The sequence below is a fragment of the Scyliorhinus torazame genome, chromosome 28, assembly GCF_047496885.1.
Source record: "Scyliorhinus torazame isolate Kashiwa2021f chromosome 28, sScyTor2.1, whole genome shotgun sequence".
NCBI lineage: Eukaryota > Metazoa > Chordata > Chondrichthyes > Carcharhiniformes > Scyliorhinidae > Scyliorhinus > Scyliorhinus torazame.
In genome coordinates this window covers 18,635,792-18,849,332 of record NC_092734.1, presented here as the reverse complement: position 1 = coordinate 18,849,332, position 213,541 = coordinate 18,635,792, and the positions used below count along the sequence as shown (strand labels likewise).

The 213,541-nt window shown below is 46.6% G+C and overlaps 2 protein-coding genes across 3 annotated transcripts; one reads left to right on the top strand and one right to left on the bottom strand.

The window, feature by feature from the left end:
* The first annotated feature begins 56,306 nt into the window (after positions 1-56,306).
* Positions 56,307-173,981, top strand: LOC140403563 (very long chain fatty acid elongase 6-like). Of its 2 annotated transcripts, none has more exons than XM_072491578.1 (4): positions 56,307-56,425; positions 159,980-160,111; positions 167,469-167,620; positions 171,430-173,981. In XM_072491578.1, exons 1-4 carry the CDS (start codon positions 56,331-56,333, stop codon positions 171,849-171,851), a joined length of 801 nt encoding a protein of 266 aa, XP_072347679.1. In that variant the 5' UTR covers positions 56,307-56,330; the 3' UTR covers positions 171,852-173,981. The 2 variants fall into 2 exon arrangements, with proteins under 2 accessions (XP_072347679.1, XP_072347681.1); XM_072491580.1 differs by lacking the exon at positions 56,307-56,425 and adding an exon at positions 119,338-119,426.
* An 11,467-nt stretch (positions 173,982-185,448) lies between these two features.
* Positions 185,449-208,084, bottom strand: aifm2 (AIF family member 2). The gene is made up of 9 exons (XM_072491577.1): positions 207,938-208,084; positions 204,750-204,948; positions 203,619-203,734; positions 203,403-203,522; positions 203,182-203,274; positions 195,873-195,981; positions 193,786-193,938; positions 187,838-188,038; positions 185,449-185,837 (listed from the first exon to the last, which is right to left on the bottom strand). Exons 2-9 carry the CDS (start codon positions 204,922-204,924, stop codon positions 185,683-185,685), a joined length of 1,122 nt encoding a protein of 373 aa, XP_072347678.1. The 5' UTR covers positions 204,925-204,948; positions 207,938-208,084; the 3' UTR covers positions 185,449-185,682.
* Between the last annotated feature and the right edge of the window lie 5,457 nt (positions 208,085-213,541).

The window sequence follows — 213,541 nt, the reverse complement described above, 5'->3', positions numbered from 1 at the left end:
GCGAAATCATTTGAGGTGGGGTGATATGGGGCAGTGCATATGTGGTGCACTCCATTCATCCGCATGGAATTTTCAACCTCCATACCAGTAAACGGTGTTCTGTTGTTGGGAGACCAGTACCTCCGTGATGCCACGTGTGCTAAAAGAAATCTTGAGCATCTTGATCATTGCTCTCAAAGTCGTTCACAACATCCTGCCGATTTCCAGTTATTTCAAGTGCGTGTCGGTGAGGAGGAGGAACATGGACCCCTGAAAAGGGCCGGCAAAATCGGCATGGAGACGTACCCACGGCAGGCCCGGCCACTCCCAGGGATGAAGGGGTGCCGCAGGTGGGAGTTTCTGCTGCTGCTACTACACTCCGCACTGTTGGGCGAGCCACTGAATCTCTACATCCAATCCTGGTCGACATTCGTAACTTTGGGCGAGCATCTTCGTCTTAGACACGCCGGAATGTCCGTTATGGAGATCGGCAAGATGGGGCCTTGTCTTCTGTGCGGAACTACCACCTGACGTCCCCCAAAGGAGTATACCATCCTCCATGCTGAACTCACCGATCTTTGAGGTAAAAGCCTTCAGTTCACTGAGAAGGGTGGAATGTTGGGCCCCATACAACATGATGACAAACCTTGGATAACAGGGGTCAGTCTGTGTCCATGCCTGTATCTGGGCCGCCATGACTAGAATGTATCCATAAAATGCAGAGTAGCGACAATCTCATCAGCTCTCAGCAGCTGGCCTTGCTGTGAGCGAGAGCCTACTCAATGCATCAGCGTTCACACTCTAAGTATGTTTGTATTCCGCCAACAAGAGGGCCCATCATTGAATTCTGGCTGACGCTATAGGTGGGATTGCCCTGTCCTCTTGGAATAACCCCACAGCGGCTTGTGATCGATCAATACCGTGAAATGATGCCCGTAGACGTACTGTTGAAACTCTTTTATGGCGAAGACCAGGGCCAGACCCTCCTTCTCTATCTGGGCGTAATTGTGCTCAGTCAAGGCCAGCCTACTTGAGGCAAAATTGGTCGGACGCTCCTTGCCATTGCTCATCCAATGACATAACATGATACTGAACGATGAGGCGTTGCAGGTGACGAAGAGCGGTTTAGTGGGATCAAAGTGGATCAGCAACCGAGAAGCAGCGAGCTGCCTTTTTACCTCAGCGAATGCCGCCTTTTGCACCACTCTCCACGCCTGGTCCTTTGTGAGTAAATTGTGCAGGACGGGGGCAACATAGTTTCAAGGCTCGAGATAAACTCCCCATAGTAATTTCCGAGCTGTAGGAATGAACGGAGTTCTGTCGTCTCCCGGTGTAGGAGCTGTTGGATGGCCGGCACTTTGTTTTCAACCAGGTGGAGCCCACTGGCCCACGCGATAACCCAAATAGGTCACTTCTTGGGTGTGAAAAACGCATTTTCCCCTGCGGAGGCAAATGCTGGATTCCGTGAAGCGATGGAGCACCTCGTGAGGTTATGCAGGTTGTCCTATTCAGACTTTCCCGTGACTAAGATGTCGTCCAGGTAGACCGCAGAGTATTTTCCATCATATGCTGGAAAATGGCACAAGCTGATGACACTCCAAAAGACAACCTCAAATATTCATACACCCCCTATGCATGTTCAGTTTCACGTACTGATGAGACTCTGGGTCCAGTACCAATTGGAGGTACATGTGGCTCATCTCGAGCTTGGTGAATGAGTGACCGTTGTGCAATTTGGCATATAGATCCTTAATCCATGGCAATGGCCACTGGTCCAGGTTGGAGGCTCTATTCATTGTTAATATATAATCACCGCAGAGACGAACCGTGCCATTGGGCTTCATGGCTAAGGTAAATATTGTTCCTTTAGAGGATAAGAAGGGAGAGTTAATAATGGGAGATGAGGAAATGGCTGAGGAACTGAACAGGTTTTTTGGGTCGGTCTTCACAGTGGAAGTCACAAATAACATGCCAGTGACTGATGGAAATGAGGCTATGACAGGTGAGGACCTTGAGAGGATTGTTATCACTAAGGAGGTAGTGATGGGCAAGCTAATGGGGCCAAAGGTAGACAAGTCTCCTGGCCCTGATGGAATGCATCCCAGAGTGCTAAACAAGATGGCTAGGGAAATTGCAAATGCACTAGTGATAATTTACCAAACTTCACTAGACTCTGGGGTGGTCCCGGCAGATTGGAAATTAGCAAACGTGACACCACTGTTTAAAAAAGGAGGTAGGCAGAAAGCAGGTAATTATAGGCCAGTGAGCTTAACTTCGGTAGTAGGTAAGATGCTGGGATCTATCATCAAGGAAGAAATAGCGAGGCATCTGGATGGAAATTGTCCCATTGGGCAGACGCAGCATGGGTTCATAAAGGGCAGGTCGTGCCTAACTAATTTAGTGGAATTTTTTGAGGGCATTACCAGTGCGGTAGATAACGGGGAGCCAATGGATGTGGTATATCTGGATTTCCAGAAAGCCTTTGACAAGGTGCTACACAAAAGGTTGTTGCATAAGATAAAGATGCATGGCATTAAGGGGAAAGTAGTAGCATGGATAGAGGATTGGTTAATTAATAGAAAGCGAAGGGTGGGGATTAATGGGTGTTTCTCTGGTTGGCAATCAGTAGCTAGTGGTGTCCCTCAGGAATCAGTGTTGGGCCCACAATTGTTCACAATTTACATAGATGATTTGGAGTTGGGGACCAAGGGCAATGTGTCCAAGTTTGCAGACGACACTAAGATGAGTGGTAAAGCAAAAAGTGCAGAGGATACTGGAAGTCAGCAGAGGGATTTGGATGGCTAAGTGAATGGGCTAGGGTCTGGCAGATGGAATACAATGTTGACAAATGTGAGGTTATCCATTTTGGTAGGAATAACAGCAAAAGGGATTATTATTTAAATGATAAAATATTAAAACATGCTGCTGTGCAGAGAGACCTGGGTGTGCTAGTGCATGAGTCGCAAAAAGTTGGTTTACAGGTGCAACAGGTGATTAAGAAGTCAAATGGAATTTTGTCCTTCATTGCTAGAGGGATGGAGTTTAAGCCTAGGGAGGTTATGCTGCAATTGTATAAGGTGTTAGTGAGGCCCCACCTGGAGTATTGTGTTCAGTTTTGGTCTCCTTACTTGAGAAAGGACGTACTGGCACTGGAGGGTGTGCAGAGGAGATTCACTAGGTTAATCCCAGAGCTGAAGGGGTTGGATTACGAGGAGAGGTTGAGTAGACTGGGACTGTACTCGTTAGAATTTAGAAGGATGAGGGGGGATCTTATAGAAACATATAAAATTATGAAGGGAATAGATAGGATAGATGCGGGCAGGTTGTTTCCACTGGCAGGTGAAAGCAGAACTAGGGGGGCATAGCCTCAAAATAAGGGGAAGTAGATTTAGGACTGAGTTTAGGAGGAATTCCTTGTCCAGTGTCGCAGTAGAGGCTCCTTCATTAAATGTTTTTAAGATAAAGATAGATAGTTTTTTGAAGAATAAAGGGATTAAGGGTTGTGGTGTTCGGGCCGGAAAGTGGAGCTGAGTTCACAAAAGATCGGCCATGATCTCATTGAATGGTGGAGCAGGCTCGAGGGGCCAGATGGCCTACTCCTGCTCCTAGTTCTTCTGATGGGGTAGCCAGTGCCGCCCAACACTTCCCATGTGGCTGCTTCTGTGAACTCAACATTCCCCAATAAGACTGACTTCAAAACTTGAGGTTCTAAATCTAAGCTTGGTTCTGTCATGTGACTTCCAGTAAGTCACAAAACTTTGCCTCACACTTTCTTTCCCATCAACTAAAACCATCGCAGTTGAAAACAGTGAGTTAAAGGTTTGACTGCGAACGGGACAGAAGGTTTTTGCCAAACGCTGGGAAGTGAAACAGTAGTTTGACACAGGCAAGAATCTGCAACTGGTCCTGAAAGATCTCTCTGTCTCACTCAAGTTTATCTAAGACACCTCTATAAAGCAAGTTCTCCTGGATTTGCTAACCGTATTTAAAAGTGGGTTTTGACCTGAGATGGTTTTTGCTATCCTAGAAACTGTTCGGGTCTGGTCTAGGATCATTACAGTGTCTTATAGTCACAGTTAACACTGTGACAGTAATAGTTAAACACTGAATTGGTAAGCATTTCCTTTGAAAGAAAACACTGTTGCAGTCAAATGAGGAGTGGGAAATAATGGGAACCTTTTCTTTACCTCATAACCTTAATAGCCTTGAGCTTATAAATGGTAGAGTTTAGGAGACCAGCCAAGGGTGGATTGGAATAGTTAAGTCTAGAGGTAACAAAGGCTTGAGCATGAAGTCCAGCAACAGATGAGCTGAGATATGGTCAAGGTCGGGCAGTAGAAATAGGCAATGGTGCAAATATGAGGTTGGAAACTCATCTCCAGGTCATGTGTGACAACAAGAGTGCGAGCAGACTGATTTAATCTCAGACTGTTGCAAGAGGGTGGGGGACAAAACCGGTAGCTAGGGAGTGGCGTTCAGAGCAGGAATTAGAACAATGGCTTCAGTCTTCCCAATGTTTAATCGGAGGAAGTTTCTGTTAATCCAATACTGGGTGTCGGATTAAAAAGGCAAAGGTAAAATGGTCAATTATTGCAGTTCCATCCGCCTTATGGAGAGACAGATTTCACTTTTCATAAGTTAATAAATAATACTCAAAATAAAAATGGAAACTTTAATGCCCTGCAATTTCCTTTCGGCTCAGGTGAGATCAGGAATTTTACGTCGAAGAGGCTTACCGTTGCAACTTCCTCTTGCATTTTCCATTGCACACAGACATAAAGCAACCCCAAATTCATTTTGCCTGATAATTTATACCTACTCTTACTAATGTGCGAAACAATTACACTGTTAAGTAGACACAAATGCAGTTTGCTACACAATACACATCTTTTTCATTGACAATTCAACCATTAAAATTTTATTTCTCACACACTCCTTCCATGTCTGTGTATCTATATTTCCTTGGATGACAATGTGTTCTGTACAAAAAATTATTTCTATTTCAATTGTTTTGCGTATTAAATGCATAACAACCAGTTTTAGAGATGTTTTTGTGAGACTATGTCATTTAATTACTGTTTTAGATACTTATATCTGAATTACTGTCTCTATATAAAAGATGACTGGATTGACGATATTTCCGATGGATAGTACACTGGGATAGCATCAAGCTACATAATCAATTGGTGAACACGTGTTTGCACTATGGGACTTGTGGGAGGAAACTGGAGCACCCGGAGGAAACCCAAGCAGACACAGGGAGAATGTGCAGACTCCGCACAGACAGTGGCGCAAGCGAACCTGGGAACCTGGCCCTGTGAAGCAACAGTAATACCCACTGTGCTACCGTCTCCTGCCTGCCACAGCTGAGCCCTGCTGGAGATGTCGGGAGGCCAATGTGGCGACGACCCCTCTGTGGGCCAGCCAGGTATTTATCCCACACGCCAAAATAATTGGACTTTTATCAACAGCCCCCAGTAAGATCACATAGGTGGCCACCCAGACATCAACAGCAGGGTTGCGACCCACATTTGGTCCCAGCCTCTGGAAATCTTCAAAGGTAGTAAGATCCAAGCTCCAAAAAGTGGCAAGTGATGACAAGACAGTGCTCATAGTCGTAAATGAATTTGTTGTTGGTTGGTGGGATAGTACGGCAGCACGGTAGCATTGTGGCTAGCACAATTGCTTCACAGCTCCAGGGTCCCAGGTTCGATTCCGGCTTGGATCACTGTCTGTGCGGAGTCTGCACATCCTCCCCGTGTGTGCGTGGGTTTCCTCCGGGTGCTCCGGTTTCCTCCCACAGTCCAAAGATGTGCAGGTTAGGTGGGTTGGCCATGATAAATTGCCCTTAGTGTCCAAAATGGCCCTTAGTGTTGGGTGGGGTTACTGGGTTATGGGGATAGGGTGGAGGTGTTGACCTTGGGTAGGGTGCTCTTTCCAAGAGCCGGTGCAGGCTCGATGGGCCGAATGGCCTCCTTCTGCACTGTAAATTCTATGATAATCTATGATAGTCACCTCTTTGCCTGTGTCTCAGTCGGTAGCAAGCTTTCTTCTGGGTCAGAAAATTGTGGACTCAAGTCCCAGTTTGGGGACTTGAGCACAAAATCAAGATTGACATGCCAGTGCAGTTTAGAGCATCTGCTGTGTTGCCAGCTTTTGGGTGAGATGTCAAACCTGGGGCCCATCTGCCCTTGCAGCTGGACATGGCACCATCTCAATGAAAAGTGGGTGTGTACACAGAATTCCAGAATTGTTATGGCGCAGGAGGCCATTTGGCCCATCGTATCTGCACCAGCTCTCCAAACGAGCATCATGACTTAGTGCCATCCCCCCTCCTTTTCACCATACCCCTGCACATTGTTATCCCTGGTGTGTTTGCTAATATTTATACCTCAATCACCAATAGCAGATAATCTGATCATTTTCAAATTCCTGTTTGTTGGAGCTCCCTGAGCGCAGATTGGCTTCTGCGTTTCCTACTTTATAACAGTGACTACACTTTCAAAGTCCTTCATGGTCTGGAGAGCGCTTTGCGACATCCTGTGGTTGTGAGAGGTGTTATACAAATGTAAGTCTTTCTTTTCACTTCTGCGGTCATGAATAACAGAATAGAGTACGGGAGAGAGAATCTCAAGATAATAAAAGTAAAAAGGAGAATCTAATAGAAACAGAAATATAACAATGTTCTGTAAATTCTTATTAATGCATTGGTTTTGAAAGAAACTAAAATAATACGTTTTGAATGTTGCCATGAATCAAAATAATTAACAATGCAGTTAGTGCGCCATCTTGTGGCACATTTTCACTGCACTGCAGACATTGCAAAGGTGGCAGGGAAAATCAAATGTATAAATTCCTGTTAGTGAACTTGCTTTTGCTAGCAGGGGTCAGGCAATCTTGAAATATGGGGAATTTCTGGTTCTTCACCCACTGTAACAAATTTGTTGGCCTGGTCGTCCATTAGTACTACTAGCAAAGCCATAGGTGGAGGAGGGGCGAGTAGAGGGATTGGGGGCCCCGATTGAGATGGAGGAACTGGTTAAGAGGTTAGGGGGTATGCAGGCGGGAAAGGCCCCGGGACCGGATGGGTATCCCGTAGAGATTCATAGGAAATTCTCGGAGCTGCTGGGTCCGCTTTTGTTGAGGACTTTCAATGAGGCTAAGGAAAAAGGAACCCTTCCCTCAACGATGTTGCAAGCTCTGATCTCGCTTATCCTCAAGCGAGATAAGGACCTGTTGCAATGTTGCTCCTATAGGCCGATTTAGTTCCTTAATGTGGATGCCAAGCTGTTGGCCAAGATATTGGCCACTAGGATTGAGGACTGTGTCCCGGGAGTGATCAATGAGGATCAGATGGGGTTTGTGAAGGGCAGGCAGTTGAATACGAATGTGCGGAGGCTCCTGAATGTGATGATGATGCCCTCGGAAGGGGGGGGAATGCAGAAGTGGTAGCAGCAATGGACGCGGAGAAATCCTTCGATCGGGTGGAGTGGGAGTACCTGTGGAAGTGTTAGGCAGATTTGGATTTGGAGAGGAATTTTTAGGGTGGTCAAATTGTTGTAACAGGCCCCGGTAGCGAGTGTGTCGACGTACTCTAGGTTACTGCGCTCCAAGAACAGTCTCTTAACACGCGGGGTCCTGTTTTCCCACACAAATCCCGTAATAATCCTATTTACCCGCTTGAAAAAGGACTTGGGGATGAGAATGGGAAGGCACTGGAAGACGAACAAGAACCTGGGGAGGACCATCATCTTTACGGACTGCACCCTGCCCGCCAGGGAAAGCGGCAGCATGTCCCACCTCTTAAAGTCCTCCTGCTGTTTGCCCTGGCGATCGAGCCGCTGGCCATGGCGTTGAGGGAGTCCAGAAACTGGAGGGGGTTGGTTCGGGGGGAGGAGCATCGTGTTTCACTGTATGCGGATGACCTGCTTCTGTACATTGCGGATTCGGAGGAGGGGATGGGGGAGGTCATGCAGATTCTTAGGGATTTTGGAGACTTTTCGGGTAAGCTGAATGTTGGAAAAAGCGAGCTTTTTGTGATACATGCGAGGGGCCAGGAAAAGAGACTGGGAGAGCTACCGCTTAAGATGGTGGATAGGAGCTTTCGCTACTTGTGCATTCAGGTGGCTAAGAGCTGGGGGGTCCTGCACAAGCTCAATTTAGCGCGGCTGGTGGATCAGATGGAGGAGGACTTTAAGAGGTGGGACATGCTGCCGCTTTCCTACTTTTTCAAGAGGGTAAATAGGATTATTACGGGATTTGTGTGGGCAAACAGGACCCCGCGTGTTAAGAGACTGTTCTTGGAGCGCAGTTGGGGAGGGGGGGCGGGGGGGTTGGCACTGCCGAACTTTTGCAGCTATTACTGGGCAGCGAATATATCCTTGATTCGGAAATGGGTAATGGAGGGAGAAGGGGCAGCGTGGAAACGTTTGGAAGCGGCGTCTTGTAAAGATACTAGCTTGGGGCACAGATAACGGCACCGTTGCCGCTTCTGCCGACGCGGTATACCACGAGCCCAGTGGTGGTGGCGACATTGAGGATCTGGGGGCAGTGGAGACGGCACAGGGGGGAGGCAAGGGCTTCAGTCTGGGCCCCGATACGGAACAATCACAGGTTCGTTCCGGGTAGAATAGACGGGGGGATTCCTAAGTTGGCACTAAGGGCGGGTATCAAAAAGATGGGGGACTTGTTCATTGATGGGACTTTTGCTAGTCTGAGGGCGCTGGAGGAGAAATTTGGACTACCCCCGGGGAATACGTTTAGGTACATGCAGGTTCAGGCGTTCGTGAAAAGGCAGGTGGGGGAATTCCTGCTGCTGCCTTCCCGGAGGATACAGGACAGGGTGGTCTGGGGCGTGTGGGTAGGGGATGGCAAGATATAGGAAATATATCAGGAGCTGCAGGAGGCCTCGGTAGAGGAGCAGAAGGGCAAATGGGAGGAGGAGCTGGGTGAGGAGCTGGATGAGGGCCTGTGGGCTGATGCCCTGGGCAAGATCAATACCTCCTCATCTTGCGCCAGGCTTAGCCTGATTCAGTTTAAGGTGGTGCACCGGGCACATATGACAGTGGCGAGAATGAGTAAGTTCTTTGGGATGGAGGACAGGTGTGTGAGATGCTCAGGGAGCCCAGCAAATCATGTCCATATGTTCTGGACATGCCCGGCACTTACAGGATTTTGGAAAGGCTTTGCAAAGGCTATGTCCAAGGTCTTGGATACTCGGGTAAAACCGAGCTGGGGGATATCGATATTTGGGGTATCAGACGATCCGGGAGTGCAGGAGTCGAAAGAGGACGGAGTTCTGGCCTTTGCCTCCTTGGTAGTCCGGAGAAGGCTCTTGTTAATGTGGAGGGACGCAAAACCCCCAAGCGTAGAGGCTTGGGTCAGTGACATGGTGGGATTTCTCCGGTTGGAGAGGATAAAGTTTGCCTTGCGTGGGTCCTTGCAGGGGTTCTTCAGGCGGTGGCAACCGTTCCTTGACTTTCTTGCGGAATGTTAGGTGGAGGTCAGCAGCAGCAGCAAACCGGGGGGGGGGGGGGGGGGAGTGGTTTGGGCGGTGGATGGATTTTTTTTGTAAAGGGCAGATACCCCACCTTGTTTTGTTAAATGGTTAAGTTGTTTTCTGTTTTATTGATATGTTTTCTTTTCATTGTTTTTCTTTTTGTAGTGGTTTGTAAAAATTATTGAAAAATTTTGAATAAAAACAATTTTTTTAAAAAGTACTACTAGCACAGGGGCTTCATCAAGTCACTTAATTAGACATTAGACATAATGAGTTAATACATTTTTGTATTATTCCACCAAAGACTAAATGTGTCCCTTGAAGCCATTTTCCACCTGCCTTTCCATTGTAAAATATAAGGAGTATTGTCTGAAGGGCAGCTAGGGATGGGCAATAAATGCTGGCCTAACCAGCGACGCCCAGATCCCGTGCAATGAAAGGATGTCTCCAAGATCAAATGGCATTAGACCCAGAATTTCTGCACCAATCAAATCTACAGGAACAGCTCGGTGCCAATGCTGGAAGAGAGCTACCTCTGCAAGCTTAGGTTGAGCTTCGGGGAAGTTGGAGAGCTGTGTCTTCTGTTGCAGTGAGACCCGTGATCAACGTGTGCAATAAAAGCCGATTCACTTTCACTTTCCACAGATGTATCAAATAGGCAACTGCCGCATCATTATTAACTGCCAAGAACCCAGTTGTTGGACAGGCATTGTCTATGATTGGTTAGGTAAGAATAATAGAATCAAGTGAGGACAGTCCTGTGGAACTGAACAACAAAGGAGAGGCTGTGTCAAAGGATGTGGAGGTCACAGAGGGAAAATGCATCACGGTCACAGAACAGAATTTGTGATTTTGATGAGCGCCATTTTAGTGCCATGGCAGAGGTGCAAACGTGACTTGGTTGAATGGCCATATAAAGGAGGAGCCTGATGGGAGTTTGGTTCTGTGGGTAACGGATAGTGTGAGAGGCAAAAGAGGCAACTTCCCTCAGTCTTCATTACAAAGAAATCCGTGGGTTCCTTGCATAATTTTGGTGGTAAGAGTGTTTAGGGGAGGATCTGGAAGTTTAAGGAGATGGTCATTTGTAGAGAGAGGAAATGGAGTTCTGTTTGCTCTCCAGGATGATCCTGGAGGCATAGCCAGAGTTGGCAGAAGAAAGTTGAGGTCCAGTAGATCAGGATGTGGTCCAACAGATCTGGTAACGGATGGGCCCAGATCCATCCATCCCTTCCATTTGGACAAAGGTGGGAGTCAGAATGCGGGGAACTGACAAAATAGGAGAGAGTTGAGCAAACAGCTCCAGAAGAACCATAGCAAATGGAAGGCCAAATGCTGAACATTTCAAAGTGCAATTGTAAGTGATCAGAGAAAGGATTTTTTTTTCAACAATGGGAGCTGAAGGATATGGCATTTGAAGAGGGAAGGTGGTTGTGGATAGTGAGGCGATCAAGAAGTTGCCGTTTATGGCCTTGTTTGTGATTGACATCATGAGTAGAAGTTAGGTGAGGTGGTTAGATCAGATTAGATCTGGTTTCAGGTAAAAAATGGGCAAGGAAACCTTCTGCTGATTACGCTGTACCAAAGAACAAAGAACAAAGAAATGTACAGCACAGGAACAGGCCCTTCGGCCCTCCAAGCCCGTGCCGACCATACTGCCCGACTAAACTACAATCTTCTACACTTCCTGGGTCCGTATCCTTCTATTCCCATCCTATTCATATATTTGTCAAGATGCCCCTTAAATGTCCCTATCGTCCCTGCCTCCACTACCTCCTCCGGTAGTGAGTTCCAGGCACCCACTACCCTCTGCGTAAAAAACTTGCCTCGTACATCTACTCTAAACTTTGCCCCTCTCACCTTAAACCTATGCCCCCTAGTAATTGACCCCTCTACCCTGGGGAAAAGCCTCTGACTATCCACTCTGTCTATGCCCCTCATAATTTTGTATACCTCTATCAGGTCGCCCCTCAACCTCCTTCGTTCCAGTGAGAACAAACCGAGTTTATTCAATCGCTCCTCATAGCTTATGCCCTCCATACCAGGCAACATTCTGGTAAATCTCTTCTGCACCCTCTCTAAAGCCTCCACATCCTTCTGGTAGTGTGGCGACCAGAATTGAACACTATACTCCAAGTGTGGCCTAACTAAGGTTCTATACAGCTGCAACATGACTTGCCAATTCTTATACTCAATGCCCCGGCCAATGAAGGCAAGCATGCCGTATGCCTTCTTGACTACCTTCTCCACCTGTGTAGCCCCTTTCAGTGATCTGTGGACCTGTACTCCTAGATCTCTTTGACTTTCAATACTCTTGAGGGTTCTACCATTCACTGTATATTCCCTACCTGCATTAGCCCTTCCAAAATGCATTACCTCACATTTGTCCAGGTTAAACTCCATCTGCCATCTCTCCGCCCAAGTCTCCAGACAATCTAAATCCTGCTGTATCCTCAGACAGTCCTCATCGCTATCCGCAATTCCACCAACCTTTGTGTCGTCTGCAAACTTACTAATCAGACCAGTTACATTTTCCTCCAAATCATTTATATATACTACAAAGAGCAAAGGTCCCAGCACTGATCCCTGTGGAACACCACTGGTCACAGCCCTCCAATTAGAAAAGCATCCCTCCATTGCTACCCTCTGCCTTCTATGGCCTAGCCAGTTCTGTATCCACCTTGCCAGTTCACCCCTGATCCCGTGTGACTTCACCTTTTGTACTAGTCTACCATGAGGGACCTTGTCAAAGGCCTTACTGAAGTCCATATAGACAACATCTACTGCCCTACCTGCATCAATCATCTTAGTGACCTCCTCGAAAAACTCTATCAAGTTAGTGAGACACGACCTCCCCTTCACAAAACCGTGCTGCCTCTCACTAATACGTCCATTTGCTTCCAAATGGGAGTAGATCCTGTCTCGAAGAATTCTCTCCAGTAATTTCCCTACCACTGAAGTAAGGCTCACCGGCCTGTAGTTCCCGGGATTATCCCTGCCACCCTTCTTAAACAGAGGAACAACATTGGCTATTCTCCAGTCCTCCGGGACATCCCCTGAAGACAGCGAGGATCCAAAGATTTCTGTCAAGGCCTCAGCAATTTCCTCTCCAGCCTCCTTCAGTATTCTGGGGTAGATCCCATCCGGCCCTGGGGACTTATCTACCTTAATATTTTTTAAGACACCCAACACCTCGTCTTTTTGGATCACAATGTGACCCAGGCTATCTACACCCCCTTCTACCGTCCACCCTCAGCTGATGAATCAGTACTCTTCCATGTTGAACAACTGATGAAGCACTGAGGGTGGCAAGGGCACAGAATGTACTCTGGGTAGGGGACTTCAATGTCCATCACCAGGAGCAATTCGGTAGTACCAGTACTAACCGAGCTGGCTGAGTGCTAAATGAAATAGCTGCTAGACTGGGTCTACGACAGATGGTGAAGGAACCAACAAGAGATGGCACTACCATTGTGCTAAATAGGATAGATTCAGAACAGATCTAGCAACTCGAGACTGTGCATCCATGAGGTGCTGATGGCGATTAGCAGCAGCAGAATTGTACTCAGCCACAATCTGTAACCTCATGGCCCGGCATATCCCCCACTCTACTATTACCACCATGTCAGGGGATCAACCCTGGTTCAATGAAGAGTACAGGAGGGCATGCCAGGGAACACCAGTCATACCAAAAAAAGAGATGTCAATCTGGTGAAGCTACAACATAGGACTACTTGCATGCCAAACAACATAAGCAGCAAGTGATCGACAGAGCTAAGCGATCCGACGGCCAACGGATCAGATCTAAGCACTGCAGTCCTGCCACATCCAGTCATGAATGGTGGTGGACAATTAATCAACTCACTGGAGGAGGAGGTTCCACAAATATCCCCATCCTCAATGATGGAGGAGCCCAGTAAATCGGTGCAAAAGACAAGGCTGAAGCATTCGCAATAATCTTCAGTCAGAAGTGCCGAGTGGATGATCCATCTCGGTCTCCTCCAGAGTACCCCAGCATCACAGATGTCAGACTTCAGCCAATGCGATTCACCCCACGTGATATGAAAATGAAATGAAAAATGAAAATCGCTTATTGTCACAAGTAGGCTTCAAATGAAGTTACTGTGAAAAGCCCCTAGTCGCCACATTCCAGCGCCTGTTCGGGGAGGCTGATACGGGAATTGAACCGTGCTGCTGGCCTGCCTTGGTCTGCTTTCAAAGCCAGCGATTTAGCCCTGTGCTAAACAGCCCCTATATCAAGAAATGGCTGAAGGCACTGCATACTTCAAAGGCTAAGGGCCCTGACAATATTCCGGCAATAGTACTGAAGACTTGTGCTCTAGAACGTGCCATGCCCCTAGCCAATCTGTTCCAGTACAACTACAACACTGGCATCTACCCTGCAATGTGGAAAATTACCCATACATTGTATGCCCTGTACACAAAAAGCAGGATAATTCCAACCAGGCCAATTACGACTCTATCAGTCTACTCTCAATCATCATTAAAGTGAGAGGAGTAACCAACAGTGCTATTAAGCAGCATTTACGTAGCAATAACCTACTCACTGACGCTCAGTTTGGGTTCAGCCAGGGTCACTCAGCTCCTAACCTCATTACAACCTTGATTAAGAATGGAGAATATGGTAGTCACCACTGTTTGTATAATAAGTGTATTAGAAGTAATACGGTAAGGCTCCTGTACTACAGGTAAGGGGGCCATTTCGGTAGCAGCTGCAGGAGGCAACACATCTCTGCTTAATAAAGCCTCGATTATTCTCTACTCTTGTCTCGTCGTAATTGATAGTGCATCAAATTATTAAGCAGAGATATTACAGCGATGGAACTACGCATCAAGCCAGATCGCCTACAGCTGTACCCTCAGACAATCCCACGTCGGCCTTCGACCATTGGCTAGTTTGCTTTGAAGCCTACATCAGATCAGCGACAGAACAACCCTCAGAAGCACAGAAACTCCTGATCCTGTACTCACGGGTGAGCTCCGATATTCTTACCCTTATCCAGGATGCGCCCAACTACACTGAGGCCATGGCGCTTCTGAAAGGGAACTACATCCGGCTGATCAACAAACTCTACGCCAGGCACCTCCTGTCCACGCGGCAACAACTCCCCGGTGAGTCATTGGACGATTTCGGACATGCCCTGCACATCCTGGCAAGGAACTGCGATTGCCAGGCAGTTTCAGCCGTTAAACATACTGAACTCTTAATCAGGGACGCTTTCGTTACGGGCATGGGGTCGGCGGACACCCGCCAGCGCCTCTTAGAAGGGGGTACGCTCAACCTCCCGGCGACCAAGCAACTCGCGACCTCACTAACAGTAGCCTCCCGTAATGTACAATCGTACACTATCGACCGCACGGTGCCACCCTCATGGACATCGTGGGCCCCACCAGCGGCCGCCTCCAACCAACCCCAAGCTTGCGCCGTGCGGCAGTCAGCCAACCCCGGGGGGCCCAAGTGCTATTTCTGCGGGCAGACAAAGAACCCCCGGCAGCGCTGCCTGGCGCGGAGTGCAATCTGCAAAACCTGCGGGAAAAAGGGACATTTGGACGGCGCCTCAGGACCCCTGTTTGTCGGGCACCTCATCTGGCCGCTCATCGCCCGCCACCGCCGCCGACCAGCTCGGGGCCCACCAACACCAGCCGCAGCTCGCCTCCATCACGCTCGACCAGTCCCGGCTGCACAACCTCGCAACCGCGACGGTGAAATTCAATAGCCACAAGACACCTTGCCTTCTCGACTCTGGGAGCACGGAGAGCATTATCCACCCCTCTACGGTAAGGCGCTGCTCCCTCGTGGTACACCCCGTTACCCAGAAAATCTCTCTGGCCTCTGTATCTCACCCCGTGAAAATCCAGGGGCACGGCATCTCCACCCTCACCGTCTAGGGCGTAGAGTTCAGCAACTTCCGGCTCTACGTCTTCCCCAACCTCTGCGCTGACTTGCTACTCGGCCTGGACTTCCAGTGCAACCTCCAAAGTCTAACTCCAAAATTCGGCGGACCCCTACCACCCCTCACCGTATGCGCCCTCACGACCCTTAAGGTCGACCCACCTTCCCTGTTTGCAAGCCTCACCCCGGATTGCAAACCTGTCGCCACCAGGAGCAGACGGTACAGTGCCCAAGACAGGACCTTCATCAGGTCGGAGGTCCAGCGGCTACTGCGGGAAGGCATCATCGAGGCCAGCCCTCATGGACATCGTGGGCCCCTGGAGAGCCCAAGTGGTAGTTGTAAAGACTGGGGAGAAACACAGGATGGTTGTTGACTAGTCAGACCATCAATCGGTACATGCAGCTCGACACGTACCCCCTCCCACGCATATCTGATATGGTCAATCAGATTGCACAGTACCGGGACTTCTCCACAGGGGACCTGAAATCTGCCTACCACCAGCTCCCCATCCGCAAGGCAGACCACCAATACACTGCGTTCGAAACAGACGGCCGCCTTTACCACTTCCTTAGGGTTCCTTTCGGCGTCACATTGGCCTCGGTCTTCCAACGGGAGATGGACCGAATGGTTGACCGGTACGGACTGCGGGCCACCTTCCCGTACCTAGATAACGTTTGGCTCCCAACGTGGTTGGCAGCTCCAGGACGCGTCCTCCTCCGCAAGCACGTGCGGCTTCACAAGGCAGACCCGTTGGTCGAAAGGGTACAGCTGCTGCATGAGAACCCGCAGTACGCCTATGTGGCATACCCCGACGGCTGACAACACAGTCTCCCTCAGGGACCTGGCATCAGCTGGTTCCCCCTCCTCCGCCAATTGCCCCTGCGGCCACGACAAGCAGGATCACGACGCTAACCTTTTCAAATTTCTCCACACCGCCAAACTCATGAACCTCACGTATAACAAGGAGACGTACATGTGAGCACCAACCGCTTAGCCATCCTTGGCTATGTTGTGCAAAATGGAGTTCTAAGGCCCGACCCCGACCGCATTCGCCCCCTCATGGAACTCCCCCTCCCGCACTGCCCCAAGGCCCTCAAACGATGCCTGGGGTTCTTCTCCTATTATGCCCATTGGGTCCCTAACTATGCGGACAAGGCCCGCCCACTCATCCACTCCACAGTTTTCCCCCTGACGGCTGAGGCCCACCAGATCTTCAACTGTATCAAGGCTGACATCGCCAAGGCCGCGAAGCACATGGTCGACGAGAGCCTCCCCTTTCAGGTCGAGAGCGTTGCATTAAACGTCGCTCTGGCCGCCACCCTCAACCAAACCCGTGGCATTCTTTTCCCGCACCCTCCATGCCTCTGAAATTCGGCACTCCTCTGTTGAATAGGAGGCCCAAGCCTCCAATGGCGCACATCGTAGAAGCTGTGCAGCATTGGAGGCATTACCTGGCCGGCAGGAGATTCACTCTCCTCACTGACCAATGGTTGGTTGCCTTCATGTTCAATAATACACAGCGGGGCAAGATCAAAAATGATAAAATCTTAAGGTGGAGGATCGAGCTCTCCACCTACAATTACGAGATTTTGTATCGCCCCGGTAAGCTCAACGAGCCCCCCCCCGATGCCCTATCCCGAGCTACATGTGCCAGCGCACAAGTGGACCGACTCCGGGCCCTACACGATGGTCTCTGTCACCCAGGGGTCACCTGGTTCTTTCACTTCATAAAGGCCCGCAACCTACCCTATTCCATTGCGGAAGTCAGGGCAGTCACCAAAGACTGCCAGGTCCGCGTGGAGTGCAAACCGCACTTCTACCGGCCAGACTACCAGGGGCTGGTTTAGCACACTAGGCTAAATCGCTGGCTTTTAAAGCAGACCAAGGCAGGCCACCAGCACGGTTCGATTCCCGTACCAGCCTCCCCGAACAGGCGCCGGAATGTGGCGACTAGGGGCTTTTCACAGTAACGTTATTGAAGCCTACTCGTGACAATAAGCGATTTTCATTTCATTTCAGACCGTGTGCACCTGGTGAAGGCCTCCCGTCCCTTTGAACGCCACAGCATGGACTTCAAAGGGCCCCTCCCCTCCTCCGATGGAAACACGTACTTCCTGAACGTGGTCGATGAATACTCCAGATTCCCCTTCGCCATCCCATGCCCCGATATGACGTCTGCCACAGTCATCAAAGCCCTCAATAGCATCTTCACCCTGTTCGGTTTCCCCGCTTACGTCCACAGCGACCGGGGATCCTCCTTTATGAGTGATGAGCTGCGTCAGTTCCTGCTCAGCAAAGGCATTGCCTCGAGCAGGATGACCAGCTACAACCCTCGGGGAAACGGGCAGATGGAGAGGGAGAACGGGACGGTCTGTAAGGCCGTCCTGCTGGCCCTACGGTCTAAAAATCTCCCGGTCTCCCGCTGGCAGGAGGCCGTCCCCGACGCGCTCCACTCCATCCGATCACTACTTTGCACTGTGACTAATGAAACCCCCCATGAACGTCTCCTTGCCTTCCCTAGGAAGTCCACCTCCGGGGTTTCGCTCCCAACGTGGCTGGCAACTCCAGGACTCGTCCTCCTCCGCAAGCACATGCGGCTTCACAAGGCAGACCCGTTGATCGAAAGGGTACAGCTGCTGCATGCAAACCCGCAGTACGCCTACGTGGCGTACCCCGACGGCCGACAAGACCCAGTCTCCCTCAGGGACCTGGCACCAGCTGGTTTCCCACCCCCCCCCCATCCGATTGCCCCGGCGCCACCCATCCTCCCCCCAGCGCACCTCACTACAGCGTCCGCCCCAGGACGATCCGTCCTCCCATTGGTTCCACCCGGGGATGAAGATGAGGACTACACGCTCCCGGAGTCACAGGCGACAAAGCCGGCGCCTGCATCACCACCGGGACTGCGGCACTCACAGCGGAGGATCAAGGCACCCGACCGGCTAAATTTGTAAACTTCCACCAAACTGTACACTTTAAAAATTCTCACATACCTTTTCAATAGTTTTTCCATCACCCCCGATGGACTCCTTTTTTTTAACAGGAGGTGAATGTGGTAGTCACCACTGTTTGTATAATACGTGTATGAGAGGTAATACGGTAAGGCTTCTGTACTACAGGTAGGGGGTAGATCCCTGCCTGCTGGCTCCACCCAGTAGGCGGAGTATAAATGTGTGTGCTCACCAAGCTGTTGCCATTTCGGTATCAGCTGCAGGAGACAACACACCTCTGCTTAATAAAGCCTCGATTACTCTTGTCTCGTCGTAATTGATAGTGCATCAGAGAAAAGAGCTGAAGTCCAGACGTGAGGTGAGAGTGACTGCCCTGGACACCAAGGCAGCAATTGACTGAGTATGGAGGCATCAAGTAGCCCTAGCAAAACTGGAGTCAATGGGAATCAGGGGGAAAACTCTTCTTTGATTGGAATCAAGATGGTTTTGACAGTTGGAAGTGAGTCACCTCAATCCTGGGACATAACTGCAGGAGCTCTTCAGGGTAGTGTCTTAGGCCCAACCATCTTTGGCTGCTTCATCAATGACCTTCCTTCCATCATAAGATCAGACGCGGAGGTATTCGCTGATGATTGCACAATGTTCAGCACCATTTGTGACTCCTTGGAAACTGAAGCAGTCCACAATATCCAGGTTTGGGCTGATAAGTGGCAAGTAACAATTGTGCCACACAAGTGCTAGGCAAGAACCATCTCGAATAAGAGAGAATCAAACCATCGCCCTTGACATTCAAGACATTACCATCACTGTATCCCTCATATCAACATCCTGGGTGTTACCATTGACCAGAAACTGAACTGGACTAACCATATAAATACTGTGGTTACAAGAACAGGTCAGAGGCTAGGAATCCTGCAGCGAGAAACTTACCTCCTAACTCCCCAAAGCCTGTCCACCACCTACAAGACACAAGTCAGGAGAGTGATGGAATACTCCCCATTTGCCTGGATGGGTTCAGCTCCAGCAACACTCAAGAAACTCGACACCATCCAGGACAAAGCAGTCCATTTAATTGGCACCCAGAAGCTTTCACTCCCTTCACCAGCGACGCACAGTAGTAGCCACGTGCACCACCTACAAGATGCACTGCAGGAACTCACCAAGGCTCCTTAATAGCATCATCCAATCCCACGACCACTACCATTTAGAAGGACAAAGGCAGCATATACACGGGAAAACTACCACCTGGAAATTCCCTTCCAAGTCACTTTCCATCCTGACTTAGAAATATATTGCTGTTCCTTCATTGTTAGTGGGTCAAAATCCTGAAACTCTGGGGCAGCAGTTGCGCAGTGGTTAGCACTGCTGCCTCATGGCACCGTTGACTCAGGTTTGATCCCGGCCCCGGGTCACTGTCCGTGTGGAGGTTGCACATTCTCCCCGTATCTGAGTGGGTTTCACCCCCACAACCCAAAGATGTGCAGGGTAGGTGGATTGGCCAAGCTAAATTGCCCTTTAATTGGAAAAAAATATATAAATATTTTTTTAAATCCTGGAACTCCCTCCCTAAATCACAGTGGGTGTACCTGCACCACATGGACTGCAGTAGTTCAAGAAGCCAGCTCATCACCACGGATGGTCAATAAATGATGGCCTAGCCAGCGAAGCCCACATTAATTTAAAAAAAGTAGATGGCTGTGATTATTGGAGCTAACGAAAGATGTACTGTCGAAAACAATGGTTCACCCTATTGCTCTTTCTCATCCAGGCCGTACATGGTCGCCTGGTGTTTGACGGTGGCAAAGAAATGGTGTGGGTCTGAAACGGGGAGGAACGGTGTGATTATGGAACACGCGTCCTGTAATTGGGTCACTGTGAGGGGGGTGGAATATAAGACCTCCGCCTCGTCTGCTGTGGTGGTGCGGTGGGTTGTTACAGGGTTCATGGGAGCCTGTATTATCTGTTGTGTGGGGGGTGGGGTGCTTTCCTCCTTTGGGGTTTTCCCTGCGCACATGCTCCCTGAACATATCTCTGCGCTGTCTCTTGCAATTCTTCCCAATCAGGGCCGTCTTCCTGTTCTAAACTTTCCCCAAAGGTTTCTTGAAATCCCTTTTGGACAGAAAGCAGTGCTTTCAAGTCTGCAACCTGCTTTCGGCACTTTGCATGGTCTAAAGTACTCTGCCTTTGTTCCGTTGTTGTGGCGTGGAGCGCTCTCAAGGCTGCCTTGAGATCACTGCATTGTTTCTGGAGCTTCTCTAACTGGTTTTCTGTTTCTTTCTTTACCAGGACTGCACGCTGCAGGTCCTGATAAGCCTTCTCATATTGTGACTGGAAACTACTCAAGTGCGCCAGACAAGATTGGTGACCCCGTTTGGCGTCAGCCACCTCTTCGTCTTTTGCTGCTAATTTCCCTTTCAATTCCTGGTTCTCTTTCTCAATTTCACATATATCGGTTTTACTTATCCGATGTATGCCTTCTATTTCCTTGCGGAGCGTCCTGACGACCTCCTCTGTGCCTCGCAATTGTGCCAGACAGGACACAATTGCCATCGGCTTGCGCGCTTTTGCTAAACTCTTTCTGTGAATCTCACTCGGGTTCTCCCACCAAGTATGCCCTATACTTCCAGGACCTGAGTCGTCGTTACAGCAGAAATCCTTCCACATGGGCCATCCTTTGCCCTGCAGAATTTTGCGGATTTCCACTTCCCAAACGGGACACTGTCCCGCTCCTACACTGCTGACTGGTGCGACAGCAAAATCTTCGGGGTTCATGAGGCGCTGCATCGCTTGCATTGCCTGCATGGCTCTCTCTTATCTGCTCGTTACGTTCGAATTTGGAACAGGAGCTAAGGTGGTGTGGTAGATGTTTGGACACGGCACACTTCCCAATGGTGGACCAGTGCTAAGTTTATCATCCAAATGTTCCAGGATGTAAATAGCATGTGGCAGCAACCCAAAGGTTGCCTAAATAAAATAAAACTGTTTTTGAAAGAAAAGTTCAAATGAGGTGCGTGTGGGCCGCGACGGGTAAGATTTGGGTGGAGTCCCCGGGTAGGACGGCTACCAATACCGTATCTTCCCTACCCGAGCGTTTTTGACCAACGGGGGGGTCCCCGGGCAGGGCGGGTCTCACGCCGTTTCTCCACTGCCTGAGCGACCAAAGAACGGACAAAAATGTAGTCATCATGGTGGGGTTACTGTTCTGATTCTACCATCAAATCGGAAGAGTAGCTACGATCGGGTGTCTGAGGCAAGTCCTCAGAGGTATCAGCCGAATGGGCGTGTGGCGGTGGTGGGTGTCTGAGGCAAGTCCTCAGAGGTATCGGCAGAATGGACGTGTGGCCGCGGTGGGTGCCAGTGGGAAAAGTTTAAAAGTTCTGATGAATGGGTGTGGGGCGGTGAGAAAATTCTCCTGTAGGACAAACAACATTTAACAAACAGACAACGTAAAACATTCTGCAGGTTCCATCAGGAAGGTCAACACTTTTCACCAAGTGTCTCCTTTAAATCATCATGTGGACACCTCAGTTCTCGGTCGCTATGGGCTCTGCCTTTTTCTTATTGGGAGTGCCTGTCGGTTGGGCACTCTGTGTTTTTTTAGGGCCATTGCATTCTTTAGCAAAATGTCCCAACTGTCCGCAATTGTAGCACTCTTGCAGTTTGGCTGGGGGGCTGTTCTTTCCCTCGTTTACCCAGGCGGGGTTGTGGAGAGTGGTTCTTACTGCCTGCACGTCTGCGGCGGCTTGGTTTTCCTCGGGGGTTCTAGTTGCTGATTTGCCGTGAGCCGCTTGTTCCCAAACGCGGGACAATCTTTTGACCACCCACTTTTCATTATGAGCCTCCTCCAAGGGGTCATAATTGCTACAGGCATTCTGTCCTGCTTCCGTGGCATGGGAGATAAGGGTGCGGGTCCACTTGGCCATATTGTCTGGGGACAAATGGGCATGATCTACGTTGCCGAAAACGGCTTCAAAATGAATCCACAAGCGTCCTGCGAACGCTGTGGGGTGTTCAGACCTTTTCTGTCTGCATTTATTCAGACCGTCTACGGGGTCTTCCCGGTTGTACCGATTGCATCCAGGATGGCGGCCTGCATTTCTGCAAGGGTGCCTCCTCCTACATTCTGTGGGTCGGGAAGGGCTGCTGCGACCGATGGGTCTAAGCTGAGGACCGTGAGCTTTACCTGCTCTTTCTCATCCAGGCCGTACATGGTCGCCTGGTGTTTGACGGTGGCAAAGAAATGGTGTGGGTCTGAAGCGGGGAGGAACGGTGTGATTTTGGCACATGCGTCCCGTAATTGGGTCACTGTGAAGGGGGTGGAATATAAGACCTCCGCCTCGTCTGCTGTGACGGTGCGGTGGGTTGTTACAGGGTTCATGGGAGCCTGTATTATCTGTTGTGTGGGGGTGCTTTCCTCCTTTGGTGTTTTCCCTGCGCACATGCTCCCTGAACATATCTCTGCGCTGTCTCTTGCAATTCTTCCCAATCAGGGCCGTCTTCCTGGTCTAAACTTTCCCAAAGGTTTCTTGAAATCCCTTTTGGACAGAAAGCAGTGCTTTCAAGTCTGCAATCTGCTTTCGGCACTTTGCATGGTCCAAAGTACGCTGCCTTTGTTCCGTGGTTGTGGCGTGGAGCGCTCTCAAGGCTGCCTTGAGATCACTGCGTTGTTTCTGGAGCGTCTCTTACTGGTTTTCTGTTTCTTTCTTTACCAGGACTGCACGCTGCAGGTCCTGATAAGCTTTTCATATTGTGACTGGAAACTACTCAAGTGCGCCAGACAAGATTGGTGACCCCGTTTGGCGTCAGCCACCTCTTCGTCCTTTGCTGCTAATTTCCCTTTTAACTCCAGGTTCTCTTTCTCAATTTCGCATACATCGATTTTACTCATCCGATGTATGCCTTTTATTTCCTTGCGGAGCGTCCTGACGACCTCCTCTGTGCCTCGCAATTGTGCCAGACAGGACACAATTGCCATCGGCTTGCGCGCTTTTGCTAAACACTTTTTGTGGATCTCACTCAGGTTCTCCCACCGAGTATGCCCTATACTTCCAGGACCTGAGTTGTCGTTATTGCAGAAATCCTTCCACATGGGCCATCCTTTGCCCTGCAGAATTTTGCGGATTTCCACTTCCCAAACGGGACACTGTCCCACTCCTACGCTGCTGACTGGTGCGACAGCAAAATCTTCGGGGTTCATGAGGCGCTGCATCGCTTGCATTGCCTGCATGGCTCTCTCTTATCTGCTCGTTACGTTCGAATTTGGAACAGGAGCTAAGGTGGTGTGGTAGATGCGGGTACGGCTTGCGCTAATTTCCGAAATACCAACTGCCGATAGTTTTGACGCAACAAAAAATCTATCAGTTTTGCCTTATAACCCTGTTAGTTACGCATGCATACACACACATCCGAATTGTGAATTATTAACCAGAACCGCTTGAACACTGGTGGGTTTTCTTTTTTGTTTCCTATTAGATTCTAATTCAAATGTTGGGGTTCTCCCGGAGTGGTTTTCCACTTCTAAGTCGGGTCCCGTCAGGATGTCGCCAATTATGTTGCTCTTTTTAACCTTAGTCTATTTGCTCTGATTACGTCACCTTTGCTCATGAGTCGCCAGGTATCTTTATGATACCGCCACGTGGTTCAAGTTCAGGTTATGATTAATAATGCAGCACACCGCTTAGTAAGGATTAAAACAACGGTCATTTATTAGATACAACAAGCAATATTAATACACTAATACTACTATCTATATAATAAACCTATCACTACTGGCCAATACTTAACTTAGGAAGAGCCCACCAGGTCAGGGAAACGAATGGCTTGTCCAATCAGATCTGGCCCGCGGGATTCAAAAGGCTGCTACAGGTCGGTGGCTAGGTGTCTCTACCGGATAGCGATCGTTGGATTCAAACTTACGATACACGGTGGCTGGTCTTGCGAAGGTCTCGAGCAGGCGAAGAGGAGAGATCTGAACTTGGACCTTCACTTTTATAGCGCCCAGGGGCTCCCGCCTCCCGGGGCGGCCCTTGACCCTGAGTCCCAAGTGATTGGATTCTGTCCCCAATCTCTGGGGTCGATGTGTCCAATGGTGAGGCGATTCCTCGATCGGGGGTTGGTCGCTCACCTGTCTTTGTTTCGGCCACTGCAGGCGCCGACAGGTCTGGCCCGGTATTCAATTGCTAATATGTTGCAATTGTTCTCGGGGATAGCCGATTTAACTGTGGATGTCTGAGTAGATTAGGTGTAAACAGTCCTGAATGCAACTGCGGATACCTGGGTTGATGGGCTGTTGATAGCCCTGAGTATCGATCTGGGCTACGTTCCCAGAGCTGAATATGCAAACCTGTCTGCAGCTGCCTGCTTATGTCTTCTTGGCTGCTTTTCCCAGCAGTCTTTCGGGTTAGCCATTTTAAACTGGGTTTTGGCCAGATTAATCGGAACGCAGCCATTTTACATGGCTACAACCCAATCTCTGAAACTATAATTTTCCTCTGTTTTCAGAAACTGAGTGCCTTGATTAATTCTTAATAGTTTTCAATAAACTACCAACATGACACTCATGAACAATTTCTGTAATGATTCATTTATATTTCATAAAATGAGATGATCACTGTTAATTTAAATTGAAAACATTAATTAAATTCACATATCTTTCATGACTGCTTCCTCCAAGACTCCAAGTGGCTTCATTGCTGGCAAAATGAAGATTCAGCCATGAACTAAAGAACTGTAACACTTTAGAGAAATGCTATATGAACTGTCTTAAACACATCCCCAAAATGACATCTCCGTTCTCAATCTTTGTTTCATAATTTTATGTTAGTCCTGTTAACGAATTAAGGGAAAGGCACGACAACAATTTTACCATTTATGCTTTTCAACAGATGGAAATCTAATACTTGTCAGTTATATAATGAGTTTAATCCTTGTAATAACCCTCATGAAGACCACGGGGGAATCGTTGATTGATCTCCCCGAGGGCTTCGTAGAAGACGAGTTCCCATAATGAGCGGGCAGAGGCTGGCCCAGCTGGGGCCCGTTAGCGGGAACATTAAATGTGGCTCCCAGACCCAGACCCAGACCGGCAGTTGCTGATGGTCCTGGGCTGGGACCTTTGTTTTGTGTGCCACGGTAGCGCCTTCAATTTCAGCTCAAAATAGACCAGTTTGACCTCCGTGCCTCCTGGAATTATTACAATCCTAAATTATTCTCACTAATTTATATCAGTCTCAACCATAAATTTCTAATCAACAAGCAGTTACTGCTGAATTACAGTGACATAGTTGAACTGCCTTTGTTACTTGTTATTTATTTTGCCAATAAACCCTGGCTACTAATTATCTGTATACTCAATGTCCCAGTGCTGTTGACTGTGATTCTAACATTAAGAAACAATTAGTTCATGATTTTGTTGCCTGACTTCTTTAATAGTCGGCCAGGAAGGATTAATCCATTCATTCATCAACTTGTCCTGGCCTTGTTGGGAAGTTGTTTGTGTAAATGCTAATATAATGAGAATTGGTTGATGAAAGACAGTTCCACAAGTCAAATGTAGGCAAAAATTTACTCCGAGGCATAATCTGGTTAATTAAACCTAGACGGCTCCTTGACGTTTGTTTGAGGAAAGGTATAAATTCATTTGTTGCCCTTGATAAATATTCTAATGGTAGATATTCCAGTGTTCTCCGAACACCACACCTTCTCATTAAAGTGGTATATGTTTTCAACTGAGTTGAAAACTGAGGTACTGGCAGTATTTAATAGAGGCAAAGGTTTTTTTTTGATTAAGTTTGTGTCGTCCCAGTTGGGTTCGTACACGTTAACTAGTACTACCGGTGCCCCATCCAGGGCCCCGCTGACCATGACGTACTGTCCCCCTGGGTCCGTAACCGTCTTTGTCGCCCTAAACATTGTCCTCTTGCTGATCACTATTGCCACCACCCTGGCTCTCGTCCCGTAACAGGAAATGTAGGTCTGCCCCACCCATACCATTCTTACCCGCAGTCGGTCCTATTCTCTCAGGTGTGTCTCTTGGAAGAAGACTATGTCTGCTTTCATGTTTCTTAGGTGGGTGAGGAATCTGGATCTTTTCACTGGGCCGTACGAGTCCCCTTACGTTCCAGGTGACTATCCTGGTGGGAGGCTTCTGTCCCCGCGTTCATGTGGGATTAACAATACTTAGCTTTTGTACGGGCCACTGCACTCCGGGGTTTCGCTTTGTTAGGAGGCCATCCAGGATGCCCACTGTCACTGCTCTCCCTATGCGGTGGGGTCCCTGCGCTCCGGGGTTTCCCTTTGTCCAGGGGGCACCCAACATGACCGCCAATGTTGCGTCCACCACGTGGGTCTGCCCCTGCACTCCGGGTCTCCCTTTGCCCCGGGGGCACCCATCAAGGCCGCCCACTGTGCGTCCGCCACGTGGGTAGTCCCTTGCACTCGGAGGTCTCCCTTCACCCAGAAACCGTACTGGGTGGTTGCTTGCAGCGATTCCTTGTTCCGAGCCCTTGGTTGTGGCACTTTGTAGCCTTATTGTTGTTCTCTTTCAAGCCTTGTTTGACTCTCCTTCCCTGTGTTCCCCCTCCCGGTCCCTCCCTTATCCCCCCTCTCCCGTACACCCCTCTTTCCCCTGTTCTTATCCCCGTTTGCTCCCCCGCCTCTGTTGAATAGTCCTCCGTTGAGTGCCCCCCCCCCCCCCCCGGTCTGGCACCACCCCCCCTGTTGGGGGCACGCCGCGGCTCTGCCTTGTTGCATGCCTCAGGCGCTAGCTTTCCTGCTAGTGCGGTGGCCCCGCTCTCGGGAGTTACTGTCTCGTTTCTCCCTCGCCCGACCTCTCAGGTTTTCTGCCCGCTCTTCCACCATCCTACCCTGCGCTCCTCTCGCTTGCTCTCCCTTCTCCGCTACTCTCGTACCCTCGTGCTGGGCCCTGGTCGCCCACCTGAAGCGGTCCCTCGGATAGTGGTTTGCTCCTTGTTCAGGGTGTGCTCTCTGTGGGTGGGGGGGCCTGGTGTTGCCACCCCCGTCGGTGTGCTGTTGGCCCTTGCCAGGGGCCCCTTATTTGTATCCTTGTTGTCGGTTTTCCAGCCCGTGTTCCTCGACAAACTTGTTTGCTTTGGCGGGGCTGTCAAGTTGCACTCTCTTTCTTGGTATGTGACCCAGAGTTTCGCTGGGTGCAGCATACCAAAATGCACATTGCTCTTGTGAAGAGCTGCTTTCGCTCTATTGAATTCGGCCCGTCTCCTGGCTAGGTCTGCCCCAATGTCCTCGTAAACTCTAATGATGTGTCCTTCCCGTTTGCAGGTTCTGTTTCATCTGGCCTCGGTTGATCCCCTGTCTTGGGCTTCGGCCTCAGCAACCGGTGTGCTCTGTCCATTTCTGGTGGGTTGGGGAAAGTTTTTCTCCCCACTAAGTTGCCCAGCATCTCGGCCATATATGCCGTGGGGTTTCTGCCCTCGATCCCCTCTGGTAGGCCCACTATCCTTACATTTTGCCTTGTCGAGCGGTTTTCCCGATCGTCCACCTCTTCCCTTCAGGCTCCCCTACGTTGTGACCAGTCTCGCCACCTCCTTCTCCAGTGCCGTGATTTAGTCGCTCTTGTCGGTCGCGGCTTTTCCAGCTCCTTAATAGTCGCTTCTTGGGCTTTCAGTTTCTTCTCTGCTCTGCCCAGGGCAAGCTGCACCTCTGCCAGGGCCTTGGCCATTGCTGCCTTCACCGCGGCCTCCATGTCTGCTCTAGCATCTGCCTTGTTTTCCTGCTGGTGTTCCCTCAGCGCCTCGCAAAGGATGCCTTCCAGTTCCAGTTCCCCCCTGGCACAGGGGGAAAATGCTCCTGTCTGTCCAGTTCTTTTTGGTGCGACGAGCTTTCCATTCTTCCGCTTTGCTCGTCTGAGCGGTCTCGCCCATGCTTCTGCTGCCCTTTCTCCCTCTGCTTTGGCTCCCTTCTGGCAATTTTTTCCCCTCCCTTCTCCCATTTAACACTTTTTTTTATAAAAAGGGAAAAGTTGGGTTTTTTCCCCTCACTCACCCACACACTGGGTCAGGAGAGAGAGAGGGCCGGGAGTCCTCCTTTGTTCCGCCACCCGCCTCGTGGTCGCCATGGGGGTGGGGTCTTTGTCGCTGGCTCTGCTCGGTCCCCACTTTGGTCCGGCCACCACTCTTCTCGCCCCGCGTTGTCCTACCATGCGAGGGGGGGGGGGGCAGTCCGGCCGGTTTGCGTGCTTCGGCGCAACTTTCTTCTGGGGAACGGGACGCGACTGCGTTCACCCCTCCGGAGCTCTGTTGCCCACGACCGCTCTCTGCCTCCGCCGGAAGTCCTCCCAGTTTTTATTTTTTTAGCCCTCATGCTTGAACCGCAAATGAGTAAAGGTTTATCTTGACATTTCTGCCGGAATTCTCTGGCCATTGGGATTCTCTTTTTCCTGCTGGCAACGCACCATCGCCTGCAGGTTTCCTGGCAGGGTGGCTTCAATGGCAAATCCCATTGACAAGCAGCATGAAGAGAGAATCCCGCCGCCAGTAAACGATGCGTTGCCGGGTGACTTGACAATCCCGGCTTTGTTTTGGGGTTGTATTTGAATTTATTGCATGGCCTCATTTGCTCTGAGATGGTGGTGGCAGACCGTCCTATTGAAAGGCGGCTATAAATGTATACCAGCAAGAAGCACAGCATCACTGTGAAATTGATTTTATTTTCAAAAGATTTGTAGCTGTGGGATCTCCTGAAACTTTAAAGCAACTGCTACTTGTAAACAACTTGTCACTTGGTAGTTCAGAAATTGAACATTGCTGAAAAGAGACATTTTGGCGAAGCTTTGCATCTTGCACTCACCAGGACAAACACAAGAATGCCAAATTTCAAATGACTACAAGAATTTATACCACAGGAGAAAAGAGTACTGAAAGGTTGACTCTGATTGGGCAAGGTATTATCATGATGGAAGCAAAGGGGAACTATCGGCTCAGGTAATTCCAAAAAAGATACAAGGTTTGTTTGCATGTTGCTGCATACCAATGAATGCTGCTTCTAACAAGCATAAATGAGCCACTTTACAAGCTTGACTGATTGTCTTAAATTGGTTGTTGGTGTAGCTAATAGTGATTTCAGGATTGTTCAGCAGGTGCTGCCCAATTCACAATCACATTTAACAGTAGACATCTTATATTTGGTATGACACCCTGGGCTAGAGAGTGGTCATTCCCAGGCCCCCTTGACCAATATTAATCAATAATTCTTAGAAAATTACCTTTAGTCTTTGGCCCTTGACTGCCCAATAATTACAGTCACTAGGATTATAAGTTTAAACATAATTACTTTTTACTTATAACAAGAACTATAATGAAATATGCAGCAAATACAACTGGTTAACTATTATCAAATTCCTAATCCAACACTTTAATTCGCCCCCATCCTCTACACACATACACACACACAAGAGTCTTTGTTCCAGATGGTTGTCATTAAGCAGACCATCCTTCAAAGCAAAGAGAGAGAGAGAGTGGGGGGGGGGGGGGGGGTCCTTCCCCTGAGTGTCTTTAGGTCTCTGGAAATCAATCCACTCTGGCAAGATTCAATCACCTCCTGCTCAGGAGAATGTGAAAGATCCCATGGAATTATTTTGTATAAGAGCCAGGGAGTTATCCCCGGTGTCCTGGTCAATATCTATCCCTCAATCAACATCACAAAAATAGATCATCTGGTCATTATCGCACTGATATTTGCATGAATGTACTCTGCGCAAATTAGCTGTCTGCATTTCCTACACTGCACCAGTGACCACATTTCAAAAGTACTTCATTGGTTGTAAAGCATTTTGCGGTGGTTGTTAATCACACCATAGAAATGCAAGTCTTTCCTTGTTTCCTTAATCGTTTTGTGCCAGTAACGAATACAATTTTAAGAAATTATTTTACAATGAGTTTAACCTTCTACAGTTACGATCAGTCCATGCAACAGTGATGAAAAATCAATTAGATGAATGCAAATTCAAGATTAAAATCTTTCAATTCATACATTAAACTTTTTGAAAAGACCCACTTCTGATAGTAACATTCCGAGGGGTGTCAGTTCGAAAGCACATTGTACTGATATTATTTAAACATATTCATCATAAGCTTTCCCTTCCAGAAAATTAAATCCAAAGAATGCCAACTGAAATTGGAGTATTACAACATTGTCGATGTCACCACCAGTTTTTCTTGTAAATTCAATAATCAGTAGTTAATTAATGATATGTCAATTAGTTGGGTTAGAATGAAAAGAAGGCTGTTTTATTTTACTTAATGATAAATCATAATGTATGGCCTAATTGTAAAGTGGCCATATATATTTCAGAACCTGTTCAGATCAGAACTCACAGGGCTGATGGTTTAATTGCCGACAAACATACTGTACATTAATTCAATCTATCCTGTAGTAATTAGTCTATCAAATTCACTGGCACTCTTCACCATTTCAAACCTACATTATCAGACAGTAATACTCTAAAAGCATCATTGTGACTAGAAGTGCTATTTTCCCACTTGTATTAGCTGGTAGAATTACCAGCAAATTCCCTCTTGGGATTATAAAAATACACCGTTCCCATGGCAACTGTAACTAAGACTTGGATTGTTCATCATAAGAATTCTGATATGACAAACTGATCTGCTTTGGAAACGATCATTTCAATTTTTGGGTCTGAAGCTTCAGCATTCATTCAATGTGATTGTTATCTTTGCATCGAAAAGCATTTACCTCCTTCAATTCAACTGGGAAACTTACACACAAAATTAAATAAATTAGGTTATTTATGAATATTAATAACGTTAGCAGTACATGAAAGAAAACTGTCTTCATCATAATTGTGAAACAAGCAAGTAATTTGTCCTTTGCAGTCTATACAACGAAGAGCGGCGCCAATCGATGTCTCATTGTAGCTTGAGTCCTCTCATTTTGCAGAAAATGAGTTGCTTATTTGCCTACACAAACACTTCAAGGTAACCCATTGTGCTGAAATTCGAAAGCAAAACCAATTCTAATATATTTGCATTAAACAATATCCTGTACTTATATAGTGCCGTTAATGTCGGACGACATCCCAAGGTGCTTTCCAAGGTCTAATCAGATAAAAATTGACCAAGCCAGAGAAGCTGATGTGATAGATGACTAAATACTTAAAAGAGTTAGATTTTAGAGGAAAGAGCGTGGTGGAGAGGCGTGAGGTTGCAGACCTGGAAAGATTGAAAGTGCGGCCACCAATGTTTGCGATGAAGGGAATGGGGAAATGCACTGAAAGCCTGGTTTGGAGGAATGCTGAGTTCTTGGAGAACTGTAGCGCTGGAAGTGGTTACAGGATAGGAGAGGCTCAGGCCGTGGAGGGACATGCTGCTCAAAGCTACTCCTACGAGGTGATCTGCTGTCATGCTCGTCTGTCTTACCCCATCCTCACTGCGCTGTAGCTTTTCTGTAACGTCCATCATCCAACAAAGCAGAGAAGCCGCCCCCTCTCTCTGCTGTCTCCACTTTGCCCTCGAGAAGAGATCTCTGTAACTTTTCAGCTCTGATCAAATGGCCAAAATGCTGACATTTTCTTTTCTGGGTGTCAACCTTTTAAGAGTTCTTTTTGTTCCTGCAATTCCAGACACTTCTTCATTTGTCTTATGGTCTGCATATAGAATTTTTAGTACACATCTCTGCATCCACATTTAAAAGGCCTCTATTTTCTTCCACAGAGCTTTACTTGTCATCCAAGTTTCTGAGGCATATAGGAAAGTGGATAGAATGTAGCATCTTCTGAGATTTTTTTTCCTTGTTACAAGCTTGAGTTTTCTTGTTGTTAACTCATCCTTGATGTTCACAAAATTACTTCTGGCTGTCTCTATCCTTCTAATTTTTAAAAAAAGTTTCCAATTAAGGGACAATTTAGCATGGCCAATCCACCTACCCTGCACATCTTTGGATTGTGGGGGTGAGACCCATTCAGACACGGGGAGAATGTGCAAACTCCACATGAACAGTGACCCGGGGCCAGGATGGAACCAGGGTCGTCGGCGCTGTGAAGCAGCAGCGCTAACCACTGCAACACTGTGCCACCCCCTATCCTTCTAATTTTGGCATTGCACCTACCATCTTGTTACCACTTGTCCTAAATATGCAAATTCACCTACTTGTTCCAGTGTGACACCATCCACTTCAATCTTCACACTAGTTTCTTCTAATGCATTTCTTGTAGCCACCAATGTTTTTGTCTTTAAATTGTTCATACTCAATACATATTCCAAACTTTTGATTTTGCTTGATTTATGATATTCTATAGGGCCTCTTCTGATTCTGTGAGCAGTGCTGTGTCGTCCCGTACCACAAATCTGTTATGTTCTGGCCTCCAATTGTTCTCTATTTGTTCTGTGTAGAGATTGAATAGTTTTGGTGACAGTACAGACTTGTCGTACTCCTCTCTTCACATGAAACATGTCTGATTGTCCATCTTGTTGTGACACCCTGGTCAAGTGGGCGGTCAATTCCAGGCCCAGCAGCCCAGAGTCACAACACAAGTGAATTGACCAATAAAAATACGCAGTAAGTACAACGGGATAACAAGCTAACCTACTACCCCCTTTAACTGTCCCACCCTTTACCCACACACACAAGACAGACAAACACAGAGGCATGGAATGGAGTAAAAATAATAAGGATGACGGTCAAAAGATAAGAATCTTTGCTTCAACTAATGGTTCTTTAGCGCACTTTCCTCACAGCATACTGGTTTATCAAAGTCTCTGGTTTACAGCTGGTAATGGTCTTCCTTGCAAAGTAATTCATTCAGTGCAGTACTTACAGGCAGCAGACCTTCTGGAGCGTCACTTTAGTTCTGATCAAATTGGGCCTTCAGCACTATGTTCACATTCAGGCCTATTTCCTTCTGCATGGATACTTTATTCCACACCAAACTTGCTTTCAGCTTGTGGTTTTACTTCAAATCTTTGCAGTCTCAAGATAATGACACCCAGTCTTGCTAGAGAGAGAGTCAGTCCTCACAGTTGCCTTATGGAGAGAGTTTAGTTAGATTGTTTGGGAGACAATTAATTAGAACCCTCCATCCAAGCTGCAGAATCAAAACCCAACCCTCGAAGCCCTGAAAAATTCCAGTGGGATCAGATTCAATCACCACATGTTACTGGGCAGAGCACAGTCTTTTGGGCCAATTCATTGGCCACCTTCTAAATCAGTTAAACCTGATGTCAGCCAATCTGCAATCAACAGCCCAAAACAGCACAGCCTTATATTTGAATTAAAGGGACATAAAGTCACAGGTCCATTAAACATCCGTGAATCAAAATTTATGAGCAAAAATAAAAGAAATGGCAAATAAGGGAATAAACAGGAAGAAATAGAAAGGACCCTTCCAAATCTCCTAGCCTGATGCTCGCTATTTGGTCCCAATATAGGTTCTGCATAGCTTTCACACCTTTGCTGTCAATGTCACATTTCAACTGCATGTCTATTAGCTTTTGATGATTAACGTGGTTGAGTGCTTTCTCGTGGTCTTGTTCTTCTTTGCTTCTAGATATTTATCAAAGATTGTTCATCATTTAAATGTTTCCTTTCTTGTTCATTCTCCAGACCTAAATCCAGTGTGCTTCACCAATTTCTTCAAATATGTTATTACTTCCTTCTATTATGATTTTCAACATCAGTTTAATGAGATGACTTATTCAGTTTATAGTTCCATTACTCTAGGTTTCTTAGGTAACTTAAAGATACTGAATGTCCCAAGTCACTTAAAATGACTCCTTTGGTGTATATTTGATCACTGTTATCACTTCCGATTCTGTGCCTCCGCAGGCGTTCTGTTGTCACTTCATCTATCCCTTGAGCTTTCCTGCACTCATCAATTTCAAAGCATTCGTTATCTCTGATACCATAATGTTTGGTCCTTTATTTGTCATTGTATCTTGAGGATTCCCTCGATTAGGATCATCATACAATTCACATATATTCTTTACCGCATCCGCTTCGAATATTTTACCTTTTGTACCTTTTATGCACCCATTGTCTGTTCTTATTGGCTGCATTTCCTGCCAACACCATGTTCAGTGCTTGCGCAGTTCGAGCGGGTTGCTTCGTGAAGTCGTTTGAAGCAACAGAGTATGCAGCAGCCAGGACCAAGGATAACCCTGCTGAAATCATCATGGTTAGGTGGCGGAGCTCTTTTAATGTGCAGTCGGAGCAGAATTGTGAAACATATTCTGCATGGCAGAACGGTAGCCTTGTGGATAGCACAATTGCTTCACAGCTCCAGGGTCCCAGGTTTGATTCCGGCTTGGGTCACTGTCTGTGCGGAGTCTGCACATCTTCCCCGTGTGTGCGTGGGTTTCCTCCGGGTGCTCCGGTTTCCTCCCACAGTCCAAAGATGTGCGGGTTAGGTGGATTGGCCATGATAAATTGCCCTTAGTGTCCAAAATTGCCCTTAGTGTTGGGTGGGGTTACTGGGTTATGGGGATAGGGCGGAGGCGTTGACCTTGGGTAGGGTGCTCTTTCCAAGAGCCGGTGCAGACTCGATGGGCCGAATGGCCTCCTTCTGCACTGTAAATTCTATATGAATTGTTAATCATCCAAAGGAGGATAATTCTAGGCATGAGAGGTTTAGCAGCTGAAAACAAGTGCACCAATTTAGGAGCAATGTAGAATGCCTGAGAGGCCAGAATTGTAACACGCAAATCAAAGTGGTATTGGAGGAGGTCACGGAAATAGGGAACGGTGTGGGGTCTGCGGCAGGTTAATGGGGTTTGTAGGAGCTGGGGAAAGTGTCAGGAGGTATAGAAAGGCTCACCACGGAGTGGGTCAGATTCCATGGTGGCTGTGAGTGGTACCCATTGTCAAGGCAACGCAGGGCATTCGTGAATAACCTCAGCCGGTACGGGAACTCAACCTGCGCGGTTGGCCTCACTCTGCATCACAAACCAGCTGTCCATCCAGCTGACCTAAACCGGCCTTTCAGCCCATTCACAAACCCCTTCTATGCCATATGGCTACTTAGAGGATCTTTGCAAATATTGACACATGTCTGGGGACTCTGTCCTTACTTCTGAAGAACAGTGCCAACTAGTCAAAGGGAAAGGCTGTTGTCATTCCACAAAATCTTGTTATTAGTGTACACCAATAGGAATAATGCACCAGTCAATCAACACATAAAAGATTCTCAAAACACAGTGCTCATCTGATGCTGAGACCGAGAGTTTCAGAATTCTGATTACCTCACTTGTACCTCTTAAGTACATCCAGTTTGAAAACCTGTGCATTATCTGACATACAATAACCTTTGGAAAATGTATTTTTGCCTGCTATGATCTCTATATCCGATAATTTTATCGGATAGCCACTAACAATAGATAGATTAACCACATACAAATTAGTCCATTCAAAGTGACATGGTGTATACCGAGATCATCCCAAATCATGTAGTTACAATGCAGACTCAATGGCATAATAACCTAATCAATTGGGTCTTCCGAACCTGATGTATTATTACTGGGCGGCGAATGTGGAGAAGGTGCGGAGCTGGGTCAGAGGGGTTGATTCCCAGTGAGTCAGAATGGAGGAGAGTTTGTGCAGGGGGTCGGGGTTGAAAGCACCAGCAACAGCGCCGCCCCGATGGCCCCTGGGAAGTACTCAGGGAGTCCGGTAATAATAGCTTCATTGAGAATTTGGAGGCAGTTTCGCCAACACTTCGGGTTGGGGGCAGGGTCAAGGGAAATGCCGATTCGGGGGAACCACAGATTTGAGCCAGGGAAGTGGGTTGGAAATTTTCGAAAATGTGAGGAGAAGGGGATTAAGACACTAAAAGATTTGTTTCTTAGGGGTTGGTTTGCAGGATTGAAGGAGCTGGAAGCGAAGTATGGGCTGGAGCAGGGGGAAATGTTTAGACACATGCAGGTGACAAATGTTGAATTCTTTACCCGTCAGTCTGGCCTCAATAAAACTCGAGATGGATTTGTAGGCATAGTATTATTTATTTTTAACCAACTTGCAAGTCTGACTATCTTCTCAGGGACACACACAGAACCAGTCTCCTGGACCCCTTGGAAACGAATGAGGAAGGAGACAAAGGGATCTCTGCAAATACATTCAAATGGCATCACGTTTCACACACACGATTCCCATAGGTCATCCTATACCCCTCCTGACCTGGCCATACATCCTAATTGGCTCACTTCTCATTCCTTAACCCTGGCCTCTTGTTACCTAGCATCCTTTTCTCCTCCTCTACCAGACACCCCTCCCCCTTCCTTGCCATGCTTTCTGAAATCCTTTGTCTGTGAACTCACTAGAATTAGACCGGCCTACATCTACATTACTGTAACTAATATATTTCAACTAACTATTGTATATCACATTCGTCATTCCCTCCTTTTATCATTTCATGATAACCTACCTATTCAATCCATAGCTACGGCCCCATCCTCATCGAAAAAGATTTGTCGCTGCATTTCCAATTCCTGTTGTAGCCCCCCTTCATCCGCTGCATCCTCGTGGATCCTAACAGCCAAGATTCGATGGGGCGTCTATCTGTTCCAGTGCACCCCGCATTCTACCCATCACGCATTTAAGGATGGCCAGGCCCACAAAGATGCAGCCGAGTGCCACTGCTAAATACATGGCCATATTTATCAACCAGTCCTTCCAACCTCCAAATCCCCAGTTACCCCAAGAGCCAGGGTCCTGCATTCCGTCCAGGTGATCCCGTATGCGATCCATAAATTTAGTGATGTTAACGGTTAGGTCTTGAACTCCCATGATACACTTGCCCTGCACTATGGCACATACCCTACCCTCACGGGCCAGAAGATAGTCAAGAGCATACCGGTTCTGCATTGCAAACAACCGCAGCTGAGACAATTCCTTGGTTATTGCCCCGAGGGCTCCCAAGGTTTCGTTTCCCAGGATGGTAAGGCCACAAATAAAATAATTCCTATCGCTAACCGCCAAGGAACCCCCACACCTCCCAGTGTCAAGACGCTCAGAATTCCCCACCCGGCTGAGTGGCCCCGGTTGGGTGCGAGAACCTGAGGTTTTTTCCAGTTCCCGCAGAATTCAGCTGAGACTGCCCGGCGTGCTAACTGATTATGCAGCATCCACGCCGAGGGGCAGGGGACTGTAGTAGGGACTAGAGTCCCGATAGCAATTTGGCGGGGAAATGGGGGTGACAAAACATTGGTCGCTGTGCCATTAAAAGTTATATTCGTTTCCACCTCCAACAGCAAACAGCCGTACCCGTCACTGCCGAAACAATTCTCGTACGACCAGGAGTCCCTATTGGGAGTGAAGTGGCTAGGTATGTGCGCCCTCCACCGTTGCAGCCTATCATACTGTGAGTGGGAATTATCCCGAGGAAGGGGAAGGCAAATAGCCAGTGGTGCTGAACCCGGATCGTAAGGAAGAGTGACTTGCTCAGGCGGTGGCTCGGAATGCTGACAAAGAGCCACCGTTTGGGGAGTGCCCCAAAGCAGTGAAACAGAAAATAACCTAGACACCGCTGCGGGGTTCGGGTAGCAGACAACCTGGCCATACAAGCGGTGGTAAATCTTGTAGAAGAGATTCAGACTACCCGGGTTTTCCTCTTTCTGGGCCCTAAATGAATTAAGTGTATCTCCTGATAACCTACGTTCTGGTTGTACTTCCCTCCTTACACACCCCGTCCTCTCTCTAGTCCCCTCTCTCTCTCTCACAACCTCTTCCTACCTTCTCCTGACGGTCTGATTTCACCTTTATGGCACCAATCTTAACACATCCGAAAGCAAATTTACATGTACTCCAAAAACAAGGCAATGTCCATGTAATGTTTCCTTCCCATCGCCGGGACCGGTGCAATTGCTTCATGAGTCCTGCATTGTCAGTTAACCCAATGACCTTCCATGAGTCGATACCATGTCCTCGTATATGGGGGCAGTGAAGAACATCACCTCTGCATAAACAAAATGTCCTTGTAGTTTGGTTGGGGTTACAGATGTAGATATTTCCCTTTTCCAGGTCCGTCGCCGATGTCACTCCAAGCGAGGTGAGGCCGAAGATTACACAGGCGGTGCGTAGCCACCCCATCATGCTTCACACTTGTAAAACAGCGCTGGGGAAGGGAGGCAGGTTAGTAACCAACCTTTTTACAGTGGTAGAGGTGGACCCTGTTGCTCTTTTTAACATTACTCTATTTGCTCTGATTACGTCACCTTTGCTCACGAGTCGCCAGGTATCTTTATGATACCGCCACGTGGTTCAAGTTCAGGTTATGATTAATAATACAGCACACCGCTTAGTAAGGATTAAAATGGTCATTTATTATATACAACAAGCAATATTAATACACTAATACTACTATCTATATAATAAACCTATCACTACTGGCCAATACTTAACTTAGGAAGAGCCCACCAGGTCAGGGAAACGAATGGCTTGTCCAATCAGATCTGGCCCACGGGATTCAAAAGGCTGCTACAGGTCGGTGGCTAGGTGTCTCTACCGGATAGCGATCGCTGGATTCAAACTTACAGTTGCCGGTTGCTGTTCTTGCGAAGGTCTCGAGCAGTCAAAGAGAGAGAGCGATCTGAACTTGGCCCCTCACTTTTATAGGGCCCAGGGGCTTCCCGCCTCCTGGGGCGGCCCTTGACCCTGAGTCCCAAGTGATTGGATTTGTCCCCAATCCCTGGGGTCGATGTGTCCAATAGTGAGGCGATTCCTCGATCGGGGGGTGGTCGTTCACCTGTCTTTGTTTCGGCCACTGCAGGCGCCGACAGGTCTGGCCCGGAATTCAATTGCTAATATGTTGCAATTGTTCCCGGGGATAGCCGATTTAACTGCAGATGCCTGGATAGATGGGCTGCAAACAGTCCTGAATGTAACTGCAAATACCTGGGTTGATGGGCTGTTGATAGCCCTGAGTATCGATCTGGGCTAACTTCCCCAGAGCCGAATATGCAATACTGCCTGCAGCTGCCTGCTTGTGTCTTGTTAGCTGCTTTTCCCAGCAGTCTTTTGGGTTAGCCATTTCAAACTGGGTTTTGGCCAGATTAATCGGAACGCAGCCATTTTACGTGGCTACATCCCGCCTTGTGATCCTAACGCGAAGCGTGAAGGATCACATAAATTTTGTCCTCTTCGTTCGGCACCTCCTACATGGCCACTACTCTGACCCTAGCTATGCACAAAAATTTACCTAAACAATTCTTGAGGGCGCTATGTCAGGCAGGGGCATGTATCCAAAAAAAATAAACTGGGAACCTCTAATTTTACCTAAACAATTCTTCAAGCATTATACAATCTTATCTCTCTAAACATACAATAACAATCACAACATTTAATATACTCTTTCCTGGCTTAGCAGTCAAGCTCAGGATCATACATTTCCATACATTTTCTTTACAGGAAAAACCGCCAGTGCATGTTTTATTATTCATATGTCGCGGGGGTCTGGGGTCTGGTCATAGCCGAATATCGGGGATTGGATCCGATAGACCGGGGTTCGAGCGCGGTACGCTCTCCTTTTCCACTTGCTGAGGCGCATGGTCTGTACTGCACAACCGAGTATAGCCAATGCCAACAGTGCCTCAATGATGTACGATAAGGTGTACCAAGTTATGAACTTGGCACACCAGGATAATGCAGCGTGGTTGGTGACTGGGCCCTCGGTACTACTGGGCCGTGAAGTGTTAACAGTAAAGGGGTTTGGAGTGATGGGGTCCGCGTTCCCGCGCAACCAAAAGTCCAGCACAAACATGTTGAGCACGAAGAAAGGAGTCCTCGTGGCTGTCTTCTTTCTTTCCTTTTCCTGTGTTCGCTGGTTTTCTCCGGACTTGGAGCTTCTGGAGTTCTGTAAGACAAGCGTAGTGTGTGTAAATACTTCGGTTTAATATCTGGTGTGTTAGTGTGCCTGTCCTTCTTGGGGCCAATTAAACCCTTAGAATTGGTCACAGTATGTGACTCTCCCCCCATTTGTTTTTTTCCCCAAAACAAATGTTTGGACACGGCACACTTCCCAATGGTGGACCAGTGCTAAGTTTATCATCCAAATGTTCCAGGATGTAAATAGCATGTGGCAGCAACCCAAAGGTTGCCTAAATAAAATAAAACTGTTTTTGAAAGAAAAGTTCGAATGAGGTGCGTGTGGGCCGCGACGGGTAAGATTTGGGTGGAGTCCCCGGGTAGGACGGCTACCAATACCGTATCTTCCCTTCCCGAGCGTATTTGACCAACGGGGGGGTCCCCAGGCAGGGCGGGTCTCACGCCGTTTTTCCACTGCCTGAGCGACCAAAGAACGGACAAAAATGTAGTCATCATGCTGGGGTTACTGTTCTGATTCTACCATCAAATCGGAAGAGTAGCTACGATCGGGTGTCTGAGGCAAGTCCTCAGAGGTATCAGCCGAATGGGCGTGTGGCGGTGGTGGGTGTCTGAGGCAAGTCCTCAGAGGTATCGGCAGAATGGGCGTGTGGCCGCGGTGGGTGCCAGTGGGAAAAGTTAAAAAGTTCAGATGAATGGGTGTGGGGCGGTGAGAAAATTCTCCTGTAGGACGAACAACATTTAACAAACAGACAGACAACATAAAACATTCTGCAGGTTCCATCAGGAAGGACAACACTTTTCACCAAGTGTCTCCTTTAAATCATCATGTGGACACCTCAGTTCTCGGTTGCTATGGGCTCTGCCTTTTTCTTATTGGGAGTGCCTGTCGGTTGGGCACTCTGTGGTTTTTTAGGGCCATTGCATTCTTTAGCAAAATGTCCCAACTGTCCGCAATTGTAGCACTCTTGCGGTTTGGCTGGGGGGCTGTTCTTTCCCTCGTTTTCCCAGGCGGGGTTGTGGAGAGTGGTTCTTACTGCCTTCACGTCTGCGGCGGCTTGGTTTTCCTCGGGGGTTCTAGTTGCTGATTTGCCGTGAGCCGCTTGTTCCCAAACGCGGGACAATCTTTTGACCACCCACTTTTCATTATGAGCCTCCTCTGAGGGGTCATAATTGCTACAGGCATTCTGTCCTGCTTCCGTGGCATGGGAGATAAGGGTGCGGGTCCACTTGGCCATATTGTCTGGGGACAAATGGGCACGATCTATGTTGCCGAAAATGGCTTCAAAATGAATCCACAAGCGTCCTGCGAACGCTGTGGGGTGTTCAGACTTTTTCTGTCTGCATTTATTCAGACCGTCTACGGGGTCGCCCCGGTTGTACCCGATTGCATCCAGGATGGCGGCCTGCATTTCTGCAAGGGTGCCTCCTCCTACATTCTGTGGGTCGGGAAGGGCTGCTGCGACCGATGGGTCTAAGCTGAGGACCGTGAGCTTTACCTGCTCTTTCTCATCCAGGCCGTACATGGTCGCCTGGTGTTTGACGGTGGCAAAGAAATGGTGTGGGTCTGAAGCGGGGAGGAACGGTGTGATTTTGGCACACGCGTCCCGTAATTGGGTCACTGTGAGGGGGGTGGAATATAAGACCTCCGCCTTCTATTTCCTTGCGGAGCGTCCTGACGACCTCCTCTGTGCCTCGCAATTGTGCCAGACAGGACACAATTGCCATCGGCTTGCGCGCTTTTGCTAAACTCTTTTTGTGGATCTCACTCAGGTTCTCCCACCAAGAATGCCCTATACTTCCAGGACCTGAGTCGTCGTTATTGCAGAAATCCTTCCACATGGGCCACCCTTTGCCCTGCAGAATTTTGCGGATTTCCACTTCCCAAACGGGACACTGTCCCGCTCCTACGCTGCTGACTGGTGCGACAGCAAAATCTTCGGGGTTCATGAGGCGCTGCATCGCTTGCATTGCCTGCATGGCTCTCTCTTATCTGCTCGTTACGTTCGAATTTGGAACAGGGGGCTAAGGTGGTGTGGTAGATGCGGGTACGGCTTGCGCTAATTTCCGAAATATCAACTGCCGATAGTTTTGACGCAACAAAAAATCTATCAGTTTTGCCTTATAACCCTGTTAGTTACGCATGCATACACACACATCCGAATTGTGAATTATTAACCAGAACCATTTGAACACTGGTGGGTTTTCTTTTTTGTTTCCTATTAGATTCTAATTCAAATGTTGGGGTTCTCCCGGAGTGGTTTTCCACTTCTAGGTTGGGTCCCGTCAGGATGTCGCCAATTATGTTGCTCTTTTTAACCTTAGTCTATTTGCTCTGTTTAGGTCACCTTTGCTCATGAGTCGCCAGGTATCTTTATGATACCGCCACGTGGTTCAAGTTCAGGTTATGATTAATAATACAGCACACCGCTTAGTAAGGATTAAAACAACGGTCATTTATTATATATAACAAGCAATATTAATACACTAATACTACTATCTATATAATAAACCTATCACTACTGGCCAATACGTAACTTAGGAAGAGCCCACCAGGTCAGGGAAACGAATGGCTTGTCCAATCAGATCTGGCCAGCGGGATTCAAAAGGCTGCTACAGGTCGATGGCTAGGTGTCTCTACCGGATAGCGATCGCTGGATTCAAACTTACAGTTGCCGGTTGCTGTTCTTGCGAAGGTCTCGAGCAGGCGAAGAGGAGAGAGAGCGATCTGAACTTGGCCCCTCACTTTTATAGGGCCCAGGGGCTTCCCACCTCCCGGGGCGGCCCTTGACCCTGAGTCCCAAGTGATTGGTTTTGTCCCCAACCCCTGGGGTCGATGTGTCCAATGGTGAGGCGATTCCTCGATCAGGGGGTGGTCGTTCACCTGTCTTTGTTTCGGCCACTGCAGGCGCCGACAGGTCTGGCCCGGTATTCAATTGCTAATATGTTGCAATTGTTCCCGGGACTGCAGATGCCTGGATAGATGGGCTGCAAACAGTCCTGAATGTAACTGCAAATACCTGGGTTGATGGGCTGTTGATAGCCCTGAGTATCGATCTGGGCTAACTTCCCCAGAGCCGAATATGCAATACTGTCTGCAGCTGCCTGCTTGTGTCTTGTTAGCTGCTTTTCCTAGCAGTCTTTCGGGTTAGCCATTTCAAACTGGGTTTTGGCCAGATTAATCGGAACGCAGCCATTTTACGTGGCTACAACCCAATTTACAGTGGTGGAGGTGGACCCAAGCACTCCGCCCCTTCACTTTAGCTGCAGTGGGGATGGTAAGGAGAACTTGGAAGGGCCCCTCCCATCACGGCTCCGACCCTTTCCGAGTCCAATTTTTTGACTATGACATAACTACCGGGCTGCACTGAAAGTGAGCTAGGTAATGGGGGCGGTGGCGGGTGAGCCGCGCGAACCTGGCCATGGAGCTCCTTGAGGACCTTAGTGAGGGCTAGAACATAGGTGGTCATCTCTTCAGTCATATGGTGAAACTGAACCAGTCTGGGAACATGCAGGCTCCAGGGAGTTCTAAGGGGCCTGCCATAAAGGATCTCGGCAGGAGAGAGCCGGGCCGGTCCCGCAGGTGTAACCCGCAGCTGGAAGAGGGCAACGGGGAGCAACTTAAGCCATGTGAGTCCCGTGTCTGCTCTTAATTTAGCCAATTTAGTTTTGAGGGTCTGATTGTGTCTCTCAACCAACCCGGCCACCTGCGGTCTGTACGCACAGTGTAACTGCTGGCGTATGCCCAACTGGGAGCAGAACTCCTTGTTAATCTGTCCAATAAAATGAGGCCCGTTATCAGAACTTAACTTAGCTGGTATACCGTACCGGGGAATGATTTCCCGCATCAGAACTTGAACCACAGTAGCAGCTTTATTATCTGTCGTCGGATACGCCTCGACCCATCTGCTGAACACATCCACTATGACCAAAACATATTTATAACATTGACAACACTGACATCTTTCCAACTCAATGTAATCCATTTGGAGCGTCTCAAAGGGACCACTGGGCAACGGGGTTTGCCTCATACCACAAGGGATACCTTTGCCGGTGTTATTTTGCTGACAAATCAAACACCGATTACTGATACTCTGGGCCAACCCCTGCATTTTAGGGTGCCACCAAGTGTCCAGCAACAAATCACTAGTCCCCCGAGCCCCACAATGAGTTGCAAAGTGTACACATCCGATGACCCATAAAGCCAGTACATCAGACATACAAGTCTGATGTGCTGGTGAGGTCCATAAAGAGGAACAGAAACATATGTACAACCTAACCATTTCCACATTTGTTTATCACTCTCAGGAGTGTCCTACTGTAACCTTATGACATCCTGGATGGTTGGCATTGGCTTGTCAGAAGCAGACCTATTTATAGCAGATCGTTTAGTCTGACTTAACATTTTAGGCACCATCACTTGCTGAATTTGCGCGGCTGTCCGCGCTGCACAATCTGCTTGTTCATTACCAACGTCAACTGGGGTCTTACCGTTTGTATGGGCAGCGCATTTAAGGACGGAAATCTGCGCGGGCATAAGGAGGACCTGCAGTAGGTCATTAACTAAACCCCGGAGGGATATTTCCGTGCCGGCCGAGGTAAGGAATCCCCTATTCTTCCAGAGCTGTCCGAAGTCATGAACTACCCCGAAGGCGTATCGGGAGTCAGTGTAAATATTTACCCGACTCTCTACCCCAAGTATACATGCACGGGCAAGGGCAAAAAGTTCGACTTGTTGGGCTGAATAAGGGGTCTGAAAAAGTGCCGCATTTAGGATCAGACCATCCTGATCTACGATTATGTAACCGGACAGTCTCCGGCCAGTGGGGGCTTATTAATGCACTGCCATCAACATACATAATCATGTCAGGTTGTTCTAACGGAATATCACTCAGATCGTCCCTTATTGTGGTAGTTTCCTGAATCAAGGCTAAACAGTCATGGCCAGGTGCGTCTTCATGGACAGGGGGACCGCTAAGAAAACAGGCTGGATTGATAGTGGTACCGTGTTTAAATGTCAGACGTGGATTGTTCAAAAGGTATATTTCATACCTATTCTGACGAACTGCGGTAAGATGCTGAGTCTGCAGTTGCCCCAGTAGTGCGATGACCGAGTGGGAGCTATACACCGTAATATCCTGTTGGGAGAGTTATATTGGCAGCAGCCTGCAAACTATTGTATATCGCTGTCAAGATCTGGGTGCAAACAGGGTGGCCCAACAGCCATTGAACTACGTAGCCCATTTTAAAAAACTCGAGTCCACCCTCTCTTTACTTGCGCATTTTTTTGAATGCACACTCCTTTTTCAAGACCGGTTTTCTGGATCCCCCTTTCACTAATTGGAATCCCCATTTTAAGGGCATTTTCTTGCCAACTTAATAACATGATCTTATCCCTCTCATGTTGACAATATTGTCTCCATAATCTAATTAACTCTTTAGCTTTCATACTTTGGCTCTCTTTTTAAAAAAAATAATTATTTGCCTATTTGTAACCAATGGCAATTTTTGCTACTTGGCAAAATTATTTAAAAGGTTTTAACAGTGTTCTTTTAAAACTTAAAATGTTTGAAAATTCAAATTGAATTACTGCAACCTGCAAGCTTAACTCTGATCTCAACTCAGAACTGAATTTACGATTTGCTTAACACAAACTTGTATAACTTTTACAACTTAATTAATTCTTTATCTTAACAATTTTTCTTTTAACAAGTTTTTCTTACATTCACAAAAATGTTGGCTGCTATCAATGAGGGAGCAGTTAGCTGCGGTGATTTATACCGGAGCAAAGTCAACTGTTATCTCCAGATTTACACTTTTTAAAATGGTGTCAGTGAGTTTCTTTAAGTTTCTATTAATTCACAAATAAAATGAGATAAACATTATTTCAAGTAATTCAAACTTAAGATTCTGGCAATTTCAATCAATTGCTTGCTAAAATAATTAACTTTTATCAAAGAGGTGGAGAAATCCACTGGTTTCCTTTAATTAATTCAAAACATAACTTTGCTGGAGTTTCACTGGCTCGAAAGAAAGGTCTCCAATTACACCACAAGCTGAAACTTTGCTGGAGTTTCATTGACTCGAAAGAAAGGTATCCAATTACACCACAAGCTGCCTGTTATCTCAAGGCCCGTGTGAGAAGCACTGTCTGTAGTCGTTAACTTTGGCTGCTGCTGTTAACCCTTTGAGAGACTTCTGCTTTAACTAACATGCAGCATCCAGTTCTATGGATGTTCTTTTGTTTTGAAATTTATCCAAACATTTCCCCATAATCTCTAACTAGTCCTCAAGACTGCGTTTCTTGCCACTACAGTCCAAGGATACAATTTTAGCTTAATCAACTATAGATTTAAAAACACTCTTGGAACTGAACCCTCCTCTCTGAGGTCCCATCAGTTCATCCAAACACTCACACACTCTTGGAACTGAACCCTCCACTCTGAGGTCCCCCATCAGTTCATCAAAACACTCACACATGTAATTAAACCATCAATTTGATGTCCCATCAATTCCAAAACTAACCCAAAAAGGAACTATCAATTATGATATCCTATCAGTTAAATTTTCTAATCCCCAGACTGACCGTTGATTTCGTCGAGACGATCTTTCCGTACCAACCGCGAGTGACCAGACCAATCAGACCATAAGAGGGGAAAACCAATGTGTGTCATTTTCCAGCTACACACATTGTGGGCCCGTTTCCACTTTCCTTGTCCAAAATCAGTCTAATTCTGATTTCGCAGTTGGCCGATAACCGTCTGGAGAAATCCCGGGTTTCCGGCACCAAATGACAAATGTTGAATTCTTTACCCGTCAGTCTGGCCTCAATAAAACTCGAGATGGATTATATTATTTATTTTTAACCAACTTGCAAGTCTGACTCGCTTCTCAGGGACACAGAACACAGAACCAGTCTCCTGGACCCCTTGGGAACGATTGAGGAAGGAGACAAAGGGATCCCCGCAAATACATTCAAATAGCATCAAGTTTCACACACACGATTCCCATAGGTCATCCTATACCCTCCTGACCTGGCCATACATCCTAATTGGCTCATTTCTCATTCCTTAACTCTGGCCTCTTGTTACCCAGCATCCTTTTCTCCTCCTCTACCAGACACTCCTCCCCCTTCCTTGCCATGCTTTCTGAAATCCTTTGTCTGTGAACTCACTAGAATTAGATCGGCTTACATCTACATTACTGTAACTAATATATTTAAACTAACTATTTTATATCACATTCGTCACAGGTCCGAGATTTGGCCAGAAAGGAGATAGAGCTTCCCAGTGGAGCCGGCCTCCACATTGCTGGAGGAGGTGCTGACGACGGGGGGACTGGAAAAGGGGGTAGTGTCGGCAGTTTGTGGAGCTATTTTGGAAGAGGAGAAGGCACCACTGAAAGGGATCAAAGCAAAGTGGGTGGAAGAGTTGGGAGAGGATATGGAGGAGGGGTTCTGGTGTGAGATGCTCCGGAGAGTGAACGCCTCCACCTCGTGCGCGAGGTTGGGGCTGATACAGCTGAAGGTAGTATGCAGAGCACACCTCACGAGGGCGATGATGAGCCGAATCTTTGAAGGAATAAAAGATGTATGTGAACTTTGCGGGGGGTGGGGGGGTTGCCCGCTAATCACGTTCATATGTTTTGGTCCTGGCCAAAGCTGGAGGAATACTGGAAGGAGGTTTTTAGGGTAATCTCCAAAGTGGTGCACGTGAAACTGGACCCGGGCCCTCGGGAGGCCATATTCGGGGTATCGGACCAGCCGGGATTGGAAATTGGTGCGGAGGCAGATGTTGTAGACTTCGCCTCGTTTATCCCCGAAGGCGGATCCTGATGGGTTGGAGAGCAACCTCTCCACCCTGTGCCCTGGCGTGGCGGGGGGACCTGTGGGAATTCTTGACTCTTGAGAAGGTTAAGTTTGAACTGAGGGGAAGGATGAAGGGGTACTACAATTCATGGGCATTATTCATTATGCACTTTCAAGAACTGGATAACATCGAATATTAGTTGGGGAGGGTGGTTGGGAGGGTTGGAGGGAGGGAGACTGTGTGTGTTAATGGTGACTATGGGTGATTCCTTTTTGTCATTTGTGAACATGCGGGTTAATGTTTGGGGTTTGGTGGGAGGATGGGATCGTTGTTATTGATATGGGGATTGACATATTTGTTACTGATTATTTTTTATTGTTGGTGGGTGTAAATTTGGGAGAAAATGTGAAAAAGGAAAATAAAAATATTTTAAAAAATAATAACCTAATCAATATATCAGATGGAAGCAACCAATATTCCATGAAGATATAAAAATGATGGGCAGGGAAAGGCCAGCCACGCCTGCCCCACATCTAGCTTCGCTTAAAAAACCTGACTCGATTTCCAGGTTACAATATGCAGGCACAAATAACTAACATTCCCCAGATGCATGCAATTCTTTTTGACTATTTATATCTGCTCATTTGCATGTTCAATTGTCACGTGAGATGCTGAATAAGGATAGTTGATTTCATATTTAGTTAATTGCCATGTACGGCTTCCAGACACACAGGACCTGATGGCCAGTGACAATCCTAAAATAAATTGAATGAATTTTCAAAATCCAATGGTTGGAATGATCCACTGGATCCCAGACAACATAAAGGGGTCAGCAAACAATGGCATCAGTCCAAAAACTTAAACAGGCCAAGGGGAAAGGGCAGTAATATCAGACCGGATTAAATGAGTGTGCATTCTTTTAGTACTTTTTTATTCATTCACAGGATCTGGCCGTCCCCGGTATGGTGGCTCATGGCAATACTAGGAAGATTTCCAGTGTAGCAGAATATGGGTTTACTGAGAACAATTAAAGGTAAACTATACGCAGGCAGAGTCACAAAACAGGTCTTCACTCTCTGCTCTAGGGTCCACTCTGCCAGGGACCCCAGTCCCAGGGCCACGTACTTTATTCCCATTGGTCAGGGTTCGCGCGCTCCCACGTGATAGGCCCCAAGCCGAACATGGTGACCGCAAGGGCTTGGCCCTTAAAGGCGTTGTGCTAGCACATCCCTCCCTCCTTAGGTTCCACAATAATATATTTACAGAACAGGTTATGTACAGTAACTATACACAATAAGAAGGTTGAGAAACACAATGGGAGAGCGCCCATAACAGTTCATCATGATGTCAATCTGTCGAGAATTTTCTGGGTCTCGTAGACCACCTTAGTTCCTCAACCAGCTGTTCCAACTCTGAGGTAGAAACTGTTGCTAAATGTTGCTCTCTTTCGTTGGCTCTGAATATGGCGGTCAATATGGTCGCTTTCCTTAATTCTAATTACGTTTGCTCTAGAGTCGGCAGGTATCTTTCGATACCGCCACAAGGTTCAAACCGAATACTGATCAAAGACTCGATACACCAGTTAGTTAGTTCAAAGTCAAATGCTTATTTATTTACACACACAGTTAAATATACTCATGCACACATACTACAGACTAAACTATCACTACTGCTAAAGCCTATACTTAGCTTCGGGCGCCCACTCAGTCAGAGGAACAATGGCCGTTGTTCGGTTCTGAGGCTGCTGGGGTGGAACTGGTACAGGAGAACAGCTAAGGTCGTCTATCTGGTAGCGAGCGTTGACCTTGGACTTACTTGCTTCTGGTGCAGCTGGTGGACAGGTCTCTCCTCGGTGAGAGCCGGATCCAAGAGAACGATTCTGTCTTGGGGGCTCGTTCTTATACCCAAAGGGGCTTCGCGCTCTTTTGGGCAGGCCTTGAACTTGGCCCCAATCAATTGGCCGTTTCTCGATCGTTCCTATCTATTTCATCCAATAAAGGGGTGGGTGCCCTGATGGCTGGGCGTGTCCTAGGTGGCCGTTGGCCTGCTTTGTTCTGGTCTCCTCTGACGCCGGGGTGTCTGCCTTAGTATCGGTTACTCAAATGTTACTCTTTTGTTCCCGGAGATGGGCCATTAGTATGCTAATGGGCCTACAGTTTTGGTCTTGTCTGGGAGCTGCGGCTCCAATATGCAGACAAACCCTGAACCTGCTTGTTTTCCCTGCAATCTTTGCAAAGTGTCCATTTTGTAATCGGGAAGTGGCCATCCCAGATGGCTACACAACGTTGTCTCTGAGATTTGACTACTGCAGCAGGAGCTCCCTTCTCTTCTCTTCTCCAGCTCCCTCCTGGTTCGGCCTTCTCAGAACTCTTAGATTCCCTCTGTTCTGGCTCCACCACGGGAGCACTTGTGCGGCCTGCTGGCTCCAACTGTTCTGAGATTGGAGTTGTGGTTCCTTAGCTTCTTACGCGGTCAACGTGCTTCTGCACTGTCCTGCCATCAAATCAGCCATGTACGAGACTGCGCCTGACTTTGATACAAATTCTGCCTGGTAGTCAAAGTGGGCCTAAGGCAAAGTTCCTGACGAGGTCGCACTCTTGAAATGACCTGCTTTTGACCCGCGCAGATACGATGGGCCAAATGACCTTTTTGTGCTGTAGACATCTATGACATGTCTCATTTATGCAAAACGTGCTGGAAGGTCTGCTCTTGTGGTTCTTTCCAGTGCCAATGCTAGTGTTTTCTTCAGAACAAGTGTAGTGGCACCAACATCGTTGCTAGGTTGGGGATAAAATGGCCGTAATGGTTTACCATCCCCGGAAGTATTGTAAATCTGTCACGTTCTTAGGTGCTGGGATTTTCTTATGGCTCTCATCTTGTCTTTGAGTGTGTGCAGGCCTTTTGAGTCCATTTTGAACCCTAGGTCAGTGACCTCACCAGCTTGAAAAATGCACTTCTCACGCTTCACTCGAATTCCCACATCTCTAAATCTTCTCAACGCCTCTTCTAGACTTATTAGCTGCTCTTTATGTGATGTTGCTGTTATTAGAACATCATTCAGGTACATCACAACCTTCGAGATGCCCTGGAGCACATTCTCCATTATGCGTTGGAATATCGCACAGGCCGAGGAGATGGCAAAGGGTAATCTGGTGTACTGAAGTAGGCCTTTATGCATGTTCATTTTCACAAACTTCCCTGAATCTCTATCCAATTCTAACTGCAAGAAGGCGTGACTGAGATCGAGTTTGGTGTACATCAACTTCGCATAAAGGTCTTCAATATGTGGAATTGGGTATTTGCCAACTTGGGTTGCCTGGTTTATCGTAAGCTTATAATCCCCGCATATTCTAACTGAGCGGTCTGGTTTAACTGATGGACAATGGGGTTGCCCATTCAGAAAACAGCACAGGTTTGATAATACCCAATTCTTCCAGGCGTTTATGTTCGGCGTCTACCTCTTGGTGTAAGGCGTAAGAGACGGGTCTTGCCCTGAAACACTTTGGTATGGAATCGGGTTGATGTAAATCTTGGCCTTTACTCCCCTTTATTTGATCCAACCTGTTCTGAAATCCTCTTTATATTTACATAAGAGTTCAACTCCAAAGAGTTCAACTTGATTTGGCGCAGCAAATCCCGTCCCATGAGACTTGGCCAATGTCCCTCGACAATGATCATTGGTAGCTGGGCATCCTGTTGCTTATACTGCACTGGTATCGTGGTTGTTATGTTCTATGTTCTATAGGAACTTGCAAGCGGTTTTTGGATAGGCACATAGAGCACACCAGAATGACAGGGAGTGGGATAGCTTGATCTTGGTTTCGGACAAAGCTCGGCACAACATCGAGGGCCGAAGGGCCTGTTCTGTGCTGTACTGTTCTATGTTATGGATCCGGACCAGAACCCCAATATTAGTTAAGATCCTGGACTAGAATCGAACTATTTGCATTTGGTAAAACTGTGAGGAAATGTTACTGCACCACAGAAGTGATAACACTGACCAGTAGGCAATTTTTATGTTTAATTTGATCATGGAATTAAGCACATTAGCAACAAAGAAATAGCTTTACAATTAACAGGTATGACATCTTAACTTGCCTCCTGAAACCTGCCTCTACATTCCAATTAAGGAACTCATATATTTCAAATGCCTCTTTTGTATACAGTTGACAACCAAATTTTACATGCTTATCTTAGTGCAGAGTACTTGGAGAAAAAAACCTTTTTCTTAGGAAGAAGCTGAAATCCTTCTGCTCAGCTTAGAGCCCTGGAAGAATCTCCTTTGTCCAGTCAGCTACACCAGCTGCACTCAAAGCACACAGCATTTTTTTTGTTTCTTGTTACAAGATGTGCCTTGATTTGTTTAGCCAGCCTCAAGCTCTTACATTACATCAACTCTGTCTGAAAACAGGTCAAATGGCTTTTAATATCTATTAGCAAAACACTTCCCCAGCAAAAATCAGATTACCTCACTTTAAATCACAGCTCCAGCAGGCACACCGTCTGTATGCATTCTAACCTAAATTTTTAACATTACTGAAAAAAGACCAAATATAAAGTATGACAATTTCTTATATTCACATTGTTGTCCCAAAAATATTTAGGGTTTTCCCCCCGTATATGTTGCTAACTTGGCCATTGTGCTAGTTACATTCAGAACTGAACACTTCTTGAAGGTATCTGAACATTTGTTCACCCACAACTGTGGCCGCACCCCAGTGTCAACCTCCATCACTAGTGGTCTTCCATTTACTGTTATTACTATCTCAATTGGGGCTGTTTTGCTCACTTTCACCATGGTTAATCTGTACATTTCAGGTTCTTCATCTGAATTCTTCTCCATTTTATTTCACTGGAATCATGGCTTGTTTCTTTTTTGATTTGCCATGTTCCGCCTGGCACGATGTCTGGATATGACACTTCCTTTCGCAATGAAAACAAATAAACTCTGCAGCAGCACGATTCCTGGGGGTAATTTCCATCACATCGCTAGCAATCATCTTGACTTCTGCGCTGATGACCCATTTTCTTCCATGACCATGACCCTGTTCCTGGGACCGTGGCTGAACTTCCTCTGTACCTGTCGATCTGACTGCGCACCTTGCAGCCATACGCCCCACAACTGGTTCATCTTGCCATGTTTCATCCCTTGAAACTCTGACATGCCCCTCTCGGCACTCTTAGCAATTTTGATCGCCCTGCCTAGGGTAATCTGTGTTTCAGCCTGAAGCTTCCTTTGCACATTTAGGTTGTTAGTTCCGCATACTAAGCAGTCATGCAACGTCACCGAGCACTGTGCCGAACTCACAATGCTCGGTCATTTGGTGGAGTCCGGTAATGAAGGCGGAGATCGTCTCTCCTGGGTCCCTGACAACCAACTTAAACGTATATCGCTGTAGTATGATTGAAGGTCTGGGCTGAAATGCTTCCGGACCAGTCTCACCAACTGATTGAACGACTTTGGGTTGGGAATCTCCGGCGACGTCAAATTCCTTGTGAAGGTTGTCAAGATTGGGCCGACAAACCGTTACCAGGATAACCTTTTGTTTATCCTCCCCCGTTATTTTGTTTGCTGTAAATAAATAACGGAGCTGTTCAATATACTGGCTCCAGTATTTGGCGCCCTGGTTGAATGTGTCAAGCTTCTCAATCGTGGACATTTTTCACTCTCTGGTTTATGATGCCGTCAACACTTTTCTACTTCTCTGTTCGTTTTGGAGGCTTCTCTCTTCTCCCTCAAAACAGGTCTTCACTCTCTGGCTCCAGGGTCCACTCTGCCCGGGTCCCCCTCCAAAGGCTCAATGCTTTTCCCCCCATTGGTCAGGGTTCACACGGGATAAGCCCTGAGCCGGTGGACTGCAAAGGAACGTCACTTAAAGGGATGGGCTACCACACCTGGCAAAGCCAGCATTTATTGCCCATCTCTTAATTTCCCTTGAGGGTGGTGAAGAGCAACCTTCTTTAAAAAAATTTTTTTAAGAGTACCCATTTATTTTTTTCCAATTAAGCAGCAATTTAGCGTGGCCAATCCACCTACCTGCACATCCTTGGGTTGCGGGGGTCAAACCCACGCAGACACAGGGAGAATGTGCAAACTCCACACAGTGAACAGGACCTGGATAGAACCCTGGTCCTCAGCACCGTAGGCAGCAGTGCTAAGAGAGCAACCTTCTTGATGACTGAGTGGCGGATAAGGCCATTTCAAAAGGTAGTTAAAAATTAACTGTATTATTCTGGGTCTGGAATGACATATAAGCCAGATTAGGTAAGAATGGTATATTTCCTTCCATGAAGCACTTTACTGAACCAAACATTTTTTTATGACTGGTGGTTACACAGTCACCATTACTGGTGTTAGCTATTTATTTCAGATTTATTGGAATATTCCGTCGTGTCTCTGGATCATTAGTCTCGGCTTCCAGATTACTTATCCAATAACATAACCGCTATGCTACCATTCACATTAACATTGTTCAAGTATTTAGAATCCTTAATTTCTTCATACTTTATTTTCAAATGTACAATAAAAACTCTTTGATTTAATATTAATTGTTTGACTGTCTTAATTTGCTGTCTATGCCCTTATTATCTCAATTACCTTATTGCTCCATAAGTGGAAGCAACCTTATTGCTCCATAAGTGGGCGGCACGGTAGCACAGTGGTGAGCACTGTTGCTTCACAGCGACAGGGATCTGGGTCTGATTCCCAGCTTGGGTCATTGTCTGTGCGGAGTCTGCACGTTCTCCCCGTGTCTGCATGGGTTTCCTCCGGGTGCTACAGTTTCCTCCCACAAGTCCCGAAAGACATGCTTGTTAGGTGAATTTTACATTCTGAATTCTCCCTCAGTGTGCTGAACAGGCGCCGGAGTGTGGCGACGAGGGCATTTTCACAGTAACTTTGTTGCAGTGTTAATGTAAGCCTACTTGTGACACTGATAAAGGTTATTATTATTACTTGATGTTGTCTACTTTGTCAGTACCTTTTATCACCTTATACAATAATTTATAGAATTTACAGTGAAGGAGGCCATTCGGCCCATCGAGTCAGCACCGGCTCTTGGAAAGAGCACCTCCACCCGATCCCCATAACCCAGTCCAACACTAAAGGCAATTTTGGACACCAAGGGCAATTTATCATGGCCAATCTACCTAACCTGCACATCTTTGGACTGTGGGAGGAAACCCACGCACACACGGGGAGAATGTGCAGACTCCGCACAGACAGTGACCCAAGCCGGGAATCGAACCTGGGACCCTGGAGCTGTGAAGCAATTGTGCTAACCACAATGTTACCGTGCTGCCCATTAACATAGTTGCACACTCAGTTCATCCTAGGACCTCACAATTGACAGGACTGGTTTTAAAAATAAATAAATAAAGGAATAATAAGCTAGCCTAGTGGCACAGTATTCGTCAGTGGGAAACAAGATAAAATAATCAGTCCCTTCAACAGGTAGCCAACTTCGACAGAATCGCAGCAAAACCGGGCAGTTTAAGTGTTTATCAGGGTCAAACGCCCTTATAAAAAACAACTATAAACATAAGGGCGTTTTGGCCCTTATGAGGGTAATTTTTTTAAAGTATTGATTGCACCTCACACACGTCCCCTCATCAGCAGCTCCGGCGACCACGGCCAAAGGCAGCGAGCCTGGCTGGAGCCGTGCGCATGCGCGGCCCAGCCGGGCGGGCAAACGTCAATCAGGCCCGCGCCACCTCGCAAAAAAAAAGGTGGCAACGCCTTTGGGGTGGGCTGGGCGTAGGGTTTAAAAAAAAAGGGATGGAAGGAGAGGGGGGAAATGAAACAACAGCAACATATTTCAGAGATGAATATCGGTGAGATCGAGTGGGGATGTGGAGGGAGGGAAGGTGAGGTGAGGTGAGGTAGGAGGATCCCCCCCCACCCTGGTGGTAGGTGCTGACTGGGCGGGGTTCCATGCGGCGCGCGCGCGGGGTAAGGGTCGGGGGCGGGCAGGGACAGCGCGCGCGGGTTTGGGCGGGAGAGCCGGAGACAGTGCGCGCGGGCAGGCGGAGCGGGCGACGCAGCGCGGTCCCGTCCCCATCCCTCCCCGCGCGCGCGCCGCCCGCTCCCCCCGCGCGCGCGCGCCGCCCGCCCCTCTTGTCCTTTAATCGGCGCCGCTCAAAGTCATCTCGCCGCCTCAGCACCACAACACTCCCCAACCGCTTCTTCCACACACACACCCGCTCTCTTTTCTTCCTTTCCTTCCAAATTTCCCTCCGCTCATTTATTTCTTGAATTTTTTTTTTGTGTGTGGGGTGAGGGAAGGGGGGGAAAAAAAAAAATCAAAACAGTTGTATGTAGGAATTGGGGGGTGTGGGGGGAGCTGGGGTGGGAACATCGAGGAAACCAAAGAGCGAGAGGATGAACGTGAACATGTCAGTGATTTCTCTTCAGGAGTATGACTTTGAGAAACAGTTCGATGAGAGGGGAGCCATAGAATGGATGCAGGAGAACTGGTGAGTGAATGGCAGGCATTGCAGGTGCATTCCATCTCGTTTCAGATGTACGTGCACTTTACTAACGTTTTTATCGAATGGATCTGGGATGGGGCTGGTCTGATCAACATTCATGGGTAGATGAGATGGGATGGATAAGGTGGGGTGGGTGATCCACCTGCTCCTGAAGAGTAAGGAGCAGCTGATGGAAGACCCTTGTAGCTATTTGTGTATTTTGTTTCTGCATCTCAAAAGCCTCCCTTGCAACTAAAGCTTAGGTCTGTGACCTAATTTCATTTGGCAGTGTGGAGCAAATCAGGGTGTCTACCCGTGCCTGGAGTGTGGTGAAGAGATCGAAAGAGGGGGTGGGTGCCCTCCAAAAAAATAATAATGCAGGCTGCGTCTACATTAGACACAGTTTAAAACATTCATTACAGCAACAGGCAGTTGAGTCCATACGACGAGACTAATTGTTCAACTGGTGTCATTCAGGAGCCAGGATTGAAGTATCCTGTGTGATACAGGAGAGCGCCAATTGCTAACTCACTTTACCTAGATGGACTGAAGTAATGTGCAGAATTTAAAGCAGAAAATGCTGGAAATACTTGGGTCAGGCAGCATCTTTCGAGAGAGAAAGAAAGTACATATTTCAAGTCAGTGACCCTTTATCAACCTAAAACCTTAGAACAGTTTCTCTCTGCATCAAGGCTGCTGGCCTGATTATTTTCAGAATTTGTTTTTTTAATTTCAGGTTTCCAGCATCTGCGGTATTTTACCTTTGTCAAGTAATATGGATGGTTATGTGGGCCCTTAATTGTCTTACCTGGCAGCAGATAAATTTGCAGTTACTGTGATAATTTGCAGCCTGGGTAATTTACCTTAAAAATGTAAATAAATGTTGTCATATGGGAAAGCAGTGGCATTGTGGTATTGTCATTGTACTGGAAAGAGATCCAGAGTAAAGCTCCGGGGACCCAGGTTCAAATCCCACCATGGCAGATAGTGAAATTTGAATTCCGTAAGAATCTGGAATTAAAAAGTCTAATGATGGCCATGAAACCATTGTTGATTTGTCGTATCTAGTTCACTTTAGGGAAGGGAATCTGCCTACATGTGACTCCAGATCCACAGCAATGTGGTTGACTCTTAAATACCCTCTGAAATGACAAATGGTGTCTATTGATGCTGCATTAATAGCCCCCAATTCTCAGTAGATTATATGACCTGTTATTAGATGAACGTGTTTGGAATGGTAACTTCATGGAAAGTCTTTTGTCCTGTGTCCAGCTACTTTGCAGCAAAGGTGAACGTTGATATAAATAATTTTACTTAGCAACCAAACCATGTGAGTCCGACATTAGTTACAATGCAGCACATATTTCATCCTGCACTCATCCATCACATCAGAAACAGAGAATATTGTTTGTCTGCAGATAAATAACATTACTGTTCAATTCCTGGCCAGCCATTATGTCTGGTCATTAAATCTATTTCTGGACAAGATAATATCTCCGGCGTGATGAAGCGACTACCTTGAGGTTACTGTGGGATGTAGATAATCCATAAGTGACCCTGATTTTGTAATCCATGAGTGAAGAAATCACAAGTGGGTTAATGCAGGGATCTGTACAAGTGGAATTGTCCCAAAGAATTACATGGCAACCTCTGCTTATACCTTGTGGACTTCGGAAATGTTTACGTTTAGATTTTCAAGTTTTTATTTCTTTCCAACATCAGTGGTGACACTTATATTTTAATATGACATTGGCAGAAGACTTTCCCCAACTCTTGTTCTGAAAACTTTGATTGATATTGTGCGACTGTTGAGCTGGGCTCATCTAACAAAAAAGAAAAAGGATTGTAATTTACATTGCATCACGGCATTTTTTGGTACCAATGGGATCTGTTGTAGGGTTATAATTGTAAATTAAATTCACTTGGAGAAGCTCAAGGCATTGCATATTTCTACTCCTGTATAACTTATATAAAATGAAACATTAGTAACTGCAGGGACTTTACACTAGAGCATTATTAATGACAGAATCATCAATATTGCAGTTCTATCACAAAATACCTGTGACAGAAAGTTTTAGTTGGAGTAATAATTCTGCGACCTGGACAAATAACGTATTTTGGATTTTACAGTGCCACACGAGTTTGAGAAAATTGCTGTTCTTCCTCCTGCTCCTTTAGTGCTGCAATTTTTGAGGCTTCTGAACATCGGGAGGCAACCCAGCCACAAGCTCACAAAGTAAAATGGAAATCTTAAGATTTAAAAAGAGCTGGAATTAAGCAGCAGATCAGGCAACATCTGTGGGGAAACCGAAGTCAGATGATGTTTCAGTTCTTAAGGACATTCCTCAGGACCTCAGTTATTTCCTGCTTTTCCACAAACCCGCTAAGAGTTTCCAATTTTGTTTTTATGTTTACAGTTACAGGCTAATCCCTTTTCAGGGAGGTGATAATTCAGTCTCACCTGTTACTATTAGATTAGCAGATAGGTGTTCATTTTATTTACATCCTAAATAGATTATTTTTCACTACTATAGGGAATTAGAATTATCGTGAACAGTTCCTTTAGCATTGTAATTGAGGGAAACAAACCTGCAGGGCTATGGAGATCGAGTGGGAAAACGGTTGTGATTCGATTGCCCTATTGAGAACCGACATGGACTTGATGGTCCGAATGATCGTCTCCTGTGACTTTAAGATGCGTTATTGAAATTGGACAGTGATTTCTAACTTTAGATTCTGCACAAGCTTGAAGGACGTGACACTTGACCATTGGTTGGAATGTTTACTCGTTATAGGTTTTTAAAAGAGAAGCAAATTGCAGCAGATACTGGAATCTGAAACAGAAGCAGAAAATGCTGGACAATCTCAGCAAGTCTGTCAGCATCTGGAGAGAGAACGGAGCTAATGTCTGGATGACTCTTTGTCAAAGCTGTTCTAAGTTTTCTTTTTTTTTTGATGTTTTATAGTGTTCAATTCTGGTCGCCACACTACCAGAAGGATGTGGAGGCTTTAGAGAGGGTGCAGAAGAGATTTACCAGAATGTTGCCTGGTATGGAGGGCATTGCTATGAGGAGCGGTTGAATAAACTCTGTTTGTTCTCACTGGAACGAAGGAGGTTGAGGGGAGACCTGATAGAGGTATACAAAATTATGAGGGGCATAGACAGAGTGGATAGTCAGAGGCTTTTCCCCAGGGTAGAGGGGTCAATTACTAGGGGGCACAGGTTTAAGGTGAGAGGGGCAAGGTTTAGAGTCGATGTACGAGGCAAGTTTTTTACGCAGAGGGTAGTGGGTGCCTGGTAGTGGAAGCAGGGACGATAGGGACATTTAAGGGGCATCTTAACAAATATATGAATAGGATGGGAATAGAAGGATACGGACCCAGGAAGTGTAGAAGATTGTAGTTTAGTCGGGCAGCATGGTCGGCACGGGCTTGGAGGGCCGAAGGGCCTGTTCCTGTGCTGTACATTTCTTTGTTCTTTGTTGTTCTTTGATGTGTGATATTAAAACAAACGCTGCATTTTGGCTTTTAAATGCATTGCGTGACTGCAAACAATTTTTATCTTGGAGGACAGTTCTCTATGTAATTCTGTCCCAAAGTCTGTCCTTCAATTTATTTTACAGTTACAGTACAGTTTGTCAAAACCTGGGAACCAGTTCTATTATTCTATGTAAATTTAATAGTCAAAATCTACAGTCTAGCCTTTTAACCTTTTTTCCCTCCTGCGAGCAACGCACAAGACAAATAAATAGATTGGTTTGGAGTGGCAGTGCAATGCCAACTGCATATTAAACACAAATAAGTGGGAATGAGAACTTTGAAATTAAAAAAAAAAACAGCATTACATCTGGTGCAAGTACTGTGAAATTATCGCTTTCAAAGGAAATCTTGAAAATTAGATTTAAGCAGGATGCTGTGCTTTATCTGTAAATTGGCTGCTGAATTGAAGGCTGCTGAATTGAAGTAGTGCTTTTTCTGTCGCACAATATGATTTGACAATGGGGTTACTCTGGAGGTAAAATAATCTCAATTTTAATCACAGTATCTTTCGACCTATCCAAATGTTTTTATAAATCATGGGCAGAGTTTTCTGAGGAGTGGCAGGTACTGTTGAATTGCCACTCTGCTTCTATTTTCGTATCCAACGCCGGACCTCTGTATTTCTGGCCTGGACTTCTGAACCGTCAGTCATCAACACACTGAAAAGCTTTGAGACATTTAAATCACTTTTCAGTGTGTTAGTGGCACTGAGAGTCATTATTACGAGGAAGGAAGTATTAGGTGTCTTAAAAGCATTAAGGTAGACAAATACCCAGGGCCAGATGACATCTATCCCAGATTACTGAGGAAGACAAGATGAAATCGCTGGGCTTCTAACAGAAATCTTTGTTTCTTCGTTGGCCACAGGTGAGGTCCCAGAGGATTGGAGGATAGCCAATGTTGTCCCGGTTATTTAAGAAGGGTAGCAAGGATAACCCGGGTAATTATAGGCCAGGGAACTTGACGTCAGTGATAGGGAAATTGTTGGAAAAGATTCTCAGAGATAGGAACAATGCACATTTGGAAGTGAATGGTCTTATTAGCCACAGCATTGTTTTGTACGAGGGAGGTCATGTCTCACTTATTTAATTGACTTTTTGAGGAGGTGACAAAAAATGATTGACGAGGGACGGCTGTGGATGTTGTCTAAAGTAAAGCACTTGACAAGGTCCCTCATGGCAAGCTGGTGCAAAAGATTAAATCACACGGGGTCAGATGTGAACTAGCTAGATGGATTCACAACTGGCTTGGCCATAGAAGGCAAGAGGGTAGCAGTGGAAGGGTGTTTTTCTGAATGGAGGTCTGTAACAAGTGGTTTTCCGCAGGGATCAGTACTGGGACCTCTGCTCTTTGTAATATATATAAATGACTTGGAAGAAAACGTAGCTGGTCTGATTAGCAAGTTTGCGGATGATACTAAGATTGCTGGAGTTGCAGATAGTGATGAAGATTGTCAGAGAATACAGCAGGATATAGATAGGCTGCAAAATTGAGCGGAGAAGTGGCAGATGGAATTTAACACGGACAAATGTGAGGTGCTGCATTTTGGGTGATCCAATTCAGGTGGGAGCTATAAAATAACTGGCAGAACCATTAGGAACATAGACACACACAGATCTGGGCGTGCAGGTCCACAGATCCTTAAAAATGGCAGCACAGGTGGAAATGACGGCATCGAGTTTCAAAGTTTGCAAATTATGTTACAGTTATATAGAATGTTGGTAAGGCCACATTTGGAATACTGTGTCCAATTCTGGTCACGACACTACCAGAAGAACGTGGAGGCTTTGGAGAGAGTACAGAAAAGGTTTACCAGGATTTTGCCTACTATGGAGGGTATTCGCTGTGAGGAGAGATTGAATAAATTGGGAATGTTCTCCCAAGAAAGACGGAGGCTGAGGGGCGACCTGATAGAAGTTTATAAAATTATGAGGGGTTATAGACAGGGTTAACGGTTGGGTGCATTTTCCCAGGGCGGAAATGGCAATTATGGGGAGCAGAAGTTCAAGGTGTAGGGGAAAGGTTTAGTAGAGATGTGCAGGGGAAGGTTTTTACACAGAGGGTGGTGGTGGCCTGGAATGCACTGGCAAATGAGCTGGTTGAGGCAGATTCGTTAACGACCTTATCTAGATAGACACATGAGCAGATGGGGTATAGAAGGTTACAGGCGGTTGGTCTAGATAGGACACGTGATTGGCGCAGGCTTGGCGGGCTGAAGGGCCTGTTCCTGTGCGGTACTGTTCTGTTCTATGTTCACTTGGCCTCTCTCTTTTTATATATTTAAAGAAGCTCTTGCTGTCCGTTTTTATATTATTTGCTAGTTTACCCTTGTAGTTTATCTTCTCCCTCATTATTATATTTTGGTCTTTTGCTGGCTTTTAAAACTTTCCCAATCCTCTGGGTTACCACTAATCTTTGCCACTTTATATGTTTTATTTTCTTTCAACTTGGTTAATCTGGCTTATTTATCACCTTCCGAGAATTCTTCTTCCTCACTGGAATATATCTGTTGTAAGTCATAAACTATTTTCATAAACAATACCATTGCTGATTAACTGTCATTCCAGCTAAACTCCTTTCCCAGTCAACTCTGCCCACATTCCTTTTTAATTACCCGTATTTAAGTGTAGCACAGTTGTTTCTGACCCAAGTTTCTCATTCTCAAATTGAATGCTAAATTCTACCATGGTCACTGCTTCCTAAGGGATCTTTTTGAGATTGTTTATTAAACCTGCCTCATTACACATTACCAAATCCAAAATCACCTGATCCCTTATTGGATCCACAACTTATTGTTCTAGGAAACTGTCCCAAATAGACTATGAATTCTTCCTCATGGCTACCTCTGCCAATTTGATTTTCCCAATCTACATGAAGATTAAAGTTATCCATGATTTTTTACCTATCTTCATTATCTCCTGATTTATTCACCATCCTACAGTATAACTACTGTTTGGGGGCCTATAGCTTACTCCCACCAATGTCTTCTTCCTCTTGTTTATTTATTAACTCCACCCATATGGATTCTACATATTCTTGCAGTTGTACCTATTCCATCTTGTACTTTAATGTTTCTATCCAATCTGGATCAATTTGTGTGGGAAAATGATTTGTTCCTATCACCTCAGTTGTTAATTAGCTGACAGTTCAAGAGAGGAAATGACAGTATAAATCTTTGAAGTGTGGAGAAAAATAATGAATACAAAATGGCTTGTTGTCATACAAAAGTGCTATATCCCCACGTATGAAATAAAAGAAATAGGAGTGGGGGTGGGGTGGGGGGGGGGGGAATTAAAATGCTTATCAACATTATTTTGAATAATTTTTAATGAGGCTCAATCTAATATGGTAGTAATCAGCATTACAAATTATTCTATTTAGCTGGAGAGTAGAAGCAGCTTTGCATGATCAAAATATTTCCGTGGCAAAGCAAAGAAAGACTGGGTGATGAAATGTGGTAAATGTAGTTAGTGCCAATGCACGATGATAAAAATACATTCATCATAAGGCATTGATGCAGTCATATCTTTCAGAACCATTCCCTTGTCAACAGGAATTTGCTATACATTTGAAACAAAATTTCCTGTGCCAATAAAGTCAAGCAGAGATTTTAGTTATTACCTATAAGCAGATCTTCGTATTCCAGCTGTGAAGTACCTCAACAATTTAAAATATAAAACAGAAAATGCTGGAAATTGTCATCGGGTCAGGCGGCACTTGTGGAGAGAGTAACTGAATTAACCTTTCAGATCAATGAGCTTTCGTCAGGACTGAAAAAAAGTGGAGACAGATTAGGTTTTAGGCAAGTACAGAGACAGAACGGCAACGGGACAGGGTGAAGAATGAAAGGGAAGGTGTGTCATATAGTGGAAGACAGGAGAGATTAAATGATAGAGTATGATGGTGCAAGACGAAAGTAGATGGCCATGGAACTGGTAAACCAGATGCTCCGAAGGAGGTATACATTTTAAACATTCTTTCATTGGGATGTGGATGTTGCTGACTGCGCCCGCATTTATTGCCCATCCCTAATTGCCCTTGAACTGAGTGACTTGTTAGGCCTTTTAAGAGTCAACCACATTGCTGTGGATCTGGAGTTACATGTAAGCCAGACCAGGTAAGGACAGCAGATGTCTTTCCCTAAAGGACATTAGTGAACTGGATGGGTTTTATGACAATCAACAGTGGTTTCATAGTCATAAATAGACTTCAAATCCATGATTTTTTTAAACATTTAATTCAAAATTTACCATCTTCCTTCGTGGGATTTGAACCCAGGTCCCCAGAGAATTACCTTGGGTTTCTGGATTACTCATCCAGTGAGAATACCACTCTGCCATCGCCTCTCCTGAAATAAATGAGAATAGTAGAAAAGAGTAAATAGGCATAGCAGAATCATTACCAATTTTTATTGCTGGAAAGAAATGGGACAAATGTTATGATATGAAATTATTGAACCTGGTATTGAGTCTGGAAGGCTGTAAACTGTCTAATTGAAAAATTAGGTGGCTTCATTGCAGTGTTAATGTTAGCCTACTTGTGACACTGATAAAGATTATTCTTATTATTACTCTTTCTTGAACTTATAGTGAGCTTCATTGGAACAATCTAGGAGACTGAGGATAGAGAGGTCAGTGCAGAAACTGAGGCTGGATGGAGGCATTCTTCAAAGTTCTCACCCAGTTTGGCTTTGGTCTCCTCAGTGTAGAGGAGATGGCATCATCAGCATTGAATAAAGAATATTAAACTGATGAGAAGTACAAGTAAATGGCAGTTTCATCTGGAAAAAGTGTTTTGGACCCTGAATGATTGAAAGGGAGGAGGTAAATGGGCAGGTGTTGCGTATTCTACACTTGGATGGGAAGGGGAGGGGTGTCCATTGAAGTGTGAACTAAGGCGTTGTGCAGTGAAATATCACCTTCCGAATACTGAAATGGACCATATTTTTGAAACATGTCAGTAAGCTAAATCTGATCATTAAGTGTGTTCTCTTAGTGACATGCAGCAGGCCTTCACTGGGGGATTGTTCAGTGTGACATTTTGATATAAGTAACTCCCTTTAAATTTGGTTAAAACTGTTCTTTACATTGATGACAGCATGAACTATTCCTTCAAGATCTCTTAAGAACAGATTGTATAAAGTCATGTAGTTATGAATGATTAGCAATGTAATTTTCTCTTCATTTGTTTGTTGTCAATCCAAAGTTGATATTTTTGTCCTTTCCAGAAATAAAAATGCTGAAAAATCGTTTTGCCTTTTCCACTTTAGAGGAAAAATACGTCTCCATGAGTCCACTCCAAAGAATTCTTATGGAGGGGTAAACGAACACGAGGGAAGTTGAGGGAAATAGTGATAGTGGACTGGATTTATTATTTAATTCACTTTTGTTGAGACTCCAGTCTGTGGGGCTGGAATTGACCATGCACTCGCCCAGGGTGTTGTAACACAGCACACAAGTCTGCAACTGAGCCCTGGAAAGAGCCTGAGGCAAAGAAAGGCCACAGTGACCTTTGGTGCAAGGGACAACATATGTAGAATCCTTATAGTGCAGAAGAAGGCCATTTGGAGAGGTGGCATGGTGGCGTAGTGGTTAGCACTGCAGCCTACGGCCAGTTTCCCGAGACAGTTCTTAGCATTTTGCGGAAGGTGTGTACTTGATCCAGCAAGATACTCCTTTCTTTTGTGTAGTCAATACAGGGATCGAATCCACAACCTTTGCATCATGAGCAGGACACTTTAACCAGCTGACCAAACCCACATCGCAAGGGTCACATTGGCCACAACTCCAATCTTTCAATGGCCGCCTTGATAGATGCCATTTTCTCCAGGGTGGGAAATGTGCCAGATTGCGACCAATGCTCGGGTGAAGTGGCGTCATGTTTCCATTATAAAAAAATGCTGCAAATCCAAAAGATGCAGGGTGCTTAAGCAGCAAGAGATAAAGCCTCTTTGGGTAGCAAAAGAAGACTGAGAAGGACAGGAAACAAATATCTGGAGCACCAGCTCTACTGGAATAGGCTAACCTACTGGGAGATGATAGAGCAGAAGAAGGCTTTGTCTTTCAAGGGAAATTATCGCCCTCTATGCCCTTCTACGATGATTTGGTTGATCCATACAGGGATGTAGGGCAGCATGATGGCATAGTGGCTAGCACTGCTGCCTCACAGCTCCAGGGACCTGGGTTTAATTCCAGCCTTGCATGACTGTGGTGGCATTTGCACTTTCTCCCAGTGTCTGTGTGGGTTTCCTCGGGTGCTCCGGTTTCCTCCCACAGCCCAAAGATGTGCAGGTTAGGTGGATTGGCTATGCTAAACTGCCCTTAGTGTCCAAAGATATGTAGTTCGGTGGGTTTACGGGGATAGGGCTGACAGTGGACCTAAGTAGGGTGCCCTACCAGAGGGTTGGTGCAGACCTAATGTGCCAAATGGCCTCCTTTTAAAAAAAAACATTAAAATTATTTTTAAAAATAAATTTAGAGTACCCAATTTTTATCCCCCCAATTAAGGGCCAATTTAGCGTAGCCAATCCACCTAATCTACACATCTTTGGATTGTGTCGCCCACGCAGACACGGGGAGAATGTGCAAACTCCACAAGGACAGTGACACAGGGCCGGGATTCGAACCCGAGTCCTCAGTGCCGTAGGCTGCAGTGCTAACCACTACGCCACCATGCCACCTCTCCAAATGGCCTTCTTCTGCACTGTAAGGATTCTACATATGTTGTCCCTTGCACCAAAGGTCACTGTGGCCTTTCTTTGCCTCAGGCTCTTTCCAGGGCTCAGTTGCAGACCTGTGTGCTGTGTTACAACACCCTGGGTGAGTGCATAGTCAATTCCAGCCCCACAGACTGGAGTCTCAACAAAAATCAATTAAATAATAATTTGTGTATTTTCCTGAGATCTTTGACTCTTGACTGCTTCATGAGGTACAGGTACCAGATTTGGAAGCAAATTTAAAAACTGTTTATTAATAACAAGGAAAAGGGTGAACATACAATGGTAAGAATGGAACAATGGTCTGCTAATCTAACTATTCCCCAAACCCCGTCCACTCTCCACCCAGGCACACACAAGATAGGCATGTGGTGGCTGGCTGGAGAATTTAAGGCAGAAGTTACTTTTTCAGGCTGGCTGGTAGCATTCAAATCACCAGGTCGGAAGTTGATAGAGAGAGAGACTTGCTGTTCGCTGCTTTCCAAGTTTGCACAGAACGGAGAGAAAAAATGGAACCGGCCTGGCTGTTTGAGAATCTTCCAGCAACTCTCCGACAAGCTCGACCAAACCCAAACGAGATTCAAAGTTGTCTCAGAATCCCAGAGGCACCGATTGGCTGTTTGCCAATTCCATCAAAATGACATCGCGGGCTATGCCACAGCATCAAGGGGAGGCCTGGGCCAGTACATTCAACCAAGGGTGTTTTCAGTTTGACCAAAGTCTGCGGTTTATAAAACAAAATCTGCTACGTTGCAGGACAGGAATTCAAAAAAAGAAACACTGAACAGACAAGGATTTAACAAGTTCCGTACAGCTGCATCCATGCAGTTACTGATGCCCTCTTTTCAAGGGTGGGCAAGTTCATAAGTTGCCAAACTAATGTGACCTCGCAAATCCTAAAGGTAAATGATTTCACCATAGCCAGCTTCCCGAAGTTCCAGGGTGTCATTGACTGTACGCATGTCACCATCAGGACACCAATGGAGAATCCAGACCACCAGATGACACTGCTTAAATGTTTACTGGTGTGCGATCACTTTAACATATTCATAAGTGCCTGTAACCCAGGGAACTGCTGCGACCCATTGATAATGCGTGTCAAGGTTACCCCATCTTTATCATCTCACCCTAGATCTCCGCAGATGGACACAGGGTGCCGAGGCTCCCCTCTGAGGAGGTGGCTGCTAACACCATTAAGACATCCACAGACAGAGGCACAGCAGTGATGCAATGAAAGCCATCTCCATACCAGAACACCCATTGAGCAGGCCAAAGTCCTTTTCAAAATGATCTAATACTCCGGGTGCTCTCCAGTAATACTCGATTGCCAGGTTTCCCAGAGAGGTACTGGCTTGTTGCATGCTACACAGACTGATACTGAAGAGGTATATGACATTCAGTGAGGAAGTGCCTGAGGAAGGGCCCATCTTCTCCGAGGAAGAGGGGGAGGAGGAAGAGAGAAGGAAAAGGGCAAGGGGAGGCAGAGCAGAATTGTGCGTTGCAAGTTGAAGAGGGATTCGTGCAAGACAACATTTTGATCAGGGAACTCCTCTGCACTCGGGCACTCCTAAGCAGTGCTTTCCTTGTTATTTTGGAGGAGTCGGAGGCACCCTGGGCTGTGGGGACCATGACAGTTGGCCTTGTTGTGCTGGCAACTTTTGGGACCTTTCATTCAACTGCACTGCTGTCATACCTTCAGGGGCAACTGTTGTCAATTGGTCCTGGTTCACAGATGCTTCCCCTGATTGGAGCTGAGGAAGCCAAATATGGTGAGATTCCCTCAGTGCAAGGAATCTCCTCTGTAAATTTATCAGCCCTTGATGTGATGTGACACTGGCTTGAAGGAATATGCTGCTGGGATGCAGCTGGCATCTCCTCCAGCCACTGTTCGGCCACCTGCGAGATTGTCCTGTTCAGGGCCCTCAACTCTGCTTTTGCGCCAGTTACAGAGCCACGTACACGGCACAGGAAATCCCGCTGCTCTTGCAGTGTATGTGGCTTTCCATGAGGTTAGCCGCTTATGGGTGGACATGATCATGCTCCTCACTGCCATGGACCCGTCCATTGCAGATCTACTTCTCAGTTGGTTTGAGGTAATGTTGGGTCTAAGCATTGGGGTGGTCAGTGTGTTGCCTCCCTGCTGAGATTGCAGTCAGGACAGTTGAGAGAGTTTGAGGTCTGATTGTGAGGTACAGCAGCTGAACTAGGCTCATGTGGTCACTTGCAGGGCAGTGGTGTGAGATGTTTGTTTTGTTACAATGCGGGGGAAAGCAGCAAAAAACTGGTGCTAGAGAATGGTCAGAGATGGGTGTTGAGAGGCATGATAGGTGTACAACTATGGGTTTTCAGTTCACTATGGGAGTTTTGTTTAATCATGGCTTACTTCCCAGACCAACAATGTTTTAGCCAAATTCCACGAGTATTGACAGTTCTTAGCAGTCAAAGTTTAGTTTCCTTCTTCACTATTCTGCAAGGGTTCAGGGTGATTGCTAGGCAAGCAAAGCATTAAGGCACCATTGCTGTTGGGCCTTTTATTAGGCCTGGGATGGGAAGCACCCACCTCCATGCCCAGCACCTTCTGGACCCAAAGGCACATCCATATTTCCTGAATGCAGAATGCGTACCTGATTTTCAAAAAGCAAAATTTTACGGGCTCACTTTCATAATTTACGAGCACAACATAACATTGGAAAATGGCCCAACGTGCCCTTCCCAATTGCAAGGGAATAATTCAGTTGTGCGTGTTCTTTGACAGACTGGATTTTAATTCTCCAGAATACCTCCTTTTGCAAGTGGTCTCTAGAGTTGTTTGTCCATATACTTTTCAGAGCATATATCATTTTAAAAGAAAACAAGTCGAATTAACTAATATCATTTTGGATAGAGACATGGAAAGATTTCAAATACTGATCCTGATTTCTGCAATCATTCCTTTTATTAATCAACAATGTAAGAAATTGATTTGAAGGAGAGGTGGAATCCCTCGGTCAACTATTCATCACTAGTGGGACAGTAAACAGTCTTTATTTATGGTTCAATTAGAAGAGCTGATGCCAAAATAGATAACAAAATGGCAAACTGGTTTCCATGTTTATTAACCACATTAACCTATTGAATTAATTTATTGGAGCTGAATTGTAAAATGGCCCTACGGTTCAGTTATTTTTGAGATTTCCATGAATTAAAGACTGTATTTTCCAGACATATGCAGCATTCAAAGTCAAAACGCTGGACAACAGTCAAATCTTAAAGGACCCCTGAACCTAATTTGATGTAATCACAGTGTTCTCTTGATTGTCCATTGACAGAAGCTGAGATTACTTCAAGCAGAGACAACTGTAGTTTGCAAATTACTTCAAATTGACAATGACTGCATCAGCAATGTGATGTGCTATTCTATTTGTGATTAAAAGAGCATTGCATTTAAGCTTCTATTGGTGGCTATGTAACTGAGGCTGTGCTGATGTACGTGTTTGATTGTGGCAATCTTAGTTGCCCTCATTCATCATGTTTACATGGAAAGTATAACTGGAAACCAGTTTACTGTTTGAAGTTTTACTCTGGGATCATTCTGTTTAACTTGAATGAGAAATTGCACTCAGTTCTTCCCACACTTTCACTAATGGTGCAATGCTCTTTGCATTAAAAACTGTAATATCTCAAAATCAAGCACAACTGCCTTTCAAATGAAGTCTGCTTGCAGCGTTAATAAGATGCTTTGGGGTTGGGGGGTGGAGGGAACAAAATTGGTCTAATCCAGCAGGAAACAAGCTTGTAACAAATTGACAGCTGATTTTTCACTACGCCAGTTGTGTTTAATATTGACTTGGAAACTATTGGCAAGATTTTTAATCCCAAACCAAATAAAGGTGACTGCGTCTAGGAGACAAGTCGCCAAACACATTTCAACTAATGCTCTGTGAACTTCTATGGAAAGGAGATTAGATGCGGTTTTAAATAGCTTCCCGTTCGCTATGGACCCATTTCACGGGGCTGGAAAAGCCTAATTTCATCGCTGGATCTTAATGGGATATCTGGATTCATACTGGCACAGTGCTATTGTCAGTTTCTAGCAGGGCTTTTGCAGCATTACACAAAGTGACTCAGAGTTTTATGGGCTAAATTTTGTAGGCTTTCTTCCCCATAGGCAGGAACGGAGGTTTGGGAGGGCCCCGAAAATACCAATGTCAGGTGGTGTTTTGATTTCAAGAAGCCAACCCCAGTGTGGCAGTGTACCATTAGGGAAGATGGAGGGTGGGACAGGAATTCCCCTCATTCCCATTGAGGCCAGTTTGGAAAGCTTGATTAGAGCTTGCTGAAGGGGGAGGGTGGGATATATAAAGAGGCATACAGATTTCAGAACAGCTGGGGAGAAGCAAGTACACAGGGAAGCTAGGCATGGCTGCCCCAGGTCACCACTCCGGTCCCATAAGAGGGAAAACAGGGCAAAGGCATACTGGACAATTAGAAGGAGGGCACCCTTGGCACGCCCTTGGAATTCCTGTTCCACCCTCCATCTTCCCTAATGCTACACTGCCACACTGGGGTTGGTAGGGAGATTGGGTGCTGTGCCTGGGTTTTGAATGGGATCAGCACTCCAATGACATTGCTGGGGCAGAAGAGCAGGGGCAAGGTGCCAAACACAATTGAGCAGCTATCAACCCAGGAGGAAAGTTAAGCAATGGGGCCTTGTCGGCCAGATTTTGGGCCAGTGGTGATGAGGGACAAGACCCCTCACGGAAGGGCAGAACCCTGAACATGGGAGAGGAAAGAAGAGCAGGAAGGCAACAGAGGCCAAACCCTCAACAGAAGAATGACTGCTGAAGAAGAAGCTACTTGGAGATGTCTGAGAACTTGTGCCATAGTAAACTATGATTCTTCAAGTATATAATCACAGAATCTGTTCCCTCGTTACTGAAGACCTCACAGTGCTGCACACCACCTCTTCACTAATCATTGATGCCCTCTTTGCCAGAGATGGACAGCACATTAATTTAACAACAGAATGGCCTCAAAGGGATTTTCCCAGATGCATGTGACCATCAAGGCTGAGCCATCAATTGGAAGGGTTTCCTTCCCTCAAGATTCAACTGGTCTGCAACCAAAACAAACGGTTCCTGCATATGTGTATTTTCTTTCTTGGTATTTGCCATGATAGTCCAGGTTGCCTCAGATTTTCACCCACCCTGAACAATGTGTAGATGGATCTTCCGGGACAAGTGCAATCAATTCCTTGAAGGGATGGCTACTGATCCATCTACAGGAAGTCCCAAACAGAAGCAGACGTGTTATAACCAATGCCATTTGCTCAGCAGGATAGTCATTGAACAGGCTGTTGGATGTTTGAAGATGCAATTTGTGTGGAGTCCTCCAGTTCCCTCCTGCAAGTGGTCATTATGGTGGTCTGCTGGTTTTCCGTAACATAATCCTCCAGAGAGTTGTGGACCTTGAGGACAGTGAGGCCTGGTAGGAGATAGCTCATTGGGGAGGAGCAGGAAGTAAGATGGACTGGAGGCAGAGGGTGTGAGGCTGAATTGAGGGGTGCCCATGCTGCATAACGAGATGGCCTGCTGCCAACGTCTGAGAAGAGGACTCCTCCCAAGGCCTCTAGCCTTAGGTACAGGTCAGCATTGATGAAGTGAGGGTCTCACCCGTCCCAGATATCAAGCCTCCGTAACCTATTTCTTCACTCTGCTGCAGTGGACGTCTTTGGCAGAATCGGCAGATCTCTCCCTTAGAGCAACCAGCAGCCTTCGTGCAGGCTGTCGCTGGGTGTCTAAATGAGTCCCACACTTCATCTGATCTCCCTCTGTTCCCACTCCCACTGGCTCTGAGTGGACAGATAGGAAACCTGGCTCCATATCAATTAAGCATGCATACTCATAAATAATCTGAACTTTAATCAGTTTCACACTGGAAGTGGGTTTCTGACTCTAAATAGATCCAGCTCCTGTTTCCCACCTCCGAGGCAAAGATTTTGCTCTTGGTTGTTGCAAGGCAAATGGGCTATGGAATTGTGCCAAAAAAAAAATGTTGAAAAGAAGTTTCAGACACCTTCCCAGAGTAAAGTACTTTGACACCTGCTACAGGTAGAAATGCTTTGATAATAAATTCTGTTAGTATTGTAAAGAAGCATGTTTTTTTATTGTCGGATCTGTTTATTGCATGAGCTTTTGTAAAGAAATAAATAAAAAGAAGCTTATACCAATAAAGGAATAATTTCTGTGTGCCTGTTGCAAGACATCTCGAAGGTTCAGAATTTAAATTAATATCTATTTTTTAATTGGCAGCATTGTTAAAATCTATTCAGTTTACCACAGATGAAGAAAATAAATCAGAATTGTATGTCTAACACAATTTTGTTTTCCTAAGCCAACACATGAATAATAACAATTGTCAGGGTAAACACCTGAAATAATATTATAACGTTCTCAGAATTATAAAGCACAGCACGAGCTTGTACCCAAATCTTGCTGCTTGTAGCCTGGACCAAATAGAAAACAACTTTGAAAATATATTTTTTTTAAAAATCTCAATTTTCATATTACTGGAATGTATACAAATTAATTGAGTTTCAGGTGTAATATTGACATGTTTTGTAGAGCCAGTTAATTAGAAATTTTGCACAATCTGTTCGAAAATAATGGCTTTTGGGACTTCCGGTTGCGGCAGGGATGAGCTAGCCGCACGTTTCGGCGGCTTCAGCTCCGACGGAACTTCGGGCTCTTTTAAGAGCCCCAACGGGGACTTGGACGGCCGTAAAACCCGGTGCGAGGCGCAAGGGAAGGGAGTCCCCCCCCCCGAACGACGGAGGGAAAAACCGGCGGCGGCGGCTGCAGCCCAAAGGATCTGCAGCCAGGTCAGAGGGAGTGGAACAAAATGGCGGCGGAGAAACCACAGGTGACATGGGGGCCTGAGCAGGACGAGGTGGTGAGACGGTGCGTGGACCTGCTGAAGAAGGAGGTAATGACCCCGTTGTTACAGGCAATTGAGGGGCTTAAGGAGACTTTAAAGACCCAGGAGACTGAACTTCGCGTGGTGGAGCAGAAGGTATCAGGTATTGAGGACGAGGTCCTGGGCCTGGCGGTCAAGGCTCAGACGCACGAGGCACTTCATAAAAAGTGTGCTGATAGGATTGAGGCCCTTGAAAATGGAGCGCGAAGGAAGAACCTTAGGATACTAGGTCTCCCGGAGGGTGTGGAAGGAGTGGACTGTGGAGCGTATGCAAGTAAGATGCTGAGCTCACTGATGGGTGCTGAGGCCCCTGCGGGCCCCATGGAGGTGGAGTGGGCAAATCGGATCCCGGCGAGAAGACCAAAAGCGGGAGAACCACCGAGGGCGATAATCGTGCGATTCTACCGCCTTAAGGTCAGAGAAGAGGTCCTGAGATGGGCTAAAAAGGTGCGGAGTAGCAGATGGCAGAATGCGGTGGTAAGGATCTACCAGGATTGGAGTGCGGAGGTGGCGAGAAGGAGGGCGAGCTTCAACCGAGCCAAAGAGGTTTTGCACAAAAGGTGAAGTTTGGGATGCTGCAGCCGGCAAGACTATGGGTCACGCATCAGGAGAGACACTATTATTTCGAGACGGCGGAGGAAGCATGGTCCTTCATCAATGAAGAGAAACTGGACCGGAACTGAGGGACTGATGCTGCAGGGATCTGTTATTGTTGTTGTTATTGTTTTTGTTAATGGGATGATGAAAGTTAATCGAGAAGTAAACAGGGAAGGGGGGGGGGACACTGTGGAAATATGGGCGCCGGTGAGGGGGGAGAGGCGGGACATAGTCAGAGAATGGGGAAGGAGAGGGGGAGGGGAAAGGGAGCTACGCCATAAGAGGCGGATCAGGTAAAGGGATGTTCCCGCGCCAGGAAGAATAAGGCGGGAAAACAGGCGCAAGGCGGATGGGGGTTCCCTCACACCGGGGGGGCCGAGGAGCGAGCAGGAGTAGCCGGGGTCAGTTGAAGTCAGCTGACTTACGGAAGTGATATGGGGGGAGCAATCAAGCTAGATAGGGATCTAGCGGGGGGGGGGGGGGACAACTAGGTTGCTGCTGCGGAAATCCAAAAGGAAATGGCTAAAGAGAGGGTGGTCGGGGGCGGAATGCGACGCTGGGGGAGCGAGCGGGAGCGTGTCGGGATATGGGACTGGCCTAGAGAAGGTAATGGCTAGTCGACACGGGAGGGGGGCAGGTAGCCCCCCAGTAAGGCTGATCACGTGAGAGGCCTGAATGGACCGATAAAAAGGGCCCGAGCGCTCGCGCATTTGAAAGGACTAAGAGCAGACGTGGTTATGCTCCAAGAGACACACCTAAAGGTGGCGGACCAGGTTAGGCTAAGGAAAGGATGGGTGGGACAGGTGTTCCACTCAGGACTGGACGCAAAGAACAGAGGGGTGGCCATTTTGGTGGGGAAACGGGTAGCATTTGAAGCAAAGAACATCGTAGCAGATAGTGGAGGTAGATATGTAATGGTGAGTGGTAGGCTGGAGGGAATGGAGGTCGTGTTGGTTAATGTGTATGCCCCAAATTGGGACGATGCGGGGTTCATGAGACGGATTCTGGGGCGTATTCCGGACCTGGAGGCAGGAAATTTGATTTTAGGAGGGGACTTCAATACGGTGCTGGACCCGGGGCTAGATAGATCCAGCTCAAGGACTGGAAGAAGGCCGGCAGCGGCCAAGGTACTTAAGGGGTTTATGGACCAAATGGGGGGAGTGGATCCATGGCGATTTCTTAGACCCAGGGCTAGGGAGTATTCCTTCTTCTCCCACGTCCATAAAGTGTACTCTCGGATAGATTTTTTTGTTTTAGGAAGGTCGTTGATCTCTAGGGTGGAAGAAGCTGAATACTCAGCCATAGCGGTTTCGGATCATGCCCCACATTGGGTGGACCTGGAAGTAGGAGAGGACAGGGAGCAGAGAACACTCTGGCGATTAGATGTGGGACTGATGGCGGATGAGGGAGTGTGTGCAAGTGTGAGGGGGTGTATCGAGAGATACCTGGAGGTCAATGACGACGGCGAGGTCCCTGTGGGAGTGGTCTGGGAAGCACTAAAAGCGGTGGTCAGAGGAGAGCTGATTTCTATTGGGGCCCACAAAAGGAAAAGAGAGGCCAAGGAAAGGGATAGATTACTGGGGGAGATTTTAAGGGTGGACAGGGAATTTGCAGAGACCCCGGAGGAGGAGCTGTACAGGGAGAGGAGACGACTCCAGACCGAGTTTGACCTTCTGACCACCAGAAAGGCGGAGGTACTGTGGAGGAAGGCACAGGGGAGGAGGTATGAATATGGGGAAAAGGCTAGTCGCCTGTTGGCGCACCAACTGCGAAAGAGGGCAGCAGCGAGGGAGATAGGAGGAATTAGGGATGAAAGGGGAGACACCGTGTGAAGGGCAGGAAAGATAAATGAGGTGTTTAAGACCTTTTATGAAGAACTGTATAGGTCTCAGCCCCCAGAGGGAGAGGAGGGGATGCGGCAGTTCCTGGACCAGTTGAGGTTCCCGAAAGTGGAGGAGCAGGCGGTGGCAGGCCTGGGGGCGCCGATTGAGGTGGACGAGGTTATTAAGGGACTGGGAAGCATGCAAGCAGGGAAGGCCCCGGGGCCGGACGGGTTCCCGGTGGAATTCTACAGAAAATATGTGGACTTGTTGGCCCCGTTGTTGGCGAGGACGTTCAATGAGGCCAGGGAAGGGGGGACACTACCCTGGAGGTGTGGCGGGAGCCCGGCAAACCACGCACATATGTTTTGGGCGTGCCCGGCACTGCAAGGGTATTGGAAGGGAGTGACGGGAGTGATTTCGCAGGTGGTGAAGGCCCGGGTCAAACCAGGCTGGGGGTTAGCTCTATTTGGAGTTGCGGAAGAGCCGGGAGTGCAGGAGGCGAAAGAGGCCGACGTTGTGGCCTTTGCGTCCCTAGTAGCCCGGCGCAGGATCCTACTCATGTGGAAGGAGGCGAAACCCCCCGGACTGGAGGCCTGGGTAAATGATATGGCGGGGTTTATTAAACTGGAGCAGATAAAGTTTGCCCTGAGAGGATCGGCTCAAGGGTTCACCAGGCGGTGGCAGCCATTTCTCGACTACCTAGGGGAACGTTAGAGGGAAGACGGATGACCAGCAGCAGCAACCCAGGGGGGAGGGCGGGGGGGGGGGGGGGGGGGGGAGGCTCAGTTGAGTATAGGTCAATAGAGTACGAGGTTTTGTTACTTGTATATTATTATTATTATTATTGTTAAAAAGTTTAAAAATTTCTGTTTTGTTACTGTTATCGTTTCGCTTGTTTTGTAAGCGGGAAAAATGTTGCTCAGGGAAAAAAATTTCAATAAAATATATTTTAAAAAAAAAAGAAAATAATGGCTTTTCTGCAGTCTAAAAATGCTTAAGGTGAGAAATGTGCACAGCCAGACAGTCCACAAGAGGTGACTTTAAACTCTGCTATTGAGTCTTAGTTGCTAAATTTCCACGTTAGTTGGTTGTTGATCTGAAATTTGCAGGCAATCTCGCTACTTCCCATCCTTTCTTATAAGTGACAGGTTTTGAAACTGATTACCTGACGTACAAGAGTAATGTTATAGGACTAGTAAGTGAATTGAATACAGGCGAGCGCTTGGGAAGTAGTCACATGATCTGATTAAATTCACATTGTAAACATGAGGAAAAAAACCAAAGCAGAGACAAAGATGAAGCTGCAAAGAGCTCAGGGAATAGATTATAAAAAATTGAGAGCGCAGGTAGAAATTGACTGTAAAAGGCAAATGGGATTCTGGATTTTATAATCGTGACAATGAATATAAAACAAGGGTATGATGTTGAGTTTATATTAGTTAGATCACAGGTGCAGCATTACATGCAGTTGTGGACAGAGGCAGATTGGCCATATGTGCATGATTCCATAGTATTGCATTATCAGTGCCACCTCCGCGCCATACACATACATGCACACTCTTTCAGGGAGCTTGTCAAGCCTGGTTCTGGACACCCTGTTATCAGGAGAATATTGGATCCGTTGAAAAGGAACAGAAAAGGTTCACCAAAGTGCTGTCAGGAATGAGAGTTACTGGCTATGATGAAATGCCCAAAACGTTCAGTTGTTTCCCACTAGAACCAAAAAGGGTGTGGGAGGAAAAGCATGGGATGGAGTTGGCATAAAGGTTTTCAAGGTTTTAAGCGGATAAATAGTGAAAGATTGTTTATACTGATTGGTAAATCGTTAGGGGTGTATTCTCAGAAACATTATAAGAACAGTAGATGTTGGGCGATTCCCTCCCTGCCAAAACTGAGGGTGATTAGAATATTGAATTTTTATCACATTCCTACTGAGGCTGACACTGTACCACAGAATTACAATGAATTTACAGCACAGAAACAAACTATTTAGCCCATGCCGATGTTTATGCTCCAGCCAGGCCTTCTCTCACTCTTTTCATCTAACCTGATCATCATATCTTTTTATTCCTTTCTCCTCTATGTTTTTATACAGATTCCCGTAAAATGCTGTTGACCTTAATTGCCCCCTGTGATAGCAGGTTCCACGTACTATCATCTCTGGATAAAGAAGTTTCTCCTGAATTCCTTATTGGATTTATTAGCGACTGTCTTGTATTTATGATGCACTCCCCTGCAAGCGGAAACCCTATGCCCACCCTGTCATCACTCTTTCGTAATTTTAGTAACTTTCATTAGGTCAGCCTTTTCTCCAGACCAAAATGCTCCCATCTGTTCCGTCTTTCCTGATCATTATAAGTGCTCTGTTAAAACATTTGGGAGAATTTATTTTATTTTTGTGAACAAATTATGGCTAAATATTGATATACCTTTTTTTATATAAGTTTAGAGTGCCCAATTCTTTTTTTTTTCCACTTAAGGGGCAATTTATCATGGCCAATCCACCTACCTTGCACATCTTTGGGTTGTGGGGTTGAGATCCACTCAGACACGGGGAGAATGTACAAACTCCACACCGACAGTGACCCGGGACTGGGTCCTCGACACCATGAAGCAGCAGTGAAATATAGATACATCTTGATGTTGCCAAATCTGGTAAATTGATTTAAAATTATTTACAGGATTATCGCAATAACACATTGGCACTCCTTTGCCTCTTTCTCTGTTCACACTGACACTCTTCCTCTCTTTGCTTTCTCCCGTAAGGTCACATTAGCGTTTTGTCCCACCTTCCCAACCATCTCTTTCTAGTACACCTCCCCGTTTCCCCACAATTCATGTTAGCTGTTTCCATTTGGGCTGCGGTTCCCCCCAATACTATACATGCGCAGTTCAAGCGTGCTACATTTGAAGTGCGAGGCAGCAACCAGGACCAACGATGACACTACTGAAATCCTCATGGTTGGGCAGCATTGTTCTTTAATGTTCGCTTGGAGCAGAATTGTAAAATATATGCATTTGCAATCATTCAAAGGAGGTTAATTCTCGGCATGGAAGACTTAACAGCTGAAAACATGGGCACCTGAATTGAGAGCAATGAAGAAAGCTAAGAGGCCAGGAATCAAATCACAGAGGGTTGCAAGGATTGGAGCAGGTCACAGAAATAGGGAAGGGTGTGGGGTCTGGGGCAGGTTATTGAGGCTTGTAGGGGCTGGAGAAAGTTTCAGAGATAGGGAGGAATAGGAGGGCTCCCCACAGATTTCACCCCACAGATTTCAGATTTCATGGTGGCTGTGCCCGTTGATGACTTGGTTGCATAGCACGGTGGCCTCTTCTGTTGTGAACGTATGGAGAGCCTGCCGGTGGAGAAACCGAGAGAGAGAAAGCAGGCCTGCCTCTCTCCATAGCTTCTTTTAAAAAAATGCAGAATTTTGAAATTTGTGCATGCGCACTCCTACCACCATCTGCATGCCTGTGATGCAGTGACCTCATTGGCGCATGTGTGCCATTGCCCTGGCAATCTGAGTACAGCATAGTGACAATGTTGGATTTCTTTTTGAAAAAAATATATTCCTTTCTTAGAGTTACAAAGCCAAAGTGGAGAGTGGACAGGGCAAACCCTTAATCCATCTCATTGCTTGCTCCAAAAAACAACTTGCATTGAATCAAATTCATAGTCCCCAAAAGAGAGACATACTAGATCCAAACTGACAAGAAAAGGCATTACACATCATCTTGGGCTTCATCTGACACTTGATCTTAACCAAAAGGCCGAGAAGTGATGACATTGGATTTCTGCATATGTGTGGAGCCATGTGCTTGTGCGGAAGTGTCTGCAACCATCTTCGGTTGGCAGGAGTTAGTGTTGCATTTAGGTCACGTTGCTTACTATCGAAGAGGGTGAACTGATTGTGAAGGAGCTGTTAAATCATTAATTTGCACATTTTATTTTAGCTTTTAAAAGTTTCCTCTCAATGGTTTCCCAACATGTGTTACCTGTAGCAGTAGGAATACTTGTTCCACTATAGACAGCTTCTGTTAACATCAACATGTCTTTTTGACAGGCAATCAGTCCAGTCCCATTCTCCCTTCTATAAGCACAGCGTGGTTCTCGGGCACCGAGAAAAAATATCTTAGTTCTGCTGATTTTTAAAAACACAATCGTTTCGTTGTCATCTGAGAAATGGAAGGGTTTGTTGTATCGGATCAAGTTCTAACTTCATAAAATATAGACACAGATTTTTTTTAAAATCCAAAACACCGAATGTTTTCTTATTATTGGTGATTATTGTTTATTCCTAAATGCCTTTTATTCATGGTGCAGTGTATTATTTTATATAGCTGACTTTCATTTTCAGATTACAAATGTTAACGCTCCCACCCCCCCCCCCCCCCCCCCACCCCCCCCCCACCCCCGCCCCTCCATTTGTGTTATTTGTAAAGGCCAAACAAAGGCCTGGATGGAATTGTTATTGAATAATCAGATGTATTTTTCAACCCATAAAGTTGAGTGCTCCTATTCCAAATTCTAACAATTCAATAATTCAACGTAGCTATGGTGTACCCAAAGGTGATCTGGCCTCTTTTTAAACTATTTTGAGAAAGGAAGCCAATTTCTGAAATTTTGCGATTAATTCTAGAATACAGATTTTAAAAAGTTTCAGATTGTGTAACACATTAAATATTATGTTAGTATAAAAGTAGATGCACCATAATCAACATATGGGTTAGTTCCGCTCCATTCAGAATACCTCTCAATACAGCATGTGACATAAAATGGACATTTTACAAAAATCTCCTTTGTATAGCTGTCTTTTTGAACATACTTTGCAAAAAAAAATAAGGATCTACTTTCAATTTTAAATCTGTATGACTGGCTTTGGACTGTTCAGTAAGGGGAAAAAACACTTGCATTTATATAGTGCCTTTCCTGACCACAGGATGCCCCAAAGCCATTTCAGCTAATGAAGTACTTTGGAAATGCAGTTACTGTTGCAATGTAATTTGTGCTTACAAATTGTAAGCCAATTTGTGCACAACAAGATCTTACAAATAGCAATGAGGTAATTACTAGCTAACCGGATTTATAAATGTTGGTTGAGGGGTAAATATTAGAATCATGGAATCCCTACAGTGCAGAAGAAGACCGTTCAATCCATCGAGTCTGCAATAACACTCCGAAAGAGCACCCCAACTAAGGCCCAATTCACTGCCCTATCCCCTTAAACCCACCTAACCTTTGGACTCTTGAGGGGCAATTTGGCATGACCAATCCACCTAACTCAGGACACCTGTGAAAAAGTCTTTGACCGATTTGAGAGCGCACTGGGATATTTCTGGAAGATATCTTTTAAAAGATGGTATCTCACACAAAGCGTGTACAAGTGAAAAGATCATTGGTTTAAAACTTGTGTGTTGGTGGAGACGCGATGTAATAGGATATCCAAGTAAAGATCCAAATAAGACTATGTACTAGAATTCAATTGAACCTATTTTGTTTATCAAATAGAATGCTGCACTCGTTCATAAAACTGAATCAATGGGACATTATATTCAATTTTATCCTGAATTTAATGTCAGTGTAACTTGAAACCCATTCTCGGGGAGGATTTCATGCTGATTCTGATTCAAATACAGAGCAAATGACTTACTCATGGAATCTAGATTTATGCGTAATTCCTCCCTCCCTGTACATATGTAAATCACACCGATTGTCTACTGAATCACCGATATCGATACTAAAGAGAAACCTACTAATTTCACCATAACAGTTTTATTTTAGAACATACAGTGCAGAAGGAGGCCATTCGGCCCATCAAGTCTGCACCAACCCACTTAAGCCCTCACTTCCACCCTATCCCCGGAACCCAATAACCCGTCCTAACCTTTTTGGTCACTAAGGGCAATTTATCATGGCCAATCCACCTAACCTGCACATCTGGACTGTGGGGGGAAATGGGAAGAAACCCACACAGATACGGGGAGAACGTGCAGACTCCGCCCAGACACTGACCTAGCGGGGAATCAAACCTGGGACCCTGGCACTGTGAAGCCACAGTGCTATCCACTTGTGCTGTCCAAAGTTTAAGTTTGTTAAGTTTGTCCTTAACAATTTGAGATAGCGGAACTAGATTTGTTGTATTATGCTGTACGTTTTCTTTTTTTTTCAAATAATATTTTATTGAAAATTTTTGGTCAACCAACACAGTACATTGTGCATCCTTTACACAACATTGTAACAATACAGATAATAATGACCTTTTTAAGTTTAAACAAAAACAACAACAAATAAATAAATATTAAATAACAAAAAAATAAAAACTAGCCCTAATTGGCAACTGCCTTGTCTCAGGTCACCCCCCCCCCCCAATCCCCCCCCATCCATCCCCCCCCCCCCCAATCCCCCCCCATCCATCCCCCCCCCCCCCCCAAGTCCTGGGCCGCTGCTGCTGCCTTCTTTGTTCTCCCCTATCTATCTTTCCGCAAGATATTCGACGAACGGTTGCCACCGCCTAGTAAACCCTTGAGCCGACCCCCTTAGGACGAACTTAATCCGCTCTAACTTTATGAACCCCGCCATATCATTTATCCAGGTCTCCACCCCCGAGGGCTTGGCTTCTTTCCACATTAGCAATATTCTGCGCCGGGCTACTAGGGACGCAAAGGCCAAAACATCGGCCTCTTTCGCCTCCTGCACTCCCGGCTCTTGTGCAACCCCAAATATAGCCAACCCCCAGCTTGGTTCGACCCGGACTCCTACTACTTTCGAAAGCACCTTTGTCACCCCCATCCAAAACCCCTGTAGTGCCGGGCATGACCAAAACATATGGGTATGATTCGCTGGGCTTCTCGAGCACCTCGCACACCTACCCTCCACCCCAAAAAATTTACTGAGCCGTGTTCCAGTCATATGTGCCCTGTGTAATACCTTAAACTGAATCAGGCTTAGCCTGGCGCACGAGGACGACGAGTTTACCCTGTTTAGGGCATCTGCCCACATCCCCTCCTCAATCTCCTCCCCTAGCTCTTCTTCCCATTTCCCTTTTAGTTCGTCCATCATAGTCTCCCCTTCGTCTCTCATTTCCCTATATATATCCGACACCTTACCGTCCCCCACCCATTTCTTTGAGATGACTCTGTCCTGCACCTCTTGTGTCGGGAGCTGCGGGAATTCCCTCACCTGTTGCCTCGCAAAAGCCCTCAATTGCATGTACCTGAATGCATTCCCTTGGGGCAACCCATATTTCTCGGTCAGCGCTCCCAGACTCGCAAACTTCCCATCCACAAATAGATCTTTCAATTGCGTTATACCTGCTCTTTGCCACATTCCATATCCCCCATCCATTCCCCCCGGGGCAAACCTATGGTTGTTTCTTATCGGGGACCCCCCCAGTGCTCCGGTCTTTCCCCTATGTCGTCTCCACTGTCCCCAAATCTTCAGTGTAGCTACCACCACCGGACTCGTGGTATAGTTCCTTGGTGAGAACGGCAATGGGGCTGTCACCATAGCCTGCAGGCTGGTCCCCCTACAGGACGCCCTCTCTAATCTCTTCCACGCCGCTCCTTCCTCCTCTCCCATCCACTTACTCACCATTGAAATATTAGCGGCCCAATAATACTCACTTAGGCTCGGTAGTGCCAGCCCCCCCCTATCCCTACTACGCTGTAAGAATCCCTTCCTCACTCTCGGAGTCTTCCCGGCCCAAACAAAACCCATGATACTCTTTTCTATCCTTTTGAAAAAAGCCTTCGTGATCACCACCGGGAGACACTGAAACACAAAGAGGAATCTCGGGAGGACCACCATCTTAACCGCCTGCACCCTCCCTGCCATTGACAATGCTACCATATCCCATCTCTTGAAATCTTCCTCCATCTGTTCCACCAACCGCGTCAAATTTAGCCTGTGCAATGTGCCCCAATTCTTAGCTATCTGGATCCCCAGGTAACGAAAGTCTCTTGTTACCTTCCTCAACGGTAGGTCTTCTATTTCTCTACTCTGCTCCCCTGGATGCACCACAAACAGCTCACTCTTCCCCATGTTCAATTTATACCCTGAAAAATCCCCAAACTCCCCAAGTATCCGCATTATTTCTGGCATCCCCTCCGCTGGATCCGCCACATATAGTAGCAGATCATCCGCATATAAAGATACCCGGTGTTCTTCTCCTCCCCTAAGTATTCCCCTCCATCCCTTGGAACCTCTCAGCGCTATCGCCAGGGGCTCAATCGCCAGTGCAAACAGTAATGGGGACAGAGGACATCCCTGCCTTGTCCCTCTATGGAGCCGAAAATATGCCGATCCCCGTCCATTCGTGACCACACTCGCCACTGGGGCCCTATACAACAGCTGCACCCATCTAACATACCCCTCTCCGAACCCAAATCTCCTCAACACCTCCCACAGATAATCCCACTCCACTCTATCAAATGCTTTCTCGGCATCCATCGCCACTACTATCTCCGTTTCACCCTCTGGTGGGGCCATCATCATTACCCCTAACAACCTCCGTATGTTCGTGTTCAGCTGTCTCCCCTTCACAAACCCAGTTTGGTCCTCATGAACCACCCCCGGGACACATTCCTCTATTCTCATTGCCATTACCTTGGCCAAGACCTTGAGGAGGGAGATTGGTCTGTAGGACCCGCATTGTAGCGGATCCTTTTCCTTCTTTAAAAGAAGCGATATCGTTGCTTCTGACATAGTCTGGGGCAGTTGTCCCCTTTCCTTTGCCTCGTTAAAGGTCCTTGTCAGTAGCGGGGCGAGCAAGTCCAAATATTTTCTGTAAAATTCAACTGGGAATCCGTCCGGTCCCGGGGCCTTTCCCGTCTGCATGTTCCTAATTCCTTTCACCACTTCTTCTACCGTGATCTGTGCTCCCAATCCCATCCTTTCCTGCTCTTCCACCTTGGGAATTTCCAGCCGATCCAAAAACTCCATCATTCTCTCCCTCCCATCCGGGGGTTGAGCTTCATACAATTTTTTATAAAATGTCTTAAACACTTCATTCACTCTCTCCGCTCCCCGCTCCGTCTCTCCATCTTCGTCTCTCACCCCCCCTATTTCCCTCGCTGCTCCCCTTTTCCTCAATTGGTGTGCCAGCAATCTGCTCGCCTTCTCTCCATATTCATACTGTACACCCTGCGCCTTCCTCCATTGTGCCTCTGCAGTGCCTGTGGTCAGCAAGTCAAATTCCACATGCAGCCTTTGCCTTTCCCTATACAGTCCCTCCTCCGGTGCTTCCGCATACTGTCTGTCCACCCTCAAAAGTTCTTGCAACAACCGCTCCCGTTCCTTACTCTCCTGCTTCCCTTTATGTGTCCTTATTGATATCAGCTCCCCCCTAACCACCGCCTTCAACGCCTCCCAGACCACTCCCACCTGAACCTCCCCATTGTCATTGAGTTCCAAGTACTTTTCAATGCATCCCCTCACCCTTAAGCACACCCCCTCACCCGCCATTAGTCCCATGTCCATTCTCCAGGGTGGACGCCCTCTTGTTTCCTCCCCTATCTCCAAGTCTACCCAGTGTGGGGCATGATCCGAAATGGCTATAGCCGTATATTCCGTTCCCCTCACCCTCGGGATCAATGCCCTACCCAACACAAAAAAGTCTATGAGTGAATAGACTTTATGGACATAGGAGAAAAACGAGAACTCCTTACTCCTAGGTCTACTGAATCTCCACGGGTCCACCCCTCCCATCTGCTCCATAAAATCCTTAAGCACCTTGGCTGCTGCCGGCCTCCTACCAGTCCTGGACTTCGACCTATCCAGCCTTGGTTCCAACACCGTGTTAAAGTCTCCCCCCATTATCAGCTTTCCGGTCTCTAGGTCTGGGATGCGTCCTAGCATTCGCCTCATAAAATTGGCATCGTCCCAATTCGGGGCATACACGTTTACCAACACCACCATCTCTCCCTGTAATTTGCCACTCACCATCACGTATCTGCCCCCGTTATCCGCCACTATAGTCTTTGCCTCGAACATTACCCGCTTCCCCACTAATATAGACACCCCCCTGTTTTTCGCATCCAGCCCCGAATGGAACACCTGCCCTACCCATCCTTTGCGCAACCTAACCTGATCTATCAGTTTCAGGTGCGTTTCCTGTAACATGACCACATCTGCTTTAAGTTTCTTAAGGTGTGCGAGTACTCGTGCCCTCTTTATCGGCCCGTTAAGCCCCCTCACGTTCCACGTGATCAGCCGAGTTGGGGGGCTTCCCACCCCCCCCCCCCCCCCCCCCCTTGCCGGTTAGCCATCATCTTTTTCCAGCTTCTCGCCCAGTTCCCACGCAGCTGTATTTCTCCCAGACGGTGCCCCCCCGCCCATCCTTTCCCATACCCACTCCCCCCTTTCCCCAGCAGCAGCAACCCAGTAATTCCCCCCTCCCCCCCCCCCCCCCCCACTAGACCCCCCGCTAGCGTAATTACTCCCCCCATGTTGCTCCCAGAAGTCAGCAAACTCTGGCTGACCTCGGCTTCCCCCCGTGATCACGGCTCGCACCGTGCGGCGCCCCCTCCTTCCTGCTTCTCTATTCCCGCCATAATTATCATAGCGCGGGAACCAAGCCCGCGCCTCTCCCTCGGCCCCGCCTCCCATGGCCAACGCCCCATCTCCTCTCCCTCCCCACCTGCCCCCATCACCACCTGTGGGAGAAAGAAAAGTTACCATACCGCAGGATTAATCATACAATCCCTCTTCGCCCCCCCCCCACTCGTCCCACCACTTTGTCCAAACGTTCATTTTCGTAGTCCAATCATTCCAATTTTTCTTCTACAATAAAAGTCCACGCTTCATCCGCCGTCTCAAAGTAGTGGTGCCTCCCTTGATATGTGACCCACAGTCTTGCCGGTTGCAGCATTCCAAACTTTATCTTTTTTTTGTGAAGTACCGCTTTGGCCCGATTAAAGCTCGCCCTCCTTCTCGCCACCTCCGCACTCCAATCTTGATAGACGCGGATCACCGCGTTCTCCCATTTACTACACCGAGTTTTCTTCGCCCATCTAAGGACCATTTCTCTATCCTTAAAACGGAGGAATCTCACCACTATGGCTCTGGGAGCTTCTCCTGCTCTCGATCCTCGCACCATAACTCGGTATGCTCCCTCCACCTCCAACGGACCCGTCGGGGCCTCCACTCCCATTAACGAGTGCAGCATCGTGCTCACATATGCCCCGACGTCCGCCCCCTCCACACCTTCAGGAAGGCCAAGAATCCTCAAGTTGTTCCTCCTTGCGTTATTTTCCAGTGCCTCCAACCTCTCCACAGATCGTTTCTGGTGTGCCTCCTGTATCTCCGACTTCACCACCAGGCCCTGTATATCGTTTTCATTCTCTGCTGCTTTCGCCTTCACGACCCGAAGCTCCTGCTCCTGGGTCTTTTGTTCCTCCTTTAGCCCTTCGATCGCCTGTAGTATCGGGGCCAACAACTCTTTCTTCATTTCCTTTTTTATCTCCTCCACGCAGCGTTTCAAAAACTCTTGTTGTTCAGGGCCCCATATGAAACTGCCACCTTCCGACGCCATCTTGGTTTCTGCTTGCCTTCCTTGCCGCTGCTCCAAAGGATCCGCTGCAATCCGGCCACTTTCCTCTCCTTTTTCCATCCGTGTCCAGGGGGAACACCCTTCTGGTTTACCGCACGGTGTTTTCAGCCGTTAAAATTGCCGTTGGGGCTCCTATCAAGAGCCCAAAAGTCCGTTTCACAGGGAGCTGCCGAAACGTGCGACTCAGCTGGTCATCGCCGCACCCGGAAGTCATGCTGTACGTTTTCTGTATAGTCTTAGTAAAAGAGTACTCGATCAGTGGTCAGTTGTGTAACACTGGTATCTCTGTGTCAGAGGGTTTTAGATTCAACATATAACATCAGCTGACACTTCAGTACAGTACCAAGGGAGTACCGCACTGCTTGAGGTGTTATTTTTGGATGAGACGTATTGAGGCATTGTGTGTCCTCTTAGGTGGGTGTAAAGGGTTCCACGTTACTTTTCAATCATTTTTTCCAAACATTTATCCTTCAACCATTGACTAAGCAGCAAAGCAATACTGAAAAAAATACTGGGGAGGGGGGGAAAGGGTTGATGCCGGGGAGGGAACCCTGAAGTTCCATTGGCGACGAGAGGTTTGAGGAGGCGAGGTTGCTGTAGAGTTATTCTGAGATCAGGGAACCTGAGGAGCCGGCCTTGCCAGTGACTTTGGTTCCCACACATCTCATTTTGGCCGCAGATCACTCCTGACTCCAGAGAAATTACTTCAGTGTGGGAGGATAGCGATGGGAATCATGCCGGCGCGATTTATAGCAATTTTCCTACCTGAAACACTTAAACCTTTTTGGGGGGGGATTTCTGCCCTCAGTTTTGTAACCCATTTTATTTAAATGAACTTAAGGTATAATTTTTGAAGTGTAACATTATATACAATTGTATTCGGTGTAGTAGTCTATCAATATTTTCTGAACATTAAATGTTTCAATTAAACAGAGGTTTGACTAATATAAACAATCTCTTGTTTAAAGCTAATGATTTCCAATTGAAATGAGGAAGTTGGGGCTGGAATTCTGTTACCCTGGTGAAGTTGGGGCTGGAATCCTGTTACTCTAGTGTATCACAGACCGTAATTTCCTAATCTTGTAGCTCTGCGGCTAATAGGCATTGCAGGAAGAATGTCTCCCCCGTAAATGCTATCTCCTATTTAAAGGTCAGCTCCAAGCTGCAGACATGAATTCCGCTTGCATCGCTGTTTCTTTATTCAATTGATTACTGCACTGATCCTGGATAAACAGACTGGTGAGAATATTCGTAACAAGTTACACCATTATATCAGAGCTGATTCTAGAAAGGTAGGAAACAGCTGTGAATTTTAGGCAGGTTTCATGTTTTCCAACATGTTTGCTTTTCCCCCTCATCTGTAACAATAAAGACAGCAGCATTGAAATGAAGACGAGGTTAGCAATGCCTGCTCTACAACTCTTCAGCTGAATGAAATATGGCATCCAGTATTAAGCTGCATTTTAAAAAAGCAACTTGTAAAATCTCTGGGTTTGAATTTTCAGAATGGTGAGCTCTCTGTGCCTGACATACTTTTAAAAAATAAATTTAGAGTACCCAATTATTTTTCTTCAATTAAGGGGCAATTTAGCGCAGCCAATTCACCTACCCTGCACATTTTTTGGGCTGTGGGGGTGGGACCCACGCTGACACAGGGAGAATGCAAACTCTACACAGACAGTGACTCAGGGCTGGGATCGAACCCGGGTCGTCGGCGCTGTGAGGCAGCAGTGCTAACCACTGCACCATCATGCCGCCCTCTGCATCGGTCATCCTGAGAGTCAGCAGGGAATGTATCCCCGCCCACTCCGACAGGCCTGCTGCCTTTCAAGGACAATTGAACTCTGTCAGCAGACCGACAGAAGTCCCATCTTGGGGAACTGTTCACCAATTTGATTGACTGATTGCTTTCCAGCGGCCCCCCCTCCCGTGCACAGCGCTGCAGTGGCCGGATGAGGTACTGCAGCGGCGTGCGTGAGACTAAGTCCCGGGACACCACTTCAGGAAGTACCAGGGGTACCTGGGGAGGAGAGGGTAGTGAATGTGTTGGGAGGGTCGACTGGGGAAGGAAGGGTTGGGGGGGGGGCACATTGGGGGAAGGAGCTCCTTGGTCCCTGACGGTGGTTGTGTGGGGAGGCTGGGGGGGGGGGGGTGATGGAAGTGTAAAAGTTTGGCCCTGGTGTGGAGAATTGTGCCGTATGGGTGTGAGAGCTAGCCCCTAAATGAGGCTGATGAGATGAGGATTTTGCTTTTGAAATGTCGCTCTGAAGAAGAGTCCTTGTCAACTGGATGAAATGAAAAATCAAATGAAAATTGCTTATTGTCACAAGTAGGCTTCAAATGAAGTTACTGTGAAAAGCCTCTAGTCGCCACATTCCAGCGCCTGTTCGGGGAGGCTGGTATGGGTATTGAACCCCTGCTGCTGGCCTGCCTTAGTCTGCTTTAAAAGCCAGCTCTTTAGCCCTGTGCTAAACCAGCCCCTAGATGGAGAAGAACCAATGAATTTGTCCGCCGGAACAGAGATGTCTACGGCCCCTCGCGGACTATGGCTAATTATGGATGAATGGCAGCCAAAATCAGATGGAAATCTTGTGTGAAAAGCAAGTGATCGAGTAAACAGCCATTCACGATTGGAGAGACATGTTTTGGTACAGAAAGGCTATACCTTGTGGGGAAATAGATGTCCACGTTGGCATCACTGCTGTTCTATCCCAGAATAGTAAAATTGAGGAATATGTTCTTGAAGAAGCATTGACTGTTGGCATTGGAGTGTCTCATTGGACAGGTGTCTGGAGTGTCTGCCACCGTCTTTTGAATGGAAAAAGTGACCGCAACCTGAGGTTCTTTTAATGTTCTGTGATTGCAACGTTGTGAATAAATGAATAAAAATGAATTTTCGTGTTTCAAAGCTTGAGGAGCCTGCTCCCTCTGGCCAACATGAAAGCAGACTGAAGTCCCACTGCAAATCCACAATCAGTGGTCCCAACAAAACCGACCAAAAGATTACATTTCAACATCGAGAAACCTTAAGGCAGACTACTGTGGGTTTTTGCCAACGTTGTTTGTTAAATTGTTTGGTTAATACTGCCAGTTTTGTGGGCAGCACAGTAGCACAGTGGTTAGCACTGTTGTTTCACAGCTCCAGGGTCCCAGGTTCGATTCCCGGCTTGGGTCACTGTCTGTGTGGAGTCTGCACATTCTCCACGTGTCTGCGTGGGTTTCCTCCGGGTGCCCCGGTTTCCTCCCACAAGTCCCGAAAGAAGTGCTGTTTGGTGAATTGAATATTCTGAATTCTCCCTCTGTACCCAAACAGGCACCGGACTGTGACAACTAGGGGCTTTTCACAGTAACGTAATTGCAGTGTTAATGTAAGCCTACTTGTGACAATAAAGATTATTATTATAGAAGAGGTGCAGTTTTATGGGGAAGTCAATTCAGTTCTCATTAGCTTGTTTCATGGCTGTTGTTTGCAAAAAGTTGTAATTGTAAATAACAGCAATACAGAAAATGCATGCAACCCAGAATTGCACAAACAAAAACGTATTGTAATTTTAATCGTGGATGAGTCATGGACACAAGAGAAGCAGCCACAGCCCTCCTTCAATTAATGTTGCACAAATCAGATGTGGTGAAACCTAATGCTGTCCCTTCAAAGTACATCTGAACTAATTAAGTGATAAAACACCCATAAGAACTAAGTTCAAGGATGTTCAGTCTGTTGGTCCTCATGCCTTGTGCACACTAATCCTTCCAGCTTGCCATCCAACTGCATTGTGAATGATCCTCATGTTTCTGGCTGGCCTTCCTTTCTCTATTTATTCAAAGCACTATCACAGAGTAAAGATATTCTAATATTTTTAAATGTATGTTTCACTAATTGTCCTGTTTTCTATTGTACTCTAAAATAATATTCTGAATTAATTTTATCTCTACTATTTTAGGTCCCCAGTTGTGCCACCTTGTTTTCATTTCTGAACACCTTTGACTTTTTAAATCTTTTTATACAGCTTATTCTCTTTATACTTCTGGTATGACATACTGTACCTCTCTGCACTTTTCTCCTGCTTGTACTTATTATTAATAGAGCTAAATATGGGGTGCGATCTAACAAAAAAAAATTAGTCAGTTCGGCCGGGAACGGCCCCCCTGAGGCTGCACCTATTGGAGCTCCTCAGTGCAGGAAGAGATCGGGATGCCTTTTGAATAGCGATCTCTACCCCCCACCCCCCCAAACGCCCCAATTCACCTATAAGGTGAACCTCGGGGGGCTGCAACACGCCTCACATGGGCAGGGCACCACAGGCAGAATACCAGCCTGGCACCCTGGGAAGTGCGAAGGTGCCCAGGTGGCAACAGCAGTGTCAGGGTGTCCCTGTGCCTGGAGGCGAACCACCCAGGAGCCTCCGATCACTTCCTCGGGTGCAGATCTGCCTGGCCCGGTTTGTGGGGACCAGTGCTAAATGCCGCCAGCATGGGGTCTCCTCGGCGAGGCCGGTAGATTTCGGGTGGCCGTTTGATCTGGTGTCGGCAGAGTTTTTTTTTCTCTTTAAAAATTTAGAGTACCCAATTCTTTTTTTCCAATTAAGGGGAAATTTAGCGTGGCCAATCCACCTCACCTAGGGGCAATTTAGCGTGGCCAATCCACCTAACCAAGGGGCAATTTAGCGTGGCCAATCCACCTAACCTGCACATCTTTGGATTGTGGGGGTGAAACCCACGCAGACAAGGGGAGAATGTGCAAACTCCACACGGACAGTGACCCAGGGTCGGGATTCGAACCCGGGTCCTCAGCAAAGCAGTCCCAGTGCTAACTACTGCACCACATGCCACCCTCGGTGTCAGCAGAGTTAAGGGTTTCTCAAGTCACTTAACTGTGCAAGACTTGGTCCTGCTCATTGTGGCGGGATCCAGATCACAAGATGGCGCGAGATGGGAATCCCGGGAGATAACATTAGTGAACATGGGGAATTGGGTTTGGGTGTGAAGTTGCTGGTCCAAATACATTTTGGTGTTCGCTTCAGGATTTTTCAGGAAACAGTACTAAAAGTTGTCCTTTTCAAACCTCACACCTCATAAAGTGTAAACAGAATAAGCCAGTGTGCAGACAGTATTGGAACAACTTGGATCAAATTGCTCCGGCTTCGTGGGCTAAATTGCTTCGGCTAACGGATTCACATGTAGCCCCAGAACCGCAGGCTGGATACCCTTGAGCTATTAGGATAAATGTGATTATTCACAGGTGTCGGCAGCCACACAGCCATGGAGTACAGTTTATATCTGTAGAGTATTTACAAAAATGTTCAATTCATGTCCTGTGGTCATTTCCACTGTTCTGCTGTGCACATCTGAATAGGTTGTGAATTAATGCTAAAACATTCATCAACACTTCATTAAACTCATGTAACAGGCCTGTTAAAAGTGATGACTAGTGCTGTGATTAACCATATTTTTTTGCACAGAGGGATATATAATAGACACAGGAACAATTTGTAACTCAAAATGATCTGTACAGAAAAAAGTAAAGAATCTCTTGGAACGTAGGGATGACCAGACTTTTGAAGCAGGGGCTGGATTACCAGCATGACCAGTTAGTAGGGTACATACAGTTACATCACACTTGGGTCATCCTGATTAAATCAGTTAGTTAGTTATGCATTCTTCCATCTCTGGAGATGATGGACTACGCCCAGGGTGTATGCCACTTCTGTATTGAATATCATCTGCTGTGGTTGTAGAGGCCGTTTTGTGAGCGGTAGTTTCTTTTGCAGCTGGCACAGATGAATAGTGTTGGCTCGAGGCCACCAATGTTTTACTTTCCGGTAGGCACGCTCTTCCGCCATCTGGTCATTTCTTTTACCCATTGCTTGTCCCCAGTGATTAAACACTGTTCAAAATAACACTTTCTTTCTAATAAAACATTTTCATTATTACTACTAAAGCGTTTCAACCATCACAGGATTTTAAGTGTTAGCAACATCTGTTTTTGCACCAATATTCATGTACAATTATCTCCATGTAGTTTTCCTTATACAGATACACAGATATTGGCTGGCTCATATTCCCTGTATCCCATTTTCAGCTGGTGCTCTTGTCTTATCTTTCTCTACTAGTACCTCCAAAACTATCTAGTGCCAACCTATAATCTGCTGACGAACCCACTCATTTCTTCTACTCTTTCTGTACTGCTTGCCCCCTAAGTTGCTATCTTCTGGTCAGTTCCAGCATTTTAAGCTCCCTGGAACTCCTCTTCTTCTTAGGCAGTCCCCTGGTTTAGAGGATGACTAGCTTTCACACTGAAAATGAGTTCTCAGGTGACTTGAGGAGTCCAATGTGTGACCTGTCGTAGGTGGGGAAGACGGTGGTTGGAGGAGCAGTGCCTAGGATGCCACGCGATCCTTTTGCAGTCGATGCTTGGCTTCAGCTTGCTCTCGGCAATGAAACTCGAGGTGCTCAGCTCCTTCCCGGATGCTTTATCTCCACTTCGGGTGCTCTTAGGCCAGGGATTCCCAGGTGTTGGTGGAAATGTTGCATTTTTTCAAGGAGGTTTTGAGGGTGTCCTCTGCCCTCCTGGGGCTCGCTTGCGATGTTGAAGCTCTTGAGTAGAGAGAGAGAGCTTGTTTCGGTCATGCCATGTTAGGAATGTGGGTAGCCCAGTGGAGCTGATCGAGCATGGCCAGTGCTGCGATGCTGGGGATATTGGCCTGAGTGAGAATAGACAGTTCCGCCATCCCTGGAACAAGTCTGGTGAATCTTCATGGCACTCCCTCTTTGGCAACAATATCCTCTTGAGGTAAGGAGACCAAAACTGCACACAGTTCTTGAGGTGCGGTCTAACCAAGCATCTATACAATTGTAGCAAGACTTCACTACTCTTGTACTCAGATTTGTGATTAAAGGCTAACTTTCAATTAGCCTTCCTAATAGCTTGCTGCATGTTAGCCTTCAGTGATTAATGGGAAAGACACCCTTTGTACATCAACATTTTCAAATGTCTTAATATTTAGGAAATGCTCTGCACATTTAGTGGGAAATGTTACTTTCTCCTGGCAACCCTGGCTTCCTCTGAACAGTGCTCTTTGAGAGTCCAAGCCGCTCTGGAGAGCCATGTTATGGAAAGTGCAGTGAACCAGCAGAATGCGCATGTCCCTTGTAGAGCGTACTGCGGGCTGCCATCTGACTGGTCGAGGCACAGGAAAATGCATCTTCAGAAACCCGATGGCCCTTGTTAGCAGATAGAATCTTTGCCCCTCTCTACAGATGATGGAAAGTTATGAGTAGTAATTTCTTCAAAGGAGATAACCCTTGTCCCCGGAAACCATCCGTCAGGTTTCAGTAGTGACATGAATCGCAGGGCCACTCAACTGCTGGAAGATGCAGGTTTCAAGATAGCTACCAGGATAATGAGCATGGGCACGCATGAAGCACTTATGGTCACATGCCAGTTGAATATTTAGAAGTGGAAGCCTACCTGTTGAGGAATCTTTTTGTCTGCTCACATGACGCCTTGATGGTTACATGGATGCATCCATGATGCCCTGCACCTGAAAGAATCCTCCCTTTGTGCTTGCGAAGCCTCGTCTGTTTGAAATGGTGTGTACTGCCCTGCTTTCTCAAATGGGGCATTCGTGACCTGGTGATGCAATGGTGGGTAATGCCACCATGGCTTGCTGCTGATTCTTGGAATGGGTACGAGGTGAAGGAGAACATAGAATCCCTAAAGTGCAGAAGGAGGCCATTTGGCCCATCCAGCCTGCACCTACCCCGAAAGAGCACCCCAACCAGGCCCCCATCCTATCCCTGCAGCTCCGTAACCCTGAGTTTTTAATCCCATGTCGTGTCCTTGTTTGCAACAATGCTTACAGTACCCCACCTTTGCATCTGCTCCTGAGTGTGTTGATCCTCATTGCTACTCATCTCTATTCCTGAGTATTTTAATCCCATGTCCAGTTGTCTCCTTGCTTACAATCAGCTGCACTCTCAGTGCTTGCCATATCCCACCACTGTCCCCATTGTGCCTGGAGGGTCCCAACTCCCTTAACTGACTGAGCTTTCACTGACCACTTGTTCCGCTAACTCTGCTCACCTAAAGCAACTGTGTCCCAATGGATAAATGACCCCCTCTGCTGCGCATTCTTTTACAAACCTATTTCATTGAATGTTGCAGTCATGATGGGCTCGCTGCTGCGTTTCCAGCTGCTTCTAGTTGGCCTGTTCCAGATCCTGTGCCTTAACAAAATGTGGACCAGCCCTCAACGAGCTGGAAAGAAACTTATTAGCTTAATTGGCCATTGCTCAGAATCAGGTGGGTTGCTGGATCCCACCTTGCCCACCTGTCTCCGTTCTTGCCTAAAGTGATGATAGTCACTGTTGTGCTAAGAAGTTATACAATAGACTTGGCTGAAAATGAAAAGCAGCAGGAGACACCATGAAATCGGACAGAGGGAGGAGGTGCAAAGAGAAAGAAAGCGCAGAAATTGTATTGCAGCAGAGGAGAACTGCGCACCTCCTCATAAGAATGAGAAGCAGTACTATAAACTGAATGAACTAAATGATCAGTCCACATACCTTTTAAAATATATTTTTATGTATGCCCCAGACATTGCTTGTTATCGTTCTGGAGTAAAGTTGGTTGTTGAGTTCTTAGCGGTTTTATAAGTTCATAAGGTATAGGAGCAAAATTAGGCCATTTGGCCCGTCGAGTCTGCTCCGCCATTCTATCATGGCTGATCTCATCCTGGCCTTGACTCCATCGTCCTACCCGTTCTCCATAACCCTTCAACCCACTACTAATTAAAAATCTGTCTATCTCCTCAAGTTTACTCACTGTCCCAGTATCCACCGCACTCTTGAGGTAGCGAATTCCACAGATTCACAACCCTTTGGGAGAAGTGGTTTCTTCTCAACTCTGTTTTAAATTTGCTACCTCTTATCCTAAGGCCTCTTGTTTTAGAATGCCCCACAAGAGGAAGCATCTGCTCCATATCTACTTTGTCCATACCTTTTATCATCTTGTATACCTTGGCTATAACTTGCTGATAAGAGGTCTGTGGTGAAAATGTTTCTGGTTTCAAGCTTGTAAAATGGTTTATATCGTACATTTAGTGTAACTTACAGTGAGTAAACGCAGTCACAATTTTGAAATAAAATAACTCATCAGGAGTCTTCGCATTTCCTGGGTATCCACATGCAAATTTCAGCAGACACTGCGTCACACCCGGCTCGGCATGCAATGCAGCTGCTATATCTCCCGAGAGGCCTCGCGCGGGATTTACCCGGCTCGCTACGGGAACTCACGAGACGTTGTGATCTGGATCCCGCCCACAGTGGGTGGAACCCAAATCTGCATATTAAAGCATGAGGGCAGGCTCACTTCAATATGCACGCGCCGGTTACCTAAGGTGAGGGATCTAACCCCTGGGCCTCGGACACCCTGAGCGAGTGTTGGTTAGTACTGCTCTCCACCAACGTGAACCAGGTGCACTTGGGGGGTTCTCCCTGGCAATTGGGTGCTCCTGGATGGCTAGGCTCTGGGCAGGGTGGTACCCAGACTCCCTGATGCCACCTGGGCACCCTGACAGTGGCATGTGGGCACTCTGGGGATATAACGTTAATGAGATATTTGCATATTTTGAATCCTTATCAGATTTTTACAGGAAGATCTGGCCCATTAGCATTACCAGGGTGTCCAGGTGACACTACCTGTGCCAGGGATCGGGCCCAGGGGTGCTCTGCCCTTATGAGGTGGGGTGGGGAGAGCATGATGGCCCCCTTATTTTTTTAACACAGATATAGAACATACAGTGCAGAAGGAGGCCATTCGACCCATCGAGTCTGCACCGACCCACTTAAGCCCTCACTTCCACCCTATCCCGTAATACCAATAACCACTCCTAACCTTTTTGGTCACTAAGGGCAAGTTATCATGGCTAATCCACCTAACCTGCACATGTTTGGACTGTGGGAGGAAACCGGCGCACCTGGAGGAAACCTACGCAGACACGGGAAGAACGTGCAGTCTCCGCACAGACAGTGACCCAGCGAGGAATCGAACCTGGGACCCTGGCGCTGTGAAGCCACAATGCTATCCACTTGTGCTACCGTGCTGTCAAATGCGTTGGCAGATGTGTTGGGCGTGGAAGAAAGAGTTGGGAGAGGGTATGGAGGAGGGGTTCTGGTGTGAGGTGCTCCGGAGGGTGAACACCTCCACCTCGTGTGCGAGGTTGGGACTGATACAGCTGAAGGTGGTGTATAGAGCACCCCTTACAAAGGCGAGGATGAGCCGGCTCTTTGAGGGGGGTAGAAGATGTGTGTGAACGTTGCAGAGGAGGCCCTGCAAACCATGTTCATATGTTTTGGTCCTGTCCAAAGCTGGAGGATTACTGGAAGGAGGTGTTCAGGTACTTTCTAAAGTGGTGCATGTGAAACTGGACCTGGGCCCCCGGGAGGCCATATTCGGGGTGTCGGACCAGCCGGGGTTGGAAACGGGCGCAGAGGCTGATGTCGTAGCCTTCGCCTCGTTGATCGCCCGATGGCGGGTCAACCTCTCCACCCTGTGCCCTGGCATGGCGAGGGGGAGCTGCTGGAATTCTTACCGCTTGAAAAGGTCAAATTTGAACTGATGGGAAGGATGGAGGGGTTCTACAATTCATGGGCGTTATTCATTATGCACTTTCGAGAATTGGATCACATCAAACATATGGAGGGGTTGGGGGCTGGGAGGGTTGTGGGGAGGGGGACTGTATGTGTTAATGGTGACTATGGGTGATTCCTTTGTGTCATTTGTTTATGTTAACATGCGGACCAATGTCTGGGGTTTGGTGGGAGGATGGGATCGTTGTTATTGATATGGGGATTGACATTACATTCGTTACTGATTATTGTTTATTGTTGGGTGTGAATTTGGGAGAAAATGTGGAAAAGGAGGAAAATAAATAAAATATATATTTTTTAAATTAGATGCATGGGGAGGGGGCCTGGCCTTGGTGGGAGGTCTTGAGAATGACGCCCGATCTCTTCCTATGGTGACAAGCGGAGCTCGTTAGTGCAGGAAATGGGACTATGTGTGGCCTCGGTGGGGCATTCCTCGCCAAGGTCCCAAAAAGAAGCAGCCCCGTTCAGTAGTGGGGTTGTTCTTGCCGCTGCTGCCGCCAGGAAACACCTGGCTAAACGCCCTCGATACTGTCCGTTACCCCGGGGGTTGTAACTGGTCATCCTGCTCGATGCGATGCCCTTGCTGAGCAGGAATTGACGCAGTTCGTCGTTCATAAAGGAGGACCCCCTATCACTGTGTATGTAAGCAGGGAACCCGAACAGTGCAAAGATGCTATGGAGGGCCTTGATGACGGTGGTTGCGGTCATGTAGGGGCAGGGGATGGCGAATGGGAACCGGGAGTGCTCGTCAATCACGTGCAGGAAGTACGCGTTGCGGTCGGTGGAGGGGAGAGGGGGCGTTTGAAGTCCATGCTGAGGTGTTATAAGGGACGGGAAGCCTTTATCAGGTGTGTTTTCTCTGGCCAGTAGAAGTGCGGTTTGCACTCCGCGCAGATTTGGCAGCCCCTGGTGGCTGTCCTGACCTCCTTGATGGAGTAGGGCAGGTTGCGGGTCTTAACAAAATGGAAAAAACGAGTGACCCCTGGGTGGCAGAGGTCCGCGTGGAGGGTTCGGAGGCGGTCCACTTGTGCGGTGGCACATGTGCCGCGGGACAGGGTGTCAGGAGGCTCGTTTAGCTTCCCGGGACGATACAAGATCTTGTAGTTGTAGGTGGAGAGTTCGATCCTCCACCGCAAGATCGTGTTGTTTTTTATCTTGCCCCGCTGTGCATTATCGAACATGAAAGCAACCGACCATTGGTCCGTGACAAGAATGAATCTCCTGCCGGCCAGGTAATGCCTCCAGTGTCGCACAGCTTCTACTATGGCCTGGGCCTCCTTTTCGACTGAGGAATGGCGGATTTCGGAAGCATGGAGGGTACGAGATAAGAAGGCCACGGGTCTGCCCGCTTGATTGAGAGTAGCAGCCAGAGCTACGTTGGACGCATCGCTCTCGATACATTCTAACCAATAGAAAGCATACAGTTTCCACCAATGGTGCTTTAGCCTATCAGGTACCCTAATACCTATAATACCACAACTTCCGAGGGCTAGGCCGGCGGCGGAGAGGTTGGCGCCGCGCCGACTGGCGCCGAAGAGCTGCCGTGGTCCCGCGCATGCGCAGAACCGCTGGCGTGTTCTGGCGCATGCGCAGAACCGCCTGTGTGTTCTTGCGCATGCACAGGGGGTTTCTTCTCTGCGCCGGCCATGGCGGAGCCCTACAGAGGCCGGAGCGGAGGGAAAGAGTGCCCCCACGGTACAGGCCCGCCCGCAGATCGGTGGGCCCCAATTGCGGGCCTGGCCACTGTGGGGGCCCCCCTCCCAGGGCCGGATCCTCGAGCACCCCCACCCCCCGGAGGACTCCGGTAGACAGCTTACCAGTCAGGTCCCGCCGTGATTGGCCATGTCCATTTCACGCCGGCGGGACTGGCCGAAAACGGGCGGCCGCTCGGCCCATCGGGGACCGGAGAATTGCTGGGGGGGGGGCGCTGCCAACAGCTCCCGATCGGCGCGGCGTGAACCCCGCCCCCACCCAAAAACCGGCACCAGAGAATTCGGCAGCCAGCGGCGGGGCGGGATTCACGTCGCCCCCCACCAATTCTCCAACCCGGCGGGGGTCGGAGAATCCTGCCCCTTGTCTTTGAGATTTTTACAGGAAAATCTGATTTTGAGTAAATTTTCGTTTCCCTAGTCCAGTTGAGTATAAAGGTGATTGGAAGATGGATAGAAAGATAGAATTCCAAGGAATAAAGTGCTCTCTTATGTCAAGGCTATTTTTAACCTGTTTTAAAATACCAATCTGAATTAGGAATTATGTTATCGTATCTGCTGATTCAATGCATTTCCACATATGTTTCTTGCCATGATACCATAGAATAGTTTAAATTAAAAGAATCATGAATTAACTTAATTGGGTAAAATCAAATACAATTTGGGCTGTTTAATTATACTGTTAGATTTCCACGTGTTTGATTATCTCTGAAGTTTGTTGCAACACTTATTTTAACAAATCGAAAGGTGCTACATTATCTCTTGCTGATCCCTCTGATGTGATGTAAATTTTTACATTGAACTCATTATTTTTTTCAATCTCAGTTGTCAAGTTCTCAGTGGGGGAAAAAGCCATGCTGGGAGGTTGAAAGATTTATATTTAACAGAATGACGTCTGGTTTCCAGTGCAGTACAAGAAATCCTAAGTTATCGCTTTGAATTTTCAAATGAGCTGCCAAAATAGTAAAATGCATGTTTGTGTAGTTCAGGCATTAATAACATGCATTGGCCAACAGACCTGCAGACTTGAATGGTCATGTGATAATGTGATGACGCAGCTACAAAAGAGGCCACGTGTCGGAAGCACAGAAGTTATCCCCGGAAGCGCAGGCAGAGCACAAGTGTCGAAGCAGCTGCTATGCTAGTGAATAAAATGCTTTGTTATACATGCTAAGGGGAGGACTAGGCATCCATGGCTGACGAGGGAAGTCAAGGACAGCATAAAAGCTAAAGAAAAAGCATACAAAGTGGCGAGCATTAGTGGGAAGCCAGAGGATTGGGAAGTCTTTAAAAGCGAGCAGAGGACAACTAAAAAAGCAATAAGGGGGGAGTAGATGAAGTATGAGTCGAAGCTAGCTAGTAATATAAAGGGAGATAGGAAGAGTTTTTTTTTCAACATATGAAAGGTAAGAGAGAGGCAAAAATAGACATTGGACAACTGGAAAATGTGCCTGGAGAAGTAGCTTCCCGGATTTTATTACCACTTAGCCAAGAACTGGATTTTGAATCTCATCTTTCTACAACGAAAAGAGGGGATGGGCAACAGGAGAAGCGATGGGCTGTAGCAGCTTAATCCATGGCTCACTATATATGTAAATAATTATGCATTGTTAGCTTGTATGATAGGAATATAGTAACAGACTTCCGGTTGCGACTATGCTGAGCTAAGCCGCACGTTCGGCAGCTCCCGCTTGGAACTGACTATTGGGCTCTTTTCAGGGACCCCAACGGCATTTTGTCGACATTCCCCGGTGTGGGAAGAAGACTGCAACATTCCCCCGACAGTGTATGGCTTGGGCCAGGAGCAGGGCGACTAAAATGTGCTGGTGAAGCCAAAGAAAGTGCGAGGGAAGAAGAGCAAAATGGCGGCGGGCAGGGACCAGGCAGCGTGAATGCAGTGGGCGCAGGAGCAGCAGGAGGTTATCCAGCGCTGCTTCAGGAAGCTCAAGGCGGACCTGCTGGAGCCGATGAAGGCTTCTATTGATAAGCTGCTGGAGACCCAGATGGCCCAGGGGGTGGCGATCCGCGAGGTCCAACAAAAGATCTCAGATAACGAAGACGAGATCTTGGGCCTAGCGGCAAAGGTGGAGGCGCATGAGGCGCTCCACAAGAAATGGCAGGAATGGTTCGAAGAGATGGAGAATCGGTCGAGGCGGAAGAATCTGCGGATCCTGGGCCTCCCGGAGGGGCTGGAGGGGTCGGACGTGGGGGCCTATGTGGTCACCATGTTAAACTCGCTGATGGGAGCGGGGTCCTTCCAGGGGCCCCTGGAGCTGGAAGGGCCCATAGAGTGCTGGCGAGGAGGCCCACGGCTAACGAGCCGCCGCGGGCGGTGCTGGTGCGGTTTCATTGGTTCACTGATCGGGTGTGCGTACTCCGGTGGGCCAAGAAAGAGAGGAGCAGCAGGTGGGAGAACGCGGAGGTTCGAATATATCAGGACTGGAGCGCGGAGGTGGCGAAGAAGAGGGCCGGGTACAACCGGGCCAAGGCGGTGCTGCACAGGAAGGGGGTGAAGTTTGGCATGCTGCAGCCGGCGCGTCTGTGGGTCACCTATAAGGACCGGCACCATTATTTTGAGTCCGCAGAGGAGGCATGGGCCTTTGTTCAGGCCGAGAAGCTGGACACAAACTGAGGGTCGGGATGGTGTGGGGATGGTCGGGGATAGTTGTTGTTGTGTTACATTTTGAGAGGGGGTTCTTTGTTCTTGTTTATTTTTGACTCGGTGTGGATGGTTAGGGTGGGTTGGGCACTGTTTTGGTTGGGTCTGTCAGGTGGGCTCTTGGAGGGGGGCAAGTAAATGGAGTAGGGGGTGGATGGCCGGTAGGGGGGAATGGGGCCCTGCGGGGAGGGGGAGGCCCGAGTCGGGGGTGAGGGGACTGGGCCTGTAAAAGGAGCTGCACCAGAGGAGGCGGGGCCGGGCAGGTGGAAAGAGCGGGCTTTTTCCCGCACTGAAGGCTGGAGGAGGCGGGGCCGGAGAAGCGCGGGTTTTTTCCCACGCTTGGGATGGAAGGGGGAGGCGGAGAGCCTGTGGGTGGGTAATGGAGGGGGAGGGGAAGTCCCACAATGGGAGGAGTGGAAGGAGAGGCGGGAGCGGCCGGGGTCAGCAGGAGTCAGCTGACTTGCGGGAGTGCAATGGGGGGGAGCAATGCAGATCGGAGGGGTCCTAGCTTGGCGGGAGGGAGACCCCGGGGGGGGAACCCGGTTGCTGCTGGTATAGTCCAGGGGGAGCTGGAGTGAGTAGAGGGGGTTGGGATGGGGGTCTGCCGCCGTGGGGAACGGGCCGGGCATGGGGGCGTGGCTGGCTGAGGAGGGGTTATGGCTAGTCGGCGGGGGAGGGGTGCGGGTAGCCCCCTGATCCGGTTGATAATCTGGAAAGTAAGGAGACTGAACAGGCCGGTTAAGCGGGCCAGGGTGTTTGCGCACCTAAAGAGGCTGAAGGCAGGTGTGGTCATGCTCCAGGAGACACACCTAAAGGTGGCAGACCAGGTAAGATTGAGGAAAGGGTGGGTAGGCCAGGTGTTTCATTCGGGGCTGGATGCCAAAATTCGGGGGGTGGCAATCTTGGTGGGAAAGAGGGTGTGGTTCATGGCGTTGAGCATTGTGACAGACAATGGCAGCAGGTACGTAATGGTAAGCTGCAATGGGAGAGGGTGGTGCTGGTCAACGTGTACGCCCCGAACTGGGACGATGCAGGTTTTATGCAGGGGAGACTTTAACACAGTGTTGGATCCGGCACTGGATCGCTCCAGGTCTAGGACGGGTAGGAGGCCGGCAGCATCTAAAGTGCTAAGGGGGTTTATGGACCAGATGGGAGGGGTGGACCCTTGGAGATTTGTACGGCCGGGGGCTAGGGAATTTTCATTATTCTCGCACGTTCATAAGGCCTATTCCCGGATCGACTTTTTTGTTATGAGCAGGGCGCTGATAGCGAGAGTAGAGGATACTGAGTACTTGGCGATAGCCATTTTGGATCACGTCCCGCATTGGGTAGACCTAGAGCTGGGGGAGGAGAGGGACCAGCGCCTGTTGTGGCGCTTGGAGGTGGGACTGTTGGACGAGGAGGTGAGCGAGCGGTTCCGAGGAAGCATAGAGAGATACCTGGAGGCCAACGATAACGGGGAGGTCCGAGTGGGGATGATTTGAGGAGACGCTGAAGGCGGTGGTTTGGGGAGAGCTGATCTCCATTCGGGCCCACAAGGAGAGGAGAGAGCAGAGGGAGAGGCTTGTGGGGGAGATGGTGAGGGTAGACAGGAGGTATGCGGAGGTGCCGGAGGAGGGACTGTTGAGAGAGAGGCGTAGTCTGTTTGACTTGTTGACCACCAGGAAGGCGGGTCTGAGGAAGCATAGAGAGATACCTGAAGGCCAACGATAACGGGGAGGTCCGAGTGGGGATGATCTGAGGAGACGCTGAAGGCGGTGGTTGGGGGAGAGCTGATCTCCATTAGGGCCCACAAGGAGAGGAGAGAGCAGAGGGAGAGGCTGGTGGGGGAGATGGTGAGGGTAGACAGGAGGTATGCGGAGGTGCCGGAGGAGGGACTGTTGAGAGAGAGGCGTAGTCTGTTTGACTTGTTGACCACCAGGAAAGCGGAGGCGCAGTGGAGGAAGGCCCAGGGGGCGATTTATGAATATGGGGAAAAGGCAAGTCGGATGCTGGCGCATCAGCTTCGGAAGCGGGATGCAGCTAGGGAGATCAGGGGAGTTACGGATAGGGGAGGGAGTGGGGTTGGCATCAATAGGGTCTTCAGGGACTTTTATGAGGAACTGTATCGGTCCGAGCCCCCACTGGAGGAGGGAAGGATGGGCAGCTTTCTGGACCAACTGAGGTTCCCAAAGGTGGAGGAGAGACTGGTGGCGGGATGAGGGGCCCCGATTGGGCTGGAGGAGCTGGCCAAAGGAATAGGGAGCATGCAGGCGGGGAAGGCAGCGGGTCCGGACGATTTCCCGGTCGAATTTTACAAGAGATATGTGGACCTGTTGGGCCCGTTGCTGGTTAGGACCTTCAATGAGGCAAGGGAGAGGGGGCTTTGCCCCCGACGATGTCCCGGGCACTGATCTCCTTGATCCTGAAGCGGGACAAGGATCCCCTGCAGTGTGGGTCTTACAGGCCAATTTTGTTGTTAAATGTAGATGCCAAGGTGCTGCCGAAGGTCTTAGCCACGAGAATTGAGGATTGGGTGCCGCAGGTCATCCATGATGACCAGACGGGGTTCGTGAAGGGGAGGCAGTTGAACGCGAATGTGCGGAGGCTCCTGAATGTTATTATGATGCGGGCGAGGGAGGGGGAGGCGGAGATAGTGGCGGCGTTGGACGCTGAGAAGGCCTTCGATAGGGCAGAGCGGGGGTACCTGTGGGAGGTGCTGAAGAGGTTCGGGTTTGGGGAGAGGTTCGTCAGGTGGGTTAAGCTGTTGTACGAGTTCCCGATGGCGAGTGTGGCCACGAACAAGAGGAGGTCGGAGTACTTTCGGTTGCATTGAGGTACGAGGCAGTGGTGTCCCCTGTCCCCCCTGCTCTTCGCACTGGCGATTGAACCCCTGGCTATGGCACTGAGGGAGTCGAGGAACTGGAGGGGGCTGGTGCGGGGTGGGGAGGAGCATAGGGTGTCGCTCTATGCGGACGACTTGCTGCTATATGTGGCGGACCCGGTGGGGGGGAATGCCGGAGGTAATGAGGATCCTCAGGGAGTTCGGGGATTTCTCAGGGTACAAGCTCAACATGGGGAAGAGCGAGTTGTTCGTGGTTCACCCAGGGGACCAGGAGAGGTGGATTGGCGAGCTCCCACTAAAAAGGGCGGAGAGGAGCTTCAGGTATTTGGGGGTCCAGGTGGTCAGGAGCTGGGGGGCCCTGCATAGACTTAATTTCACGAGGCTGGTGGAGCAAATGGAGAAGGAGTTTAAGAGGTGGGATGCGTTGCCGCTGTCCCTGGCGGGTAGGGTGCAGTCAGTCAAAATGACGGTGCTCCCAAGGTTTTTGTTCCTGTTCCAGTGCCTCCCCATTCTTATCCCGAACGCCTTCTTTAGGCGGGTCAACATGAGCATAACGGGGTTTGTGTGGGCGCGTGGGCCTCCGAGGATGAGAAGGGTGTTCCTGGAGCGGAGTAGGGATGGGGGGGCTGGTGCTGCCCAACCTCTGCGGGTACTACTGAGCCGCCAATGCGGCGATGGTGCGCAAGTGGGTGATGGAAGGGGCGGCATGGAAGAGGCTGGAGACGGCGTCTTGTGAGGGTACGAGTCTGGAGGCACTGGCAACGGCGCCGCTGCTGCTCCCTCCAATGAGATACCACGAGCCCGGTGGTGGCGGCTACCCTCAATATGTGGGGGCAGTGGAGGCGGCACAGGGGTAAATGGGGGCCTCGATGTGGACCCCGATACGGGGGAACCACCGGTTTGTCCCAGGGAGAATAGATGGAGGGTTTTCGGGGTGGCAGAGGGTAGGGATAAGAAGATTGGGGGACCTGTTTGTGGATGGGAAGTTCGCGAGCCTGGGTGAGCTGGAGGAGAAGTACAGGCTCCCCCCCCGGGAAACACCTTTAGGTAACTACAGGTAAGGGCGTTTGCCAGGCGGCAAGTGGTGGAATTCCCTCTGCTGCCACGCACAGTATAGGACAGGGTGCTCACGGGGGTGTGGGTTGGAGAGGGGAAGATCTCGGCAACATATCAGGTGATGCAGGAGGAGGAGGAGGCCTCGGTGGAGGAGCCGAAAGATAAGTGGGAGGAGGAGTTGGGGTAGGAGATCGAGGAGGGGACATAGGCAGATGCCCTAGGGAGGGTGAACTCTTCCTCTTCGTGCGCGAGGCTCAGCCTCATACAGTTTAAGGTGCTGCACAGGGCACACATGACCGGGACAAGGCTGAGCCGGTTTTTGGGGGGCTGAGGACAGGTGTGTTAGGTGCTCAGGGAGCCCAGCAAATCACACCCATATGTTCTGGGCATGCCCAGCGCTGGAGGAATTTTGGAAGGGCGTAGCGAGGACGGTGTCGAGGCTGGTACGATCCAGGGTCAAACCGGGCTGGGGCTCGCAATATTTGGGGTTGCAGAGGAGCCGGGAGTGCAGGAAGCGAAAGAGGCCGGTATTCTGGCCTTTGCGTTCCTGGTAGCCCGGCGAAGAATTCTTCTTCAGTGGAAAGATGCGAGGACACCAAGCGTGGAATCCTGGATCAACGATATGGCGGGGTTTATTAAATTGGAGAGGGTGAAATTTGCCTTGAGTGGATCAATGCAAGGGTTTTTCAGGCGGTGGCAACTGTTCTTAGACTTCCTGGCAGAACGGTAGACAATGGTCAGCCGCAGCAGCCCAGGCGGGGGGGGGGGGGGGGGGGGGTCTATTTTATTTTCGTTTGTCTATACTGGAGGATCTGAGGGGGTGTATATATTTGCTATGTTTGCTCTGTGTTTCAGCGGGTGTTAATTTATTATTTATGTATAGGGGGGAGGGGGGCACTGGGTTGTTTTGTTTGGTATTTAATTTTATTGGGTTCCTTTTACATTTTGTTGATATTTTGTGAAAACTTTAATAAAAATTATTTTTTTTTAAAAAAGGAATATAGTAACATAGAAACAGGAGTTGGCCATTCAGCCCTTGAGCCTGTCCTGCCCTTTAATGAGATCATGGCTGACCTGTGGCCTAACTCCATATACCTGCCGTTGGCCCATATTACTTCATATGTTGTTGGAAAATTATCTGTACATAGTTTCCTCTTGTACACACTTGCATCTCATGCCACTGTGCATTCCAATCAAACGGGGAAAATGTAGACTGCATTGGCACATGATAGCGTGATGAATCAGCGACAAAAGAGGTCATGTGTCAGGAGCGTGGGAGTTACCCCTGGGAGCACAGGCAGAGTGCAAGAGTTGAAGGAGCTGCTAGGCTAGTGAATAAACTTTGTTGCAGGCCATGTCTTTGATTTGGGAACCCAACACATTTACTACATCTTTCTTCTTTAATAATGTTCCTGTGAAGAACCTTTGAGTGCTTTACTCTCATGTGTAACCTAAATGCAAGCTGTTGTCGTCTTCAAATCAGGCATTAAGAATCTGAATGGCGTATATTTCTTCTGAGGGCTATACACGAGTATCTGTTACTTGTATCTTTCAAATTGAAATCGGACATTGGGAGGGTGGCAATGAGTCATGTTGAGATATCATGATGATGTCAACTGGTGCTGAATGTGGTACTTTATCTTCTGAATCAGAAGGTTCAAGTCCCACTCTAGATAGAGCTGAGCACAAAAATCTAGGCTCACAATCCATTGCAGTGCTGATGGAGTTTAAAAAAAAAAAATTTTTTAGAGTACCCAATTATTTGTTTTCCAATTATGCGGCAATTTAGCATGGCCAATCCACCTAACCTGCACATCTTTGGGTTGTGGGGGTGATGCGGAAGGTGTGTTGAGCACTCTTTTGGATGAGATGTTGAACTCACAGACATAAAAGATAACGCGACACTGTTCTAAAAAAGGGCAGGGTGACTTGGCTGATATTTATCTCTCAACCAACGTCGCTGGTTGAGTTCTTTGAAGAATATTTTGTTTACTGCATTGTTGTTAGTGGGACATTTGCATGTGCAAATTGGCTGCTGCATTCCTTCATTGCAAAAATGACTTTACTTCAAAAGTACTTCATTGGCTGTAAAAGGTGAGTGAGATTGTGGAATGTGCCATTTAAAATGCCTAATTTTTAATGTGGTAGTTTTAGAATTAATCCTATCAGAATACTTTTGAAAATTCATGTGAGTTATTGTTGGATTGAGAAGGCATTGCCACTTTTCAAGGGTAAAGTTAAAGGTCATCAATGCAGAACATGTGTCCTCAATGTCGTGAATTGTTCTTCATTTTTAAGGGGATTCCATGATCATCCTCAGAATTGCATACCTTTGGTATGATAGGCTATTCTCATATTGGATAAAAAGAAAAATGTTATTATTGTCAGCTGCAGGAGTTTTTTGTTTCTATAATAGAAGCAGTTAACAAAAAGCAGCAATTTTATATTTAGACTAATGCTACATACATTTATTTAATAAATAAATATGGCTCTCTGCAGTTGGTAGAAACTATGCTCACAAGGTGAGAAAGACAATATGTCCTTTTTCTCCCATGAGAAAAGCCTCACCTGGAAGCACAGCTTGAAACTGATGAGACTTACAAAACATATTTTAGAATCACTTCATCATTCTCGAAGGCACTCTCAGGAAAACCCTATACAACCAAATTTGGGACTAAGCTGGGTCGAATGATTGGTTCAGAAAGATGAATTCTATGAGGGAGGCACTGTAATGGCTGTGTTTCACATAGCCCCAAGACACAGCTGCATTTTGTGACAAAAGAATTATTAGTAGAGACTACTTTTGAAAGTCAGCAATAACATGTAGTTACAGAGCACTTTTAATGCTTATTAAATTTTTTCTTGGAGTGCAGTTATCACTGATAAGGCTAGCTTTTGTTGCCCATTCCCTGATTGCCCTGGAAAAGGTGGTGGCGAGCCGTATTGCTGAATCGCTGCAGTCCATGTAGTGAAGGTACACCCATAGTATGGTTGGGAAAGGAGTTGCAGGATTTTGACCTGGCAACAGAGAAGCGCCCAACGGAGTACACCGGCATTTTCCTGAGAATGGTGACCGCTGCCACATTTTAAATGAGAAGGAACTGAGGCTGCGTGCCATGTTTCAGCCAGAAGCGACAGCAATGCGCAGGTCACACGACCTACACGTACACTTGACTTCAAACATCCCCTATGTACTCCAAATCACGGAGGAGAGCTTCTTCCATTTTCTAACTGCTAGCAAGCAAGGCAAAAAGACTATGAAGGTGATTCATTTTCTTACAAGTAAGAGACGGCCACCAACACACATAGGCGGTGTACCTACTGGCCAACACTTCATATCTGAATCTGCTGGAGAGAGCTGTACAGGAGAATCCACGGCAGGACAGAGCAGTGCTAGTGTTAGCTCATTACTGCACTTCAGAGCCTCTGGTTAAAAACCTACAAAGAAGAAACTTAACTCAGGAACAAAGCAGTATAAAGATGATTTATTGAGGTATGGTTTTATCAATTATGCCAATGCAAATAAAGAGATAAAGCCATGTGTGCAGGAAGTATGAGAAGAGAAGTTTCAGGTTATGAAAGAGAAGTGCTGGGTGAAAAATGCCTTTTGAGGTTGAGACTCCAGAGTCAGTTAATAACTTATATCTGACTCCAAATGAAAAGACTAAGCTGCTGTACCGGATTTGTGGTAGCACATTAAATACATGCCCAAAGCCCATGAGGTTGTCACCATTCTGGAATAGCATCTCCCAGGAGTATCCAGTTTTGAGCAAAATGTGCATTTTGTTGCTATTGCCCTTCATAACAACCTACATGTGCGAGGTTGGATTTTCCGTTCTCACAAAGATGACGACAGCACAAAGGAACTGGCTGATGTCTGCACCTGATGCACGCATTGCCCAATTCTCCTGTGAACCTGATTGGAGTGAGATCATGAGGACCAAAGGTAAGCGAATGTAGCGTGGGTCGCAAAGATCGACCAGCGTGGATCACGAAGGGCGGTCAGTTGTCAAAAGTATGTCCCGGGGGAAAAGAGTTTGAAAAAAACTGCTGCAGGAAATCCAAAACCTTTTTGTCTCGAGTTTGACCTAAACCCAGAAAGCGAGAAACCTCTCATGAAATTGGGAAGAACATGGAATGCACTGTCACTGAAGGCCACAAATGCAAAAACCATTGGAGATATTTAAAACCGAAGTAGATTTTTTCAATGGGAAATTAGGGCTATAAAGGATAGACAGGAGAAAAGGCAGGGAATTTGAATTAAAAAGATGGCGTTGCCATGGCTATCAAAATATAAATGTAGGTTGAATGGATACTTCTGTTCTTGTACAAAGCAGATAGGATGCTAGGTTACATTGCCATTCAGATGATTTCAAATCATCAGAAGACCTGATGAAGCTGTAACCTGCACCAGACACCACCCTTGGAGCACTGTAAACAGTTATGGTCACTGAGATATTGGCCCGTAACTTCTGGCTAGCAGCGGGAAGCCATGGGTCAGCGATTTTAAAAGGGAAAAATGTGTACATGCTTACGCTCTGATTATGCGAGGAACCTTCCTTTCCATTCGGCAGCCTCCAGCGCCCCGGTCTGCGTAGACTCTAGCTGGTGCAGGAGGAATGCAGCCTTGCCCCTTTATGACAATGCCAGCTTGGGAACGCCCATTGAGGGCAAGCATTTAAACAGCAGATCTGGGTGGGAGTTACCGACCACCCCACTGCGTGGTTTTCAGAGGTGGCCCGACAGCAGGATCTACCGGTCCCACTGTTGTCAACGGAATTTCCGTTGACTGCACCCCTCGTCACTGGGAAACCCGTGCGCCGGCATGGGACCGGAATTTCAAGCTGGCGTGAACAGCCGGTAAGTCCCGCCCTTAGAGTCAAGACAACAGGAAACATATTTAACAAGTATTTTAAAGGTATGTAGAAGTTTTTTAAGCAGTTTGTTTTTCTCTTTCTTTTACAAAGGCATTATTGTTATTTATCATTTTTTTTAAAGTAATTTTTAATTTGATTTATTTACTGTGACTCCAAACTCACTTTATTCAGTAATACTTAAGTGGGCAATCATACTAGTTAGCGAGCTATCACAGCATTCTATCCATTATAGTTCCTTCAATGGAATTAATAGCCTCATGACAAACCAAAGTTGAAAATATATATATAATCTTCCTTTTAATTTTATTTGCTGGATGGCACAATAGCACAATGGTTAGCACTGTTGTTTCACAGCGCCAGGGACGCGGGTTCGATTCCCGGCTTGGGTCGCTGTGCGGAGTCTGCACATTCTCCCCGTGTCTGCGTGGGTTTCCTCTGGGTGCTTCGGTTTCTGTCCACAAGTCCCGAAAAACCTGCTTGTTAGGTGAAATGGACATTCTGAATTCTCCCTCAGTTTACCCAACCGGCACCAGATTGTGGCGACTGGGGGATTTTCACAGTAACTTCATTGCAGTGTTAATGTAAACCTACTTGTGACACTAATAAAAATTATTAGATTATTATTAACCATATTTATAAATGCTAAACACTAATAATATAAAATATTAACCTACCAAAAAAAGTCTCCTGAAGTCTCCTGCCTCTGCTAGTCCAAAAAAGTGCAGGTAACCAGGTATAAGAATTCACCTGACATTGGGACAAGTGGTCCAAGTTAGTGCTGTCTTTGCAGTGTTCATTCAGCAGCTCCAGCGCATCGAGTTTCTAGTTTCCAGAGTCTCTGCGGAGGGGATTGTCAAAGCTCAATAGTGTATCAGAAAAAAAGTGCTCTGAATAGCGAGTTAACATTGTAGGGCTGCGACACCTCTGAGGGAACCCGAGAAGCTTTTCAAGGTACATAACAACATAGAGGAAATGAAGCTGGAACAGAACATTTTATACATCTGGGCAGCAAGAAAAGAGGGCACAGATTCATAATTCTTAATGATAGTAATCAGGAGGCCTTTCAGCACTGGAGCTGTTACTAAGCAAGTTAAGACGTTTACATATGATACATAGAGGAAATCTCTTTAACCCCAACCCCACCATCTAACCCTGGGCGATGAAATAGAATTGGTTGCCAGGAAGGCGGATGAATTGGTCATACAGTAGACTCACTTAAAAACGGACACTGCAATGGAAAGATGATAGGATTGGCAATCTGGAAGGATACAGTATGATCAAAGGGGCTGCACTTATAATTGTGACTAATGGCCAGGTTATTTAATAGAAAGAACAAACTTGCATTTAAATAGAACTTTTCATAACCTGAGGACATCAAAAAGTACCTCACAACCAATGAACTATTTTTGAAGTCTAATCACTGCTGTAATATCGGAAACATAATGAACTGCTGCTGTTCTTTCTCACTATCCCATGTGACTGGCAAAGGAGGTTAGAATGTCAGTCAACAAACCACACACTATCAATCCACACACAAAAAAATTGATAAAACCTTTATCTGAAGTCACTTGAGTTGACAAACTCCTCACGCTAGGTTGGATGTTTAGCATGCATATCCATGTACAAATCAATAATGCAGGACTGTGACTTTAAACAAACTTAAGAATATTTTGGCGAGATATCAGCTGCCTGTTCTCCAGACAGCTTTCATGGCACAATCCCAGAATGCCATTGTGTAGGAAAATTGATTGGATACAACAGCTTTAAAAAAGCTACCATTTTAGAACTTTGGGAAGCATATGATAGATTTTAGATTCCATAAGAAAACAATTAAATTTAAATTTTTAGGGTAAAGTACACCAAGAGATACCAATATAAAACAGTGCAAACCATGATGGGGTTAACTTTCTGGTTTGGCTCAGAGCTGGCAATGTAGGATTGGAGTGAGTGAAATGGTTACCAATTTCTTATCATACGACAATGGGAGGACAGTCTCATTAATTTTGAGAGAATTCCCAGCATGAATTAGGCCTGGCTAAATCTCGTTGCCTCTACCTCACTTCCTTTAAACCTAGATCTTTGTCCAAGCTTTTGGCCTTCTGCCTTAATACCACCTCATATGACGTGGTGTGAACTTTTGTTTAATAATTATAATCTTTATTGTCAGAAGTAGGCTTACATTAACACTGCAATGACGTTATTGTGAAAATCCCCTAGTCATCAAATTATGGTGCCTGTTCGGGTACACAGAGGGAGAATTCGGAATGTCCAATTCACTTAACAAGGACGTCTTGTGGGAGGAAACCGAAGCACCCAGAGGAAACCCACTATATGAATGCAAGGAAGATGCTCATTGCAGGGGCAGGGTATTGGCTCAACAACAGCTCTAATTATTGATTAATGGTAGATGCGGCCAATTGGCCTTTATATAAACAGTACGAAGTCTTACAACACCAGGTTAAAGTCCAACAGGTTTGTTTCGATGTCACTAGCTTTCGGAGCGCTGCTCCTTCCTCAGGTGAATGCAGTCCTTTATATAAACAGACCAACTTCCAATTCCTCCTCAGATCCATCAAAAATTGCATCTTCTCAATTCTGCAAGTGAATTTTTTCAGAGAACACCGAGGCAAAAAATTAAGAAAAGAAAATAACACAAGAAAAGCAATACCGTGAGTATAAATGATAGGATTCAATTGCAGCTAGGAACAATGGCTTCTATCTGAAAGATCAAAGCCAAGGTACACAACACAGCCTCCTGGCATCTCCAGTTTTAAATTAGCCCACCACGTGTAATGTGTATTCTCAGTGAAACTTCGGGGGAAACATGCATTCACTTAATTTGAACAATAGTTCATGTAAGACCTTTGTGCATTAAATGTTATTTAGCTGGGCGATAGCAGGCAGAGGGAATTATGGAACAGAGTAAGGCCAACTCACCTGAAATCCATGTCTCCACTCGTTTCCTGTGCTTCTGATACCCTTACGCATTTTGGGATTGCAAGCATTAAATGTAATTCCCTATGCAATACACAGCCCTTGTAACACATGAAAAACTTAAGATGAGCATTTGTATAGCACCTTTGATTACGCTGAAAAATGTCACATTGGAACAATAAGGAATGCTGTTCTGATGTTGGGGTGTTACTAATTATCAGAGCAGGGTATATCCATTCATCCTGGGGAACATTCTCTGAAGGAGCAAAGGCTAAATGCAGTTTGCTCTTTTGTTCTTAACGGACTTTGCATTTTAGAATCACTTCATCATTCTCGAAGGCACTCTCATGACAAAAAACCTACACAACCAAATATGGGATTAAGCTGGGTCGAATGATTGGTTCAGAAAGATGAATTCTAGGAGGGAGGCATTGTAGTGGCTGTGTTTCACATAGCCCCAAGACACAGCTGCATTTTGTGACAAAAGAATTATTAGTAGAGACTACTTTTGAAAGTCAGCAATAACATGTAGTTAGAGAGCACTTTTAATGCTTATTAAATGTTTTCTTGGAGTGCAGTTATCACTGATAAGGCTAGCTTTTGTTGCCCATCCCTGATTGCCCTGGAAAAGGTGGTGGTGAGCCGTATTGCTGAATCGCTGCAGTCCATGTAGTGAAGGTACACTGATAGTATGGTTAGGAAAGGAGTTGCAGGATTTTGACCTGGCAACAGAGAAGCGCCCAACGGAGTACACCGGCATTTTCCTGAGAATGGTGACCGCTGCCACATTTTAAATGAGAAGGAAATGAGGCTGCGTGCCATATTTCAGCCAGAAGCGACAGCAATGCGCAGGTCACACGACCTACACGTACACTTGACGTCAAACATCCTCTATGTACTCCAAATCAGGGGGGAGAGCTTCTTCCATTTTCTAACTGCTGGCAAGCAAGGCAAAAAGACTATGAAGATGATTCATTTTCTTACAAGTAAGAGACGGCCACAAACACAAATAGGCGGTGTACCTCCTGGCCAGCACTTCATATCTGAATCTGCTGGAGAGAGCTGTACAGGAGAATCCACGGCAGGACAGAGCAGAGGCTCATTACTGCACTTCAGAGCCTCTGGTTAAAAGCCTACAAAGAAGAAACTTAACTCTGGAACAAAGCAGTATAAAGATGATTTCTTGAGGTATGGTTTTATCAATTATGCCAATGCAAATAAAGAGATAAAGCCATGTGTGCAGGAAGTATGAGAAGAGAAGTTTCAGGTTATGAAAGAGAAGTGATGGGTGAAAAATGCCTTTTGAGGTTGAGACCCCAGAGTCAGTTAATAACTTATAGCTGACTCCAAAGGTGCTGTACCTGATCTGTGGGAGCACATTAAATACAGGCCCAAAGCCCACGAGGTTGTCAACATTCTGGAATAGCATCTCCCAGGAGTATCCAGTGCTGAGCAATGAGCATTTTGTTGCTATTGCCCTTCATAACAACCTACATGTGCGAGGTTAGATTTTCCGTTCTCACAAAAATGACGACAGCACAAAGGAACTGGCTGATGTCTGCACCTGATGTGCGCATTGCCTTATTCTCCTGTGAACCTGATTGGATTGAGATCATGAGGACCAAAGGGGCTCCCCTTTCACATTAAAGGTAAGCGAATGTAGCGTGGGTCGCAAAGGTCGACCAACGTGGGTCGCGAAGGGCGGCCAGTTGGCAAAAGTGGGTCCCGGGGGAAAAGAGTTTGAAAAACACTGCTGTAGGAAATCCAAAACCTTTTTGTCTCGAGTTTGACCTAAACCCAGAAAGAGAGAAACCTCTCATGAAATTGGGAAGAACATGGAATTCACTGTCACTGAAGGCCATAAATGCAAAAACCATTGGAGATATTTAAAACAGAAGTAGATTTTTTCAATGGGAAATTAGGGCTATAAAGGATAGTCAGGAGAAAAGGCAGGGAATTTGAATTAAAAAGATGGAGTTGCCATGGCTATCAAAATATAAATGTAGGTTGAATGGATACTTCTGTTCTTGTACAAAGCAGATAGGATGCTAGGTTACATTGCCATTCAGGTGATTTCAAATGCCCTGATGAAGCTGTAACCTGCACCAGACACCACCCTTGGAGCACTGTAAACAGTTATGGTCACTGGGTTATTAGCCCTTAACTTCTGGCTAGCAGCGGGAAGCCATGGGCCGGCGATTTTAAAAGGGAAAAATGTGTACTTGCTTACGCTCTGATCATTCGGCAGCCTCCAGCGCCCCAGTCTACGTAGATTCTAGCTGGTGCATGAGGAATTCAGTTCCACCCCCTTATGACAATGCCAGCTTGGGAACGCCCATTGAGGGCAAGCATTTAAACAGCAGATCTGGGTGGGAGTTACCAACCATCCCACTGCGTAGTTTTCAGAGGTGGCCCGACAGCAGGATCTACCGGTCCCACTGTTGTCAACGGAATTTCCGTTGACTGCACCCCTCGTCACTGGGAAACCCGTGCGCCGGCATGGGACCGGAATTTCACGCTGGCTTGAACAGCCGGTAAATCCCGCCCTTGGATTCAAGATAACAGGAAACACATTTAGCAAGTATTTTAAAGGTATGTAGAAGTTTTTTAAGCAGTTTTTTGTTTGCTGTTTCTTTTACAAAGGCATTATTGTTATTTATGATTCTTTTAAAGTAATTTTTAATTTGATTTATTTACAGTGATTCCAAACTCACTTTATTCAGTAATACTTAAGTGGACAATCATACTAGTTAGCGAGCTATCACAGCATTCTATCCATTATAGTTCCTTTAATGGAATTAATAGCCTCATGACAAACCAAAGTTGAAAATATATATATAATCTTCCTTTTACTTTTATTTGCTGGACGGCACAGTAGCACAGTGGTTAGCACTGGTGCTTCACAGCGCCAGGGACCCGGGTTCGATTCCCGGCTTGGGTCACTGTGCGGCGTCTACACATTCTCACCGTGTCTGCGTGGGTTTCCTCTGGGTGCTTCGGTTTCCGCCCACAAGTCCCGAAAGACCTGCTTGAAATGGTGAAATGGACATTCTGAATTCTCCCTCAGTTTACCCAACAGGCACCAGAGTATGGCGACAGGGATTTTCACAGTAACCTCATTGCAGTGTTAATGTAAGCCTACTTTGTGACACTAATAAAAATTATTAGATTATTATTAACCATATTTATAAATGCTTAACAATAATAATATAAAATATTAACCTACCAAAAAAAGTCTCCTGCCTCTGCTAGACCAAAAAATTGCATGTAACCAGGTGTACAAATTCACCTGATATTGGGACAAGTGATCAAGTTAGTGCTGTCCCTGCAGTGTTCATTCAGCAGCTCCAGCGCATCGAGTTTCTAGTTTCCAGATTCTCTGCGGAGGGGATTGTCAAAGCTCAATAGTGTATCAGAAAAAAAGTGCTCTGAAGAGCGAGCTAGCATTGTAGGGCTGGGACACCTCGGAGGGAACCCGAGAAGCCTTTCAAGGTACATAACAACATAGAGGAAATGAAGCTGGAACAGAACTTTTTATACAGCTAAGCAGCAAGAAAAGAGAGCACAGATTCATAATTCTTAATGATAGTAATCAGGAGGCATTTCAGCACTGGAGCTGTTACCAAGCAAGTTAAGACGTTTACATATGGCGCACAGAGGAAATCTCTTTAACCCCAACCCCACCCTCTAACCCTGGGCGATGAAATAGAATTGGTTGCCAGGAAGGTGGTTGAATTGGTCATACAGTAGACTCACTTAAAAACGGACACTGCAATGGAAAGATGATAGGATTGGCAATCTGGAAGGATACAGTATGATCAAAGGGGCTGCACTTATATTTGTGCAAATGGCCAGGTTATTTAATGGAAAGAACAAACTTTCATGTAAATAGGACTTTTCATAACCTGAGGACATCAAGAAGTACCTCACAACCAATGAACTATTTTTGAAGTCTAGTCACTGCTGTAATATCGGAAACATAATGAACTGCTGCTGTTCTTTCTCACTATCCCATGTGACTGGCACAGGAGGTTAGAATGTCAGTCAACAAACCACACACTATCAATCCACACACAAAATTGATAAAACCTTTATCTGAAGTAACTCGAGTTGACAAATTCCTCGTGCTAGGCTGGATGTTTAGCATGCATATCCATGTAAAAATTAATAATGCAGGAATGTGACTTTAAACAAGCTTAAGAATAGTTTGGCGAGACATCAGCTGCCTGTTCTCCAGACAGCTTTTATGGCACAATTCCAGAATGCCATTGTGTTAGAAAATTGATTGGATACAACAGCTTTAAAAAAGCTACCATTTTAGAACTTTGGAAAGCGTATGATAGATTTTAGATTCCACAAGAAAACAATTAAATTTAAATTTTTAAGGTAAAGTACAACAAGAGATCCCAATATAAACAGTGCAAACCATGATGGTGTTAACTTTCTGGTTTGGCTCAGAGCTGGCAGGGTAGGATTGGAGTGAGTGAAATGGTTACCAATTTCTTATCATACGACAATGGGAGGACAGTCTCATTAATTTTGAGAGAATTCCCAGCATGAATTAGGCCTGGCTAAATCTCGTTGCCTCTACCTCACTTCCTTTAAACCTAGATCTTTGTCCAAGCTTTTGGCCTTCTGCCTTAATACCACCTCATATGACTTGGTGTGAACATTTGTTTAATAATAATAATCTTTATTGTCACAAGTAGGCTTACATTAACACGGCAATGAAGTTACTGTGAAAATCCCCTAGTCATCACATTATGGTGCCTGTTCGGGTACACGAGGGAGAATTCAGAATGTCCAATTCATTTAACAAGCACAACTTGTGGGAGGAAACCGAAGCACCCAGAGGAAACCCACTATATGAATGCAAGGAAAATGCTCATTGCAGGGGCAGGGTATTGGCTCAACAACAGCCCTAATTATTGATTAATGGTAGATGCGACCAATTGGCCTTTATATAAACAGACCAACTTCCAATTCCTCCTCAATCCATCCCTTTTCTCCTGAAAAGGCTAGGGAAAAAATTGCATCTTCTCAATTCTGCAAGTGAATTTTTTCAGAGAACACCGAGGCAAAAAATTAAGAAAAGAAAATAACACAAGAAAAGCAATACCGTGAGTATAAAGGATAGGATTCAATTGCAGCTAGGAACAATGGCTTCTATCTGAAAGATCAAAGCCAAGGTACACAACACAGCCTCCTGGCATCTCCAGTTTTAAATTAGCCCACCACGTGTAATGTGTATTCTGAGTGAAAATTTGGGGAAAACATGCATTCACTTAATTTGAACAATAGTTCATTTCACTTAATTTGAACAATAGTACATGTCAGACCTTTGTGCATTAAATGTTATTTAGCTGGGAGATAGCAGGCAGAGGGAATTGTGGAACAGAGTAAGGCCAACTCACCTGAAGCCCATGTCTCCACTCGTTTCCTGTGCTCCTGATACCCTTACGCATTTCGGGATTGCAAGCATTAACTGTAACTCCCTCAGCAATACAGAGCCCTTATAGCACATGAAAATAGAACATAGAACGATACAGCGCAGTACTGGCCCTTCGGCCCACGATGTTGCACCGACATGGGATGTCAAAAAACAAAAGCCATCTAACCTACACTGTGCCATTATCATCCATATGCTTATCCAATAAACTTTTAAATGCCCACAATGTTGGCGAGTTCACTACTATTGCAGGTAGGGCATTCCACGGCCTCACCACTCTTTGCGTAAAGAACCTACCTCTGACCTTTGTCCTATATCTATTACCCCTCAGCTTAAGGCTATGTCCCGTCGTGCTAGCCATTTCCATCCGCGGGAGAAGGCTCTCACTGTCCACCCTATCTAATCCTCTGATCATTTTGTATGCCTCTATTAAGTCTCCTCTTAACCTCTCTAACGAAAACAACCTCAAGTCCATCAGCCTTTCCCCATAAGATTTTCCCTCCATACCAGGCAACATCCTGGTAAATCTCCTCTGCACCCATTCCAAAGCTTCCACGTCCTTCCTATAATGAGGTGACCAGAACTGTACGCAATACTCCAAATGCGGTCGTACCAGAGTTTTGTACAGCTGCAACATGACCTCATGACTCCGGAAATCACTCCCTCTACCAATAAAGGCCAACTCACCATAGGCCTTCTTCACAACCCTATCAACCTGGGTGGCAACTTTCAGGGATCTATGTACATGGACACCGAGATCCCTCTGCTCATCCACACTTCCAAGAATTTTACCATTAGCCAAATATTCCGCATTCCTGTTATTCCTTCCAAAGTGAATCACCTGACACTTCTCTACATTAAACTCCATTTGCCACCTCTCAGCCCAGCTCTGCAGCTTATCTATGTCCCTCTGTAACCTGCAACATCCTTCCGCACTGTCGACAACACCACCGACTTTAGTGTCGTCTGCAAATTTACTCACCCACCCTTCTGCGCCCTCCTCTAGGTCATTTATAAAAATGACAAACAGCAACGGCCCCAGAACAGATCCTTGTGGTACGCCACTTGTACTGAACTCCATTCTGAACATTTCCCATCAACCACCACCCTCTGTCTTCTTTCAGCTAGCCAATTTCTGATCCACATCTCTAAATGAAATACTTAAAGCTGAGCATTTGTATAGCCCCTTTGATTACGCTTAAAATTGGCACAATAAGGAATGCTGTTCTGATGTTGGGGCGTTACTAATTATCAGTGATGTGGAGGTGCCGCCGTTGGACTGGGGTGAGCACAGTAAGAAGTTTTACAACACCAGGTTAAAGTCCAACAGTTTTGTTTCGATGTCACTAGCTTTCGGAGTGCTGCTCCTTCCTCAGGTGAATGAAGAGGTATGTTCCAGAAACATATATAGACAGATTCAAAGATGCCAGACAATGCTTGGAATGCGAGCATTAGCAGGTGATTAAATCTTTACAGATCCAGAGATGGGGTAACCCCAGGTTAAAGAGGTGTGAATTGTGTCAAGCCAGGACAGTTGGTAGGATTTTGCAGGCCAGGATGAATGTAATGCGACATGAATCCCAGGTCCCGGTTGAGGCCGCACTCATGTGGGAGGAACTTGGCTATAAGTTTCTGCTCGGCGATTCTGCGTTGGCCGCCTTGGAGAACGCTTACCCGGAGATCAGAGGCTGAATGCCCTTGACTGCTGAAGTGTTCCCCGACTGGAAGGGAACATTCCTGCATGGTGATTGTCGCACGATGTCCGTTCATTCGTTGTCGCAGCGTCTGCATGGTCTCGCCAATGTACCACGCTTCGGGACATCCTTTCCTGCAGCGTATGAGGTAGACAACGTTGGCCGAGTCGCACGAGTATGTACCGCGTACATCAGAGCAGGGTATATCCATTCATCCTAGGGAACATTCTCTGAAGGAGCAACGGCTAAATGCAGTTTGCTCTTTTGCTCTTAACGGACTTTGCATTGCCTGAGGCAGGCAATTAAAAACAGATCAAATTTACAGCAAGCAAAAATTGTGTTACCATGAATAATGTGTGTTTTAGAACTCCTTCATTTATTTAATCGCTTTAGTACCTTCAATCCCAATTGTCGGCAAATAATCTCCCAACTCCTGTTTAATGGCATGCCATTAATTTATCGCTCACTAAATTGCATGACAGTCTATTTTCCATAATGTTCTAGCCTGGCTCAAGGCTTGACTATTTTGTATTTTTTTATTATTCATCCATGGGACGTTGGTGCCGGCGGCTAAGTTAGCATTTATTGCCCATTCCTAATTGCCCTTGAGAAGGTGATGGTGAGCTGACGTCTTGAACCCCAGCAGTCCATGTGGTGTAGGTGCACCCACAGTGCTGTTAGGTGTAGAGTTCCAGGACCCAGTGACCATGAAGGAATGGTGTCATATTTCCAAGTCAGGATGGTGAGTGGCTTGGAATAAAACTTGCAAGTGATGGTGTTCCTCTGCATCTGTTGCCCTTGTCTTTCTAGATGGTAGCAGTTGTGGGTTTTGCAGGTGCTGTCTAAGGAGTCTCGCTGAGTTTCTGCAGAGCTTCTTGCAGATGGTGCACACTGTTCCTACTATATGTCGATGGTAGAAGGAGTGAATGTTTGAGGAGGGAGTGTCAATCAAGCAGGCTGCTTCATCCTGGATAGTGTCAAGCTTCTTGTTTTGTTGGAGCTGAACTCATGTTGGCAAATGGAAAGAATTCTGTCACATTCCTTACTTGTGCCTTGTAGATGGTGGACAGTATTTGGGGAGTCAGCAGGTAGGTTACTCGCCGCAGGTTTCTGAGCCTCTGACATGCTCTTGTAGCCACAGTATTTATGGCTAGTCCAGTTCAAGTTCTGGTCAATGGTAACCCCCCAGATGTTGATATTGGGGGAATTCAATGATGGGACTGCCTTTGAATTGTCAGGAGGAGGTGGTTAGATTCTCTCTTGTTTTAGATGGTCATTGCCTGATATTTGTATGGCGTGAATGTTACTGCCACTTGTCAGCCCAAGACTGCATATAGTCCAGATCTTGTTGGAGGTGGCAGAATTGCAGAGCTTAGATCTGATCGGTTGTTTGTGGAATTGCTTAGCTCTGCCTATTGCTTGCTGCTTACGCTGTGTGGTCTTGTGTTATAGCTTCGCCAGGTTGAAGCCCCACTTTTTGGTTTTAGTCTCGTTAGTATACACTTTAATTTTTCATTTCAATTTCCAGAATCATAGATGTCAGTTTTCTGAACGCTGTCCAATACATCTAGGTCACGGAGTCTTTACAGCTGTCAGAATACATTTGTTTTCAGTCATGCAAAGGAATCACGAAAGTGACTTTTCCCTAATCCAGATTATAAATGTAATTCAGTGCAAACAAATAAAAGCAGAGGATTGTACAGGAGCCCAATATCGACATTCCTTAATTTTTGGTCATCTTAGAATTGATCATCATCTATCGCTTTAGTTCAGAATTGCATTATTCTATTATGATGGTACACAGCGCCAGTGGGAGGCCAGTCAGATGTGGAAACAGCCCTGTAACTGCCTCACGCTATCACCTGGTCTGTGCTTGGAAAAATGGAAATTGGAGCGGGGTGGGGAGGAGGCAAAGTTTTGATGAAGGATTTGCTTATAAGTATCCAACAATGAATCAATCATCATTACTTTTGCGCGCTTCCTAGAAGCTGGCACAATTTTCAGAGACTGAGGAAGAATCTTGTTCGGGGAATTGTTCAAAGCAGAAGAGAACAAAGGAAATCATTCTTAACTGTATTTGGGGGTTTTCATGCTCCACTCTCTGCCTTCCCCTGAACAAAATGTATGTTGAAACAAACATGTGACGGCTGATCACATGCAGCACTTGAGTGGACACAAAGCATGTTGGGAATAGATGCGAATGTTGCATATAGGATATATTACAAAATACTGAAGCTCAATGAGCTTGCAAGCATACGCGAGAAAAAACATGGCAATCTTGATTCCTGCCCCCACACCTTGCCTTCTGGTTAATGGTGTGAAATTTGGGTAGAATTTCCACCTGGGGTGCAATTGGCGATTCTGATGCAACGTGTGTCTGTTTTGAAAAGTGTTCTTTTCCTCTCCGGTTTCCAATCAAACTTATTTGCATTTCGCCAAATGCAAGATCTGCCATCGTCCAGTGAAGTCAGGCAGTGTATGAAAACATTTTTTTTGCAATTTGCTTTCGAAGATATTTCTTGATATATTTAAGAGTGACAACTTTATTGATACCGCGGAGAATGGGATAGTTAAACAGAAAAGTGTTCTAACTCAATCCACCATCTGAGTAATCAAATTTTATATGAATGAAAGTTTCCAGGGTTTTATGGCTCTGAAATATACGTCACTGGAAATGTTGGGGGAGAGGGGGTCGTAAAAGTGCATGTGTTAGAGTGAATCACTGATGTCATTATACGGAGATCGTGTTTTACTAGTGGTGGACAGCAATCCACCTTTTGAAATAAGCAGTTTATAGCTAGTCAACATTGTTAAGGATCCAATCGACTGCAGTTTTACAAGTTTCATGAGGAGTGCATGGGGTATACAGGGACATCAGTGCCTTGGCAGGGTCGCAATGGCAGCTGAGGTCACAGCTGCAATCAAGCATCTGTATGATTGCCTTCTTAGGAAGTCTGATACAGCATGACCACTGTTTAATATTGAGGAGAAGAACTGGAAAAGACAGTGATCTGGGATTGGGACCCCATTGTGCCAGTAAGCTCCTGGCAGGAGATCAGTTCAAAGGGCCTTGAGATGGGAGGGAGGTGGGCAGTAATGCGCCTGGCAAGATGGCCCTTCAGAACAACCAAATGCCGTGGGCATAGTCCTTTTAGGAGACGGGTCTTCCAGCGAGGAGGAGAACCTTAAGAGGAAGGGAGTTCTGGGGAAGGTGGGACCTGTACAAGCAGGACGGGTTGCATCTGAACCAGAGGGGCACCAATATCCTGGGAGGGAGGTTTTCTAGTACTCTTCGGGAGGGTTTAAACTAATTTGGCAGGGGAATGGGAACCGGATTTGTAGTCCAGCAACTAAGGTAGCCGATATTCAGGACGCCAAAGCGTGTAATGAGGCAGTGGGGAAGGGAACACTGACAAAGGAGAGTACTTGCAGGCACAGAGATGGGTTGAAGTGTGTATACTTCAATGCAAGAAGCATCAGGAATAAGGTGGGTGAACTTAAGGCATGGATCGGTACTTGGGACTACGATGTGGTGGCCATCACAGAAACTTGGATAGAAGAGGGGCAGAAATGGTTGTTGGAGGTCCCTGGTTATAGATGTTTCAATAAGATTAGGGAGGGTGGTAAAAGAGGTGGGGGTGGCATTGTTAATTAGAGGTAGTATAACAGCTGCTAACAGCTGCAGAAAGGCAGTTCGAGGAGTATCACCCTACTGAGGTAGTATGGGTTGAAGTCAGAAATAGGAAAGGAGCACTTGTTAGGAGTTTTCTATAGGCCCCCCAATAGTAGCAGAGATGTGGAGGAACTGATTGGGAAACAGATTTTGGAAAGATGCAGAAGTCACAGGGTAGTAGTCATGCGTGACTTTAACTTCCCAAATATTGAGTGGAAACTCTTTAGATCAAATAGCTTGGATGGGGTGGTGTTTGTGCAGTGTGTCCAGGAAGCTTTTCTAACCAGTATGTAGATTGTCCGACCAGAGGAGGGGCAATATTGGATTTAGTACTTGGTAATGAACCAGGGCAAGTGATAGATTTGTTAGTGGGGGAGCATTTTGGAGATAGTGACCACAATTCTGTGACTTTCACTTTAGTAATGGAGAGGGATAGGTGCGTGCAACAGGGCAAGGTTTACAATTGGGGGAAGGGTAAATACGATGTTGTCAGACAAGAATTGAAGTGCATAAGTTGGGAACATAGGCTGTCAGGGAAGGACACAAGTGAAATGTGGAACTTGTTCAAGGAACAGGTACTACGTGTCCTTGATATGTATGTCCCTGTCAGGCAGGGAAGAGATGGTCGAGTGAGTGAACCATGGTTGACAAGAGAGGTTAATGTCTAGTTAAGAGGAAAAAGGAGACTTATGTAAGGCTGAGGAAACAAGGTTCAGACAGGGCATTGGAGGGATACAAGATAGCCAGGAGGGAACTGAAGAAAGGGATTAGGAGAGCTAAGAGAGGGCATGAACAATCTTTGGCGGGTAGGATCAAGGAAAACCCCAAGGCCTTTTACACATATGTGAGAAATATGAGAATGACTAGAGCGAGGGTAGGTCCGATCAAGGACAGTAGCGGGAGTTTGTGTATTGAGTCTGAAGAGATAGGAGAGGTCTTGAACGAGTACTTTTCTTCTGTATTTACAAATGAGAGGGGCGATATTGTTGGAGAGGACAGTGTGAAACAGATTGGTAAGCTCGAGGAAATACTTGTTAGGAAGGAAGATGTGTTGGGCATTTTGAAAAACTTGAGGATAGACAAGTCCCCCGGGCCTGACGGGATATATCCAAGGATTCTATGGGAAGCAAGAGATGAAATTGCAGAGCCGTTGGCAATGATCTTTTCGTCCTCACTGTCAACAGGGGTTGTACCAGGGGATTGGAGAGTGGCGAATGACGTGCCCCTGTTCAAAAAAGGGACTAGGGATAACCCTGGGAATTACAGGCCAGTTAGTCTTACTTCGGTGGTAGGCAAAGTAATGGAAAGGATACTGAAGGATAGGATTTCTGAGCATCTGGAAAGACACTGCTTGATTAGGGATAGTCAGCACGGATTTGTGAAGGGTAGGTCTTGCCTTACAAGTCTTATTGAATTCTTTGAGGAGGTGACCAAGCATGTGGATGAAGGTAAAGCAGTGGATGTAGTGTACATGGATTTTAGTAAGGCATTTGATAAGGTTCCCCATGGTAGACTTCTGCAGAAAATAAGGAGGCATGGGATAGTGGGAAATTTGGCCAGTTGGATAACGAACTGGCTAACCGATAGAAGTCAGAGAGTGGTGGTGGATGGCAAATATTCAGCCTGGATCCCAGTTACCAGTGGCGTACCGCAGGGATTAGTTCTGGGTCCTCTGCTGTTTGTGATTTTCATTAATGACTTGGATGAGGGAGTTGAAGGGTGGGTCAGTAAACTTGCAGACGATACGAAGATTGGTGGAGTTGTGGATAGTAAGGAGGGCTGTTGTCGGCTGCAAAGAGACATAGATAGGATGCAGAGCTGGGCTGAGAAGTGGCAGATGGAGTTTAACCCTGAAAAGTGTGAGGTTGTCCATTTTGGAAGGACAAATATGAATGCGGAATACAGGGTTAACGGTAGGGTTCTTGGCAATGTGGAGGAGCAGAAAGATCTTGGGGTCTATGTTCATACATCTTTGAAAGTTGCCACTCAAGTGGATAGAGCTGTGAAGAAGGCCTATGGTGTGCTCGTGTTCATTAACAGAGGGATTGAATTTAAGAGCCGTGAGGTGATGATGCAGCTGTACAAAACTTTGGTAAGGCCACATTTGGAGTACTGTGTACAGTTCTGGTCGCCTCATTTTAGGAAGGATGTGGAAGCTTTGGAAAAGGTGCAAAGGAGATTTACCAGGATGTTGCCTGGAATGGAGAGTAGGTCTTACGAGGAAAGGTTGAGGGTGCTAGGCCTTTTCTCATTAGAACGGAGAAGGATGAGGGGCGACTTGATGGAGGTTTATAAGATGATATGGGGAATAGATAGAGTAGACAGTCAGAGACTTTTTCCCCGGGTGGAACAAACCATTACAAGGGGACATAAATTTAAGGTGAAAGGTGGAAGATATAGGAGGGATATCAGAGGTAGGTTCTTTACCCAGAGAGTAGTGGGGGCATGGAATGCACTGCTTGTGGAAGTCGTTGAGTCGGAAACATTAGGGACCTTCAAGCAGCTATTGGATAGGTACATGGATTAAGGTAAAATGATATAGTGTAGATTTATTTATTCTTAAGGGCAGCACGGTAGCATTGTGGATAGCACAATTGCTTCACAGCTCCAGGGTCCCAGGTTCGATTCCGGCTTGGATCACTGTCTGTGCGCAGTCTGCACATCCTCCCCGTGTCTGCGTGGGTTTCCTCCGGGTGCTCCGGTTTCCTCCCACAGTCCAAAGATGTGCAGGTTAGGTGGATTGGCCATGATAAATTGCCCTTAGTGTCCAAAATTGCCCTTGGTGTTGGGTGGAGGTGTTGAGTTTGGGTAGGGTGCTCTTTTCAAGAGCCGGTGCAGACTCAAAGGGCCGAATGGCCTCCTTCTGCACTGTAAATTCAATGATAATCTATGATTAATCTAGGACAAAGGTTCGGCACAACATCGTGGGCCGAAGCGCCTGTTCTGTGCTGTATTTTCCATGTTCTATGTTTGTATTTTCTATGGAGTTGCGGACATGTGGATTGGTAGAGCAGCAACCATCTGCCCACCTGCAGATTCAACCTCAGGATGGGGCAGCAGCAGAGGGCTGAAAAGGAAACCGCAAACAGCTGCCAGCACAGCGGACAGATGCTACCTTGTAGCAAGTATGACAGTCAACGGATCAGCTATCCGAAAGTAATTGGGGAGAATTTCCAGGATTTTGAGTGACTTGGAGGGGAACTACCAGGTGGTGGTGTTCCCATCTATCTGCTGCCCATGTCCTCCTAGATGGTAGTGGTCGTGGGTTTGGAAAATGCTGCCCGAGGAGCCTTGATAAGTTCCTGCAGTGCATCCTGTGAATGGTACACAGTGCTGGAACTGTGCGTCAGTGGTGGAGGGAATAAATGTTTGTGAAAGGGATACCAATCAAGCAAACTGTTTTGCCCTGGATTGTGTCAAACTTCTTGAACGTTGTTGGAGCTGCACTCATTCAGGCAAGTGGGGAGAATATTCAATCACACTCCTGACGTGCCTTGGAGATGGTGGACAGGCTTTGTGGAGTCAGAAGGTGAGTTCCTTCCTACAGGATCCCAAGCCACTGGCCTGCTCTTGTAGCGACAGCATTTATATGGCTGGTTCAGTTACTTTTCTGGTCAACGGTAGCTCCCAGGATGTTGATAGTGGAGAATTCAGTGATGGTAATGCCATTGAATGTTAGGGGTCGATAGTTACATTCTCTTTTCAGTTTTTCTAGGGCTCCTTGATGCCACACTTGATCAATCGCCAACATTGAGGGCATTTAAAAGTTTATTGGATAAGCATATGGATGATAATGGCATAGTGTAGGTTAGATGGCTTTTGTTTCGGTGCAACATCGTGGGCCGAAGGGCCTGTACTGCGCTGTATCGTTCTATGTTCTAAATGCTGGCATGATGTGAAGGCAGTCACTCTCACCTCGCCTCCGAATTCAGCTCTTTTGTCTATGTTGAACCGAGGCTGTAATGAGATCAGGAGCTGAGTGACTCTGGCGGAACTCAAATGGTGTGTAATTGATGTTAGGTGAATTGGACATTCTGAATTCTCCCTCTGTGTACCCGAACAGGCGACAAAGTGTGGCGACTTGGGGATTTCCACGGTAACTTCATTGCAGTGTTAATGTAAACCTACTTGTGACAATAATAAAGATTATTATTATTATTGTTCAGCAAGTTCTGCTTGATAACACTTGATGACTCGACCTATCACTTTACTGATACTCTAGTGCAGACTAATGGTGTGGTAATAGACGGGGTTGGATTTGTTCTGCTTTTTGTGTACAGGAGAACTGGACAATTTTCAATATTGCTGAGTAGATAGCCATGTTGTAGCTGTACTAGAATATCTTGGCTAAGGGCATTGCATGTTCTGGAACATAGCCTTCGGTACAATTGCTATTTTCAGGACCCATAGATTTTGCAGTGTCCAGTCATTCAGCCATTTCTTGATATCATATGAAGTCATAACTGAACTGTAGGGTCTGTAGCCACGTAACATGGCTGCGTTCTGATTAATCTGGCCAAAACCCAGTTTGAAATGGCTAACCCGAAAGACTGCTGGGAAAAGCAGCTAACAAGACACAAGCAGGCAGCTGCAGACAGTATTGCATATTCGGCTCTGGGGAAGTTAGCCCAGATCGATACTCAGGGCTATCAACAGCCCATCAACCCAAGTATTTGCAGTTACATTCAGGACTGTTTGCAGCCCATCTATCCAGGCATCTGCAGTTAAATCGGCTATCCTCGGGAACAATTGCAACATATTAGCAATTGAATACTGGGCCAGACCTGTCGGCGCCTGCAGTGGCTGAAACAAAGACAGGTGAACGACCACCCCCCAATCGAGGAATCGCCTCACCATTGGACACATCGACCCCAGGGATTGGGGACAAATCCAATCACTTGGGATTCAGGGTCAAGGCCGCCCCAGGAGGCGGGAAGCCCCTGGGCCCTATAAAAGTGAGGGGCCAAGTTCAGATCTCTCTCTCCTCTTCGCCTGCTCGAGACCTTCGCAAGAACAGCAACGGGCAACAGTAAGTTTGAATCCAGCGATCGCTATCCGGTAGAGACACCTAGCCACCGACCTGTAGCAGCCTTTTGAATCCCGCGAGCCAGATCTGATTGGACAAGCCATTCGTTTCCCTGACCTGGTGGGCTCTTCTGAAGTTAAGTATTGGCCAGTAGTGATAGGTTTATTATATAGATAGTAGTATTAGTGTATTAATATTGCTTGTTGTATATAATAAATGACCGTTGTTTTAATCCTTACTAAGCGGTGTGCTGTATTATTAACCATAACCTGAATTTGAACCACGTGGCGGTATCATAAAGATACCTGGCGACTCATGAGCAAAGGCGACGTAATCAGAGCAAATAGACTAAGGTTAAAAAGAGCAACAGGTCACCTGGAATTTTTCGCCTGCCATGCCCACAAATGCTTTTTCTCAGGAGTTCTTCAGAGCCTGATGTACTGAAGGGCACCAGGTTACTTGCTGGGCTGAAGGTGCAGCAAAGGTGGTCTGATGCAATGCTGGCGGTCTTGTAAACACCCAACTGTATCAACTGACGATATGGCTGCTGCCTCACTCTCTGCCTCTGGCTGGTGAATGATCAGCCATCCAACCTGCTCACCATTAATAGGCTAATTGAAGCAAAATTGCTCCGGAAACTAGACAAGTTTTGCTTCTGATCTACCTTCTTCTCCTGCTGAGCAGCTCAAAACCCTGGCGAATTACTTTTTAAAAAAAAAAGTCCAAAACTATTTTAAAATTATTTTTGTGGTGCAGTAATCAGTTCCTCAGAAAATTAAAAAATAATAAATTCAAAACGTTTCAAAACATCCCTACTAACATCTCTAGTTATGGCCTTGCACCCAAGGCCTGCTTAATTTTTCGAGTGTCTTCGAAGGCCAGCAAGCAAGAGTATTCAATAGAAACTCCCAATGGTGATTAATTCACATGTTTTGTGAGCTCCTAATGCAGTGGTTTTTTTAAAAACCTGTGCGAAAGACCACAGAAATTCATGTTGCACCAACAGCAGTCGCACTTAAAATTCCATAATCTTTTGAACTGCTTACTCTGATATCAGGGGAATGGCGCTGAACAAACCAGTGCATTCAAGCAGAAACTCCAGGACATGAAGTTTTTAAAGAGGGTAGCATGATATCTATTTATTAAAGGAGATGGGTCATTATCGAACTCTCATTCTGAGTGAAGTAACGTTTCTTTGGTGTTTCATTGATCTGTTTTTAATCCATTTGCACAGTAGTGCAGTTAGTTTTTTTTCGTATGGTACAGACCTCGCCACCAGATCCTTCCCTTGTGTCTTTATACTTGATTAGTTTCACTGAACACAGTCTCCCACAGCCTGACTCATCCCTATTTCTTTGCAGTTAAGCATCAGAGTTTTGCTGATCAACCATTTCAGCATTGCTGATTTGTGCAATGCTGGGGGCACATGAAGGAAAATTCCCACAACTACATATCACGATGTGAAGTGCTTCATATTTTATTTTGCTTTATGTCTTTTTCAGCCCATCTATCTCATTTTTCAGTACCATACAATATTTTCAATGTCGAAGACTAGTGTAGAATTACAGGGGCCTGATATTTACAGGAAGGCAGCAGTGTCAGAGCAGGGAAACCCGGAAATACTGGGAAGGATGAAGTCCTGCCAAATTTAACAGTAGGACCTTATTTGAATATTTTAATTCTATTTCCTGCCAACAGCCATCCAGATAGAGAATCTGGCCCACGAGAAAGACGGCAGCTGAGGATTACTGGGAATGAGTCCCAGTGATCAAGAAGATTGGGGAACAGTGGGTATCCTCTGAGCATAAGAGCGAGGAGGGAGAGAGACTGCGGAGTGGAGAGATTGCAGGAGGGAGAGACCGATGGAAGCAGATATTCTGCTGAATTTAGCTTATTTGGGGGGGGGGGGGGGGGGGGGGGGGGAAATCACGGGATACATAGCAGTACTTTGCTTTGAGGCATTTGGAAAGAAGTACTTGTCTTGGCTCACATGCAGTGCCGGAAAAGCACTTGCCTGCTGGATCCGGTGGCTCCTGTATCCCCTTATCTACCAGGTTTACCCAAGCCCTGGAAAACCCAGTCCACTGCCAGTTCGAATTTGACAGCTATGAGATTTCGGAGAACCAACCTCAATAATGTTATTAAAATCACTGACCCAGGTCCCCTGAGCAGATTACTCCGAACCCCCACCCCTAACCCATCATGGTTAAATTGGATGTAAGCATTTTTGCAATGTTTTTGACTCTGGTTTCAAATTTCTAATAATTGAAACCTCTTATCCCCCCCCCCCCCCCAACCCACCCACCCAAACATCTCCTCAAGAAGGAAGTTAAAATTCTTCCGTAGCAACTACAGAACAAAAGCAGGCATTCATCCCAATTGAGCAATTCTTTCTTTTATGCTGCACACCCCTCTACATCTAACCAAATCAATATATCCTTGTATTCCTCCCCCCCCCCCCCCCCCCCCCCCCGCCCCCAATATACTTCTATAAATGTGTTTAGTTTTTTTGCCTCAACTACTTGTGTTAGCATCGTCTACATTCTTACCACTCTTTCAGTATTGGCTTATTAAAAGTTTTACCCATGTTTAATCACCTGCCCCAGGTAATGGCAGAAAGAGCACTTCCAATTTTAATATGTGTTTTTACAGATCCTAAAATCACCCCTTCCTTCTTCCTACAGTTTTCAGCTTCAATATGTGTGCTGTGCTGTCTATTCCTATTATATTTGTCTGTTCAGCCTCTCGTGGCCTATCTTGGCTGTTCACTTTATATTCTGAGTTTAAAAAAAACAATTGACACAAATTCCTTTATACTGCAGAAGCCGGGCACTGGTAAGGTGGCAGTCCTGTTCCCTTCTGTCTTTCTAAATGTAATTCTTGTTAAGTTTATTTCCTTTTCCCTCTCAGCAGTCCTCAGCGTTCTTTCCCTGGTCAAGAGGGTAAAGAAACTCTCTGCAGACCTCTGCTGTTGCTGTCCCCCTGAGCCAGCCACAAGCAAGTATACTTCAACATCTCTTTTTCAGCAGAGAAATGTCACATCTTCTCTCAATAGCTTCCAGTCTTCCTTGGCTAAAATCAAGGTCTTGGCCCGTGATGAAACATGGGTAAAAAGCCAGTGGACTTCAGTTACTGTGATTTATCATTTAGGGAGAAACTTGAGCTCTTTGTACAAAGGAAGAAAATAAGTTAAGTTGCTGCCAGACCTACTGAGTATTTCTAGAACTTTGTTTTTATTTCATATTTCCAGCATTCACAGTCTTATTTTTGACAACTAAATTTTATTTATATAGCACCTTTCATATTCTGAGTGTCTTAAAGTGCTTCACAACCGCGGAAATATTTATCGAGTGTGGCCACTGGTGTTGGGAAATACGGCAACTAATTTGCACAGAGCAAGCCCCATAAATAGTAGTAGGATTAATGGCCAGATAACCTGTTTCAATGATGTTGGTTGAGGAATAAGGGTTGGCCAGGATACTGGGAAGAACTCCTCTGCTTCTTCTGCCTTCTCATTTTGATCAACTCCCACAAAGAGGAAGGAAAGGAAAATCAGTGTTCGTGTCTGCCTGTCCTCCTGGTTACCTATGCATTAACAATGGATTTGGAGGACTGCAAAACGATCAAACGAACATAAGAACTAGTAGCAGAAGTAGGCCATCTTGCCCCTCTAGCCTGCTCGGCCATTCAATAAGATCATGGCTGATCTTTTTGTGGATTCGGCTTACCGTAACCTTTTATTCCTTTACTGCTCAAAAATCTATCCAACTTTGCCTTAAAAACATTTAACGAGGTAGCCTCAACATGCATCACAGGGCAGGGAATTCCACAGATTCAGGGTGAAGATGTTCCTCCTCAACTCAGTCCTAAATCTGCTCCCTCTTATTTTGAGGCTATGCTCCCTAGTTCTAGTTTCACCCTCCAGTGGAAACAACCTCCAAAAAACTCCCTGCTTCTATCCTATCTATTCCCTTCATAATTTTATATGTTTCTATAAGATACCCCCTCATTCTTCTAAATTCCAAGGAGTTTAGCCCCAGTCTACTTAGTCTCTTCTCATAAGCTAATCCTCTCAACTCCGGAATCAACCTAGTGAGTCTCCTCTGCACACTCTCCAGTGCCAGTACATCCTTTCTGAAGTAAGGAGACCAAAACTGTACACAGTACTCCAGGTGTAGCCTCCCCAGCACCCTATACAGCTGCAACATAACCTCCCTGCTTTTAAACTCCATCCCTCTAGCAATAAAGGACAAAATTCCATTTTCCTTCTTAATTACTTGCTGCACCTGCAAACCAACTTTTTGCGATTCATGCACAAGGACACCCAGGTCCCTCTGCACAGCAGCATTTAAGAAATAGTCCATTTTGCTGCTATTCCTACCAAAATGGATGACCTCACATTTGTCAACATTGAACTTCATCTGCCAGACCCTTGCCCACTCACTTAAATTATCTATATCCCTCTGCAGATTTTCAGTGTCCTCTGCACACTTGGCTCTGCCACTCATCTGCGGACTATGTCACATTGATGGTCAGGAGTTGGGGACCAATGTAAATTGTGAACAATTGCAGACCCAACATTGATCCCTGAGGCACACTACTAGCCACTGATCGCCAACCAGAAAAACACCCATTTATCCTCACTGTTTGCTTTCTGTCAGTTAACCAATTCTCTATCCATGCTAATAAATTGCCCGTAACGCCATGCAACTTTATCTTATGCAGCAGCCTTCTGAGCGGCACTTTGTCGAATGCGTAGACATAGTTAAATGTGAGGAGGAAATCCCCTCAATAGGTAATTTTTCCCCATAAGTGTCATACTTAATATGGGGAGCTCCACTATTAGACTTGGTGACCTTTAGAGGACATGCAACTTTAAATGAAGTTCTACCGTAACAAAGCAAAGTGTAATGATGCTCCTGCAGTTAAAAATGAGGAAGGTACTGAAATACAGAGTGACTGAAAATAAAAGAAATTAAAGCTGGCCTCACTGAGCTTGTACTATTCACTTTTTATTAAGTGCTTTTTTTTTGGACACTGCTAAATTAAAAGAAAGAGAAATTGGATTAATTGCCACACCTGTTGCTCGGCTGCTACAATTGCCCTTAAAGTCCCAAATGGCATTTGCAGCATGTATGCACACTTGTACGGCGGTGATGGGACCTGTGCCAGAAGTATATAGAACAAGCAGATCAGTAGGAAACCGTACTTAAAATGATAGTTGGCTACTTGCAGGTTCGTTGCTGGTTGATTTCTTCTGGATGTTACATAGAACATTACAGCGCAGTACAGGCCCTTCGGCCCTTGGTGTTGCGCCGACCTGTGAAAGCACTCTAAAGCCCATCTACACTATTCCCTATCGTCCATATGTCTATCCAATGACCATTTTAATGCCCTTAGTGTTGGCGAGTCCACTACTGTTGCAGGCAGGGCATTCCATGTCCTTACTACTCTCTGAGTAAAGAACCTGCCTCTGACATCTGTCCTATATCTATCTCCCCTCAATTTAAAGCATGTACCCTCGTGCTAGACATTACCATCCGAGGAAAAAGGCTCTCACTGTCCACCCTATCCAATCCTCTGATCATCTTGTATGCCTCAATTAAGCCATCTCTTAACCTTCTCTCTAACGAAAACAGCCTCAAGTCCCTCAGCCTTTCCTCATAAGATCTTCCCTCCATACCAGGCAACATTCTGGTAAATCGCCTCTGCACCCTTTCCAATGCTTCCACATCCTTCCTATAATGTGGCGACCAGAATTGCACGCAATACTCCAAATGCGGCCGCACCAGAGTTTTGTACAGCTGCAACATGACCTCATGGCTCCGAAACTCAATCCCTCCACCAATAAAAGCTAACACACCGTATGCCTTCTTAACAACCCTCTCAACCTGGGTGGCAACTTTCAGGGATCTATGTACATGGACACCGAGATCTCTCTGCTCATCCACACTGCCATGAATCTTACCATTAGTCCAGTACTTTGTCTTCCTGTTATTCCTTCCAAAATGAATCACCTCACACTTTTCTGCATTAAACTCCATTTGCCACCTCTCAGCCCAGCGCTGCAGCTTATCTATGTCCGTCTGTAACTTGTAACATCCTTCCGCACTGTCCACAACTCCACCGACTTTAGTGTCATCTGCAAATTTACTCACCCATCCTTCTACACCCTCCTCCAGGACATTTATAAAAATGACAAACAGTAGTGGCCCCAAAACAGATCCTTGTGGTACACCACTAGTAACTGGACTCCAGTCTGAACATTTCCCATCAACCACCATCCTTTGTCTTCTTCCAGCTAGCCAATTTCTGATCCAAACTGCTAAATCACCCTGAATCCCATGCCTCTGTATTTTCTGTAGTAGCCTACCGTGGGGAACCTTTCAAACACGTTACTGAAATCCATATACACCACTTCAACTGCTTTACCCTCATCCACCTGTTTGGTCACCTTCTCAAAGAACTCAATAAGGTTGGTGAGGCACGACCTACCCTTCACAAAACCGTGTTGACTATCTCTAATCAAATTATTCCTTTCCAGATGATTATACATCCTATCTCTTATAAACCTTTCCAAGATTTTGCCCACAACAAAAGTAAGGCTCACTGGTCTATAGTTACCTGGGTTGTCTCTACTCCCCTTCTTGAACAAGGGGACAACATCTGCTATCCTCCAGTCTTCTGGCACTATTCCTGTAGACAAAGATGACTTAAAGATCAAAGCCAAAGGCTCAGCAATCTCCTCCCTAGCTTCCCAGAGAATCCTAGGATAAATCCCATCCGGCCCAGGGGACTTATCTACTTTCACACTTTCCAGAATTGCTAACACCTCCTCCTTATGAACCTCAAGCCCTTATAGTCTAGTAGCCTGAATCTCAGTATTCTCATCGACAACATTGTCTTTTTCCTGTGTGAATACTGACGAAAAATATTCATTTAGCACCTCTCCTATCTCCTCGGATCCAAGCACAACTTCCCACTACTGTCCTTGACTGGCCCTACTCTTACCCTAGTCATTTGTTTATTCCTGACATATCTATAGAAAGCTTTAGGGTTATCCTTGATCCTACCTGCCAAAGACTTCTCATGTCCCCTCCTGGCTCTTCTTAGCTCTCTCTTTAGGTACTTCCTAGCTAACTTGTAACTCTTGAGCGCCCTAACTGAACCTTCATGTCTCATCTTTACATAAGCCTCTTTCTTCCTCTTGACAAGCGCTTCGACTGCTTTAGTAAACCACGGTTCCCTTGCTCGACCACTTCCTCCCTGCCTGACAGATACATACTTAGCAAGGACATGGAGTAGCTGTTCCTTGAACAAGCTCCACATTTCCATTGTGCCCATCCCCTGCAGTTTTCCTCTCCATCCGATGCATCCGAAGTCTTGCCTCATCGCATCATAATTGCCGTTCCCCCAGATATAACTATTGCCCTGCGGATGTTGCTATGATTCTATAAATGTTTGATGTTTTCTGTAGCCGTATCAAGATGAAAAGGTCTACAGGGAATGGTGAGGCAGGTGCTGAAGGACCTTTGCTCATTTCAAAGCTTCTGCACAAACCAGTTGCTCTCAAGACATGGGTAAAATTATAAACATTCGCCTTTACACCACAACTGGGAGACTGAGCAGAGACCAGCAGAGCAGGCTAGGCTGAAGAAGAAGGGCTCCAAAAGTAGGCTATATCTGTCCAGGGATCAATTCTCTGACCTGAACCCAAACAATGAGATGTTTACACTTGTAAGTTTGCACTCTTTTCAATATGTCACTTCCTGTAGCCTCAACTACAACCTCAGAGTAGGGCAAGGACCACATTGCTAATGGCTTTGAAGGTGTAATCATGACAGATATGTCTGTCGTTTTCTTGGTTGTAGCTGAAGATATAATAATAATCTTTATCAGTGTCACACTGCAATGAAGTTACTGTGAAAAACCCCTAGTCGCCACACTCCGGCGACTGTTCGGGTACACGGAGGGAGAATTCAGAATGTCCAATTCACCTAACAAACACGTCTTTCGGGACTTAGAGGAAACTGGAGCACCTACGCAGACACGGAGAACGTGCAGATTCCACACAGATATTTGCAACAGCTTGCAGTTTGTCATCCACTGTTGCATAAGAGAGGTCATTGAGGTTCCCTACTCAATGAGAGCTAACTACATTTAATTATGTCTTGCCAAAGCTAAGCACGTGGAGTGAGCTCCGGACTTAACCAGGATTACAGTCCCCCATTGTGCAGGGTACCTTCTACTCTATGCTTTGCGAGTGCAACATGTCAACTCTGCTCTGTACTGGAACCAAAAGGAATTCCACTCCTCTGTTCTTTTACATTAAGCAGTGAATCAATGCCTGGTATCCTGGCAGCAGTCATGAGTTACGAGGATACCATTATCTTAAAAGGTTTCAGTCCCTGAAGGATGACTTGATGGAGATTTTTTTCCATATTATGAAACGATTTGATAAGGCAGACATAGAGATGGTGCCCATTGAAGGGGAGACCAGAACGAGGATCATAAATATAATATAGCACTAATAAATCAAGCAGGGAATTCTGGAGAAATTCTTTACCCAGAGGATGGTTAGAATGTGCAACTCACTAACACAAGATAACAAAAGCCAGATAGCACTTGCGGGGTTAAAGAATAGAAGATTTTGTAGATGGGATTCGATGAAGTAAGGTGGGAGGAGGCTTGCGTGGAGCATAGACCAGTGGGGCTGCATGGCGTGTTTCTGTGCTGTAAATGCTTTCCAATAGGGGGAAGGGAGTATTCCTTCTTTTTACATGTCTATAAAGTGTATTCGAGGATTGATTACTTTGTAGTGAGTCGGGAGATTTTGGTTGGGGTGGAGGGGGCAGAGCATGTGGGGATAGTTATCTCGGACCATGCACCCCACTGGCTGGATATTCGGTTCTGTACGGGACGAGAGCAGAGGCCGAGGTGGAGGTTTGACTCGGGGTTGTTGGCAGATGAAGGTTTTTGTGATAAGGTGCGGTTGGCGATTAGGGATTATGTGGAGTTCAATCAGAATGGGGAGGTGACGGCGGGCATTTTTTAGGAAGCACTGAAGGCAGTGGTCCGGGGACAAATTATCTAATTTACGGTTTGTGCGAATAAGGAAAGGAGGGCGGAACATGACCGTCTAGTGAGCGAGATAGTGGAGGTGGACAGGGAATATTCGAGGGTGCCCACCGTGGAGGGATTGGCGAGGAGGAAAACGTTGCAGGGGCAATTTGACAGGCTGATAACGGGGAGGGCGGTAGGGCAACTGCGTAGGGCAAGAGGGGTGCAATACGAGTATGGGGAGAAGGCAAGCCGCTTGCTGGCGCACCAGCTGCGGAGGCAGGCTGTGTCCAGGGAAATAGTGAAGATCCGGACTGGGACTTGGGGGCTGGGGATGTGGTGTCAGAGCCAGGGAAGGTAAATGAGGCATTTAGAGAGTATTACCAGGGACTTTATGAGGCAGACCCAGGAGGCGAGGAGGGGGACATGGGGTGGTTTCTGGACGAGCTGGAATTTCCCCAGGTGGAGGAAAAGAGGCTGGCATTGGAGGAGCCCCTGGGGCTGAGGGAGGTGCTGGAAAGTATCAGGGGTATGAAGTTGGGGAAGGCCCCTGGCCGGATGGGTACCCGGCAGAATTTTATAAGGAATTTGCGGCGGACCTGGCACCACATCTGTTGGGGGCGTTTAATGAAGCACTGGAGAAGGGGGAGTTGCCAGAGACGATGAAGCAGGCAGTAATCACACTAACACCAAAAAAAGGGAAGGATTCGGTGGAATGTGGGTCGTATAGACCCATATCATTATTGAACACAGATGTGAAAGGATTGGCTAAGCTGTCAGCGGGGAGGATGGAGGATTGTGTCCCGGGGGTGGTTGCAGGAGATCAAACAGGCTTCGTGAAGGGCAGGCAGCTCGCGAGTAATATAAGACTGCTGTTGAATGTGGTGATGAATCCGTCGAGAGGTCTGGTACCGGAGGTGGTGGTGTCCATGGACGCGGAGAAAGCATTTGATCGGGTGGAGTGGCGGTACTTGTTCGAGGTTTTGGGAAGGTTTGGGTTTGGGCCGAGATTTGTGACACGGGTGCGGTTGCTGTATGTGGCGGCAAGAGCGAGGGTGAGGACGAATGATATGAGCTCACAAAGCTTTGACTTACACAGGGGTACGAGGCAGGGGTGCCCGCTGTCGCCGCTGCTGTTTGCGCTGGCCATAGAGTCATTGGTGATGGCTCTCAGGGAGTTGGCAGAGTGGCAGGCGATAATTAGGGGACAGAGGGCGCATCGGGGGTTGCTCTGTGCCGATGACCTCTTGCTGTATGTTTCGGATCCGTTGGAGAGCATGGGAATGTTAATGGACCTGTTGGGGAGGTTTGGAGAGTTCTCGGGATACAAGCTGAATGGAGGGAAAAGCGAGATATTCCCGGTAAATGAGCTGGCACAGCGGGCTAATTTAGGGGGGGGTGCCATTTACAGTAGCGAGGGATAGGTTTAGGTACTTGGGGATTCAGGTAGCGAGGGAATGGACAGGGCTCCATAAGTGGAACTTAACGCAGTTGGTGGAGGAGGCCAGGGAGGATCTTAAGAGGTGGGATACACTGCACTTAACGTTGGCGGGGAGGGGCCAAGTGGAGAAAATGAATATTCTGCCGAGGTTCTTGTTTATCTTTCAGGCTCTCCCGATCTTTATACCAAAGGCCTTTTTTCGGAAAGTGGACACAATCATCTCTGACTTTGTATGGGCAGGGAAGGTGCCGAGGGTGGGGAGGACCCTGCTACAGAGGCAGAGGCAGCAGGGGGGGTTGGCGTTGCCAAACTTGCTTCATTATTATTGGGCGGCGTATGTGGACAAGGTGCGGCGGTGGTGGGAAGGAGAGGGGGTAGAGTGGGTTAGGATGGAGGAGGAATCTTGTAAGGGGTCTAGTTTGAGGGCTATGGTGACGGCAGCATTGCCAATGGCTCCGAGTAGGTATTCAGGGAGCCCAGTGGTGCAGTCCACGGTGAAGATATGGAATCAGCTGAGGAGGCATTTTAGGGTGGAAGGGATGTCGGTGCAACGCCGCTGTGCGAGAATCATGGGTTTGAGCAGGGGGGGATGGATAGTGTATACAGGAGGTGAAGGGAAGTGGGGCTGGCCAAGGTGAGGGATTTGTATTTGGAGGAAGGGTTCGCCAGTCTGGAGGAGCTAAGGGAGAGGGTAGAGCTGCCGAAGGGTACTGAGTTCAGGTATCTACAGGTTAGGGACTTTGCACGAAAGGTCTGTAAAGGGTTCCCTAGATTGCCAGGATATACCCTGCTGGAGCGACTGCTGCTTCCGGATGTGGAAGGGGAAGGAAGAATTGGGGATATATACAAGTGGCTGAGGGAGCAGGGAGGCGAGCGGGTGGTGAATATCAAGGAGAAATGGGAAGCAGAGTTGGGAATGGAGATGAATTGGGGAGTATGGAGTGAGGCACTGCGAAGGGTAAACGGGACCTCTTGTGCAAGGATGAGCCTGATACAGTTTAAGGTGGTGCACAGGGTGCATATGACTCGGGCGAGAATGGGTGGGTTCTTTCAGGGGGTAGCAGATGAGTGTGAGAGCTGTCGGCAGGGGCCAGCGAATCATGCGCACATGTTTTGGGGTTGTGAAAAATTGGGAAGATTCTGGGTGGGAGTGTTCGCGGTCTTAGCCAGGATAGTGGAGGAGGGAGTGGACCCGGACCCTTTGGTGGCGATATTTGGGGTTTCAGTGAAGCCGGAGCTCATGGAGAGGAGGAAGGTCGATGTCATAGCCTTCGCCTCTCTGATTGCACGGCGACAAATTTTGCTGGAGTGGCGGTCGGCATTGCCACTGGGGGTAGCAGCATGGTTGGGTGATCTGTATGACTTCCTGCGGTTAGAGAAGATAAAGTATGAGTTAAGGGGCTCAGCAAGGGAGTTTGAGATTGTTGGGAAGAATGTTTCCCGGGGTGTTTATTTGTTGTAGCCTACTTTGATATAAGTTTGAATAAAATGCGTTTTTTTTAAAAAAGCAAATGCTTTGCAATACCTTGCAAAAGCTCTGAATATGGCAAATGACAAGTTTACTGTGTCAGTATAATCTAATTCTAGATGCAGTCAGTCTGCTTGCACAATAATTTCTCTGCTTCAGTTTGCAGTCTCAGCATGACGTGCATGTTACACACCTGATACCTTAAATGAAGTGGAATTCAAAAAGTGCTGATGCTTTCCTAACTAAATTTTACATTACAGCTGCTGATACAATTAATACTATTGCAAGCATTCATCCAAATAGGATTTAATAGTGAGGTAGAGAGACTTCTCATAGCTGATATGAGAGTCTTGAACCCACAACTGTGAAACTTTGGTGGGGTTGCGTCATTTCTTTTTTAACCTGCCTTCAGAAAAATAAGTTGAGACCTATAAGAAATGAAGCAAAAAGAAGAACATTTTAAGGCCTGTGCTTGGAAACCTTTATGTAAGGGAGTGCTGGAATTTAATTTATCTAACCATTTTTCATAAGTTGATTGCTGGACTGTGGTGTTCTCTGAAGGTCCAAAATAAATTCTGTGTAGGGAATTCCACAGGTTCACTCTCCTTTGAGTGAAGAAGTATTTCCTTACCATTTAGGACTGAGTGAAGAGAAGTTTCTTTACTCAAAAGGAAAGTGAACCTGTGAAATTCTCTACCACAGATGCTGGAAACATTTACATGCTTATTAACTTAATTAGTTGAAAATAATTCCAGTAAGTGAGGCAGGAAAAGCTTATAACAGGCCAGGAAAGATCAGAGGCAGCAGAAAGCATGAAGCACTGGAAATGTAAAGATATACACTCAGTGAGGTTACTTGAGATGGATCTCATGGTATTATTTCAAAGGGAAGAGAGTTCTCCTCAATGTTCAGTTCAATATTTATCCTTCAGCAAACATCACTTGAATGAAGAAACTTTTCTTCATCTTAGTCCTAAATGGTAAGGAAATATTGCTTCACTCAAAGGGGAGTGAACAATGGAATTCTCTACCGCTGAAGGCTGTGGAGGCCAAGTCACTGAATGTATTCAAGAAAGAGATGCATAATTTTTCAGATTTTAATGCATCAAGGAGTATGGGGAGAACGCGCAAATATGGCATTGAGATTGAGGATCAGCCATAATCGTATTGAATGGTGGAGTTTGCTGAATGACCTACTCCTCCTCCTACTTTCTATGTTTCTAAATTATCTTAATTTTACATCATCTTCATCCAGCAGGAAAGCTTCAAAATAACTGCTGCTGATTGTCTGCTTTTGAGAAAGAGGGGTCTTGCTTTTGTTTTAGTGCCTTTCATGTACTCAACATGGTCTCACAGCCAGTGAAGTATCTTTGAAGTGTCGGCACAGGTCTTAATGTGGGTAAATACAGCAGCCACACTATTTGCACACTTCAAAAGCCAACAAACAGCAAGAAGCTAAGTGATCAAATAATCTGTTTTAGTGATGATTGTGGAGGGGCAACATTGGCTTGGGAGAGTGCTATCACCCAGTCAGGGCTGACTCAGTAAGGGTCACAGAGATGTTGGCTACATTCCTGTGCTTGAAGAATGCAGACAATACAGTAAAAAATGGGCAAGGAGGGGCATATGCCCAAAAGGGAACCAGGTGATCCATTAACCTCAGATGCAAGACCAGAAAAATCTGCCCCATGTGCTTCTTTTTCCTATCATTGCAGGATTGTCATACTTCACACATGATAGTTTTGTTTTGTTTCCATGAGGTTTGAATGCCAATGGTTAAAAAACAACTTGAGGGCAGCACGGTGGCGCAGTGGGTTAGCCCTGCTACCTCACGGCGCCGAGGTCCCAGGTTCGATCCCGGCTCTGGGTCACTGTTCGTGTGGAGTTTGCACATTCTCCCCGTGTTTGCGTGGGTTTCGCCCCCACAACCCAAAGATGTGCAGGATAGGTGGATTGAACACGCTAAATTGCCCCTTAATTGGGAAAAATGAATTGGGTACTCTAAATTTATTTTAAAAAAACAACTTGGAGCCTTGCCTCATGCAAATGACAGTGATGGGGAAAGACTGCTGTCAAGCATCGCAAGTAAACAAACAAGTAAAATACTGTGCGTGATTCTCCGACCCCCCACCGGGTCGGAGAATCGCCGGGAGCTGGCGTGAATCCCGCCCCCGCCATGTCCCGAATTCTCCGCCACCAGAGATTCGGCGGGGGCGGGAATCACGTCGGTCGGCGGGAATCGCGCCAGTCGGCGGGCCCACCCCCAGCGATTCTCCGGCCCACGATGGGCCGAAGTTCCGCCACTGTCAACCCTCTCCAGCCGGTGTGGATTAAACCACCTTCCTTACCGGCGGGAGCAGCAGGCGGCGGGGGCGGGCTCCGGGGTCCTGGGGGCTGCCCCCACGGTGGCCTGGCCCGCGATCGGGGTCCACCGATTGGCGGGTGGGCCTGTGTCGTGATGGCACTCTTTTTCTTCCGCCTTCGCCATGGTCTTCACTATGGCGGAGGCGGAAGTGACCTCCTCCCCTGCGCATGCGCGGGGATGCCGTGAGCGGCTGCTGACGCTCCCGCGCATGCGTCGCCCGCCGAGGTCCTTTCTCCGCCGGCTGGCGTGGCGCCAAAGGCCTTTCCGCCAGCCAGTAGAGCGGAAACCACAAAGGCGCGGGCCTAGCCCCTCAAGGTGAGGGCTTGACCCCTAAAGGTTCGGAGAATTCCGCACCTTAGGGGCGGCCCGATGCCGGAGTGATCCGCGTCGTTTTTGGTGCCGGGCTGCGGACATCGCGCCAGTTTGCGGAGAATCCCGCCCACTGTTCAGAACAGAAACTTAAGGCTACCATTTGAAGAATTAAATAAAAACAGAAAATGCTGGATAAACTCAGTAGGTCTGGCAGCATCTGTGGAGAGAGAAACAGTGGGTGTGATCTACTGGCTGAGTCCCACCATAATCGGTGCGGGACGCGACCGGTAGATGCCTGGAGAGACCTTCCCCAGGCTTCTCAGAAGACGGCGCATCTCGCAAGGCGTCATGATCTGGGATCTGAGGCGGGCCATGCACATGGAAGGAGGGATGAGGGGGATATGAAGAGGAGGGGGGGGGTTGGAGAGGGTCCTGAAAGGGGAGGGGGCCCAAACGAGGAATGGGAAGGCCTGAAAAAGGGGGACCCCCTCACTGACCCCATAGCAGGCTGTTCTCACATGGGGGGGTGGTGGGGGGGGGGGGGGGGGTAATGCCCATGTGTGTTGGGGGGGTGATTTTGCCCCCGGGGTTGTGGGGGATCCTCAAGCTCACTTGGAGTTCGGGGCACTCTTTCAAATTGTGCCCCAATCCCTGAGGAGCCGGTCTGGACAGCTTTCAGCTCCCCAGTGATGGAAGAAATTATAAGTGTGGGCTCGCCCGGAGAGAAACTCCTCAGGGCCCCAAAAAGTGACTTTAGTGTGGTTAGATAGCGGTGGGAAACTAGTTGACAGAGCCGGGGAGAAACACCAGCTAAACCCGCCTGAAATTACACTGAAAAACGTTTCCGTTAGATCATGCACAGTGTTACCATTTCCAGTCCATATGCCTTTTCTTCAGAACTGCAGAGTGGTAGAAATGTAATGCATTATATAGTTGGAGAGGGAGGCAGGGCAGAATAGAAGGTCAGGAATAGGTTGGAGCCAAGGAGAGATTGACAAAGATGTCATGGACACAAGACAGAGGGAGTGTCATTGGTTGAATTACAGGCTAAAGAAGTGCCAATAGTGGCATAAAGATAAGATAGCAGAATGTGTTAATAGGAAGACAAAGGTTACTGCCCAGTGGAAGAAAAGGTGACAGAAGGAGACTTCCGGTTGCGGTGATGCCTTGCCAGCCGCACGTTTCGGCGGCTCCAGCTTTGACGGACCTTCGGGCTCTTTTAAGAGCCCCAACGGGAAGTTTTTGGGCGACGCAACCCGGTGTGGGGTGAGTGTGAAGGGAGTCCCCCCCTAACGAAGGAGGAAAAAACCGGCGGCGGCGGCTGCAGCAAGAGGAATCGTCGACCAAAGAGACGGAAAGGGAGAAGCACAAGATGGCGGCGGAGAACGTGCAGGCGACATGGGGGCCCGAGCAGGATGAATTTTTGAGAAGGTGCGTGGAGCTGCTGAAGAGGGAGGTGCTGACCCCGATGCTACAGGCAATTGAGGGGCTCAGGGAGACACAAAAGACCCAGGAGACAGAGCTCCGCGTGGTGGAGCAGAAGGTGACGGATAATGAGGACGAGATCCTGGGCCTGGCGGTTAAGACACAGACGCACGAGGCACGTCATAAAAAGTGTACTGAAAGGATCGAGGCCCTAGAAAACGGAGCGCGAAGGAAGAACCTTCGGATACTGGGTCTTCCTGAGGGTGTGGAAGGAGTGGACTGTGGAGCTTATGCAAGCACGATGCTGAGCTCACTGATGGGTGCTGAGGCCCCTACGGGCCCCTTGGAGGTGGAGTGGGCACATCGGATCCCGGCGAGAAGACCAAAAGCGGGAGAACCACCCAGGGCGATAATCGTGCGATTTCACCGCCTTAAGGATAGAGAAGAGGTCCTGAGATGGGCTAAAAAGGTGCGGAGTAGCAGATGGGAGAATGCAGTGGTACGGGTGTACCAGGATTGGAGTGCGGAGGTGGCGAGAAGGAGGGCGAGCTTTAACCGAGCCAAGGAGGTGTTGCATAAAAAGGTGAAGTTTGGGATGCTGTAGCCGGCAAGACTATGGGTCACGTATCAGGAGAGACACCATTATTTCGAGACGGCGGAGGAAGCATGGACCTTTATCAAAGAGGAAAAATTGGATCGGAACTGAGGGACTGATGCTGCAGGAAATGTTATTGTTAATGTTATGGTTGAAGTTAATTGAGAAGTAAATTGGGAAGGGGGGAGACATTGGGAAATGTGAGGGGGGAAAGACGGGACATAGATGGAGAATGAGGAAGGGGAGGGGGAGGGGAAATGGAGCTGCGCCACAAGAGGCGGGTCAGGTAAAGGGATGTTCCCGCGCCAGAAAGAAAATGGCGGGAAGATAGGCGCAAGGCGAATGGGAGTTCCCCACACGGGGGGGGTCGAGGAGTCAGCAGGAGCAGCCGGGGTCAGCTGAAGTCAGCTGACTTACGGAAGTAATATGGGGGGAGCAATCACGCTAGAAAGAGATCGAGAGGGGTGGGGGGGGGGACAACTGGGTTGCTGCTGCGGAAATCCAAAAGGAAATGGCTAAAGAGTGGGTGGACGGGGATGGTATGCGACGCTGGGGGAGCGAGTGGGAGCGCGGAGGCGGGATATGGGACTGGCCTAGAGAAGGTAATGGCTAGTCGACACGGGAAGGGGGCAGGTAGCCCCCTAGTGAGGCTGATCACTTGGAACGTGAGAGGCCTAAACGGACCGATAAAAAGGGCCCGAGTGCTCGCGCATTTGAAAGGACTAAGGGCAGACGTGGTTATGCTCCAAGAGACGCACCTAAAGGTGGCGGACCAAGTTAGGTTAAGGAAAGGATGGGTGGGACAGGTGTTCCACTCAGGACTAGACGCAAAGAACAGAGGGGTGGCCATTTTGGTGGGGAAACGGGTAGTATTTGAAGCAAAGAACATCATAGCAGATAGCGGAGGTAGATATGTAATGGTGAGTGGCAGGCTGGAGGGAATGGAGGTCGTGTTGGTTAATCTATATGCCCCGAACTGGGACGATGCGGGATTTATGAGACGGATGCTGGGGCGTATACCGGACCTGGAGGTAGGAAACTTGATTTTAGGAGGGGACTTTAATACTGTGTTGGACCCGGGGCTAGATAGATCCAGCTCAAGGACCGGAAGAAGGCCGGCAGCGGCCAAGGTGCTTAAGGGGTTTATGGACCAAATGGGGGGAGTGGATCCATGGCGATTTCTTAGACCTAGGGCTAGGGAGTTCTCCTTCTCTCATGTCCATAAAGTGTACTCCCGGATAGATTTTTTTGTTTTGGGAAGGTCATTGATCTCTAGGGTGGAAGAAGCTGAATATTCAGCCATAGCGGTTTCGGACCATGCCCCACATTGGGTGGACCTGGAATTAGGAGAGGAAAGGGAACAGAGAGCACTCTGGCGATTAGATGTGGGATTGATGGCGGATGAGGGAGTGTGTGCAAGAGTGCGGGGGTGTATTGAGAGATACCTGGAGGTCAATGACGACGGCGAGGTCCCTGTGGGAGTGGTATGGGAAGCACCAAAAGCGGTGGTCAGAGGAGAGCTGGTCTCCATTGGGGCCCACAAAAAGAAAACAGAGGCCAAGGAAAGGGATAGATTACTGGGGGAGATTTTAAGGGTGGATAGGGAATTTGCAGAGACCCCGGAGGAGGGACTGGACAGGGAGAGGAGACGACTCCAGACGGAGTTTGACCTTCTGACCACCAGAAAGGCGGAGGTGCTGTGGAGGAAGGCACGGGAGGAGGTATGAATATGGGGAAAAGGCTAGTCGCCTGCTGGCTCATCAATTGCGAAAGAGGACAGCAGCGAGGGAGATAGGAGGAATTAGAGACGAAAAGGGAGACACGGTGCGAAGAGCAGGAAAGATAAATGAGGTGTTCAAGACTTTTTATAAGGGACTGTATAGGTCTCAACCCCCAGAGGGAGAGGAGGGGATGCGGCAGTTCCTGGATCAATTGAGGTTCCCGAAAGTGGAGGAGCAGGAGGTGGTAGGCCTGGGGGCGCCGATTGGGGTGGACGAGGTTATTAAGGGACTGGGAAGCATGCAAGCAGGGAAGGCTCCGGGACCAGACGGAATTTTACAGAAAATATGGGGACTTGTTGGCCCCGTTGATGGTGAGGACGTTCAATGAGGCCAGGGAAGGAGGGACTTTGCCCCCGACAATGTCGGAGACGACGATATCGCTAATTTTGAAGAGGGATAAAGATCCGTTGCAGTGCGGGTCCTATAGACTTATTTCATTATTGAACGTGGACGCCAAATTGCTGGCAAAGGTACTGGCATCGAGGATAGAGGACTGTGTCCCGGGGGTGGTGCACGAAGACCAGACAGGGTTCGTAAAAGGGAGACAACTGAATGTTAACGTGCGACGACTATTAGGGGTGATAATGATGCCCCCAGTGGAGGGGGAGGCAGAGATAGTGGCGGAAATGGATGCAGAGAAGGCATTTGATAGGGTGGAGTGGGAGTATTTATGGGAAGTGTTAAGGAGGTTTTGGTTCGGGAACGGGTTTATTAGCTGGGTCAAACTTCTTTATGGGGCTCCAACGGCAAGTGTAGTTACGGATCGACAAATATCGGAGTATTTCCGACTATATAGGGGAACAAGACAGGGATGCCCGCTGTCTCCATTGTTGTTTGCGTTGGCAATTGAACCTCTGGCCATGGCGTTGAGAGACTCCAGGAAATGGAGAGGGGTGATTAGAGGGGGAGAAGAGCACCGAGTCTCGCTATACGCAGATGACCTATTGTTATATGTGTCGGACCCAGCGGGGGGGATGATAGAGGTTATGCGAATGTTGAGGGAGTTCGGGGATTTCTCGGGGTATAGGCTAAACATGGGGAAGAGTGAATTATTTGTGATACATCCAGGGGACCAGAGTAGAGAGATGGAAGGCCTGCCTCTAAGGAAAGTGGAAAGAAACTTCCGATACCTGGGGATTCAGATTGCTAGGAGCTGGGGAACCTTGCACAGACTTAATCTGACACGGCTGGTAGAACAAATGGAGGAGGACTTCAAGAGGTGGGACATGCAGCCTCTGTCGCTGGCGGGCAGGGTGCAGGCAATTAAGATGATGGTCCTCCCGAGGTTCTTATTCGTATTTCAATGTCTCCCTATACTAATCACTAAGACCTTGTGGTAGTATGCATTAGGGGTCATGTGGGACTGTGAAGCCGTAATGTCATTGGCTGACAGATCCCGGGTCCTGGTTGGACATTGACCTCTAGCTCCGCCCTGAAGGCGGAGTATAAGTACCAGGAGTCCTCCCCCACAGGCAGTCTACTACTGAACTGCGGGGGAACAGTCACGCTTAATAAAGCCTCATCGACTTCACTCTATTCGTCTCTCGGAGTCTTTGCGCGCTACAATTTATTAAGCGTGACTAAAGGACTATGGAGCTCAGGATCATCCCGGAATGCCTGAGGATCAGCCCCCACGCAGTGAACGCAGCAGCAGCTTTCAAGCACTGGCAGACTTGTTTCGAGGCCTACCTCAGAACGGCCACCGGCCGGGTCACAGAAGACCAAAAACTACAGGTCCTGCACTTGAGGTTAAGCACGGAGATTTTCTCTCTCATCGAAGACGCAGAGGATTTCCAGACGGCGTTCGCAGCACTAAAAAGTCTCTATGTCCGCCCAGTAAACCAGATCTACGCTCGCTATCAACTCGCAACGAGACGGCAAAGTCCCGGAGAATCGATAGATGAATTCTACGCCGCGCTACTAATTTTGGGACGAGCCTGCAGCTGCCCGCCGGTGAATGCAAATGAACACACGGACATGTTAATGCGCGATGCTTTTGTGGCAGGTATGAACTCCTCCCAAATCCGCCAAAGACTTCTAGAAAAAGAGAGTCGCTAGGACTCTCAGAGGCACGGGCCCTAGCAGCCTCCCTAGACGTGGCCGCGCGAAATACCCGCGCCTACGGCCCCGACCGCGCGGCAGCCCATTGGGCTCCGTACGCACCCGTCGCGACAAACCCCCCCCCCCCCCCCGGACACCCCACAGGCTTGCGCGGTCCAAACACCAAGTCGCACCGGGGGAGCCCGCTGCTATTTCTGCGGCCAGGCGAAACACCCCCGCCCGCGCAGCGATCTGTAAGAGCTGCGGGAAAAAGGTCCATTTCGCGGCTGTGTGCCGGTCCCGCGAGGTCGCCGCTGTCCCGGGAGAACAGGGAGCCCTGCACGCCGTTTACGCTCCCAACCCCCCCAGCGCCCCATGTACGACCCGCAGGCGCAACCACTCTGGGTCCCGACCACCGCTCTCCCCAGAGAACAGGGAGCCCTGCACGCCGCTTACGCTCCCCAACGCCCCATATATGACCCGCCGGCGCTACCACTTTGGGTCCCGGCCACCGCTGTCCCCAGAGAAGAGGGAGTCCTGCGTATTCCCAATGCTCCCCAACCCCCCCCCAGCGCCCCATGTGCGACCCGCAGGCGCCGCCATTTTGGGTCCCGGCCACCACGAGGGGAGGAAGGGCGCCGCCATCTTGGACCACCCCAGACCTGTGAGACGCATGGGGGTGCCCATTTTGTCCACCCCCGCTGCCATCTTGTGACCCCCCAGCCATGTGCTTTGCATGGGGGCAGCCATCTTGTCCACCCCCGACGCCATCTTGGACGGCAACAACGGACCCCAGTGTCGACGGCTCCACGGGGTTCGAAGAAGACGCTCAACCATTACAACCACGTCTGGCTTCAATGACGCTGACCAAGCTCGGCCCCGGACGCTCCAGACGACGACGACAACGGTGCTGATAAACGGGCACGAGACACCATGCCTAGTCGACTCCGGGAGCACGGAGAGCTTTATCCACCCCGACACGGTAGGACGCTGTTCTTTGACCATCCATCCCAGCGCACAAAAGATTTCCCTAGCTGCAGGATCCCGTACCGATCAAAGGCTTCTGCATAGTTACCCTAACGGTGCAAGGGAGGGAGTTCAAAAACTACAGGCTCTACGTCCTTCCCCAACTCTGCGCCCCCACATTACTGGGATTAGACTTCCAATGCAATCTACAGAGCCTAACCTTCAAATTCGGCGGCCCAATACCCCCACTCACTATCTGCGGCCTCGCAACCCTCACGGTGCAACCCCCATCCTTGTTTGCAAACCTCACCCCGGATTGCAAACCCGTCGCCACTAGGAGCAGACGGTACAGCGCCCAGGACCGGACCTTCATTCGGTCCGAAGTCCAGCGGCTACTAAAGGAAGGCATAATCCAGGCCAGCAATAGTCCCTGGAGAGCACAGGTGGTAGTAGTAAAGACAGGGGAGAAGCAAAGGATGATCATAGACTATAGCCAGACCATCAACAGGTACACACAACTAGACGCGTACCCTCTCCCCCGCATATCCGACATGGTCAATCGGATTGCCCAATATAAGGTCTTCTCCACCGTGGACCTCAAGTCCGCCTACCATCAGCTCCCCATCCGCCCAAGTGACCGCAAGTACACAGCCTTCGAGGCAGACGGGCGATTATACCATTTCCTAAGGGTCCCATTTGGCGTCACAAACGGGGTCTCGGTCTTCCAACGAGAGATGGACCGAATGGTTGATCAACACGGGTTACGGGCCACGTTCCCGTATCTCGACAATGTAACCATCTGCGGCCACGATCAGCAGGACCACGACGCCAACCTCCAAAAATTCCTCCAGACCGCTAAACCTTGAACCTCACGTACAACGAGGACAAGTGCGTCTTTAGCACAAACCGGCTAGCCATCCTGGACTACGTAGTGCGCAATGGGATAATAGGCCCCGACCCCGAACGTATGCGCGCCCTCATGGAATTTCCCCTCCCGCACTGCTCAAAAGCCCGAAAACGCTGCCTGGGGTTCTTTTCATACTACGCCCAGTGGGTCCCCCAGTACGCAGACAAGGCCCGCCCCCTAATACAGACCACGACCTTCCCTCTGTCGACAGAGGCTTGCCAGGCCTTCAGCCGCATCAAAGCGGATATCGCAAAGGCCACGATGCGCGCCATCGACGAGTCCCTCCCCTTCCAGGTCGAGAGCGACGCCTCCGACATAGCTCTAGCGGCCACCCTTAACCAAGCGGGCAGACCCGTGGCCTTTTTCTCCCGAACCCTCCACGCTTCAGAAATCCGCCACTCCTCAGTGGAAAAGGAAGCCCAAGCCATAGTGGAAGCTGTGCGACATTGGAGGCATTACCTGGCCGGCAGGAGATTCACTCTCCTCACGGACCAACGGTCGGTAGCCTTCATGTTCGATAATGCACAGCGGGGCAAAATCAAAAACGACAAGATCTTAAGGTGGAGGATCGAGCTCTCCAACTTCAACTACGAGATCTTGTATCGTCCCGGAAAGCTGAACGAGCCGTCCGATGCCCTATCCCGCGGCACATGTGCCAACGCACAAATTAACCGCCTCCAAACCCTCCACGAGGACCTCTGCCACCCGGGGGTCACTCGGTTCTACCACTTTATTAAGTCCCGCAACCTCACATACTCTTTAGAGGAGGTCCGTACAGTCACAAGGAACTGCCACATCTGCGCAGAGTGCAAACCGCATTTTTTCAGGCCGGATGGTGCGCACCTGATTAAGGCTTCCCGCCCCTTTGAACGCCTTAGTCTGGATTTCAAAGGACCCCTCCCCTCCACCGACCGCAACATATACTTCCTTAATGTGGTGGACGAGTACTCCCGCTTCCCATTCGCCAACCCCTGCTCTGACATGACCGCGGCCACAGTCATTAAAGCCCTGAACACCATATTCACACTGTTCGGTTGCCCCGCATACGTCCACAGCGACAGGGGGTCCTCCTTCATGAGTGACGAGCTGCGCCAGTTCCTGCTCAGCAACGGTATAGCCTCGAGCAGGACGACCAGCTACAACCCCCGGGGGAATGGGCAAGTAGAGAGGGAGAACGGCACGGTCTGGAAGACCGTCCTACTGGCCCTACGGTCCAGGGACCTCCCAGTTTCACGGTGGCAGGAGGTCCTCCCGGATGCCCTCCACTCCATCCGGTCATTACTGTGTACTAGCACTAACCAAACGCCTCATGAGCGCCTCCTCGTCTTCCCCAGGAAGTCCTCCTCTGGAACGTCGCTACCGACCTGGCTGGCGGCCCCAGGACCCATCTTGCTCCGAAAACATGTGCGGGCGCACTAGTCGGACCCGTTGGTCAAAAGGGTTCACCTCCTTCACGCGAACCCGCAGTACGCTTACGTGGAGTACCCCGACGGCCGACAGGACACGGTCTCCCTGCGAGATCTGGCGCCCGCCGGCAACACACCCCCCCCCCCCCGACACCAATCACCCAACCCCCCCCCTTCCTGCCACCGCCGCACCCCGCGACTGCCCCCTTCCCAGGAGGATCGGTCCTCCTCCCAGGCCCGACCAGGAATGAAGCCCAAGCTGAAACCGTAAGGCTCCCGGAGACGACAACACCGGAACAAGCACCACCACCACCACCGGGGCCGAGGCGATCGACACGGACGACCAGACCGCCCGACCGACTCGTGGCGTCAATCTAACAGTACAATATGTGGGCTTTTAACGAGAACATTTTGTTTTTCCTGACGATTACTGTAAATAGCTCGAAACAAAAAAAACCTTGTACATACTGTAATAACATGCAAAAGTTTTCCTCCCAGGACCAGCCTTGTAAACCCTTACCACCATGCGAAGCATCACCCCGCCGGGTTCATTTTTAACAAGGGGTGAATGTGGTAGTATGCATTAGGGGTCATGTGGGACTGTGAAGCCGTGATGTCATTGGCTGACAGATCCCGGGTCCTGGTTGGACGTTGACCTCTAGCTCCACCCTGAAGGCGGAGTATAAGTACCAGGAGTCCTCCCCCGCAGGCAGTCTACTACTGAACTGCGGGGGAACAGTCACGCTTAATAAAGCCTCATCGACTTCACTCTATTCGTCTCTCGGAGTCTTTGTGCGCTACAGACCTTTTTCAATAAAATAGACAGGAGCATCACGAGCTTCGTGTGGGCAGGGAAAGTTCCGAGAGTAAGGAGGGGGTTCCTTCAGCGTAGCAGGGACAGAGGAGGATTGGCACTACCGAACTTGGGCGATTACTATTGGGCCGCCAATGTGGCAATGATACGTAAATGGATGATGGAGGGCGAGGGAGCAGCGTGGAAAAGACTGGAGAGAAAGTCCTGTAAAGGGACGAGTTTAGAGGCGCTGGTGACGGCGCCGCTACCGTTCTCGCCAAAAAAGTTTACCACGAACCCGGTGGTGGCGGCAACATTGAATATCTGGGGACAGTGGAGGCAACAGAGAGGGATGCGGGGTGCCCTGGTGGGGTCCCCAATTAGGAACAACCATAGGTTTGCCTCAGGAAGAATGGATGGAGGATTTCAGAGCTGGCACCAGTTGGGAATTAGGAGGGTGGGAGATTTATTTATAGATGGGACTTTTGCGAGCTTGGGAGCATGGGAGGAAAAGTATAAGTTGCCCCGGGGAAACTTCCTGAGATATATGCAGGTGAGGGCGTTTACTAGACAACAGGTGAGGGAATTTCCGCTGCTCCCGACACAGGGGACTCAGGACAGAGTGCTTTCAGGGGTGTGGGTCGGAGAGGGCAAGGTGTCAGAGATTTACCGAGAGATGAGGGAAAAGGGGGAGGAGTCGGTGGGCGAACTAAAAGGAAAGTGGGAAGAAGAACTAGGGGAGGAGATAGAGGAGGGTATGTGGGCTGATGCCCTAAGCAGGGTAAATTCCTCTTCCTCATGCGCCAGGCTTAGCCTGATTCAATTTAAGGTGCTACATAGAGCACACATAACTGGAGCAAGATTGAGCAGGTTCTTTGGAGTGGAGGACAAATGTGGGAGGTGCGGCGGGAGCCCGGCAAACCACGCACATATGTTTTGTTTGTGCCCGGCACTGGAGGGGTATTGGAGGGGAGTGACGGGAGTGATTTCGAAGGTGGTGAAGGCCCGGGTCAAACCAGGCTGGGGGCTAGCTCTATTTGGAGTTGCGGATGAGCCGGGAGTGCAGGAGGCGAAAGAGGCCGACGTTGTGGCCTTTGCGTCCCTAGTAGCCCGGCGTAGGATCCTACTCATGTGGAAGGAGGCAAAACCCCCCCAGACTGGAGGCCTGGGTAAACGATATAGCGGGGTTCATTAAACTGGAGCAGATAAAGTTTGCCCTGAGAGGATCGGCTCAAGGGTTCACCAGGCGGTGGCAGCCATTTCTCGACTACCTAGGGGAACGTTAGAGGGAAGACAGATGACCAGCAGCAGCAACCCAGGGGGGAGGGGGGGGGGGAGTGAGGGTTTTAGTTTAGCTTATGTTAAAAGATTATGGGGTTCAGTTATTTGTGTATTGTTTAAAAATTTCTTTACTGTTACGTTTGCTTTGTAAGAGGGGAAAAATTGTTGTTTGGAAAAAAGTTTCAATAAAATATATTTAAAAAAAAAAAGAAACGGTGACAGAAGGCCCTGTGGGAGATGAGTGGTAGTTTTTGCATTGGGACACATCAAGGAAACATAAACCATGAAGGGAGGGACTTAACATGGAGGAGAAAGGTCACAGTCTAAAGTTGTTCAACTCAATGTTGAGTCCAGAAGGCTGTAACATGCCTATTGGGACAATGAGGCCTTGTTCCTCCAGTTTGCATTGGGCATCGCTGGAGTATGGCACCAGTCCAAGGACGGACGTGTGGACATAAGAGCAAGATGCTGAGTTGAAATGGCAAGCAACCAGAAGGTTGGGTTCATTCTTGTGATGGAGCCGAGGTGCTGTGCATTATGGTCACCCAGTCTGGTGTTATTTGAAGAACTAAATCGTTAGGTTGTGCAGTAGGGGGAGCTCCTCACCCATAGCAGCTGAGCGGGTGGTTCACTTAGAAACCTTTATGTAAGGGAGTGCTGGAATTTAATGCACAAGCCATTTTTCATAGTTTTGATTGCTGGACTGTGGTGCTCTCGGAAGATTTAAAATAAAGTCTGTGTCTAGGTCTACAAAATTATGAGGGGCATAGACAGAGTGGATAGTCAGAGGCGTTTTCCCAGGGTAGAGGGGTCAATTACTTGAGGGCATAGGTTTAAGGTGCGAGGGGCAAGGTTTAGAGGCGATGCACGAGGCAAGTTTTTTTTAAACACAAAGGCTAGTGGGTGCCTGGAACTCGCTGCCGGAGGAGGTGGTGGAAGCAGGGACGATAGTGACGTTTAAGGGGCATCTTGACAAATACATGAATAGGATGGGAATAGAGGGATACGGACCCCGGAAGTGTAGAAGATTTTAGTTTAGACGGGCAGCATGGTCGGCGCAGGCTTGGAGGGCCGAAGGGCCTGTTCCTGTGCTGTACTTTTCTTTGTTCTTTGTTCTAGAGAATTCCACAGGTTCACTATCGTTTGAATGAAGAAACTTTTCTTCTCAGTCATAAATGGTAAGGAAATATTTCTTCACTCAAAGTTGAATGAACCTGTGAAATGCTCTACCACAGATGCTGGAAACATTTACATGCTTATTAACTAAATTAGTTGAAAATAATTCCAGTAAGAGGCAGGAAAAGCTTATAACGGGTCAGGAAAGATCAGAGGCAGAAGAAAGCATGAAGGACTGAAAATTTAAGGATATACACTCATTGAGGTTGCTTGAGATGGCTCCCATGGTATTATTTCAAAGAGAAGGGAGTTCTCCTCGGTGTTCAGTTCAATATTTATCCCTCAGCATGCATCACTAAAACAGATTATTTAGCCTTGTATCTCATTACTATTTGTGGGAGCTTGCTGTACTCAAATTGGTTCCTGGAGTTCTTTCATTACAACAATGACTACACCTCATTGGCAGTAAAACACTTTGGGACATCCTGAAGTTGTGTAAGGTGCTACATAAATTATGCTTTTTCTCTGTTGTTTCTCCATTTAATTGCCAAGCCCCGTTTTCTGCCCCACCCCTATCATTGCATTGCCCCAACATTAGTTCCCTCTGACTCAGGCCTCTGAGTATCTGTATGTCTTTTCAGACCACCACTGGTGGCCCAACATTCAGCTACCACAGCCCTGCTTTATGGAAATCCCTATCTAATAAATCCCTCTGCTTTTCCATTTCCCTCTGCTTTAAAACGTATCATTTTGATTAAGCTCAAACTCAACCCAAGCCACCCCTCCTAATCCCTCCCCTCTGCCTAATCTCTCCTCAGATCAGTACTGGTTCTCCTTACAACTACCTGTGAGGAACCTTGGGACAATTTCTGATGTTGGAGTTGTTGAAAAAGTATTTTCTGCAGCAAAAATAATGTAAAACCAGATTCTAAAACCATTGTAGTGCTGTGAAGGAAGCAATATTTTCCAAGAAAGGAAGAGTACAAATTTGTACCCTTAGTAATCATCACTCAAGGGTTGCTAAAAGTTGGAAAAAGATTGACAACTGGATTTGTTCAGTGTGGCACCAGTGGGAAACTTAGTGCAAGCGCAGTGCACAAGATCTACTTTGGGCCTCTGGCTGCTGCCGGGCATATTTCTGATGATAATATCCTTATATCTGTTTCCTTTGCCTTTTACACACATTTTGTGCAGTTCGCTCACGTGGCCAGGCACTTGCACAGATAGTAAGTAGGGAAGAAAATGGCTGAACAACCATTCAAGTCTGCTTAGACGCTGCACGATTAGATTGATTACCACAAAGTGATAAGACTTTTGGGTGAGGGGTTCAGTGAATTCTTCCATCTGTCCTGTTCTACAGATTCTAAGTAATGAGTTCCTACACGTCAGCATGACTAATTATACTTTAAGCTTTAAACTGCTGAACAAGCTTCACTTGACATTGAATAATAGGCCATTTAATGAAAACTGAAAGATTAACTATGTTTACTTCAAAAACCTGGAGTTTCTTAACCTATTTTCCTGCCTTTGCAGAAAATGGAGAACCAGGCTTGAAAAACTTGGAGCTTCCAGTTTGAATCGGGATTTAAACTACTTTGACAACTTTGGAAAAATTTGGGATTTTTACAATATGTTACTTACCTAAAAACTGCCAATTTTAAGCCTTTGATCACCTATCGTACTATCTTGTTACATGCCTCAGTGCTAAATTTTGTTTGACGGTTACTCCTGCAAATTGCCGTGGAACATTTAAAGGTGTGAATACAAGTTGTTTGATTTGGAGTATAAGAACATAAGAACTAGGAACAGGAGTAGGCCATCTGGCCCCTCGAGCCTGCTCCGCCATTTAATGAGATCATGGCTGATCTTTGTGGACTCAGCTCCACTCTCCGGCCCGTACACCATATCCCCGAATCCCTTTATTCTTTAGAAAGGTATCTATCTTTTTCTTAAAAACGTTTAAAGAAGGAGCCGCAACTGCTTCACTGGGCAAGGAATTCCAGAGATTCACAACCCTTTGGGTGAAGAAGTTCCTCCTACACTCCGTCCTAAATCTACTTCCCCTTATTTTGAGGCTATGCCCCCTAGTTCTGCTTTCCCCGACCAGTGGAAACAACCTGCCCGCATCTATCCTATCTATTCCCTTCATAATTTTATATGTTTCAATAGGATGGTGGGTTTGAGAGTGGCTGAGTTACTGTGTTTCTCCACAGTTCTTCGGTGAACCTTTCAAATTCTGCTCTCTCTCTCTCTCTCTCCCTTGATGACTCAACTGGGATTAGGAAGTAAAAACCCACATCTCATGAGCCTATGGAATGACACCCCTGCCTCATAATTTTACTTGTGACTGCTGTCTGATATTAAGACCCCTTGGGCTAGTGGGCAGTCAATTCCAACCCCACTTGACAATTGAAATTAATAAATAATTCTTAGGAAAACACCTGAAGTCATTGGCCCTTAGCTGCCCAATAACTGCGGTATCAGGTTGGTAAATTTAAAAGTTCCTGTAACAGAATAGCTGAGATCAGTAAATCGCTATTAGAGAGCCTGCAGCTTGCTATTCCGTGGCCCAATCTATGAGTGCTCCATGCGCTCTGGCACTCCTGTAGCGAGAACCAGTACTGAGCTGAGGAGAGATTAGGCAGAGGGGACGGATTTGGAGGGGTGACTAAGAGCTTCGGTTGAGTTTGAGCTGTGGCACTCCTGTACCTCATTGTATGTATGTGCTTAAAAATATTTACTGTCAAATTGAATAATTACATTCATTATTCTAATTTTGCTGGAAATTGAAATCAGCAGGGCATCCGTCAGTGGTATACACTGGCTTCTGTATGTACAATCTAATATTAATGACTTTTTCCCCTGTTTTTTATTAGGAGCAAGTCGTTCCTGTTTTCTGCAGTTTATGCTGCATTGATCTTTGCAGGGCAGTATTACATGAGAGAGCGGAAGAAATTTGAACTTCGGAAACCATTAGTCGTGTGGTCACTGACCCTTGCTTTATTCAGGTGAGTTACTATTATGTCACAGCAATTTATACTCTTTAAAAAAAAAAGGTATGATGTGGAGGTAGGCAGCACAGATCGTTGTATTCCATTGAGCATGAGGTGATGAAGGCTAGATCCCTCTCTCCACTGAGATTACCATCTCAGACATGATGAGTGGAGAGGGGAAACATGGAGTAGAATTAAGAGAGAAAATAGAAAGAGCTTCTCCACTAGGGTGAGCTGCAAGAACAGGTATGGCCAGGTGTAGTTCCTGGGACTTGAATGAGCACTCAGTTCTCTTGAACATAGCTGGTTTTTCCTTGGGCCATTCAACTGCTAAGTGTGTTGATGAAAGGTAATTGTTTTCATCAGAGGATAACAATCAGTTCGCAAAAATTGTGTACTTGTATCAAGAAACTGGTAGTTTTCTTAATGACATTTTTCTCTGTCCAGTCCAGAGATTCATAAATTTTAAATAAAATGTTGATGGAAATAGTAAACAAATTGAATGAGAGTTTTGACATCTAGTTGGCTTTTTAAAAATAAATTTTTAGAGTACCCTAATTATTTTCTTTGCCCAGAATCGCCGGGGGGGGGGGGGGGGCGGGGGAGGCGTGAATCCCTCCCCCGCCGGCTGCTGAATTCTCCGGCGCCATTTGGCGGGGGCGGGAATCGTGCCGGTCGGCGGCCACTAGCAGCGGGCCCCCCGGCGATTCTCTGGCCCGCGATGGGCCGAGTGGCCGCCCGTTTTCGGCCAGTCCCGCCAGCGTATATTACACCAGGTATTTGCCGGCGGGACCTGGCTACGCGGGCGGCCTCCTGGGTCCTCGGGGGCGGGGGGGTGCACGGGGATCTGGCCCTGGAGGTGCCCCCACGGTGGCCTGGCCCGCGATCGGGGCCCACCGATCCGTGGGCGGGCCTGTGCCGTGGGGGCACTCTATTCTTCCACATCGGCCGCTGTGGTCCTCCGCGATGGCTGATGTGGAGATGAAACCCCCTTGCGCATGCGCTGGGATGCGCACATGCTGGCGCTCCCGCGCATGCGCCAACTCGTGCCGGCCGGCAGAGGCCCTTCGGCGCTGTTTGACGTGGCGCCAAGCCCCTTCCCCGCCGGCCAGCGTGGCACAAACCACTCCAGCACCGGCCTAGCCCCTGAAAGTGCAGAGGATTCCGCACCTTTGGGGCGGCCCGACGCCGGAGTGGTTCATGCCACTCCTTCGCGCTGGAGTTGCCCGCCCTGCCGATTCACGCAGAACCCCGCCCTAGGAATCAACAAGGTTAACAGAAATGGGGAGCACATTAGAAGAATTCTATATTAAAGTTTCTTTGAAACAGCTTCTTGAAAAAGCAGAGGATATCAACATGAAGGACCTCCAAATCGGGCACAGGTTTGTGCTCATAATACTGGGGAAGACGAAGTTTCCAATTTTAGCTATCTCCCAATAGAATGTCATGATATCAAACATGCAGCTAATGAACACATAGAATAGGACACAACCAATGAGCAGTCAGGACACTCGGGTGGTATCTCACTGTAAAAATGGATGAGGCACTTACACCACGCCTCTTTCCACAGACCAACATTCACAGAGTGAGACAGGGTGTATCCTCAGCATCACACCCCAGCACGTGGCTTAGAGCAAGGCTGGTTCAGTTAGACTGAGTTACTACATTTAGGTTAGCAGAGAGTCAAACTGTGCTAATAGTTCAATAAAACACATTGAACTCACTTCAAAGTCTGGAGCATCTTTTACTCAAAACTTCATCAAGTGGCAGCTTGTGTTATTCCAAATTACATAACACAACATAGAGAAGTGCTGAGAAAAAGGAAGCCGTTTATCTACAAGAAGTAGAGCGCTATCCTGGTACTGGTTTGGATGTGCCCAAGAGGCAACCTGGAAACAATTCAGTAGCCCAAGCTCTTGGCTGTGATTGGTGCATTGGTTGTAAAAGCATTGCAGCTGTGGGAAATGTAACAGAGTCCTACCTTCAAAAACAAAAATCACACATGCTTCAGGCCCCATGCTGAACAGCTCCCTCCCCCCTCCCCCTCCATTATCATTGGTGTGTACAGTTTTTGCAAAAATGGTTTTATGAATTGGACAGTGTCAATAATTCCATGGAATACTAAAGCAGAGAACATCTAAAAACATGCATAAAGGTCAGAATCTAGATTAAACCTCTCACATTGTGTCAGCAAACTAACCAATTGGCACACAGGAATATCTGGGTTTCATGTAACAGATGTAAAAACAATTCAAGACATCATTTGAATCAGTCATTAGATTATTGGTGCGGAAGCAATCTCAAGTGGCCTTTACCGCCTCACAGTTCCTAGGAAAGCTACCAATGACCAGAAGCTAATTTATCACAGAGCTGGTTTCACATTCCGACTCAGTCAGTCATCGCCCAGTATAAATATTTTTACATCTTCCCTGTTCGCCTCGCCCCACTATTCCAGGTTGATGCACATTATAAAACTTGCAAGTTCATTAAGGTGTCATGTGAGAGTACCTTTAAGAAATGGGGGTTTATAAATGGGTATGTATATAAATATCTGTAGTGAGAGTACCTTTAAGAAATGGGGGTTTATAAATGGGTATGTATATAAATATCTAGTGAGAGTACCTTTAAGAAATGGGTATTTACTACTTCAGTGATGTCAGAGAGTGGGTGAAGCTGGGCTGTCTGTCAGCTTTTTACTTTCGTTGTTGAGTAGTCTGCAGGGTGTGTTTTAGTTTCGTTTTCAGTGTTGGAGCTGAAGCCAGAGCAGGTGTACTGCTGTTCTCTCTGCCATCAAAAGACTATCTCTTGATCATTTGGTGAATTCAGAATTATAAATGTTTTCAGTAGTGACTTTAACCTGCTGTACTTCTGATAAAGGTTTTGTTTTTCAGTCGTATGGATGTTAAAAAGGAAAGCTTAAAGGTTCACTTAGTGTTGTAGTCTTTGGGGGTTGTATTTGAATTAATGGTTGCTAAGATGTTCACTGTATGTTTTTAAAAGGTTAACTTGAGTTCATAGAATAAACATTGTTTTGCTTTAAAAAATACTTTTCCATTTCTGCTGTACCACTCCTGTAGAGTGGGCCGTGTACTCCTCATACCACAATCTAGTAAACGTTGTGGGTCAGGTGAACTCCATGATACACTTTGGGGTTCTCTAAACCTTGGCCCATAACAAAGGTCATTTTCGGGTCACCAATCATCCAAGCTGGAGTGTCAAGTGGAATTGGTAACATTTAGAAGTAACTTGAGAGACGATGCGTAATTAACAAAGAATCCGTTAAAGATTGTGTTCGAGGTAGGTTGCAGTATGTGTCTGATATTTCCACTAAATATGTCAGAATTCCTGTACAGATCATCAGATTCTGCAAAGGGAAATGGATCCACCAATTTAATTCCTGGAGATTGTTCAAAGCCTAAACAAACATAGCCAGCCATCTGTGTCCACATTTTTCAGTTTATTTATTCCTTTGGCAAATGCTGGATTTCAGTATAAAATACTGAAAGGGGGGCAGTTTCAACTGCACTGATTTATTTGTAAATTGCAACTAATGCTTTCAAGAGAGGAAAGGAACAGCATTTGTAAAAGCATTGACTGTGGCTCACCTTGAGGGACATCGGCAAAACTTGGTCATTTTGCACGCACTTAATTGCTTTGATTTTTTTCAAACATTACACTTTGGATTAACTAATAAGAAAATGCTAATGTGGATCCAGGTTCAACCACCAAGCCGTTAAAAATATAATTATGTTTTGATAGAACTGAACTGAATGTAAACCTTTCGCCACATGAAACCAGAATTAGCAAATATTAGTTCTGAATGGCCATAACAGATCCTTATAATCACAAAATCCCGTACCAGCCTCCCCGAACAGACGCCGGAATGTGGCGACTAGGGGCTTTTCACAGTAACTTCATTGAAGCCTACTCATGACAATAAGCGATTTTCTTTTCATTTCATTTCATTTCATATTCAAATGGACTTAATTGTCAGTCAAAATTATTTGCCAACGTCTCATTTTGTTTAAAAAGAAATTGCAAGAACGATGCTTGTGAAATGTACCAGAATAATTGAACTTGACTGAATTTCGACTGGATTTGGATAGCTGTATTGACTTCACAGCTTTTTATCTAGGTGTGTTTGTGTGGCTGTTGTGATCCTAAATACATCATAAAAATCCCAGTAGCAAGTGCTCAGTCCCTTTGCTGCTACAAACATTCTCAAGGCAATGGAATATTTTTAAGTCCGCTCGCTCTCATGTAATGCAAGGTGACATAACACCCTGAATGCATTGCACATCACGAGAGGCATCGTTGCTTCTCATCTGTATTTTGACAGGGGTCTAACTCAGATTAAATAAGTGTAAAATCTGTGCATCACTCCGATAAAGCAGGATGAGGCATTTCATAGAGTTTGACACATCCTTCCTAGACCAGGTTATAACAGCAACAGCTTTCTATTCTTGGAATAAGGGTGTCACTTCTTTATTCTGCTATCCATTGAAATGTGCACAGGATGTCACTTTTCCTGCTTTCCTACAATAGATCTTCTGGGTATCTGCTGCTTTTCAATGCTGAGGAAATCAAGGGAGATACTTCATAATCAAACTACCCCCTCCACCCCCCTTAGATATATCTAAAAAATAAATATGAGGATATTTGTTTTGAATACCATTGTTCGAATAAAGGTGATTTTGTAACTTTGTTGATAACTACCATTTTGGATTTACTTTCTTTTTTGACCATTCAATTGACATAAAATTACTGAGCGGCTTTAGCTCACACTTACAGCCCTCAGGTGTTATTTATGTACACTACCTCTTAACCGTCATCCCACATTGTCCTTAAACTGCAAGTACCTGATATACAATTTCAGGGTCTACTCTGGAATGTCCAGGGGGAATGATTTGTGCAAATTAAATGCTTGCAATGCTCAGTTCCTTGTACGTCAGTGCTGACTTTGTAAAGTATGACCGTATCCCTCTGCCAGTATCATGGTGTTAATTTCTGAATCATTCTCAGCTAGATGGCTCATTCAGTTTTCTGGATTTTCGCTACATTTGATTAAAATATTTACTGCAGACTCGTGGTTCCTTCAGATATTGGGGAGGTGAAATCCATATTTTATGGAAACAGCTGGCATTTAAACAGACTTCACAGGAGAATAATCAGTCATTTTACAGTCATATTTTGAACTCTACGCTCTTCTATAACTTTCCATTATGCCTTCTTTCACAAGCCTCGGGCTGGGGTTTATTAGTATTGTGTGATTCATAGATGTTTAATCTTCTATCAGGGCTGATGACAGTGCAGGTGAAAATAAATGTTCCTATTTGACATGTGTGTTGTGTGAAAGCAGAGAAGAAATAATCCCAATATAACAGGTTGTTTCAAAGAAGTCATTTATTTTCATTCGGGAGCACCAGGCAAGAAAATGCTGGAAGCATAAAGCCCATACCATAGAGACATGAGTTTAGAACGTTGTATAATATTAGGGCTACACCTTTGAACATAGTCTTATCAATATGTGCAAAGACTCTGTGGGGTTAGTGGTGATATGCCTGTCCCTACTCTTTGTACAGTAGATTAATGGTATAGTTCTGCACTGTCATTTATGGGGAGAGGAGATTAAAATGCACTGTTTGGTCTGCTACTAAATGAAATTATCAAAATGAAACTAAACATTAAAACAACTCATTTTCTTCAAGTTAAGCTTGCACCTCGCTGCCTAAATAATACCCAAATAAGTGGCATGATAAAGCTGATAAAGCTGTACAAAGGCTTGGCGCAGAGCAGATAACATGGCAACCCTATTTGTTGGTGTGACAGTTTTTGAAAACTTGGATTTCCTCCATATAAACGTCTGCTCAACCTGTTCTCCGTTCACTGCCTGGAGCAGTTTGACAACTTCCTGCAGCAACTGCTCTCACAACCTGCATTTTTGAATGTTGCTCACATATTCCAGGTAACACCATGACATTTCAGTAAACTGCACACACATACCAAGTGTGACTTTGGTGTTGCTTTAACTGCGTGAAAGGAATTTAATTGAGTGATAACCGAGCCATCTGTTGGACAATCTAAAGCTTTCACTTTGGCACGCCCAATTAAGTTGGGGAGGAAGGGTCTCTGTCTTCCTTAATAAACTATTGCCCTGGAATAGCACATAATAGATTAGGAAATCTGTCAAAAAAGGAAAGTGCCTTTATGAACATAGGATATCCCAAAGCACTTTACAATGGAATACTTTTGAAGTGATAGCCACTGTTGTAAGGTAGGAAATCTGGCCATTGATTTGTGTACAGCAGGCTCCCACAAACAACAATATGATAATGGCCAGAAGGGCAAATATTGGCCAACACAACTCCTTTCTTCAAAATAGGGCCATGGGATCTTTTATACCCACCCGAGAAGGCAGATGGGTCCTCCGTTTAGCGAAAAGACACCACCTTCAATAGTGCAACACAACCTCACTACTGCATTGGAGTATCAGCCTTGATTTTTGTGCTCAAGTCCTGGAGTGGGATTTGAACTAATCCTGTGACTCAAGAGGCGAGGGTGTTGACACTCATTATTGTTATTTGTCATCAAAGGTGTAAGTTGACCTCCTGCATTGGAATCTTGTTTGGCTACCTGATAACCAAGTTTGGTTTATTGAAATAAGGATATTTGTTCCTTAATACAGAAAAAATGTCATAAAGGAGGACAGAGTTCTCCTTATGTCTGTGAAGTGCTTTGGAGTGGGATTTACTCCTATATTAAAGATGCTATATAAATGCAAGTGATTGTTGCCTACAAAAAATATGTTCCCCGAGTAACGGAGTTTGCATCTACACAGTAAAATCACCCAAGTTTTTTGATAACTGGTTCTATGTTTGAAACTATCAAGTCAAGGACTGAACAGGGATGAGGCATTCAGGTTTCAGAAATAGTTTGATTCGCTTCAAAATTCTACAAGCAAATAATCTAACAGTAAACATGAGCTTCTATGTAACATATTCAAAATAAACCAATGACAATAGGTCCAATTTAAAATAAAACATCACAATATTCTAAAAGAAGCTCGTGATCCTATCCCTAAAGCATATCAACTCCATGTCAACAGGGAATAGGAGGGCTGAAAGATCTCTTCCTGCTGTAACCTTCCTGTGCTCAATTAAAATCCTACAGGTCTACCATACACCTCTTAATGCTCCAAACTTGCATCATTAAGAAGACGCACCTTGTTGTGAAGTGGTAGATAGATAATTCTAGAAGGAGATGAAAAAGATGGAGCATGTTACCAATTAACTAACTTACAGTATAAAACAAATATACAATATGGATATGCGGTGTTGTGAAAATAACAATGAAAGATTTTCTTCCCCTACAGTATACTTGGTGCTTTCAGAACAGGATGGTATATGTGGCACGTACTATACACCAGTGGCTTCAAACAATCTGTGTGTGACCAGAGCTTCTACAATGGACCTGTGAGCAAATTCTGGGCATATGCATTTGTCTTAAGCAAAGCTCCGGAACTAGGTGAGAAACAAAAGATGTTACAGAATTGTGCCCACGTCATTACCAACCCATTTATTCTGACTTTGCGTGTTTCTGTATGTTTTAACAGAATTGCCTTCCAATTTTGTACAGCACAAACCTCCACCCTCCCCTCTGCAAGGTAAAATGAGTAAATTACAGATAATTAGCTACCTTTGGGGTCAAGGATTTTGCATCTCTTCTGCCCCTCCTCCTTCCAGGCTAGCTTGATTGTTTTTAAAAACTTTTCTGACAGTGCAGCCAAGTATCTCTTCAGTGTAGTATCTGCTCAGGTTACTCATAGTTGAAGGTTAGTGTGCAGCAAAAATGGGGAAAAGCCCCTATTTTGTTAACACAATGGCCTGATTTTTGTATTTTGTGGAAGGAACTTTTTTTAAGCATTGTGACGTTGCATGGTTTTTCTCCTTCGTGCATGCTTGGGATTTCCACTTAGTTGTGCTGGTATGGCATAATTTGCCCAAAGTCAGCCAAATCAACGCAAATATTCATGCAACTTTAAGTGCAAATTACATTTGGTGTAAATTGACTTTCCGCAAACTTTTGTGCAAATTTTCAGAACATCATGTGAGAAGCTGGCCCCACCGACAAAGCTGGTCAAGCCCCCGATTTGATCAGTCATCACTGGGAGCTTCCATTAATTGCATTCATCTGCAAGCCTTCGAGGATGCTCTTGAACTTAAACTGAATTTTTTAGAATGCAAGGACACAAACAGATGCATGGCAAAAAATTTTGATATTTTTTAAATTTACCAGGGAACTGGCATCTAAAATTAGCAGAGTCAACATGGTCTATGAAAGGAAAAAATGTTTGACAAATTTGGTACTCATTTGAAGGTGTGACTAGCAGGGTAGATAAGAGAGAAATTGTGAATGTGGTTTATTCAAATTTCTAGAAGGCTTTCAATAAAATGTCACAAGAGGTTGTTACTCGGGTCAGCACGGCGGCGCAGTGGTTAGCACAGCTGCCTCACGGCGCCGAGGTCCCAGGTTCGATCCCGGCCCTGAGTCACTGCCCATGTGGAGTTTGCACATTCTCCCCGTGTTTGCGTGGGTTTTGCCCCCACAACCCAAAGATGTGCAGGGTAGGTGGATTGCCCACGCTAAACTGCCCCTAAATTGGAAAAAATGAATTGGGTACTCTAAATTTATAAAGAAAAAAAAAGAGGTTGTTACTCTAGAGTTTTTAAGGAATTGGATGTAATAAATCAGCATGGATTGAGTGGGTTAAAGGGCAGAAAACTGAGGGCGTAGTGGTTAGCACTGCCTCAGCACCGAGGACCCGGGTTTGGTCCCAACCCCAGCCCCGGGTCACTGTCCATGTGGAGTTTTCAAATTCTCCCCATGTCTGCGTGGGTCTCATCCCCACAACCCAAAGATGTGCAGGTTAGGTGGATTGGCCACGCTAAATTGCCCCTTAATTGGAAAAAAATAATTGGATACTCTAAATTTATATTTAAAAAGGACAGAAAACTGAAAGTAGGAATAAACGAGTTGTTTTCAAATAATAGGGTGAAAAACTAGTGTCGTGGAGCAAGGCTCAGTGCTTGGGATTCAGCTATTTACAATCTATGGGCAGAATCTTTCCAAAATTTAACAAAGTGGTGTGCAAACCGGTGTGAATCCCGCCAGAGCCAGAGGTGGGACATCTCAAGGAATATTGAGCCTCTTTGAATTTTCTTTTAACCACGTGAATCACGCCGCACTTGTGGCTGCCCCCTGCTGATTCACTCGCTCTGGGGCATTAAATAAGGGACCTCAATGGGGACTCTCCTGTCAAGGCCGTACATAGCCCATGTTTCTTATACTGAGGAGCTCTGCTCGCCAGAACTCCTCAATGTCGCGAGAGATCAGGACACCATTTTTAAATCTCCAAAGCCCCAGACGCGACTCCCGCACCCCCAACACCCGCGCAACAAATGCCAGTCTGGCACTGCCAGGCTGACACCCAAGTGGCACTGCCAGGGTACTGGTGCCTGGGTGGAACCAGCAGCGCCAGAGTACCATCCTGCCTAAAGGGCATGCATCTGGGGGCCTACGATCCCCTGGGAGACCCCACGAGTGCCATTCCGTCTGGGAACAGTGCTGAACAGCGCTTGCCCGAGGTCACCGTGGCAAAGGGGTCTTGGGTACCTTAGGAAACTGCATATTTGAGCGAGACTGCTCTAATATGCAGATTTGCTAAAAGGTGATCCTGGCCACAATGGGCGGGATTTACATGGCAACGTCTCGCAAGATCGCGTTGGATATTAAGAGCTGTTGTGGGCCGGGTAGATCCCAGGAGCAGGGTCGCCCGGCTTTTGTCAGCCACACTGCACTGTGGCAAGCTGCTTTTCGGATATGGCGTGGCCATTGGGATCGAGCCCATAATCTCTGAAAACAGTGGGGAGCCCCATATAAACCCCTCCCCAGCACTTGTTCCAGACCCTTTAAAAGGGATGGCTGCCAGGAAATCTGCATCACGATTCACAGAGGGAGCCCTGACTAAGCTCTTGGATGGTGTGCAGCAGAGGGGGGATGCCCTCTATCCACGGTCGTGCAGGAGTTCTTCCATTAAGGTAATCACTTATTAAGTGGGGCATATTTCTATTTCAAAAGGTCATGCATAATTTTTTAAAAGTCACTTTCTGTCATTTAAAGTCAGTCCAAAGATGTGGAAGTTAGGTGGATTGGTAGTGTTCAACGGTTAGGTGGAGTTACGGGGATGGGGTGGGTAAGTGGGCCTGGGTAGGGTGTTCTTTCAGAGGGTCAGTGCAGACTTGATGGGCCGAATGGCCTCCTTCTGCACTGTCGGTATTCTATGATTCTATGAGCGCAGTCAGAAGTTCTGCAACACCAGATTAAAGTCCAGCAGGTTTATTTCGAATCACTGGCTTTCGGAGTGCATCTCTTTCATCAGGATTCAGAGCGCAGCTCCTGATGAAGGAGCTGTGCTCTGAAAGCTAATGATTCCAAATAAACCTGCTGGAATTTAACCTGGTGTTGTAAGACTTCTTACTGTGCCCACCCCAGTCCAATGCCGGCATTTCCACATCATGATTCTATGATACACACAGAGTGGACTATATATTTTGCTCAAAATACTTTTCTGTGATAAACCCATTTTCAGTAGTAGTAATCAAAATGGAACACGTTACCAGTATTCAAGTATATCAAGGATTATTTTTTAAAGCAATTAAAAAAGAAATGTTGAATATATTTTACTTTCAGTGAAATACAAATGAACTTGAATGAAAAAGCAAGGAAAAAAACACTTTAAATTAATGAAACTTTAGGTGAAATTTGTATCCCGATCACCAATTACATTCAAAGTGGCAATTCTACTCTAACATATGTAAGCAGTGCAGTAAGAAGTCTTGCAACACCAGGTTAAAGTCCAACAGGTTTGTTTTGAATCACGAGCTTTCGGAGCACAGCTCCTTCATCAGGTGAGTGATGAGTGATGATCACCTGATGAAGGAGCTGCTCTCCGAAAGCTAGTGATTCGAAACAAACTTGTTGGACCTGGTATTGTAAGACTTGTTACTGTGCCCACCCCAGTCCTACACCAGCATCTCCACATATGTAAGCAATGATTTAGGTTGCTCTGCCTTTAGTACATTTGGGTGTGATTTTCTTTCACATGTATAAATGTTCAATTTTTAAAAATTGATAATCATGTGGCAGTCATGTCTCAGTTGGTAGCACTCTCATCTCAAGCCAGACTGTGAGCACAGTAGATTTTGTACTTACCTGGTCACACAGCTCCACATTTTGCTACGATTTGTTGTAATGTCTGATATCTTCTATTTCAGGTGACACTATATTCATCGTTTTACGGAAACAGAAGCTGATATTCCTGCACTGGTATCACCACATCACAGTGTTGCTGTACTCCTGGTATTCCTACAAAGATATGGTAGCTGGTGGTGGTTGGTTCATGACTATGAATTATGGCGTTCATGCGTTTATGTACTCCTATTATACGCTTCGTGCTGCGGGCTTTCATGTGCCACGTAGGTTTGCCATGTTTATTACTCTCACCCAGATCATGCAGATGATAATGGGCATGGTGGTGAACGTGCTGATTTATATGTGGATGCACGAGGGTCATTGCCCTTCCTTCTTTGCAAATATCATCTTGTCTTCCATTATGTACTTTAGCTACTTCCTTCTCTTTTGCTGTTTCTTTTACGAAACCTACTTAAATAGGAAGAAGGGTTTAAAGGCAGATTAACCTCAGGGTGATGACCAATTAAATGAATAGTGTCAGTCAGTGGTTAATGCACAAACATGGATGGTGTTGTGGTTTTGTCAAAACGGTATGGAGTTATTCGATATTAACTGTGGAATGCTGTAGATTTTTATAGGATCACACTCTCCATGTTCACATTCCCTACTGCTCTCTTTATTAGAGCCTGTTATCTGGCACCATCTCCAGGAAACAGTGAAGGTGTCAGTGCTGGCAGATCCCAGAATGTTTAAAACCAGAATCCTGAATCTTATCCGTTCCCTGTTTTGTACAAACTGCACGATTTGAACCACAAAAAGGGTGCAGAAGCAATAAGTGGATTTGCGTGGGACTATTTCAACAGCATGCAGAGGAGTTTAGCTATGGCCTTAAGAGTGTTTAATTTGGAGATTATAAACGAATGATTGGAAGAAGCCGTATTTAGACTTGTTGTACAAGCCTAGTTGAGCTTCTCATTGCATTATTTGAGACCAAAACATGAGGGAAAGGGACAGGGAAGAGTGGAAATATGGAGAATTTAAGACAAATTCAGGAATAATTTATTAAGTTCAGGATTTTACAGACTTCCAGTCACTGCAGTCCAGCTTGTGCACTAACCGTTGTATCGTGTATGAGCATTCTGAAGATACTAACATTTCCCCACAATGAAATCTCATTGTAATTTTTCTGTATACTTATGGTAGACCCTTGTCGTATGTGGCAGTCTAGTTGCAGGATTTAGCATCCTCCAGTCTTGCCCTGCTGACTGGGGATATGTTCAAGGGGTACTGGATTTAGTCCTTCATAAGTTTGCCATTGTACCAGAATCTTGGTAATCAATCATACAAGACTTAGAGGGCTTTTCTTCTATTTATACAAGCAACAGATACAAGGCAGATCTTTCTTGTCACGTTTGTTGTTGACTCTAAATAAATGAATAGTTGGGTTACTCATAGAATTCCACTGATCCAAATCCCATTATATAAAGCTGCCAGCCCGACCATAAAAAACTTTTGAAAATAATAGCTTTTATCTTGGGGTAGGGACAGGGAGCACTTCAGAGTTTGTTAATTTTTAATAGTTAAACTTATTAAATATTTAATAAATTATTGTTGGCAACATTACACTTTAGTACATAAATCCATAGCACATTTCTCTGCCTGCTTTTTTTAGTGGAGAGTCAACTAAATTGAAATAAACAGGCCTGAGTCCATTAAAATAGCAGGCAAAGGAACATACTAAGTGCTTTCCACTAATATCACCAACAGTAATATGTAGACCTTGGTTATTAGATAGTTAACATGCTGACTAAAGACATGGAAATGTTGAATACAATATAAAAATTGCCATCTTTTGACTTGCTAAAGTCATTCCAATGCAGCATTCTTAATATAATTCACTTAATTCATTGAGTCTTGTCCACCCAGCACAAACTGTCTCCTTTTAGAAAAAAGTTAATCATGTAGATGGCTGTGTTTCATTTACAAAAATGCACCCTCATTATAAAAGTCTCAGTCCTCATAAAGCTTAGCCTCCTAACATATTCTGACACTTCCAGGACAGGTACTGACGTGCAGGACTCATTGGTACAACATTCTCAATCCAGATACAATGCTCAGTTCCTAACAATTTTATGTTAAGGATGGAGTGTATAACTTTACTCATGTCAATTTAATCAACCTTACCAGGTACAAAAGATCATTCAATGTCTTTATTTTCATTCCTGTTCACAGTAACATATTGACAGTGAGCTCGGAGAGAACTTACAGGATTTTCATTTGTCCACCAATGCCCTAACATGATTACCCAGTGCGAGGTGCTGCGACAAAACTCAAGTTGAGCTGCTAAGCAGCTCCACTTTGTTGGGTTCCTGTAACTAGAAGCTCAGCCAAGTATGGAGGAAACTCAATTGCAGATATTGTCTAAGTTTGGGAGTTGAAAGCTCGTTTCCTAGTCTGCAAAGCAGTGCAGTCCATTGCTCATTGTGCCAAGCTAACTTTCCCATGCCAAAGACGTGTGCAAGCCCTGATTCAGGCAAAAAATGGAATTAGCTGTACAGCAGTTGTTTGACAAAATAGATTTTGTTAAAAACCAATAAAAGTGTTCCATGACAGAAACCAGTGCACAACACCTTCCTTTGGGGTGGGGGGGTGGGGAGTATGGGTTTGGGGGAGAGGCTGCATCTGTGCTTTATACTCTCAATAGAAGGAGAAACCCTCCAAACGACAACAGATTTCATGGGTGACTTTGAAGAAACCCACAAATAGACAGGTTGCCTGTTATGCGCAGCTTTTTTATAGTCGTTGCTGTTAATTCTACAACAGCCATAGTTTAATTATTTAAGAAATAACCTTGTATAATTTTGAGATTAGCTACAGTTAGTTCGTTTTGGTGGTTTTCCAATGTCGAGTCCTTTTGGAGTGAAAAGTGTACCAATTTAGATTGTTATAAATTGATTTTATTGGCAGATGAATAATTAAGTGTTGTTTACTGTTATGGAAAGAGGGAGTAATGACTTTACTAAGTGTATTTAAGCGTGTGGCATGGGTGAAAAGGTTGTGTTTATTTCTGCCGCAACATTGAGGGAAGAGCACTTCCTGCATATTAACAAATGGCAGGTCAGTGCCTGAGGGGGTCATGGACAGTAACATTCCAGGCAGTGCCCGCATCAAACTCTGCAACTAAGTTAACTTGAATAATCACAGGGAGTTTCCCAGTGCAGGCATTGAACCTGGCTCAATGCTGCCTTAAGAACTGGCAATTGGCACACAATTTGGAAACGTAAGACAGTTTCATTGGCTTTTAATAGTGGTCAGTTGACAGTCCCTCGCTGTTCTTCCTGCTGCCCTGGCCACTCTTCTCACTTCCCCTGCGATTCTCTTCACTTAACTGCTTCCGCCTCACCTCGCTCCTCACATCTCACCTTTCACTCCTGCTCCCCACATGGCCGCTCTCCGCTGGCTTCCTTCTGCAACAAAGCATGATGCAGCAAGCAAGGAGAACGGCGAAGGAAACCAGGAGAGTGACATGTGAGATACCAGGACGCATAAAGACTGTGTCAACAGTTAGAGAAACCACACGCGTGTCGGTGGCCGGAATGAGAATTGATTTTCATTTAAATTTCCTGTTTTTCGGCAGTAGGAGTTATCTTGGGGTAAATATGCATGTTGTAGAAGACGAGAGAGCTATAATTTAGTCAAAAGCCATGTTATTAGATCAGGAGGAAACATCGCTCTTGGTCAGAAGCTAGTGAGAGATTGGCAAATGTATAAACACAATATCTGTACAGAACAATTTATCATTGTACATAAAAGTTACAAATATTTGCATCTAGGTTCATAGACGGAAAATAGACGGTGGTTAATTGCACTTAAGGTGCAAGGAAACTGTCTCTTTAAATATGCTGAAAAGCTGCTTTTCCATAGGACAACAATAGGGGTAGACTAGAGACTAGACCAAAAGCAAATGTGCATTTAATATTTAAAGCCAGTTTTGGATTCATTTTTATTGTATTCTTTCTTTATGTTGAACTCGTTGGAAGAGGTTTAAAAAAATTGTTTATTTTTACAGAAAAAATAAAAGGCAAAAAAAAAAAGATCTTTTTGCTTTGGTACCCAGAGTTTGTTAATTTTGTCTTGCATTTTTTTTTTACATACAAGGGCAGCTAGAGCATTTAGCCAGAACAAAATAATTAAGTGTTCTCCCATCTCAGTAAAACAAAGATTTCCAAGGGCTTTTAAAAAACCAAATTAACAGATCTTTCTGATCTAAAGAAATGATTTTCTGCAAAAAAAAATCTATGTATTATCAAAGCTTCATCGTAAGTGACTTGAATAAACAGAGCTTATGCAGTTGCTAGGTGAGTACATCTCCCTTTTTATTGCAATTGCTTTAACTTAACTCAAGGCACATAGTTTGCAACCCAGGACTCTAAGGCAGATTCAGGAGTGATGTGAAAGAGCCCAGACTTCATGCCAAGAGTGATTCACACCTGGACTAACTTTTCAGATAGGTTAGTGGAGTCCAATCATTTGGAATCATTCAAGAGGTAGTTTGATGCTGTGATGGGAGAAATTGTAGCTCTTTATGAGAGGCTGAGTGATAGAAGTTCAATGTTTGCCCTCATCTGTACATATCTTTGTAATGTTTTATTCTATGTATTTTATATGAACTTTAAGCTATTGCAGAACGTGGAAATGAATTCAGTTACTGCATTGGTGCTGGAATAAGTCCTGAAAGCTCAAAATCGATTATTAGTATAATCAAAATAGAAGTGTAATGTTCTTCTATTCCCATTTAAATCCACCACAACCACGCTAAACTATAACAATTCATGGCTACTAGAATAGTTTGAAATGACTGAGGATATTAATGTATAAACACATCATGATCATGTGAAATTTCTTCGTCATTTTAACTGAAGCTATTTCTTTTAAACTGCTTCTTGGAGATTCCATGAACAAATTTTATGCGGCTATATTAAAAATCCATACACAGGGTAATTTCAAGGCCAATGTTCTGAGACAGCCTGTTTGTGCCTGCGTGTCGTGCAGCAATGCCTAGACATTGACGTTGAAAGAAAAAAAAGAGATCAAATCCACAGACAGCAGTACAATCAACTCAATTAGTTATAGTCCTAAAATAACAGAATAAACAGACACATACTTGGTTACCAACTTAACAATTCTGCTAGTTACCACATGTACAGCGAGAAAGGGAGGGAGCCATTTGCAATGCAGCTGGTTAGCTGGTACAAGTTTCAGCAAGACAACACCGCATTCATGATGTCTGGGTTCTGTCTGACTGGACTTCTGCCCAGGAGAGAATACTTCACCTGTGTAGTTACACTCTACCCAAAGCACCTCTCTCTGCAGCCACATTTTAAATGCTTAGTGTGGTAAGAAATATCTGCACAGTCCAAATGCTTATGTTAAGTGCAGTTATAAAGCATGCAAGAGGTCCAAGGGACAACAACTAATCAGACACTTGTACCCAGTTTGATGCCTCCCTGAATTTGCACTCCCTGCAGTGTCAGACTGAAAGTGAACCTTTGCAACAGGAATCAGCTGAGGCCTGACTCAATCTACATTGAAGATTATACAGTGTAAATTTAAATGCACCTCGAGAGACTTGGTGAATGCTGAGAGTAATTGAACCAAAAGGAGAGTTTCCACAGATAGAACAGAAGGTTGCCATGAAATGGAACCTGCTACCCATCACCAGGAAGTCAGTATTTCCACAGCCTGTCTGCAATCTCTCACGGCAAATTGCACATTTTGTTTAAATTTATAAAACCTGTGAATTTTTATTACTTGAATACATTTATGCAGAACTGTGTTGTATTGTTTCTGATATTTTATTTCATGGGTTGTGGGCTATTGGCCAATTTAGAGTTTATACTTGAGTTTTATACCTTTCTTTGGAATACAAAAGCCATAAAGTATTGCAGTTTTACATAGGCTTACTATTAACAGTTGTGGGTGTTCATGCAGCAGTTCCATTGGTATCAAGCACAGAGTTGTTAAATTAACAGATGTCTTTAAGATGATGAAAGGGTTTGGCAGGATAGACATCGAGAAGATGTTTCCATTTGCAGGGGGACACCAGAACTAGGGGCATAAATATAAAATAGTTGCTAATAAATCCAACAGGTAATTCTGAACTTTCTTAGCCACTGGGCGGTGCGGTAGCACAGTGGGTAGCACTGCTAAGTGCCAGGGACCCGAGTTCGATTCTGGCCTGGGTTACTGTCTGTGTGCAATTTGCACATTCTCCGTGTCTGCATACTCCGGGTGCTCCAGTTTCCTCCCAAAGTCCAAAGTGTGCAGGTTGGGTGGATTAGCCATGCTAAATTGACCCTTTGCGTCCAAAGATGTGCAAGTTTGGTGGGGTTACGGGGATAGGGCGGGGAAGTGGGTCTAGGTAGTGTGCTTTCGCAGGATTGGTGCAGACTCGATTGGCTGAAAGACCTCTTACTGCACTGTAGGGATTCTATGGTCAGAATATGGAACTTGCAACCACAAGAAGTGGTTGAGAGGATAAACATAGATGATTTAAGGGTTAGATTAAAAAACATCTTATCTAAGGTTGATGGTGTTAGATGAGCAAAGGTTGATGGTGGAGGCACGTGCAAAGCATAAAGCACTGGCTTGGAGCTGTTGGGCTAAATGGCCTGTTCCTGTATTGTGAATACAGTGTAATACCATATATATTCAGCCAGTATGAGGCCACGGTGGCTAAACTATTGGTAAAATATTCATCTCTATCATCACCAGTAAACAAGAAATGAGAAAAGCACACACAAAGCTATTCCTCCATATTCTTAAATACACAGAACTAAGTATATGTTACACAGATACCTGACCCCAGCCCATGTATCATGCAGCAAATGACCAGGGAAGATCTAAGGTTTTTCTGTGAACAGCTTTTTGTAGCCAGGGACATGAACTTTCAAACTTCCGAAAATAAAAGTTAAGTGAAAGGAGAACAAGAAACCATGGACGCGATTTAACTAAGAGGGAAAAAAATCCCATTGTGAGTGTGTTTAGCCATGTGTTTCCCAGCACTCGTAGCACCGAGAAACACGTGGCTACAAAACACCAGGGGCGTTAGATAAGGGGTTTCAGCGGCGAACGCACGGCCAAAACCATACACAACCTCGTTTTGTGCAGTGAGGAGCTCTGCTCGCTGGAACTGTTCAGTGCAGTGAGAGATCGGGATGGCAAGACCACAACGCGGCCCCTGACCCCGCCCCCCCTCCCAAGCCCCAACGCACTGTGAGGATCCCCCACAACACCCACACACGGCCCCGCCCCCCCCGCCCAATTGTCAGTGCACATAAAATGCCAGCTTGGCACATTGGCAGTGCCAGTGTGCCCAGCTGACATCAGCAGTGCCCAGGTGGCATCAGCAATGCCAGGGTGCTCAGGTGGCATCAGCAGTGCCAGGGCACCACCCTGCCCAAAGGGCATGCACCTGGGGGCCTCCGGTCCCCTGGGAGACCTCCATGAGTGCCGTTTCATGTGGTCCCCATTTATGGGGTCCAGTACTGAACAGGGCTCTCCTGAGGCGAGGGAGATTGATCCCACGCCTCGGGTACCTCAGGAAATTGCATACTAGCTGTCTCGCTTTAATATGCAGATTTGCTAAAAAGTGATCGCCCACAATGGGGTGGATTTAAATCGCAACGTCTCATGAGATCGCATGAGGCAGGCGTTACGAGCCAGGTAGATCTCAGGAGCGGGGTCTCCTGGCTTTTATTGGCCACGCGGCGCCGCGGTGAGCTGCTTTTTGGGCGCAGTGTAGCCGTTTGATCGTGGCCCATATCTTCCAAAACGTCAATACAAACAACTTTTTAAAAGTTACTGTTTAATGTCCCTAATTGCAACGGTTAAAAACAGCAGAATTTTACATGATACAGGTTGCACAGCGGTGCTTAAATAAGAACTCCTAAAAGGGTGTATTCATTAACTAAAATGCTTTTGGTACTTCCTTCTTCATGATCTGCAAACATTGTATCACTTAAATGTATCACAAAGTCAAAATGACAGCTCCCCAAAAATCTAGTGGTGCTTTAAACATGGATATTGGAAACATAGAGTCATCCAGTTTCCTTTCAGCAAATCTAAAATCTCATATTTAACAAAAAACAATCAAGAATAATTTTGTTTACCATGTTTCTGTGAACAGTTCATATTTCACCCTATCTTATTCCATTCTTCACAATACATATTTAGTTGTTTGGCAGTACAGAACTTGAGTATTGTCAAAGAAAGAGATTTATCAAAGCTTTTCATCTTGCACTTTGCAAGAACGCCAATATAAGGAGGAAACAATTTATACCTTATGAGAAGAGTGTTGATTCATTGGCAGATGGACTCTGGTAGAAGTCTTACCATGCAGAATCCACCATTGACAGCCATTCGCTGACTCGTCAGAGCAATGCTGTAGCCAATCAGGGTCAAGCTACTTGCTTTAAATATCAAACAATGCTCAGCTGTTAACTGTCAATCACCAACAACTGTTGCATTCTCCATGGCAACACCTCTAACAATCAGAATCCACTTGCCAACCAATCAGCACTCTCTTGGCATATAATATAAATTGTTGTTTCTCCATTCTATTGGTATTCTTGCAATGTGTCCCAATGAGTGTATGGTGAAAAGCTGTAACATGTCTCTTTTTCAGCAATACTCTTATGTATGTGTGTCCTAGCAGAGCTGCTCTTCTGATGACCTTTTCTTTTTGAGATCAGTGACCTGTTGCTTTTCAATATAGTATCATTCCTAGTTCAAGATATAGAGCAATTGTTGGTCTGTTCAGTTGACTCTAAGCTTGCAGTATAATTATCATCTGTTCTTAACTGTCACAACATAAACCAAAGTGAAAATTGTATGTACGAAAGCCAAATGTTTATAAATACCCTGGTAAACATCATCGAATCTGTTAATTCTACTGGTGACTTATTGAAAAGCTTCTGAACAAGCATATCTGAAATGTTTAATGTGCACATGTTGTACCTAGTCTGTGTATCTTAGTTAGGACATGGTCATCATTCAGGAGCAAACAAAGAAGCTCCGAACTAAGAGCCACTGTGGACAAGAAATCCAGGCATTTGTAGTATATGGATGTCCCTGTACCAGTCACAGTACAATCTATTCTGGTCTTAGTTACAATTCCACATATGTTTTAGAATATCTAAGATCTGTTGAATGCCAAAGTAGCTCCTGAAAAGGCTTTACAGCAAATTTAATAATTTTATTTAAACATGCACTGTGAAACCTTGACTTCTCTTAATTATTTCTTTGCATACTGCACAAGGCACTAGTCAGAATTCCCAATCAATGTGCTAAAGACACCAAATGGTGTCCTTTCTATGGGTGATTTGGGAGAAAGAAATTGGAGCCTACGCCATGTGTGGGGAACACAGTGTTACCCTCCTACTATATAATGTGCCAAAAAATGTCAGTTGATGCAGGCAGTGAATACAGTCCCAACCCCACCCCCACCAACATCTTTAAACAGATCACTGAAATTAGAGCCCAGATCTGATCATTTTAAGTATTCCAACACATCCATCTTCAATTCCAACTGAGGTTCCTTATGAGATGTAATTGCAATTATATAAACAAACAGCTCTCAATTAGAAGGAAAATAACTTTATTCTGCAAACCTGACATCTTAAATCTGGGAATATTCCTTGAAATGTCCAAGCTGCAAATTATAAACATATAGGCCCTTTTTAGCTTGTCGAGTGCAGTGCCTTAGCAACTCAGGAGCTGACACTGACATGGTAAGATGGTGAATTCACAAATGGGAGAAATAAATAAAAAACCTCATTCTGTCACATCTTGTACCCCTGGCCCCCTTGGCAATCAGTGGAGCCAGGAAAAAATGTTTGTTTAAACATGGTTGTTCCAGTAAGAGTCTGTCTTAGTGTCACATATTGTCAGGAAATAAGCTGGTCCAAGAAATGTTGTTTTAATGTGCCATTATGACCACAAAGAACCCAATACCATTTATTTCCTTAAATCTGCTGTTCAAATGTGCTATAATGTACGAAATCTTCTGTACCTATCCATTTTGTATGTATTTGTGTTTTAAGAATGGCTAATTCATTGTCATCAATATATTCATTAAAGTGTAAAACGACTCCATTATTGTACTTTTTTTTAAAAACTCTCGATTTCTTTCCCGTTGCATTTATTTTGATTAAGAAACAGTAGGAAAGCACTGAAATCGTGCGGACACCGTGTGCTCCTGCTGATTATTTCATCTACTCATCAACAGCATAAGTGATCCAAGCACCCCAGCAACAATTGCAAGTGCTTCTGAATCATGTGTGCTGTTTACACGAGTTTCTGTACAGCTGGAGGTCTCTGCGTATGTGAATTTGTATACTTGAATTTTTGTACAACTGGAGTTTTGCTTGCTGCTGCATTCAGCTTGGTTATTTGCACCTAATTTCAATAATATCAACATGCCAACACCATTCAGCAAGAAGCAAAGCTGAGCAGCTGGTGAGAGTTTGACAGTGCGAAAGTCTGCAACCGTGACTGTTGCAGAAATCAAAATCTCACGATGCAAAACTTTTCTAACAAGGAACCCTGTCTAAAATTACTATTATATTATAACTTAACTACTGACATCAATAATTCTGGGCTTTGGAAAGTTATCTCAGCCCCATGCATTGCTGGAGGGTTGGCCAAGCACTGCGTAAGGGTAGCTAAAGCATTGAGCTCCGTTGGCAGCTAAACCACATATATAGAGTGTGCTCCTGCTTCAAGATTCGCACGAGAAGCAACTACTGCTGATTTCTTTATTCTTCACACCGTAGCCCTTTCTAAGCACAATAGTAACACAGTTGGAACTTAACCAACCCCCATACATACAAATACCTTTGTCCAGCATGGATCTAACTATAGATTTTACCCTTCCAGGCAGAGAAAGATTAAATTAAACGCACTTAAAACTATATCTTATTTCTAATGTTTACCGATACAAGTATAAAATTATATTTGTTTTCCCAACAAAGAGGCCAGATTTGGAGGAATTCTGAAACATGGGCTGATTATAGGATTGGAGGAGTTTAAAAAAAAAAAAAAATTTAGAGTACCCAGTTCATTTTTTTCCAATTAAGGGGCAATTTAGCGTGGCCAATCCACCTAGCCTTTTGGGTTATGGGGGTGAAACCCACGCAAACACGGGAGAATGTACAAGCTCCGCACGGACAGTGACCCAGGGCCGGGATCTAACCTGAGACCTCGGTGCCATGAAGCAGCAGTGCTAACCACTGTGCCGCCCGAGGATTGGAGGAGTTGACGGAGATAAGGTGATGCCATAGAGGGATTTGTAAACAAGGATGAGGATTTTAAAATTGAGACCACCAGAATAAAATAGTGAAACCTACACCCAAAATAACACATCACGATCAGATCTGAAAAAATTGGACAATGTAAGATATTCATGGTATCAATTCAGCGACTCTTCAAAGGTTGCAATGATATGTTAAACAGTTATTTCCAACTAAAGCTCAGAACTGCATAATAATATCATACTGTAGCCTGTAATAGGTGTTCAATATGTTTACAGTCTTACTTTCCCTTGTTCTGTGTATGCTGTCTGAACAGTTGGTGATAAATCAAAATGGCTGAATGGAAAGCAGAACAACATAATGTACTTCAGTGATATTAGTTTATTCAACCTCAAGAAAAATAGGATAGATTTATTTGTTTTGTAAATAAAGGTATAAATCTAGGTACTTCAATTTGTAATTCTGACAGAAACTAATAAGGTTTCCCATAGCAGCCAGAATGTTTGTTTTAAGCCAAGATTGAACTGAAAGCAAACGTCCTCTAGTAGGCTGAGGGATCAAAGGGATAAAGAAATTGTGGTTTTCTCAACCAATTAACATTTCACTTCGAGATATCTGTATTCTTCTAATTTTGGCACCCGAGTTGCCAATGAATTATTCCCACCATTGGTATAATAATAATCTTTATCGTCACAAGTAGGCTCACATTAACACTGCAATGAATTTACTGTGAAAATCCGCTAGTCGCCGCATTCCGGCGCCTATTCAGGTACACAGATGGAGTATTCAGAATATCCAATTCGCCTAACAGCATGTCTTTTGGGACTTGTGGGAGGAAACCGGAGCACCCGGAGGAAACCCACACAGACAGGGAGAACGTACAGACTCCGCACAGATGGTGACCCAAGCTGGGAATTGAACATGGGACCCTAGCGCTGTGAAACAACAGTGCTAACCACTGTGCTACTGTAGTGGCAATGAGGCCCCAAGTTCTGGAATTCCCACCCTGTACCTCCACCTCTTTTCTTGCTAAGACACTCCTTAAAATCTACCTTTTTGTGCAAGTTTTTTTTAATCATCTACCCTACAATCTCCTTTTGTGATGCAGTGTCAAATGGTGCTTTATAATGCTGTGAAGAGCCTTGGGATTGTTTTATTATATTAAAGGTGCTAAATAAATACAAGTGGTTGTTACTATGAACCCATGTAGCAGCCAAGTTGGCCATTGCACCCAGCTCACAGCCAACCAAATTGTGGACCATAATCCACATCCTGACAATGAAACACCTGCAATGCGATATTACTGGTGCTTTTTTAGATGTTTTCTCAGTGCAGTCACTCTCAACCCAAGTCCATGGTTTCCAAACAATGTACCCGGCCCTGAATGCAACATATTGAAGATTTAATTTCCATTATTGCTCATGCACCTCCCCAAGACTACAGAAACATAGTCTATAAAAGAGGTGTGATTATGGTGGGTCATGGACTTGCTTTGAAGTATATAAAACTTTGAAGCTGTAAAACCTAATTGTGTACATGCACACCAAAGTCCCTCTGACTCTCCCAGGGTCCCGTCCTTTATCATGTATTCCCTTGCCTTGTTTGTACTGCCCACCTCACACTTATCTGGATTGAATTCTATTCGATATTTGAATTTCCATTAATTAAGACAAAATTATTTTAAGTGTACTTGAGCACATTCCCCGCCCCCAGAGATGTCGATATATGAGCCTCGGCAAGAAATGGGAGAGGAGGGTTAAAAAGGAAAGGAAGAAAAAGACCAAACTTGATCCGGTCTTCACCTGACATCCAAATACTTGCCTTTCCAGCAGTGGTCCCCAGATACCAACAGGGAGACTCCGCAAACTGGCCCGATTCAGCAGCATCGCCACGGCCAACTTGATGTCAGGGTGAGGCTGTTGAATATGTTGATTTGTGACGCTCAAAACGTCTCGCGGAATTCAACGGAATCTCGTGAGGTACCGTGATCTGTATCTCGTCCTCACTGGGCATGATCCAGATCATATTAACACTAGGCTAATTTAAATCTGCACACGCCAATTCACCCGGCACCTGGGACTCAACGGGCACACCTGTGAGGTCTTTCAGGGTGCCGTTTGGTATTGGGCAACACAAATGTGGACCAGTCGCAACGGCATCTGCCCCCCCTCCCCCCTCCGGGTTGTCGGAACCAGGGCAGGGTGGCACCTTGACGCCTCCAGCCTGGCACTGAGCTCGCCAGTACAGGAAGTGACTGAAAGAGTGGCCTCGCCAGGGAGTTCCACGCTAAGGCCAATAAAAACCAGCAAAGTGCCGTTGAATAGCAGGGTCTTTCTTGCTGCTGCAGGCACTGAGAAACACCCTGCCAAACACAGTATTCAACTCTAGTCTGCTGTATCACGCCCTAAGAGTTGGTGAGGTCAATTACAGCATCTGTTCTGCTGTGATCAATTAACTCACAAGTGGGATTTGACATCTACTTTACCTCTTACCCAGCGGAGACGAATCCAATCAGAAGAGTTTTTAAGCTTGATATTCCTTGTCTCCCTAGGTTCCCTGACTATGCTATTGTCAATGGGTCGGAACAATGGAATTGGCCAGATTAATGGCTGGCATGTTGGAAAATTTGTCGTCGTTATGGCCAAACGAAGAAAACATCATCTCCCCAGCTTTAGGTTTGGATAGAGCACACATTTCATTCCACAGGCGCAAGTGTTAAGGTGCATCATTTCTTTCCTTCAATCTGCACAAAGCTGTAAACATTTTGACAAACGAATACCAGGCAAAAAGTGTTTGAAAATTCTATTTATTGTTTGCAGTAATTAAGCTTCAAAAGCATCAGTGAACAGATGGGATCGCAGTTGCTTTTCCCATTTCAAGCACCAATTTGCTATTTTATTTTGTCAGCATTTCTACTTGAAAGCGATTTACAAATTTACAGCAAGTGACAGTACATAATCAAAAGGGTTAAATATACATTACAAAATACTAAATCAGGCAGCTCCCAAAGTGGTAGGAAGGCAATCAGTGGGGTGCAGTTTGGCCCATCTCTTTCCAGCTTTTCCAAACCAGGAGATCTTTACTTTTGGCCATAACAACAACGAATTTTCCAACATGCCAGCCATTAATCTGGCCAATTCCATTGTTCCGACCCATTGACAATAGCATAGTCAGGGAACCTAGGGAGACAAGGAATACCAAGCTTAAAAACTGCAATTAACAAAAAAAAACTTCCATTATCTATCTCCTGCTCTGAAACATACAGGGTTAACCATAATTTATAATAATCTTTATTGTCACAAATAGGCTTACATTAACACTGCAATGAAGTTACTGTGAAAAGCCCTTAGTCGCCACTTTCCGGCGCTTGTTTGGGTACACTGAGGGAGAATTCAGAATTCCAAATTATCTGATTGAACATCTTTCGGGACTTGTGGGAGGAAACCGGAGCACCCGGAGGAAACCCACGCAGACACAGCGAGAACGTGCAGATTCCGCACAGACAATGACCCAAGCCAGGAATCGAACCTGGGACCCTGGCGCTGTGAAGCCATAGTGCTAACCATTATGCTACTGTGCTGTTCATGACAGATCCATGGGGAGGCTATGACACAGTGGTATTAGTATTCCCCCACGGTAATCTCTACTTCATTCTTCAAGATTATGCGCTGTACATGACAGCTGGATAATTCAGGCATAATGATGAAATAAGTCAGAAAGGCCTTCTGGAATACCTCACTTACAGTTTATATAGAACTAGATTTCTCCCCATTATCCCACCTTGCATGCTAATTTTTTTTTTTAGAATAAATTTAGAGTAGCCAAATCTTTTTTTTCAAATTAAGTGGTAATTTGGCATGGCCATTGCACCTACCCTGCACATCTTTGGGTTGTGGGGGTGAGACCTACGCAGACATGGAGAGAATGTGCAAACTCCACGGACAGTGACCCGGGGCCAGGATCGAACCTGGGACCTCAGCGCTGCGAGGCAGCCGTGCTAACCACTGCACCACCATGCATGCTAATTATTCTAAAATACCATGTAGCTCAATTGAAATGAAATGGAAGTCGGTATAGTCCCTGAGGACCATAGGCTGATCTCCCCTTTTGAGGGGGGGGGGGGGGGGGGGGGGGGGGAGAGCTGACTGGTGGTGATTTAACCTAAGGGTCACCACACCTCAGGCGAGGGGCAAGGTTGAGAAGGCGGGGCCTTCACGGATGACTTCAGCCAGTACGGGAATTGAACCTGTGCTCTGTGCGTCGCTCCGCATCAGGAACCAGCCATCCAGCCAACTGAGCTAGCCCACCCAGTTCAATTACCAGATCTCTCAATTAAAGCACAGGTGGTCGAACATTAGCTATGAATTTTCCCTCTTTGCCACTCCTGTCCCATATCATACTATACCATAGGTTAATAGATTGTCGGGAGAGAAGATGAATGTAACTAAAGGAAGCGGAATTCTTCTTGCTATGTGGAGGTATTGTGCAGTGTCAATTGAAGCGAGTCTTGCAAATCTGCCATACAACAACTAGATAACTGCTACGATTACGCCAGGCCCCCATTGTGTCTGAACATCATGCCAATCCTCCTCACGGGAGGCAGGAAAGAAAGCAAGGAACCATTGAGCCTCTTCCAAGCCTCTTCTAGGAGTTATTGAGGCAAGTAAGTGCGCACTTCTCACTTCACATTCACCTTGAAGTTGTGTGGGTGGCATGGTGAACAGAGGAGGAGGAAAGCACGGTAACAGTGGTTAGCACTGTTACTTCACAGCTCCAGGTTCGATTCCCGGTTTGGGTCACTGTCTGTGTGAGTCTGCATGTTCTCCCCATGTCTGCTTGGGTTTCCTCCGGGTGCTCCGGTTTCCTTCCACAGTCCAAAGATGTGCAGGTTAGATGGACTGGCCATGCTAAATTGCCCTTGTATCCAAAAAGGTTAAGTGGGGTTATGGGGTATAGGGTGGAGGCATGGGCTTGAGTACAGTGCTCTTTCCAAGGGTTGGTACAAACTTGATGGGCCGAATGGCTTCCTTTCTGCATTGTAAATTCTATGATCAATGAAAGCAGTTAAATTAAGTGTATGGAATTGTTTTTTAAAAAGTGACATGTCCTGGCATCATACTGTGATTTCCTCTCTAAAGTCATCAAAGCGACTTCCTGAAATTATTTGTAAAATCTCTACCTGGCTTGTAAACTTTGAGAGACGTCTTGCCAAGGCTGTTGACAATATTATCCACAGCGACCACTCCATGGAGTCCAGCATGATAAGCCATTTTAGGCTCCTTCACATCTGCACAATCTCCGATTGCATAAACGTTTTCCATCCCATTGACTTGTAAATACTCATTGACCAGCAACGCACCATTCTCAGCAAGCTGATTTTCTGTGAATACAGTAAGAACGTAAAATTTACATTTCATTTTCTCAGACATGCACAGATTGTGCTTTACTTGGCGTCTGGAGGGAGCAATGTCGCCTCAAAACACAAGAGTCAACAGGAAGTTTATTAAATCAAAACTCTCCCCACTAATTTAAAAATCAAAATTATAAAAGGTTTCTTTTGAAGTTTCTCAAAACCAAAGAGGAATGACATTATCAAGTTCCTTTTTCCGAATAATACTTTTGCGTGGGCTGCAGCAAAATAAACGCAAATTGACTGGAATACGGGTAACAAAATGGTGTTTAAACTTAAAATGGAGGACACACAAATTGGAGACAGCAGTTCACTTAAATACTGGTAATTTCGAACTGTTAAGATCACGTTTATTGAAACAGAGCATCCCTTGGCAGTGATAAGAGAGCCAACATTAAGTTATTGGCTCAGGAATAGCTTCTCAGTGGAACGTAAAAATGTCACACCCTATTTGGTCCTGTGCAAGACCCTTTGTTAAGAGAGTGAAAGAAAGCTCTTGGGTAAAAATGGCACTTGGCTTGAGTCTAGGTACTCATGCCTCATTCCTTTCTTTAAATAAATATAGAGTACCTAATTCTTTTTTTCCCCAATTCACCGACCCTGCACATCTTTTTGGGTTGTGGGGGTGAGACCCACGCAGTCACGGGGAGAATGTGCAAACTCCACACGGACAGTGACCCGGGGCCGGGATCGAACCCGGGTCCTCGGTGCCGTGAGGCAACAGTGCTAACCATTGCACCACCGTGCCGCCCCTCACGCCTCGATATCTTCACATGGGTTTTGTGTGACTATTAAAAATGATTAACGCCAAAAGAGATGAATGCTTCTGACACCCAGGTTGGTCAATTCCATCGAAAGGGATTTTTTTCTTTAAATTTAGGGTATATTGGAGGCATCTCAACAGATTGTCTTTACTCACTGGAAGATTATGTATTCTCCAATAGTATTTTTTATCTAACAGGTGCAGACGGGTTACTTGTCAAGTTATATTTACGGTATGTACGGTATATCTAAGACAGAGACAGGTCAGGTGTATAGTTCTGTCTTTGCCAGTTAGGGGTCGTCATTTTAATTGTACAAGTTGTCGAGATGAAGGAAAACTGGAGTTTGAGTGAACTTCGATACAATTATCAGTACAGGGTATTGATACAGCAGAGGCAGTGGATTTACGTGAAACAGATAACTTTGCCATCAACTAGACATTCTAGGAACTATTACCGTCTTCCCAGGGATGGATGAAAATCAACTCCACTATATCATTCATAATGACACTAAATCATTCGTAATGACACTAAATCATTCGTAATTATGCTAATTCATTCGTAATGACGCAAAATCATTCGTAATGACATTAAATCATTCGTAATGACAAGGAGAAACTCTGGTAATACTGTTAACCAGCCGGCCACAGATACTATTCAATAGATCAGCAATCCCATGCTTTTAACTTGTCAGTTATCTAAGAAGTTAACCTGAAATGAATCTCCTCAAAAATCTTTGTTGCCACAAGTAGGTTTACAATAACACTGCCATGAATTTACTGTGAAAAGCCCCTAGTCACTCCGCTCCTGCCCCTGTTAGGATATGATGTGGAGATGCCAGCGTTGGACTGGGGTGGGCACAGTAAGAAGTCTTACAACACCAGGTTAAAGTCCGACAGGTTTGTTTCAAATCACTAGCTTTCAGAGCACTGCTCCTTCCTCTCATATCTCTTCATTCACCTGAGGAAGGAGCAGTGCTCCGAAAGCTAGTGATCTGAAACAAACCTGTTGGACTTTAACTTGTTTGGGTACACAGAGGGAGAATTCAGAATGTCCAAATTAACTAACAGCACGTCTTTCGGGACTTGTGAGAGGAAACCGGAGCACCCGGAGGAAACCCACTCAGACACAGGGAGAACGTGCAGACTCCACACAGACAGAGACCCTAGCCGGGAATCGAACATGGGACCCTGGCGCTGTGAGCAACAGTGCTACCCACTGTGCTACAGTGCAGCAATCTCAGGCGCTGATCTCAACGACATGATGTTCAGTAATGTAGTGCAGAATTCCAATGATGCCAAAATGAATAACAGAGGCAGCTCAGCGCAAGTAACTATTGGTTATTTGTTATTCAAACTGAGAGGTAACCCTGTCTGTAACTATTTAAACCTTAAGTATTAATAGATATAAATTTAAGTCATGATCTTGCACTGAATAAATTAGTTGCTGGCGCCGCATTTGTTTTCTTTTTGCAGTTTTTGATGATCTGGCAGGAAAGGCTTAATTCATCCACCTTGTCCATGTTACTCGTTACTCCGAAGAAAACTAGATTTTAAATATTTACAGAGCTCTGAGAGGAAACAAAACCATGGGAGGTAGTGGTGTAGTGGTCTTGTAGCTGGACTAGAGACCCTGGGGACTCGGGTTCAAATCCCACCATGGCAGATGGTGACATTTGAATTTTTTTTTAAAAATCTAGAATTATTACACTTGATGACCACTAAACGATTGTCGTAAAACCATATCTGCCCTATTACGGAATGAAATCTGCCCTCCTTTCCTGGTCAGGTCTACACGTGACTCCAGACCGACAGCAATGAAAAGTTTCTCAGTGGTTAGCACTGCTGCCTCACAGTGCCAGGGACCCAGGTTCAATCCCAGCCTCGAATGACTGTGTGGAGTTTGCACTCTCCCCCTCCCCCCCGTGTCTGCGTGGCTTTCCTCCGGGTGCTCTGGTTTCTTCCCACAGTCCAAAGATGTGCATGTTAGCCGGATTGGCCGCGCTAAATTGCTCCTTAAGTGTCCAAGTGTGCAGACAGGCGGGCCTGAGTAGGGTGCTCTTTCAGAGGGTCGGTGCACATCCGATGGGCTGAGTGGCCTCCTTCTGCACTGAAGGGGTTCTATGGAGCTTTACAATATATTGGAGCTGCCTGATTTAATGTTGCTTTTCTTCTGACTCTCTTCCCATTTTATGTTATTTACTTTTCCTCGCTGATGAATAACGTGACAGATTTTCACTTAAAAATAAAACAAAATTAGTTTGCCTGCAGGTTCTATGATGGAAAGCCAGACAATGCAAAAAGATCCTTATATGAGGTGTTGCACACACTTATGTCTCCGTTCTGGGAAGTGGGGAAATGTTGTTCAAATTGGTTTGTTGATCCACCACCACCTCAGCAACCTACACAAAATAGGACTTGCGCACAATCTTCTGACAACTGCCCTGATCAAGATCGTAATCGTCATCACTTAAAATACTGCAGCGTGCAAGCAATAAGTATTGCACACGCAAAAGCAAGCTACCATGGATGCTTGAAGTTGGAAATTAAAAACAGAAAATGCTGCAGGTCCCAACAGGCCAGAAACAACGTTATTGGTCTGGATTTTGCAACCTTTGTGACGAGGATGTCTTGGGATGCAGCAGCAGAAGAGTCAGCAAGCAGGTAGGCAAATCAATCAAAAACTGAAGTGTTCACACACAGCAAACCAGCAAGCTAAAAGCACTTGAAATCCTTCACTTCTAATTTCAATTTTCAGATGGGGGAAACAAAGCCATGACTATATTAAGAGTAGAATCAAAGTGAAAGCAGACTAGCGGTTTTTAAAATGTGTGGAATTTTCAATAATGGTGGAAGAAGCTGACATTTCACAAATACAAAAAACAGCTTGTCAGGGCCTGTGAGGGTGTTCAGCAGTAATTATGAAGTTAGCACACCGTTCAAGACCCAGGTACACATTCAACAAGGTGCACCTTATTCAGGCTTTTTAATAAAGTTTTTTCATTGCTTTCCTGCGGATCTTCAGCAGCACACCCCATTGAGGGATGTAGACTCACTAAACAACACAGTGCTACTCTGCACTTGCAGACGCCCGGAGTCGCCGTCAGCTTCTGCGGAGTAATAATGGAAAGTGCTGATGGTTTTGTCATTAGTGCCACAGCGGAATGCAGGCCGACATTCATTTCAGGCAAATGATCTTTCATCAGTTCGGGAAGGTCACCGACTTGAAATGTCAACATTGTTCCTCTCTTCAGTGATGCTCCCTGACCTTTTTGAGGATGAACAGAACTTTCTGCTTTCAGGAATAGAATAGATGGAGGTAAATAGACAGAGTTGCCTAGCAATCTGAACACAACATCGCCAAGGCATTGAACAGCTCTCGTTTTACTAAGAATTGCATCCAGCTGTTCATAACCCAAATATTTGTTGAGATGGAACATCGAGGTCAAAAGAGCCTTTGATACATGAAAAAAAAATACTTGCCCGTGAGAGAAGGATGAAATGTAAGAACACACACACACAGACAGGAAAAGGAAGACAACAAAAAGGTGGCTTCTTTTTTTTTCCAAAACGGCTAACCTCTGTTCAACAAAAGTGAGACAGAATCCTTTACACGCTCACACTGAAGTCTGCAGCATAAAACTATATTTTTGATTTTACTTGTTCCTTGCCCAAACTTTGTGTCATGTGATCTGATTAAACACAGATTACAGGCATCTGAAGTTTGGTAAAATCTGTACATTCCCGATCAGCGAGCCACACTTATGGGCCCTGCCCTTGGTGATAATTTTAAAAATCTTATTGGACATTTGTGACAAGGCAAGTCTTAGGAATGAGCATTGATCTTTCCTGTTTTACATAAAGCAGGTTGACTATTCCATGTTTTCACAAAATTTACAAATGTATTAATTAACCGATTATTCATGGTTGTGTGATGAATGTAGAAATTTTTAATATACATTGTATTGCGAGTCTATTGCGGTGATGTCATTAAAAGAATTTTGATTAATGTATCCAGATTATATGTCTGCTAAAGCTGTAATTAAGGGGTTAACAGCTAGGCAGGCTGTAATGCCACTCATGGGAGGGGCTGAGTCTGCTTTTAGTTTCATTTTCAGCCCTGCCTGGGGAAATCATAGAATCCCTGCAGGCAGAAGGAGGCCATTCAGCCCATCGAGTTTGCACCGACCCTCCGAATGGGCACCCTACCTAGGCCCACTGCCCAGTCCTATCCCTGTAATCCCACCCAACCTTTGGACACCAAGGGGCAATTTAGTGTGGCCTAACCTGCACATCTTTGGACTGTGGGAGGAAACCGGAGCATCCGGAGGAAACCCACGCAGACACGGGGAGAACATACAAACTCCACACAGTCACCCAAGGTTGGAATTGAACCTGGTCCCTGGCACTGTCAGGCAGCAGTGCTAAGTGCCACCGTGCCGTGTCTGTTGTTTTTAAGTTTCATTTTGAGAGTTCCGCTCTGGTTTCGGAGGAAAGGAAGTGTGTTTCTCAGATTGACTTCTGAAAGCTTCTCTCCAAGGACTTTGTGAATAAATAAGTCACTCGAAGACCTTTTTTTTCGGAACTGTTTAACTGTTGATTGAAAAGCTATTTTGTCTTTGTTTATTAATGGGGTTAATCCTGTGATAATAGTTTCACTCCTGGAGCAAAGTATCCTTCCCTCACAGTTTACAAATTGAAGAATTTTTGGAATCTCGTCCAGTTTCCTGATAAAAATTGGGATGTGAAGAACTAACAGCTCTTGATATGTAGAAGAGCCAAGCTGTCCGCAAGTTCCTAGGGTGACGTGAAATGATAAACGTTAAGTTTGAACACCATTACTGTTTGAGCTCTAATGCAATAGTGTTGTCCCCGGATTCTTATTTTAGCCATTGCTTTCTCACTATGGACAGCAAGGAGCAGCACCTTAATCAAAAAGGTTAGAAAGAGAACTTACTAAAAGCATTCGCATATGCTGAAGAGTTGATCCTTATCCCAGTGCAACAGATGACCATGTCCGTCATGATTTCCAGCCCCTTGTCAGTCACTACTTTCATGTTGTTCTGCATTTCATTCATCACCAGGTCTTGCAGGTTAATGACTTTCTGTCCTTTTTGGAAGAAGAACATGAGCATCCAAATGCAATACTCAGGAAGCGGTTTTCGGGAGCAACATAATATATCACTGGAAGGTCCAAGGTTCACAAGACCACCGACCATCAGAGAAACCAGGCAAGGTACACCAGAGCACAAGTTATCAGGAGCTAAGTAAGTACAAGGTGGACCCCTCCCCACCCCCCCCCCCCTCCTCCCCGCGCCCCCTCACCCCCATCCCCTCAGGTCAATTTTCTTCACAGTTGGAAATAATTTGCTTTTTAAAAATATGATATAAATATTTTTTTTTAATTTAGAGTACCCAATTCATTTTTTCCAATTAAGGGGCAATTTAGCGTGGCCAATCCACCTACCCTGCACATCTTTGGGTTGTGGGGGCGAAACCCACGCAGACACAGGGAGAATGTGCAAACTCCACACGGACAGCGACCCAGAGCCGGGATCGAACCTGGGACCTCGGCGCCATGAGGCAGCTGTGCTGCTGCCCTTATCTGATATAAATATATATGAAATTATCCAGTACATTCAAACCTCCATAAACTAAGGAGAAGAGGGATCCCCAAGAGAATGTTCTTGAACTCAAGCAAGTCTTAAATGAGATGTGTCGGAGCCCCAGTCAGCAGGTTTCACCTCTTATAACATGAGCGACGGACAAGAAGATCCATCCAAAGAGAGAATGCTGGAAACTCTCAGCAGGTCTGTCATCACGTTTCGAGTCCAGGTGACCCTTTTTCAAAGCTTTCTCATATGGACAGAAAGGTCATCTGGACTCGAAACGTTATCTCTTTTCTCTCCCGACAGATGCTTCCAGACCTGCTGAGATTTTCCAGCATTCTCTTTCATTTCAGATTCCAGCATCCGCAGTAATTTGGTTTTATTTAAGAAGATCCATCCAACCTGACGATACATATCCTCAAGACTCTCAAAAAGATTAACAGAAAAAAAGCCAACAAAATAGCAGGAAATGCAAAGTAAAACCGAATCTGTTGGAAATAGATTCTGACAAAAAAAAAAGGATCTACAACAGAAATCTTTCTGATGCCGACGGAGCTGCCGTGTATTTCAAACATTTGCTGTGATTTGAGGACACAGACTAAGTGTCCGATTGATACGCCAATATGATAATGACCAGGAGAGCAAAGGGTATCAGAAGCACAGAATTAAAATGCCAAAATCAACGCTATCCCTCCTCCAAAATGTAAACAATTGCCATTTTCAAATGAACTGTGGGGCGAAGGGCTTTTGTTCCTTTTAGGACTTACACATTGGACGCGATTCACCAGAGAGATGTTAAAGTTCGGTTTAGGGGCGCCTTTGGCGGGTGTTTTGTGACGACTGCAGTGCCAAGACTGACACCGCTGTTCAATGGTGGTTCAACCTCGGCGTTTCTTTGGGCCTCGGGGAGTTTCTCCCAGTCAGTTTTCTGGCACTGGGGAAGGGGAGCAGAGCCCATTTTGAAAGGCTGCCCGATCTCCACATCCTCCCCCCCCCCCCCCGTCTTCAGGATCCCCCTTCACTCCCCCCACCCCCAATCTTTCTTCTGCCCCCTCAAACTTGGGAATGCCACCCCCAGATCCTTACCCTTGGCAGTGCTAAACTGGCAGTGCCAAGGTGCCCTGGTGCCAGGGGAAGTGGCAGGGTACTATTCTGCCTTGGCCCCACTTACCAGGGGGTCAAATTGTTTGCGAGATATTCCACCCTCCCCCCCCCCCTCCCCCGCCAAGCCCCCCACAATCACGCATGGTCCACAATTGTTTAAACGGGTTGAGGCCTCGCAGGCGCGGCCATTGACCCCCGGGCACTGGGTGAATACTGCGTCGGGATGTGCTGTGAGTCAGGTGACTCGTGCGAGGTTTCACGCCTGGCACAGAACCTGTTTTAGTACACGGTGGGATAATCAGACCCATTGTGATTCTTCATGGCGCCATACCTAACTGAAGCACGACGCCTTTCTGCAAGAGAATATCCTTCAGCCCCTGCCTTACACTAGGTAAGAGTTGAACATCAGCCAAAGCAATCTTTGAATGAATCAAGGTGACCTAAGGAGGAGAAAATAAACATTGTAGAAGCACGTGTTCAGCTGTAGATAAGGCACCCAAGCAGATTACATAAAGTGCCAGAACATGCTCGGCCAAACTAACTGGTTACAGCTGCTCTGAAATTTAAACTATTTCTTCCTCTTAGGTTTAGACACATAAAACTTTCAAAATGCAATGCCTGAAAAAATGGTGGAAGCAAACTCAATAATAACTTTCAAAAGCAAATTGAATATATACTCCAAAATAAATTAAGGCTTTATTCTTGTGCTGTATTTTTCTTTGTTCTTTAGGGTTTTGGCCAAGAGTGGTATCATGACCGTTATAGGCTTGGAGAGCCGAAGGGCCTGTTCCTGTGCTTAATTGTTCTTTGAGAAAGAGCGAGTAGCAGGACTAATTGGGTAGTTTTCCAGAGTCAGTACTGCCGCAATGGACAAAGTGGCCTTCTTTCTGCTGTGCTGCCTACAGTTCTGAACCAATCCAACGAGGCAGAGTTGCCGGGGCAACATGTACTTTTACAGCATGTTGCTGTCTGGAGCCACGGGCGATGGTAGAGGCTCCAACTTTATTTCCAACACACGGCTGACCAGGATTCTATCTTGCTCTTATCACCTGCCATTGGGGTGTGTTGGAAGGATTTAAAGGCTGATAACTCAACCTGTTTGGCTGCATTCCTTGGCCACCAATTTCTGGAGTGGGCCTTGAGACCAGAGCTTCAAGATCAGAGGCAGAGACACGACCCACTGCCCCACAAGACCTCGCCACTTAACCATTAACTTTTAAAAAAAACATTTTTTAAATAAATATATTTTTATTAAGAATTTTTCAATAATATTTTCCACCTTACAAACAACCCCCCAAAGAAAAGAAAGAACTTGCGTGGCAAGACATGAACATGGCAAGTCAATAAAATACAGAACTTTGTACATTAGATTCATCCCGTACATGTCAGTTTCCGGCTCATTCATGTGTTTTCTTGCTCAAATGCCCCCCCAAAGGAACCCTCCTCCTCCTCCCCCACCTCCCCTCCCCCACCCCTCCCCCTCCCCCCTCCCCCACCCCTCCCCCTCCCCCCTCCCCCCCTCCCCCTCCCCCTCCCCCTCCCCCCTCCCCCTCCCCCCCCTCCCCCTTGACCCCACCTCCCCTCCCCCCCTCCCCCTGGGTTGCTGCTGTCCGACCTTCATCTAACACTCCGCGAGATGGTCTAGGAACGGTTGCCACCGCCTGTAAAACCCCTGCGCAGACCCGCTCAAGGCAAACTTTATCCTTTCCAACATGATAAACCCAGCCATATCATTTATCCAGGCCTCCACGCTGGGGGGCTTCGCCTCCTTCCACATTAGCAAGATCCTTCGCCGGGCTACTAGGGATGCAAAGGCCAGAATGCCGGCCTCTTTCGCCTCCTGCACTCCCGGCTCATCCATTACTCCAAATAGTGCTAGCTCCCAGCTTGGCTTGACCCGGACTTTCACCACCTTAGATACTGTTCCCGCAACTCCCCTCCAGAACCCCTCCAGTGCCGGGCATGACCAAAACATATGGACATGGTTCGCCGGACTTCCTGAGCACCTCCCACATCTGTCCTCCACCCCAAAGAACCTACTCAGCCTCGCCCCATCATATGCGCTCTATGAACCACCTTACATTGTATCAGGCTAAGCCTGGCACACGAGGAAGAGGAATTAACCCTACTTAGGGCATCAGCCCATAGCCCCTCCTCAATCTCCTCCCCCAACTCGTCTTCCCATTTACCCTTCAGCTCCTCTACCAAAGCCTCCCCCTCTTCTTTCATCTCCTGGTATATCGCCGACACCTTGCCCTCTCCGACCCATACGCCTGAAATCACCCTATCTTGAATCCCCTGTGCCGGGAGTAGCGGAAATTCCCTCGCCTGCTGCCTCGCTTCACTTGCATGTACCTGAAAGCATTTCCCGGGGGTAGCCCAAACTTCTCCTCCAGCGCCCCTAAGCTCGCAAACGTCCCGTCAATGAACAGGTCCCCAATTCTTCTAATCCCTGCCCGATGCCAGCTCTGAAACCCCCCGTCCATCCTTCCTGGGGCAAACCGATGGCTGTCTCTGATCGGGGACCACACCGAGGCTCCCGTCGCACCCCTGTGTCATCTCCACTGCCCCCAGATCTTTAGCGTTGCCGCCACCACCGGGCTCGTGGTGTACTTTGTCGGCGAGAGCGGCAGCGGTGCCGTCACCAGCACCCCCAGGCTCGTTCCTTTGCAGAACGCCATCTCCAACCTCTTCCACGCCGCCCCCTCTCTCTCCAACACCCACTTACGGATCATTGCCACGTTGGCTGCCCAATAGTAACCACCTAAATTTGGAAGCGCCAACCCTCCTCTATCTCTGCTACGCTCCAGGAACCCCCTCCTTACCCTCGGGGTCTTGCTCGCCCACACAAATCCCATGATGCTCCTGCTTACCCTCTTAAAGAAGGCCTTAGTAATCACAATTGGGAGGCATTGGAATACAAAAAGAAATCTCGGGAGGACCACCATTTTAACCGACTGTACCCTACCCGCCAGCGAGAGTGGCAACATGTCCCACCTTTTAAAATCCTCCTCCATCTGTTCCACCAGCCACGTCAAATTAAGTTTGTGCAGTGCCCCCCAGTTCCTAGCTACCTGAATCCCCAAGTATCGAAAGCTCCTTTCCGCCCTCCTCAACGGTAGGTCGTCTATCCCTCTTCCCTGGTCCCCCGGATGGATCACAAAGAGCTCACTCTTTCCCACATTGAGCTTATAGCCCGAAAAGTCTCCAAACTCCCGTAGGATCTGCATTACCTCAACCATCCCCTCCACTAGATCCGTCACATACAGCAACAGGTCGTCTGCATACAGCGACACTCTATATTCCTCTCCCCCTCAAACCACCCCCTTCCATTTCCCCGACTCCCTTAACGCCATAGCCAAAGGTTCAATTGCTAATGCGAACAGCAGAGGGGACAGGGGGCACCCCTGCCTCGTCCCTCGATACAGCCGGATATACTCCGACCTCCGCCGGTTCGTGACCACACTCGCCACCGGGGCTTTATACAGGAGCTTAACCCAACTAATAAACCCTCCCCCGAACCCAAACCTCCTCAACACTTCCCAGAGATACTCCCACTCTACCCGATCAAAGGCCTTCTCCGCGTCCATGGCTGTCACTATCTCCGCTTCTCCCTCCACCGATGGCATCATTGTCACATTTAGGAGCCTTCGCACATTAGTGTTTTAACTGCCTCCCCTTTATGAATCCCGTCTGGTCCTCGTGAATCACCCCCAGGACACAGTCCTCAATCCGCATGGCCAACAGTTTTGCCAGCAACTTAGCATCTACGTTAAGGAGCGAGATCGGTCTATACGACCCACATTGCAGTGGGTCCTTATCCCGCTTCAAGATCAAAGAGATCGTCGCCTCCGACATTGTCGGGCTAACAGGTCTACATACTTCCTATAAAACTCCACCGGGAACCCATCCGGCCCCAGGGCCTTCCCAGCCTGCATGCTCCCCAGTCCTTTAACCAGCTCCTCCACCCCAATTGACGCCCCCAAACCAGCCACCTCCTGCTCCTCCACCCTTGGGAACCTCAATTAGTCCAAGAATCGCCGCATCCCCTCTTTTCCCCCTGGGGGCTGGGACCTATACAGCTCCTCGTAAAAGGCCTTAAAAGCCTCATTCACTTTCTCCGCACCGTAGTTCCCCTGCCATCTTTGATTCCGCCTATTTCCCTCGCTGCCATCCTCTTGCGGAGCTGATGTGCCAGCATCCGACTCGCCTTCTCCCCATATTCATATATCGCCCCCTGTGCCTTCCTCCACTGTGCCTCTGCCTTCCCTGTGGTCAACAGGTCGAACTCCGTCTGGAGACTTCGTCTCTCCCTGAGTAGTCCCTCATCTGGAGCCTCTGCATATCTCCTGCCCACCCTTAAAATCTCCCCCACTAACCTCCCCCTTTCCCTGCCCTCTCTCTTCACCCTATGAGCCCTGATGGAGATTAACTCTCCCCTGACCACCGCCTTCAGCGCCTCCCATATTACTCCCACCTGCACCTCCCCGTTGTCGTTGGCCACCTTTCGCTACACCCCCGCAACCTCCCGCACACTTCCTCGTCTGCCAGCAGTCCCACATACAACCTCCACAACGGGCGTTGGTCCCTCTCCTCCCCCAGCTCTAGCTCCACCCAATGCGGGGCATGGTCTGAAATGGCTATGGCCGAATACTCCGTTCCCTCCACTTTCGGGATCAATGCCCTGCCCAGAACAAAAAAATCTATCCGGGAGTAGGACTTATGGACGTGGGAGAAAAAAGAAAATTCTCTGGCCAAAGGCCTGGCAAATCTCCACAGATCTACTACCCCCCCCCCCCCCCCAATCTGGTCCATGAACCCCCCTAAGCACCTTGGCCGCAGCCGGCCTCTTCCCCGTCCTAGATCTAGAGCGATCTAATGCTGGGTCCAGCACCGTATTAAAATCCCCCCCCCCCATTATCAAGCTCCCTACCTCCAGGTCTGGAATATGCCCCAACATCCGTTTCATGAATCCAGCATCGTCCCAGTTCGGGGCATATACATTCACCAGTACCACCTCCGTCCCCTGCAACCTACCACTCACCATCACGTATCGGCCTCCCTTGTCCGCTACTATGTTCTTGGCCTCAAACGATACCCACTTTCCCACCAATATTGCCACCCCTCTATTCTTCGCATCCAGCCCCGAATGGAACACCTGTCCTACCCATCCCTTCCTTAACCTGACCGGATCTGCCACCTTCAGATGTGTCTCCTGAAGCATGGCCACGCCTGCCTTCAGTCCCTTTAGGTGCGCGAACACTCGGGCCCACTTAACCGGCCCATTTAGGCCTCTCACATTCCCGTGATCAGCTGGATTGGGGGGGGTTACCCCCCCCCCCCCCCCCACCCACCGACTAGCCATCTCCTATCTTAGGCCAGTCCCGTGCTCGCGCCTCCCGCAGCCCCCAGTCCCCCGGGCGGGGAAGCCCCGTCCCGACCACCTCTTCCATTTTCATTCCCCCTCGGACAGTGCAGCAGCAACCCTAAAATCCCCTCCTCCCTCCCCCGCTAGATCTACATCTAGCTCTTTTGCTCCCCCCATATTACTTCCGTGAGTCAGCTGACTTCTGCTGACCCCGGCTTCCTGTTGGATCTCCCAGTGTGGGAGTCTCTCCTCCTCCTTACCTTCCTCCATCCCCCCCCCCCTTTTCTGGCGCAGGATAAAGCCCGCGCTTTCCTGAACCAGCCCCGCCCCATGGCGCAGCTCCTGTTGCGGCCATTGTCCCAGTTCCCCCATCCCCGAGTCTCACCTCCCTCCAGCACCGACGCCCACATTCCCCATCACCATCATCTCATCTACAGAAAAGAAAAAAAAGGGAAATTTTAGGAATTTTAACCAGAACTCTGCCCACATCCCCATCCATCATCCCACCCATGAAGTATTCTTTGCCCATATTTACAACCCCATATACAACCACATCCCCTCAGTTCGAGTCCAGTTTTTCCGTCTGAATAAAGGTCCAAGCCTCTTCTGGCGTTTCAAAATTATGGTGTCGGTCCTGATAAGTGACCCACAGTCGCGCAGGCTGCGGCATGCCGAACCGGACTCTTTTTTAATGCAGCACCGCCTTGGCCCGGTTGAAGCCAGCTCTCCTCCTTGCCACCTCCGCGCTCCAATCCTGGTATACTCGGATAACTGCGTTCTCCCATCTGCTGCTCCGCACCTTCTTGGCCCATCTCAGCACACTTTCTTTGTCCACGAAGCGATGGAACCTTGCCACTATCGCCCTTGGCGGCTCATCTGCCTTGGGTCTCCTCGTGAGCCCCCTCCAGCTCCAGGGGGGTCGGAGGGGCCTCCGCTCCCATCAGCGCCTGGAGCATCGTGCTCACATACGCCCCGGCATCAGCTCCCTCCACTCCTTCGGGAAGACCCAGAATCCGGAGGTTCTTCCTCCTCGACCCGTTCTCCAGGACCTCAATTCTCTCGGCCCACCTCCTGTGCACCGCCTCGTGCGCCTCCATTTTTACCGCCAGGCCCAGGATCTCGTCCTCGTTGGTATTCACTTTATCATTCACCTCACGAAGCTCCACCGCCTGGGTCTTCTGGGTCTCCTTCAGCCCCTCGATCGCCAACAGCATTGGCGCCAGCACCTCCTTTTTCAGCTCCTCCACACATCGCTTGAGGAACTCCTGCTGGTCTGGCCCCCACGCTGCTCGCACTCCGCCCTCCGCCATCTTGCTTTTTTCCCTTCGTTTTGGTCTCTGCTCCAGGGCCTCTTTTCTCGTCGTTCCACCGCTGATCTCGGCCATAAATTGTAAGGGGGGACCTTACTGCACCTTCCCACACAGGATTAATTCAAAAAAGCTCCGTTGGGGCTCCTCTGGAGAGCCCGAAAGTCCGTTGTCGCGGGAGCTGCCGAAACGTGCGGCTTAGCTCCGCATCGCCGCAACCGGAAGTCTCCACTTAACCATTAACAATCCAAAATAATACCAGGAAGATTTATATATTTACTGATTGCTTATCATTTGAACATACCGAGATGCTGGTTAAATTTGGATATTTTTATTAAGGGAGAATTTCAGATAAGTTACATAATCTTATGTTGGGCTCAAAAAGAATTAAATCTTCAGGGCGGCACGGTGGTTAGCACTGCTGCCTCACAGCTCCAGGGTCCTGGGTTCAATTCTGGCCTCGGGTGACTGTGTGGGGATTGCACTTTCTCCCCGTGTCTGCGTGGGTTTCCTCTCACAGTCCAAAGATGTGCAGGTTAGGTGGATTGGACATGCTAAATTGCCCCTTAGTGTCCAAAGGTTTAGGTGGGGTTACTGGGGAGAGGCATTGGCTTAAGTGGGGTGCTCTTTCCAAGGGCTGGTGCAGACTCAGTGGGCCGAATGGCCTCCTTCTGCATTGTAAATTCTATGATTCTTTCGGAAAGTCAATCAGAGGTAGTCGGGAAGGGATCCAGGATGATATTTGAGAAAGGCCATAACCAACGTGAAGACAATCTAATTCATTGAATCAATTCAGAGAGGAAACTGGATGTAAAAACATATATGGATGATTATGGATGTCTCCTACTCACACTTGTCTGCATCACAAAAGGCTGTGGTGTGTTAATTTTATCCCAAAGAGCAACTTGCAGGATAGCATGCAATGGCAACTTTAGTTCATGCACAGGGCGACCAGTGCTACATACCTCCTTGCCAGGGTAATCGGTTTTGATTTCTGCTGCCATTTCCACACCAGCAGATCCACCTCCAATCACAACAACTCTCAGAGCTTCGTGAACCTGTGTGCACAGCATTATTTAAAGAGAGTACAGTAACAGGCTACCCCGGTGGAACAGCCAGAATGTAAATTGCAGATTTAAATATCATTTTTTAAAAAACATTTAATCTGTCTGCCACAAAGCGTTACCTTTTCAACTAGATCCTCATACATCTGAATGGCATTCTCCATCGTAACTGCTTCCACCAATTTTCCAGGGAATGGCCCGGAGCTACCAGTTGCCAAAATGAGGTGGGAGAAATGAACAATCTTCAAAAGAAAACAGTATCGCGCTGTGATATAGACCTTAAAAGTCAACCTCCGCATCGATAGGATTTATTTTTCCCTGAAACAACGGATGCTTACCTCTCCACTTTCTAAAATAACATCCTGCTTTCCTAAATCAATATCGATGACCTTTCCTTGCTTGAAGTTCTTTGCAAACGTTTTTGCGAATGGTATCAGTGTTTTCTTTGCAAATCCTGATGAAAGAAAAGCAATAGTGAAGGATAATGCTGGGAAAGTTAGAATGCATCTCCAAGTAAAGATGCACCCCCCATTAGGCAAGAAATTGTAATCATAATTATGTTTCTGGCCAGATCCATAAACCTACAAATTGGTGTGTGGGTTATGAATCAGCAATATTCTACCCTTGGAATTGGAACTTCATATACCTGCTGTTCAAAGTTGAAGTCAAAACGGTAAACGTTGACTCACTTTACATCTTGGTTGGACAACACCTCAATTCATCCTCGTTTTTAGTCCCCCCGTGACCTTGCCCTCCCTACTCGTAAAATAGGGCCGGTTTAGCTCAGTTGGTTGGACAGCTGATTCGTGATGCGGAGCAAGGCCAGCAGCAAGGGTTCAATTCCCATACCGGCTGAGGTTATTCATGACCTCAGGCCTTCGCCTGAGGTGTGGTGATGCTCAGGTTAAATCACTACCAGTCAGCTCTCCCCCTCATAGGGGAAAGCGGCCTATGGTCATCTGTGACTATGGCGACTTTGCTTTTACTTCTAGAATCTTCTCCAGCCCCACAACCCTCGAGATGTCTGAAGTTGTCTAAGTTTAGCTTCTTGAGCAGCTCCAATTTTTAAAAAAAATTTAGAGTACACATTTTTCCAATTTAGGGGCAATTTAGTGTGGCCAATTCACCTACCCTGCACATCATTGGGTTGTGGGGGGTGATACGCACATAGACAAGGGGAAAATGTGCAAACCCCACCCGGGGCCGGGATTGAACCCACCTCGGCGCCGTGAGGCAGCAGTGCTAGCCACCGTGCTGCCCTAACCAGATGGATTTTAACAACATTTGACAATGGTTTCATGGTCATCATTAGACAGATTATTTAAAATAAAATTAAAATTTCACCATCTGGGATTCGAATCCTGGTCCTCGGAGCATTACCCTGGGTGTCTGGATTACTAGTCCAGCAACAACACCGCAACGCCACTGCCTCCCCAATTAACATGCAGATTCGTTTTCCGTTCACGCACCACTTTCCACCGATGCTCTGAGTGCTCCTGGATTGTGATGGAAAGCGTCTTTCATATCGATCAACGTGAATGGTATGCTGTACGACTTCAGATGGTTTCCTGCTGCAATCCCTCCAAAGCCACCACCAACAATCACAACATGAACGCTCCCATCGACAGATACCGTCCCTCCCATGATTACTCTGGGGGTGGATGGGCACTGAGGAAAGAAAACAAAAAGGGGATTTAAATGAACGTAAATAACTTCTCTAAAACAAATCGGTTCTTTGTAAACACCCCGGGATGTCGTTAAGATACTCTGCAAACGTACTTCGACCAGCATTGCCAATAGGTTGGTGGACGAAGCGAGCCATTTGCTTGAATATCGTTTTTTAAATTAAATTGAGAGTGCCCAATTCTTTTTTTCCAATTAAGGGGCAATTTAGCGTGGCCAATCCACCTACCCTGCACATCTTTGAGTTGTGGGGGTGAGACCTACGCAGGCACAGGGAGAATGTGCAAACTCCACACGGACAGTGACCCGGGACCGGGATCGAACCCGGGTCCTCGGCGCCGTTAGGCAGCAGTGCTAACCACTGCCACCGATGTTTGCTTGAATATCTAATGTTCCAGTAATTTACATGCATGTTATAACTAATAACCTCTTTACATTACAGAAACAGATCAATGGTTTAGGTATTAGCAAATTCCATTCCTGCCAAACTGGTTTTACAACTTCAGGAAATGAGCCTGTGTCCCAGACTCTTACATATATGATGAGGTAGCAAACATGATAAGAGCAATTGCACATGTTCAAAGAGCACGCCCTGTGAGTGAAGCTGTTAGTGAGACATGGGAACTGCACTGATGTCAGGGATGTTTGTGCACCAGTCACTCAAAGCTAAGAGAGCCAGAATTGTTACAAATGCTGTTGACAACATATGAGAATTTACATGCACTAAATTACCCTCTCGGGGGCACTTTTAATGCCTTGCATTAGTGCAAAGTAAACAAATAATTGCCTCCCATGGGGCTCCATTTGACAACGGCAAGATTGTTAATAAAAATTGGTTACAATATCCCCTTGTTAATTCGACTGGAGATAGTGACGCAAAAGGTGGAAACTGTTTTGGGTGGCATGGCCTTTATTCCTCCCCCCTCACACCCCCACCCCTTCTTAACCTGGCTAAATGATTATGCTAAGAGGTGTCTAATAATAATAATAATAACCTTTTATTGTCACAAGTATGAAGTTACTGTGAAAAGCCCCTAGTCGCCACATTCCGGCGCCTGTTTGGGTAAGCCGATATGGGAATTGAACCCGCGCTGCTGCCCTTGTTCTGCATCACAAACCAGCTATCTAGCCCACTGAGCTAAACCAGCCCTAGCTATCCTGCAATACCGAATGCACCAGCCACCCAGTCAAACACAAAGAAGTACCTGTCCGACATTACTATTTTTCATACTGTGGCTTTTGAAAAAGGCAAAGTTAATGCCTGTTTTACCGTTCAAAAACGCACCCACCAAAATCTGATTCAAACTACATAACGTAATTTCACATCGTATCCCTACAGTATCAATGTGAGATGCTTTCAGCAGCTGGGGCATCAAAAAAACAAAAGGAATGTCGCACTGACATTCTGAAAGGTTAAAACCGATGAGGGGCCATTCTACCCATCTAGCTCATCCTCCCACATATGGAACCTTCTGGCTCCATCTCACAGTGCATAACCTCTTTTCAGACTGGACTGTCCATTATTTCCAGTATAACATTTTACAATTCTGACTAACATCCATCATTTTTACTGTATCCAAGTTTATGCAGATGATGAGAAATGAAAGAAGTCTGGCGCCAATCCCTGGGCACTCTATTCAGCCAAAAGTGACCAATGTGTCAACCCAACCCAACCCAGAGACAGCAATCTCAGGTGAAGAGGGTTTTTATATTTTATTCCATTCATGGGATGTGGATGTTGTTGACAAAGTCCAGCACTTGTTGCCAATCTCTAATTGCCCTTGAACTGAGCTGCTAACTGGGCCATTGCAAAGGGCAGTTAAGAGTCAACCCTATTGCTGTGGATCTGGAGTCACGTGTAGGCCAGACCAGGTAAGGACGGCAGATTCCTTTCCCTGAAGGACAATTGTGAACCAAATGGGTTTTTACGATAATCGGTAATGGTTTCATGGTCACCATAACGGAGACTAGTTTCATATTCCAGATTTATTAATTGAATATAAATTTAAATTCCACCAGCTGCTGTGGTGGGATGTGAACTTGTGTTGCCAGAACATTAGCCTGGGTCTCTGGAATATTAGTCCAAAGGCATTACCGTCTCGCCATGTAGAAGATAAAAGGAGTCACTGTGTTCACTGTGGAATACAGGACCTTCATCCCAAGTTGAGGTCAGATCATAGGCTGGCTCTGCTGGGACACATTCCTGGTGGTTTAATTACATAATCAAACACACAGCTCCCTTCCTCGCTACCATTCATCTACCAATACATCCACCCTCATGGCATTGTCTTCCCAAGTCCATCGAAAAGTGAACCCACAGTCGGCAAACTGGCAGATTCTCAACTTTAGTCGATAACCTCTTTTCTAATTTAAAAAAAAAGTAATCAAAGAAAATTTATAAACACACAATTTTAATTCACTGTCCAACTCTGTCTTCTTCCCTCCCTCCAGAATTGCTTGCCTTTCAATTCCTGGAGACCCTAGGCCACTTCTGGGGATTTGGCAACTCCTTAAGTCAGGGACATGAGCTGTCAGGGAAATACCCCCTCCCTCCCTAACCTCAACTGGTCTAGTGCAGCGAGTGTTTAAAATGGGCATGTTGTCTCGCTTGTATTTGCACAGGATTGCTTGGGCACTGCAGCCGATAACCACCAGGTGGAAATAAAGATCCTGAGTGCAATGCAACCGCAAAAAGTAATTGGGAAATCTGGAATTGTTACACTATTTGCTTTTAGAAATGGACCGGAGCACGTTTACGAAGTGCAATAATTCCTACTGTTAAAATTGCATTTGAGAAAATACACAAACGCTCCAAGATGTCCTCTGCTGCCTCCGGGAATGAGTTTCCTGCGATAATCAGTTTAGCTGGAAGCGGGGGCAGCTTTGCACTGGCGGAATTGTAACAGCTCCAGCCCGGGACACACGTCTCCAGCAGGCAGCGGTGTGGGAATAGAGAGGAACAGGCAGCACTCACCGATGCAGCAGACCTTCCTGACTCAAAGCCCTGAGCCCCCACAGCCCAGGTTGAGAAGTCACTGTCCGCCGGACACGGTCACTTTGATCATCAGAAGTCTCCTCCTCCCTCTGGCATTTCCTGATACACACACGGCACCCAATGGAAAGCCGCCCAGCAAAGCGTTCACTGCTGATTCGAGCCGGACACCGCTTCTCACAGACCCACTCCCCCACCCAAAAAGAAGGGAGTGGGGGAGGTCCGTGAAAACCAAGGGAAACATTTACTACGAAATGACTTCCCTTTCTATTAGACCCAGCTCTCCCCAATACTTAGTCCTGGTGGCAGAATGCGGGCATTCGAGTGAACCAGAAGCTGATATATTAGTGTGTCGGACTTAGCTACATATTAACAGTAAGAAGTCTTACAACACCAGGTTAAAGTCCAACAGGTTTGTTTCGAATCACTAGCTTTCGGAGCTCCTTCCTCAGGTGAATGAAGAGGTAGGTTCCAGAAACATGGGTGGGATTCTCCACCCCCACGCCGAAGTGGCCGCGCCGTCGTGAACGCCGTCGAGGTTCACGACGGCGCGGAACGGCCTCGTCCCGACCGATTCAGGCCCTGACAATGGTCCAGTATCGGGGCCGCGTCATCTACCCGCGCCATCTACCCGCGCCAGGCCTTGTCACCCGCGTAAAAGCGGAGCTGAATAGATGATGCGGCCGGCGCCGCATAACGGATGTCATCCGCGCATGCGCGGGTTGGCCGGCTCCAACCCGCGCATGAGTGGTTGCTGTCCTGTCCAAATCCGCCCCGCAAGAAGATGGGGGACGGATCTTGCGGGGCCGCGGAAGGAAGGAGGTCCTCCTTCAGAGAGGACGGCCCGACGATCGGTGGGCACCGATCGCGGGCCACCCCACATTCAAGGTGAAGCCCGGTGCAGGATCCCCCCTCGCCCCCCCCCACAGGCCACCCCCCTAGCGTTCACGCACCGCCCACGACTGTAGCGACCAGGTGTGGACGGCGCCGGGGGGAACCCGCCGTTTTGGCCTGCCCACTTGGCCCATCCGGGCCTCAGAATAGCGGGGGTGCCGGAGAATCGCCATTTTGGGTGTCTCTGGCGATTCTCCGGCCTGCGGCCCGTGAAACTCGACCGGCCCGTTCCTGCCGCTTGGGAGAATCGTGGGAGGGCGTTGGACCGGCGATTCTCCCAACCGGCGTGGGAGTGGAGAATCGCGTCCAATATATATAGACAAAGTCAATAGACATATTCACAGCAGCTGCCTGTGCCAACATCGCATAAGGGAGGTTTCAGAAGCAAATGTTATCAATGCCAAAATGAGCTGTCTTCTTAATCGTTCATGGGTTTTGAGCATTCCTGGTTGGGGCAGAATTTTATTGCTGTAATAACCTCCCACGGGGGTATCCTGATTAACACCCCATGGGATTTGTGGAATATAAACCTCCTCACTAATGGCTGGAGGCATGCCCAACTGGGGCTCATATCTTTTGTAAGGCCACAAAGAGCCCACACCGAGTTTGTAGAAGTTAAAACATACTTTATTTTTCAACAACTACTACACACAGCTCCAGTAGTTCCCTATAACAAGAACCCAGTATAAAGGATGGCCTGGACAGGGGCTGCCTCGGTTGTCCAACGGGACCGTACTTTGGAAATAGTTCGCTGCCACAGGCAGACTTTTCGTGACCATGAATATATCAACATTCACCTTACTGCTCAGCTTTCTGGTCTTAATAATTACCAATCCCTATCAGCCTCTGAGACAGTGGTGGTGAGCTGCTGCCTTGAACTGCTGCAGTACATCTGGTGTAGGTACATCCACAGTGCTGTTAGGAAGGGTGTCCCAGGACGTTGACCCAGTGACGATACTTTGCAGATCTGATTAACTTCAGCAATCATTATGATCTTGAATATGATCTTGGATAATAATATATTTGTTCCTGAATTTTTATTTCACTATCTCCATTCCCACTCTGCAGTTTCATCAAAAACCTGTTGCAGGATTGTGCAGTGTTGCTCCTGAGCGTGTGTGCACCTTACCTCCCTGCAGTTGTTCCTTGGATTGCTCCATCATCTGATCCTGTGCATTTACTTCCTCTGGCTCCTTGGAGTTCCGGGACTCCCACTGTTTCTTGTTTCTCCGCATACACTTGGGATCCACTGCTAATTCCTGAGCCGACCACCACCTCTACTTGACCATTGCATTGACCTCATGGTGAATATACCAGTTCTACTCACCCACTGGATAAAATATCCAAATGGTCAGGACAGTGGTGAATTAGAGTTAACACTGACAATGGTAAAATATTGTACAGGTGATGAGAAAGGGGCAACACATAGCCCGTGTTATGGTGTTGTAACCATCTGGGATGGCCACTTCCAACTAGGTGCAGAGGGACTCGCAAAGCCTGGCGGGTAAAATGGACAAGCCAAGACTCAGGCAGGCTCAGAGCGTGAAATGCATATTTGCCAGCAAAAGTTCAGACGGTATCGAAACTCCATCCAATTAGCATTGTAATAGGGCCGATTAGCATTTGATGGCCCATCTTCACCAAAACAAAGGACTGGTACTCAAGCAACCAGATCAGTCCCAGACATTTCGGCGCCACTCCCTGTTCAAGGGAAACGCAAACAACGGGGTCAGTGACCGCTTGGGACACGCCCAGCCATGCAGATCCCCGCCCATTTATTGGCTAAGGAATCGAACAGAGTGATCAGGGATCACCCAATTAGTAAGGCCCAAATCAAAGGACCGCGCAAAAGAGCACGAACCCCCCCCCCCAGAGTATAAAAAGCAGAGTTTGCCATATGTTCGCTCTCTTTTGGCCTTGGTACTGACGAATGTGATATAAAATAATTGTTTTAGAGATATTAGTTACTGTAATGTAGAGATAGGCCAGTCTCATCCTGGTGAGTTCACAGACAAAGGATTTCAGAACGCATGGCAAAGCAAGCAGGAGGTGTGTCCAGCTACGGAGGGGGAAAGGATGCTGCGTAATAGGGGGCCAGAGGAAGGGATTGGAAGTGAGCCAATTAGGATGTATGGCCAGGTCAGGAGGGGTATAGGATGACCTATGGGAATCGTGTATGTGAAACTTGATGCCATTTGAATGTATCAGTAGAGACTTCTTTGTTCTACAGACTCACTCGATTCCGGAGGTACAGAAAGCAGGATGTGTTTTGTACCGCTGTGAACTGAGTCAGGCTTGCAAGTCAAATAAAATAACTAATGCTATACCTGCAAATCCATCTCGACTTTTATTGAGGCCAGACTGACGGGTAAAGAAATTTGTGTTTTGTCAGTACCCCGGTCACGGTCATCGCCAATCGCAGCAACACCAGAAGCGAGTCCAAGTTCAACGCCCGCTACCAGACTGATGAGCCCAGCTGAGCAGCAGTTACTCCTTCGAACCCGAGAGATCCAGAATTGAACAGCGGCCACTGTTTTCTGACCTAAGCCGTGTGCCCGAAGTTAAGTACAGGTTGTCTTAGTTGATAGGTATAGTTAACTAGTAGTGTTTATGTTGCATGACTAATTGTGTGTAAATAAAGTACCCTTGACCTTGAACTAACTAACTGGTGTTTGGCTCTTTGATCGATAGCCGGTTGAAACTTGTGGTGGTATCATTCGATACCTGGAGACTCTAAGCATTCGGACATGTATAACATAGAAAGAAGGCAAATTCACTGATTGCCATAATTGGAACAGAGCCCAGAAAAGACCGAGTAGAAAGAAAGCACAACAGCGTTGAAATAGTTAAGAATCAAATTGACCCAGAAGTATCAATTCTGGATAGATGAATATATGTTGAATGGTCTTCCACAACTATCTTCTGATTTAAGAGGTTTCAAACTGACAGTCAGAATGAGAGAAGCAAATATATTGGAAGTTTCAGGGTCCAGATTGAGGTTCACTAATTCTCGAGTCCTTGGTCACTATGCTGAAATATCACTTTAGTTAGACATCACCTTTTGGAGTTTTCCTGAGGAACTGTATTCTCTCCACTGCTTGACGAAAGACACATGTCCATTAATCACCCATGGATGAAAAGTGATAACAACTAAATAAAAGAAAGGGGAAGTAAGATAATAAACAGGATGGACCCTTACAAAGGTGTTGCCAGGAACTGACCATTGCATTGAGTTGACTCAAAAGGGATACAATACACACTATTTTTTATTATATTGTTGTGATTTTCCTTCCTTGCATCTCTTCAAATTTCCTTGTACCACCCAGCTCAATACTAGAAGCTGGAAACCTCATTCCTTGTCTTTGGAAATGGCACTTGATTACTGGCTGCTAGGAAGTATATTGCACATAACCAGTGATGCACGATCAATGACCACTAAAGCGAGGTTGTAGCCCAACTGAAGGCTTTAATAAGCTAGATGTTTCCCCCAATAGCTCAGGTACAGAATGAAGGCTGCTGGGGCGGCTCGGGTTCTTATACCCCGCCTAGCAGGGCGGAGCTATCATACATTCTAACCAATAGAAAGCATACAGTTTCCACCAATGGTGCTTTAGCTTATCAGGTACCGTAATACCTATAATACCACAACCAGGTTGACTCTTGGTATGAAACACATGGTACAAAAATACACCACAAATCAATATTTTAAAATCAAGATATTTATTTCATTCTGTGATCTTATCCTTCACAATAAAGCAAAATGTAATAGTGTGTAATGAATTTGGAGATATAAAGACTGCAGAATCTAAGCTACCATCTAAACCATGCCTGACACTGCGAAACAAAAATCTCAGTTGGATAAGAATGCTTTTAAAAAATAATTGTCTAGATAATAACGAACGACAGGTCTCTGGATGCATCACAACAAGAGTGTGTATCGTGTTTTCCAGTTTTAGATTCACTTCCGCTTTGAGCAGCAGAGCCCAAGACAGCTCCTTATGTCTCCAAGTTTCCCAACAATGTAAAACTGCACTCAAATGCATAATCTTAATAATTGAATCCGCGCATGTTTACCCAATCCCTTATGAGTGACTGGTGCCTTGTTCCTTATATTGCAAATAGGCTCAAGGATGAATATAATTATAAGAACACAATGGTAAGGAGTGATTAGGGGGTTAAGATGACCTGAAGCAGTGCTGGAAGTTTAATAAATAAAGAAAATCTTTGTCTTTGGATTTTGGAAACAGGAAGTGATTTGAAGGGAGAATTGTACAATAGGGATTTGAGGTTGAGTTCAAAATAATTCATGCATAGTCAAAGAGTTCCGACAGTGCCGAGTATGGAGCAGTGAAATTTAATAATATGAATCGGGTAGCATTAGATGTATATCAGGATGGTGTCAGTCCCGACAAAGTGTTAGCTGGAAGTAAGAAAAAAACTGACTGCCAAGAATAAGGGAGAAAGAAAACTACAAATGACAAATTGATTACGTATAGAGCGTAGAACCAGTAAGATGAAAGGAAGGTGCAGCTTGTTTCAATCAAAAAGGTCTTTCATGTTTACATTTACCTCACACAAGATGCAGACTTAAAAATGAAAAACATGCTTCCTTATGAACATGAAGGGATAACTTTATCAGGCATTGATCAGGAATATTAATGAACGATGCTCTACTCAACTTAAGAAGGAATG

Coding starts and splice junctions, on each gene's coding strand:
- aifm2 (XM_072491577.1), bottom strand. CDS start 204,924: ATGGGAGGGACGGTATCTGTCGATGGGAGCGTTCATGTTGTGATTGTT. Junction 203,735..204,749: donor CAGAGCATCGGTGGAAAGTG/GTGCGTGAACGG, acceptor TTCTTTCATCAG/GATTTGCAAAGAAAACACTG. Junction 195,982..203,181: donor CCGATTACCCTGGCAAGGAG/GTATGTAGCACT, acceptor TCTCCTCCTTAG/GTCACCTTGATTCATTCAAA.
- LOC140403563 (XM_072491578.1), top strand. CDS start 56,331: ATGAACGTGAACATGTCAGTGATTTCTCTTCAGGAGTATGACTTTGAG. Junction 56,426..159,979: donor GAATGGATGCAGGAGAACTG/GTGAGTGAATGG, acceptor GTTTTTTATTAG/GAGCAAGTCGTTCCTGTTTT. Junction 167,621..171,429: donor AAGCAAAGCTCCGGAACTAG/GTGAGAAACAAA, acceptor CTTCTATTTCAG/GTGACACTATATTCATCGTT.